The sequence below is a fragment of the Hyperoodon ampullatus genome, assembly GCF_949752795.1.
Source record: "Hyperoodon ampullatus genome assembly, chromosome: 10".
In the NCBI taxonomy this organism is placed as follows: domain Eukaryota; kingdom Metazoa; phylum Chordata; class Mammalia; order Artiodactyla; family Ziphiidae; genus Hyperoodon; species Hyperoodon ampullatus.
In genome coordinates this window covers 1,257,210-1,545,567 of record NC_136923.1, presented here as the reverse complement: position 1 = coordinate 1,545,567, position 288,358 = coordinate 1,257,210, and positions in this window count along the sequence as shown.

The window sequence follows — 288,358 nt, the reverse complement described above, 5'->3', positions numbered from 1 at the left end:
CTGGTCATCACCCTAGGAACACATACGGATGCATCAAAGTGAAGAAGATAACTTTGCAACGTAATTCGAAGTTAACAGAGATTTAGAAGAAGCGGCACCAGTAACATAAACCGACCCCCTGTGCCCTTCCCCCCTCCCCCCAGTGGTAACATCTCCTGTGACGACAGTGTAATACTGAAGCCGCAAACTGACACGCTGTGACGTGCGTATCAAGTCTCTTGTCCCTCATCATGCGTAGATTCGTGTCACCATCACTCCATCGAGATACAGAACTGTCCCCACCACAGAGACATCACCCTTGTGCTGCGCCTGCCGTCAAAACCACCCCTCCCGCCACCCCTTCCAAAACCCCTGCAACCACTGACCCCACCTCCACGTCCACAGTCATTTCAAGAATTTCATATAGGGGCTTGCCTGGCGGTACGGGGGTTAGGACGCCACGCTTCCACTGCAGGGGTCACGGATTCCATCCCTGGTCCGGGAACTAAGTTCCCCCAAGCCGCGTGGTGTGGCAAAAAAAAAAAAAAAAAAAAAAAAGAATTTCATATAAGTGCAATCACATAGCACGTGACCTTTTTCGATCAGCATAATGCCCCTGAGATCCAGCCAAGCCACTGCATGTTCTGATAGTTTCGTCTTTTACTGCTGGTGTTGGGACACAGTCTGCTTAAACACCTGTAGCAAGCGCTTAGGTTGTTTCCACTTTTTGACTATTATAAATCAGGCTGCTATGCACAATTATGTACAGGTTTCTGTGTGGACAGAAGATACCATTTCTCCAGCGTACATGCCCAGGAGTACGAGGGCTGGGTCGCATGGTAAAGGTCTACGCGAAGAAACTGCCAAACTGCTTCCCGGCAGCAGGTGAGGGTTCCTGTTGCTCCACACCCTCGCCAGCGCTGGGTGTTGTCACGTTCTTCATTCTCTGACTTGCAACCTACTTGCATCATTAGATTAGAAGTGAGCTTCCTGTAGACAGCATAGAACTGAGTTATTTTTTTCCACCTGGCCCATCTCCTTTTTTTTACTTTTATATAAATGTGTTTATGTTATTTTTGGCTGTGTTGGGTCTTCGTTGCTGTGCACGGGCTTTCCTCTAGTTGCGGCCAGCGAGGGTTACTCTTCGTTGCGGTGCACGGGCTTCTCACTGCGGTGGCCTCTCTTGTTGCGGAGGGTGGGCTCCAGGTGTGCGGGCTTCCATAGTTGTGGCTCGCGGGTTCTAGAGCACAGACTCAGTAGTTGTGGCGCACGGGCTTAGCTGCTCCGCGGCATGTGGGATCTTCCCGGACCAGGGCTCGAACCCGTGTCCCCTGCATTGGCAGGTGGATTCGTAACCACTGCACCACCAGGGAAGCCCCATCTCTGTCTTTTGATAGATGTATTAGACTTTTTACATTTAATACAGTTATTGACATGTTAGGCCTTAAGTCTGCCATTTAATTTTCTTGTCTTTTATTTGTTCCCTCTGTTTTTTATTATTAATTTATTTATGTATTTATTTATTTTTGGCTGCATTGGGTCTTCGTTGCTGTGAGCGGGCTTTCTCTAGTTGCGGCGAGCGGGGGCTACTCTTCATTGCGGTGCACGGGTTTCTCATTTCGGTGGCTTCTCTCGTTGCGGAGCACAGGCTCTAGGCACATGGGCTTCAGCAGTTGTGGCACATGGGCTCAGTAGTTGTGGCACATGGGCTTAGTTGCTTCATGGCATGTGGGATCTTCCTGGACCAGGGCTTGAACCCATGTCCCCTGCACTGGCAGGTGGATTCTCAACCACTGTGCCACTAGGGAAGTCCCAGTTCCCTCTGTTTTTAATTTGTTTTCTTTTTCCTGTCTTCTGTGTACTACTTGAGCATTTTTTAAAATTCCATTTTGATATATATAGTGTTTTTGATTGTATCTCTGTATATTTTTACTGGTGTTCTAGGTATATATTATGATTATGTAGCATCACAGTTTTATCACTTGGAGTGAAGTATAGAAACGTCAGTCCCTTCGTGCCCGTGTGCTTCCCATTCATAATGTAATCGTCTTAAATATTTCCTCTACATACACTGAGAATCACATCATGTAGTGGTATAAATTTTGCTTCAACTGTCAAACATAATTTAGAAAAAATTTTAAAGATATTTATTTATTATTTATTTGCTTGTGTCGGGTCTTAGTTGCGGCAGGTGGGCTCCTTAGTTGTGGCTCGTAGGCTCCTTAGTTGTGGCATGTGAACGCTTAGTTGCAGCATGCATGTGGGATCTAGTTCCCAGACCAGGGATTGAACCCAGGCCCCCGCATTGGGAGTGCGGAGTCTCAACCACGGCGCCACCAGGGAAGTCCCAGGAAAATTTAAGAGGAGATGAAGTCTATTGTATTTACCCGTATTTTTGCTCACTATGTTCTTTCTCGATGTTCCAAGATTCCTTCTTTTATCATTTTCTTCTTGTTTAGAGAATTTCCTTTAACAATTCCTTTAGGGTAGGTCTGATGGTGACAAATTCTTTCACTTTTCTTTCTTCTGAGAATGTCTTGATTTATTTTTCATTCCTGAAGGATATTTTCACTGGATATAAGATTCCAGGTTGACATTTCTTTCAGCACTTGAAGAATGTTTGCCATTTCCTTTTGGTCTCCATGGTTTCTGATGAGAAATCTGCTGTCAATCAAATTGTTTTTCCCTTATCCTTTAGATGTCATTTCTCTTACTGCTTTTGAGATTTTTTCTTTGTCTTTAGTTTTCAGAAGTTTTAATATGCTATGTCTCAGCATAGATTTCATTTGGCTTATCCTTTCTGGGGTTTTCTCAGCTTCCTGAATCTGTAGATTCATGTCTTTTGCCAAATTTGAGAATTTTTAAGCCAGTGTTTCTTTAAAAACTTTTACAGTCCCACCCTCATCTTTTTTTTCTTCCTGAGATTCTGGATCACACAAATGCTAGATCTTTTTTTTTTTTTTTAATAGTTTCTTAGGTCCTTTAGGTTCTGCTCATTTTTAAAGTCTGTTTTAAAGTCTGTTGTTCAGATCGAGTAATTTTTATAGTTTTATCTTTAAGTTCACTGATTCATTCCTCTATCCCCTCCACTTTGATGTTGACCCCACCTGTTGAGTTTTAAATTTTGGTTATTGCATTTTCAGTTCTAAAATTTCCACTTGAAAAGTAAATAAATAAATAAAATTTCCATTTGGCTCTTCCTGACATATTCTATTTCCTTGCGGAGACTTTCTATTATTTCATTTGTTTCAACTGTGTTCATTGTTGAAGGAGTTTCATAATGGCTGCTTTAAAACCTTTGGTAAGGACTTCCCTGATGGTGCAGTGGTTAAGAATCCGCCTGCCAATGCAGGGGACACAGGTTTGATCCTTCGTCCTGGAAGATCCCACATGCTGTGCAGCAACTAAGCCCGTGTGCCACAACTACTGAGCCTTCACTCTAGCGCTTGTGAGCCACAACTACTGAGCCCATATGCCACAACTACTGAAGCCCATGTGCCTAGAGCCCATGCTCCGCAACAAGAGAAGCCACTACAATGAAAAGCCCGCACAATGCAACGAAGAGTAGCCCCCACTCGCCACAACTAGAGAAAGCCCGCGTGCTTCAACAAAGACCCAACACAGCCATCAATCCATCAATCAATCTTTGGTAGATAGTACTAACTTCTATATCCTATGGGGTTGGTTTCTGTAGATTGCTTTTTCTCATTCAAGTTGAGATCTTTCTGAATATTGGTATGAAGAGTGGTTTGCAATTGAAACCTGGATTTTGGGGGATTATGGTATGAGATTCTGGGCCTTATTTAAACCTCTGTCTCATCTGGCTTCCTCTGACACTGTTCTGGTCGGGGAGAGGGGACACCGCCTCATCGCTGCTCAGTGGGGGTGGAAGTGCAGGTTCCCCACTAGCCCTCCTCTAACACTGGGGGTGGAGGGGTTTCTCATTACTGCTGGGAGAGGTGAGATTTCCAGCTCCCCACCAGATCCCACTGATGTGGCCCTTGCTGGGAGGGATGCCTCATTACTGCCACCTCATGGCCTCCTCCAGATAGCAGGGTGGGTGCCTGTGGTTGCTGGACTGTGGTGGTGAAAGTCTCCACTCCCAGGTGGCCTCTGATGGCCCCCAGTGAGGGGGTCTTGACCATCCCAGGGAAAGGGAGACTGTATCTCAAAGCAAATAGAACACAATTAGTTAATTAAGGAGTTAATTTAGAATTAAGAATTTCTGGGACTTCCTTGGTGGTCCAGTGGGTGAGACTCCATGCTCCCAATACAGGGGGCACAGGTTTGGTCCCTGGTTGGGGAACTAGATCCCACATTCATGCTGCAACTAAGAAGTTCACATGCCACAACTAAGAAGCCCGCATACCGCAATTAAGCCTGCATGTTGCAACTAAAGATCCTGCATGCCGCAACTAAGACCTGATACAGCCAAAATAAATAAATAAATATTAAGAAAAAAAAGAATTAAGACTTTCTAAAGGTCCAGGCTCTGCAGTTTTAAGGGATTTTTTTCCCCTGTGAAATAGAACCATTACATAAAATAAGACTCTGTTTGAGATGGGCTCACTTAGGATTTCATTCTCATTCCACATATGCAAACACTGAGGTGCTGGGAGGTAAGAGATTTGCTGCAGCAGAGCCAGCAAGCATCCAGCTCTGGGTACATGTGATGACTCTGCAGTGGCTCACTATCCTGTGGTCCAAGGTGGCTGCTCTAGCTCCGGCCATCACATCTGTATTCCAGCCAGTGGGAAGGCAAAAGCATGACCCTTCTTTTTAAGAACACAATTCAGAGTTGCACACATCATTTCTGCTCACACTTCACTGGCCAGCATTTGGGTACACGGCCACAGCTAGCTGCAGGGAGTGCTGGGAAATGCAGCTTTTATTCTGGGAGACCCTGTATCCAGCTAAAAGTCTAGAGTTCTGCCTCCATGCGAGAGGCTTGAGAATGGATATTGGGGGACAATGAGCAGTTTCTGCTTCATCCTCTAATAAATACGCCGAGTGCAGCCCTTGCCCTGTGCTGTGCACCCACCTTGCGCAGGCACACAGAGCACCTGCTCCCAGTGAGCCTGCCGTGGGCCCCACGGATGTACACATACGTCTAAGGCCAAACAGAGCGTAAAAGCCAGACCAGGGGGAAAATAACACGACCCTGGGCAAAGCAGCTGCCACCAGCACCCGGGGCAATTCCCAGGGACTCAGCCCTCAGTGTCTACCTTCAACGCTCCCTGGCTCTGGGGGTGGGGGTGGGTAAATAGGTCTGAAGCCCGTCCGGGCTGCACAGGACAGCGGGCCCCGCAAAACCACCTACTCGAGGTCACGTGGTTTGCTGGCTCACGGCTGAGACCCCTTAGTTCATGCTCCTTCTCGTGCCCCTGGCTACCACCGCCCAGGGCCCATCAGAGGCAGACGCAGTGCCAGGGGATGGGCCTGCAGCCGGATTCACACCCCCTGCACGTTGCTCCTGAGTCAGACAAGGCCTGCGCTGCTCCTGGGCCCCAGACGGCCTGCCCCCACTGCCCTCCTCCCCTCGCGGCTCAGCCCGCCCCAGCCTGTGGCCTCTTTGCTGAACCTGGGCCTGCCAGGCGCGCTCCAGCCTCTCCCTGCCCTTGCTGCACGCCCCCGTCCCAGCTCGCCCCCTCCAGCCTTCACATGGCTGCTCTGGGTCATTAGGGCTCAGCTCAGACATCGGCTTCCCTGACCACCCCATCCAAGTCCCCTGCCCGCCCAGGGCCTTCTCTGTCGGTCACTGTTGTGTTTAGGTCTCTCTAAAATGATCTGTTACTCGGTTACGTGGCTTCCACCTATCCCCCTGAATGTGAGCTCCCTGAGGGCTCGGGCTCGCACTCACCGCCACCTCCGCAGCGCCGGGGGCAGAGCAGGTGCTCAGTCCACGTGGGTGAGGTAACGGAACGAATGAACACATGACCTGCCCAGGGGAGAAGGGACCTGGGCCTGCTGGGACCGCTCAGAGCTGGGAGCGTCCTTTCTTCAGCTCTGAGCCGGGGGAGGGCAGGCTTCCCGCCTCCCAGGAGAAGTGCGTGCCGTGGGGAGAAGGCGGCTGCCGGGGATGAGCTGACCCAGGTTCAACTCGCCATCCAGCCTCTCCCTCCTCACACCCGCTGACCCCCTGGCCCCCAGTGTCTGCATCCATAAAAGGGTTTGATGATGAGCTCCCCATGGAGCAAATGGAGCGAAACGGGGTGACGGCGGAGCGGTCTGCTTGGCCGCCACACACCCCAGGCTGTGCAGCGCAAACAGCGGATGTCTGCTGATATCTTCTCTCCGCCCTGTGAGCAGGGCTGGCGGCTCACCGTGACGGCGGCTGTGTTCTCCCCGGGTCCTCACACGGTCGTCCTCTGTGCGCCCCTGTGTCCTCATCTCCTCTCCCTAGAAGGACACAGTCAGACTGATTCCGGCCACCCTAGTGACTTCAGTGTAACTTAATCATCACCTATTTAAAGGCTCCATTTCCAAAGACAGTCACATCCTGAGGTCTGGGGTTAGCCCTTCCGCATGTGAATTTGGGGAACAACAGCTCCTAAGAGGGGAGGCTGGCTCTTCTCCAAGGTTGAGAGAGGCCCTCAACTTTCAGCGGGGTTTTATTTATTTATTTATTTTGATCTTGGCATATTAAAAAATGAAAATATGCCTCAAGGGTTTAAAACATTAGTCTGTATTTTATTTTTATTATTTATTTTTTGGCCATGCAGCCTGCGGGATCTTAGTTCCCAGACCAGGGATCGAACCCAGGGCCCCAGCAGTGAAAGCTTCCAGTCCAAACCACTGGACTGCCAGGGAATTCCCTAGTCTCTATTTTAAATGGTTACTTTAATAAATTACCAACAAAAACACACTTCACACAAATAATGCACTACAATTGTGCTGATAACAAGTTAATTCCAATATTACTAATAAAGCATTCCTCTGGTGCATTATAGATTGTCTGGTCTGGCTATGGCACATGGTTTTCAAGTTTCGCTACAAGAAGCTTCTTCTTTGATCATGCATCTCTATATTTAGGGATAAATCATCTAAACTTTTGATTCCTTGAGCCTGGGTGGCCTGGCTCTCTGCGACCAGCCGTGCCAGGCACATCCTGGGCCTTACGGTGCAGACAGGAAACTTCTCTGGGGCTCTCCCAGGGCCGGGGGCTCCCTCCACCTTCCCCCTGCAGCCTGCAAAACCTCTGCCTGGGGACTTCCCTGATGGTCCAGTCATTAAGAATCTGCCTTCCAACGCAGGGGGCTCAGGTTCGATCCCTGGTCAGGGAACTAAGATCCCACATGCCGCAACTAAGACCCGATGCAGCCAAATAAACAAACAAACAAACAAAACAAAACAAAACGTAACATGTAAAAAACAAACAAACAAAACAAAACAAAACATAACATGTAAAAAACAAACAAACAAACAAACCTCTGCCAGGGCTGGCGGCCCCACGGCCAGGAAAGCTGCTCAGCGAGCGGGAGGGGAGCCAGGCCCCGCTTGGGTAGCATCGCCATGGCAACACTCTCCCCACTCCACTCCTCACTGAGAGCCGGGCATCTGTGGCCATGGAGACTGGTCCTGTCACAGACACATCTGCATAGCAACCAGAGAGGGTGCCGAGCGCAGCTGGGCCCCGCGTCAGGAGAGCAGGTACACTTAGAGCTTTTATAAATCATTAAGGAGAAGATGGGCGCCTCGACGGGGAGACGGACAAAGGATGCAGACAAAGACGAACCCTAAGTGGCTAATAAATATGTGAGAAGTGCTCGACATCGCCAGCGATCATAGAGATGCAAATGCAAACAACAATAAGATGTTTAAAAAAAAAAAAAAAAAGCAGTGCAATTGGCAAGAGATGAAGAAACCAAAAAGATAAGACTCGGAGTTGGGGGGTGTGCAGGGGAATGCGGACTTGCACACCCTGCTGGTCTGAGTGCATGTTTGTAGAATGTTTCTGGGAGGGCGATTTGGCAATACTCATCAAAAGCCTTTAAAATGTGCATACCTTTTGAACCAACAATTCTAGTTCTAGTAATTTATTCCAAGGTAATAATTAAGTGAATAAAGATTTAGCTACAACTGTGTTCCCTATAGGGACAATTATAATAGCAAATAGTTAGAAACAACCACAATCTGGAGAGAAAAAGTGATTAAATCCTCTATTTTGCATTCATACAATAGAATGCCAGGTAACCATTAAGAACGTTGCAGACCATTTAATGGCACAGAACACCATATCACCATATACAGTAACGTGTTAAGTGGTAAAGAACAGATTATAAAACAGATGCACAATGTATGGGGGTTTGAGGGGAAGGGTGCTCAGGGACGCCCCCCCAAACACCCTAAGTCCTCGGCACCCTGCCCACAGTTCCAGAGAGAACTTCCAGAAGTTTCTGTGCACATGAGAGCACGTTTGGATGTATATCATGAGGCACAGTGCAGGGGGCGTGGGGACTCAGGACCACAGGCTGGATCCTGTCACTGCCACTAACCACATGACATGGGGACAGCCCTTCCTTGAGGGCTTGTCATCAGGTTGAGGTGACACTGGCCACTGCATCCCAGGCCATCTGATCTCAAACCAGATCCAGCTGGGTTGAGGATATAAGTCATGAAGGGTCAAAAATTTTTTTTTCAAGGCAACTGTCCAGATTTGGGAACCTTGATTGCATGAGAAAAATAAGCTTCAATGTAGGGCATTAAAAAATTTTTTTTAAATTTTATTTGTGGTAATATACATATAATATAAAATTTACCATCTAGGGACTTCCCTGGTGGTCCAGTAGTAAAGAATCTGCCTTGCAATGCAGGGGACGTGGGTTCAATCCCTGGTCAGGGAACTGGATCTCACATGCCGCAAGGCAACTAAGCCCATGCACCAAAACTACAGAGCCCGTGCACCCTGGAGCCTGCACGCCACAACTAGAAAAGAGAAAACCCACACGCCACAACTAGAGAGAAGCCTGCGCGCTGCGACGAAGAGCCCACACGCCGCAACAAAAGATCCCATGTGCCTCAATGAAGATCCCGTGTGCCGCAACTAAGACCGATGCAGCCAAAAATAAATAGCCCACAAGCAACTAAGGAGCTGGTGAGCTGCAACTAAGGAGCCCCCTGCCGCAACTAAGGAGCCCACATGCTACAACTAAGGAGCCCACCTGCTGCAACTAAGACCTCATGCAACCTAATTAATTAATTAAAAAATTTACCATCTAACCATTTTCAAGTGCACCATGTGACTGGCTTATGTCACTGAGCATAATGCTCTCAAGGTTCATTCATGTTGTAGCAGGTTTCAGAGTGCTTTTTTAAAAATTAATTAATTTGTTTAAAAAATTTTTTGTCTGTGTTGGGTCTTCGTTGCTGTGCGTGGGCTTTCTCTGGTTGTGGCGAGCAGGGGATACTCTTCGTTGCGGTGCGTGGGCTTCTCATCATCGTGGCTTCTCGTTGCGGAGCACGGGCTCTAGGTGCGCAGGCTTCAGTACTTGTGGCACGTGGCCGCAGTAGTTGTGGCTCATGGGCTCCAGAGTGCAGGCTCAGTAGTTGCGGCTCATGGGCTTAGTTGCTCCGTGGCATGTCAGATCTTCCCTGACCAGGGCTCAAACCCGTGTCCCCTGCATTGGCAGGCAGATTCTTAACCACTGCACCACCAGGGAAGCCCCAGAGTGCCCTTTCTTTAAAGGTTGAACCATAGTCCACTGTATGGATGGACCACATTGTGTTTATCCATCACCTGTTGACAGACACCTGGGTTGTTTCACCTTTTAGCTACTGTGAATAATGCTGCTGTGAATGTGGGTGTGCAAATATCTCTTCCAGACCCATGCAGCGCATTTTAGATGAAGAACCATGACCTGGGGTGAAGCCAGAAAGCGACTGGGGTGAGCCTTGCTTCCCATGTGGGGATGTCTGTTGTTGTAGGGACCAGTCAGACAAACTGGGAGGCAGGTGTGAGAGCAGCTCCAATCGTGAGCGAGCCTGGTGAGGCCATGAAATGGAGGAAAAGAGTTCGGCGTGTTCTCATCTTCCTGCTGGAACATCTGGCACATTCAAAGATTGCAGGGGAACAATTTAAACAGTCTTCAGAAAAGTGAAAACAGTGAGAGGCCATGTAGGAATAATGGGGGTGAGAAACCTCTCAGAGCAGTGCTTTATTCAGCATAAAAGAACCCACACAGAAGACAAATCCTCTGGAATTAGGGCAATCTGGTAGCCATAGCACGTGAGACAATTCACAGGGAGGGAAATAGTACATCCAGGTCTGCGGGCGTGTTTGTCACCAGAGTACTTGTGGGCATCAGAGAATCTGCCTGAGACGGTCCAGGTGGACGACCGGTCTTTGGTGCGGCTTCTCATCTTTCCTGGCTTCTGCCAGCCGTGCTCTGTCTTCGTGTCCAGCTCAGTCTTTGCTGCGCTCTTGTATCTACTATGTGCTCTTGTTTTATGGCAGCAGTGACTCCTCTTTCCTGACATTCCCATGGGCATCCTGGGGTTACTCCAGTGAACCCATGTGGTCACAGGAGCAGCTCTGGGGTGTGGGGTCCTCAGCTCGGAGCAGAAAAACAATTATCTGGTCATTGCAGCTGGGAGCATGGCAGCCCAGGATGTCCAGCAAGGGACAGAGGTAGTGAGCCACCAGTGGGCAACTGCCCAGATGTGGGACACGGGCCAGGCTACAGGTGGGCAGAGCCCATGTGGGAGGGTCAAGGGCCAAGCCTCACAGACTCGCCTCTCCTTTCCTGTCTGCTGACCTGCCTGGGAACCCCTCCTGCCATGGATGACCACGTGGCCAGCCCTGCCTGGGGGTCTCCTTGCTGCAGTTCAACAACTACCCATACTATTTGCTGTTTAAATACTGTCTCTGCACTGACGTGTCCCACCTCCAGCTGGACTCTCCAGGACTCCAGACTGACTGACCGCAGCATCTCCACTTACTGACCCAGGATGAGTCTCGAGCAGTGTGGTGGACAGGCTGCTCCTGACCCTGTACCCCAAATCCACTCCTCCAACTGCCATCCCCGGGTTGGTAAATAAGCTCTATTCTCCCCAGTGCTGAGGCCAAAAATCTTGTTGGCCCCATTTTCAAAATCTGTCCAGAATCCAGCTGGAATTCTCACCCCCACTGCTGTCACCCTGGTCCCAGTCACCATCGACTCACCCAGACACCTGCACAGCCCCCTCCACTCTCCCCATCTCCATTCTCCCTTTTTTTTTTTTTTTTTTTTTTTTGTGGTACGCGGGCCTCTCACTGCTGTGGCCTCTCCCGTTGCGGAGCACAGGCTCCGGACGTGCAGGTTCAGCGGCCATGGCTCACAGGCCCAGCGGCTCCGCGACATGTGGGATACTCCCGGACCGGGGCACGAACCCGTGTCCCCTGCATCGGCAGGCGGACTCCCAACCACTGCGCCACCAGGGAAGCCCTCCATTCTTGCTTTACAGGCCAGAGGGAACCCTGGACAAGTACATCAGACAACCCTCTGCTCAAGGCCCCCACCCCACGTCGCCCGACTACATGTGTAAACCCCAAAGGATTTTCAGTGGCTGACAGGGCCCTGCGTGGTCTGTCCCGTCCACTTTCTCCTCTCACTCTGCTCCACCACACCGGCTGCTACCTTTTTTCTCAATCATGCCAAGAACACGCCTGCCCCAGGACCTCTGCACCTTCTACCTGGCAGTTCTGCCATCACCAGCCCCTCATCTATGCACTGGGGGCTCCTTTTCAGCATTCGGGTCTCTTCTCAAACGTTGGCCCCTAGGCCAAGCCACTCGCCCCTTGCCTGGCCGCCAGCAAATGCATACAACTTGCTTCTGTCCCGAAGGGATTTCAAGGAAGGGCGTGGAAGGAGATCGGAAGACGGAGCACGTCCCTCAAAGAGAACCCAACCGGACGTGGAGCTCAGCTGTGGCAGGACGGGGCTCAGCCGTGGCAAAGAGCTGACAGCAGGAGGGGGCCGCAGGACGCCCCCACCTCTCTCCTTGCCACCACCCCACACACTGCTGCCGCCTCCCACTGGCCACACCTAGCACAAGGGAGCCTGGGTGCAAGGGAGCCTGGGTGCGAGGAAGCCTGGGTGCGCAGGCCAAAGAGTGACTGAGACAGAGGGGGGCAGCAGATGGAGATGCGCTCACACCTTGGCTCCCTCGCTCACTAGCTGTGCGAGTTTGGGCCAGTTTCTCAGCCTCTCTGTGCCTCAGTTTCCTCTCCTATAACGTGGGGATCACCCAAGTGCCCACCTCAAAGAATCATTCTCAATGTAAACGAGCTACAACAAGCAAAGCACTTAGAACAGCACCTGAACACAGTAAATGCCATGTAAAGGCAGCACCTGTCACCCTGGAAGGGGCAACCCCAGCATGGGAAGAGGCCTGCAGCTTGGACCCAGTGGCCCTACCTCCTGGTGGGCACCCCGGCCTCGGCGGCCCCGCCCGTCCATGCGGCAGCTGCGCTTGGCTGACCAGGCCTGCGCCGGGAGAGCTCAAGGCCCTGCTTGCCGAGAAGCCTGGAAGGCGTCCTGGCCTTGAGCTGGTCACTGCCCACTCGGGCCTCGGTTCCCTGTCCGTGCAGGAGGGCAGTGGGCGGGTGGCGTGCCCTGTGGTTACACCAGACGCGGTGCCCTCCCCCCCCAGGAGAGCCTCCTTCTCCTTCCTGGGAAGCCTGTGTCTGGTCTCCAAGGCAACGGGGCATCTGAACCACAGGGAGAGTGTGCTGGGGATGCAGGAATCAACACCCCACCCTGGCAGCCCTTGGAGACGGCCCTCCTGCCCCCATCTGTTCCCTCCCTCCACTGTGGGAGGTCTCGCCTGCCTTCCCTGCCTCAGCTGTATGCCTCCGCAGGGCCGGGGTCACGGATGGACGCTTCTCCCACAGCAGCACTCACCACCCCGTGAAGCCTCGCGCCCCCGAGTCCTGGGAGAGCGGCGGATGAGGAAACAGGCGCAAAGAAGCGAGGCCGTGCTGCTTGCGGGACCTCAGTTCCCCGGCCAGGAATCCAACCCGGGCCCCGGCAGTGAAAGTGCCGAGTCCTAAGCTCTGGACCGCCAGGGAACTCCCGGCCCCTCACTTCTTACTGTCTACCAGTTCCAAGACCCTGTGCCTTCCGCGTCACCAGTGGCGGCCAGTGGAACCCAGGAAAACAGCGGGGGGAGGATAGCGGGCTGACATCAGAGGGAGGCTTTCAGACCTGCAGATCCGGGGGGGAAGCAGTGCCGGGTAAGGAAACAGCATAACAAAGGCCTGGGAGAGCCCTGGCGCTCGGGCGGCCATGTCCCCGGAGCCCGGGCAGACACTGCTGAGCGATGAGAACACCCTTCCTGTCGAGCCAGGCAGAGCCTCAGCGTCATCCTCAACACGGCCCTCCGGGCAGCCCCTTCCCATTTGCTGGCCTGTGTGTGTGCGATGAGACGCCATCCTCCTGGACCATCATCCGCAGGATGAGGTGGGAAGATGCGGAGGTCACAGACGGACGTCCCAGGACTTGGGCAGATGACCTGTGGGGGCCAGGGATGCAGGCTGGGCTCCAGGAAGGCAGAGCTGGGTCAGTGGGTCCCAGCCCGCCACTAGCAAAGCCCCAAACTGGAAACAGCCCACGTGTCCATCAACAGGAAAACAGAGCTGTAAGCTGAGGTGTATTTACCCAACGAAATACCACGCAGCAATGAACAAACTGCAACTACACAACAGTGCGGATGAATCTCACAAAAAATGCTGAACGAAAAATGCCAAACAATAAAGGAGGTAAACTACACGATTCCATCCTATTTTTTTAAAAAACAGGCAAAACTAAAAATAGGTAACTAATAAGAACCTGCTGTAGAGCACAGGGAACTCTACTCAATACTCGGTAATGGCCTATACGGGAAAAGAACCTAAAAAAGAGTGGATTTATGTATATGTATAACTGAACCACTTTGCTGTACACCTGAAACTAACACAACATTGCAAATCAACTATAGTCCAATAAAAATTATTAAAAAAACACAAAAAAAAACCAGGTAAAACTGAACACACATGTTTTAGGGATGCAGGCTTCACACAATGATAGAACTATAAAGAGGAGAAGTGATTACCATGGAAGTCAGGGAAGTGGTCATTTAGGGGAGGGGGGAAGAGGCAGGGACAGGGGCGTGCGGACGGCCTCGGGGGCACCCACAGTGTTTGGTTTTCCGCCCTGCTTGGTGCTCCCTGGGATCTGCCTGTGATAATTCACTGACCTGTACATTTCTGTTTAGTGCAATTTTCTGTATGTGTTCGCGGTTCACGTGAAGAACTTCTTTAACTCCCTCTGTGTCCTTGGCCCCGATCTGTCTGCATAGACTCCAGCTCTGACACTTTGGCTGCAGTTCCCACTTCCTAAGGTCCTTCACACACATGAAAGTGCCCTGCTAGCAGGTGGCTGCTATGCCCCCTTTTCTAATAAGGAAACTGGGGCTGGGCGGGGGGTGGGTAGGGGCCCACGACTGAACTCAGTGGCAGAGCAGGAACCAGAACATTCAGTCACGTCCGATCTTTTACTTCTCGCAGTGGATGTGTTGGGGGGGCAGGTATAAATCACATTTTCTTTTTTTTTTTTTTTTTTCGGTACACGGGCCTCTCCCGTTGCGGAGCACAGGCTCCGGACGTGCAGGCCCAGCGGCCATGGCTCACAGACCCAGCCGCTCCGCGGCATGTGGGATCTTCCCGGACCGGGGCACGAACCCGTGTCCCCTGCCTCGGCAGGCGGACTCTCAACCACTGCGCCACCAGGGAAGCCCATAAATCACACTTTCTGTAGATTGATTTCATTTAAGATGCACTGGGGAGCCTGCCGCTTCAGGAAACCCCAGAGCGAATTCATTTATTAATTGTCTCGGCAAATATTTATCGAGTGCTTATTTTATTCACAGAACTGTGAACCCCTTTGAAACCTGAAATGTTCTTTCATCAAGTGACTAAATGTTCATTTAATTTGCTGGCTATACGGGCCTATATTTTCAGATGTTGATGCTTTTATACTTTTTATTGCTTTTTTCCCCCTTATGCTAAAAGTAGTGCATGTGCTACAGAACCGTAGAGAATTAAGAAAATTGGGAAAAACCAAAAGAAGAAAATGCAATCACCTGTATCCCACCTCTCAGAGGTAACCATTGTTACCATGTAGGTATATACCCTCCTAATAGTTTTCCCTAGGCACGTATGTATGGATTTTTTTTACCAAATTAGAATCATCTTAGGTTTCTTTGTACTTTACTTTTAATTTTAAACATCCAGTTGGAATCTATCCAGAAAAACAGAGAGGTTTCCCCAGCACATGAGCTGTCGTGCGTCCCCAGCTGCAGGGCAGGCAGGGGGAACCGCAGCAAGGTGTCGGCGCAGGTGGGGCACCGTGTGTGCGTGCTGGGGGCTGAGGGTCCCTCTCCCGGCGCTGCCTTGGGCCTGGACGATCACCACTGTCGCACCTCCTGAGCACAGTGCCAGGTCTCTGCTCCCAGAGGGCCCAGAGGACCTACAGTTAGGAGACGAGCATCCGCGAGAGGACACAGCACTTCCTCCAGGTCACCCTCAGGACTCAACAAAACCCCTGGAGCCCCTGGGCCAGCGTGTGCTCAGCTGACCCGTCTCACCACTAGAATCTCAGCACATTCCTCTTATACTCCTACAGACAACATGTTCTACTTTATGAGAGAACCCTACAAGCCCAGCTTGTGGGCAGGACCTCAACACTTTTCAAAGGGCAGAAAATCCAGGGAGTTACCCGTCAGAGGTGGCGACTGGGCAGAAAGCAGCTGTCAGGGGCAGCCCTGGCCTCGTTCTCTCAGGAGGGTCCTTGGCAGGGACGGAGGGACTGAGGGGCAAAGTGAATACAGGGCACAAGGGCTGCTGGCAGGTGACGCCCCAGCCAGGGGTGCGGTGGACATCACAGTCCAGAAGGAAGCCAGCACCATCCGAGCGAATGGGCAGCCCCTGGACAAAGAGGAGGAGCCACAGGGACGAAGATGCCTCCTACAAGGGACCAAGTACCGCCTCCTGAGTCCAGCCGCAGGCAGAGCCCACTGACTGCTCAGAAGCTACGGAGAGCCCAGCACCCTCCTTCCAGCCCAACTCAGGGCCTGAGACGGCGTACGACCCGCACCCCAGACCCTGGGGCACAGAGTGGGGCTGGGGGTGTGGCCTGGGGTCTGCAGCAGGATTCTGGAGTGTGGTCCAGAGATGGAGCCCTGAAAGCATCCCTGTAGATCAGGGGTCCCCAACCCCCAGCCTCAGACCAGTACTGGTTCCTGGCCTGTTAGGAACCGGACCGCACAGCAGGAGGTGAGCGGCGGGCGAGTGACGGGAGCTTCATGTGTATTTACAGCCGCTCCCCACGGCTCGCACTACCGCCTCGGATCAGCGGCAGCATTGGACTCTCATAGGAGCAAGAACCCTACTGTGAACTGCGCGTGCGAGGGGTCTAGGTGGCACGGTCTTTATGAGCATCTAATGCCTGATGGTTCTCAGGCGGAGCTGAGGCGGTGACGCTAGCGTTGGGGAGCGGCTGCAAATACAGATTATCACTAGCAGAGAGGTTTGCACAGACCATCATAAATCAGTTGCTTGCAGACTCATATCAAAACCCTATCAGTGAGTGGCAAGTGACAATTAAGCTGCATCTGGTGGCAGGCTTTATAGGGGCATGTGAGTTGATGTACCTCCATTGTACAGCTGCATCTGGTGGCAGGCTTTAAGTCAGAATCCAACACTTATTTTAGTCTACGTGTGGCTCACCCGTTATTTTATTTACCACTACTGTCCACCCCTCTTTCCCGCACTGTGCCCTTGTCTCAGTCACAGTTTTGGTGAGCCCACAAGCTAACCCGAGCCAAAATGAGTAAAAAAACAAATGTCGATGAAGAACTTCTTTGAAAAGGGGGAAAGACCCAACGATGAGACAGCAGAAGACTCTAAGTCTGCCAACAGAAAGAAGGCTGCATTTAAAAGAAAATACCGGGCTTCCCTGGTGGCACAGTGGTTGAGAATCTGCCTGTCAATGCAGGGGACGCGGGTTCGAGCCCTGGTCCGGGAGGATCCCACATGCTGCGGAGCAACTGAGCCCGTGCGCCACAACTACCGAGCCTCTGCTCTAGAGCCCACGAGCCACAACTACTGAGCCCAAGCGCCACAACTACTGAAGCCTGTGCGCCTAGAGCGTGTGCTCTGCAACAAGAGAAGCCACCGCAATGAGAAGCCCATGCACCACAACAAAGAGTAGCCCCCGCTCGCCGCAACTAGAGAAAGCCCGCGCGCAGCAACAAAGACCCAATGCAGCCAAAAAAAAAAAAAAAAAACCAAACCAAGAGTCCTACTTAAGTGACGGGTTCATTGTAGCAGGTGATTCACATTCTCCAAACCCGCTTTGTATGATATGTGGCGACCGGCTATCCAATGAAGCCATGAAACCTTCAAAACTGCTTCTCCACGTGGAGACCAAGTACCCTGCATTAGAAGACAAGCCTTTGGAGATTTTCAAGAGAAAAAAACGTGAACATGAAGAACAGAAGCAATTATTGAAGGCCACCACTTCATCACACGTGTCTGCCCTGCGAGCATCCTTCTTAGCGGCTGACCGCATGGCTGAAGCTAGGAAGCCCTTTACTGTAGGTGCGGAGCTGACCCTGCCTGCTGCTAAGGACGTGTGTCGTGAACTTTTAGGAGACACTGCAGTTCCAAAGGTGGCACACGTTCCTCTTTTGGCTAGCACCGTAATTAGACGCATTGATGAAATAGCAGAGGATCCTGAGGCACAATTGTTAGAGAGGATTAATGAGTCACCGTGGCACGCAATCCAGGCTGACGAGTCTGCTGATGTTGACAACAAGGCCACAATGCTTGCTCTCGTGTGACATATTTTTCAGGAGGATGTGCCTGAGGATATGTTATGTGCGCTTTTGTTGCCAATCAACACCACAGCTGTAGGACTATTCAAGTTTTTGAATGATTACATATCAAGAAAACTGAATTGGTCATTTTGTGTCAGTATATGCACGGACGGAGCAGCTGCCACGACTGGACGGCTTTCTGGTTTCACTACTCGGGTCAAAGAAGTCGCTTCTGAATGTGAATCTACGCACTGTGTCATCCATAGAGAAATGCTGGCTAGCCGAAAAATGTCACCTGAACTTAACATTTTGCAGGATGTAATTAAAATGATCAACCACATTAAAGTACATGCCCTTAACTCACGTCTGTTCACGCAGCTCTGTGAGGACATGGAGATAGAACACACACGCCTTCTCTTATACACAGGAGTGAGATGGCTTCTAAAGGTAGATCACCGGCCAGAGTTTCTGCGTTATGAGAGCCGCTCCAGAGATTTCTTTTAGAAAAACAGTCACCACTGGCAGCACATTTCAGTGACACAGAATGGGTCGCAAAACTTGCTTACTTGTGTGACATATTCAACCTGCTCAATGAACTCAATCTGTCACTTCAGGGAAGAACTACAACTGTGTTCAAGTCCACAGATAAAGTGGCTGCATTCAAAGCCCAACTGGAATTATGGGGGCGGCGAGTGAACACTGGGATTTTTGACATGTTTCAAACATTAGCAGAGATTTTAAAAGAGACGGAGCCAGGGCCTTCTTTCTCCCAGCTGGTGCATGATCACCTATCTCAGCCTTCAAAAGAGTTTGAGCGTTACTTCCCAACCACAAAAGACCCCTGAACTGGGAAGGAATGGGCCCGCGACCCATGTGTGAATAAGCCAGGTGAATTGACCTTGTCCCTGCTAGAAAAGGATCAACTGCTTGAGATCGCAAGTGACGGTGGCCTTAAAAGTATGCTTGAGACAATTTCAAATCTCCATACGTTCTGGATGAAAGTCAAGGCGGAATATCCTGAGATTGCCACAAAAGCACTGAAAAGCCTGCTTCCATTTCCAACATGCTATCTTTGTGAAGCAGGGCTTTCTGCAGTGACGGCAACCAAAACGAGATCACGGAATAGACTGGACATGAGCAACACACTTCGGGTGTCACTGTCTCCCATCACCCCCGGGTGGGACCATCTAGCTGCAGGAAAACAAGCTCAGGGCTCCCACTGATTCTGCATTATGGTGAGTTGTGTAATTATTTCATCATATATTACAATGTAATAACACTAGAAATAAAGTGCACAGTAAATGTAATGCGCTTGAATCATCCCAAAACTATCCCCCTCCCCACCCCGTCCGTAGAAAAACTGTCTTCCACGAAACCGATCCCTGGTGCCAAAAAGGTTGTGGACCGCTACTGTAGATCTTTTTATAATTCTGTGAGATACCCAGTATCCTTTCAACAAGCTCTATTTCTGAATAAATCAGCTAAAGTTGGTTTTTGAGCTTTCCAGCTAAGAAACCAGATTGCTAGAGCATGAAAATAGTAACATGCCATGTACAGACTGAAACCACACTGTCTTCTAGGATAAAGCAGTATCACTTAACCTCCATGAAGAAGCTAGACATTTTCCTTGAAATCTGTATTTTCCAAAGACCTAGGTATGAATTTGTCTTATTACTGTATCAGATACGACATACAAATTGGATGACACTGATTGAAAGCAAAATTGTTACAAAATTAAAAGACACAAACGAGGCTTTTGAAAACAGCCCCATCTCACTGAAATCTTTCAGATACAGCAAGAGAATCAGACTTCAGCTTGATCAGAACGAGGATTTAGCTGAAACATCAAATCAAGAAAGTAGGTGAAGCATAAAAAAGCAATACAATTTGAACAGGAATGTAGGAGAAAACACAGTGACAGTGCCCATGGCTGCGGGTACCAGCAGCCGTTGACTAGGTGCACGTATCTGAGTGAGAACCAAACCCTTAACCATAAGACGCAAATCCTTTTTTGATGAAGACAAAAAAATGTATCTTCTCTTACTCAGTTTGGGTCTGAAAAACAGCGGGCTGTCCTCACCAGCAGCCCTAGACAGAGGGAGCATGCATTTGCCGCAAGCCCCTGGCCTCGTGACCAGGTGAAAAGGGGCGAGTCTGCCCTGGGACCAGACTTCCAGGTGACTGCCCTGTCAGGTGGGGACAGGTCGACACTGCAGCCAGCCCTGGCCGTAACCCTCCACGGTCCCTGCATGAAACAGCTCATCCATGAAACACTGCCTTGTGCACAGACGAGTATCAAAAATAATTGAGTACCAGATGCTTTTAAAGATACCACAGTAAATGAAAAATGAGAACTCTCACAGAAAAACAAATGGCAGATGCATCTCATTCACTAGAAAACATATGACTCCCAAGCAACAGAAAACAGATTCTGGAATTTACATCATAAACTACCAGGATGTAAAAAAGTCATGGCCAGTGTAAGACAAGAGCTTTCTGAGTGGGTCCCACTGAGAGGAACACAGGAAGGACAGTCCTGGGTCCACCCAACTTGACCGTAGATGGGTTTTTTGGTGTCTGAGACGATCCATCGTGGTTAAGACTCTGACCCGTTTGAGTGGGAATCTGCTGTTTGCAAGGAAAGAATTCAGACCAGCGCACAAAGATAGCCCAGCCCAGCTCGCTTGGGGTGGCGGTGCTCAGGGCCCAGGGCCTGCAGCTGTGTTTGCTCTGATCTCTGCCCGGATCCCACCCACTCCTGGCTCCAGTCTCTTCCGGGCCCCTCATCCCAACAGCGCTGCCCTCCTGACCGAGGCTGCTAAGTGCCCTCCCCCACCCCGCCCCTCTCTGGGCCCTGGGCCAACTCCCCTGTCCCCTCCAGTCTCTGCCAGATGCTTCACTGCCCACCAGCGGCCAGTCCCCTTTCCTGGCTCTGGGCAGGTACCACGGCTGTGGGCAGGGACCACGAAGGGGTGAGTGTGGGTAGGAAGAGCTGTGACCCTGGCAGCGTCTGAGTGTGGGGGGCCGGCCTGACACCAGGGCCGGGGGGCGCCCAGAGCCCTCTGGACGGATGGCCCGCTCCCCCACTCGCTCAAAGAGTCATCAAACGTTTAAGCAAACGTTCACGGCGTAGCCCCTGCAAGGGAGGTTTATCACATGTAGTTTCACCCACTCAGCAACTTCTGAAGGCACGAACCCCGTTTGCCGGACGAGGAGTCGGGGCCCGGCGGCTGTAACAACGTGGCGGAGCGCGTGCTTGCGCACGCGCACTGGATGGGCAATTGGGGCGGCGTGGCTGGTCCCCGCGGGCACCCGGGGACCAGGCTGGCGGGGCCCTGCCGCCTTCCACAACCGCAGGGCCGACGCGGGAGGAGCACGTGGAAGGGCCGTGCAGGGGCTCTGTGGTCCAGGTCCAGGCGGCGACCGTCACCTCCACGCCGCACGCTCACCGGCCAGCCCACAGGCAGGGGGCGGGCACGGCGCCCGCTGGCCTCCCGGCCCAGAGCAACGAGTTGGGGCTTTGCTGAGCGCTCAGCCGGCCCCTGTGCCGCGGGAGTCGCGGGGGCCGACGAGAGCCTGGTGACCCAGTGGGGGGCGCCTGCTCTCCGTTCTCGGTGTCCAGAAGCCCAGGGTGCGTGCGGACAGGGGTGGTGCCGACCGAGGAGGGGGCTGCAGGTGCCCTCTGGCCGTCCCCACTCTCTGTCCTGCCCTGACCCGTCTCCAGCAGAGGGTTTCACAGCCTGCAGCGAGAGCTCTGCGCTACGTGCCCGACTCACAGCATGGGCTTTCGGGGGTCGAGCTGGGGAGACAGAGGGTGAAACCGGGGTGGGCGGCCAGCTCTGCTGCACCCTCGCTCTGAGGCCTGGCCAGTCCCTACGGGTCCTCGCCTGCAGGGGCGCCGACACTGCCTCACCAGAGACTCACTGGGAGGGTGGGATGAGCGCGTAGAAGGCGCTTGGAACCGTGTCTGGAGAAAAGCGCGGGCTCCCTGCGTTCTCGCCTGGTCACGACCTCACGGCTCTCATGACGCCCACGTACAGACGAGGACATGCGGGCTCTGTGGGCGAGTCGGGCCTGTGTTCCTCCCCCCACCCCGTCCTCTCGGGGCTGGCTGGGGGCTCAGGGCCCACAGCGCTCGGCGTGGGGAGGGCCCTGTACCTGCTGTCTCCTCTGCAGCCGCCTTCCCTGCCTTGGGAGTCCTGGGTCCCAGGAGGGAAGGGCCTGGGCCGCCTGCTAGCCTGCTTCCCCTCCAGATTCGAGCTGGCAGGAGCGCGGCCTGGGAGTCTGCTGTTAGGGAACCGTAGACGGAAACTGCCCGCCCGGACAGGCACGATGAAAACCACTTGCCTGAGCTGTCTCACAACAGGAGCTCCTGATAAGAAACACGGTGCTGCCACTGGAAACTAACCGGGAGAATTTGGGAGGGGCCCGAAGGAGGGAGGAGACGCCAGACCATAATATGGCCTGCCAACCTCCCAGAGTCCTTCGCGCTGGAATCTTGGCTGAGAGATGCACGCACCGCCGGGAAGGACCCTGAGTCACCAAATATGGGCCAAGCAAGATGACTGGTCAGGGCCAAGCAGAAACGAACCCACCACCATGAACCCGAGACCGCGAGCCACGTGGCAGAGCAGCCTCCTGGGTCCCCTCACCCTGCTGCTCTCCGGCCGGGCGCCCCTTGCTTTGTCGGCACGTGTGTCTCCCGGGGCAGTTCATTTCCGAGTGTTAGACAAGAGCCTGCTCTCGGGCCCGGGAAAGGGTCCCCTTTCCTGCTACACTGTCACTCGCCCCACGTGCAAAATCCGCAGAGCCTTCTCTCTCTGCTCTGGCGGAACCAAACCCCCAGGCAGCTGAGCTCGTGGGGCAGGCCTCGGGATGTCTGTGCCTGGAGAGAAAAGGCCTTGGGGATGTGGAGTATTGGACCCCCAAGGACGGGACGCCTCAGGGGTGCCCTCTTCTAAGTCCCACCTCCTGAGTGTTTATTGTCTGCAGAACGGCTGGCAGCTCTTCACTCAGCACCTCCTCCCTTCCTCTCTCCTTCCTCCCTCTTATTTACCCAATGAATTTTCCTTTTTTAAAAAATATTTATTTATTTTTACTCATTTGGCTGTGTTGTGGCATGCAGGATATTTTAGTTGCAACACGCGGAATCTTTTAGTTGCGCCATGTGAACTTCTAGTTGTGGCATGTGGACTCAGTTGCGGCATGTGAACTCTTAGTTGCGGCATGCAAACTCTTAGTTGCAGCATGTGAACTCAGTTGCAGCATGTGGGATCTTTAGTTGCGGCGTGTGAGCTCTTAGTTGTGGCATGTGGACTCTTAGTTGCGGCATGCAGGATCTTTAGTTGCGGCATGTGGACCCAGTTGCGGCCTGCATGTGGGATCTAGTTTCCCTGACCAGGGATCGAACCTGGGCCCCCTGCATTGGGAGCGCAGAGTCTTAGCCCCTGGACCACCAGGGAAGCCCCTATACGATGAGTTTTTATTGAGCACCTATGAACTTACAAGTTTTTTTTGTTTGTTTGTTTTGGCCGCACCGCGTGGCTTGTGGGATCCTAGTTCTCCGACGAGGCATTGAACCCAGGCCCTTAGCAGTGAGAACAGAGTCCTAACCACTGGACCCCTGGGGAATTCCCTGAACGTAAACAATTTAAACCTGGTGCTCAGAGAAGCCCTTACTGAGGTGACAAAGCAGTCCTGTGCCGATCTGGGGGACAAGGGCTCTGCGCAGAGGCAGCAGCCCATGCAAAGGGCCTGGGGCAGGGCGTGCCTGGCTTGTTTGGCTGCATCGGCAGAGGAAGAGTGAGCAGGAGGAAGAGGTCTGAGAGGTGCAGGGGGAGGCCCGGGGCCCTGACTGTGCTGGGAAAGGACTGAGGTCCCAAGGAGAAGAGAAACAGGACCAGGGTCATGGCTTAGCTGTCAACAGAGCAAACATCTCAGCCCTCAGAGAGGGTCATCCTGGACAGGGAAGAGAAAGAAACTGAAAGACATAAGAAAGTGACATCAGCTGTTAGAAGGTGACAACCCCAGGAGGAAAGGAGGAGTGGGGGAGGGGAGGAGGGGCCGCCAGTGGGAAGGGGCTTCAATGCACAGTACAGGGTCGGGGAGGGACTCCCAGGCAAAGACCCCTGGCGGTGAGGGATGCCGGAAGAGCTCTTTGCACAGAGGCCCAGGGTGGGCCATCCACTGGCTCTCTGAGTGTCACCACATGTAAAACGGCTATTTCCTGATAAAATTGATGCAAAAGTCTTTTGAAAACTAACCTACAGTATAATTAGTTCTTTTTACTATTCATTCTCGTTAGAGATGGTCCATCAGCTATGGCCACATCACTGCTGCTTAACTAACCACCCCAGGACCCTGCAGCCTCCGGCAGCAAACATGTATTCGTTGCCCGGGCTCCGGGGTCCGTGGGGTGCAGCTGACCAAGGCTCTCGCTGGGGTCGGGGCCGCGTGTCCTGCTGCCCACTGGCCTCCTGCAGCTCCCCAGGTGCTCGTCTGTGCACAGGAGCAAAGCCGGGTGGTGAAGGCGCTGCTCATCATCCCTCTGCTCTCACACCTCTGCCAGCCCTGGCACGAGTGGGTGGAAAGAAACCGGGCCCCCAGAGACCCGGGAGGGCCCCCCCAAGCCCCCGGAGCCCCAGCTCCACAGGGTGGGGCCCACGCCTTGCCCAGGGCTGCTGGGGAGACACCGGCAGGGAAGTAGGTAGAAAGCCCTGCCCCAGGACTGGCGGAGCGGTTAAGCACCCTGATGGAAGGGCATCTGAGATTCTGGTGATGGCGGGAGCTGAGCCTGAGGAGAGGGAACCCTGCCAGGTGGGGGGACCCAGGTGAGGTGATGGGCAGGAGGGGCTCCGCGGGCTGCAAAACACTCGATAGGCTTGAACGTTGTTGTGATTCTTAAGGTTCTCCTGACTCCTGTTTTTACTTCCTCTGTGCGTGTGCACGCGTGGACTTTCCCTCCATAGGGAATCTCAGCACTGCCTGGGGCTCCCGGAGCAGCAGATTTATTGGAAATGGTGTTTGTCTAGGTCTGGCTCGCCATGTGGTCCGTCGTGTCCCAACCTGGGATCAGAGCCCCAGGACACAGGGGCCCCGTGTGGCACCGCACTGGGCTCTCTCTCTCCTGGTCTGGATGTGTCTTCCCAGGACCGTGAACAGTGCAACAAACACACCCGTGTGTTCCTGGCGTGAGGTTGTAGAAAACAGAGTCTGGGGGAGTGAGGGGTGGTACCAGCAGGACAGGGGCAGGGGCCGGAGGGGCGCCATCAGCCCATGGATTCCGACAGCCCTGCCGCTCGCTGAGCTGGGGCTCCCTTACCTGGGGACCTGGGAGAGCTGTTTAATCATCGCAGCAGCCCTGTTGGGAGGGCTCTTATCCCCACTCCACAGGTGAGCAAACTGAGGCAAAAGGGACTTTAATGATTGTCCAAGGTCACCCAACAAAGGCTTGGTGCCGCTGGGAGGCGTGTAGCGTTAGCTGAGTCCAAAGTCTGCACGCTGCTTCCTTTTGAGACCTTGTCCTTCGTTATCAAAGGACCTTGACCAATCTGAGTGTTCGTGGATGAGCTCAAAACCCAGCACTTTCTGTGCCCTTCCACAGCTCCCGCTGCCCCATCTGTGTCCCCCTCCACATGCACTTTTCGTTGTTAGGACAAAGGGCCGGTTTTACCATGAGAGGACTTTCTCTTGAGGCTTCTGAGCTGGAGGTAAACACTCGGGGAGGGTGCCCTCTCGTGTCTGCTGAGACCCCGGGATGGCGCAGGGCAGGAAGCTCCCGTGCCGGACACGAGCTCACCAGGCCAGGGGAGGGCCCTCACGTTCATGCAAAGAGGGCCCGCCTTTATGGACAAAATCTGTATCCTTCCCTTCTTGTTGAAAAATAAATTTGGCTGGAAACTCTTCTGCCACTTTTCTTATGAAAACATTTAAAGGGGAGAGAGAAGGAAAGACTGGTGGAGAGAAATCTGAAAAACCTGCGCCTGGATTCAAACAGCAGGGCCGTTCTGCCCGCTTCTCATCTGCCCTCTGTCTGCATGCACTTGGTACGTGCTGAACTTGCAAGTAAGTAACACACATCCCGACACGTGAACCCCTCAGGCTGCATCTTCAAGAACAGGTCCGGGTCACTGGAGACCTGCGTGACTCTTGGGACTGGAAAACACCCATCCGGGGGCGTCTGTGGTCACCAGCAGCACGGTCCCCTGCATGGGCAGAGGTGACACCCACGGTCCCCGGGCCCGGCCACTTCTCCGGGCCTCTGCTGAGAGTCTTCACACTGAGGAAGCAGACCCACTGGGTGCTGGAGAGCCTCTGACGGCCATGCTGCAGCCTCAGGGACTCCCAGGGCCCCAGCCGAGAGAGGCCCTCTTGTCTTGTTTTGTTTTGCTTAAACCAGTTTGATTAGGGTTCTCATCCATTGGAGGTTGTAAGTAACATAATGCCAGCATCTTATCCCCTCCTGAAATGTAGTCAGTTACATAAAAATGTTAAATTAAGGGCTTCCCTGGTGGCACAGTGGTTGAGAGTCCGCCTGCCGATGCAGGGAACACGGGTTCGTGCCCCGGTCCGGGAAGATCCCACATGCCGCGGGGCGGCTGGGCCCGTGAGCCATGGCCGCTGAGCCTGCGCGTCCGGAGCCTGTGCTCCGCAACAGGAGAGGCCACAACACTGAGAGGCCCGCGTACCGCAAAAAAAAAAAAAAAAAAAAAAAGTTAAATTTATGAGACTGTCAGTTCAAGACGACGTGAGGGCATTTAAAGTGGACTTGGCAATCTGGATGTATGCTGGGGCGAGCGGCCAGGTGGCGGAGGAGACCCTGAGCACCTCCCCTCGAGAGTACACCCAAATCACAACCACCTGCAGGACAACCGCCGATGGGAAAGGCCAGAACCTACCAGAAAAGGCCGTCCGCAACTGAAGGCATAAGGGAGTGAGGCAAGAGGGAAGGGGGCTGGGCACAACCGCTGACAGAACGACACAGCCGTTGAGAACAACGGGTTAGAACCAACTAGAACCCAGAGGGCGGAAGATGCGCCCTCGAGCCTCATTACCCGCTCACGGTAATACAGCAGCTAAACAACCCCCGCAGGTGCCAGGACGGAGGCCAGCGGCCCAATTCCTGGAGATCCCAGACCCTCCACCAAAACAGCTGGAATAATCCCCCACCTGTTAGCTGTGCAGTTACCCAGCTCACAACTGCTACCCCCGTCGCCTGCAGCACAGGGCCGCTCTCACCCTCGGAGACCCGTGTCCTGCCTACGGAGCGCACATCTCTCTCAACAAACTCGCCTTCCCTTTACTATGTCTCGCTCCTGAGCTCCTTCCTGCCCAAAGTCAAGGACCCTCACGAGGCCTGGGAGCTGACCATCCTCTCGTGCCTCTTCTACAACAACAGGAACCATGACGACGCGACACTAGGAGTCCCTCACCCCCAGGTGGGTGACCCACACACTGGAGAAGGACGACCCTGCAGAGGTTCCCCCCCGAGGAGTGAGCCCTGAGCCCCACGTCGGGCTCCCCAGCCCGGGGGTCCGGCAGCGGGAGCCCCCAGAGCATCTGGCTGTGAACACAGCGGGGTTTGACTGCAGGGGCCCCACAGGACCGGGGAGCAGAGACCCCACTCCTAAAGGGCCGCACAAAACCTCACACGCACCAGGACCCAGGGCAGAAGCAGTATTTGATGGGAGCCTGGGCCAGACCTGCCTGCTGTTCTTGGAGGGTCTCCTGCAGAGGTGGGGGGCGGCTGAGGCTCACCCTGGGGACACAGATGCCGGTGGCAGATACACTGGGGGACATTCGGCCCATGAACACAGCTGCTGCTGCTGCTGCTGGGCTGACATCTTGGCCTGTGAGCGCCAAGACCAAGCACCACCGAACAGCCTGCAGGCCCAGTGCTGGGAGCCTTGGGCCAAACAGCCCCCTGGGCGGTGACAGAGCCCCACCCGTCAGCTGACAGGCTGCCTTGGGACCTGCTGAGCTCACAGCCACCTGGGACACGGCCCTGCCCACCAGGGAGCCTGCTCAGGCCGCTAGACCAGCCTTGCCCAGCAGGGGGCAGACACCAGAAAAACCACATTCCTGCAGCCTATGGACCCAGCCTGCCCAGAGCAGGCCAGATCCGCCCTGGGACCAGCTGGGCCCCGGCCCTGCCCACTAGCAGGTCACCGCAAGCTTCAGGACACCCTGGACCCCAGACCCAACTGTGTCAGGAACCGTCCCCGCCCCCACACCAGCCATCCAACACCAGCTCTGGGACCCCTGAGCCCTGCAGCCAGACTCCAGGACCCGGCTCCGCCTGCCAGTAGACCAGCACTAACCCCAGGACCTGGCTTCACCCGCCCGTGGGTGGGCAACATCCCAGAGTCTTCTGGACCCCAGCTCTGCCCACCAGTGAGCCAGCACTAGCCTGGGGTCCCCTAGGATTCCACAACCCGCCGCCTCGTGACCAGACCCCGCTAACCAGCAGCCAGCGGCATCCACACAAGGCAAGGCCTGGCAACCAGCCAGGCCAGGGGCTGACCAGGCCCATCAGACGCCCACGGAGTCAGCCCCCTGCCACAGAAGGGCTCATGCAGCCCTCTTGGGGGCACCCCTAGAGCACGTAGCTTGGGGGACAAGAGGAGAGAGCACCGCTGGGACACACTGGACTTCTCCTACAGAGGCCCCCTGTCCAAGGTGGAGAAACGTAACTAAGAGACATAAAATACAAATAGCAACTCCGACACACCGAGGCGGCAGAGGAACATGTTCCAGACGAAGGAAAAGATAAAGCCCAGAAGGAGAACTAAGTGACGTGGAGATGGGCGACCTGCCCAGGGAAGAGGCCAGAGCAGTGATCCTCAGGATGGTCCCAGAACTCGGGAGGAGAACGATGCCCGGAGCGAGAAGTTGGACGTTTTTAACAAAGCGAAAATACAAAGAACAACCAAACAGATGAAGGATACAATAACTGAAATGAAAAAAGCACTAGAAGGAATCAACAGTAGGCTGAATGATACAGAGGAACGAACGGATCAGGGCTGGAAGAGAGCGTGGTGGAAATCTCTGCCGCTGAATGGAAAAAAAGAGAGAAGAATGAAAAGACGAGGACGGCTTCAGAGACCTCTGGGACAACATCAAGGGCACTAACATTCGCGTTAGAGGGGCGTCAGAAGGAGGAGAGAGAGATAAAGGGCCTGAGAACGTATCAGAAGATATAATAGCTGAAAACCTCCCTAAGCTGGGCGGAAACAGTCACCCAAGTCCAGGAAGCGCAGAGTCCCAAACAGGATTAACCCAAAGAGGAACACACCAAGACACGTAAAATCGATTTGACCACGAAAAGAAACTGCCCACTTGGTTACCTTGTATGATCATCGTGGCGACGTGCGTGCACTGTGAACTCACCTCATGTACATGTCAAAGTGATGACAGAACAGACCATTCCATGTATTTGCTGAGAAAGGCAGGGTGGGCAGCGTGCCCCTCACATTTAGGCCTCAGCGACTGGAGTAGCTCGTGGGTGATCAAAGTTGCCCGCCGTCCACTCGGATCCGTTGAGACCTCTGTCTCCTTGCTTACAAATAAGAAAAAAATTGTGGAAAGAAATTCATCAGAAAAGGGAATTAAGGAACTTTAGAACAGAGAAAGGGAGAGGAGGCTGGGAGGCCATTCCAGGGGGCACAAGGGGGCCAGTGCTGGGGGCCTTCTGATGTCACTTAGCTTGTCTCAGCTCACCGTTTACATCCATGAAATGGGCTCGGGGGCCGCGGGGCCCACCTAACACAGCATTCAGGACCTCGGACGACAGCCCACCCCAGATGCCTTTGAGGCTGTCTCTCAGGAATCAGGGTGCCCCTAGCACGAGGCTGGGGACTTTCAGGTCTCCTGTTCCACAGGTGCCCTGTGGACAGACATCTGTTGTGCGTGTCGGCTGAAGTTTCCCTCCCTGTGGCCTTAGCAGAGATTATGTTTTTCACAGCTTAATAATCTGCCTGCCTTTAAACAAATTAAAGAGCACTGAATTTGAAGTGCGAAGACTTCACATTTACAGAATTTTCCTTGATTGGATTTGCAGGAGTTTTTTCTTTCTTATTAGTTTCTTTTCAAAGAACCAGGTCTGGTATTTATTTATTATTTTCACTGCTTTTATGTTCTCTAATTTATTTATTTGCTTTTATCTTTATGATTTCCTTTCTCCTGTTTCCTCTGGGTTTGTTCTTTTCTTAGAAATCTGAGGTTGAAAGGCTCATCTGTTCACGTTCCCTCAGTGTGTGCAAGTGGGTTTGTGACAATGAACACATTGCAGGTTATGGGAGAGGCTCCAGGCGGGTGGGACAGTCCCAGAGGCTTTGATTCATGGGGCCGTGTTTCTATTGTTTTCTAGGAAGTCTGTTCCGTGCTTGATTTCCTCCTTGACCTACATGTTATTTACCAGAGTAGTTTTAAATCTCCAATTTTATTTCTATTTTTAGAAAGTATTTATTTCTAGTTTTATTATATTGTGGTCAAGACTTGTCTCTAAAAGATCTGTTCAGATATTTTTTGACGTTCGCACTCTGTGGGGTCAGCTTCAAAGATGCCTCACGGTCCCTCCACGACCCTCACCCTAGCAGCACATTCTCTGTTTGTTGGGTATAATGATAGATGTTTCTATATTAATTCTATCCTCTTAATTACACAGTTCACATCCTCTGTGCTTACTTTTTTCACTTAATATTTCATACAGGAGTATCAGTGAATTAAAAGTCCTACCGTAATCAGATTTCTCTCCCTTTATTTCTAACATTTAAAAATGTTAGAAAAAGGAAAAAGGAAAGTCATGATTAATTGAACCTTTTTTGAGATGGTCTAAGAGCACGGACTCTGGGCGGGACTGCTGGGGTTCAAGCCCCTCCCACCTTGTGCTCTTTGTGACTTCTCTGTGCCTCAGTTTTCCCATCTCTGCAATGGGTTGCGGGTGTTCAGCGCGCGGACCTGCCATGAGGAGGGCCTGAGTCGGCACGTGGAGAGCAGGTGCGCCAGCGCTGACCTTGCTGCATTGTCTGTAGACACGACGAGCCTCTGACCACTTGGCGTGTCAGCTTTGTCTGACACCAGCACTGCCACCCTTGCTCCTGTTGTTAGGCTTAAATTAAACACACGCACGCGCAGGAGTCTCAGCCCTGTCTGGCGCCTTCCCGGCTGCTTCGTCCCGTCTTATTTTCTTTCCACTTGCAGCGGAGGCCTGGTCGCTGTTCCCGATGCCTCTCTCAGAGTTCATCGTGTGCCCTCAAGCCAAGCGGGGGAGGGTTCGGCCGGGCCCAACGCGGCCTCCCCGGGCAGCTCCCGGCCCCCCCCGTGCCGCTGGCTCGCTCTGCTTCCCTTCCCCTGCCTGAGGGGGGCTGTCTGAGGACACGTCTCCTTGTCCTCGAGACTCCTCTCCTGCCCCGTGAGGCTGCACTGGTCTGGAGGTGTCCGCCTCCTGCCAAGCCTGCAGGGACTTTTCCATCCTAGCAGGAGCTGGATCGAAGCGCCCAGGTTGTTCTGATCTTTGCCTGAGGAGTCGTCGGGGGCTGGCGGGCTCCCACTGGATCCGCGGACCCGCTGGCCTCGCAGGTGCCTCCACTGCTGACGGTTTGGAGGCTGCACGGAGGGATTAGAGGGACAGCCCCTCCTCCCCTATCACCCCCCCTTCCCTCTTCCCTCCCTCTGGCCCCCTCGTCCTCCTCTCCTTTCACGAAAATGCTTGTTAAACATCCGCTCTGCGCTGTCAGCATGGAGATAAAGAGTAAACACAGGTGAGGTCCACCGAGTGACCACACGCGTCCACAGGCCGCGCTGACCGGCGGACCTCGCAGCTGGTACCGTGGGGGAGGCAGCCGGCGAGCCCGCACCGGAAGCTGCTGGCAGCCTACTGTTTACGAAGCGGACACACCTTCTCCCACGAGCCGGCAGCTCCACACTGGGGTCCACGCGCAGCAGAAACGTCCGCAGGTCACCAGGAGCCTGGACAGGTAGTCTTCTCCAGGACAGCCCGAGCTGGAGTACCGTGCCAACCGCCTGCGACCACGCGACGTCGACCCTGGTGGAGAGTAAGGCAGGAGGACTCAAGGATGGAAGGTTCGAAAGCCAGAAAGGTGCCACTGGGGTGTCAGAAGTCGGGACGTGGTCACCTTTGGGGGGCGGGTGGCATCCAAGGTGTCCCGTCTGCTGTCAGTCCTCATGCGGGGAAGCGGGCAGCTCTGCACAGCAACTATAGTCTCACCCAATTCCAAGAACAGATGGTGGGGGGCACCTGAGGCCCTCTCTAACATTACGGGGGGCACGTCAGTGTCAAGGCCTCAGGGCCTGAACCCCTAACCATTCCTCAGAAGGACCTCAGGGGCAACCGGAAAAGCCAAAGCAAGAAGTGTGTGAATCCAGCTGTGTCCTGCGATCTGACCCTTTGGACTCTGGCAAAGGCCTGATGGGACTGGAATTTGCTGTGGTTTGCGCTCCCCGCAATCAGGCCTGACCTGGCCCCTCCCAGTGGCGGGTGGTGGCTGTCACCGCCAGGTGTCTCCGCCGCAGGTAAGGGCGCTGCCAGCAGTATCTATCGCCCTCTCCCTGCACCAGGCCGCTCAGACCTCTGCAGCTGGCCTGGGGGAGCTCTCCATGGAGGGTCTTCCTGACTGACTTGTGACCCCTGAGACTTCCTGCCCCAGGGAATCTCTCTCCAGTTCCAGCCGCCTCCGAGAAGCACCAGGGTCCCTCTGTGCCCTGCTTCATTGCCCCAGGGTGCTGGGGGCTTTCAACAAGCCCCAAAGGGGGTGGTATGACACAGTGAAGTAAACTCCAGGCAGGAGTAAACTCCCGCTCCAGGGTTGCCCAGCTTCCAGGGGCCTGGGACCTCAGGGCTGCTGTCAGGGCTGGGAGCCCCGGGCTGAGTCTATATCCGGTAGGGGAGATAGACAACACAGGAGTGCAAGTTTGACGGTGTGTCCACAGGCGATGTGTGCTCTGAAGGAATCAGCAGGGAAGGTAAGAGGGGGTGCCAGGTTGCAGGGGTGGTCAGCGACGGACCCCGAGAGCAGAGACCTCCAGGACGGAGGCCATGCGGTAAGGATGTCTCTACAAAGACAGAAGGGCCAGGGAAAGGCCCCAGGGTGGGGACGAGTGGCTGGAGCAGGGTGGGTGAAGGCAGAGAGGTGAAGGGGGTGGGAGCCACAGCCAGGTAACCACACCTGGATGGATGCTGTCAACTCACGTGCAAAAGGGGGAGGGGGCTAGGAGGGCCACATGGAAACCCCATGCCCCCTACAGGGCGAGAATCCAAGGGGTCCTCTTCCTGGATTCTGTTTTCTAGGCTGCTGGGCTGGTGCTGCAGACACAGAGGATCTTCGTGAGCCGAGCGGCTGCCCGCTCTGCCGCCTCCCGTCCCCTCCTGTCCCCTCCTGCGCTCCCCCGTCTGGGGCCTCAGCCGCCTGGACAGGCTGATAGGGCGCCGGCTCTCCACCTGTCAGGCCGTGGACTGCTCCTCACTTCTTATCCCCTTATCCTCCTGGCTAGAACCAGGCATGTTTCTTTGAGAAAAAGTAATTTATTTTCTAATTACAAATGACGATAAGCCTGAACAAAGAAGGCAGCTCAGCGCTCGGTCACAGGGGCCTCTGCAGAGCTCCCGCCCCACCTCCCCCCCGACCCAGGGACGGTGCCGGTGTCTCTGGAAGGAAGATCAGAGACAGGTTCAGTGCCTGGTCCTAATTTGAGGTCTTGGGGCCCATCTGGGGGGTCCAGTTACCCATGTGTGGGACGGGATGTGGGTCTGTGACTCCAGGGCCTTTCCAGCTGGGGTCCCCTGTAATTCTGGGGATTCATTCTGGGAATCACTCGATCGTTCTCGCAGACTTACTTCTCTTTCTCCTTTTATGCTTTAAGTTGGAACACAGGCCCCACCCCCAGTCCTCCCTTCACGAAGCCACCGTGCAGCCTTGGTCCCCCTGCCAGGAGACCCTGAAGCCACCCCGATTAGAGCCGGGCTTCCTCCACCTAGTCATCAGGGCGACACACACCAAATCGAAGTCGACACCTCAAGTGGGCCCATCCATAGCTCCATTTTCCCTTTCCCACCCTGGCGGGGGAAGGAAAGCTCACTTATGAAGCTTTTTTGTTTTTTTCTCGTCTCACAGGCATGAGAGAGCCCAGAGACATTTGTTTCTCCACTGCCCTCTGACCTGACATCTCCTCTTGGCAATGTTTCGGGAAACACCTGTGGGGACAGCCAGAGTCCTACCTCCCGGCCTGGCGTCCACCTTCCCTGGGCTCCGGGCAAGGACCACACAGGAGCCGAGAGGACCGTCTGTCTGCACCTCCGCTTTACAGCAGATGCTACCGCGCTCTGCTGGGCACGGGGCCCTTGTGGTTGCTCGGCCCGATGGCCGTCCTTCCCTGGGCCCTCACTTTGTTCCTTCTCGGGGTCCAGCTGGGCCCCTGGCCCTCAGGGGTGGCTCCTCACCTCTCCCTTTCCAGCTCCAGTGCAGGCCCAGGCCCGCAGGCCTGAGACAATCGCCTTGCGGACAGGACACCTAGCGAGAGCCTGCCCCTGCCCCTACATCTTGGGTGGACACTGGGCCCCTCCAGTCTCTCCATGCTTCTCCTGGGCTCTGGGCCCAAACTCCCCACCTCTGACCATCTCACCAAGCATCCCGAAGGCATCTCAAGCCCCAGCATCCTCCCCACACCTGCTCTTCCTCCGTGTCCTCACCTCAGGATGGCCCCAGCTTCCACCGGGGGCCCAAACTCCAGCTACCATTTGGGAGCCCCCCCGCCCCACTCATGACCCATCTGATGGTTCCCTTCCCCCACCGCCTCTGGGTGCCTGCGGCTGCCTCTCCTTCACGCCTGCATCTTCTACCAGGACCATGGCCGTGGTCCAGACCCCCTGCCCCCAAGGCTGGGTCTCAGCCAGGCCACCAACACATCCTCAAAACCGTGACTGTGACCGTGCTGTCCCTGCTGAAGACCACCAGTGGCTTCCTGTCCTCCATCTCAACGTGGACCCTGCCAGTGACACTGCAGCCAGAGGACGGCTTTGCCTCTCACCTCAAATGCTCAAGGCTTTGCATGTGCTGTTCCTTCTGCCGGGGATTCCAGCTCCCACAGCCTCCCGGACCCGCCCCTCCTGGAGAACTGATCCCAGGAGCTCCTGACTGCTCCTACCTGCCTCCCCAGGCTGTGAGCCCCTGGCGTGGCCGAGCCCCCTTCTTCCTCGCCTCCCCACAGGCTCACAGGTCTGCACAGTCGGAGGCTCAATCCGCATTTGTGGGCCAGCAGTGGAGCGGATCCCGGCTGTAGAGTGAATTCTCCCGAGGGTCCAGCCTCGCCCACCTCCAAGGGCCCGGCCGGCAGGTGGGCAGGTTCTGGCCTCCAGGCGACCTGGGACTGTGGCCTCAGCAAGCCCGCGGCAGGCTGGACTCCTCTGCCAGGAGAAGCCCGCCCTCCGCACCCTGTACCTTGGGCTGGGGGCCCCCACCCCTGCCTAATTAACACCCGGAGCGGCCGTCTGCTTCTTTGCTCCGTCTCATCTCCGACAGTTTTCATGTCTAATCCACCGAGGAGATCTCCTGAAGGCTTTGAAGTCTCTGGGTGCACGAATAAAGATGTCACCCTGGCACACACAGAACTTCTTAATGAGGACGGGTTTGATGTGGAAGCTGTGGCCCGAGGGAAGTGGCCAAGCCTGCCTGCAGCAGGCGGGTGGGGGGAGCCCCGGCTTGAAGCCAGAGCAGGCTGGGGAGGTCTGAGCCTGGCAGGTCCCAGAAAGGAGGGGAGCAGATGACACTACTGATGTCCCTCTCATCCCTGCAGGTCAGGGACCCCCAGGCGCTGGCGACCAAAGCCAGAGACCTGGGTCAGACAGAGAGGGTTGGCTGAAAAGAGAGTGTAGGTCAGGGAAGGAGGCAGAGGTGGCACTTTGCAGGGGAAGAGCTGGAGCCTGGATGAGGGGAGAGGGCGCCTAGAGGGGAGCAGGGAGGAGATGGGGGGTGGGGTGGGGGAGGGGAGCAGGGAGGGGGTGGGGCTGGGGTGGGGGAGGGGCGCAGGGAGGAGGTGGGGGTGGGGTGGGGGAGGGGCGCAGGGAGGAGGTGGGGGTGGGGTGGGGGAGGGGAGCAGGGAGGGGAGGAGGGAGGGGGTGGGGCTGGGGTGGGGGAGGGGAGCAGGGAGGGGGTGGGGCTGGGGTGGGGGAGGGGCGCAGGGAGGAGGTGGGGGTGGGGTGGGGGAGGGGAGGAGGGAGGGGGTGGGGGTGGGGGAGGGAGGGGGTGGGGCTGGGGTGGGGGAGGGGCGCAGGGAGGGGGTGGGGGTGGGGTGGGGGAGGGGAGGAGGGAGGGGGTGGGGCTGGGGTGGGGGAGGGGAGGAGGGAGGAGGTGGGGCTGGGGTGGGGGAGGGGCGCAGGGAGGAGGTGGGGCTGGGGTGGGGGAGGGGCGCAGGGAGGAGGTGGGGGTGGGGTGGGGGAGGGGCGCAGGGAGGGGGTGGGGGTGGGGTGGGGGAGGGGCGCAGGGAGGAGGTGGGGTGGGGTGGGGGAGGGGAGCAGGGAGGAGATAAGGGCTGGGATGGGGGCAGGACAGGGTGTGGATCATAGAATCACCAGAATCTCCATGAAGAAATATCTGGTTTGACAAAGCATTTCTGTATTATGGAATACTGCAATATTTGGAAAATGAAAGGAAATGAGTTATTTTTCCTGTATCTTGTCATGGAAGCTACAGAAAGTAGAACTAAACAAATTCTCCACACAGGTGGGGCTTGGATTTAAGAAGAGAGTGACAATGACCAGAGCCAGGGCCAGTTTCTCTTGGTGTCCCCGTGCTGCTCTGTGGAGGGCGTTACCCCCCTGTGCACTGCAGACACCAGGCCTCGAGGGGGGGTGAGCTGCTCCGGTCACACAGCTGTAGCAGGGGGCAGGCGGGGCCGGCACCCACACCCACACCCTAACCCTAGCCCTAACCCAGATCCAGGGTGCCCGACCTCCACGCCTGTCTCTGCAGAGGGAAGGCCGGCGGCCCGGGTGTCAGGCTCCAGGAGCCCACGCCTGTCTCTGCTCCTAGTAGCGGGCGGACCTGCACTTTCCTGCACTTACATGTGCAGAGAACCTGAGGAGCCTCGCCTGTCAATCCTGCAGCAGCCCCAGGCAGCTGGCCTTGGCGGACGGATTACGAACATGGACCCAGTTCCTCATCCCTCCTGCACCCTGCTTCACCGCCATGTGGTGCAGCCGCTCCCACAGGGCCACCCTCCCCCGCCTCTGGGCCGCTGGACCCGCTTTGCTCAGCAGATGTGGCAGAAGTGGCGGTTCTGGTTCCCAGCCCAGGTTTCAGGAGGCCTGTACTTTCCACTGCGGCTCCTGCACTGCCCACTGCCGCGTGCACAGGCCGAGCTAGCCTGCGGAAGACGAGACACGCGTGGCCCGGTCACTGCTGCCCCAGCAGTGTCACCAGTCCTGTGAGCAAGTCCCAGCTCCAGCTGAGCCACCAGCTGACTCATGAGCCATAGCGGGTTGTTTCCAAAGCCTCTGTCTGGGGGTGTTTGCTAGGAGCATCGTTTGTGATTAGACACAACACGTGCAGTGTGGCTCAGCCCCTCAGTGGAAGAAAGCAAGCGGGTCTCAGAGACAGCGGCACCCCGCGGTGGCCGGGTGGTCTGAGCCCCAGCCGGCCTGACCATGCTCTGAACTCCTGACTTGTCTGGGGCCCTGGGGGCTTCTCCCTTTTGTGTCCACTTCCCTCTCGAACACAGAGGAAGGTTCTCCTGCCTTCTTTGCCAATTTCTCCCCTGGATTCAAGGCTCCGAGGATAATTCACCTGTGAAGACGCTCTGGGAAGCCCCCGCCCGCCCCCCTAATTTCTATCTTGGGGAAGAGGACTTGCTGGATTTGGTGCTGCAGGTCAAGCCGGCCGCGGGGAATCAGGCTGGTGGGAACAGAGGACGTTACTGAGTAATTATAGGATTCGGCGTCCCCCTCGGAACTAAATGCTGCCTCTCCACCTTCCAGAGCAGAATCCCACACCGACCTGCTACCATGTAATTACCTAGTGAATTACTCCACGGAGGTCTCACGTAATTACACACGAGTGAGAAGCCAGCAGCTCTTCCAGTCACTACAACCGAGGAATTAGCTCCCATTGTGCAAGGCAGCCACGTGGCCGAGGTGCTGCCAGAGCACACGGTCCCCCAGAGCCTTCCTCTCCACGGCCCAAGAGCCAAGAGCTGGCTCCCTGCACGAGGGGGACGGGTCCCTTGAACGTCCAGGATCACATGCTCACGTCACCCAGGGCAGCAGGCGGTTAAGAGTACGGAGCCTGGGCTTCCCTGGTGGCGCAGTGGTTAAGAATCCGCCTGCCAGTGCAGGGGACACGGGTTCGAGCCCTGGTCCGGGAAGATCCCACATGCCGTGGAGCAGCTAAGCTCGTGCGCCACAACTACTGAAGCCCGCGCACCTAGAGCCCGTGCTCTGCAACAAGAGAAGCCACCGCAATGAGAAGCCCGCACACCGCAACTCAGAGTAGCCCCTGCTCGCCGCAACTAGAGAAAGCCCGTGCGCAGCAACGAAGACCCAACACAGCCAAAAATAAACAAAGTACATTTATGAAAAAGAAAAAAAAAAAGAGTGCGGAGCCTGGGGTCCAGCCACTCACGAGCTCTGTGCCCGCTTCCTGCCTGTCTGTAATACGGGGTGGTTGTCGGGATTAAACGAGGTAGTACGCAGATGGGGGGCTTCTACAACGTCCGGCACAGAATGAGTCCCAGGAAGGGTCTGCTTCTGGGGTGATGGTGTGTGGGGCCAGAGGCTGGATCCCTCTAAGGCTCAGCTAGACGCAGGTCACTGGTCAGGGCCAGGAGGGGCATCCAGAGAGAGGTGACAGATAAAGCGAGAGGAGGATGTGGGGCTCAACGTGCTAGGAGCGGGGCTCATGCCTGGAGCCGGCCTGTCACTTCCTCCACGCGCGTGCCCGGCTCATTCAAAGGGACGAGGAGGGCGGGATCCCCCCCCACTCCCGCCACCCCCCTTTCTCAGCAGAGCCTGTGGCTGAGACCCCACGCAGTGGGCTGCTCTCAAGCTGGGCCACGGTACAGAGCAGGGCCCATGCGCCCGCTCCCACCTGCCAGCCGGGCACACCCATCAGAGTCCCATCTCTGCGGCTGATTCGCTGGTGGCGCTGGGCAAGTTGCCTTGCCTCTCTGAGGTCTGCGGCAAAATAGCTTTGAGAGAGCTGCGGCCACCTCTGCAGGCTGCTGACAGCACGCAGGCTGCTAACGCGTGTTACGGGCACACGAAGAAAGCGTGCAGCCAATGCTCCGCGAAGACTGAACCAGCCCGGCGTCTCCCTGCTCTGTGGCCTTGCGATCTCACTCACCACCCCTGACGTTTCCTCTGCTCCTTGAACCGTCCCCTCTGCAGGTTCCAGCTGAGACCAGCTGGGCACCCCGGTCCCCGCAGCCTTGGGCATGGAGGGGGTGCCAGGGCTGGCAGAGCCCGGCTGGGGAGAGGCCTCCAGCAGCCTGGCTTCTCTTGGTCCTTTTGACCACAACCCACCCCCCAAAAGGATGTGGGCATGTCTCAGGTGGTGCGGGGCTTAGCCTGTGGCAGCCTGCTGCGGAGCCGGGCCACTCCAGCCACCGGGTTCTGCCCCCAAGATGTGCCTCTGAACGAGGAGTGACCGAGGCCTTTCGGTCCATCTAAGACCAGGTTCCGTCCCAAGGCTGGGGATCTTCAGCCATGCTGTCAGCGGCACTCAGGGGCCTTAGGGCTTTTTCCTGGCTTTGCTTCTTATTGGCCTTGTCCTTTGATCCCGGCCTCTGCAGTTCACACGTCCTCCTTCACACCTCCCGGCCCTTCTGTCATGGGCCCCGGGCTCCTGGCGGCCTCACATCCTTCTTGGACTGAGGCCTCTGGCTTGTCTGCCTCATCCTCCCTCTGCGAGGCTCTGCCACGCCTGCCAGCTGCAGGGGCAGGGGCCCGTCTCTGGGGGTCCAGGCTGGCCCCCGGGCAGGGTCCACCGCGTGGGGGCAGAGCCGGTGGAAGCAGAGAGCGCTTTGTGCCTCGCCCCCCCTCAGTGCCCTGCAGCCCCCCCAGTGTCCTCGCCCCACAATCTGGTTCCTCCCTCTCCTAGTTCTGAGCTCCCCGCGGTCCCAGATCGGCCGTCTGAGGCTCCCCGCCGAGCCGCGTTCCTTTTCAATCGGCTCTCCCTCCGCCGCTTCATCATTCTAGTCAGGACGAGGCCTGGGCTGAATGGGGAGCCGCTCAATTCAACGGGTACAAAGAGTATTTTGATGTTTTCATTTCTTTCTAGTTCAGCAATTCGAGCAAACACATAGTTTTGGTGCTGGTTCCAACAAGCTCGCTAACTTCCTTTGAAAACTTTCTGTTGGTTAAAAAGTATATACGAGATGGGGCGCGACTGCTGACGGGACTCTGGGGCGGGGGTGCCGCTCTGCCTGGAGGGCCGGCTCGTTCCAGCCCTGAGTCCCCCTCCCACCGTCCTGATCGGTTTTGCTCTAGCAAACCAGCTAAGCTTCCGTGCCTGGAGAGGCCTGTCCAGGGGAGCTCAGGGCCTCGCTGAGAACAAAGACACAAAGGCAGAGACCCCTGCCTGGCTCGGCCGGTGCCGAAGGCACTCCACGGTGCTGAAAGGGCGCAGCGGGTCCCCCCTTCCCTCCTCCACACCTGGAGCCAGCAGAGCCTAGCCTGGCTAAGGCGCCAGTGGTCACTCTTCTATCCAGCAGGCAGGGCCCAAGCTTCTAACACAGGCCTTCTTTGCACTAAGTACTCGGGACCCGTCTTCAAAATGGTGAACTAAGGCCCCTGCCTGCAAGGAGGTCCCAGGCCAGGGTGGACGTTCCACAACACCAGCACGAGACCTGCTCCAACGGAGAAATGACCGGGCTACCGGACGTGGGGGTCAAACAAGGCTTCCTGGAGGAGGGCAAGTCCCTCAGCTGAGACCTAGTGGTGACCAGGGTTCAGCCAAGAGAAGACGGAGACGACAAAGCGGGCTCAGTGCAGTGGTGCAACGCGCAGGCTCCGGGACCACGGGCACCACCGCCTACCCGTGCAACTTTGGGCAAATTACTTCCCTTTCTGTGTTTCGGTTTTCCCACCTACAAAATATACCTAAAACTATCATACACTTGTATAGTGTTGTTGTGAAGATGAAACAATTTTAACAAACGCCAAGTGCTGAGGACCGTGACTGGAATACAGCGAGTATCTGCTCTGACCGGTGCAAGGCTCAGAGTGGAGGGGACTCTGCGGCTGGAGACACAAGCCACAGGGCATGGGCGGGGGGGCTGCGGCTGCGGGGAGGGCAGGGAGCCGCGCTGAGGGCCGGCTTTCACGCGCAGGGCACTTGAGGCTGTCAGAGGACTGGCTGTGGAGAGTGCGCTGGGCGTGTCTGTGTGTGTGTGTGTGTGTGTGTGTGTGCGCGCGCGCGCACGTGCACGTACGGGGGTGTCATCCAGACAGCAGCAGGTTTTGGGGGCGAGGAGCAGGAACTGGCCGAGCCTGCTCCCTGCTGTGTAGCCGCGGTGACGGGGTGAGGGGTGGAGTGGGGACACGCGTAAGTGCGGTCCTGCAGCTTTTAAAAGGCAGGTTTTCCTTTTCATATCCTTTTTTTCTACTTCCCCTTCCCCCACAATAGACTTCCCGGAAGACAATCCAGGTTAACAACCCAGCATGTATCCTTCTGTGTACGTCCATAGCTATACGTACGCAGCCCCAGAGTGTTTTGGTCCTTGTTTTATAGAAATGGGATCGTATTATACATACTTATCTTCAAATTGCTTTTCTCACTCAACGACACCGAACAGAAATCCCTTTAAGCTTATTGGTGGAGAGTTCATTAATTTTTTATAGGTGGCCTAATATTCCTCGGCGTGGCTGCTCGGCGGCCCACCTTCCCTGTCAGCCTGTGTCAGGTCCACCTCCCGGTTTCTGCCTCGGCGCCCGGAGCAGGACACCCTGTTTCCCACCTGCATCTCCGTGCCACCTGCTGCCTTCTCCCAGCCTGGTTCCCACAGCTACTCCCAGCCTGTTCTGCAGGGGAGCAGAGAGGTCACGTGAAGGGTGGACAGTGAACGTGGGGCCAACTGAGCAGGCGGAGTTTGGTCTTGATCCGAGTCGGTGGGTGGGTGGGTGGGTGCCCTGGAAGGTCCGAAGTGGAGCAATGCCTGGGGTTAAGAAGCCCCCTTGCTGGCCTGGGGTTGTGAGGCCCAGGACCCCAGACCCTCCCTCTCCCGCAGCCCCCCATTCTGTCTCCTACCTCTTTGTCCACGGCGGATCCAGCTGCTTCTCTCCCACTGCCATCAGGCCACCGTGCCTCACAGCTGACCCCTAAGGAAGCAGGAGGGAGAAGCGAGTTCACCGCTGGTGGCCCTGCGTCCAAGGCACCGCCGTGCTGTCCCCACTGCCGTCCGGAACGCCCTGGTGCCTCTGCGTTTAGACGGCGGGGGGGCACCCCCTCCCACCCGGCTTGCGCCCTCGTGGAGCTGAGACCGGGCAGCATGGACGGGGTGGTCCCCCCAGATCCCCAGAGCCACTGCTAGGGCCCTAGAGAGAGCTGTTCCAGCCCATCCCCCAGCCCCGGGTTGGCAGTTCACAGGTGGGCAGTGACGCAGAACAGGGACCGGTTTTCAATGGTCCTCTCCTACCTCTAAGGTTTCCTGGCTTTCATGGAACAGGATACGAGGTTGCTAATAACAGGGATATAGAGGTTTCTTTCTCACTCAGTGTTGGAAGTGAAGGAAAATCTTAAAGGGAATGCCCACGGCGGGGCCAGCCGGCGGTGGCTGAAACCCAGGGAAGGGCACTTTAGGTGACTCCCAGCTGGGACCGCGCCAGCGAGTGGCTGGTGGCCCAAATCCATCGCCCCCCTACGACGCTGTTTTGAAAAGCTATTGAATTGTGGGGCGTTCCCATAAAAATCTGAATTTTCTGGTTTCTTTAGAAAAATCTGAAAACTCGGCAAAGCTGGGCGCGGGCTTCTCCGGGAGGGGCTGCGGGGTGGGAGTCTCTGGACCTTCCGGCCCGGCCGGCTCACTTCACGGCGGCGCTGCTCGCCTTCCGCGTGGCCACGCGAGTCCTGCCCGGAGGCCTTGCGCGGGGCTGGGGCGGGGGCGTCTTCCAGGGAGGGGCCCACACTCGGCCCCCTCTGGACTCCGGCCGGCCCCCGGGAGGCAGCCGCGTCCGCACAACCAGCCGGGGGCTCGGCCTCGGTCCTGGCGCTGCACCGGCCCCGCTGTCCTGTCTCTGGGCCTCAGCTTCTCCTGCAGGGCGAGTGGACGCGCGGGGCCGAGGCGGGCCTTCCTCGGGCGAGGCTGAGCGCTCTGCCGTGCGACCCTCCGAGGACGACAGGGGGCGCCGCCGGCCCACAGGAACGCGCTCCGCCGCGGGACAAAGACGGTGCGCGGCAGCCAGGCGCGGCTCTGACCGCGGCCACCGCGCAGTCCTGTGAGGCCGGCCCAGGTGAGCGGGGCCCAGGTGAGTGTAGCCCAGGTAGCGCGGCCCAGGGGGCGCGGCCCAGCGCCCGCCCGCCCCTGCCCCCGCCAGCCCAGCTTCCCCGCAGACCCTCCCTGGTCTCCCTCCCCCTCTCCGCACATTCCGCCCATCCCCCAGTCCTCTGCATCCCTGTCTCTCCTCTCCACCCCGGGTCGGTCCCGAACTCCTTCCCAGTCGCCCTGCCTACCTCCTGTCTCTTGTCCTGTCTGTGGCTCTGACTCACATAGGGCTGGCCTTGTCTCTTTGTGCCCCAAGGGTCCCTGGTTGCCCTCTTTTCCAGGGAGGGGGCCCTGAGGTCTCTTTAGCAGTGGGGGGCGGGGGCAGGAGCACAGCATCAGCCTCGCCTCCCACCACCTCCGTCTCAGGCACCACAGCCTCGGAGCCGAGCCGCGCTCTGGCTGCCCAGGACAGTCTTCGTGAAAGCACCGGCCCTTACTTGGATGTCCTCCCTCCTCCCACCGAGTCCTGGAATCGCCTGGGGACGGGGTGAGAGGCTGGGAGCCAAGGAACGCCTGGCTCACTCTTTGCCAGGTTCTAAGACCCAGAATGTGGGCTGAAGCCGCTCTGGGCCGGGGTGGGGCCCGCTTCTGCTCTCGCCTCCACGCCCACCTGCCCGAGTCTTCCCTTCCCGTCCCCAGTTCTCCACCCGAACCACCAAAGTGTGGGGCTCCAGGACACCTTCCACATCTGATCATCCAGATTCTAACGAGGTGGACCTAAAATCCCACATTCCCGCTTCCCGCCTCTTAAAAGCAGGTGCTGCCCCCGGTGCCCCAGACAACACAGTGGGGTAGGTGTCAGCGTGCCTGTTTTACAGATGAGGAAGACTGAGGCCCAGAGACCCATAGGAGCTGGTGCCAGCACAGCCAGCTGGACAGCCGGGGCGCTCTCCCTGATGAAGGGCAGGAGGGACCGCAGAAGCACTGAGGAGCCCCCTCCCCTGCTGGGCCCTGCAGGATTCCACACCTGAGAAGCCTTCCTTGCAGCTGGGTGAAAGGTGACACACTGTCAGCAGGGGTCCCTGAAAAGCCGATGCCAAGACGATGGAGTTGGAATTGCAAGGGGCGTACTGCCGGGAACGCCTGTGAAAGATAAGGGAGGAGGGGACAGGAGTGGGTGCAGGTCTGAGCCTCCTGGAAAGACAGAGTCTGGGTAGGAAGAGCCCTGGCCTACAGCACAGCTCCGAGAGGGTCTGGCCGGCCCATGGGGAGTTCTTGGTAGACTGTCCATGGAAGTACCCTGTCCTGAGCAGGAACAGCCAGGCCTGGCACCGCTCCACCTTCGGCTTTGGCTAATGAGGAGCCTGGCCTCGGCTTCCTTGAGCGAGCACTGAAGGAGTGAAGGTGTGAGTTGTGTGGGTATTTGGGGGAAAGCATTACAGAGGCACAGCATGTGCCAAGGTCCCGAGGCAGGCACGTGCCTGGCATCTTCCAGGAACAGCAAGGACACAGTGTGTTGGGAGCAGAGTGAGCAAGGGGAGAGGACCAGCCATGAAGGCAGAGATACTGATGGGGTTAGGTCACGCAGGGCCTTCTGACTCAGAGGAAGACCTCAGCTTTTCCTCAGGGTGACATGGGGCCCTCTGGGTTTTGAGTAGAGGGGCAGTGAGCTCTGACTCATATATATATATATATATATATATATTTTTTTTTAATTTATTATTTATTTCTTTTTGGCTGCATCGAGTCTTCGTTGCTGTGCGCGGGCTTTCTCTAGTTGCGGCGAGCAGGGGCTACTCTTCGTTGCGGTGAGCGGGCTTCTCGTTGCGGTGGCTTCTCATTGTGGAGCATGGGCTCTAGGCACGCGGGCTTTAGTAGTTGTGGCATGTGGGCTCAGTAGTTGTGGCTCACAGGCTCTAGAGCACAGGCTCAGTAGTTGTGACACACGGGCTTAGTTGCTCCGCGGCACGTGGGATCTTCCCGGACCAGGGCTCGATCCCGTGTCCCCTGCATTGGCAGGTGGATTCTTAACCACTGCGGCACCAGGGAAGTCCCCTGACTCATATTTTAAAAGGATAGTTGTGGCTCCGGTGCTAAGAGCTGACTGTAGGGGCTTCCAGGGCAGGACTGGGGGATGCAGCCAGGAGGCTGCTGCAGTAGCACAGGTGAGAGGAGATGGGGGCTTGTCCGGGTGGTAGCAGTGGGGGTGGGCGGAGGGGCCACCTTCGGGATAAGACCCGTTCGTGGGACCATTAGGTTTGCAGATTCAGCTCCTCAGTGTGTGAGGCTGTGGCGTTTGCCTGCTGTGTTGTGGAACAGAGATTTGTAGCCTCCTTCCCCCTCCCTCGCTGGTCTGGCGCTCACCCCACCCCGTTTCATCTTCTCCATCTTAAGCCATCTTGTTGATTGAACTGTTAACGGTCCAGGAAGACGTGGCCCTTGTCAGAGCCTCGACTCAGCCGTTTGCTGAATGACTGACTCTAACTGCCAAGACCCCACCTCTGCTCGGGAGGGAATGGCCTGGCCCCGCCCATCTGAGTGGGCACGTGGGCGTGGACGGCCATGTTATCTGACCTGGGCCAACAAGGCCCGTGGGCTTTGGCTGGGAGCACAGGCATGCAGGGGCCTGTGTGTGCCACAGGGAGCGGGGGTGCGGACACGCTGGTGCTCAGGCCCCGTCCGGAGGCCCTCACGTTACATTTTTACATCAGAAAACGTGCCGGGGCCGAGCCAGCCACGGTCTTGTGCTTGCTGGTCTAGGCCTTGCAGCCTTTTTGGTGCAGAGAGCAGCCCTGGGCGTCACACATCCACTCATTAGGCCCCGAACCAAGAGTGCATGGTCAAGCCTGCTGGTCACAGCGGTAGATGCAGAGTCAGAAACGCAGAGCGGGTCAGTAGCTCACCACGGTTGTCCAGCAAGGGCGGGGTCTAGCTGGGCTTTGAACTGATAGCTGTCTGAGTTCGGAAACAACGCTCCAGCCACTGCCAGTGGCTTTCCTCCAAGCACCTTTCCTCAAAGAGGCTGCGGGGCATGTCTGACCGGCCAGGGCTGGGGCCCCTGCAAGCCGCCTCGTCTGCCCGGCCAGGCACTCTCCTGGCTCTGGCCCTTGGACGACAGCACTTGGCCCCCGCATCTCACAGCTCAGCCGCCACAGATGGCTGCTCAGTGGGGCTGTGCCACCGTCCTGGTTTCCGAGGGACGGATCTCCAGCCTCAGAGGAGGGTCTCTGCAGGCCCCTTGTCCAGGACAAGGCCCCCTGGCAGGCAGCACTTGCAAACACGGCAGCCCTGCAGGGCAGCCAGCACCCCAGATGGCCTGAGTGTTGATACGCAGAAGGAATGCACGGCTTTTGTTCTCCGGATCAACCAGCTGCTGCACAGGAGGCCACGTGGGCCCCCGGGCATCAGCCTTGGATCTGCCGCCTAGGCTTGGACGCCCTTCAGCAAGTCACTTAACCTCTCTGGGCCCCTGCACTTCATCTGTGGAGTGAGGGAGGGGTTTGGCTGCACAGCTCGGAGATGAGCTCCTAGCTCTGACATTCTGACGCCAGCCTCGCACTCATGCCGGTTTCACTGGCCCTCTTGAATATCTACATAAATATTCTTTTTACTACGACATCAGAGTGAACAGCAGCACTTGGCAATTAATGCATTTTCCCCCCAAGACTCAACTCTTCACAAAGTTTCAAGTGCCTGACTTTCATTTCGAATAGGTGGCTGTCAGGAGGAGCTGCACGGCTCCTAAAGACACTCACAGACGTTGTAATTAAAGATGCCAGTCTTGACGGGTAGCGGGAGAGGAGGGGGATGTGACGGTGAGAGTGGAGAAGGGAGCGGGTCCGGGGCCCAGCAGGACGAGAGCATAGCCAGAGAGGTAGGTGTCCCCGCTGCGCGGAGAGCTTGGTGTCAGCGTCCTGCCCAGAGGGCCACTGCTGATAACGGTGGTGACAAGGCTGAGGTTGGTGCCTGACAGTTGACAAGGCACTTTGACAAACTCTCTCAGGATCCTGCAGTCTTCCGGAAAGGCAGGTTTTATTAATCCCATTTTGCAGGTGGGAAAACTAAGACCAAGGCTCAGAGCCCTTATTTTGGCTACAAACTGATACTCCACACCACAGACTGAGAATCTCCCTGACCCAGGCTGAGCCCAGTTAAACTGCAGTGGGTCCACTCCCAGGGTCTGAGGTGAATAGACGGCGGGGATGCTGGTGACCCAGAGCAAACCTCTCTCTGCAGGGGGCAGAGCTCAGAGCTCCCGGCCATCGGCCATGACCTTACGGGAGGAGGCCCTGAGGGGTGGCGGGGGGACCCCGGCCTGTCCAGGCTCAACTCAGGGAGCACGTGTGTGAACTCTGGCGCAGAGCTGAGGGACGCCCCTCCTAAGAGGCTTCTATGTGCAGGTGCACACGGTGTGCAGAGCGGCAGTGGCCCCCCTAGCCAGGTGCTTTCCCCCAAGGACACGTGCCCCTCCTCCCACCTCAGGTGGGTCTGGGGGGACCTGCCGTCCGCCGGCGGCTGGTCCCTGAGGGCTGGCTGTCCGAGTGGCTGGCGTGGCCTGGCCTGTCTGTGTCAGCTTGGTGGGTTCCTGCGCCTCACCCGCACCCCCAGGCCTCTGGACAAGGTGCGGGATCACGTGGCCCAGAAGGAGCTCGGCACGGACGCGCTTCCTCCTCTTCCCTGTGATCCTGGCCTCTGCCGTCAGGCCGGCCGGCTGCCCTCCTCCCCCATGACGGGCTCCCCCTCTGACAGGCACCTCATTAGCAGAATCTCTGTAAATAACGCCAACCAGTTAGAGTTACAGCGAGGCAGCTCATTAAGGCACTCTGCTCAGCTCCCGTCCCAATTAGTGTTTCCGCGGTGCAGCCGCCAGGACTGCGTGTGACAGGGCGCCCTTGGCGTGCTGTGGGTCCATCACCCCGGGGGGCGGTATCGGCAGCCCTGGAACTTGAGAAGGCAGCACACCTCTCCCCACCCTGCAGCCGGCTGGCTGGGGGTGGCCTCTAAGAGAAGTGGGGGAGACGCAGGCGCCAGTGCCCACGGGGGTGGGGGCCACAGGGCGTATCCACCCCAGGTACCCACAGTGGACCCAGACTGCCGTTTGTTTCGGCTGGAGGGTCTGTCCCCCGCATTGGACACTTCTGCGGTCCATTTGCCAGCATTCTCGGACCCAGGTTTCCACTCCAGATTGCTCTATCGAAGCTGACCTGTCCCATGTCCCTTCTCCTCAAAGTCTTTCTCTTACCTTCTTTCATGGGACCTCAAACTTTTCACGGAAGCTTCTGGGGACACCACTCTTCTCCTTGGGTGCTGAAGTCATTGGTGACAACAACGGAGGGAACTTCGGGCTGGAAAGGAGGAGGAGAATGAGCTGGAGGAGGCTGTGAAAGGCAGGGGGATGGCGTTCCCAGGACTAGCCTTACCAGACTGCAGTCTCCTCCACTTTTTAATTTTTTGTAACACGTGAAGAAACAGACTGGGAGAGGCTCAGCTACTTGCTCCAGACCACACAGCTGGTGGTCTAGAGCCTGTCTTGGGACCTGATCACCCGAATGTGGCTTAGCTGTGCGGCAGGTTAATGGGAGCACAGAGACCCTCCAGGCCCCCCCTGCCCTTCGGTAGGTGAGCAGCTGACCCCTGTTCCATCCTTTCCCCAGTGAGGTTTCGCTACACCTGACCACACTTCCCTCTGTTTCACGTTGGGAAAGAAACTGCTCCCAATTTCTTTCCCTCTTGCTGAATCGATAGCTTAGCTGGGCAAGGCAGAAAATAAAATTTACATCCAATGGTTTCCATGGCAACCACAGTGCTGGACCAGCTTCTCTTGCTCTTTGGGGCACCGTGTTCTGAGAAGAGCCAGGTTATCGAAGTCTCAGCTCCCCGAGAACGTGGCAGGGGGTTAAGCAGAACTGGAAGGGACTTGGGTTCCCCAACCACCTCTTTCTCTGGCTTTGTGTTGTGTGGAGGGACGGGAGCCCTCCTTTTTTCCAGCATATCAGAGGAGCAGATCGCTTGCACTCCGTCCTCAGCATCACCACGGCTCACATTTTTAAAGCTGTGCTCCGTGCCAGGCTTTGTGCTCAGTGCTAAAGCATTATTTCCTTTCATCTTTGCTTCAGTCCCACGAGGTAAGGACTATGGTTATCCCACTTTAGCGATGAGGAAGTGGAGCTGAGGGAGTATTATAAACCTTGCTCAGAGGGTCAGAGCGCACATCTGCTTGATCCCGGGACTGTGGTCTTAAGCATTCCACAAGAGAATGAATGCAGAGCTCACTCCAGGGAGGCAGGAGGGCACCAACTCCCTTTCTGCCCCCCACCCCTGTGGGCTACAGAGAGGGCTGGAGCACCCAGGCTGAGAGCACGGGTCTGCAGCCTGGCAGCTCAGGGGTCCTCACATATCTAGTGTGGGCCTGGTCCTCAGCCCTGAACGAGGGATTAAACACAGTGTCTACTTCCCAGGGGTGTTGACTGCATTAAAGGAGATAAAACCCTGCAAGCGCTCGGGCCGTGCCGGGCCCTGGGTCCATCCTCAGCATCAGTAACTCTCCTACTTGCAGCTGGGGCGGGAGGCAGCCATCAGCACAGGTGTCCGTGTTTTCCTGAGGACGGGAGAAGCCCGGGCGTCGGAGCCCAAGGGAGGTAATCAGCGGGGCTTCCTGGAGGAGGCAGACGCTGAGGCCGAGTATGGCAGGGAGCAGTGAGGGCGTCAGGTTCTAGCCGTTCTGCCCACTCGGCACCTGTTCCTCTCCCAGCTCCCCACTCAGACCCCTTCTCCTCTGCCCTCAGTGTGTGCGCGGAGGGGCTGACTCCGCCCCAGCCCACCACCTAGGCATGGGCACGTGACTTGGCGTCAGCCAATGAGACAACGGCATCTCCCAGCTATAGGGATTGGTTAGGAGGTGGGCACAGGGCTCAAGCAGAGCCAAGCAGAGCCAAAGCATGTCAGACCCGAGGGTTTTGCTGGGCCGTGGGGGAAAAGACCCCTTCCGTCCGCTAGGCTGGCGGTGCTTAGGTTGCTAGCATGCAAGCCTGAAGCTGCCAGGGGCGTGTCTGCCCCCAAGAGAGGAGAGCCTGCGTGAGAGTGAAGCCAACACAGAGCAAAGTGTAGCTTAGAAGTGGCAAGAGTGGGATTCCTGGCAGTGTTCCTGGATCCAGCTGTGCCTGAAGCCCCAAAGCTGTTCTGGTACATGAGCCAATAGATGTTCTGGTACATGAGCCAATGCCTTTCACAATCAGGAGAGCCCTCCTTAGATGCAAAAGGAGTGGCAGCAGTGGGCTGAGAGGGTGGCAGGCGCCAGGTCACGGAGTCCTAAATGCCTTACTGGGCAACTCAAACTTGAAGGTGGTGGGAACCCTTGATCATAAGCAGAGAACTGATATGATCAGTCCAGGCTCCTGAAAGACCCTCTGAGGAATTATCTGGTCCAGTGTCGGTAGTGCCCTGGTTGAGAAATGCTGATTTAACCTGCCTAGTGTTTTTTTTTTCACATGTAGCAAATGAGATTACAGGACATACTGCCTGAATGTCTACTTACACTAAAAAAGCATTTATTGTTTACCTGAAATTCAGATTTAAGTGAGAATCCTGTATTTATCTGGCAGCCCTAACCCACCCCCCACTGATGGAGATGAGGGTTGTTCCCGTCCTCCCTATTACACACAGGGTACAAACAGTGAAAGTTGTTGCATATCTCATTTTGTTCATGTGCAAGGATGCCTATAGGATGAGTTCCTCAAAGTGGAATTATTGGGTCAACGATGGAATTTGTAATTTTGATGGATTCTGCCAGTTTCCTTTCATTAGGGTGGCGTCAGTTTACGCTCCCACCAGTGATGTGCGAGGGTGCTTGTTTCCCCACAGCTTTGCCAACAGAGTGTATTACCAAACGTTGGGATTTTTGCCATATTGGTTGGTGGGAAATGTGACTAGAAAACTTTCAAAATGTTGTGAGCAATTTCAGGTGGAAAATGCAAATAAGGAAAATTTACCAGATTCAGACCCTGACAAACCAGTTTGCTGTGTCCACTGTATGCCTGTTGTGTCCAACACTCTCTACAGCTGTGTGAAGTGAAACTTCCAGCCCAGAGAGGTTAAGTAACCTGCCCAAGGTCACACAGCTGGTGAGGGGTGGAGCAAGTCTATGATCTTCCAACCACAGTCATGCTGAGGTGGACCAGGATGGGCGTGGCAAGCTCATCCTCTCCTCCCATGTCTCTCCTGAAGCTCCCTCTTGTCACATTTTTTGATCGCCCATCCAGCTGGGCCATTGTCTGATGCATATGGCGTTCGCAGCAGCTCTGGCCCAAGGGGGAGTGTCGAGGGCCTTGCTGACGGCTGGACAGCCTTGTTTGACTCAGCTAATTGGTTAAATGGATTCTTCTACATGTGCAGCATTGAACTTTCTGCTTCGATAAGGCATAATATTAATTTTAATTAAATCTCTGAAGGCCTGGCCAAATATTTCCATTTTCCGAGCATGTCCCTTGATCACGGAGCTTACATTCCCTTGAGACAAGATCGCTGGGAGGAGCCACCCTCCCTCTGCCTCTACCTCCTGCTCTGAGTGCAGGGAAACGGACGGGGCCGTCAGGAGGGAAGCGGGAGGAACTCAGGAATGCAGGCCCTACTGTGTGCCAGGCACTGCGCTTGGGACTTTCCACACGTTGTTTAATCCAAGAACACAACGGACATTTCCATCCCTGTTTCAGAGCTGTAAACACTGGATCAGAAAATCAAGATACTTGTTGAGGATTTCAAAGCTGCTAAGGTCATGCTGGTGACGCCTGCGGTTTTGGGCCCCCTTGTACCCACTCCTGCCGTCTGGAGACATCACTCTGATGTTCCCGTAGGGTCCGCCCTGTCCCCCTCAGTACAATTCTGGCTGAGCTGACGGAGCCCTGACCGTTCAGGGCACTTTATCCCTCGGCCACAGAGACTGGATTAGGAAAGGCGTGGGACCCACACGTGCCCCCGAGGGTTGATTCTGGGCCTTTGATTGCATGAGTTGGGAAAACATCGCTCTTCCTACTGAGTCTGGAACCGGCAGAGCTGCCATGTGGAGAGACGCCGGCACTGGGAAACTGCAGCCAAGGGGTGGAAGAGCCGGGAGAAGATGGACACGATGCACAGGGTGGTCTGAAGGGAGACCACCTTGCCCCTTGGAGTTATTTAAACCTCCTGTTCCCCCTCTTCCTCCCCGCCCCCCCAACCCACGTCACAGAAACCACTTTGAGTCACTTAAACACAGAGCGGTTTCCACTGCTGCTGGAAGAGGTGGCGCACCATGAAAAAGACCCTTCTGGTCAGAGGACCATCTCCGATCTGGCCTCCTGCCTGCCCGGCTCTGACCTGTCTCCCTGAGGTGGCCCAGCTCCTTGTGCCCTCTGACCACCTGCGAGGCCCTGGGCCGCCTCTTCGGCCCTTCAGCTCCTGTTCTGGCCCTTGGTCCCGGACGCCCTGGGGCCCCGGCCTCTCACCCGGGGGCTGGAGTGCACTTTGGTGTTGAGTCCAGACCCACGGCTAGGGGAGGGTCCAGCTGCCCAGAGACCTCAACGGTGAGACAAGATCCAACCCCACGCAGGGTGTGTGAACACACACACACACACACACACACACACACACACACGTCCCCCATGCAGCCATTTGTGCGGTAGCTGTGGGGAGGGGTCTGGGGGTCACACTCAGAAACACGCGGTAACGGATTGCTCGGGGGAGTCGTCTTTGCTGGCAGAGTATCTTCCTGAATAACCTGAGTTTTCTTAACATGAGCGAATTGGAAAAATATGTATTCATCATTTTCTTGTTTAAAAATTAACTGTAGGGCTTCCCTGGTGGCGCAGTGGTTGAGAATCTGCCTGCTAATGCAGGGAACACGGGTTCGAGCCCTGGTCTGGGAGGATCCCACATGCCGCGGAGCAGCTGGGCCCGTGAGCCACAACCACTGAGCCTGCGCGTCTGGAGCCTGTGCTCCGCAACAAGAGAGGCCGAGATAGTGAGAGGCCCGCGCACCGCGATGAAGAGTGGCCCCCGCTCACCGCAACTAGAGAAAGCCCTCGCACAGAAACGAAGACCCAACACAGCATAAATAAATTAATAAAACTCCTATCCCAACATCTTAAAAAAAAAGTTAACTGTAAATGTAATACATACGAACGATTGCAAAAAAAATTATTAAAAATTTCAAGCAAAATATAATCAATACTCCCCAGGGGGAATGGGACACTCATCTTCCCACAGCCTTTCCAATTCCAGATACCAGCAACTCTTAAAATGTTTACCAATCTAATGGGCAAAACCCGAAATTAGATTTTTTTATGTAACCTGTAGTTTCTCGATTAGAGAGAGGGAGCTTCCTTTCACTTGTTTATGGTGTTTGTTCGCCTCCGTGTGTCAATTTCCTGCTTACATTCTTTGCCATTGTTTCCACTGAGTTGTTTGTCTTTTGCTTATTATGTCAGGGGCTCTTTATCTTTGTGAATATTAGTGCTTTTCCTGCAATAAATGCTGTAAGTGTCCTCTCCCGGGCTGTCAATTGTGTTCGAAATCTGTTTATGGTGTCGTTTCCTGTACAGACCTTTCTGTCCTATGTGCTCAAAAGGGCTCCTTTATGGCGCCTCGGTCTTTGGTTTTACGTAGAAAGACTCCCCCCCACCACAAGTTCAGAAGTTTATGCCACATTTTTTTCCTTGTGCTTTTATAGGTTCTTTATGTTCAGAATTTTGATCTCCCTGAAATTTATCATTATGTAGCTGTGAAATGGATTGCCCATTTCACTGTGTCCAAGATTCCCATTTCTTCACCAGACTGTTTCTGAACTTCCTGTGCTGTTTCATTGCTACTGTTGTTGCTCTCATTACTATTATTAATTTGGGGGCTATTCTTGTGCGCCCTCTACACGAGGCTGAGGAATCAGTTTGTCAAGCTCCTCAGAAAAATTCTGTTGGGTTTTTGATTGCCGTTACATTGAATTAATTTATTGGTGACTATGGTTTTTTTTTTTTGTTTCTTTTGTGGTACGCGGGCCTCTCACTGCTGCGGCCTCTCCCATTGCGGAGCACAGGCTCCGGATGCGCAGGCTCAGCAGCCATGGCTCACGGGCCCAGCCGCTCCACGGCCTGTGGGATCTTCCCGGACCGGGGCACGAACCTGTGTCCCCTGCATCAGCAGGCGGACTCTCAACCACTGCGCCACCAGGGAAGCCCTACTTCTTATTTTATATTAATTATTTTTGCCTTTTCCCCCTGATCCCCACACCTATATAAACACCCACTGATTTGTTAGATACATGTCTTTGGATAGTTATAGATCCTTATAAAATATTTAGTATTGTTTTGTATCAAAGTATCAATACTATAGGTTTTCCTAATCATCCTGATGTTTTAAGGTACGTCCACGCAGCTGTCTATTAAATTCCCCACTTCTAGCAGCTGCGCAGTACTGTATTTCTTCTGCAGCATCCACCCCAGTTTTCTTAGGCAGCCCCCTGGTGATGGGCCCCAAGGATGCCTCCAAGCCCTCTGATTCCACAGACACCGCTGGGGTCAGCCTCCTCACGTGGCCTCCTGTGGACATCTGAGCATGTCTCTCGAGGCTCCGCAGCCAGCAGCGGCCTTGCTGCATCACCTAACTTCCGCTGAGCGCCGTCTGACCACTCTGCAGACTGGCTGTGCCTGCTTTTACTCCCAGCCAGCCTCTGGGTCTCTCTGACTCCCTGAGTCTTTGCCAATGTGGATATTTTCTGACTTGCTGATTTTTGCCTCTGTGGTGGGGTAACTGAATGTGCATTTTCTGATTACGGATGAAGTCAAGCACCTCTCCACATGTCCTTGACAGCGATTTGGCTTCCTCTGCTATGAGCTGTCCAATCGTATCCTTTTGCAGTGAGATTGGTTATTTCGTGGTTAACCTGTGGGAGTTCCTTGCATATTCTTGGGTCTCAGCTATTCCTCAGCTATCACTCGGCAGTATCTTTGACTGTGTGTCTTTATGGGACAACAGTGCTTGCTTGTGATGGGGGCAAACCCTTGATGTTCCTACCTTATGAGTTGTGTTCTGTGTCTCGTTTAAGAACTCTTCTTCCTTAGGCCACAACTCTGTTCTCTCACTTGCTCTCCCTATCAGCTTTACAGCTCCATCTTCCGTATGGAGGTTCACCCTTGTAAATGGTCGATCTGTATTTCACACCTGAAGTTCCCCTGAGCCCGTGGTCCAAGGGAGGGACTCAACTTTAGTTTGCTACTTGTAACGAGCCCTCTCCCCAGTGCTGTCCTCTCTCCTACACAGAGCAGAGGCGTTTGGCAGGCCTCCTGGACTGATTTCTGATCTGGAAGCGAATACATCTCACGTGTTTGTGTATAAAGGGTGGTGGCCTGTGGGCCTGGGTGTACAGCCTTTATCAGGCTGAGGAAGTTCCCATCTAGTCATTCTTTTCTTGGAGTCCTTATCACGCATAAATAGGTACTGAACCTTAATAAATGCCACTTCTCTGTCTATTGAGATAACCGTGTGACTTTCCCCTTAGGCTATTAACGGGTGGCTTGCATCGATAGATTTTCTCATGTTAAATCATCCTTTCATTCCTTGTATAAATACTATTAGGTACGTTATTGTCGTCAAGTGAACCGTTCGTTGAGGTGTACCTTGCATACAGAAGAGAGACGGGATGGTAAGTGAGCACAGTTCTTGATCAAGAGACAAACCATGACCGTCTGCCCCAAAGACCAGCCAGGAGTAACCAACCTGCTTTCCAGCACGCCTGATGGCTTTGCCTGCTTGTAAACTGTACAGAAATGGAATCACAGGATAGATTAAAATACGCTTTTAAATTAAATTAAAATACGTATTTAATTAAAAGACGTTTTCAGATACACGGCTGGGTTTGTTTAGCAAACACTAGATTCAGAACCTTTGCGTCTGTGTTCGTAGGTGACACGTCTCTGTGATTTTCTTTACTTGTCCTGCCCTTTCCAATTCTGGAACCAGTGTTCTTCTCACTGTGTAAGATGACGGGGGCAGCTTTCTCTCTTTCCTTAGTTTTGGGAACAACGTGTCTATTATTGGGATCTTCTGTTCCTTGAAAGTTTGGTTGAACTCACTTGTGAAATGATTTTGGCCTGAAGTTTTTGGGAAACTATGTATTTGATCTTATTTTAGGTTCTTTAATGGTTATTGATCTATTTATATCTTCTATTTCTTCTTGCTCCGATGCTGGCATTTTATACTTTGCCAGAAATTTATCTATTTTGTCCAGGTTTTCAAATTTGTTAGACATACAACTGTTCATAACATTTACTTGGAAATTTTTCTTATGTCTGTAGTCATTTTCTCTTTTTTGGTCTATATTTTATTTATTTGCAATTTGCTCCTCTTTTCAGAGATGTGAGAATTTTGAGAAGTTATCCTTTTGTTCCTGATTTTGCTTTCTTACATTATTGTTAGAGACTGGTTCATATGATATTGATTTTTTAAAAAATTTAGACAGGCTTCATTGGTGCTTTAATAGATTGTTGATTTTGTGAATGTTTTGTATGTGCTCAAAAATCACACATTTTCTCTTTATGGGGCGGAACGTTTCACACAGATTAGCTTAGGCTTGTTGTTTGACCTATTCATGCTTGTGACAGAGTTAAAATATTCAACCACAGTTTTGGAGTTATCTATATTTTTCCATAGTTCTTTCAGTTGTTATACATTTTTGAGGAAGTATTTTAGGAGAACATATGCTCATTATTAGTATTATATATTCTCAATCCATTGTTTTTTAACAAAATAAAATGCCCTCTTTTGTCCCTTAGGAAGTTTTTGCCTTGGGTCCTCTTTTTTCCCCTTTCTGTTAAAGTTCTGTGCTGACTTTCATTCCTTATTTGCCTCTTTCTATTTTCATCCCTGTTATTTCCATCTTTTCAAGTGTGTCTCTGGTATAATCCACATTACTCGATTCTTTAAAAAAAAAAATTCCTCTAAGACTCCGTGTCTTCTGTTTGGTGCAATTACCCTATTTATACTTAGTTTCATCCCAGTTACATTAGGATCTATTGCTCCCAAATTCCTTTTTGTTTTCTGTTTATCATATATCTTTTATTTTAAAAATTTTGCCATATTTCAACAGATAGACCATATTTTTGTGCTGTTGGTTTGGAAGTTGGGCATTCTGTTTAAATATTTTAGTGCTTCCCCCAACATGCAGACTTTTACTTAGAAGTGCTTTTACCCAGTGCTGCACATTCCCAGTCAGAGCAGCTTATGCTTCCAGAGGGAATGAACTTGGCGGGGGTGGGCGCATCACGGGAGCCACCATCACGGGGAACTCGAGGACCAGCTCAGCTAAACAGGTGGCCGCCAGCAATTCCTTCTCTGCTGAACCTGTTGCTGTTCCTCGAAGCACCAGGGGTACGGTCAGTTCCCTCCCTCTGAATCTGGTCTCCAACCTATTAATATTATATTTAGATTTTTGGAAAATTTTTAACATGTGATATGGGTTTACATAGTTCTTTTTTTTTTTTTTTTTTTTTTTTTTTTTGCGGTACGCGGGCCTCTCACTGCCGTGGCCTCTCCCGTTGCGGAGCACAGGCTCCGGACGCGCAGGCTCAGCGGCCATGGCTCACGGGCCCAGCCGCTCCGCGGCATGTGGGATCTTCCCGGACCGGGGCACGAACCCGTGTCCCCTGCATCGGCAGGCGGACTCTCAACCACTGCGCCACAAGGGAAGCCCCCATAGTTCTATTTTTTATATATTCTCGCCTAGTTCTCTTAGAAAGAGGTGGAAAGTTTTCCACCTACCTCCATGCTCTTAAATTGGAAACATTTTTTAAACTTTATTTTATGAACAACTTTTCAGTTAAAAGGTAAATCAAAAGAAAGATAAAAATTACTTAAAAATGAGCAATGAGAATATAATATGTCAAAATTTATGCCCTGTTGAGAATCAAAGCACGTGTTTATTTTAGAACAAAAATGCATTTACTTGGAAACCAAAATGGCTTAAAGTCACTAAAAGTTAGCTGAGAGTTCCCCAAGACCACTTTAATTTTTTTTTAACTCTAGGGATGAACATATAAACATATATGTAAATTTTAAAAACGGGCCTGAAAAATACTTCCCAGTCTACTCACAGAGATTGGTCCTAAGTAGGAAAATGCAGTTGGAGAGAAAGGGAGTAATTACAAAGGGACACTTTTCTTTATGTTTGATTCTATAAACTTCTGTATTGATTGACTCTTTTACAGGGAGAATATATTTCTCTATTGCCTTTGCTCTGTAAGACCAATTTTTTTAAAAATTAAAAAGATCACGCCAAACACATTTGCCAAACACAATGCAAATAAAGCTGGAAATTAACAAGAGGGTAACATCCCCAAATCCATCCACTTGGAAATTTAAAAACAAATCTAACTAACGTGAATTAAACAATAAATCAAAACTGAATTACCAGCTATTTAGAAATGAACAGTAATAAAGGCACTGCTTATAAAACCCCCCAGGATACCGCCCAAGACGTGCGTACTGAGAGGACAATGAATAGCTTTAAATGCGGTCATTGGAAAAGAGGAACACTGAAAAGATAAGGAAGCTGAGCGCTTACCTCAATAAGCTGGAAGTGAACCTCAGAATAAATGTAAAGAAAGCAGACAGAAGAAATTAATGAAATAAAATAAAACAATAGTAGATCTGGGCTATAAAAACGAAAGACAATTCTTTGAAAAAAATTGATAAACTAGACCAAACTAGCAAGACTAATCAGGAAAGCACACCACTAACCATAAAAATGACGAAAGGGCATTACAGGTACACAGATATGTTAGGAAATTATAGGGAAATGCAAATTTTTTTGCCAATAAATTTGACAATCTAATATAAGGTGGACAATTTTTAGGGAAAACCATGCACACACAAAGTAGCAGACACTGCCAGCTGGCTCACGCCCTCACCCCAGTCCTTCCAGCCGGCCTGTCTCCACTGCAGGGGGAGCTGGGGGTGGGCGCGTGCCTGGACCCAGCCAGGACTGCAGGGCTGAAAGGGAGGGGTGGGAGCAGGTTCCTGCCAGGGACCAGCTCCTGTGGCAACGGTGCTCGGCCCCGCTGGGCGCCTGGCGGCAGGTGGCGAGGGCCGTGGGCTTTCTGCTCGGAGGGTCTCTTAGAGGGGTCGGGAATTGCTCCTCACTCTTGGCTATGTCCCTCAGCCTCCCAGAAATTCCGGAAACTCTCCAAACCCTGTAAAATGCGGTTTTCTGCCTTGATTAGCCAGGTGTGGTCGATGACCAGGAACTCTGGCTAATGCACCAAAGTTGATTCAAGAGGAGGGAAGGAAAAAAAAGGAAGAAGAAGAAAAGAAAAAAAGAAGGCATTGGGTCCAGATACCTTTATGGGGAAGTTCTCCCAAACCATTAAATCACACATAAGTCCTATGCTGGAAATCCTGATTTGTGGGTTCACTCTCCCAGTTTTTATATGTTCTTAATGAATCCAAGCTACAGTCCAACTGCAGTCCAGTGCAGCGTAAGGTGACCAAACAGGCTTCTGGACTGGATTTTGCTCGTGGGGGCTACAGTTTGCCCTTCTGAGGTGGTCCAGACCCTCACGGTCAAGATGAGAAAATGGGGCCCAGAGGCTGCGGAAGCCTCACTCGTTCATTCCCTGAGCTCTCCCTGGTGCTCAGGCTGTTCTAGGCCTGGAGCAAAACAGACCCTGTGGTCACAGAGATCTGGGGGCACCCTCCTGGCTGAGCGATGGCCAGTGCAAAGGCCCTGAGGCAGGAGTGTGCCTGTCATGCCCGGGAGGCTGCAGTAACATCCCGGGAAGAGAAGTCAGAGGTGTGACGTCAGACCTGAGGGAGGGATGGTGGCAGGGAGGCCGCCAGTGCCCAGATGAGGGGCTCGGGCCGGGGTGGTGGCTGGGGTGTGGCGTGGGTCTCACCAGATGTCTAAAGGTAGGGCTGACAGCAGTTGTGGATGGGTTCCACGTCGGGGTCAGGGGGCAGAGGCGTCAAGGGTGGCGCCCTGGAGATGCAGGCCAGGCCGAGTGTCCTGGGAGGCCAGGCTTTCCCAGGCCAGGACGGGGTGTGTGTGTTGGGGCAGGGGGCACCGAGCCACAGGGCTCAGGGCAGAAGGGGACGGTGTGTGGGGACGGGGAGGTGACGGGTGGGTAGCAGAACTTGGGGAGGTTTCTGGCCCCGATGATGCCGCTAACTGCATTTCCAAGCACATCTTTTTTTTTTTTTTTTTTTAATTCCCGTGATCGGAAGTGCAATTTTGCTGCGATTGAAATACAATGTGCCTTCTCTTTCTTGGTCTCTCTGCTTTAATTGTGAACCCCTGGCTCTGCGCCTCGGTGCTGGCCGGCTGGCAGATTCATAATTTCAGGCTGACACCATAGTAACCACTTAGCTTGATTCAAGATTACAGTGTCATCCCTGGCTACGCCTGGGTAGCATGGGGGGACGGGCAGGGGGGCCTCTGAAGACAGCTCCCCGCAGCAACAGCAATTATCTCTTCCTCTCCAAGGAAAATGTACACAGAAGGTTTGGCCTGGCCTCTGTGGTGATGGGTTGGTTTGGGGAAACTGTGCCTGCTTGTTACTTCTCCTCCCGGCCCCCGGTCCCCAGGTGGTGACAGGGGCAGTGGCAGCTGTGATGATAGAGGTGGGGCCGGCACTGCAGGGATAGCACTCGGCTTGGGGAGACGGGCTCCTGGCACGGCTGCACGCCTGGCGCTGCACCCCAGCCCGGGGTCCCGCAGGCCGAGGCTCCCCACCGCTCAGCAGGGGCCTGGGGTTGCCCTGCCTTCCAGCCCCTCCAGCGCGGGCTCATGTGGCCTCTGCAGGTGAGACGCCAAAGCCGCTGCCGTCGCCCACCCTCCCGGCCGGCGCTGGGCCTGCCTCAGCCTCCCCGTCCCTCCTCCAGACACCCCGTGGGCTGTGCGCACCCCTGCCGCTGGACTGTGCTCCCTGGGCAGCGTGGGACGGACCGCAGCACCACGAGGCCTGTGATTCCTCCCCTGTCTGGGCCTCACTTTGCTCATCTGTGAGATGGAGACCAAGGCAGCCCCTCCTGGCAGGGGTGTGAGGGCCCAGGTCCCCAGGGGCCTCCCAGGGCCTCCCTGGACAGCGTGGCCCCTGTTTCCCCGAGGGTACGCCTGGCTGGGGCGAGGAGGCTCCTCCAGGCACAGCGGGTCCAGGCGGGCGCTGATGTCAGCTTCTCCCCGCGGTTCTGCTTTGTCTCCTGCCGGTGGCTTGCAGTCCGCTCCCTCCCTGGGGGGGGACGTGGCTGTTGACTGTGCCAGGTTTACTTCCGGCCGGTTTAGCAGAAGGAATCTCTGCCTCAGCCCACGGGTCAGTCCCAGGTGGGCCCTGCGTGGCCACGGGTCCTGTATCCCCCAGCCTGCTCCCTGCCCGCCGACCATCACTGTTTCCATGGGGGGAGTGATTACAGCGGGCCTGCCCCAGGAGGCATGGCTCCAGCAGGGGCTGGGGTGCACGTCACGTGGGGGCATCTGGAAACGTTTTCTTCAAATCGCAGCAGAGTCCTAGGGCTCCTCCAGAAAGACAGGGAGCTGGCACTGGTCCTGCTGGTCCAGGGACGTTTACCTCCCCATCATTTCTTTTTTTTCTTTTTTTATATTTTATTTTATTTATTTTTGGCTGCACTGGGTCTTCTTTGCTGCGCGCGGGCTTCTCTCTAGTTGCGGTGAGCGGGGGCTACTCTTCGTTGTGGTGCACCGGCTTCTCATTGCGGTGGCTTCTCTTGTTGCGGAGCACGGGCTCTAGGCGCAGGCTTCAGTAGTTGTGGCACGTGGGCTCAGTAGTTGTGGCACGTGGGCTCAGTAGTTGTGGCTCGTGGACTCTAGAGTGCAGGCTCGGTAGTTGTGGCACACGGGCCCAGGTGCTCCGCGGCATGTGGGATCTTCCCGGACCAGGGCTTGAACCCGTGTCCCCTGCACTGGCAGGTGGACTCCCAACCACTGCGCCACCAGGGAAGCCTCCCCATCACTTTTTGAGCGTCAGGACGCTGGGGGCCCAGATTTTACATCCAGATGGGGAAACTCAGAGCCACGGTTTCATTGAAATAGTCAGGAAGATGCGATTCAAAAATACTGTGTGTCATTTGTCTCCAAACCCGGTGTGTTGTGTTGGGCTGGTGAGGAAGGCCTAGGGAGCTGTGGCTTCCACGTTTGGGTGAAGCCGTGGACACGCGTGACCTATTTGCAAGCAGAGGGGCATTGGTGGGGTTCCTCTAAGGGGAAAAGCCTGGACCTCCTCACTAGAGAACATGGGGGAAATACTCAAAAGCAGAAAGACATTATCAGAGGATGGGGGGGGCCTATTTCCCCTCCCCCTAGGATTTAGCGACCCCAGATGGGCTGAAGCCATGTCACCTGCCAGCTTCGGGGCCTCCCCTCCGAGCCACATCCTTCCGTGGAATGGGTGCAGGATGGGGTTGTGGGAGGACAGTGCTGGGCCTGGCTCGGGAGGGGCTCCAGGAGCCACAGCTGTTACTGTTCTGCTCTTCCCATGATGCTGGAAACACTTTCTCACCACATTTAAAAAAGCCGTTCTGTGGTGGAGATTTTGAGACCCAAGATGAGCCATCTTCCGCTGCTGCCTGGAGGCCCCGCTGTGCCCTCGGGCGAGCTGGGGGCCTTCCGCTCCTGAATCCCCACTCCCCAGGCGTGCCAGCCAGCGGCAGGGCAGTGGGGGTCTTGGGTTGAGCTGTGGGCGCCCCCTCCCCAGGAGAAAGCGGGGCTCCAGGCAGGGGGAGGTTTGTGGGGGAGGGGACAGTTGTGGCAGGATGCACTTGGCCCGTTTCCTAGGAAACCCAGCAAGGGAGAGGGAGGAAGGGCCGCTGGCTGCTCCTGGGACTCTCAGGGCACAGGAGGGGGCCCCTGCAGCTGGCCCTGTGGTTTCAGCCCCCAGGCCTCCCTCTGGGTGAAGGGTGGAGGGGGCCTCGGGCGCCGTGATTCCCGAAAGCTGTGTGGGCTCTGCCTGACCTCAGTCCAGAGCCTACCTGGGCACTGCCCGGCCAGCTCCCTCGTTCCGGCGATCCCTCACTCCAGGGGACCCTCCCTGGCTGGACCTTGTCGCTGTGGCTCCTCAGACCCAGACCGCATCAGACTTTGCTCCAGATCCCCCCAGCGAAGGTTGTTCCTGGCTCTCTCTCTGCTCAGGGTACCCTCCTTCTCCCCCACCCCCCACCCCAGGTCGCCCCCGGGAGGTCAGGGAAGCCTTGTGCTTGGTCAGCAGTGGGAGACCCCTGTCGGCCCCCACCTCCAATCGTGCTCATAATGTCCTGCCTCGCCCGCGACACACAGTGCTCCTCTGTCTGTCCCGTCTGTCCCGTTTACACGCTTCTGCCATGTGCCAGTGCATCCGGTCTATCACCTCTGACCTTCACAGCAACCCGGGTGTGATGCCCATTTTGCAGATGGGGAAACCGAGGCTCAGGGAGCCCAAGACTTCACAGCTGGCAGAGCCGTGCTGCCATCAAGGTGCAAGTTTCTGAACGGGACACCAAGGTCAGTCCACAAGGGACGGAGCGCAGTGGAGCTGGGGGTGTACAGGGTCCAGTAGCAATGCCCTTCCCCATCTTAACCTTCAAGTCTTGGTTCTGGTCCCGGGAGAGACCACTCGGAGTACCCAGATCTGCTCCAGGAGAGAAGTAAACCCCAGGTTGTCAGCTGCAATTACCGAAAGCAACTGCCTTGTGCTGGTTGCTATTTTGGGTGATCTCTGTGACCAGCTGTGCAGAGGAGGCATTTTGAGTCTCTGTTTGAAGAAACTGTCATGACTTGTGTAAATGTGCATTAATGAGCTATGTCCTGGCCAAGACACAGATTTTTCCTTAATGTTCAGCTGATGTGCAGAAAGCACCCATAAATTGGGGGCAGAGGGACCTGTGGGGACCTGGGTTCGCCTCCCGCACAGCCGCTCTGCTGGGGTGGGAGGGCTGCCCCGCACCCTGGGAGCGCTCAGAGCCCACGCTCCCGCCTGCCTGCTGCCTTCCCCGGGGCCCTGCGGAGCCGGGGTGACAAGGGTCCCCGCAGAGTCCACCGCCCAGGTGTGAATTCTGGCTCTGCCACCGAGAGCTGTGCGGCTGTGCACAAGCCGCTTGAGTCTCTGTGCCTCAGCTTCCCCATCTGGTAAATTGGGAAATAACAGTCCCTGCTTTAGAAGATTAAATGAGTTAGTGTATGTAAAGCATTTAGGACCGTGCCTGGCACTGTGGAAGTACAAAATCGACACGCAGGTAGAGATGTTCGGGGCAGGCCGGACGCCCCAGGCTGGGCTCTCCCCACGGCCTCCTGCAGGAGCCCCCCGGGCTTTTTGTGCCCCGAGCCAGCCCTCTGTCCCGGCACCGGCCACAGCCCGCGGAGCCGCATGTGAGCCCAGAGCCACTGAGCTGAGCGGCCGTCAGGGCAGGGACCCCACTGGATGGGTGGGACTCACAGAGGCAGAGGGCAAAGGACCTGATCCCCTGCCCCTGCGCTGGAGCCACAATCTCAGGGTTTCACAGCTTTTGTACTGGCTGTCACCCCCTCCCGGAGCCCCTCCCTGGGGACTCCGGCACTTTCCCTAGGCAGTACCTTCCAGGACCACGAGGAAGTGGCCTGGAGGGTGTACTTGGTAAAAAACACGTCGAGAAACTCTGATACATTTCCTCCCCTACTGAGAGCCGCCGACACAGAAACGACTGATGTTAAGAGAAAAAGCATCTGCAAAGACTTCTGATGCAAACACGGCCCGAAGCCTCAGCCCTGACCAGAGCCTCCCACTCTGGGGAAGGGAGGGGTGGGGGGGCGTGGGGAGGCTCCATCCCGGGTCCTGCTCGGCAGAGGCAGGTGGACGCACCGTCATCGCCCAGCCGTCCCCTGGGCTCCGAGTCAAGGGCCGGGATCGGGGGGGGGGCGGGTCCAGCCGCAGGCCTCAGCAGCGGGACCCCGGGCGGCCCCTTAGCGGCCACTCCAGCCAGGGTGTGATGCCTGGCACCTGCTGCCCTGCTCTGGTCTAGCTCCTCCCCCACCTCCCGGGGCAGGACCCGAGTCCCAGGCAGCTCTGCGTGCCCCCAGCTAGTCTCAGGGGAGTACGGAGAGGACAGCGGGGACCAGGTGAGGGGCCTCGAATGCGGGAGCAGACCGAGGAGGGCAGAGCATCGCCACATTCAGGGCAGTTCCCGTCCCGGCCGGGCCCGGGCAGGGAGAGGAGAGAAGGCCGCAGTCTGGGAGGCAGCCTGTTGCGGGGGGAAGAGGGGCTGTGGGCACAGGATCCACTGTCTCTTCCACCCTAACTGGGCTGTTCACCGCGGGGGCTGGGGGTCGTGGAGATCTCAGAGGGGTCTAACCCTTGCTCCCGGGAGAAATTTACAGGATCTCCAACAGGGGCAGCAGGACCCAGCCAGCGGGAAGGGATCATGGGCCGCACCCGGGCCAGGGCAGCGCTCGTTTGCCAGCCAGCTGGGAAGTGTTTCAGTCTCTTAGATGACCGGTGTAGCCATACCCGTGCACACTGCTGAAGGCCACCTCCGGCCCCTAAGCCCTCACCCTGGGGCCATGCTGGGGGGCCCTGTAGGCCAGTGAGAGATGGTGCGGCCGGAAGGGGGAGGCCCGGGGAGGACAGCTGGGAGGAGGGTGATTCACCCGCTCGTGAGGGTGTGGGCAAAGGTTTGCAGGGAGCCCCGATGGTGAGCCTGGAGCTCCTGGGCCACTCACTGAGGAGTCCCCCGAGCTTCACAGTTTCCACGGAGCTGGGAGGGGGGTGTGGGTTGTCAGACGGCCCTGGCAGCTGGCTGGGGCACGGCCCCTCCATGCTGTTCCATCTGGGTGCTTCCCCTTCACCTAGAGAGGGGGGCAGGGGCCCTCTTGGACCTCAGGCAGGCTTTGTGCTCTGTGCATCCCCCAGACTCAGGCCCTGGCGCTTCCCCTCCCCCACCCCAGCCCACCACAGGGATCAACCTCTCGACAACCATCAGCTCTGCCAGAGTGGAGGGAATTTATCCGCCTGGCTGGGCCTGCTCCCGGCCCCGGAGGACCATGGTGCCTTCAATTACTCCAGGTGCAAATTCATTTCATCCAGATTTGCAGAACGGCCGCGGAGGGCTGTGCTCTGGCTTTATTGCAAAATGCATTATTTTCCCTCCTCTCTCAAAAATATTTATCTATGCTAATTTAGTGCAGGAGCCAGCTAAGTTCTGCATGGGGAATTGCCCTATTAATTCTGCTGCCTGGAAATACTGCGCCTGGCTGCAGAGATGTTCCCGCTGCCTCTGGCTGCAGGGTGAGGCCGGGCCACCTCCTCCCTCAGATTGGACCCCCCGGGCCGGAATGGGAGCCGCTGCCTAGCTGGCTATTTGGAGAGGGGCTTGGGGCCTGTGTCTCCCACATACCTCCTTTACGGACTGAAAAAAAGAACCCTTTCATTTGGGAAACAAGGTGGGGAGGGCCAAGACGATCAAGTTTACAGACCTGGGTTCCTTTCTGATGCAGGTGCCACCCTTACCCGCTGGGTGGCTTTGAGCAAATGATGAACCTCTCTGAGCCTCAGTTTCTGCATCTGTGAAATGAAACCGAAGGCCCTGCAGGAGGCCGCAGGGGTCACTCATGGGATGCTCTCAAAGCCACAGACACGGGGCAGGTGCATCGGAGATGAATTACTGGTGTTACTGGTTTGCACAGCCGAGCTGTCTAGAGACGGCTTTCACCGTTCGCCTGTGAGTTAGGTGTTCTGCTTCCTGTCTTGTGGATGAACAGACTGCCTGCCTGACACCCCAGCTGGGTTCTCAGCCTCCCCCAGCCCAGCAGACCTCCTGCCGTGCAGCCCTGGTCCCACCCCGTCAGGGATCACTGCGCAGGCGGCGGTATGCAGGCTGGAGCCCCGGGGCTGGTCCTGGAGGCCCCTCTCCTCCCTCTCTCTCTCCCACACCCAGCCAGCCCCCACAGCTTTCTTTTCGTGCCGTCTCCTGCCCAGGAGGCTGCAGTCGCCCCGAGTTTCATTTCTGCTGCCCCCCAGCCCATCTTCCACACAGCTCTGATCCTCTGAAAATATAACCGGGATCACATCGTCCAGCCACGCAAAGCCTTTGGGGGCGTTCGCAGCACTTAGGGCGAAAGCCTCTCTGGCGGCGTCCCGGGGAGCTGCCCCGGGGCCCTTCTCCCAACTCCTGCTTTTGCTGCGGCCCTCACCTCCAGCTCTCCGTGCGCTGGGACCCCCCTCATTCGGGGCCGGGCTCCACCCATCAGGCCTCCCTGCCTCCTGGGCCAGGCCCCTTCTCTCTCCTTCCCCCGCGCAAACACCCGGCCCTGACGGCTTCCGTCTCCTCCCAGGTATCAGCCTGACTGACACCCGTTTTCCCACCTTCTTTTCTCCTAACAAGGCTGGGTCGGGGTTCAGGTACCCGCCCTCCAGCGTGCTCCCCGTCCCGGGAGCGCTGACGGGTCTAAACCAGTCACCACGACCTGATTCCTCGCGGCGTTGATTGCTTTAGAAACCGCAGGAGACGGAGCCCAGCCAAGGAGATGCGAGGCTGCTTCAGGGGAAGACTGTATCGTTCTATGTCCTCCGTATCTTTTATTAAGGTATAACTTGCACAGAGTAAAATCACCCTTGCTAGGGGACAGTTTGGTGAGTTTTGGGAAAGGCATCAGCCGTGGCACCACCACTACCATCAGGCTGTATCACGGGTGGGGGCACCTGTCCCAACCTCCCTGTGCCCTCGGTCGGTGGCGTCCCCCCGCCCTGCTCCGGGCAATCGCCGAGCTGATGCCTTTCTCTGAAAGCTGGGTAAGTGGAATCCCGCAGGGCGCAGCCTGCAGGGCTCGCTCCCTGAACTTGGGATCCCAGGTTCAGCCTCGTCCTGCACATGTGGGGACTGCCTTCCGTGTACTGCTGAGCAGGGCACCGTCGAATGACTGCCTGGAGTTTGCTTATTCGTCTCCCAGTTGAGGGTCATTTGGGCTGTCTCAGGTCTCAGTGATGAGGAATGGAGCTTCCATAACGTTCCCATAGGGTTTGTGTGGGCCCCCCCGGGGGGGGGGTTGTAGGATCCCGCACTAGACATGTGCATTTAACTTCGTAAGAAGCCACCGGACTCTATTCCAGAGCCCCCGCCCTGCTGGCACGGGCCCAGCCATGTCTCAGTCTAGTTGCTGCAGTCTCATGCACCCTCGGTGTTGTGAGTTTTGTTTTGTTAAATTCCAGCAGGTCTGTAGCATTATCTCACTGTGGTTTTAATTTACATTTCCTTAAAGACAAATGATCCTGAGACTCTTTTGAGGTATCACTTGCCGTCTTTTTTGAGGAAGTATCTGTTCGAATCTTGTGGCCATTTTTAAAGTGGATTATTATTTTTCTTATTATTGAGTTTTGAGGGTTCTTTATATATTCTGGACACAGGCTCTTATCAGGTACACGATCTCTCTCAGTGTTTGCATCCTCTTAACAGTATCTTTCAAAGAGTGGAAGTACTTAATGTCGATCAAGTCCATTCTTTTATGAAACAAACGGTGATTCTGGCGTTGAACCTAAGGAGGCTCTGCTTAGCCAACAAGTCACAGAGATGTCAACGTTTTCTTTTAGAAGTTTTACTGTTTTGGGTTTGCATTTAGCCTATATTCCATTTTGAGTTAATTTTTTCATATGGTTCAAGATATGGATTGAAGTTGTTGTCATTCTTCCTCTTTTTTTTTTTTTTTTTTTGGCCTGTGATGTATAACTGTTCCAGCTGCATTTGCCGAAAAGACTATCCTTTCTCCGTAGAATTGCCTTTGCTCCTTTGTTAAAAATCAACTGACTATGAATGTGTGGGTCTATTTCCAGACTCTCTGTTCTGATCCATTGATCTGTGTGTCTGTCCTTTCTCCAGGACTACACTTCTGGATGATGGCAGCTTTATAATAAGTCTTTTTTTTTTCCCTAGAGCAACCTTTTTTTATAATAAGTCTTAAAGTAGCAAGAGTCTTCCAACTCTTCTTCTTTTTAAAAATTGTTTTAACTATTCTGGTTTCCTTGCCTTCTCCTATGAATTCTAGAATCAGGTCGCAGATTTCTACAAAAATCCCACTGGGATTTTGATTGGAATTGCCTTGTATGTATAGATCATTAAGGGAGAATGGGCCTTTTAACTACACTCAGTCTTCCCATCCAGGAGTATGTATCCTTCCATTTTTTCAGGTCTTGGATTTCTTTCATCAGTGTTTTTAGTTTTCAGCACGCAGATTTTGAACATGTTTTTGTAAGATTTATACATAAGCGTTTCATAATTTTTAAAGCCATTGTAAATGGTACTTTTTGATATTGATTTTGAATTGTTCATTTCTAGCACATAAAAATTTGATATTGTATATTGGCCTTGTGTCCTATAATGTTGCAAAGCTCAATCATTAGTTCTAGCAATGCCCTTTTAGAGTCTTTAGAATTTTCTACAGTGATAATTCTATCATCTGCATTTTTTCAAACGGTATGCCTTTTATTCCTGCTTCTTGCTTTATTGCATTGGCTAGGAGCTCCAAGACAATGTTGAAAAGAAGTGGTGAGAGTGGACATCCTTGCCTTGTTCTTGATCTAGGATGAAAGCTTTCAGTCTTTTACCATTATGTACGATGTTAGCTGGAGGTTTTCCACAGATTCCCTTTATCGGGCTGAGGAAGGTTTTAGTCATGTGTGGATGTTTTACTGTTCTTAAAAGGAGTCAGAGGGAGGAAACTCCTGTTTTCTTCTGAACATTTTTGTATGTGGTTATGATGTCTGGAAGTGTGGCGGTCACCTGTCACCATGAGGAGAGCAAAGGCATCCCACTGATGATGGCCGAGTGGACAGGTGGAAGGAGCCAGGGTCCTTCCATCACTGGTTCACTGAATTAACAAGTCCTGGATCCTCCCCTGCCAACAGAATTCCTGTTTTGTAGGAAAATAGGAAATCAAATAGTCTTATTGTTTAAGTCTTCACGTGTTGAGGTTTTGTTCCTTTTGGCCAAGAGCCACTTGCAGGTAGAGACTTTTTCTTTTCCGTGCTACATGCCCCATGCCTGGAATATAGCAGGCACTTGTTAAATGTTTGCTGCCTAAGTCAGTAGGGCCCAGAGCCTGGGCATTCTTCTTCTGAGAGTCATTTCTTTCAACGTGGTGGGACAGCCCCAGGGAGAGAGCAGAGAACACTTCAGGATGTGGCATGTGTCCAGAGGATGACAGCTCCGAGCTCTGCAAAAGCAGCCTCAGAAACTCAGCAAGGATGGACTGGGTTCAAAATCAGGCCTTGGTCTCGACGTGTGAAAGTGGAAAAGTGCAGGGAAGGAATGTCACTGGACAGGGGAGGCCAGCCGCCCTGGGGGAGCCTTGGTCACACCCCCTTTCCAGGCCCAAAGTCTCGGTCGTAGGAGTGACTTTTCCTTTCTCAAGCAGCAGTCTGGGAGGCTGGCTCTTTAGTCGTGAGTCTTGTTTCAGAAGATAAACTATACAGATTGCAACCGGGAAGACAACATGTCATGCTTGCAAAATTCCCATGAGAAGTTGCTCTCCACCTAGAAATGATGCCCCTTTGCAATTTGCTGTTTCAGTTCGAGAACATCTCACGTGAGGTGATGGCGTTACAAACGCCATCTCCTCGCCCGCCCGTCTTCTCGCCACTCCTGGCCCTGGGAGGTGACAGTCAGGGTGAGAACACCCCTCCACGCCTTGTAGAGATGCCTGGGGGACCTGTCCCCGCCCCCAAGGGAGCACGTGAACCACGCCCCTCACGGCTCCCTTGGCTCCCAGGGCTGGACTGTCTCTCAGACCCTCCCTGGTCTTGACGCCCTGGCGGGTTTGAGAAGCCGGTCGGTACACCCCCACTTGGGGAGGAAGAGCGCAGAGGGAGACGCCCTTCTCATCACATCCTTTCAAGGCTACAGGATGTGAACCCATCACTGACAGGGATCTTGACCGCCCAGCTGAGGGTTTCTCGTTTATGAAGTTATTCTTTCTCCTCTTGTCCACACTGAGCTCTTTGGAAGGAAGGGTGGACGTCGTTTTTATGCCCATTTTACGGAGGTGGAGACTGAGGCATGGGCATGGAGTTCTTTGCCTGGTGGCCGAGCTGGCATTCAAACTAGACGGTTTGCTGGAGCCTTTCTGAAGACGGGCACACAGTGTGGCCTCTTGAAGGGACCAGAAAGCTTTAAGTGGGCAGGGTGGGCACAGAGGGGAGGGGCCCAGGAAGCCCCTGCTTCACTGAGAAGCCTCATACACAGGCTGTTCTCACCTAAGACCTGAGGCTTCCCAGTTAACTTCCTCTTGGGATAGGGCGATGCCTGTGCTTTCCTCCTATTTTGGTAACAGTTCCCGATTTCCCTTTGGGGGGGTGCCCTCCCACGGAGAAGCTGGCTGTGGTGGGTCTCTCAGTTGGCCCCAGGCTCCTCTGTCTACAGGGGGGCCGGTCATGCCCCCCTCCGGGGTGTTGAAGGGTGCCAGCTACCTGCTCTGCCCTCACTGACGGCGCTCTTGTTCTGGAAGGGCCGTAGGTAATACTGGTTTGGTCCCAAATGTTGCAGGTGTGGGGCTGGGGCAGGAGCCCTGTGAGCCATTTACACCTTGGGAAAATGGACACATGAGAGACCAAGGCTGGGATCCCTTGCCTCCCAGGGTCACTGGAGCTGGGACACAGCAGAAGCTGGAAGATGAGCCAGGAGCCTCCTGCACCAGCACCATCAAAGGGGTGGCCGAGAACAGGCATGTGAAAAGATGCTCAACATGGCTAATTATCAGAGAAATGCAAATCAAAACTACCATGAGGTACCACCTCACACCAGTCAGAATGGCCATCATCAAAAAGTCTACAAATAACAAATGCTGGAGAGGGTGTGGAGAAAAGGGAACCTTCTTGCACTGTTGGTGGGAATGTAAATTTGTGCAGCCACTATGCAGAACAGTATGGAGCTTCCTTTAAAAACTAAAAATAGAGCTACCATATGATCCTGCAATCCCACCGCTGGGCATATATCCAGAGAAAACTCTAATTCAAAAAGATACATGCACCACTATGTTCATAGCAGCACTATTCACAATAGCCAAGACATGGAAGCAACCTGAATGTCCCTCGACAGATGCATGGATAAAGAAGATGTGGTACAGATATACAACAGAATACTACTCAGCCATTAAAAAAGAATGAAATAATGCCATTTGCAGCAACATGGATGCAACTAGAGATCACCATACTAAGTGAAGTAAGTCAGAGAAGAAAGACAAATACGCACCATATGATATCCCATATATGTGGAATCTAGAATATGATACAAATGAATTTATTTACAAAACAGAAACAGATTCACAGACTTAGAAAACAGACTTGTGGTTGCCAAGGAGGAAAGGGGGGTGCAGAGAGGGATAAAGTAGGGGTTTAGGATTCGCAGATACAAACAACTATATGTAAAACAGATAAACAACAAGGTCCTACTGTACAGCACAGGGAACTATATTCAATATCCTGTAATGAACCATAATGGACAAGAATATTAAAAAGAATATATACATATGCACGTATGTATAACTGAATCAATTTCCTGTACATCTGAAACTACCAGAACACTGTAAATCAACTCGACTACAATGAAAGAAAAGACACGGCCGAGCATCACTGTCACCGTGGCACAGAGGGTGGGAGGCTTGCTGCAGTGATGGGCTAGTGCGATGGCGAGCCCGCTGGTCGTGGCTCTGGGCACCCCCTCGGTTTGAACGCTGCCTCCACAACTGCCTGGTGACTGCCTGGACAGGTTTCTCTGAGCTGCAGTGATGCATTTTTAAAGCAGGAATGAGAGTAATAATGACCGCCTTCCAGGGCTCTGTGAGGATTTGGGGAGAGAGCGTACTAGATGGGAAGTGTGCACCTTTTCTAAAAGGTGGCACTGTCGGGTTCTGTATTAGCTGAAGAGCCAGGTAGCCAGCCATCACTACACACACCTGACCGGTGCCAGCGCCCACCGCCCCGCAGCCAGTGCAACCCCTCAGGTTGAGGGGGTCCCCACCCAAAGCAAAAAGACCCCCTATGGCCTCATGACAAGTCTCTACAGATGACGAGGTCTTTTGAAGTATTGGGAACTGTTTAGGGACGCGCGTCACTGTCTTTCTGGAGCCCGAGGGGGTTGGGGACCTGTGGGTCTGGGGGGCACCGGCTCCTCTGCTCAGACACACGGCAGGTGAGGATGGCACCAGGATCCCACCCAGGCAGCCTGTTCCCAGGGACCACGGTCTCTGGGACAAACACCCACACGACGGGGAGGGGAAGTGTCCTGCCCAGCCATGCAAGGCCAGGCTCCGGTACCAGGGACAGCGGGTCTCCCTCCTCCTCCAGGGACAGGTGACCAGACGTGAGCTGGCGCCACATGCCTCTGGGAGCTGCTCACTGGGCTTCCCTTCCCTACGCCTCCACCGTCACTTCAGTCACTTCTCTGGGGATCTCGACAGTACGTGAGGTGACAAGTCTTTGTGCTTAATTAAGACACATTGTCCCACCAATTGGGGAGCAGGAAATGGCTGGGCTGTTTTACAAATAGAAACAATTCTTGTTCATTATCCCTTAATTGAGGCAACAAAGGGCTCTGGAAAACATCCATCAGAAACACATTCGTGTTCATCATCGGAGAGGATTGCGTTTAGGGCCACACAAAAGCAACAGCAAATGTTCCAATCAGGAGTTACGCAGACGGAGGGAAGCAAGGGCCCAGGAGCACAAACGCTGCAGAATTAGCCTAATTACACAGTCGATGTGGTGGGAAGAAGTTTCCTGGCTTATGGCCAACTCTTCTCTTAGCCTCTTTTTACTCCTTCTACTTCCCTGGTACCAGGTGGGGAGGGGCAAGAAAAGAACCTCCCAGACAGACGCCCTGGAAACACGGCCAGAGTAGGGAAGGGACAGACTGACAGAAAGTCTTGGAGGCCGAAGGTTGTAACCTGAACTCCAGGTGTCGCCTGCCCAGAACTGTCACCTCCCTGCTCCTCGTGATGCAACCTAAGACCTGTGATCGTCACCTCCCTCTTCTGGTCACTCTACTTCTTGTGATGCGATTTAAGATGTAAGGCAGCTCTGTCTTGGTGTTGGTTTCATGGTCAGCTCGTGGCTGGTTAAAGCCCCTGAGCTATTTTTATAGGATTTTTTTTCAGGCTGGGGCTTCTCCATCCTATATTGACACAACTGAATTTTGGGGTGCAATTTACGAGTTGGCACGCATCCTGTTGGTCCCAGCCTGTCTGTCTTGTCACTCAGTGGAGCTGAGTGAAGGTGGCTGCGGAGACCAAAGCCCAGCCTGCTGGCCTGTCACCTCCGCTGGGGGCTGAGAAGAAGAGTGACTTGGGTGCTCCGGTACGAAGAGCTGTCCGTCCTTTTACTGTTATTTCCCTTGCTGGTCAGGAAATGACTGGTCATTGTGCAAAACTTGGAAATCACCAGAAAGTACAAAAAGCAGCAGGAAATAAATGGATCCCCTGGACCGGAGCCAACGTCTGTGAACGTTGTGTGTGTCCCCATCCAGCCTTTCTTCCAGGCCCGTGTCCCATATGGACGTGGCTTCTGCTTTAACCTGTCTTTTTGTGCCGACACTTTTTTCACATGATGAAAACTCCTCCTCATCATCTTAATGACTGCACAATATTCCACCACTGGGATGTGCTGTAATTTATTTCGTGATTATCACTGGACGTTCGCACTGTCTGCAATTTCTCACTGTTAGGAATGCGTCGGTCATGGCCACCTTTGTGCACAGAGCTCCCACGGTTCAGATTATTTCCTTAAAACAGACCCTAGAAATGAGGCTGCAGGGTCAAAGGCATGACTCTTTCAAGGCTATTGTTGCGTATCACCAAGTTCCTTTCCAAAACGGCTACACCTGTTTACAGTTTCACCAGCATATTATTACAGTGGCTGTTCCAGTGTTCCAGTGTTTCTTTGGGGGAAGATAGGTCTTGCTTTGGAATTGGCAGTGTGCGTGTGCAGGCACGTGCACGTGCATATGTGCAGGCATGTGACCGTGTGCATCTGTATGTACATGCGTACGCGCGTGTGTGTGTGTGCTGGGCTGTTGAGGGGAAGAGCTACCCCGTGCCCGACCTGTTTAGCTTTAGGGAGAAATCCCCGCGAGCCCCCCCTCGGATGTCAGCACCCTCAGCCAGCTGCTCATAACCTTGGCTCGGACCTCGGCCCGGCACCACCACCTCCTCCTGCAGCTGTCTGCACCCACCCCTTTCGAGGGCCGGGCCTCTGGCTCCTGCCACACGGGCTCCAATCCCCTCAGACGTGGAAACCACCTAAGTGCCCACTGGGGGATGAGCGGCTAGACGGTGTCTCTACGTACACACAGTGGGATGTTATTCAGCCTTTAGAAAGAGGAGATCCTAACAGATGACGGTGTGGACGGGCCTGGAGGGCACTGTGCTGTGTGACAGGAAGACAGGTACCGTGTGATCTCATTCATACGTGGCATCCAAAAAATCCACCCAACAAACAGAAGAAGAGATCAGACATGGGGGTAGCAGAGGCAGGGGTTGGGGGAGGGAAACCGGAGGAAAGTGGTCCAAAGGCACGAACTTCCAGTTACAAGATCAGCGACTCCTGGGATGTGACGGACAGCACGGCGACCACACGCCTCACGGCTGTATGGTCCACAGGAAGGCTGTTCAGAGAGTAGATCCCGAGTTCTCGTCACAAGGAGACATTTTTTTACTGTACACGAGATGACGGATGTTAACGGAACCTGCTGTGGCGATCACCGCACAGAACCCGTAAGTCAGACCATCGTGCGACGTGCCTCCCACTCACACGGTGATGTACGGCAACGGTTCCCAATAAAACCGGGAAAAGACTTCCGGGCTCCCCCTCCCCCCACCTGCGTGACCTGGGCAGGTGATTTCACCTCCTCGTACCTCCGTTTCCTGGTCTGTAAATGGGATAAAAATCGCGCCTACCTCACGGGGCCGTCGAAAGCATTAAACGGACAACCTGTGCGTACAAGGTCTGCTGCAAGCCTGGCACACAGTAAGTGCTAACTTGTCCTGGCATCGAGCGCACTTAGTGACTTTACTGAAGGCTTGGGCTCTGCCGGGAGCTGCCGGGCTCTCCCCCAGCGCCTTCTGCGCCCCCCCTCCCGCAGTGACGCAGCCCCTGCTGTGCGCACGGAGGGCCGGCCAGCGCCCTGCCCCCTCCTGCCCCTCTGAGCCCCGGAGAGGCCCCCAGGCCTGGCCTGCAGGGCTCCGGGAAGGGGCAGCACCGCGCAGGCAGCGGGACAGCCCACGAGACAGGGTCCGGCCTCGTCCAAGCAGATAGAGGTGGTCCCGTCAGAGCCCCTGCTGCCTGAGCCGCCCGGGGAGGGCACTGCTGTCCAGTCCCTCCCGAGGCCCCAGCGGCAGGGGCTGGACCAGGCGGGTCCGTCCAGGACACCAGGCACGCGGGGCACGGGTGCTCATGGGTGAGCAACCCCCAGACCTCCCAGACGTTCCGGACGCGGGCCAGCCTTTCCCGACCCTCCCTTGAATCTCACTCCTTGCACGGTCTAAGCTGCAAGGACTTCCTGCAGGGGACCGAGTGACTGCAAACCTGCTGGAAGGGCAGGGCCCTTCGGGAACAGCCACACACTCAGGGCAGAGCTGCGCGCGCACAGGGCCCGGGCCTCCTGCCCTCCCGTGGAGGGAGGGGTCAACTGCCCGCGCTGACCACGTGCCCGGCCGACCCCGCCAGCGGCCGCCTGTCCACACCCGCTGAGCCCCAGCCACAAACACCGGGCGAGATGCAGGACCCAGGAGAGGCCCCGTGGTCCCCGCCATGCAGGGCTTCCTGCTGCAGCGTGAGCAGAGCCAGCGGCCTCGCCGCTCTTCTTGTCCCGGGTCAGCCACACTCACACCCAGAACCCCGGCTGGAGGCATCTGGCAGCGGGCTCCCCCTACCTCACCCACCAAGTTCCGGCTCCGCTGAGCCTTGCGTGGGGTCGCGCCCGCGGGGGTGAGGTGGGGTGAGGCCCGGGGGGTCCACACCAGCATCTCTCCCTCTTTCTCCCATAAAGTGTTTCTCCCACGCCCGGGTCCCCTGGACTCTTCCCTTCAAGCGTCAATGCTTTTAAAAATATTTCTTCCAAGTAGAGACGGCGCCATCCTCAAGAGGAATTCTGGGATGAAAAGATTTTCCATCTCATTACAGGTGTAATTGCTCTCTTCTACTTTTGTTTGCAAGTAACAGAAGCTCACACCGACTGGCTTAAGCGAGGAAAGGAAGTTACCGGTTCATAAAACTGAAAAGTGCAGGGCAGGCGTCAGGCACAGCGGGATCTAGGCGCCCTGACGATGTCACCGGCTCTCTCTTGCCTCAGGTTCTCTGCTTTCCTCTGCACATGAACTCTTGCTGCGGCAGCAAAAACGCCACAGACCAGGTAACTTACGCAGCATGTGTTTATTTCTCACGGTCCTGGAGGCCGGGAGCCGGAGGTCAGGGTGCTGGTGGGCAGACGGCCGTCTTGGCCCTGTCCTCACCGGGCAGGGAGCGAGGAGAAGCCAGCTCTCGGGTCTCTTCCCGCTGTGGGGCACGAACACCATCACCAGGGTGACGCTCTCGTCCCCTGGTTACGCCCCAGGAGCCCCGCCTCTCGATACCGTCACACGGGGGGTACGGTTCAACGTACGGCTATTGGGGGACACAGGCATTCAGTCCACGACACCCCGCCCCCTCCAGAGCAGTGAGGAATGGTCGCCAGCACGTCTCCACCCGCGGGGCTGGCAGCCTCCCTCCCACGTGCTCTTTGCAGCGCCCAGAGCCGACTCTGCTCGGCCGGGCCTGGGCTGCGCGTCGCCTCTGAAGGTCACGGCTCTGAGTTGGGCCCCATCGGACCGCCTGTGCCGAGAACCGCAGAGGGGGCCACGCCCGTCGTCTCCTGTGCGTCCCCGGCCCCCACCCTGCTCCCTGCACTGGGGCCTTGCTAGTCCTCATGCACAGGTCATGGGGGGCCACCCCGGGGGCCTCTGAAGCCTTGGGCCCCCTCCCCAGCACCACCCAACAGCTGGAGAGGCGCCCGCCGGCAGGTCAGAGGCAGCGGCAGGGGCTGTGCTCACCTGGGACGGCCCGAAGCTGGTCAGGAGGCGCCACGCGGCAGTTACCCACGTCTCTCCTCCCCACGACCTTCCCTTCCTCTCCAGGCTCCACGAAGCCGGCAGGATGCTCTTTCTAAAATGTGGGCGTGGGGGCTTCCCTGGTGGCGCAGTGGTTGAGAATCTGCCTGCCCATGGAGGGGACACGGGTTCGAGCCCTGGTCCGGGAAGGTCCCACATGCCGTGGAGCAACTAGGCCCGTGAGCCACAACTACTGAGCCTGCACGTCTGGAGCTCGTGCTCCGCAACAAGAGAGGCCGTGACAGTGAGAGGCCCGCGCACCGCGATGAAGAGTGGCCCCCGCTCGCCACAACCAGAGAAGGCCCTCGCACAGAAACGAAGACCCAACACAGCAAACATAAATAAATAAATATAAATACAATAAATAAATAAAATAAACTAAAATGTGGACATGACCTCATCTGGGCTCAAGCCCCCCCGCCGCCGCGGACCAGCTCCTAGGCCTGGACCTCTGTTCCGAGTTCACGCGTGGGGCACCGGCCAGTCGCTGGGCCTCTGCACGTCCTGCACCTGCACCTGGGAGCCTGGCCCCCTGAGGCCCAGCAGAGCCTCCGCATCGGCCTCCTTGGTCGGTCCCCTTGGTCGGCCCTTGCACAGTACGTGCTCCTGTCTGCTCTGGAATCACGTTCTCCTGGCCTGTCTGTCCCTCTCTCTCAATGGTGGTGTTCTGGTGACTATCGCTGGATGACCAAACACCCTCAAATTAGTGTCTTACGACAACAGCAGTCATTTTATTATGTCTCATGGGACGTGCCCAGCCAGCAGCTCTGGCTGGGGGCTTCTCGCGCGGTTGGTATCAGATGGAGGAGCCCGCGCAGCAGACCGGGTGGAGTGGAGGCTGAGCCGCTGGCCCTGCCCGTTGCTCCTGTGTGGCCTCAGGGCCTCCACGTGCGTCTCTGTGCCCGGGCTGCTTGGGCTTCCTCTCGGCATGGTGGCCTCTGGGACTGCACAGCCCACTTGGCAGGTCAGGGCTCCAGCGGAGCCGCGCAAGGCTGCAGCGCCTTTTACGTTATCGCCTTGGAAGCCGCGTAGCATTATCTGTTGGTTAAAACGGCTGCAGAAAACCCAAATCACAGTCCTTTCAGGAAGAGCGTGTGAGGCAGGAGGTCTTGTGAGCCCCTCTGCTCAGGTGGGAGCGGGGGAGGGGGGACCCGTCTCTGGGCCCCCAGCAGCGCCAAGCCGTGAGGCCCACGCGTGCTCAGGGGATCCATCCTGTTTTTCCCTGAGGAAATCACAAGTTTCACCTCAACCGAGGGTAATTCTCGACCTTGTAGCACCTCCGGGCTGGCTCTCTGCAGCCCTGGAGAGCACAGCTGGCCCAGCACCACTCTTCCTGCCCCCGAGATGCTGGGAGGAGGGCTGTGCGGCCCCGAGCACGGTGGGAGGGGGCACAGAGGACTGGGCCTTGCCCGGCGTGGACCTCGGCCGCTCTGCTTTTTCGTTAGGGGAGACCCTAACGCCCGACTTAACCCGAGTCTCCGTTTCCGCACTTGCAACATGGAGATAATGGTCCCCTTCTCTCGGCGCGCGGCCAGGGTCGATGGCGATGCTAGATGAGGGAGTGCTTGGCAGGGAGAAAGTGCGGCCGCTGGATGAGCTCTCACCCGGCACCCAGCCCGACGCAGGGTTGAATGAGAGCTGGCTGCTCCCTGGGATCTTTAATTAATTGTCCCGGACCTACAGTCCCCGTGCCAGCAGATTAAACGGCGCCGCGGCAGGAAGTAGGCTGCCAACCGCTTTGGATGCGAATCTCCGAAGCGAGGATTTCTGTGGGTGAAACGGCTGAGCGGTTGAGCTGCGACCAGGGCGGCCCCGGGGGATTAGCCTCTGCACCCTCAGCAGAATGAGCGCAGCCAGAGGGTGCCCGGCCCTAAGCGACCCATGGCGGGAGGGGGAGGGGTGGCACTGGGGAGGGTGCAGGCAGTTCTGTGCCACAGTGGGTGGGGCTGAGCCATCCCCGGCCAGGCATGAGGCCAGTGAGCTCCCTCCAGGTACCCCCGCCAGGTAACCCTTCAGGCATCCCCCGAGGCACCCTCCAGATCCACCCCTCCAGGTGCCCTCCAGGCATCGCCCCAGGAGACCCTCCAGGGGCTGTCCGCGCACCCGGCTGCACGGCTCCTGAGGACGGAGGCACGTCCCGCCTGCTGCCCTTCAGCTCCCGCCACTCCGGTCCTGACCCTCACTGCACCCTGTCCCCGTCCCCGACGCCCTCTCCTGGCTGTCACAGCAGGGCTGTCTGTGCTTCAGCCTCTGGGTCTCAACTCTACTGTTTCCTCCTTGCCTGCCCCGGGGGGCCCCTCCCCGCCTCGTCCGCTCACCCGGTGGTCGCGGCGCCCTGCCCCTGCCCTCCCAGCCCTCGGAGGGGACGGTGTCCTTCACTTGCTGTTGCGTGCTCTCACCCACTAGTTGTCGGCTGTGGAGGTGTGGCCGGTCAGGGGCCCCAGGGGCACACAGCAGGCTCCTCGGGAGGGCCCCGGCCCAGGCCTGCAGTGGGAGCTCAGAGGGGGCGCTGAGCTGCTCGGGACCTGGAGCTGGAGTGGCCCCCAGGGCCGTCCCGAGTCAGGGATGTGACCAAGCTTTGAGGCGCCTGCGTGGGTCAGTGACAGAGCATGGGCCGGGAGGTGGCATCTGCAGCTGACACTGAGACACCTGTAACAGCCCCAGCAGCTGTGGCAACCAGAAAGGGGTCTGGGGGCACATCCCTGTGGCCACCACGGAAGGTGAGCACCTTGACCTCTAAGTGGGACACGGTGCTGTTACCTGGTGGGAGCTTAGCAACCCTTGCGGCAAATCAACGACGAATAAGATCCAGGCCCCGTGCAGCTCCCTGTTCCTGAAACCCCTTTACCGCCCGTGTCCGAGGACCCGCCCTGCAGGAAGCGGCCGGCCCAGTGTGGAGCCGGGCCCTGGGCTGGGGGCTCGTCCTCGGAGCCTGGCCACCGGCCCTCTGCTCTGCGCTGCAAATGAAGGGGCGAAGCCTCGGGCCCACAGCCGGTGCCCCCACCCTGCCGCCCTCGCCTGCTGCCAGGCTGGCCCATGCCTCTCCTCTGCTAAGCTGGGATTTGGACCCTGGCCTGAGGTCTGGGCTGGACCTCTGGTCTGGGGCCCATGAACCCGGGCGGGGCTGGGATTCCTCCCTCTGCCCCTGGCCGGCACTTAGCCCAGGCACCTCTTGGGGCACCTTCTTTCTGGGACCCTGGGGCCGCTGCTGGTGGCAGAGGGCAGCTTTCTTCAGTACCTGCCTCCTCAGCGAGTGTCCAGACCCCAGGAGAACCCCCGTCTCTCCCTGTGCCCCCTGTGAGTCCCCAGCACATGAAGACGGCAATCACAGACAGCCTCACACAGGTACTGAGCGTGTACTCTGGGCCAGCTACGATCTTTACGGGCACTGCTGCGACCAGTGCCGGCCCTCCAGCCAGACAGCGGAGTCCTGGGGTGTCACAGCCGTGGGGAGGGGTGGAGCCTGAGACACCTCTTCAGGGTAACTCGCTGGGCTACGAGCGGCGGTGTGGGAGCTGCAGGGCAGGATGCCCAGGGCTGGGTGAGCCTCAGGGCAGGGAGGCCAGGCTGCTGACAGGGTGCCTTCAATACCTGGGCCAGGTGGAGCCAGGTGGGAGAGGCAGCGACGCCCTCCCCCTCCAGAGCCTCCTGAATCCCACTGGGGTCTGAGGAGGTCATTCAAGTGGTCTGTCCCCCTGGCCTCCCCCACATTCTGTGTCCCCCAACACTTTGACTTTCTCCCGGGTCCTCCTGGCTGCAGCTGGGCCTTTGCGCTGGCTGTGTCCTCCCCTCCCCTGCCCCCACCTGGGACCAGGCTTCCTGTCACCTGCTGCCCACGTGTGCCTGCCTCCCAGGGTGCAGAATCCCGGGTGGTCAGTGCTGTGTGCCTGGTGCCTTCCGGAGCTTGTGGCACTTGTGAACACCTGTGAATGCTTGTGAACGGATGAGGCATCATTTGTGTGATGACTCGATTGAGCTGTGGGTCTGGGGCCAGGCAGTGGGGTCCCGGCTGCGGGACTGGGTCTGCTAGGCTCCTCCTGTGTCCCCAGCACCTAGCAAGGCCCCGGACTCTGGGAGAACTCAATACACATGGATGAGATCATATTTTGCTGTGTTACAATTAGTTTTTTGTTCAGCCTAATTCCTCTTTGACCTGTAGCTCTTCCCCTACCTAAACAGGACCATGAAGCATCTGTCCCTATGTGAAGGGACGTTACAGCAGCTGCACAAGAGTTACAGAGTCTTGGCTTTTTCACTTCAGGAGCCAATGCCTTTAATTGGCAAGAGCCTGGGATGCCAATTACTAAAAGCCCCGAGGATCTCAAAGCTCGGAGATGGATTGGAAAGATCACGTGGTGACCCAGTGACAGCTCCTCTTCCCCTGGGGGACAGTCTCCCGGGCCGGAGGTGTATCAGCTAGCTTTCACCACGTAACAAGCCATCCCCCAAACTCAGTGGCTTAAGTCAGCAAATTTACTATTTCTCATTGTTCTGTGAGTTGGCTGGGCGGTCCTTCTGGTCTTTGCTGGCTCTGCTGGGATTGGATGGCCCATGGCAGCCTCACCCACACATCTGGGCCTCTGCTGAGAGGCTGGGGTGGGCGGGCCATGCTCCCATCCTCAGAGAGGCGACCCAGCTTCTCTCCATGGTGGGCTCGGGGCGGCCAGCGGGGCAAGCGCTTGCCAGCCCCTTCTTGCATCATGTCCTCTGGTGGCCCCTTGGCCAAAGCAGGTCACAGGACAGACCAAGCGCAGGCTCAAGGGCCCAGGTGGGGCATGACATCAGGTTGCAGGGGTGCGCACGCAGCGTAGATGTCCTCGTGTCCCGGAGAGGTGCTCTCGGCCCTGCCACCATCTCCTGGGCTGAGGGGGCAGCATGAAGGAGAGAAGCCACAGAAGGACTTGGGGATCCGGAGAGACGGCCATCCTCGCGGCACTCGGGGAAGGCGGCGTGACTCCAGAATGGCGGAGAAGAGGGGGTCCAGGGAGAGTCCCAGAGCCCGCGGGAGCAAGGACAAGGTGAGGCGGATGCAGAACCACCTGGGACCGAGGCCAGGAGACGAGTGGCCTCCAGACAGCCTGGTGGACACCCCTGTGGGCCGGCGACCCAGGACGGACACTTCCCAGGCCCCGGCGCCTTGGCGCTCAAGGGGCAGGAATCCTGGACGGAGAGTACCGGCCGAACGGATGGACGCTCCCGTGTGGAGGACACGTGGCAGCCTGAAGGGGGCTGGTCCAGGCATCTGGTTTTTTTTTCCCACTGAGAAATGCAGTGACATATTTATTGATATGCTGCCAGATGTTTAAACAACTGAATAGTCCCGGCGCTCTATTTCCATAGCACAGAAGAGATAATTCAGAGATGTTTTCTATCAGAGACGAAGCTTCTCTGCCTCGAGGTGACTCTCTTACCAATCTGAGGGCGACCCTGATATATTAGGGCCCAGCCTCACAGCACAACGATAATACTTCTATAGATATAAGATTCATGTGCTATAAGATCCTCCCTTTAAAACACAAGATTCCGTGCTTTTTGCATCCACCGCCAATATCTAATCCCAGAACATTCTGCCACCGCAAAAAAGAAGCCTGGCTGCCAGCAGTGACTCCCCAGCCCCTGGAGCCACCAGCCCACTCCCCACCTCCGTGGCTTCTCTTCTGGACAAGTCGCGCGAGTGGGATTCACGCCGTACGACGCGCTGCCCTGCAGTGGGCTCGGCCCCGCGCTGCTCTCAGGGCTCCTCCGCGCCGCGGGGCATGTCGGCACTTCATCTCTTTTCATGGCTGAATGACAGTCCACTGTGTGGACCTGCCACACTGTGGCCACCCGTTCATCAGTGAAGGACATTTGGGTTATTTTACACTGTTTCCACTTACAAGCTTTTCGGTGAATCCTTGCTTAGGTATTTTTTCTAATGCTTCAAATCTGACACAGCATATGATGTATGTATATTCTCCCTCTACAGATATATCCATACCTATGCAGAGATACCCCGTGTAACAGATGGACACACCTTTCGACCTATAGCATCTCTCTGCAGGATCTGGCTCTTGTTTGCCTTTCCCCACAACCCCTCAGGTAACACGAATGCACAGCATCGTGAGGAATTATCTCTACGGGATCCAGGGGAAGGGGCGTGACCCCTGCAGCGCTGGACCAGCCTCCTCCCCCCGCTCTGGCTCCACGACCCTGTGAGTTCGGCGGGTGTGGGGCCCGGTCCCCCCGAAGAGAAGAGAGAGGCTCGTGAGCGCCCCTCAGGCTGGGGCTTCCAGGGTGCTGCTGTATGCGCTTCCCACACACCTAAGGCACGGGTACGGTGATGCCACTTTACAGATGGGGAGATGGAGACCAAGGCAGGTCCAGGCCAGCAAGAGGCAGGGCTGAGACTCACCCAGGACGGCCTCCTGCAGAGCCCCACGGGCAGACTATAAATGGGCCCTTGGCCTTGAAAGGGGATGGCTAATTAACAACACCCCTCTCCTCTCCAACCCTCCCCTCCCTAAGGGAGGCAACTCCTACTTAATCTTCAGACAAAGAGACAACGTAACAACAGGCTAATAAAGCGCCTATAGCTTATAAAGCAAAACTCGCAGGACTCCCCTCGCTGGAAATCCGCTTTCCCAATTCACCCCCCTCCTCAGTGCTGGGGGAGGCTGAGGGGCATGGGTGGGGCGAGAAGCAGGGTCCAGTCGCCACCCTCACGGACACCTAGGAGTCTGGGAGCCAGGTGCCACCTGGACCAGACGGGTGGGAACAGCGGTGTGCCTGTCATCATCATCATCAACAAGATGAGTCAGGACAGCTCACCGCGGGCCCAGGACTAGGACCCGGGCCCCTGGACTCGCAGAGGCTGGTGCTCAGAGCAGCAGACAGGAGTGCCTTCCTTTGGCCAGAGTGGCTCAGCACGGATCCAGACCAAGGGTCGTGCTGGGGACCCAGAGAGCAGTGATTGCAGGCCTGGCCGCAAAGTGTGGGCTGTTTCTGGGGAGCCAGGCAGGCGGGCCATGGAGGGCACAGAAGAGCCGCTGCACCTCCTCAGAGCCGGGGGCGGGAGGGTGGGGGCAGTCTGTTCCCAGCCCGGTCAACCGCACCCCCCACCAAGACCAGGAAGGACGGTCCCAAGGAGAGGCGGGTCCAGGACAGGCGGGTGAAACGTGCCTGCCCCGGGGCTCTTCTGAATGTGAGGCTCTTGGGCTTCACCAAAGGTCATCTGAAAACTGGTCGCGCGCAAGTGTCTTCACATTTCCCGTAAAGCAGCGTCAAAGGCACTGTCCGTTCTGTGCTGCATGTGACAGACGGCCATTAATTTACTGAGAGGAAAAATGATACGACCAGCAAGGAGGTTTCACGCCTTCTCTCCAGTTAGCACGGACTGTGCTGCTGAACAGATGAACAAAGAGCCAGGGAATGAGGATGCTCATCCACCAAGTGTTTGCTGAGGAGCAGCGCGGGCTGGGAGTGCGCCGGTGCCGAGGACACCGGGTGGGCTTGACCCCCGGCCCCCTCTTCACTCCGGCTGCTGGGCTGCCCCTCTGTAACCTTCAGGATCGAGACGTCACCTCTCCTCCTTTTGTCAGTCCTGGTTTTCTATTTCTCTTTTAATCTTACCCTACACGCATCCTTTATTATCCACTGTCGTAACGTATTTTTAATATGGGGAGAAAAAAGAAAAAGCTACAGATGGCAGACTGGGTTACGGTCCCACCTCCTCCTGCTTCAAATCCCTGGAAATGATGCAAGGAGCCTTTCTCTCTGTCTCTTCTCCATCTTGGTCTCTCTCTGTCTCCTGAGTCTAGAACAGCTCTAGGAAACAGGGACAAAAGTGTCATAAGCAAAGCAGAGACCTTTGGATTGGAATGCAGAGGGGGCTGGATTGAAGAACGGCCCCCAGTGTGTGCTGGCCGCGGTGAAGGGATCCTGGGGTCCCCTCCACTCGAGGTGCGGACACAGGAGTGGGGCCTGAGGGCACGGCGGAGGTGCCTGGCTGCAGAACCGGGTCTGAGTAGCTGCCCAGAGCCCATTTCCCTCCCCACTGCAACACGGGTCAGGAAAGGAGGCAGCCAATGGCCGGGTGAGGGCCCTCGGATGACGGCAGGCCGGGGGAGACCCAGCAAGTCAGCGCCCTGCACCGCGGATGCCACAGCGGACAGAAGCCTCATCTAACAGGCAGCAGATCGGGTCCAAATTCGAGCTTCCATCCGAGATCACTGAAGGCGCCAGGGAAACCCTCACCTCACCAGGGAGCTCGGTATTTTCACGCTGGAGAAGAGACACCCGAGGAGCATGGGGAGCCCTCGAGGAGGAGAACTTAGAAAACGACGCTGATTGCTGCGCAGGGAGAGGGCAGAATACCAGGGCACGAAAAGGAGCCACCGGAGACCCAGGAAACGCAGTCGTTGGGATGAAAGCCGTAGACAGGCTGGACGGCCCGCGGATGGGGCTGGAGGTGACTCTGGGGAGACGGAACTGAAGGACACGCGTTGCACTGCTCTCGGTGGCGCCGAAGACACAGCGGAAGACGCGGATGCTGGACCAGCCCCGCTTCCTAAGCGCATTCGTGGACGGGACAAGCTGGGGGTTAAACTCACGACCGAGGCGTAGCTGGTTAGACAAGGCGTCGTGTCCTAACACGCTTAGAGGACCGAGTGCCGCCCGGGGCCCGGGATTTGGGGCCAGAGGAAGGACCTGGATATGACTGTGGGTCGTCTCCCTCTGCGGAGAGGAGTGGAGTTTGGATTTACGTGGACAGTTTGGGATCTTACACATGGCGAGAAGCACGTGTTCTGAGCAGCCAGGGGTGGGGGGCTGGAGCGGCTGCAGCTGTTCTCCATCCTCTCAGGGTGCTCGTGCCTCTCTCTTCAGTGGAAATAGCACCTCTCGCTGTGGGAGCTCTTCTCCCACTGCATGTGGTCCTGGTGAGCCTGCCAGTCGAGGTCCACCCACCCCCACCCCCCCACCGGCTACACGCACACGCACACATGCATACCCACATGCAGTCAGTGGGACAGTCTGGGACCCTGGCTGGAATGCTGACAACCCATCCCTTGGTGCATGAGGCACCCAGTAGTTGGGCTGCAACCCAAAGTGGGTCACCAACCATTCTCCCTGGAAACAGTATGTGCCCGGCAGAGACAGAAGCACTTGTCCTGCCGGGATTGTGCGTCTGGGGCAGCCAGTGGTTCTTTTCCCTGATACTTGTAAACTTCCTGTCTGGAGAACGGAGCCAGACAGAGATAGGCAGATATACGCACGGACAGGGAAATGAAAAGGTGTTTGGGCATTAGTGGAGGCCCCGCAGCCACCGTGCTGAAGATGGAACCATCGCAGGCTGTCTGCTTAACGAGAAAAACCATTTTGAGCTGGGTGACCCTGTGACCCGTACCATCCTGACCTATGTAGGATCTTTGAAAATCGTGCTGTAGTTTTGCATCATATTGTATCTGAATAGCTTTCTGGATTTTCTTATTGAAAATTTTAGGTCGGTATTTATATCAGATGCAAAGACTTGTAGTTTAATCTTTTCCTCTCCAGTATTTACATATCATGTCTTTTATCTGTTTTGCTGCTGTGTCTATGATCCCCAGGATAATGTTGAATACGAATTTGATACTAGGCATCTTTGATTTGTTCCATTGTTCATTCATTCATTATTTATGCAACATTTGCTCTGCGGCAGAAATCCCTCCAGGCCCCGGAAACACAGATGTGACCCGTGGACAAAGTCCATCAGAAAGTTTTGAAGAGAAATAAGGGAGGAGTGAAAGTGTATATCAAAGACACTGGACACAGCTCTACCCCAGAGAACAACAGAATCTTCCCTGAAGAACTTCCCAAAGAAAATACTTTTTGTCTTTCATCATGAAATCTGATCTTTGCTGTTTGCTTTCTGACAAATAACTCTATCAAAGGAGAGAAAGTTTCCTTTTCTGCCTTGTTTATTGAAAGCTGCTTTTAAAAAAACAGGGATGGGGCTTCCCTGGTGGCGCAGTGGCTGAGAGTCCGCCTGCCGATGCAGGGGACACGGGTTCGTGCCCCGGTCCGGGAAGATCCCACATGCCGCGGAGCGGCTGGGCCCGTGAGCCATGGCCGCTGAGCCTGCGCGTCCGGAGCCTGTGCTCCACAACGGGAGAGGCCACAACAGTGAGAGGCCCACATACCGTTAAAAAAAAAAAAAAAAAAAACCAGGGATGGATGTTGAATATTATTAAATTCTTTTTTAGTCCCAAGGACATAACCAAAGCTTTTCTCTGTTGGACAATTAATGCCATGAATAGCAGCACCAAGAGCACTAATATTGAACCAGCCTTGCATTCCCGTATCCTTGCCTTGTATTGGCACTTTATTCTCTTCCTGGCCTACTGGATCCATTCTGCTAATACTTTATTCAGGATTTTTGTTTTCTTTTTATAAGTAAAAATTAGTTTCACATGTGTGTTTTTTCAAGTGCTATGGAATGAGGTTGTTTAGGTCCCTGGACTTCTATACTCTGAAATAGTTTAGGTAACATGTGTCGCCTGGTTCCCTCCCAGACTCTTTCGGCGTTCTGGAGGACCTGGTATACGTTTTCCTGCTTCACTCTTAGCTCTGAGCTTCTGTTGCAGCTGAAATGGTTCTGTTTTTGGATTGTCTCTCTCACCCATATGGGCTGCCTCTGTTCTAATTTCTGTTGCTTCTGATGTATGACACATCTCTCTTCCCTACGCCAGGCAGATGGGTGTGTTACAAAATTGGCTGAGGATTTAAGAAGACAGAGGGGAGGTATGTCACAGTATCTCCCAGCAAATAACCCAAAGTAAATGAGAGACATCCCCTGTCCTGGAGACTCCTCTGGCCTCCCCTCAAAGGGCCCCCACCATGCTCCCCACAGACTGGCCATAGCTCTGTTTTCCAGCACGCCTACCCTCAGGTTCTCACAACTCATTAGACAGGCAGATTCAGCTTCCCTCTCTTTTCACCCCAGATCTACCTTTGCAGAGCCAGAGACCCATCATGGCTTTGCTAAACAGGGGCCACCAACTCTAGACCCTCATTCTTTAACAAATTTTTCCATCAAAGAAAGGGCACAGGGAAAAAACATTTATTTCCTCACTAGTTTTGCATTGCGCCACATAACCTGGGAAGCAGAAGTGGCCGTAGTCACTTTTGATTTTGATTTAATAGTGGATCTAACAGTGGATTGAATAGTCAGCTTCTCCAACTCCTGGGCTAGTTCACCCCTCAATAAAGTCAGAGGCTGGCAGGTGGCAACAGGCCACCGCAGGGTGCAGTCTTCCTGTGATTGCCTGCTTGTCCTGGCTTCCCCTGTTTCACATCCACCTACCCTAACTTCCCTGGGCATTTGGTAGTCCCTCACTGACCCTCACAAGCAATGCTGCTGTGAAGATCATTGTTTACTTCTTTGGGGGACATATGGATGCCTTCCCACTGGGTATAAACCTAGGAATGGAATTGCTTGGTCATCGGGAGAGCAGGTGTTCAGCTTTAGTAGAAAATCCAAATGCATTTGCCGAGGTGGCTGTGCCGATCTCCTTCCCCACCAGTAGACTGTGTTCCAGTCTTTTCAACACATGGTATAGTTCTGTCCTTTTTGTTATAACGATTCTGAAAGGTGGGTAGTAGTAGCTCAGTGGGGCTTTAATTTGCATATATATTATATATATATAATATATATATATATACATATATATATATATATATGTATTTTTTACTGTATTTTTCCTTGGTGACGTTTTGCAGGTGAGGGCACTGAGTCTCAGGGAATCCAACTCGAGAACATTTTTGGAGCCTGTTTTTTGTTCCAGGCTCTGGCTTGAATCTGGAGGTACAAAGATAAGTAAAATATGGCTTTTTCAGCCATTTTGGGGGCAAGTGGCAGAGTCAAGAATGGAACTCAGGACCTACTCTAAACCCCACATTCTCCCTGTTCAGATGACAGTGAAGAGGGGCAGTGGGACTTCTCTCAGTGGGGGAGTCTCGAGAGAGAGATCAAAGGCTGGCCACCACCTTGGGCTTCTTCTGTACTGCCCCATGGTTCGGAACATGCAGGAAACCCCTTATGGACCAAGAAAGCTGCTCCAGCTCCAGCCCTCACACCCCCAATCCAAGGAGAAGGAGGGAGGAAGAGCAAGGAAAGGCTCACCTTTCCAACCACAAGACACTTCTAAGGAAGTCACACATTTCCGCCCACACCTACTTTGGTAGGACCTTTGTCATGTGGCCACTGTAGCTGCAGAGCATATAGGAATGCCCTCATGGCCACGCACCCAGCTGAGAAGGACAGAGAACACATTAGGGGTCAAAGACAGTGTGCCCCAAGACCCAGTGCCTCTCCTGCAGTCTGCAGTCACTGCTCATTTAGTGGTGATCTGATGAACGCAGTCTCCCCCGCAAGTGGAAGCCTTCCCAAGAGTGGGGAGTCCCACGTTGCACCCTCGGACCCCCGAGCCCAGCATGGTGTCTGGCAGACAGTCGGGAAGATTTGTAAACAGGGGGTGAAACTCGTCTTGGACTCCCTGCTTTGTTCTCCTCTTCCAGCCCCTTCCCCACACACCACATCTTTCCTGATCTACAGAGAAGGCTCCGGGGGCTTCCCTCGGGGGCTACCTGCCTGCGGGCTGCTCTGGGATTGGGCGCGGAGGACAGGCCCCCTCCCTCGGGCTGTGCAGGATTATGAAAGGAGCCCGACCTGCAGCCGCTGGCAGAGGAGCTGACTGGTTCCCGCACAGAGGCCAGAGCACGGGACACGGGCAGCCTAATTGTCCACAAGTACGAGTGGTTCTTGGGCACAGTTTGGCCCGTGAATCACCTGGGAACTTGTTAAAAATACAGAACTTCTGAGTCAGTAGGTTTTCGGTGATATATTTGGTTGCAAGTGACAGAAAGTCAACTAGCTCAGGCAAAAGGGGGACTGATTGTGAGGCCCGGGGGCCCCTCCTGCAAGGCTGGTGGGTGGGTGCAGTCGACGAGGACCCCGAGCTGCGGGGATGGGCTGCCCCGTGGCTCCCCCACCCTCAGGGCGCCACTCACTCTCCCCGGGGTCCCAGCACCACTGTCCTGGGTGGCTGTGTCCCAGCCCCTGTGGCCAGCGGCCATGCCGGGGTTGGGGGACGGGGTGTGGGCTCTGCTGGCGGCTGGCACCTTCCTTAGGAGCAACTGGAACGCACACCCCCAGCCGATCTCAAGTGTGGCCCCAGGCTGCTCCCCTCAGAGAAGCCCCAGTGCTTCTTGGGGGGCCCGGTCATTAGCACGAGCATCGCAGAGGGAGGGCGTCTGTGGAAACCTCTGTGAGGGTCGGAGTCACCAAGCAACTGGGGCCAATACATTTTGCTCGGATTCGGCAGCATGGGGGCAGCAGGGGGACGGGGGTGGGGTTCGCTGGGGAGCCAGGGCTCTGGTGGGGGTAAGGGGGCAGGACGCCAGCACCACCCGTCTGGTGCCTGGGGGGTGGTGCACGCACCCGTAGGGATCCCCTGGGACGCTTCCTAAAGTGCGCATTCCAGCCCCCAGCACCCCCTCCAGGGCTGAGCCCCAGGAGGTGGAGTCAAGTTCTTGACCTTGACCTTGGACCCTCCCCTTCACACAGCCTGGGTCCTGGGCCTGAGTCTGTGGGGCCTTTTCTCTGGGGGGGTGGGCTTGCATTTCTCTGCCTGCTCCAAGGTGCCCGGGGCAGGTGCAGCATCGGGGCAGGCGGGGGTGGGAGCAGCAGAACTGCGGTCCCCCACCTCCCCCTGCTGCCAGCTGGGCTCCCAGGCCCTGCGCCTGGGCTGCGGCCTTCAGGCCTGGGGAATGGGGTCGGACCTGCATGGATGTGCGGACTGGGCTGCCCTGCTCAACTTCCGGGGAGCTGCCAGCTGCCCCCACGGATGCCCCTCTGGTGGACCGTTCTCCTGCCCCGGGCCGGTCACTGTGGCCCAGGGTGCAAACCGGGCCACAGCCAATTCGGGGCCCTCGTCAGAGCCCCTTGGAGACGGGGCCCCACCGTGCACTTTGAGGGGTGCCTCTGGGATGCTCTTCCCTACCGTCTGCCAGGGTGTCTAGAATTCCACCCTTCGCATCTACAGCAAAATCACTCTCACTTTTAGGCAGGTGTAACGGGGCTCGGGAGGGACAGGTGACGCCATCATGAGGGATATGCCCCTTCCAGGCCCCAGTCCAGGCTGTGAAGGAGCTCTGACAAAGGCGAGGGAGGCAGCCGGGGTGTGGGAACCAGGGAGATGCCGGGTTGAGCCGAGGACCCTGATGGGGAGGAAGAGCAGGAACAGAGGGGGGAGGGGGAGGAGGGGGAGGGGAGGAGGAGAAGGGGGAGGGGGAAGGGAAAGAGGAGGAGGAGAAAGGGGGAGGGGACAGGGAGAAGGGGGTGGGGAAAGGGGAGGGGGAGGGGGAAGGGGGAAGGGGGAGGGGGAGGAGGAAGGGGGAGGGGAGGAGGAGAAAGGGGGAGGGGAAGGGGTAGGGGAGGGGAGGAGGAGAAAGGGAGGGGGGAGGGGAGGGGGAGGGGGAGGGGAGGAGGCAAGGCACAGCGGGCTGGGGCTGCCCCTGGGGGGTGCTCGCCGACTTAGGCCCAGGGCTCCTGGCTGCCTCCCTGGCCTCCTCCACTCACCCGTCGCCCCGTCTCCTGCGTCTGCACCCCTCTTTGCTCTCCTTCCACGCGCCCCCCACCCCAGGCCTGCACCTCCGTCCTGCTTTTCTGCCTCTTTTCCATCTCCCTGTGTGTCTGTCTTTTCTCCGTCTCTCTGGATGGGTCTCTTCCTACGTGTCTGCCTCCGTCTGTCTCTCTGCGTGTCTGTCTGTCTGTCTCTGTCTTCATCATTCTGCCTTAAGCTCATTCTGGCGTCTCTGGTCCCCACGCCTCCCTGGTGTCTTTGTCTCTTTGTGTCGAGTCTTTCTCCTTGTCTCTCTGTCTCTTCTCTGTCCATCTCCGTCTCCCTGTGCGTGTGTCTTCCCTGGGGATCTGTCTGTCCATCCATCCATGGGTCTCAGGCAACTGAAAACACCCCCCGTGTCCCATTGGATGTGCGGTTGTGAGATTCCCTTTGAATATTGCAGGAGCGAGTTGACGGTTGCCCAGGGAACAGGTCAGGAGAAATGGGGGGATGGGGACCAGGAGCTAGGCGGGGGGTGTGGGTACGCTTTTCTGTTTTCAACTTCTTTGGTGCTTTCCTTTTCCGAAGCATAAAAAAATGGGTGACAATTTAAAATGATTTTTCAAGAATCAACACGACAGAAATAATGGGTCCTAACTGTGCTGGACTAAAAGGCAGGCAGGGAGGGTGCAGCTGCCCCTGTGCCCGGAGGGAGCTAATGGCCACAGTAGGGCCTGGAGCCTTTCGCCAGCACTGGGCTGGCATTGCCCGCGGCAGCTTAGGCTGCTCAGCCCTCGGAGAGATCTCTGGCCCCCCTTAGCCTCCAGCATCACAGCCAGGCACAGGGTGAGAGCCTTTGTGGCCACAGAGCAGGCTGGGGGCCAGGGGCAAGAGGTGGACAAGGGGGCCAAGCTCTGGCTATTCAAGACCCGGCAGGCAGCCCAGCTCTCCCCAGGCAGCACTGCAGAGTATCCCTCCACGCTCCCCTGCCCGGCGCGGATCTGGTTGTCATGGGGATTATCAGAGACAGTGCCCACACAGTGCCCAGCACACCGGCCGCTGCTGTCCAGCAGCTGGGCTCAGAGTCCTGTGAGTTTGGACTGGACTTGACCATCTATCTGCTTCTGGGGTTGTTGCTGTTGTGCGAACATCTACTTTACACAAGCCAGACTAGGGCTCGTGAGGGACGCGGGTGAGAGGTTGGCAGTGACAGCGGCTACTTATCAGCTTCCACAGGCAGCATTACTAACCAGCAGGGACCCAGTGCCCGCGCCCCACCCAAACCCCCTTGCGCTCCACACTCCTCCAAGCTCTCTATGTGCCTTTGAGGAGGGTACTATTATCAATCCCGTTTTACAGATGAGGACACTGAGGAATTCAGCGGCTACAATACAGAACGAAAGTGCAGGGAGTGGAGACCTCAGGAGGCCGGGGACGCAGAGAGGGGGGCCCCTCCCACGGTGCTGGGGTTGGTGCAGGGGACCAGGGAGGGCTCCCTAGGTGACCTGTGAGCCGAGGGGGATGGTGAGTGAGCAGCAGGGAGGGGAGGCCGCAGGCCGGTGTCTGGTGTGGAGGCGGGAAAGGCAGGCCCGGGGCCACAAGGACGTGGGAGCTGTGAGAGGTTCAGGCGGGGGTGGGGGGGCCTTGAGCACGTACCCCTGTCCAACCCCGCTGGAGAGCTCGCCACGTGAGAGCTTTCTGGCCCTGCCCCAGCCATCTGCTTCCGCAAAGGCCGCAGGAAGCCGGCCCGGTGCGGAGCCCAAGGAGGCGTCTACAAACGGCTCCTCCTGCCGACCGCCCCGGCCTCTCCTCCTCTCGCCGCCCGAGGCCTGTCCTCGGTGCCTCTTTCTCCCGCCGTCATCCTGCCCAAGCTTGGCCGGAGTGGCCGTGATGGGGAAGTGGGTGCCGGGGAGCGGGATGGGGCGGGGACAGTGTCCCCGCCATGTCTGGAGTCTTCGTCCGGCCAGGCGTGGTCTCTCCTTCCCCAGGTGGAAGCAGCTCTCCTTCAAGACCTGGCCCCCAACAGCTCCAAGGGCCAGAGAGGCTGGCTGGGGGTCTCGGGCCTGTTTCCCAGGGCGTGCAGGCTGGTTCAGCGGGGGGGCGGGTCACCGTCCCATTGGCCCAAAGGGAGATGTGGTCACGGCCCCCCAGAGCCACTGTCTGGGGAGGGGGGTAGTCAGGCCTGGAGACGAGAGTGGGTGAGGGACTGGGGACAGGGGCGAAGCCCTCGGTGGAGCTGCAGCTGGGAGGGGAGAGGGTGGCGTGGGCCGCGTGTGGCCCGGCCCGGGGGGGGACTTGGGAGGGGGACAGGAGGAGCTGACCACTTCCTGACGCCCTTTGGCAACTGGGCCTGGGCCGCAGGGTCCTGGGTGGGGGCCTAGGTGTGGAGTCTGTGCGGTCCAGTGACAGCAACTATTGAGTCTCTGTCCCCCACGACCACGCCCCTTCCAACACGAGCTGGCTTCAGCCTGTAAGAACCACGTTTCCTTGCTTCTGTATTTGCTGGCTTGACCTCTGGGCCTTGCTGACCCTGCAGGGACTGCCCCTCTGGAGACGAGCCAATCCAGAGACAGAAGAGGACCCCCCGCTCATGCACCTGTTCTATGCAGACCAGCTGATCCTGGACCCACCCTCCACCTCATCACCCGGGCCGGTACCAGACCACGCCCCAGAGCCCAGCAAGTAATCACACCAGCCGGTCCCGTGCCCACTCACCCTGCCTCGCTGTTTCTTTCTGAGGAACCAGAGCAAAGGCTCCCGCCCGCGTCTGCCACCTCCTGGGCTCCCCGGTGCTCCCCTGCGGGCCCTGTGCCGTGCCCTCCCCACCCCGTTTCTAGGGGTCGGCGACTAACTCAGTCTTTCCAGCTGCAGTTCTCTCCTCATCTGCTGGCCTGCACTTCAGACGTGCCCCTGCAGACCCACCGCCCTCCTTTTCCGCTTGCTCTGTGCCCCAGGGGCCTGCCCTGTGGACGGACACTCCTCTGCATCTGCGGGTTGCGGACACCAGCGGGAGACCAAAGGGTGGGAGGCGAGGTGGGGGCTTCCTTCCCCGTGCCCCCCTCCCCGGGCTGGGTGGGGGGTTCCCTGGTTTCCCCTGCGAAGCCACAGCTCTGGCTGGCGCCCCTCCGCCACACGGTCCTCCTTGGATTCTGGAACTGGCTTTCTCCACCTGCCCCTCAGGCTGGGCTCGGGGAGGGCTTCTGCCGCTGGTCTGAGTGTGTCGCCACTGCCCCTCGGTGTGACCCTGCCCACATCTGGTCAGTGGTCTTGTGAGTGCTCCTCAGCTGCCCCATGGGAGCGGCTCTCTCCTGGGGGACAGGGCCTGGGGATGGGTGGCCAGAGGTCAGCATGTCTCTCCTCTCCTCCCTGGAGGCTTCTCATTGATGTTTCCTTTAAACTATCACAGGACAAACCACAAAAATGCTAAATGATGCAGATCAGACGGGAGAAAAGAGACGCCCCCCGCTCACCTTCCCCAGCTAGGTGTTTTCTCTTTAGAGACGCATATCACTGGGACACATGTAATGCACCGTTTCTCCAAACGTATTCATCCTGCTCCCACCTCCACAATTTTTCCCGTATCTGCGTACCACCTGTACAATTAGGTATCTAATGATTTTCTTTCACTCAGCTTACTTTCTGAAAAAGTCAGGTGTATATACTTTCCATAACTGGAGACATAATTTACATACCGTAAGAGGCACCCCCTCAAATTCCATGAATTTTGAGGAAGGGTGCAGCCCCGTGACGACCGCCATGATCGAGATGCAGATTAGAGCCCTCACCCCAAACAGCCCTGTGCTTCTCCGTCCGCCCTCCATCTCATCTGCGTCCCTAACTCTGGTGGCTGCTGATCTGATCCCTGTTCCCATGATTTTGCCGTTTCCAGAAGGTCATACGAACGGGGCCACCCAGCACGTGGCCTTCTGTCTTTGGTACCTTCCTCTTAGCATGATGCTACCATTTATTGAACAACCTTAAACCAAACCCACAGTTTATTCATTGCACTGTGCATTGTTTGTGTTTTCTATACTGTGTTTCGTGTAGTGATTCAACAAATCATCAGTCTCAGTCTTATCTTAGGTGTCTGTTACAAAGTCGGGTTTGTTGAACTTCCACACAGTAGAATACACCCTTTCTAGCGTGCGGTCCTAGGAGTTTTGACAGGTGCCTACATCCGTGTAACCAGCATCACAAGACGTGGACCGGTGCCCTCACCCCACACCCCAACCCCCCTCCCGCCCCACCCCGTGCTGCATCCTGGCTGATCACTTCCCCACCCCCACCCCTGCCTGTTCCAGAATTTCCTGTGAAGGGATCATACGATGTAGCCTTTTGAGTCCACCATCTTTCACCGAGCGTGTGTTTGAGACTCTCCCGCCCCGTGGCCTGTATTAGCGTTCGCTGAGCCCTGCTCTAGCGCATGGCTGTGCCTTGAGTTCTCAGACCAGTCACCAGTCGATGGGCACTGGCCTGCTTCCAGCGCAGGCCTGTTCATAATAACGCTGCTACAAATATTCGTACATAGGCCTTTGGCCACATGTGTTCATTCCTGTCACCTAGGAGTGGAGCTGCTGGGCAGCAACTTTATAAGAAGCCGGCAGGCTCCTTCCCAGGGAGGCCGTGCTATTCTGCATTCCTGCCGGCAACACGTGAGTGTCCCCTTTGCTCTGGGTCCTTGTCCACACTTGCTACTGAAAGCTTTGAGACTGTAGCCGAAGTGGTAGACCTGAAGTCCCTGCTCGTTCTGATTCTGATTTGCATTTCCCTAATGACTAATAATGATGCATGTCGCTTCAGATGCTTATTTGCCATCTGTATCCTTTCTTTGATGGAGTATCTGTTTAAATCTTGTGCCCATTTTAGGGGGGCTGTTTGTCTTACTATTACTGAGTGCAAGAGTTCATTTTAGATTCTGGATATCAGTCTTTTGTCACATATATGTTGGGCAAATATTGTTTTTCCCAGTCCTTGGCTGCTTTTTAATTCTCTTAACAGTGTCTTTCGAAAAGCAAGGGTATTTAATTTTGATGAAGTCCTCAATGCATTTTCTTTTAATTGGAGTATAATTGCTTTACAATGTCGTGTTAGTTTCTTCTGCACAGTGAAGTGAATCCGCTGTATGTACACCTACATCCCCTCCCTCTTGGACCTCCCTCCCCCGACCCCCCAATCCATCTAGGTCATCACAGAGCACCGAGCTGAGCTCCCTGTGCTCTACAGCAGGTTCCCACTAGCTATCTGTTTTACACATGGTAGCGTATTTATGTCAAAGCTAATCTCCCAATTCGTCCCACCCTTCCCTTCCCCCACTGTGTCCACACGTCTGTTCTCTAGGTCTGCTCAATGCATTTTTAAAACTTAAAAACGTGGTTTTACAGCTTTAAATGGGATACCCACATTACTTGCCATCACTTGATGTATTAGAAATGCTTTTGGCAGAAAGTAACAGCAAATTTAATGTTCAAGGGCTTCAGGAATTATCTTCATACACATGTGATTATCTCATAGAACCAGAAAACTTGAAAAGGCAGCCCTCTAAGATCCCAGGCGCTGCCTCTGTAGCGTGGCGACTGTTTGCCCCCAATCTTGCTGTCTCACATCACCATCAAGCTGCCTGGTGCTGGGCATCACGCCCACAGTTCAGAGCAGGAGGACAAGCAAGGGGCAGACAGAGCAGGGCTGGGACTAGGACAAAGCAAACGAGGAGCCCACGTTTCAGGAGGCATTTGCTCTCAGACGCTGCACGTGCCTTCGTGTGGCCTGAGAGCCAGGGCCCCCTTAAATCTGGCACCGTGGGCACCCCTCTTGCCTTGCCCTAGACCTGAGCCTGGCACAGAGCTGGAAATTCTCCTGCCCTTTTTCTCTCATGTGCTATAATATCTGTCCAAAAAGCTCCCCTGGCAGATGTTGGCTTATGTCTCATGGCTGGAACGCAGGCCTATCTCATGGCCATTCCTGACGGCAAGGAAGCCTGTGAGGGGGGTATCCCTGAGAGCTGCACGGACAAGTGCAGAAAGCATTCTTCTGTGTGGAGGTGAAGAACATTTTTATGTGTCTGTGATGCGAACAAGCTGTATGCACCAAAAGAACATGACCTGAGATGCCGTTCTGAAACCAGGCAGCTTTGCTAACTTACCAGTCCTGTTTGGCTTCAGATGCATCTGAGTTTGTGAACTTTACTAAAAGCCATGGACATATGGAAGTACCAAGGACACAGAATCGCCAGAACAACCTTGAAAAAGAACAAAGTTGGAGGACTGCACGTCTCCATTTCAAAGCTTACTACAAAGCTACAGTAATGACGACTGCGTGGTACTGGGGTAGATTCATAGACCAAAGGACTAGAACTGAGAACCCAGAAATGAATTTGGTCAACTGGTTTCCAACAGGTGCCAAGACTACTCAATGCAGAAAGAACGTCTCTTCAACTAGTGGTGCCAGGGCAACTGAATCTCCGCACATGAACGAATGAATTTGGATCCCTTCCTCACACCATATACAAAACTGAACTCCAACTGGACGAGGACCTAAATGTAAGAGCTAAAACTATAAAACTCTTAGAAAAAAACATAGGGGAAAGTCTGTGTAACTTGGATTAGGCAATGGCTTCTTAGCTATGACACTGAAACCATAAGCAATCAAAGGAAAATAGATAAATTTGACTTCATAAAAAGTAAAGACTTTTATGCATCAAAGGACACTATCAAGAAAGTGAAAAGACAACCCAAGAAATGGAGAAAAATGTTTTCAAGTCGTATATCTGATACAGGTCTAGTATCCAGAATATATAAAGAACTCTTACAACTCAACAATAAAAAGATGAATAACTCAATTAAAAAACGGACAAAGGATTTGAATAGACATTTCTGCAAAGAAGATATAAATAGGCCAACAAGCACCTGAAAAGATGCTCAACATCTTTAGTTATTAAGGAAATGCAAGTCAAAACCACAAGGAGACGTGACTTCTCACTCACCAGGAGAACGATAATAAGAAAAAAAGAGGGGGAAATCACAAATGTTGGTAAAGATACGGAGAGATTAGAACCCTGGTACATTCCTGGTGGGAATGTCCAATGGCACAGCCACTATGGCAAACAGTTTGGTAGTTCCTCATAAAGTTAAACACGGAATTAGCATTTGGCCCAGCAATTCCATTCCTAGGTATACACCTGAGAAAACTGAAAACATATTCACACAAAACTTGTTTATACAGCATTATCCATATTAGCCACTAAGTGGAAACAACCCAGGTGTCCATCAGCTGACGACGGATGAACTGCGTTCTATCCCTACGATGGACTATTATTTGACCATAAGAAGGAATGAAGCACAGGTTCAGGCAAAATAGGGCTGAACCTCGCAAAGTGAAAGGAGCAAGTCACAAAGGTCACGTGTTATATGATCCCACTGATACGAAATTCCTGGAATAGGCACGTCCACAGAGATGGAACTAGAGTAGAAGTGACCAGGTGATGGACGGAGAGGAAATTGGGACTAACTGCTAACAGGTATGGGGTTTCTTGTGGGGTGATGAAAACATTCTGGGATTAGATGGTGGTAATGGTTGCCCAACATGAATATACTGAGTGATACACTGAGAACCACTGAGGTGACGGTTTCTAACTGGTGAATTTTATGTTGTGTGATTATATTGCAATTAAAAAATAATAAGGGGACTCCCCTGGTGGCACAGTGGATAGGACTCCACGCTCCCGATGCAGGGGGCCTGGGTTCAATCCCTGGTCAGGGAACTGGATCCCACATGCATGCTGCAACTAAGGGTTCGCATGTCACAACTAAGGAGCTGGCGAGCAGCAACTAAGGAGCCTGTGGGCCACAACTAAGACCCAGTGCAACCAAATAAATAAATAAATATTCAAAAAAAATTATACAAGAGTCCTGCACCTGCAGCACCCGCAGCACCTGCCACGGAAAGCTGCCTCGGCTCAGGGCAGAATCCCCGGCCACCAGGACAAACACCACCTGGGGAGGCTCCGAGCCAGCTCGGGGCAGGTGCGGAACTTGGAGACACCTGGGGTGCCGGCGTCCGGGCCGCCACGGCCCCAAGAGGCAGACAATCTGCCGTCTCCTCCTCTGTTTGTGCAGCCTGGCTTCATTAGCAGGGAGGTGAAGAGCTAATTCCCTCCAAACAAATGTCTGGGGCGTGGAGCTTCCTTTGACAATGAGCAGTGGCAGACGGTGAGAAATCTGCTCGCACCTTCTGGGGGGTGGGGGGGCACCCTGCACTCCTGCCAGCACCGAGGCTCTGTCTGCCGCGGCCGGGGGCTTCCTGGCAACCCAAGCTGGGACACAGAAAAGCAGGTGATGCTGGTCCATCTGCACTGGGTGAACGTCTGGTGGTCGGATGGCCCCCCACTAGCTTGGAGCAGACAGCCCTGGATTCCTGCACCCTGTGAGTGACATGGGCAGGGCACTGACCCACACTCGACCTCAACATCAGAGCTCAGCGAACAGGATGTGCACTGAGGAGAGCCCTGGGGATCAACGCAAGGAGGGAGACAACAGGAGCAGGCAGAAGGGGACGCCAAGCTGAGTGCAGGTGCCATGACAGCCTTGGTGAGCCCAGGGGGCCTGGAGCTGGAGAGGCCTGCAGAGCTGTCCCAAAGTGGGGAGGTGGCCAGGCCTTAATTCACCGGCAGGGTGCTCCTCCTGGGGCAGTGGCATCTGCAGCCGGGGGCAACCCCTGAGGAGGCCAATGGCGAGGTCTTCCTGCCCCAGCGCTGCCCCCAGCCGAGGGGTGTGGGCACTGAGTCATGGTGCCACCACCCGCATCTCTAAAATCAGGGATTGGGCTTGGAAGACCCCAGGGAGGTGCTAAAGGTGCCCTGCGTGCCTCACAACCTGCTCTGGGCAGGATGCTGATGGGTGAGCAGGTGGGGAGAGGCAGGCAGGGAGCGCACCCTGCACAGAGGGCCACCACTCGGGCCGCAGGCTGAGCCTCTGCCGGGTCCTCAGTTGTCAACTGGGAAATCATTACAGTTGTGACGATGCCATCAAGAAAGTAACAGGGCGTTTGGGGGAGAGGACGTGGGGCAGGCAAGCCCGCTGTGGTCAGGGAAGGCATGTCGGAGGAGGTGGCTTCAAAGAAAGTCAGCTTGTGAAGGGCGGAGGGCGTGCCACGGGGGGGCGGGGGCACTCTGAGCTGCGTGTGCAGTAGGACCGTCGGGGGTGACTGGGACCGTGTGAGGGGGAGTCGGGGGCTGTGGAGCAAGCGGGGGTGGGGGCAGAGTGGTGCCTAAGGGCCAGACGGTGCCGGGGCCACACACACAGCAACGTCAGTCGTGCATTTCCGCAGGCAGCGAGGGCATCTCCAGCGGTTCTGATGGCTGCACGTCGTCCCACACCAGGGACATGCTTATCTGACCAGGGTGGATTATCCAGTCCCCTTTCGACACTGGACGTTGGAGTTGTGGGTGTGCACACTTTACTATTCCAAACAAGGCTGCGATGGACATTCTTGCATCTGTGAGTAAGTGCATGTAGATGCATTCCCAGAATCTGAATTGCCAGGTAATGAGATGTGACGATCACAGTTCCTTTAGTTGTTACCAAGTGTCCTTCCAGCACAGTCTCAGGCACACTCCCACCATCACCGACTCCTTACCAGCAGTGGGCTGTCAATCTTTTTCCATTTTTCCAAGAGGAAGCCAATATAATGTCATATTCTTGATTTAATTTGCATTTCTCTCCTTTAGAGTGAAATCGGGCTTCTTGTCACTGTCGTCTTTAGGGGGAGGGGAAACATCTGGATTTCTTGACTGTGATAGTTTGCCTGCTCATTCACTTTGCCCATTTTTCTACTGTGTCGTAATTTTTCCTCAACGATTTGTGAGAGCATTTTACATATTGGAGAAATTTAACCTTTGCTTCCGGATGGCAAGTAATTGTTCTTTTATTTGCCTTTTTTTTTGCCTTTTGCCTTGCTAGAGGGTACTTTACTGAAAAGAAGTCTTGTCCTCTTACCCACTTGAATCTGTCAGCCTGTCCGTCCTAGCTTCAGAAAGGATTTCCACATCAACCCCCCAAAACACCCACATCTTCTTCTATTATGTTTTTAGATTCATTTTTAACATTTGCATTTTGATGCTTCTGGATTTTTTTTTTAGTACAAGAAATGAAGTAGAGATTCAGTTTTATTTTTTCCAAATGGTTACACATTTATCCCTGTACCATTTATTAAACAATCCATCATTTCCTCAATTTTCATGCCATTTTTATTAGCTACTAAATACTCATATATTCATGGGTCTATTTCTGGATTCTCTTTTCTCTTCCATTGATGTATCTGTTCATATTTTGAATACCTTTGTCAAGTTCAATTGAGTTTTTTGTCAAAAAATTCAATTAGAATTTTGATGTACAGAGGATTGGCATCTTTACACCTTTTAGTCTTCCTATTTAATAAAAAGGTGTGACTCCCCAATTACTGTATCTTATTTTATGTCTTTCAGTCGAGCTTCACAGTTTTCTGCGTGCAATCCCTTCACCTTCGTGAATTTTTTTAGGCATTTCATATTTTCCGTTGCTGTTCAGGATGAGTTCTCTCCCTTCGTTATAGTTTTAGCTGTTTTATATAAAAGAAAGTTATTGATTTTGATCTGCTAATTTTATAACTAACCACCTTAGTGAATTCACTTCCTGTTTCCAGTATTGTTGTGTCTTCAGTTGATGATCCCACCATTTTCAGTGATAAATTTTCCTCCTCCTTTCCAATCCACATGCACTTTATTTTGCTCACTTACTTGCAGTGACGCTTCAGAAGAAGGGGGCTACGTGGCTCCTTGCTCCAGGACCCTGGTAGCTGGCCCAGCCGGGGGGGATGGTGGGAGGCCAGCCAGGCGACTCCTCAGTGGAGGGGAGGTGGGCTTCCTGGGGTCTGTTCCTGGCACTTTTCTCCCCTCTCCTTCCAGCAGTGGTTCAGGTCATTGCCTGAGGTACTTAGATCTGGGTCTGAGCTGTCTGACACGGAAGCTCATAGCCACTGCCCAAATCGAAATCTAAGTTAATTATAGTGGAATAGAGTTAAAATCCAGTTCCTCGGTTGCATTAGCCACGTTCCAGGGGCTCGTAGCCACGTGTGGGTCATGGCCGCTGCACAGATATGGGCGTTTCCACTGTGGCAGAATGTGCTGGCAGGCACGGCTGCAGACCCTGTCTACACCCCAACTACACAGTACTCCCTCCAGGATTTCCGTATTATGCATCTGGACTGGGGGAGAAGGTCTCTTGGAGTTCTTAGAAGTACAGCCATGACCCCCAGCAGTGCCCTCGCCTTCAGCCATCAGGCTGGGAAGTGCGAGTGAGCTGTGGTTTGTCCGTGTTTTCTGGGGCCCCTCCCTCCCCAGCTCCACACTCTCTCCTCCCCCAGGAGGAAGGTGGGCTCCCCACAGCGGCACCTCCTGTCCTGAGTGTCCCCATAGGGCCCTGACGCTGTCCCCAAGTGGTGGTACCTACCCTCCCTCCTCGGTAGCACAGTGCTTCCCCGGGTATAGCTACCGTGGACCCCACTCCTCTTACCGTGACTTTGACCTGCGTCTGGCGGGAGCGCAGCCCTGGTGCTCTCGTGGGAAGGAGCAGCGACCCCCCCCACCCCGTCGCCACGGCAGCCGTGACTGCCGCTGCCTGTCATCCGGGAGCCCAGGTAGATTCTTTCTGATCCCCCAGATCTCTCCTCATCTCCCTAGTGCTCATCTGTTAGAATTCGCAGGTCTTCTCCATTTGTTTTATGATTTCAAGAAGAAAATCCCTCAGTTCTTCTGCCTGGACTACCTGGGTCAATATCGAAACCACATTTGACTTGAACGTAGCTACCCGGCTCTAAGCGTCCTGAGGCTGACGCCCCTTGCCTGCGGCTTCCTTGAGAGGCGCAGTCGAGGTCTGCATCTTAGTGTGTCCTCAGGGAGGAGGACGCGGCCTCGTCCCTGGGCCCCACGCTCAGCACCGGCAGGCGCGTGCCTGACGTGGGTCAGTGGAGGAAAGACGTCCGGGGCCGGGGGGCGGTGCGGGCTCCGGAAGGGCTGGGAAGTGACAGAGAAGGCGGGGCTGGAAAGAGGCCGGACACGGGGATGTGCGCTGGGGCGCCCACGACGGAAACAGTGTGGGCGTTCCTCAAAAGAACTAAAGAGGGCTTCCCTGGTGGCGCAGTGGTTGAGAGTCCGCCTGCCGATTCAGGGGACATGGGTTCGAGCCCCGGACCGGGAAGATGCCACATGCCGCGGAGCGGCTGGGCCCATGAGCCACGGACGCTGAGCCTGCGCGTCCGGAGCCTGTGCTCCGCAACGGGAGAGGCCACAATAGTGAGAGGCCCACATACCGCAAACAAACAAACAAACACACTAAAGAAAGAACGGCAATATGCCACATCAGTGCCACCCCTGGGTACGGCATTCCTCGGAAGGAAACAAGATCACCAGCTCAAGAGACACCCGCACCCTGTGTTCACTGCGGCGCTGTTCACAACAGCCAAGACACGGAGACCGCTCGGTGCCCGCTGACGGGTGAGCAGGTGAAGACGTGGCACGTTTACACAGTGGGGCAGTACTCCACCGTAAGAGAGAGAAGGAGACCTTGCCATCTGTGACGGCATGGGTGGGCCTGGAGGGCATCGTGCCGAGGGAAGTAAGTCACACGAGAAAGACACGTGCCGTGTGACGTCACGTATACATGGACCCTACAAGGCTGAACTCTTAGGTACAGAGTACGACTGCTGGTCGCCAGAGGTGGGGGGGAGGGGCGGGTGACACCGGTGAGGGGGTAATTGAAAAAGAGGCGTACAGAAGTGTGCCGGGCGTGCCGACGTGCAGAAGCGGGAGTGAGGGTGTGCGTGCGCACTGCAACCGAAAACCAGCTGCTCAGGGCGGTCCTCCCCAGGGCGAGAGGGCTGTGCGGGGACTCTGCCGACACAAGCACGGCGGACGGAGGTCCCAGGGGGCGGGCCCGGCGTCTTCAAGGACAGCGAGCGGGCTGTGAGCCAGGCTGGAGGGACAGCAGGTGGGGAGGCCGGCGGCGGCCAGACTTGGGCTGCGGGGAGCGAGATGGGGGGCGGGGGCTCCGGGGGGCGGTCCCCTCGCTCCCCGCCTCTGACGGCGCCACCGCGTCCGCCCCCACCCCTGCCCGGCCCTCTTGCTCTGCTCTGAGCACAGCCCAACTCCTGCCCCCGCGCCTGCCCCCAACTCCCACGACTTGACTTTTCTTTTTCTTTTTAGTCCATGTTCTCTCTTTGGTCTCACAAAACTGTATGATCATCCGTTTATTTTTAAACTTTCTCTGTCATTTTGTTTTAGATGTTTTTTGCTTAAAAATAGTATGATCAAGACTTCCCTGGCGGTCCAGTGGTTAAGAATCCGCCTTCCAATGCAGGGGACGCGGGTTTGATCCCTGGTCGGGGAACTAAGATCCCACGTGCCGCGGAGCAACTAAGCCCACGCACTCTGGAGCCTGCGCGCCACAACGAAAGATCCCACGTGCCCCAACGAAGATCCCGTGTGCCACAGCGAAGACCCGATACAGCCAAAATAAAAGTAAATAAATAAATATTTTTAAAATAGTCTACAAAAAAATAGCATCATCCTTGGATTTTATTTTTGACCCTTATCTCTTAATGAGAGGTTTAACCTATTTATGCTAAATAGTCATAACCCTTGCTCCTACTTCTGGTGTTGTCCTCTGCGTTTTAGCTTTGTTTATTTGCTTTCTGTCTTCTTGCCATTTTAACTTCACTTTCTTTGATTTTCCCTCTGGTGCTTGGGAAGGTATACGCCTTATCTTTAATTTTGCTGGTTTACCTTTATTTTAAGATGGACATGTGCTGTAAAATGAACATCAAGCATAAATGTATAACGATCGATTCCCCATCTGTGTAGAAAGAAATTAGACTATTTTGCCTTCTTCCTCCCCAAGGTTTTTATAGGTATAATCTAGGATTTTAGATTCAATTTTCATTTTGAATTTGTTCATTTATTTTACCATTATGTATCTTCTTTTTCAAGAATAATTGTTCACACTTAGAATTTCTTTCTTTCCTAACTTAACTTCCCCCTTCCTGACTCTTGATTAGGTAGACTTTTTTCCCAGTGAGTCTTCAGAAAGACTGTCACTTATGAACTCACACTTGTCTGGGATAATCTTTCTGCTGTTCTCACGCTTATGAACCATGATTCGGCTGGACATCGGCATACTTTTAAAAATTTACCTTTAATTGTTTAAATCGAAATTAGAAGTGACGTAGTTTAAAGATCATCTCTGCAAGGCTTGCTGCAGAAATAGCAGCCCACCCTGTGTCTCGCCACCCCCTTTCCAGAGGAAAACACTCAGTTTTCACGAAGAAGGAAAGAGAAATCAGGAGGAATGTTCCGGGTTAAAGCAGACAAAGGGACAATCACGTGCAATCCTGATTAGACCTTGGGTCAAAGAACAATAGATGAAGGAACTTTGGGGGACAACCAGGAGATCTGAATATGCGCCGTATACTAGATAGTATTAGTGTTTTAGTGTTGAATTTCTTGAGCGTGATTCTGGTTCTGGGGTTTCTAGTTTAGCCTCCGATCCTGAAGTCTGAACAGCTTTTATTTACTTTGTATATACTGAGGGCTGAACTGTGTCCCCTCCCCAAGTTCATACGTTGAAGCCCAGCACTTCAGAATGTCACTTTTTGGAGACTGGGCTTTAAAGAGGTGATGAACTTAAAATAACTTAATCAGTGTGGACCCTAATCCAGTCTGATTGGTGTCCTTATAAGAGGAGATCGGGACACAGACACGCACACAGGGCAGCCCGTGTGAGGACACAGGGAGAAGACCACCTACACGCCAAGGAGAGAGGGCTCGGGAGGACCCAGCCCTGCTGACACCTGGATCTCCGACATCCAGCCTCCAGGACTGAGAGAAATAAACGTCTGTTGTTTAAGCCGCCACGTCCGTGCTACTTGTCACGCCGGCCTGAGCTGACTGAGACATTTTTACCTTTCTATCTTTTTAGCATTTTCTATTTTTCCAGCTTTATTGAGATAATTGACATATGACTTGTGTAGGTTTAAGGTGTACAGAGCTGATCTGACGCATTTACACACTGTGAAATGATCACCGCCAAGCACCAGCTAACACCTCCATCCTGACACCGCCACCCCTCACATAATTACACTTCTTTTTGTGGGGTAAGAACATTTAAGGTGTACTCTCTTAGCAACTTTTAAGGGCGTAATAGGGTGTTCTTAGCTGTGATCACCATGCTGTACAGCCGCTCCCCAGCGCTCGTTCCTCTTCTAGCTGGAGGTCTGTGCCCTTTGACGAACACTTCCCCAACCCCCCAACCCCGGGCCCGGGGAACCACCGTTCGACACCTGTACACCCTCGAGTAGTCACACATCTAGTTACACCCAGCTGCACACGGTCGGCCCCCCACCCCGTCCTGCCCAACCCTCTGCTGCTCTATGTTTTCCCGAGTTCAGCTTTTTTAGATTCTGCACGAAAGTGAGCTCATACAGTGTCTGTCTGTCTCTGGCTTATCTCACCTGGCATAATGCCCTTGAGGTCCACCCAAGTTGTCACAGATGGCAGGATTTCCCTCCTTCCCGTGGCTGGATAATATTTCATTTAATATATTTTAAAAAATGGACACTTGTGTCCCTGGGACGTTGAGGGGTGCAATTCAAAGGGCTGGTGATGAAGACGCCAGCTCTGACCAGCCTCAGGAGATTAGACACGTCACATTCCAGCAAGTGTCCAGGCCCAGGTAGTATGGGAAAACGCCCCTCCCCCGGATGGGGGGCGCTCACAGTCCACCCTCGGGGGGCGTCTCCTCCCCGCCATTTGGATGGGCGCTCTGATCAGACGACGTCTGGTGTCCGGCGCTGAAAGGCGGCTCTGTCCCCAAGGGGCCCTTTTGTGGGTTTCGCCCGCGTGACCCACGTCTGGTCCAGGAGGAGCACTCACCCGGTCTCGCTCCCTCTCCGTGTCTGAGTGGCCGTAGGCCCGGGAGAGTGGATGTCGTTCCAGGGCCGCGGCGAGGCGCCCCCGAAAGAGGGTCTCCCTGGGGTGCGGACTCAGGCCCTCGGGGCTCAGACGCCCTGCTCTCGACGTTCTGCCCCAGGCCTGCAGCCACAGCCACCCGCCTTCACGGTCCTCAGACACGCGCCCCACTCCAGCGCACCCACAGCTTCTCCCCAGGGCCCTGCTCAAGAAGCTAGAGAGGGCGCACGCTGTCCCCGTCACTCCGTCACCGCCCGGCACGCCAGCCATCCTCCCCACACCCTCTTCAGAAACCGTCTTTCTCCACTCTCGCCCCTGCAAACTTTTTTCTTTAATCTTCATTGATTGATTGATTTTGCCCTTGCAAACTTGACTCTGACCCTAGTTTTGAGCCACCTTCTCTGTGAATCACCTTCAGGGAGCAGCGTCTATCGGGTCTGGACACGTCTATTAAGAGTCCCAGTTTCCCATCCAGATGCACTGAAATTTATTTTAAATGGGAACATTACATCATACATTGCTTGAGCTAGATATAGCTTAGTTAAATATATCTAAAAATAAATACACTAGAGTTTCACAATAGGAGATCAAACTATTCGAATTTAAAATGCTTGTCCAAAAGGGAAAGGCCAGTCTCTTCAGTAAATGGTGCTTGGAAAACTGGACAGTCACATGCAAGAGAATGAGACTCAACCCCTACGTTACACCACACCCAGAAACTAACTCAAAATGGATTAAAGGCCTGAATGTAAGACCTGAAACCATACGACTCCTAGAAGAGAAGATAAGCAGGAAGCCCCTTGACATCGGTCTTGGTGATGATCTTTTGAATCTGACACTAACAGCAGTGAAGGCAACAAAAGCAGAAACAAACAAGTGGGACTGCATCAAACTAAAAAGCTTCTGTACAGCAAAGGAAACCATCAACAAAATGAAAAGACCACCTACCTAATGGGAGAAAATATTTGCAAATCAGATATCTAATAAGGGGCTAACATCCAAGCAATATAAAGACCTCATACAACTCAATAGCAAAAAACCAAACGACCTGATTAAAAACTGGGCAGAGGATCTGAATAGATGTTTTTCCCAAAGGAAACATACAGATGGCCAACAGGTACATGAAAAGATGCTCAACATCACTAATCATCAGGGAAATGCAAATGAAAACCCTAATTAGGTATCACCTGAAACCTGTCAGAATGGCTGTTATAAAAAAAGACAACAAATAACAAGTGTTGGTGAGGATGTAGAGAAAAGGCAACCCTTGTCCACTGTTGACGGGAGTGTAAACTGAAGCAGCCACGACGGAAAACAGTGTGGAAGTTCCTCAAATAATTAAAAATAGAACTACTATATGACCCGGCAATTCCACTTCTGGGTATTTACCCAAAGAAAATGAAAACACTAACTCAAAAACATATCTGCACCCCCATCTTCACTGCAGCATTGCTTACAACACCCAAGACACGGAAACAACCTAAGTGCCCACGGCCTAATGAAAGGATAAAGAAATTGTGGTACGTGTATACAAGAGAATATTACTCAGACATAAAAAAGAATGAAATCCTGTCATGTGAGACAACATGGATGGACCTTGAGGGCATTATGTCAAGCGAAACAAGCCAGACAGAGAAAGACAAACATCATAGGATCTCACTTATATGTGGAACATAAAAAGAAAAAGAAAAACAAAACAACCTCCCCAAGCTTATAGATACAGAGAACGGATCGGTGGTTGCCAAAGACAGGGGGTGGGGGTAGGAGAAATGGGTGAAGCAGGTCAAAAGGTAAAAAGAAAAAATAAAATAAAATATAGAATTTTAAAAAGTAAGATGCGTGGCCATCTACCACCGAAATCACTGCCAGCGTCACCAGTGGTGACATCCTTTGGGAACAACGGGGTGTGCAGATCACTGACGTGAGGCTTTGTGTAAACGTGCACCTGCTGGTACCTGGTTGGCTGGGAGCACAGAGCTAAACTGCTCAACGCAATGAAGCAAGAAGGATGTTGAGGCTTCTCTAGCAGGCTGTGGAGGAGGGTGGGGGACACCCAGAACGGCAAGCAGCTGAGACAGGGAGCAAGGTGTGAGACGGGGAGGGCTGAGCAGGGCCGGGGCGTCTCATCACCCCTCCCCCTTCACCGCTGTCACCCTTCTCTCCTAGTTCCTCTGGGGGAGGAAGGCATGTATCAGCTAGCTATTGCTGTGTAACAAGTCACGCCATAACCCAGTGGCTTGAAACAACACACATTTCTCACGAGTCCCTGGACTGGCTGGGTAGCCCTGCTGATCTCGGGTGGGCTTACTCTTTCATCTGGGGCCGTGGGGCTCCAAGGGCAGCTCTGCTGATCTAGGCGGGGATCTCACACGTTGAGGGTTGGCTGGGTGCAGGCTGCCCTAGGATGCCTGGAACCTCTCTCCTGGGTCCTCCAGCAGGTTACCCGAACTTGTTCACATAGCAGTTCAGGCTCCAAAAGATGGAGTGGAGGCTGAGTCCCCACCTCAGAACTGCACCCTGTTCTGTGGGCACAGCAAGTCACCAGCCAGCCCAGGTCACTGGGGAAATGGACCCCACGTCTTGATGGGAAGAGCTTCAAAGCCACAGTGCAAAGGGCAGGGACACAGGGAGGATGAAGAGTTGGGGCCAGGTTCACCTCCAGCCACCACATCTTGTAACTGGTGGATGGGAATTCTGGGGAAAACCTATAGCTGCTGCTGGCTGGGGCCAGAGGTCACTGCTTTGCCCTGTGGGTGGCCCTCCGTCCACGCAGCCCTTGGGGAGGGAGGCACTGCTCAACCCAGTGGAGGGCGGGCCTGGCGCAGCCGTGAAGGGTGCAGAGGGGAGGAGCCTCTCCCGCAGGACGGCCAGCGTGGGGGTCCAGCAGCCCGGGCCTTCTGGCGCATGGCTGGGGGAGAGCCATGCCAACACAGGCTGCCAGTGGAGAAGAGAGCCAGAAGAAGGTGGGAATTCATCCCCGGCCTCGAGACGTCCTGGGCCAGAAACGAGGGACTGGGGCCCAGATGGTGTTTTTCATCTCGTGTTCCAGCTGGCGGCAGAGGGCCTGGGAGGGGAGGGAGCACATGGGAACCAAGTTCTGGCTCAGCAGACGCCGTGGAAGAACCCGGCTTCGGCTGCCTGGACCGAGGCTCCGATGGGTTCAGGGCTGGGACCTGACGTTAACCGTCTTAATGTCGTGCGTTCGTCCAGGACTTAGCTGCTTAGAAATCGCACTCGTGGACGTGTGGGTCCATTTCTCACTCTCCAGGAACTGGGGTGGAGGCGGGTGGATGTCTACCCCGTTTCATGGGTGGAGTCGGGGGGAAAGGGGCCCTGCCTGGATCCTCGGCCGGGGAGCATCCGGGCCGGGTCTGGATCCCAAATCAGGGCTCACTCACCTTCCACACACTGCTGTGAGAATGGTGTGGAGCAACGTTTTTCCACTTCTTTGTGACCCATGGAAATAAAGCATTGACATCGAAACTGAGGATGTATATGTGCATTACGGGGTGTGTGTGTGTGTGTGTGTGTGTGCGCGCGTGCATGTGTGTGTGTGTGTTCCATGTGTATGTGGGGAGCTGTCCACTGAATCCCCAGACGCCCCCTGTGCCCACCTGCTGCCCCGACCTGGGGTGGAGGTGGGGATGGAGCCGCTGAGCGCAGCAGGGACCCTGCCAGCCTCCCGGTTCCCCCACTGCCTCCCCGCTCTCGTCTCTGGTCCCAGTCGGGTCGCACCGGCTGGGCTGCCTCCCCACCCCCTGCCCCGCCGGTGGGGACAGGACCCAGGCTGCCGGACCACAGTGTCACACTCCCCTGGGCTTAGCTGGACCCCCCGTGGCTGGGCGAGTCCCCCCAGATCTGACCTCCGGGTGTAGGGGTATTGTCTGTGCCCACCGGCATCTGACCCGGGGCTGACTGTGTGCCCACAGACACCCAATATGCTGTGGCCACTGACGTACTGGCCCCAAGAGGGGGAGGACGCGTGGGCGTCTCCAGAGCTGCCTGGGGATGCTGATGAAGTCACTGCCCATCCGCACCTGCTCAGGGGCTCTCACTCAGACCCTCTGTGGCTGTCCTCCCGCCTGGTGGCCTCCTGCCACGTGGCTGCAGAGCAAGTGCCGGGCTGGGGAGCCTGGCAGGGGGCTCTCTCCACCACTGCCCTGGCCATGGCGGGGTGCAAGGCGGGGGGGTCTGGGTCTGGTGCCTTCCACGCGGCTGCTCCCTGCACCCTCCCAGCACGCAGACAGACCCTCTTTGTCAGAGAAGGAAACAGACCACATGACCTGCCCGTCCTCAGCGCATCAGCTGAGCTCAGCTCCCTCTGACGCCGCTGGGGTCCCCCAGAGTGTGATGGCGCTCGAGACATGGCGTGGAAGGGAGCCCCGAGCCCAGCACCCAGCACCATCAAGTTCCGCAGTGAGAAGTTAACTTCCCTACAAATTATCTTTCTAGTCTTCTAATGGCTTCAAGGAGAAAGACTTGATTTGGTGCTACGATGTTTTAACACCTGTGCAATACCTGCTAATCTCCCTTCTTTTACCTGAGATCGTAGGCCTGGGGCCCAGCGTCTTGCCAGGCAGCGGTATCGAATGAGGACTTAATAACATTATTCGGACGTCACTGTGTTCTCTTGTACTCGTATTATGGAAAATGAGACTTTTTTCGATTTATGAAGTGGTATGAAGTTTCCTGTTAGGTATACACTAAATATAAATGAAGGAAATAGAAAAATAAAAGAAGATTTAGGTATGAATTAAAAGTAACTAATATCTAAGAAAACAAATTTGAGAAAGTCTGAAATCAGAGCGAAGAGAAAAGCAGAAGGGGGACTTGCCAGGGGGGCCAACACTGGGCGGACGTGGGTGCTGCAGGGAGAAGGATGGCAGGTGGGTGTCCCGGACCACGCCCAGGGTGCCGGCCAGCCCCCGCACCTGCCCCCTTCCCTGAACGGCACCCCTGGAGTGGACACGCCCGGCCGGAGGGTGGGGATCTGGCGGTTGATGGCTTTCTGGGACCTCTGAGCCGCACCTGTGGTTGGGGGTCACCTGCCGTGGCCAGGGGATGGGCGGGCCAAAGCCCAGCTCTGGGGAACTGTCCACTGTCTCTGAATCCCGGAGGCAGGCTGTGGTCCTGGCACACCGCCCAGCCTGCCTAGTCCACTCCTCAGTTAGAATCCTAATAAACGTGGTTCTAAATATGGACCCTGTCCAGACTCCTCCACTGCACCCTTACCCTCCCTCATGCCTGGGTCAATCAGGACTCTTCTGGGTACTTAGAGCAAAGTACTGGGATAGCCGATCTAGCCAGGATGGAGTGAGCCCGGTCACTCACCAAAATAACCAACCCTTCCATCTCTGCTGTGTTCCTGTCTGGGTGTCCACTCTCCTCCAGGAAGTCCTGGACGGGGGTGGGTCTTAATAAGTCTAAGCCAATCACAGTCACTCCATTCCCCTAGCCAGTGACTGGCTTAGGAAGACGCGGGTGGCCCGATTCTGGCCACTGAGACGTGAGGTTGCCTGTGTGATGCCCGGCATCTTGGCAGCCATACTAGGCTCAGGAGGAATATTAGCCTGAAGGGACTGTGCTGAGAACGACAAGGAGAAAGACAGAAGGCTCTGGGTCCTCGGACTTCTCACTGGGCGGGATAATCAAGTCTTTAATCCAAGACACATTGGTTGGGTTTTCTGCTCCTTGCAGCCAAAAAGCAGCCCAGGGGATACACACAGGGTGGGTGCTGGGCAGGGGTCGGGGGAGCCGCGGCCTCAGGAACCAGATGCCAATGCCTGCTTCCTCTGTCTGCTCTTCTATAGCCTGAGGGCGTGAGGGTGGATGTAGGAACCTTGTTTGGTCAGGGGAGGCCTGGGAACCATTCGCTCTCCTGGGATCCCAGTAAACGTTGAGATCAGGGCCAGCGTCTGCCCAGGCCGTGGCCCCAGGGGTCGGCGGGCTCCGGCACAGCTGGGAAGCTTGGGCGCCCCCATTGGGTACCCCTACCATACTCCTCACCCCATGAATTCTCTGCCATGAGGGCAAGAGCAGGACACCCCCAGACCTGAACGTTTCTTTTATGGTGCCTTTTTTTTTTTCCGGTACGCGGGCCTCTCACTGCTGTGGCCTCTCCCATTGCAGAGCACAGGCTCCTGACGCGCAGGCTCAGCGGCCATGGCTCACGGGCCCAGGCGCTCCACGGCATGTGGGATCCTCCGGGGCCGGGGCACGAACCCGTGTCCCCTGCATCGGCAGGCGGACTCACAACCACTGCGCCACCAGGGAAGCCCTATGGTGCCTATTTTTAATAGTGGTTTTATGGCACAAGGTTTTTCTATTTCCTTGTAGGTTACTACTCATCAATTTTTTACTTTTTATTTTATTCTATTTATTCATTTTTAACTGTGTTGGGTCTTCATTGCTGCGCGCAGGCTTTCTCTAGCTGCGGCGAACGGGGCTATTCCTCGTTGCAGTGTGCAGGCTTCTCACTGAAGTGGCTTCTCTTGTTGCAGAGCACGGGCTCTAGGTGCACGGGCCTCAGTATTTGTGTCACATGGGTTCAGTAGTTGTGGCTTGTGGGCTCCAGAGCGCAGGCTCAGTAGTTGTGGCACACGGGCTTAGTTGCTCCACGGCATGTGGGATCTTCCCAGACCAGGGCTCAATCCCGTGTCCCCTGCATTGGCAGGTGGGTTCCTAACCACTGAACCACCAAGGAAGCCCACTACTCGTCAATTTTTGAGTGTTAAAAAAAAATTGTTTTCTCCCCCTTTGTTTTTACTATTTTTAATCTGTTTCACTAGGTATTGGGGTAGGAGATTCTGAGATCCTGCTTCATGTTAGCATTTTTACCCCAATTTCAGCTCCGCGGCCCCCTCCTGAGCAAGCCACCCTGTCACAACCCCTAGGAACGCTGCCTGGCTCAGCAAAGCAGGGGAACAGTCTGCCACCCCTCCGCGGCCTGCAGGGGACGAAGGCAATGTGTCATTACACAATAGACCACCTGCCATGTTCCCTGTGCCATGGACCGCTAGCTCTGCTAATGGAACAGTTTTCTACGTATTCTTACTTACTGTGAAGCAAAATAGGACTCCGTAAGCGTAGCTCAGCATGAGCTCTTACTGTAAAAAATGTGGAGCCTAATTATGAAAAAATGGGTCAGAGCCGTGGATCAGACCAGATGAAGGTTTTCAGCCAGACCGACTGGGGTCCGAGTTCTGGGCCTCTGTTTTCCTCCATGTTTCACTAGCCATGTCTGAAATTGCACAATAGCTTCTTATTTAACGAAGGGACGGAACATGGGCAAGTCACACCATCTCTCAGAGGCTCAGAGCCCTTCTCTATCCAATGGGGATGATAATAATAACAGTACGCCCGTTGTCATTATAAGGATTAAAAAAGATGATGCAGGTAAGTGCCTGACACGAGGTGTGGCTTTTTTTTTTGTCAAAATCGGGAATGGTTGTCACTATTTAGAGAAAGACCTAAAGAAATGCAACCCTCAGGTACAGTTATGTGAAAAACCCATGAATTTACGCTGCTTGTCAATAATCATCGCTTGATTCTGTCCCAGTTTTCTCAGACTTGAGCTAAAGGAACATAATGAGAAGCCCGCAGCCCCCAGGTCTGGGTCAGAATCTGAGCTCCAAGCCAGCAGCTGTGAACCCTCTTCACCTGCAGCTCCACGTGTTCAAGCCCAGCATACCCTCCCCTCCCCCGGGCTCCCTCTCCACCTGCCCTACCCGGGCAGCACTACCCTCATCCCCCCGCTGTCCACCCTGGATGACGCACGTGGACGTCCCTTTCCTCTCCGGCCTCTGCAGCAATGCCCATGCCCAGTCCGGGAGTCTCCACCCCTCTAGAACCAGGGCTTTGCTCCCCGCTGGGCTGGAGGGGAGGGCCCATGCCTGTTCTCTCCAGCTCAAGGCCGGACACGCTGTAGGCGCTTAATCAATGCCTACTGGTAAGTACACTGCAGGCCGGCAAGACGCCTAATCTGACAGGTTCCCCTCACTCTCCACCCTCTCACCTGTGCTCATCATGCCATGTTTACCACCTGTGTGTCGACTGCCCGTTTGGGACCCAGGAAGCATTTGCTCTCTGCTCCGTATCCACCGGCTGTAAGATTCATGGCACACAGTAGGTCTTCAGTAAATAAGGTCCCCACAGTCCACCACGATGGAACTTTGTTTACTCCTCGTAAGCTGCATTCCTCCAGGGAGCCCCAAGCAGTCCCTGTGTGCATGCACACACTTCACTGAGTGCAATGAAGTGGGGCCCCAGACAGAGGGGGAGGGGACAAGGCAGCAGAGACAGCAGAGACAGAACGCACCAGAACTGCACCAGTTAACTGAGTCTAGTGACAAGCCACCAGCAGCCGGCTGGATACCTTTCCACCCGTCTGATGGCTAATCACAGTCTGCCTTCCCTAATCCTGCTCATCAGCCCTCACATTGATCCCAAACAGCGAGCACACGCCCGGGGGGCAAAGAGAATGCAATTAACAGCCCGGTGGCTTCATTTCAGAGCTGTCACCCTCCAGTTTGCCCTAACGCTGCAGATTTTTTATCCTCTGGGCTATTTCTCTCCTCACCTTTCCTTTCCGCAATCCATGTTTGAAACAATAAGCAGGGCAAGAATTTATAAAAAGAAACTATGGGATTACACCAGGGATTTCCAAACTTTTGGAAGTCATGGAACCTTTCCTTAAAAGAACTCACGGCAAATGGAAACTTGAGAGTTACATTTAGAGGAAGCAGATATCCACGGGGCACTTTCCACTCACAGCAGTCCTATCAGGTTCAGAGAGGTAAAGATAGTTGCTAAAGGTCACACAGCCAATAGGTCGTGCTGGGGTTTGAACCCAAGTGCTGGCTCCAGGCACAGGGCTCAGGCCTCCCACGCCCAAGATGGCTGCCTAGGCCGGGGGCCTGTTTGCCAGACCCCAGTGGTCTCACATGTCGCAGACGGGTGGCCGAGATGGGGCGGGCGGGGTTTCCAGACCCAGGCACCCTCCCTGGCCAGACCAGAGGGACCCTGCCTGTCCCTTTCAGATCTGACCCACAGGGTCAGGCCTTAAGCACGAGTGCCTGGCAGAGCCCGTCCCCAGAAAGGCTGAGAGGCAGCACTTGGTGGTTACGTGCTGGGCTGGACTCTCAGACTCCCACCCAAACTGCATGGCTGATCTGGGGGCCAGGGGGTAGGGGTCAGTTTGTGGGTGGCAGAGAATGGAGCCCAGAGTAATTCCAGGTGTTTTAGGAAATGGGATAAAGCTGGGACAGCGGGAGAGAGGGAGGGGTGAACTGGAGCTCCAAACCCAGGCAGGTGGCTCAGCTGAGATGGACGGGGGTCTGGGGGTGGGAAAACTCGGGGCACGAGGGCCGGAACCAGGTGTGGACCCCTTAGAGAAGCCGCAGCGTGGCCACCCTCCCTGCCCCTGCAGCCTCGCTTCTCTGTGGGCGACTCCAGGGCTGGTGGGGGAACTCAGCCCAGGTCCTTCTGGGAAAGCTACCGACAAAGGTGAAGCTGCAGGCCAGCCCTCCAGGACCACGTGTCCAGCCCCCTCACCCGGCTGGAGGGCTGGGGCTCAGCCCGGCGACAGGACACACAGCACGGTAGGGGCGCTGGGGCCACATGGCCCTGACATCGGGCCCTCTGTCGGCAGAAGGTCCCTCTGTCGCTCTGCAGAGGCCTCTACCCTTCAGCCTGGGAGGGTCCACGCGCGGGGGTGAGGGGTGGCGAGACGAGACCCGAGACCAGCTATGGGCAGAAGACACCCCACCCCGGGTGTCGGCTGAAACGCGGACGCAGCCGCCCTCGCTCCTGCGGCAGCTACAGTTTTCTCTGCGACCCTGGGGGCTGGCAGGATGCGGCTTGAAGGACCCTGAAGGAAAGCGGGAGGTCACTGGGGCCCTGAGAAGACCGTCCCCCACGGGCAAGGGCGCAGAGGTGCTCACGGGGACCAGGACGGATGGGAAAGAGGCGCCCCTACCCCGAGGCAGACTCCCACCATCCGTTCTCATCACACAAGAAATACTGTGAACTGTCTTTTAAAACAATGACAAGATGCCAGGACGGGCTTCCTTCCTCTGTTAGAGCATGCTTCCAGGTGGATCCGTGGAGATCCAGGTCCAGTTTTCAAGTTAGCACACAAATTCCACTGCAGGATCACGGACCGTCCTAGCCACTCCGCAGGTGACCAACGCACGGCCGCTCCAGCGTCCTGGGACGCGCCTGCTGCCACCCCTCCCCCACAAGTGGAGCTGCCGTGCCCCGGCGCACGTGGTTCTCAGGGCTCCCGCGTAGCCATTTCCTTCAGCTTCAGCCAGTTTCGCCGGCTGTGGGTGAATAAGATGGTATCTCGAGTTGATTCAATTTGCACTTCCCTGATGGCCGGTCAGGTCTAGCATCTTCTGTCAGTTGGCCCATCTATTTCCTCTTCATTGAACTCATATCCTTCAGCCATTTCCTCTTTGGTTGCTTATCTTTTCCTATTACTGTGATGTGCTGTTTATATATTCTGGACACTCAGGATGGACTTCTCTGGGGAGAGCATGTTGGAGGCTGCTGGGGGAGGCGGCAGGCTCGTCTCTAACCGGAAGTTCTGTGGCCTTGTCTTCCCAGTTGCACTGAGATGTAATTGCCATGCGGCCCCGTGTGAGTTTAAGGTGTAGGCATAATGATTTGACTTACATACATTGTAAAATGATGACCAGAGTAAGTTTAGTTAACATCTATCACCTTCTATAGATACAAAGGAGAAGGAAAAAAATGTTTTTTCCCTTGTGGTGAGAACTCTTAGCATTGACTCTCCTAACAGGTTTCCTATAGATCGTACAGGACGGTAACTGCAGTCACCATGCTGTACAGCACATCCCAGGACTTCCACTGGACACCTGTGGCATTTCTGATTGACAACTGAGACACGGGTGCAGTGCCAGTTAGGGTGGTGCTGGAGGAGGGGGAGTGCGTGGGGGCCACAGCGAGTCCTCACAGGAGGACCAGTCGTTCCTGCTTTGAATCCACCTGTTCCTCCCACGGGGAGGAACATCAGTTCTCAGGCAGCCCTGTAGGCGGCTGGTTTTGAGTGGGGAGCTCACCACCAACACCCAGAAGCACCCAAGGCCAGGGACACCGTATGTGTCTTCACACCAGGAGCAGGGGCGCCCACGCCCTCTGGGTGCAGAGTTGGGGGGAGGGGGTGCTGAAGTCACAGAGGTGCTTCCTGCCCCCGTGAGAGGAAGCCCAGCCTGGAGGAGACGCCCTGCTTGAGCACAGGAAGGCTGTGCAAGGGGTTTAGCCTCTTCTGCTCATGCCGCTGCCTCTTGGGACCAGACTCCAGACTCAGACTCGGAGGCAAAAATGTGCTTGCAGGTTATCTGGTGGGGACAGCAGCTGGTGGGGAGGGGGAGGAGGGGGGAGGAGGGAGGTGGGGGAGGAGGGAGGAGGGAGGGGAGGAGGGGGGAGGAGGAGGGGGAGGAGGGGGGAGGAGGAGGGGGAGGAGGGGGAGGAGGGGGAGGAGGGGGAGGAGGGGGAGGAGGAGGGGGAGGAGGAGGAGGAGGAGGGGGAGGAGGGGGAGGAGGGGGGAGGAGGGAGGGGAGGAGGGAGGGGAGGAGGAAGGGGAGGAAGGAGGGGAGGGGAGGAGGGAGGGGAGGAGGGAGGGGAGGACGGAGAGGAGGAGGGAGGCAGGAGGAGGCAGTGCAGCCTCGCTGAACTCCCAGGGCTCCAGGGCTGGAAGGGGCTTCAGACTCGTCCCAAACTGAGGTGAGAGGACTGGGCCTTTTCACCCGCGCATTTGGGAAGGTGGGGGGGTCTTCGCAGAGGCAGCTCCTGCAGGGGCTCAGCTCTCTGCCAGGTGGGGACTGAGAGCCTGGGTCCCACCTCACTCGGCACAGCTGGGTCTCGGGTCTCGGGGGAGCCCCCCGGCCCAGCCCTGCTGCCCCTGTCGCCCCACGACCCCTGCTTCCCTCTCTGTTTCCCACCTGGCTCGAGGCAGCCAGGCCTCAAAGCCGCAGGGCTCCCTGTGCTGGGGATTCACGGAGCTGACAGGCGTGTCCCGTCAGCACCCGCACGGTACACCTGGACTCACAGTTCAGACTCGCAGGAAGCTGGACTTGGAGACCGGGGCAAGGGCAGACCCGAAGGAAGGGTATTTGCAGCTGCCTTTCCAATGGCACATGCCCTGCAGATCCCAGATGTGCCGGCCGCCACACAGCCCCCTACAGTGAGTCCTCTCTCTGTATCTGTGTGTGCCCACATCTACAGCTCTCTAGCTATCTACTACTGGTTCCATTCCTCTGGTGGAATCCTGGCTAACAAAGATGAATAATCAGGAAAAATTTAACTCAGAGAGGGGACTATAAGCACATTGTGCTCCAGTCGGTACAGATAACTTCCCAAGACGTGTCTGGCACAGTCACCTGGATATCCAGCCATCTGTGGCTTGAGCAAAGTTGGCCAAGGTCCTTGGTCTGGATGGCACGGTCAGTACAACAGTCATCCAGAACACAGGTGACCAGCCCGTGATGAGCAAAGACACAGTGCAGAAGAGAAGATGAAGATGGACACTTGTCCTGAACATGGCTGGTCAAGGAGACGGTCACAAGAAAGTGGTCGGTGTTCAGAGTTTCCCAGGACCTGGGTGGCCAGTCCGTAGTCACGAGGACAAAGCCAGAGGGGAGTTACTGTCCAAGACGCCATGGTCAAGAACATAGGCCTTGAGGGCAAAGCCAATGTGGACAGTGTGGACAGGACATCACCGGCCCAGAACAAGTCTCGGGGACACAGAGCCAATGCCCACAGTGCCAACAGCTGTGCAGGATACTTACCGCCTTTGTATCCTGGTGGAAGGTCGTCCTTGAGATGAGCCCCATGTGCACTTCTGCTGGACACAGGCTGTGGTTTATTTTTCTTATTTATCCAAGAAGCTATTTTTGTTCATTAAAACCTAGTTACTTGCTGTATCTAGCCAGGATCCTGGAGTGCGCGCTTGGTTGATTTAAGCAAGCAGAGCTTTGATGAAGTAATTTTATTGTCCTCTGGGATTGGCCGGCCTGTGCCAAGCCTCACTCTTTCCGTTGAAATGGAGTTAATTTTTGCTGAAATTGCTTCTCAGCAGACAAACACGTTCCCCATCACGGAGGGCTTATGCTTCCGCAGCTCTATTATTCCTTAATTTACACACCCGGGCAGCACAGTATCAGTGCCCTCCAGATGGAGACTCCTGGCAAGGTGGAAGGAGGTGGAAGGGGTGCCACACCTGCTCAGCCCCACACACCTGGTCAGGATCAGCCCTCAGCTACTAGTCACTGCTCATCCAATAACTGGTACAGCCCCAGGCCCTGTGCGCCCAGCTCTGTGCTCAGCACGGCAAGAGGGCGCAAGGAAGAGGGACTGTGACTCCTGCCTTCAGAGACCTCAGTGAGGTTCACACACGACGCTCAGACACAACACGGGGCAAAGCGGACCCAGGCTTTGGCCCTGGCCCATGATATGAGAGGACGCACCCACCTTCTGATGGGACCCGAAAAAGGAAGAGAACGGCCCTGGCTATGAGGAGCCCCGACGCTTCTGGTGAACTTCAGGGAGGGGCTGCAAAGTGGGCAGGCGTGGATGGACTGAGTGAAGGGGCCCAGAGGGGCGGAAAGACACTCAGGGTACTTCAGAGAGGAGGTCAGGCGAGGGGCAAAGGCCGGGGCTGGGGTCAAAGCCGTGATGAGTAAGCCAGCATCTGAGGCATTAAGCGGGTCAAAGGTAAGATCAAGGCTAGAGGGAGGGTCCTTGGTCCTGTAACCGGGGCCACGGCCAGCACCATGGAGAGCTCCAGCAGAGGCTGGGGCAGCCCGTGGGCATAAATATTCAGGCCCCACTTGCGCAAGAGGATAGGTATAAGCCCGTATTCTTTAATTCAGCCTTGGCTGGAAAATGAAACTGAAGCAGAAGCTATGGGCTTTGCCTAGCAGTTAATGAAGAACCTTGAAAAAAACAGGAATCTGTTGACTCAGATGCTTTGAGAAGACAAGCAATAAGTTAGCCATTACATCTTGTTAGATGGATTGGGAGACTGCTGGGGAATATTTGCATACCAATCACCAGGAAATTTAAGTTCAATCTATACTTATTTTATGTCTTGCCTTCAGAAAGTTGAGTTTCTGCCTACATCTGTTTGCTAAGAAGATCCATTTTCCTGTAATATCGAAATTTTGTCATAATAGTTTCAAAAAGTGTTGACTTGTAACCCTGAGATTAAACGTATTTATTAGAAAATGCTCCATTTGTTAAAATGTTTGTACAAGGAAAGCATTCATGAAAAGTTTTGCATTTACCTTGACGCTAATCAACCCACTGCTTCCCTCACTAACCTCGCAAACCACAGTCAGCTCAGATGTATAAGACAACGCTGATTTCCTTACTATTGGGAGCACAGCAGAATGCACATTTCCACGTGCAATGTATTTGCAAGGACAGCTAAATGACTCTTAACATACGGACTTTTAAACCCAACGCATCATCTCTGTTCATGGAGGGGCAGGGGTGCGTGGCTCCGGGCTCAGGAATCCCACGTCTGATCCTGCCCCAGACGGAGGCTGCAGCCTCTCGCTGTCTGCAACCCAGCTCAGGCGCGAAGCCCCTGTCGCCAGAGCCCAGGCCCCTGTGGACCACGCGTTTTCCATTTTACTCACGTGTACTGAGTTGTCTCTGCATCTGCCACCTGTAAGTTTCAGGGTTTGCTTTCGAGCTGAGCCAGGCTCTTAAAACCCAGCACACTCGAGCACCTCCCCACGCCTGGGGTGCGTGGGGGCGGGCTGCCATTTGACTCGGACCTGCAGGTCCCATTTTTAACTCCTGCTTGGTTAACGAGCGGGGTACTAGTCGAGACCTTCACAAGGCTCAGCACAAAGCAGGACTTACTGGTTGTGCGACAAACTGGTGAACAAATGGATGAATGAATGAATTTTCAAAAGCAGGTGGGTTTGGACTGTGAAAATGAACCAAGGAAACGGAAACCACACTGGAGCTGGGGAGCCGTGCAGGGGGGGTCTCACGCACACCCCGCCACCAGAACCCACAGACCAGCAGGAACAAAGAAAGGACGTCTCCCTCTGACCCAGCGACAAGCTGCCACCGCAGCCCTCCCCCCACCTTCAGGGGCCATTATGGGGACCGCTGATCTACCCAAACGTGTTCTTCTCGGAACTCACCTTGAAGACCACAGCTCTAAAGCAAAACAAACTGAAGAAGGTGCCCATTTCAACTGGCATCTTGAGGATGCCAGGGATATTCAGGACCCTAAAACTGCCTCTTTACAAAACGCTGCTTCTAAACTGACCAAGGCAAACCAACAAATGAGACGGGGTAAGAAGGCACAGGAGGCCTCTCCACCCCCGTCACCAGCCCCCGACCTCCTCTCCCCCTGCTGCACCTGCCCTGGGAACCCTCTTCCTCACGCCAACCCTCTCCTGAACGTCCCTTTCCCCTTAACCTCTCCCTGCTCACTCCTCCCCCAAACCTGCTAGAACTACCCCTTCACACCAGACCCTCTGAGGGTCCTGATGCTAAGCCCCTCATCTCCCATCTCCCTGACACGAAGGCCAAACTGTGAGCCGTAGTCAAAGATTCTCCTCGAGTCCCTGAAGATGCTCATAGACGCACCGTGGAACTTCACACAGACACCCAGACTGACCAGCCGGGTTTCCCAGACTCAGACCAGCTAGTTCACCCTCGGCGATGAAGGCCACGCCAACAATTAGCTGTGAAAAGAGCTAATTGGAAAGATCCTGGAAAATCTCTAAGAACCGCAAATGGGACCAACCCCCGCCTTGTTATGGGATCAGGCTTGGCAATCCCTAAATGACCTCACATGGCAACCCTAAGGCTGTCCCCAAAACTGTCGATTGAAGTAAGATTGAAGGTGGCACTCAGAAATCCAGGGAGCCTGTGTGCGGCTATTACAGTCGACCCCTGATTGTTTATAAGAAGAACTGTTGTCTCCCAAGGATGCTGAATCCACTCAGGCAGGCTTCAAGTCTACATTCATTAATGGGCTAAACCAGGACATTCTCTCCTGGTTAAGAGAACCAGACTAGAACGGGAAACTATGTCCACTCCAGACTTAGTTAATTTGCCAAACCAATCAGCCTGCACCCTGGATGATTCTACTAAAAAAAAGACCATTAAAATACTTAATATCCAACTTCAACAGATGGCATCCCCTCACCAAAGTCCTCCCAGCCTCCATCATTATTATAAGAAGCCAGGACATTGGAAGAAAGACTTCTAGAAACCAGAATGCTCCAGGCATCTTTGGTCGCCCAACCCATCTTTCCAAAGTCCTCCCACTTCCCAAGGATAGGACTCCAGGGAATCAGGAGCTTTTCCAAGCCTCCCTCTTAATCGGCTCGGAGAAACAATCCTCCAGACTGGGCGTGAATTTCTATCCAACCTTATCGATACTGGAGATGCACTCAGGGCTCAACCCCCTACTGTTGAACAGCCTCTGCCTCAGAGCACTCAGACGATTCCAGGTGTGGGGTCTCCAATAAACCTCAGCAAGTCGTGAAAAAAGATACCGAATCCACAATGCTTAGTGCTCTTCCAACAGAAGTGGACGGGTCATGCCTTTCCGTCCAGACTGGTGGTGACAAAGTGCAGGGGCAGGTTGACGACGCTGTTTAAAGTGCTGCATGTTGTGAATTTTAACACCAGCGTGCGGGCTTCCATGATGCTTTTCCAAGTAATGAATTCTCAGCAGACGATATCAGGTAAATATTATGTAGCATTATATGGGAAGATGTTGGACCTGGGGTTGGTGTCATGTTCCCAAAATACAATCAAGAAAAACTGTCCACACTGCTCCCTCCCAGGTGCCCCATTTGCCTGATGGACCATTTGAGGTTTGGCAAGTGGATTTCACAGGGCTGCCCCCATCTTGTGGGCATAAGTACGTCTTGGTGATGATTTGCATGTTTTCTCACTGGACTGAAGCTTTTCCATGTAGACAGGCCACTGCCTCCCCCGTGGCTAAGGTCCTACAGGAAAGGACTGTTCCTACCTGGGGAGCCCCTCCTGAACTTCACAGTGATCAGGGAACCTGCTCTACTGGTCAAGAGCTACAAGCCTGTGCTGTTCGGTCAGTTCTGCAACATTTTCACTGTGGTTATCCATCCCCAGGATGAGTTGAATGTACCAACAGCATCATCAAAACCCAGTGGGCAGAATTTGTAGAGACCCTTCAAATACCCTGGTTCCCACTCCTTGGGAACCTGCAAACTCTGTAGCTCCTGCCTCTTCTGATCACAGTTGATAAAAGGAGATATACTTTAATATTGTAAGGGCCTAACTGCATCCATTGACAGCAACCACACTGTGGAACAATGTTTCCACAGTGCATTCCCAGGAGCTGAAGACCTTAAGCACCGCACCTTATAACCCAGAGATTTCGTCTACTGGAAATCCTCCAGTAAATCCTCCTCTTACCTCCAGAAAGTCTCTTCAGCCCCACTGGAAAGGCCCCTATTAGGTGCTGCTGACCAGTCCTTGTGCCGCTAAATTACAAGGAATACACTCTTGGATCCATGTGTCACATCTAAAGAAATCACCAAACCCTGACTGGACCTGAATACCAAATGGAAATTTTACTTACAACTAAAGGTAAAGATTTCCAGGAATTGAAGCAGATGATAGCTGAAGGAGACAGCTTTCCCAAGATGACTGGACCAGAACTGTGTATCTTTTCCCCACCATTAATTCTCATCTTATTTTCTCCCTTTCTTTCTTAGAGAGACAAGGCTCTTATCTTTATTTCCCAATCTACTGCCAAAGGGGGAAACGCTTTTGATTACTGGATTTGCCACCAGAAACCCTGATCTGTCCATGACAGTGGTGACTCTCTAGTGGTATCTTAAGTATGCTTGCCGTAACAAAAGAACCTCTCTCTGTGCAGACTTTGGGGACAACGTCCACAGAACAGGATGGTTTCTCCCTGAATATTCTCCAAATGCCACTGACCCTTGGCTCCAAATGGCAAAGCAACAAATCCCAGTGAAAGGCACTGTTAATGATCAAATCCTAGCAAGGGGTTTGCAAGAAACCGTAGCAAGAATCTTATGTGCGCCACCTGGATTTATCTTTGTCTGTGGTGAACGGGGCTCCCCATGAGCCCTTGAGTGTTTGGAGAGCTGGCAAATGGGAGAGATACTTAACTGTCCCTGTTAGTATCCATGGTAAATCTGAAGCTTCCCATTAATCTTCCCCACTAAACCTTCACAAGTGTGTTGAACACATGACTCTGAGTTTGCCTCCATAGGGAGAGCCTTTCCCCTTGATTTGGAGTAAGTGCCAATGAGCGTATGATCAGAAACTTACCCCTAATATCAAGAGAGCTGGCCAATTCCACAGCCAAGGCAACAGCAGCCTAACAACAATCGTTTGATTCATTGGCTAAAGTAGTTCTAGACAATTGCATGGCTGAACAAGCAGGCAAATACCAACTGTTGCAGCTATATAAACACCTCTGGAGAACTAAACAATCACACTTGACCAAGGAACAAGCATACTGGTTATTCATTCAGTCAGCTACCTTTCGGCGTAGCATCATGGTTTAGAACCATCAAACACTCTGAACTTGTCAATATTACATTTTTATAAAAATATTTATTTATTTATTTGGTTGCACTGGGTCTTAGTTGTGGCAGGTGGGCTCCTTAGTTGCAGCAGGCGGGCTCCTTAGTTGCAACTCGCTGGCTCCTTAGTTGCGGCACATGTGCTCCTCAGCTGTGGCATGTGAAATCTTAGTTGCGGCATGCACGTGGGATCCAGTTCCCTGACCAGGGATCGAACCCCAGCCCCCCACATTGGGAGCACGGAATCCTAACCACTGCACCACCAGGGAAGTCCCTGTCATATTACTTTTAATTCTGTTTTGCATAATTATTTGAAAACTTTGAACTTGATGCCGGTCAACACCCTGCAGAAATGATGTCCTGAATAGAAAGATGTTGGCTTAACACTTTGAGATGATTGCTGATGCTGATAACCTTCACAAGATATGATCCTCAGAGTGATAATGCTTGAGATTTCCCCCTTCTACCTTCCGTGTTACTCAAATGTGGCCTCACAAGGTTTATGATCACTATGCACTTTCACCTCTGATGTGGGACATGACATCCAGGAAAGGTTCTTTTTGGCGCCGAGGGACAAAAGCCAATTCTGCTAAAATTGGATAACCTGACCCTTGATCAGTGATGCTTTCAAGGAAAGATCTTGATCAAAAGGGGGAAATGTGAAAACGAACCAAGGAAACCTAAATGAAACTGGAGCTGGAGAGCGATGCGGGGGGCTCTCTCACCACAGCTCACATACCCAGCAGGAAGAAAGAAAGGATGTTTCCTTCTGACCCAGCAACAAGCTGCCCACCACTTGCAGCCAATGAAAAACTGCCATGTCCCTCCCCAACTTCTCCCAAAACCTAATACAAGCTCACCTTCCCCACAGGGGAAGTCTCCTTAGACTTGCCTGTTGTTTGCCATAGTTTGCTTGTCCCGAATTGCAATTCCTCTGCTATTCCTATATAAACTCATTTTGGCTAGCTAGAGACCTCATTGTTTCATCTTCAAGGCTGACAGGAATTTAGGCCTCCTGGGAGAGCAAAATGCCTTAAATTCAAGAGATGAATCACTAGCATCAGGGGCAGGAGGAAGGCAATCTGTTGGGAACCAATTTAACCAAAATCTTACACAGCCTCACTTGGCGCCAGAGGCTGCCTAACACATAACTCTGCCCAGACCTGGACAATGTGACAGGAGGAGGGGGAGTCTGTCCAACCAATCCTGCAGGTCTCCGCTTGCCCTTGAGGGCAGGAGAGGCATCCCGACTGTCTAGACAATCTCCAGTGTCGGGATCTAAAATGAGACAAATTTGCATTGCACTTAGGAGCTGTGTGGCCCTGGGCAGGTGACTCAGCCCCTAGAGTTGTTTCCTCAGCTGTGAAATAGGGATAAGTGAGGGCGCAGCCTCATCAGGGCACGAGATGATTCGTCATTCTGCAACCACTCGGCATGGAGAAGGTGCCTATGCAGCCATGAGCTTTGTGGAGCAAGTGACACCACTAGCTACCCTCCAGTAGGAGCAGTGGCCCTGGCTGTCAACTTATGGCGTGGCATGGGTGGCACGGTCACCACCACAGACGCGACTCACAGGCACGGCATGAACCATCGTTCACTCAGAGAAGAGAGCGGCAGGACTAGCTACGGCAGTGGGTGCTGGTCTCCCAGGACCAGCAGGCCTGGCCCAGAGCCCCAGCCGCATAGGGCGATGGTCTGCAAGCAGCCCTCTTATGCTGCAGGCAAAGGACCCGGTCCCTCCACGCTGGGAACAGATGCAGTGATGGGGCTGGACAGGGGCCACGTGACACACATATGAGCTCGACAGGAAAAGATATTCTCAAACTAAGAGGTGTGCCCGGGCTCCCCTCCACAGAAGGACTGTTCCAGGTCTGGCACAATCTCTTCCCACCTACAAGCTGGGTGTGACTGCCTTTCCCAACGAGCAGCAGTGCGGCCAGTAAGGTCGAGGTGGCCACTGTTTCTCCTGGACAGTCTGCACCTCCTTCCCACCTGCCTCGTTAGGAAGGGCTAACGAGGCAGGACAGACAGATGCCGACGCAGACCTTAGCCCGGAGCCAGGCCCAGCCACCTTGGTGCTTCCTTCATCTCATTTGCTTGTTTTGTTTCTCAGTGTTTATTATTTTCTGATTACAGAATTAATATATGTTCATAGTGAAAAAACAAAAATAATAAAAATCCCTGAACATGCAGAAAAGTGGAAAGAGCAAAATTAAAATCATTCACAAGCCTATTACTGTTATTAATATTTTAGAGTATTTCCTTGCAGCCTTTCTTTCTACGAATATACATACACATATTATAAACAACTTGGAATTACATTATTTGTAAGGTTTTTAACATACTTTTTTATTTAACATTTCCCCCACCCTTTACACCACATATTCTTTGAAAGCACATTTCGAATGCCCCGACGATATTTCGTATTAGGGGTGTGACTCATTTTTATCACTCTAGTGATGTAATTCTCGCAGATGTGATGTTCTGAGTCGCATGTTTATGTAGACAAACAACGGTAGCATTTTGCATTTTTCTATTTCTCTTCTTAATTCCACTTCACGCCCCTTCCTCAGATGGCAGTAATTTTGATCTAGTCTTTTCCAGGGAAATTCAGTCACTTGAGATTTAAGACGAGATCATTTCCACTTCTTCCCTCTTTTCTCTTCTCCTGGGTTGACTGCTAAGTTTCTTTCTTCTCTGTTTCTCTAGAGCGAAACCCTAAACGCCTCAGGACATGAAGCCAGTGTGGGAACCTCGTAGGAGAAGCTCTCTGAGGCACCAAGAGGGCCAAGACCGCACTCCCTGGGGGGCAGGGGGTGCATCTGCTTCTCCCCTGGCTGCTTTCAAAATTCCTGAAGCCCCTCCCCCAACCCCCTGACCAGTGATATCAGACTCTGGGTTGGCTCAGCCTCAGCACTTTTAAAACCTCCCCAGGTGGGCTTGAACACCAGCTGAGGACCTTCTGCTCTGCAGACCCAAAGGCAAGGACCCAGGAGCGGCTCAGACTCTGCATGGTGATGAGACCCCCAGGTGGTTTATAGGGAAAGTGACCCAAGGGGTAAAAACCATTTTTACAGCCCTTGACCCCGTCTGTATTGATGATGTAGGAGGGACAATATGCCGAATGGGATGACTTTGGGGGGGTCTGTGCTGTGAGCCCCACTTGCCAAGGGGTGGCCGGGTGTTGGCCTGTGACCTGAGAATGTGACTGGAGGGACCAGCGGTCTGTGGACCAGCACACAGGACAAGTGAGAGGTGGCCCGAGTGGCTAGGCTGAGGGGCTCGGATCAGGGGAATGTGCGGGGGTGGGGGACGGATGAGTGTGTCCCGTGGGCCGGAAGGACGCCTCCCAGCTGCCCGGAGGCCCAAGGGGACCCTGCGGATAGAGCTGGAGGTGGGTCCCCGGATGCCTGGGAGCCGAAGCCCCCTGAGGGGGCTTCTCTGAGGAGCCCACAAAAGCACCTGTAAGAGGAAGGGTTGGCTTGAAACATCTGGAAAGTTCCAGAAACCAGAGAACAACCATGTCCCAGTCAAGGAAAGGCCTTCCTGCTACCCCGTCTCTGCTCCAACCCTGGAGTCGGCCAAGGTCGACGGGATGGCGGAGGAGCAAAAGAATGAAGGGACCAGAGCCTAGTTCCAATCTGGTCTGACTGCTTCCACGGAGTAGACGTTCGGGTCCTGGGGTTGAAACGCAGTTTGTGGTTTAGAGTGGCCGGAGAACCCTGTGTTGCCGTCACAACTACAACAACCATCGCTACCCCTGTTGTCTGCGGGGACAGAGTAGGGACAGGGCCGGCCGGGGGGCCGGGGGGGCGGGGCGGGAGGGAAGTCCTGGCATTCATAGGCTGAGGGGTGGGGCACAGAATTCCCAGGGCTTAGGAATCAGGTTAGGACAAACCACATCTGTGAGGGCAGAGCGGAAACTCAGGCCTGGTTATGCGCAACTCCTAGCCCGACCACGCAGGGCAGTAAGGGGGGGTGGTGACAAAAATGCAGCAAATTACCCTCTTGTGCTGTCCATGGGGTAAAGTAAAAGGGATATACAATAGCATTACACACATATTCATATATAATACCTGGAAAGATCTACATTAAAATATTAATAGAGAAATCTTTGGGTTATGGAACTGTGGGTAATTTTTATTTTAACTAGCATATATTATAGTTTTTACATAGAATATGTATTACTTTAATAAAAACAACAAGAAAATTTTTAGAAGTCCTTTTCTGTACTGGCATAAGGTAAATTATCATTTCTATTTACTTCTCGTTCTTTTATAGTTTCCCCTGAACATTGAAATCTTTCATTCATCTATAATTTACTTTGGTGCAAGTTGAGGATCTGCCTGTGTTTTTTCAGAATATTTAGCCAAAGTCCCAGCAGCATTCACTGAAAACCCCAGCCCTTTTCTCTGGCGTCTTAGCCTTTCTTTCTCTTTTCTTGCTCCCCAATTCCACGTCACCTGTACCATAAATACCGTTACAATGCCTGCAAGGGTCAGTTTTGGGGGCATTCCTCCTTTTCCACTTCTCTGCTCAGCTGTTCTGGTGGCAGTCTGGCACCTTCTCATTTTGCATTGTTATCTGGGAGCATGAGATCACCCTCCTTATCCCTCTATGTGTGTTCTTCCACACAAACTCTGGAGTTACTCTGTCCATTCTGAATCATACGTTACAGTGATTTAAGAAGAATTTGCATATTTGAACCAGTTAGGCTTCCATTCAGGGACCTGGATGTTTCTACACACGTTTGCCTTCTTTAACGTCTGTCATCACCTTAATGTTTTTTTCCCTTTGACCAGTACCTGTAGTCTTCTAAGAAACATCCTTGACCAAAGAAAAATGAATCAATCTAGTTAAAGTTTGTTTAAAAAGTAACAAAATGGGGGCTTCCCTGGTGGCACAGTGGTTGGGAGTCCACCTGCCGATGCAGGGGACACGGGTTTGTGCCCCAGTCTGGGAGGATCCCACATGCCGCGGAGCGGCTGGGCCCATGAGCCATGGCCGCTGAGCCTGCGCGTCCAGGGCCTGTGCTCCGCAACAGGAGGGGCCGTAGCAGTGAGAGGTCTGTGTACCGCAAAAAAAAAAAAAAAGTAACATAATGGAAGCGCTACATATTTAAACAGAGACAACTAAAGCTGTGCTCAGAGGAATAGTCGAAGCCTTAATTCTTTTAATGTAAATAAGAAAAACTGAAACTTAGAATCCAATGGTAGATAAGAAAAATAGAAACTAAAGCAGTAAAGAAAATAGGAGGAAGGAAATAATAGCACTAGAAGTGGAATTAAAAACAGAAAACCAAATCGCACCAATGTTTTCTTAGGTCAGTCTCCCACAGCAATAGAAATAAAAACAAAAATAAACTAATGGGACCTAATCAAACTTACAAGCTTTGTACAGCAAAGGAAACCATAAAAAAAAAAAAAAGAAAACCTACAGAATGGGAGAAAATATTTGCAAATGATGCAACTGACAAGGGCTCATAAGACTCAACAACAAAAAAACCCAAACAACCCAATCAAAAAATGGGCAGAATAGGACTTCCCTGATAGTCCAGTGGTTAAGAATCTGCCTTCCAATGCAGGGGACGTGGGTTCGATCCCTGCTTGGGGAACTAGGATCCCACATGCTGCGGGGCACCGAAGACTGCGCACCACAACTGCTGATCCCGCGTGCCACAACTAGATAGCCCATGTGCCACAACTACAGAGCCCACATGCTCTGGAACCCATGTGCCACAACCACAGAGCCCACGGGCTCTGGAGCCCGCACCACAACTAGAGAGAAGCTTGCATGCTACAACTAGAGAGAAGGCTGCGTGCCACAACAAAGAGCCTGCGCGCCGCAACAAAAGATCCTGTGTGCCACAACTAAGACCCAACACAGCCAAAAAAATAAATAAATAAATAAAATTTTTAAAAATGGGCAGAACTTAATAGACATTTCTCCAAAGAAGACATACAGATGGCTAGTAGGCAAGTGAAAAGATGCTCATCATTGCTAATTATTAGAGAAATGCAAATCAAAACTACAACGAGGTAAGACCTCACACTGGTCAGAATGGCCATCATTAAAAAGTCTACAAAAAAACAAATGATGGAGAGGGTTTGGAGAAAAGGGATCCCTTGCACACTGTTGGTGGGAATGTAAGTTGGTGTGGCCACTATGGAAAACAGTATGGAGGTTCCTCAGAAAACTAAAAATAGAGTTACCATATGATCCAGCAATCCCACTACTAGGAATATACCTGGCAAAACTATAAGTCAAAAATATATATGCACCCTAATGTTCATAGCAGCACTATTCACAATAGCCAAGATATGGAAACAACCTAAATGTTCATTGACATACGAATGGATAAAGAAGATGTGGTATATGTATACAATGGAATATTGCTCAGCCATAAAAAAGAACGAAATAATGCCATTTGCAGCAACGTGGATGCAAATAGAGATTATCATACTAAGTGAAATAAGTCAGAAATAGAAAGACAAATACCATATGACATCACTTATATGTGGAATCTAAAATATGATACAAATGAATCTATCTATGAAACAAAAACAGACTCACAGACATAGAGAACAAACTGGTGGTTGCCAAGGGGGAGGGGAGAGGGAGAGGGATGGATTGGGAGTTTGGGGTTGGTAGATGGAAACTATTACATCTGAATGGATAAACAACAAGGTCCTAATGTACAGCACAGAGAACTATATCCAATCTCCTGGGATAGACCATAATGGGAAAGGATATAAAAAAGAATGTCTATCTGTGTATAACTGAGTCACTTTGCTGTACAGCAGAGATTGGCACAGCACTGTAAAACAAAACAAAACAACAACAAGAGAAAACCAGGAGAATTGATGAATGAGTCCAAGATCCAGTTATTTATCCTCCAGCTATGATAACAGACTTACGTGTTTCTTCTTCTAGTCCTACCAATTTCTGCTCCTGTGTTTTGAAGTTCTGTTGTTGGGTGCATATACATTTAGGATTGTTAATGTCTTCCTGGAGACTTGTGCAGAATGTCCCTTTTTCTACTAATAGTATTCTTATCCTGTTTTTTGAAGCCTATGTTGTCGCATGTTAATCTGGCCCCTCTAGGTTTCGATTAGCATTTTATGGTACACCTTTTTCCTTTCATCCTCTCTATGTCATTATATTTAACGCACATTTCTCATAGACGACACTTAGTTGGGCAAGATCTAGTTATTTAAATGTACCAGAAAAATAATCCAAACCTCTGGCCAAACCAAAGCGAAACAAAACAAAAAATTAAAAATAAATTAACAGAAGAGTATATTTGGGCCATTTGGGAAAACCTGGTTTTAGGAAGAGTTTCCCCCTCCCGGTAGGTGAAAAGGAGGTACAGCCTAGAGACTTACAGACTCACAAGGACAAAATTATTTTTCCTGCAAGGATTTTAATAACAAGGGCATTTTAAAATAAGTATGAGTGTGTAGTTGTAAATACCTACATATCGCTGGTAAAGTTATTTCTTCGATGGCTTTTGCTCAGAGGTTATATCCTTCCTTTTGCCCTCAGCACCCTCATCAGAGAACAGAATCCCTTACTCACTGTTGTCCTGTTTTATCACCCACTGTTATAATTTTTAAATTTTACATTGTATTTTAAATTTAATTAAAAAGCCTTTACACAAAGCAGTCGTATTGCTTCTCTACTCCCTACTTCATTATCTCAAGATTTCTTGATCTTTTTAAACTGCACTTTCTAAAATTTCAGTATCTCTTGGGACTTCCCCGGTGGTCCAGTGGTTAAGACTCCACGCTCCCAATGCAGGGGGCCCAGGTTCGATCCCTGGTTGGGGAACTAGATCCTGCACACCTCAACAAAAAGAGCCCACATGCCCCAGCGAAGATCCTGTGTGCCACAACTAAAGACCTAGTGCAGCCAAATAAATAAATATTAAAAAAAATAAAATAAGATTTCAATATCTCCCATTAGAACATAAGCTCCACGAAAGCAAGGATTCCCATTGGTGGTGTTCACTGGTGTGTTCCCAATGCCTAGAACAACACTTGGTATGTAGTGGGTGCTCCATTAATATTTGTTCATGATAAACAAATGAGCTGCCCAGGATGAGAAGTTAAGTTGTGATATAATAAATACATCTGGTCTTTATCCCAGTTCTTGGCAAAGGGCTTCGAAAGCCCTTGAGTGACTGGAGCGTCTTTGTTTGCTAATGAGGTGATTCCTGATGGGCCCCTAGAATGCTCCAGGGTCAGGGCTGGTCACCAGGAAGGTCCAGCCCGTGACCAGAGGCTGGAGCTTTGAGCTGCCCAGCCCTTGGGAGGGGAGGGGGACTGAGATGTAATCACACCTGGGGCCAGTAATTGAATCAACCATGCCTCCCTAAGGGAACCCTGATAAAAACTCTGGAAATGAGGCCCCACGGGTCGCAGTGTGGGCTGGGAAGGCGATAGATTTGAAACCCTGAAAAACTGGAAGATTTCTTTAAAAAAGTATGAATAATCAAAACTGACTCAAGAAAAGGCAGAAAGATGGCATACACTCGGAACTGTGAAAGAAGGTGATAAATTCATAGAAAAGAAAAATGACCTCCAATGACAGCTCTGATGTTTTGGCAGGTTAGGTTTTAAAATTTTTTTCCCAAACTTGGAGAGAATGGGCGGATTCTTGGCTGTGTGAACCTGCCGTGAAATCTCTCACTGAGGTTGGCTCCAGGAACCATTTCTTTCCGTGTTTGGTTTGGATTCATCTCCTCTGTCGCCAACTCCATTGGTTTGCTTTATGTCCCAGGCAGGGCTGTGGGGCTGCTCACGGCTCCACATGAGGTCTTTTTTTTTTTTTTAGCTACCTTGGGTCTTTGTTGCTGCGCGCGGGCTTTCTCTAGTTGCGGCGAGCGGGGGCTGCTCTCTGTTGCGGTGCGTGGGCTTCTCATTGCGGTGGCTTCTCTTGTTGTGGAGCACGGGCTCTAGGAGCACGGGCTTCAGTAGATGTGGCATGTGGGCTCAGTAGTTGTGGCTCGTGGGCTCTAGAGTGCAGGCTCAGTAGTTGTGGAGCACGGGCTTAGTTGCTCCGCGGCAGGTGGGATGGTCCCGGACCAGGGCTTGAACTTGTGTCTCCTGCATTGGCAGGCAGATTCTTAACCACTGCGCCACCAGGGAAGTCCCTGCACATGGGGTCTTATTCTTCAGGAGGCGGACCTCCAACCCCGGCTTAGAGCACACACATTTCATAATGGAATCCTTAGAAACCAGTTTCTTTTAAAAATGTGTAATACACAAGGAGTGCGTTATCATTATGAGAAAATAAGGGAAAAACATGAAAGTCCTCGGTTCTCGAGATCCGCTGTATAGTATTCTGCTGGTGGTTAACAATATGGTATTGTGGGCTTAAACATTTAAGAGGGTAGATCTCATCTTAAGTGTTCTTATCACACACAGGAAAAGATATTAAAGTTTGTGAAAGCACTGAAAAAGTTTTAAAAGAACCTTTATTGAATTCACATACTCAAGGAAATAACTTTATTTTGAGAATGTTTTTACTTTGAGGAAATAAGAGATATGGGCTTAGAAATCTAGATAAAGCTTGATTTTTTAAAAGATGAAAAAGGGCAGTGGAGAAAGTCCTTGGAGACGGTGTCCTTCCTTCTGAGGCACGTCCCTTCTTGCGGGGGCAGTCCGCAGGCAGGACCACGCTCTGTAACACGGTCCTCGGATCCGCACGCTGTCTGTGGCAAAGGGCATCTGCAGAGACCAGCGAGCCGTGTGCACAGACTTTCTTTCTCTCATAATTGTGCTGTATCTCAACAGTCTGTCTCTCGTTTTGCTTGCTTTTCCTTTCGGTGTATACAAAAAGTTACGGGAAATTGTGTTTGCTGACATCAACAACTAAGGTAAGAAGAATATTTTGATTAGATGTTAGCTTGGGTTCTTAGTTAGGCCTCAAGAGAAAAGGTGAAAAGGAACAGAACATCAACACACGGCTCTCCTCGCCCTCAGCCTGGAGGAGTTTCCGAGGTCTCGGTCTCCTACCCGCCACGTGAGAACCCACCCTCCAGAGGCGCAGGCTCAGAGTCCGGGAAGCATGCCCATGGGATTAGAATGGGACGTGAACACGGCTCCCGGTGGGCTCAGCCCAGGCCCGGGCTGCCGCCGTGAGGATCTCCTCAGGCCAGGTGCACAGTTCTCTGTGGCCAAGACGCACGGTCCCTCTGACGTCTGCTCCCCTTCCTCCCACTTTATCTGGGTGTGGTGTGCTCTAAAGACATTCCCCAGTGTCCCTTGCAGGGCAGTGGTCGTGAGACACAATAAGACATAAGCAAAGCGAAAGGAGGCTGGATCCACTGGCCTGTCCGTTTTCTCCTTTTCCTGTTTGGAACACGGAACAAAGCGAGGGTCCTGGTGACTGTCCTGAGTGTGTGAGAAGGTGGGTCACTGAGGGAGGCACCAGGCCGGCCCCGAAGTCCTGTCCTTGGATTGTGATGTATTCAGGCCATGGTTTGGGGAGCTCCAGTGGTCTTGACAAGGCCACAGAAGGAAGCGGTGGGGGCCTGGAGAGCTGTGAGGACCCTGCCCTGTCCCCGCGCCAGGTGAGGCCTCGGGATGGGGCAGGCAGGGAGGGGAGACAGAGGGGACACCGACCGAGGGCCTGATGGAGACAAGATCTGGAGGGGCAGAAGCTTTACACCAGACAAGAGCCTGGAGTTTCGGTACCAGACCTTCTCTATGAGACTCAGCCTGAAACTCCACCGAGGGGCAGGACCGGCGCGGGAGGGGAAGCTGCTTTCTACCTGCCCTGTCGAGTCCCACGAGCTTGCTTAGTGACAGAATTTGAGATGTGAAAGGGCGGACGGGGTGTGCAGCCCCCTGGCTGGGTCTGCCTCTGGGGGTCCTGGCATTTCTGTTCCATCGCAAGCCGAGGAAGCAGAGAGCTGGGCTGGCAGAGAGGGTTGGCATCCCAGTGGTGGGGACGGCCAGGTAAGAGACGAGCGTAAAGATGAGATAAAGTCTGCTTCTTAGAGGTACCGCTTCTGTGTGGGGTCTTTCCGACTGGGCTCCGGGATTGCGACGACACTTCTGCCGCCTTGGAGACGTGCTCCCTCACTCCAAAGACCGTGCGTGTCGTGTCAGCACAGGATTTATCACCAAACTGGGCCCCTCGTCGCCGTCCATCACCTCCAGGTGTACCAGGGCTGGTGGTTCAACGGAGCAAAAGGTGATCTGCTTAGACGCAGAGGGCGTGGCACTCCCCATGGCCGAAGATGGTGCGTCCTTCCTTCAGGCCAGGTGGGACGGGACCCAAGAGTCTCCGTGAACGCTGGGGTTGTGTGCAATAGGGGGACCAGGGTCTTCCTCCGTGGCTGATGCCCCCTGGCCGTGGAAACTCGAGCTGCTAGACTGAAGCATGAGCTGGCTCTTGGGCGCTGGCTCACCAGGAGGCTTGCTGGCAACGGCCCCAGGGTGGGCAGGGCAGGGAAGCGTGAAAGCAGCCTGCAGGCACAGCTTGTCAGGGCAGGCATGTCTCATGTCCCTCTTGTCGCTGGACGCTGGGAGTAGATCCAGTCATGAGCCTCCTCAGAAGGACGCCACCCAAAGACTGCCTGCCAGGTAGACGTGTCCCCACCGAAGGGACGGCCTGAGAGCAAGAGGGGAGGACCTCGACCATGTCAGGGGCGAAGCACTGGCGAGGCCCTTTGGGGTGTCCCTGAAGGTCCCACAAGGGAGCTGCCTGCGAGGGTCAGGAGAGGATCACAAGCAGCCAGAACCACGGAGGAGGTGACGGAGCAAGGGGATGAGAGCAGACCGTGCCCTCCTCTTTCGCAGGGCCCATCCGGGGCCAAGTGTCGTACCAGAGGGGGTGGGGAAGGGAACAGCTTTACACTGAATGTGAGATTAGGTTTTGATTTCGACTGGCTGGATTTTTTCACACTTGAAGATGAGACTTCCCTCATTCCTGAAAGTGACCAGATGTGGCCAAGGAGTGGGGGAGTGACAACGCTGCTCCCCGGGTGCAGCTGGTGGCATGTCCACGACAGCCTGGCAGGTGCGTCACTTCTCACACATCAGGTGAGACCCTCTGTAGTGTTTTGGAGCTTGCATTTAACTCGACACTATATTGTGAACATTTTTCCATACAAAAATTTCTACAACTTCATTGTCAATGCCTGATTGAGTAATTTATTTAATTACCTAGGAGAAATTGGGTATTCAGAAGGATTCTTTTTTATCCAGCCTTAGAAACTCAATCTTAAATCAGCAGCCATCACACTGAAGTCTAATAGAAATTAGGAATAAAATGTGGCTATTGGTCTCCATCATTTTTATCGAACATTTTCCTGCAGTTTCTAGCTACTTCAATTACATATGAACCATAAATAAGAGGTATGATTCTTACACATGAAGAAACAAAATTATAATTATTTGCCAACAGTATGTTTATATATACTTATGTTTCCCAAGAGTTTAAAAAAATAAATGGAATTAATTACGAGGCTTCAGTTCAAACACAAGATAATTACTTATGGATTTTCTGTCTACCATAAGTAACTTACTAGGTAGTACCATCAAAAGAGATCCCACTCATAACAGGGACAGAAAGTATTAAAATTTTTGAAAATAACATTTCCCCAAAATTTGAAGAATGTTATTAAAATTTACTATATTTTGCAGGAAAAAAAAAACAAAGGAGAATTTTTTTTCTGCATAAGAACACCTAACATTTTTTTAAGCATATGAAAAGATGCTCGCCATCACTTGTCATTAGGGAATTCTAAATTAAAACAACGATGAGACACCACTCCACACCTATTTGAAGAGCTAAAATCTGGAACACTGACGACACCCAATGCTGGAGAGGATGTGGAGCAACGGGAACTCTCACTCAGAGCTGAGTGCAAAATGGTGCAGCCGCTTCAGACGACAGTTCAGCAACTTATGACGAAGCTAAATAAACATAGCTGTTACTGTATGATCCAGCAATCCCATGCCTGGCTATCCACCCAAAGTATTTTAAAACCTGTATCTACACAGAAACTTGCTCATGAGTGCTTATAGCAGCTTTATTCATAACTGACCAATCTTGGAAGCAACCAAGATGTCCTTCAGTAGGTGATGGATAAATGAACTGTGGCACCTCCATAAAATGGGATATTATTCAACAATAAAAAGAAATCAGCTATCAAATCATGAAAAAACATGGATGAATGTCTTAAATACTTAAATGCCTATTGCTAAGTGAACGAAGCCAGTCTGAAAAGGTTACATAGTGTATGATTCCAACTACATGACATTCTGGAAATGGCAAAACCATGGAGACAGTGGAAAGATCAGTGGTTGCCAGGGGCTGGGGGGAGGGAGGGATGAAGAAGTGGAGCACAGAGGGTTCTTAGGGCCGTGAAGCTATTCTCTATGATGCTGTGACAGTGGATACATGACATTATACATTTGTTAAAATCCACAGAATGTACAACACAGAGTAAACCCAAATGTGAACTATGGACTTTAGTTAATTATATCACTATTCATTCATCCATTATGACAAATCTACCATGCTAATGCATCCTGTTAATAATGGGGGGACATGTGGGGGTCTGGGAGGGGCGTATTTGGGAACCCTGTACTTTCTGCTCAAGTTTTCTTTAAACCTAAAACTTCTCTGCAAATAAAGTCTATTAATTAAAAGAAAAAAAAATAAAGAAATGAGCTATCAAGGCACAAAGGGACATGGAAGAACCTTAAATACTCATTGCTAAATGAAAGAAGCCAATCTGAAAAAGCTACACACCTCATGATTCCAATTATATGACATTCTAGAAAAGGCGAATGTGCAATTAAAGTATCAGGAGTTGGGGGTGGACTGAATGGGCGAAACAGATGTTTTTAGTGTGGTGGAATGATCCTGTATGATAGCGTAATGGTGGGTACATGAAAATACAGAGTTGTTAAAACTCATAGAACCCTACAGCATAAAGAATGCCCTTAATGTATTTAAATTTCTTAGTCATTTAGGATGCAGAGGGATCCCAACATGGAATGCAGAACGTGACAAAACAATTTAACCGTGCTACAAATGTATGAAACGACCCCATCAAAGGGGATGGAGAAAAAGGTGCTGCTGCCTAAGTAACTTTGGAAATGAATGGAAACTGAACAACGTGTGGCAAAAGAAGCTTCACATAAGCAGAGACTCTAGTCGACAAAGCTGTTTCCCGTGGGTATAGGATGACGATTCTGAGGCACTGCCCTGTGCACCAGTGCTCACAAGTACACGGATGTGGGTACACACATGTGGGTGGTGGGAGCTTACAGAGAAGCAAAGGGAGGAGACCAGGGTGACCTAAGTGGTAGAGTTGAGACATCAGTGCAAACTCATGTTTAACTTGATATAGATGTATATGGTTAGATATAGAAACATAAGAAGATAGATGATAGATAGACAGACAGGTGTATATACACAGGTGTGTATACACACACATTATTTCCTAGCTCTGTCAGATGAGTGGGGTCACTGTCAGCAATATCAGCTGAAGCAATGACACCCCAGTAGCAACAAGCACATCCGAAGTCCAGATCTTGAGGTCTAACACCATCTCCAATAAAAGGAACCAGGGCTCGTTGGAGAAATGGCTGATGCTAGGACGGAGCAGGAAATACGGAAGATGAGGCTAGACCAAGGAAGTGCTCAAAACCAAAATGATGGGAGTGCTGTAAAAGGACACAGGAGCCAACACAAAGTACAAAGTAAATATCCATGAGTCCAACCTGATATAAAAAAAGATTGGCCAAATAAACACACAGGGAGAAGAGACTCATCTCCCATACAGAAGAATTCCAAATAATTTATGCAGATACTCAGCCCTCGAGCAGGTGGCGCGTACTCGCCACCCCTAAGAGTGGGCTGTGCTTAGTGCCTGCTTCCAAAGAGGGCAGTGAAGAAAGGGGGCATAACTGCACACTGGGGAAAGTGGACACACATGACCTCGGCCAGGTGATCGAGGTCAACATTAACGGCGAAGTCATGTTGGAATGCACCCTGGATGGGATGTGCTAAAAATGGCACTCGGCCTGTGCGGTCTTCCTCCCAAAACACACAGTCCCGCCTAGTCACGCGAAAACCATCGGACACATCTCAGTGAGGGACACTCTATAAAATCCCTGACCAGTCCTCCTCAAAACCATCAAGGTCATCAAAAACAAGGGAATCTGAGAGATTGTCCCAGCCGAGAGGACTCCAAGGAGGCATGATGACGAGACGTAACATGGGATCCTGCGACAGAGAAAGGTCATTATATAAAAACTAGGGAAATCCAAACCAAGTATGGACTTCAGTTAACAATAAGGTATATCAGTGTTGGTTCATTCACTGTAACAAATGTCCATTAATTGGAACTAAGGTAAGGTGTTAGTAAGTCATGGGGAACTTGTGCGGGGTGTGGGGACGTCCTCTGTACTATCTTTGTAATTTTTCTGTAAATCTAAAACTGTTCTAAAGTTAAAAGTTTATGACGACCTAGATGGGTGCGATGGTGGTGGGGGGGTGGAAGGGAGGTCCAAGAGGGAGGGGATATAGGTATACATAGAGCTGATTCACTTCACTGTGCAGAAGAAACTAACACAACATCGTAAAGCAATTATATTCCAATAAAAAAAAAACGTATGAACTCTTCTTCAACCAATTTACTAGTTTTAGTGTAATTCAAAATCTTCAGTAGGATGTTTTTTCCAAAATGAAAAATGGATCCCAAAGGTACATGGGTGAAAGAGGAGGAATAGCCAAGTACATTTTGGAGAAGGTAAGAAGGGGTGAATTTCTATAACTGACATTAAAACCCACAAAGCCACAATCTTAAGAGAACGTGGTTCTGATGCAAAAACAGATCGATGAAATGGAATCTGACCCAGAAACAGACCTGAGAGCTTATAAATATGGAACCTGTACAAAGGTGGCCTCTGATGGACTGGAAAAGAAAAGTTTGCCGTGTTTGCCTATTTGCACCAGGCGTACAGCTGCACGAGCAGCACCCTGTTTTATTTAATGTCTAGTTTGACCTCGGGCAGAAGGGCGAGTTGACACACTCCTCAGATCACAGCTGCTCTCACCGCCCCACGCGCCTTCCCTTCAGCCTCGATTGTGTCTCCCTCCTTCCCTCCCCGAGCAGCGCCCAACCTCACGTGTTTGCTGTATGGGTTTAGAAATGCAAGTACTTTTGAAAAATAGGCAGTATTGCTTTTGGTATGTGTTTTCCGCTTACATAAATGGTAACGTCCAACAGGTCTAACTGTACCCCTTCCCTTTTCCACAGCAGCATGTGTTCTGGGATCCGTCCACACTCCGAGCCCGATGCTTTGGACCAGTGGTCCCCAGCACACGCCCGCCGTCTGCAGCTGTCCTCTTCCCCAGCAGTGAGCCTGTGGGTTGCCTCTACCTTCCCAGGCCATCAGTAATGCTGGAATGAAGGAACCTTCTGGGTCGTGCCTGTCGTTCAGCGTGACCTTCACCAGGACTGACTCTCAGGAGGGCAGGTTGCTAAGTCACGGGGCCCCGAACGCTCCATTCCGCGAAGGACAACCACTGCTCCCCAGGATAACCGGAGCGGCTCACATCCCAGCTGGCAGTGCGTGCGGGTTCCCTTGCCGACATTCTCTCCGACGCTGGGCGCGATGGTTCCATTTGATACCTGGAAGGACTGAGCGTCAGCACCGCGTGCGCTGTGTTCTAGCCCCCACTTCAGTGGGGAGCCCCCCTCCCATATTTCTGGCTCAGTGTTCTACTGAATTTCCCACCTTTTCCTCAATGATTGCCAGACTCCATACATGTTCCAGATCAGCCCCTCGGCTGAGTGCTGTCTCTCTGCCTGGGGATCGGTCGGCAGGCTCTGGTTTATTCAAAACGACGTGGGAGACGAGAGTCCCGGCCACGGCGCCCCTCCTCCCCGCCCACTCCCCCCACTCAGGGTGAGGCACACTCAGTGGCTCTGGGAGTCCTCTCCGTTCTCAGCGTATGTTTGACAAATCCATTGACCTCCCTCTGGCTTTGGTGGCATCTCCAACACTATTTTGGGGGCAGCGGCCCCATGCTAATCTGACGCCTTTTCTACGGCCAGAAGACAGTGTGTCACGTGCCAATTTTACAGGGAAAAAATTGGGGAGAAAAACATTTAAGTATTCTTTTTTATGTGAGTATTGAAAGTATATTAAAGTGTTTTTAAGGGAAAACATATAATTATTGTGTTTGCCACATCTAGCAGCTGAAAGCTGCTCTTCTTGTTTTCTCCAAGTCCTTGTCATTTTCTTGGTTGGTGGCAGACCAAATTACTACTCAGCAGCCCTTGCCTGATGCCTGTAACATTAAACAGAACCCAGTGTCACAGCAACAACTCGCGTGCTTTTGTACCACGGGCTGTGGAAGTGACAGATTTAAATCTGGATGGTTATGGAATAACCTCAACCCTGTGTCTTGGGTGTCCTGCAGCTCATTACTTTTGCAGAAAAAACCTTCCACCAGGAATTGGAGCTTGTGTCTTTCTCGCGAGGGTTTCCATGGCCGTGCTTCGTCCGACTCTCGGTGGGGGTGGCCCCAGACATCAGTGCTGCTCAGAACTCTTCAGGTGATGTCAAGGACAGCCAAGGCTGAGGACCAGCATCAACTCAGACCACTGGTTTTCACACCCAGCAGCACTCTGCACCACCGAAGAGGTGACAAAAGATTCCTGTGTCCCACTTCCAGAGGTTCTGATTTAGTTGGTGTGGATCACAGCCTGCGTGTCAGGACGTGTCAGTGCTTCTCGGGTGATTCAAATGCACAGCAAAGTTTAAGGACCCTGCCTTAAGGAGAGTTAGCCATCACACAGCTGCTGCAATCACTGTGCCCATTAGTTCAATCCTATCAGATTCCTAAGTGCCCCGTCCTCTAATAGTCAGGTATGTTTTTGGGCTGAAGGCTTACTTGGGTTTTTGCATATGTTTTCCTTACCTTGACTTCTTTTCTCTGCGGCGGCCAAGAAGAAGCCTTTGTCGGTCCATTAGCTGTTTTTAGATAATGTTTCCTTCTTTGGGGTCTGGCTGCCTTTATGCTTTTTGTCTTGGCTTTTTGGTTTTGGAAGTTTCACGCACGTAACGTTTGGGTGTAAATCAATCTTTTTCCTGTGTGCCACTTCTGATTCTTCCCTCTGAGCGTTCAAGGCTTTGCTCCGTTCCAGAGAGCCGTCGGCTGTGCTCTCCGGAGGTTGCCTCTTGTCCCTCCCACTCAGTGTGCGTTGCACCCTTTGCGGTCCTTCTCCACATCTCTTAACCTCTCCTTCATATCTTCCCGCCCTTTCCCTCTCCATCTGCAGTGTGTTTCAATTCTTTACCTTTAAAACTATGTCATACTCACTTAACTTCACATTTCAATGATTATGTTTATTTCTAGAAGTTGCATTTGCTTCATTTTTAAATCGACGTGCTTTGTTTGCTTTCATATTTCCCTGTTTGGGCTTATGTTTTCTAGTCCTTATTTTATCTCATTAATCATTTTAAGCACATTTCCTTTATACTTCAGATTGATCTGTTATTTCAATTTCTTGGTAAGCTAGTCCTTCCTATTTCTTCTCCTCCTCCACACCTCAGAGACTCACTCCGTTATCTCTGAGATAGGAGTCCTTATCTTTTAGAGATCTATATTGAAATATTTATGACTGAAACGGCATGATGCCTAGGGTTTGCTTCAAAAGAATCGAGTGTGGAGGAAGTGAGCACGAGTACAGACGGAGTGAGACTGGCCTCCTGGTCTGTAATTTTCACATATGAGTTCATCTTCACCAAGGATTTTTTTTTTTCCTCTTGGGGATTCTCATACTCTGCGTTGTGGAAATACTGCTAGAGAACACATTTTTGTCTTCTTTGGCTAGTTGGCCTCATTGAGTTCATGATAAGATTTTTTTTTTTTTTTTTTTTTTTTGTGGTACGCGGGCCTCTCACTGTTGTGGCCTCTCCTGTTGCGGAGCACAGGCCCTGGACGCACAGGCTCAGCGGCCATGGCTCACGGGCCCAGCCGCTCCGCGGCATGTGGAATCTTCCCAGACCGGGGCACAAACCTGCATCCCCTGCTTCGGCAGGTGGACTCTCAACCACTGCGCCACCAGGGAAGCCCTATGATAAGATTTTTTTAAGACTGTTAACTTGTCTCTAGGATTTCTGCAACGTGTGCTCCGTATAAACTGGGACCTTGTACCAGGATGAGGAGCCTGGAATCTTTTGGCTAGAGCCTCGGAGACCTAAGCTGCTCTGTTGCTTCTGCAGCTGCTGGGCGGATTCATTTTAGTTCCCCCGTCGCTGAAGGGCAGTTTCTCCAGGATCCCAGGTTTCAGCTGAAGTCTGGCTTCTGGCTCTCAAATGCGGGGGCACCAGGGCAAGTCTCCATTCCGGAGGGAGCACTCAAACTCCTCCCTGCATCCTCTGGGGTTTATTTCTCAGCCAGTGCTGATGACATCTACTACTTTATCAGCGACACACAGCAAATCCCTTTTTGTCTCGCAAGCTCTGTGCCTGCACATTTCCGGCAGGTGTACTCTGTGTGCGTGCGGCGGAGGAAGCGCCCACATCGGCTCATTCTGCCGTGTTGTTGGTTATTAACGGCATATGGGAAATAATTTACCTTCTTGCGTTTAAATGTGTAACTAAGGAGTTCTCTTATTTTCTTATTCTTGGGTTCCTTAGATAGATAATATATCGTCTGAACATGCTAATAAGAATAAAAGTTAATACTTGTTTGCCTACAAACAATATTATCCATGATTTCAAATTGTCCTCAGAAAAAAATCTCTGTACCAAGGATGCCATCACTAATCTCTGCTGTGTATGTGGGTAACTTGAGTCTCAGAGCAGTTAGACGATGTTCCCCAGATCACTCAAGGCCACACAGGGCGTGTGGAGCTGGGACTGCAGGCCAGGCACCCGCTTCAGGGTCTGCACGGCCGATCCCACCCTCCAGCACTCCTTACACAATCGATGCATTTGCTGTTTTAAAAATGTGCGTGTGAATGAAGTGGCTGAAGTTCCAGAATAAACTTCCAGTGCACACGTCCCGTGGGGTAGGAAGATGGTCCACGCCTAGTAGCCGGTTCTCTGCGTACCACCGGCACATGGTTTGAGCCACGCGACTGGAGCTGGCCCACGAGGCGGGAGTGGAAGTGACGTGGAGACACCTGTTTCAGGTGGGCAGGCAGCCACCTGACGCTGACCTTCATGTGGGAAGTAAACCTGGGCTGGATACGGCCCTGGCTTTGAGGAGTGGGTTTCCGTCGTGGCAGCTTGTGCCAGTTCCTACCACTTGCCCCAGTTCCAGCAATGCTTTTCCCTGCTGCTTTGCAGAGAAAGTAAAAACCGCCAATGACCACTCCAGTGACCAATACACACACTCCCCTTGATCTCAGATTCTGATTATCTCATCTCTCTCTTGTATATTCAACCCCCTTCTCTTAGCTGGATCCTCCTCATTTCTTTTATTTCATTTAAACATCCTCATCGTGGTTATGTTTATAGAAAGAGCCCTTACCTTTTAGAGATACATAATGAAATATTTATGGTTTAAACGACAAGGTGCCTGGGACTTGCTTCAAAATAACCCAGCATTGGGGGAGTAGTGGGTAGAGATGAAATAAGACTGGTCGTGAGTCAGTAACTACTGAAGCTGGGTGAGGGCTACACAGGGAGTCATCACACTCTTCCATTTACTTTTCTGTAGATATATTTGAAATTTTTTATAATGCACAGTTTTTCTTAAAATGATATATACAAATTAATAGAAGAAAAACTTTCTTATGGAAGTATTTTTTGAAAATTGGAGAAGAAAATGTGTTTAGCGCAACCTGTGAAAGACACACGCCTCCGGTGCCTCTTCATCTCACCCTCCCCCAGTTAATCAGAAATGGGGACCCGGGAGTATTTTTGTTTCACTGCCGACTTTGAAGACGGGGGAGTGGCTGAGAGCCAAGTACTCAGGCGCCTCTAGGAGCTGGAAAAGCTGAGGAGACGATTCCCTCCTGGAGCCTCCAGAACGGAACTGCAGCCCGATCAACACCTTGATTTTAGCTCAGTGGGACCTGCTTTGAACTTCTGACATGCCGTACTTTTTTCCCAGCCTCTAAGTCATCATTTAGTGGTTTACAGAGCCCCAGCCACACGATCGAGGTGTTCGCAACGCAGTAAAGCATCGCAGAAGTTATATAGTTAAGTACAACCAACGAGTTACAGAACATTTTAAAAAAAGCTGGAGTGAAGCAACACTATGTCAAATTCCAAAGATGCTGAGAAGTGTCAGTAATTCCACCACCGGGAGACCGACAGGCGAAGACACACAGGCACCGCACCTCCAGCGGGCAGGTCTGCAGAGGGTGAGCGAGCGTGTAAAGTACAATTTCACAATGATACAAAGATAATAAATTTGTGTTAATCTAGGTCACTAAGTGCGTAGTAAAGTCTTACAGCAGCAATCAGAAACTAATACACACATGTTCCAGCTGAACAGAAACAGGATGTCAGCTGGCCGTGAACTTCCCTTAGAGCTGTCAGCAAACAAGGAAGGGGTTCAGACCTTGGCCTCTCGGACAGGAGAGTCTGGCTCAAATCCCAGTCTGCCCACAGCAGGCCACCTAACTGTCCTGTGTCTCCGTTTCTTCATTTGTCAGATGGGAACGGCAATAGCACCTGAACAGTAAGCGGCCTTGTTGGGAGGACTTACATGTGAACACGGCTGTCCTGGGAACCAGGCGCGTGGTAAGCCCTCGACAACGTCAGTTACTGCTGTCAGTGGTGGTATCTTTCTCAGCTTTCCAGCCACTGATTTGCCTGTTCCTTTGCCAACACCGTACTGTTCTGATGGGTGGGAAAAGGTCAACGCACTATTGTTTTCCTTCATCATTAGTTAATTACATAATGATTAATTCTCCATATAAAGTTTAAACCTTTTCATACACTTGCATGCAAGAAAAAAACTAGCACTGATTTCACAAATGGTATTGGAACAAACTGGATATTCCCAGGAAGAAGAACAAAACACCACTCCACAGACCCTAGAACAGCTGAAATCAACAAGATGGCAACGCCAAATGCTGGCAAAGATGTGGAACCACTAGACCCCTCACACACTGCTGGAGGGAATATAAAACGGTACAACCGCCACTTTGGAAAACAGTTCAATGGTTTTCACAAAGTTAAACAAACACGTGACAGTTCACCCAGAAATTCCACGTCTAGGTATTTACTCAGGTAAAATGAAACCACATGTCCACGCAAAGACTTGTACATGAATGTCCACGGCAGCTTTTTCATAATATCCCCAAACTGGAAACAACCCAAATGTCCACCGGACGTTCGTGCAATGGAATAAGAGGCAGCAATCCAGAGGGAGGGTCCCCGATTCATCCTGCAACAGAGCTGAGCGCCAGCAGCATCACACTGAGCAAAGCCGAGCGGGGGCAAGTGCCGACTGCAGCACCCGGCTCAGCTGCAATTCTAGGGCAGGCAAATGATCACCAGGGATGGAGAGCTGACCCGGGCAGCCTGGGGCTGGGGGAGAGGCTGACTGCAAAGGGGCCTGAGGGAACTTTCTGAGGTGATGAAAATGTTCCATATCTCAATCGTGGTGACGGTTACCCAAGGGTGATAGGTTTATCAAAGTTCACTGGACTGTGTGTGTGAAAAGGATGCATTTTATCGAGTCTAAACTGTACTTCAAAAAAGCTGATTTTTTTTAAAAAGAGAAAAGAAACAAACATAACATTGGGATTCAGTGGGATTGCATTATTTGTACAGTAATTTTGGAAGACGTTTTAAAGCAACACTACAGTTCCCATCCCGTGCCCGCAAGGCTCTCTTCCTGGACCCCCGTGTCCACAGCCGCCGTTTTAACGCCCGTGCGGGGAGCCTCATGCACAGGTCTCCAGCCTCAACCTTTTCTCTGGGCTCCCAACCCCAGAACGGCCACCTGACTTCCTCACACCTGGTGGCTCAAATCTCTCTCAACCCAACGTGTAGGAACCAAGCTCGCAGTCTTCCCACTCAGAGCAGACTCCTGGTACGACTTCCGTCCAAATAAACCCACTCCTTCCCCCTAAGGGTATGTCGGGACCACCCGACTCTGGTTCTTTTTTCCCCTGTAAACGTCTCTCTCCCTGTGGACCGTCTTCCTTTGCCACCCCCTGCCACCCACCTCATAAGACACCATCTCCATCCCAGAGGTCAGCGCAGCCTCCTGGCCCCCCGACACGCTCAGTCTGTTCCCCTTTCACGGCCAGGGTGGTCTAGTCCCATTACGGCGTCTCCACTGCGCCTGGACCGCCGTGGAGGTGGGGCTCCCCCTACCTCAGCCTAGGTGCGTGCCCTTACCCTTCCCCGCCTGACCCTCCCCCCTCGGCCTGGCTTGGGTCCATTAATCTTCCAATTCCAGCCCGAACTCCCACCCTGGGTGCTTTCTTGGACCGCCCGCCCCACCCACCAAACCTAATCAAACCTCCTGTGAGTCACTTAACACAATCACAACCCTGCCTTTTCTGTAATGATTAGATCAACCCAGAGAATTGCGTCTAGAACCCGTTTCTTCAAGGCGGGGTCTCTGGGCGGCAGAAAACTGGAACCCAATCAACTCTTCTCGGGTTAAGCTGGCTGGCCCGCCCTCCTTCTATCCAATCACGACAGACTTATAAGAGGGGCCTGGGTGGCTCAAGATTAGCGAGTTTCCTGTAGGGCCCCTGACAGGACAGGCCTGCTCTGCGGGAGATACTTCTGAAGGCTGCCCTCAGACCGACGGTCGTGACTGCGGACACCCCTGGACTCCAGAGCCTCAGGCCCCTCTTCCCAGAAGGGTCTCCTGGAAGCCGCTCCACGTCTCCAGACCCCCCGAGCCACCAGCCGCAGAGTCACGGCAGGGAGACCAGGTACGTGCTGGGCGCCCCTGGGGGATGGGCACGCCTTGTACGACCAGCTGGGGGCAGAGCCCCCGGTGCCCTGGGAGGACCAGGGCCAGCTCCCCAGACAGCCTCGCCCTCCACCTCTGCTCCCCGCCTTCCTTCCCTCTTCCCTCTGGGGACGGAAAGCTCCTCCAATCGGCCCAAGGTAACCTCGCCTCTCCCACCTTGTCCGGACACTTGGGATGAATCAGTGAACCCTCCTGCGGGCCAACCGCTACGGGCTCCTCTTGGAAAACAGGTCACCCCAGACCCCTCCCTCCGGACACCGTGTCCCCCTGCCGCCAGCCCGACCCAGCGAGCTCCCGCCTGCGTGCCGTGGATGCGGGGGTGCGGAAGGGTGGTTGGAGCCCCCAGACTGACCCGGTTCCCTCTCTCGGGCAGATTCCTCATGCAGGAGCAGAGACCCTCCAAGCGCTTTCGCTCAACGGCCCCTAATCAAGGTACGTGCGACACCCTCACCCCCTTTCCAGTGCTCCCCAGTTTTGACTCTACGTTTGCTGTTTACTTGTATGACACAGAAGGCGTTTTGTGGGGAACAGCGGCCCTTGCCTCAGTTTCCCCTCCAGACACGACCGTCTTCCTGTGTTTCTTAGCGCTACTTCCTGTTCTCTAAACGCCTGCGCATCTGCCAACTTTCCCCAGTTAGACGTCACGCAGGGTCTTCCCTCCCAGCAGAGGAGTCTGTAGTGGTCGGTCACGAGTTCTCAGCATCTCATGCCCACCCTCACTTTCCACACTGAAGCCCCGGGCCCCACCTCCCGCCCGCCTTCCAGGGACCCTTTACTCTGAGCGCAGGCATCCTGTGCCCCAGGGTTAATTCCCCTCTTCTGAATTTTCCAGGACTTAGTAGTTGGGCTATTGTTTGCAAATTCAGTGTTCTCAAACTCTTCCCCGATTGTTTAAATTCACACCCAATCAAGAGCTCTACCAACCTCACCCCCACCCCCACCCCCGTCATCCGGCTGGGGAACCCCATCCCCCTCTGGAATTCTACGCCCTGTTTCTTTTATCTGGTGTCCTTTTCTCTCTTGGCTTATTTTTTCTCATTGGAGCACCCAGCTCTCAACCCTCACCTCCCAGCTTTCCTAGCCAACAACTGAGGAAAAAAATTAACCCATTTGGTGGTGACCCCAAACCCAGCTCCAGCCCAGGCCCCCACCTGGATGACCCAAACGCCTTAGCATCGTCAGGCTCATCCTCTGTCGTCCTAACCTGCATCTTCTTCCTTGGGAAAGGCTTCCTGCCCTCCCGCCGGGGAAGGGGTGGGCCAGGAGGGCGCCTGCAGACAGACGGGCCACCCGGTCGCCACCAGCCACCGACCCCTTCGCGCCTCCCCCGAGGCTGCAGCCCTCCTTCCCAGCACCCCCGCTCCAGGCACACCTCCTCCCTGCCCCCCAAGTCCAGCTGTGACGCCCTTGCCGCCTCCCTTTCAATGGCTCTCCCTGGACCGCAGGGTAAACTCAAGCCCGGCTTAGCTGAAGGAGGCCTTGGTGAGCTGCCCCGCGTGCGGTGCTGTCCTTCAGCTGCCCCGGTGTCCTTCAGCTCAGGGAGCCGGGCTCCCGGCCTCTCTGCCCTCCCTGCCCCTCCGCCGTCAGCACCGTTACTTGGTTTTGTTTGCTTCTGTCTGTCTCTCCTATTGAAGTTTAGCGCCCTGAAGACAGGGACCGTCATTTTTATTCAAATTGAATCTCTCTGGTGAACCCAGACTCCACATCCCCATCAGTACAACGGGGATTCTAATACCTGGCTGGCCAGGCAGCTGTGAGGGCTGAATGCCATGGCCCGTGGGGAGTGCCCAGCCTGGAGGAGGCTTGTGGCCGTCCAGGGGCACCCCCCACCCCCCCACCCCCAAGCCTCCCTCTGCTGAGTCTCTGCATCTCTCTCCACCTCAGGTGTTCATCCCCAGGAGACAGGCTGCCCTGGTGCAGAAGGCGGAGACCCTGGGGGGGCAGCCGGACCCCCGCAGCCAGGCCAGCCCTCGAGACCCTTTGCTTATGTGAACCCCATGAGATGTCAGACCCCCGCGTTCGTGGACTCGGCTCGCCTTGCACAGAGAGGCCGAGGCCGCCGCAGGGGAGATAGCCAGAGGGCTGAAAGAGGCCGGGGCAGGGACCCCCGCCTGCACAGGGACCCCCGCCTGCAGGAGGGGCCGGGACGTCTGCTGGGGCCAGATCTGCATTTGGAGCTGGACAGCGGAGAGGTATCCGAACAGCCCGCGGAGCCAGAAGCCAGGGAGACCCCTTTCACCAGAGCAGCCAGGGCAGCCGCGGCACACGGACACGTGCTGCAGGACCCCGGCCCCGGCAGTGACGCACTTGGGAGGAGACCCCAGGGGCTGCCCAATGCCTACAGGTTCTGGGGTCTCAGGGAGGTCCAGCCTTCCGCCTGTTCCTACGTTGGGTTCATACCCTCGGGCTTGGCTTTGATAGTCATGCAGACACCCTCTGGCACCTACCTGTATGCGGTCGCAGCGCCCTATGCCCACCACAGCCAGCCCCTCTCTCGCTGACCTGGGCATTTGCTAAATACTCCAGGAGACCTTCCCCCAACCGGAGTCCCATTCCTGTCCCCACTGTCTCCCCCGCTACCTGTACTGCCCAGACTGAGCCTGCAAGCTCCCCCAGGATCCCGGCAGGCCCAGGTCTGCTTCCCACAGGACAGGCAGTGCCAAGGGACAGAGGAGTGCACGAGGTGTCCAGGCAGAGGGAGCCCCAGGGTGCTCACGGGACGGAGAAGCTGTGATCGGAGCTTCCCAGCGAGCGGCTGCAGGGTCAGGATACTGACAGCAGTCCCCCAGCAGCCTGTGAAACGCGGCCAGTGGTTCCCCTCTGAAGAGAAACACGGATCCTGAGTGGGTGTGAGAGTGACACGCATGGATGAGGCTTGGTTAAAGAGGAAATTCCAAGAGCTGCCTGTGAGGTGAGACCTACAGGGAAAGCAGAACTGGCCTGACATCAACACTCCCTCAAAAGCATCGGTGATTCCGAGAGAGCCATGAGGAGACCCCCTCGGATCCTGGAGAGCATATGACCCTGAGTCTCGAATTCTGTAACCTGGACCAGGTGGCGCGCAGACAGGAGGGGCTGGGCGCCGTCGAGGCACAGGAAAGGGGCCTGAATCCTAATCAGACCGGCCCGAAGTGGGAGCTTCCTCTGAGCTCGAGAGCTCACAGGCCGATAACAAAGCCCCTTCCTGTGAAAGCCGGCTCCAGGCGAGTTGTTTTGCTGCCTGCCCTGAAAGCACAGATAATGCTTTGCAGCCAGGAAAAAAAAAAAGAAGTGGGAAGAAAAGAGGAAGAAGTGGGATGCAAGAAGGACCAGAAAGCAAGGATATGGGTAAACTGTATTATTGAGTCTGAATAAATATGATCCTCGAAGAAAGATGAATAATCTGGAATTGAAATTCCAGAAGGGGACTTCCCTGGTGGCGTAGCGGATGAGAATCCGCCTGCCAATGCACGGGACATGAGTTCGTTCCCTGGCCCGGGAAGATCCCACATGCCGTGGAGCAACTAAGCTCGTGCGCCACAACTGCTGAAGCCCGCTCACCTAGAGCCTGTGCTCCGCAACAAGAGAAGCCACCGCAGTGACAAGCCCGCGCACCGCAACGAAGAGTAGCCCCCGCTCGCCACAACTAGAGAAAGCCCGCGCACAGCAACGAAGACCCAACGCAGCCAACAAAAACGAAAAAAAATTCCAGAAGGCATTGACATCGAACTTTGGGGGACGTAGAAGTTCAAAGGAGCTAAAACTTACTGAAAGTCTGGTCTAGTCCTGGAATTCTACAGATGCTCACCCTGATCTACAGATGCTCACCCTGAGAGAGCAGAGGAACCCTGGGCATTTGTAAGCAGGTGGCCCCACTGGTGACGTCTACAGGAGCTGGAGTGGAATGAGTGATTCCACACAGACTGAGGGACACGTGGACCCAAGGAAATCTGACGAATCAAACACAAGGCGGAGGGGGGGTAACAGAAACAAGGAGAAAGCAGGACACGTTGACAACGCCAAGGAAGGGGGCTTCCCTGGTGGCGCAGCGGTTGAGGGTCCGTCTGCCGGTGCAGGGGACGCGGGTTCGTGCCCCGGTCCGGGAAGATCCCACATGCCGCGGAGTGGCTGGGCCCGTGAGCCATGGCCGCTGAGCCTGCACGTCCGGAGCCTGTGCTCCGCAACGGGAGAGGCCACAACAGTGAGACGCCCGTGTACCACACACACAAAAAAAAAACCACTAAGTAAGGAGCAAGTAAGTGGCTGGCGGCCTCCGTGCTCCTGGCTTCAAAGGGGATATTTTACACATTGACCATTAAGCAGGTGTTTCCTGTACTTTTCTCACAGACATGTTTGATCAAGTCTAGATCACTCCCATCTTCTGAGTTTGATAAGAGGTTTATTATGAATTGGATTTTGTATTTTATTAAGTAGGTTTTGACCGCCTGATTTTGATTCATTTGTAAGAGAAAACGTCCAAGGTAAATGAAGAGAATTTTTCCCATGAAAGATTTTTTTCTTGTGTATCCAACCATCCCCTTAAATAAACCCTTCTCTCTGCCTTTTACTGGAGTACATCTTTTATTAAAATTTCAGTTTTCATCTTACCAATGTCAAATGAGTTTACTGTAACCAGAAAAAGAAACACACAGAAAGACAAAGAACAAGTGTCTGCCTCCCCCACCCCCTGCCACTGTGTGCTTTCCCTACAGCCGTATAGGCCTATACGAACACATGTGTACTTAAAGGCATCTTTGGGGTTTTATTTTACAAAAATGGGGCATGCGATCCTCCTGGGGTCGCCCAGGGTGATTCAGGGTCCAGGCAGGTGTGGCAGATGTGCTGGGGGCAGTGCTGGAACCCATTCTCCGTGTGAAGCAGGTGCCACGCAGACACCCAAGCTCGTCTGCGGTGGAAGCTGCTTCTTGCCCTCAACCTGGGTGCCCGGCGCTCAACCGCACGTTTGTGCCGTCACCTCCCTGGGAGCTGGCCGACCCTCTGCAAGGCGCACGCTTCAGGCTCTTCAGGGAACAACCCTCTGCTGACGGGCTGTTTCCACCACCAGAACGCTTTGCAAAACACTCGTACGTGGACTCTTCAGTACTGGCTCTTTTAATTTTATGAAATAAATCCTCAAAGTGAGATTCCCATGTCAAGCAGTAGGGCCATATTTTATCTTAATAGGTATTAAGAAATTGCATTCAGTTAGGTTGTAACCGTATCAATTCCCATCAGTGGGATATGAAGGCGCCGGTTCCCCCGCAAGTCTTCCCAGCAATAAATGTTGGGACGCCATAATTTTTGTCAATCTCTTGAATAAACATTTGTCATTATTGTTCTAATTTGATTTGTCTTGACTACTAATAAGGTTTAGTATCTTTTTATGCTTTTATTGCCATTTCTGTTTCTTTCTCTGTTAATAGCCAATATATATCTTTTGCACAGTTTTCTACTGGGTTTTCAATCCTTTTCTTATCCATCTGTAGGAACTTCTTGGATATTGGAAACACTGATACTTTCTTGTCCGCGGGGGTTTCTTGGGCGCACTGGGTCCAGCCTCAGCTCACAGCCCAGCTTTCCCTGTGCCCAGCCCCCAGGCCCTGCTCTCTCCCCAGGGCCAGAGGCCCATGTCTGCCATGCACAGCCCACCTTACAGCAGCATGGAACTGTTTCCTCAGTCACTTCACTGTCCAGGGTAAACTTGCCAATTCAGGGTTTCCAGGAATAGCTCAGGGTTTCCCCATTCCTCCCTCTTCGGGTGCTTTCACCTACATTCCTGAAGACTCGCCAATGTTCAGGCCTCAGGAGGCTTTTTCTTTCTTTCATCTTTAGGCACCTTTAGTTTCTTTAGTTTAATAATATACATATTAGAGTGGTGACTAATCGATTCGGAGACACATATTCAGCCTTTATTAATGGGAGTGTCCTCAAACTTGAAGACCACTGGTCTCTATTTTATATATAGGAAGCAGACATCGTTTCAATAATAAATCCACATCAAGAGAGTACAATCTAGGTGCCTGTCCTCTCACTGAGGACATGCGTGTTTACACCTTCACGCCACCAAAGAAGGCATCAAAGAGCCTGGCATGCACCTTGGTCATCTGACAATTAGGATGTGTGTCAGGACCCGGAAGTACACTTGCAGGAAGACTGGCAGCAGATGCTACAAGGCGCCCTGGCCGGGGGCTGTGGACCTCGCCTCACTGGTCACCCGTTCTTCACCCGATGACTCAAGTCTGCACAGGAGAACTCTGGATGGCCCTCTGCCTTCAGGCGGGTAGGGACCCCCACTATCTCTCCTGCTGTCCATCGGTATGAGAAGTTACTCTTCTCCACTTTCTTTACTCTCCTTTGGAAGTTAGACAGTGTACTAGGTTGAACCATATGAAATTGCCGTCATGTTGGTCAAACATCAGCAATTTCATAGGGTTCAACTGAATACGATTAATTTTTTTAACACACATACTTGACTTAAAGTCTAATGTTAGTTGATCTCTTTCTCTACCCTATAAGGACCTTTGGATATGTCTACCCTGATCACTACCAGTTCCATTTTACATGGTATTATTGTCTTATATTTCAGTTCTATTTTCTCATCACCAAAATAATCATTATTAACACAATTAGTGTTTATCATCGATACTTGTTTCACTCTATTTCCACGAGTCACCAATCTGTTTGCTGTCTTCAACCATTCCTCCTTTGTCTAGTGTTCAGTTTCCTTCTTTCTGAAGTACCTTCCTTAGAGATTTTCAGTAAAGAGCAGTTCATGGTAAGCTCTGTCTGAAACATCTTTATAGCGTGCACACTCTTGAATAATAGTTTAGCTGGATATAAAATTCTAGTTTGACAACTATATGTTTTCTCTCACTGCCTTGCATATATTTTCCTGTTGTTTTAGGCTGCTCTTGTTGCTGTTTTGAAACTTCTCATAGCCCAAACACTGCTCGGGAGGCAAAATTCTGTTCCTCTCGGGCTCTTTTACAACATCCTCTCTGTCTTTGATGTTCTGAAGTTTCCCTAGGAGATGTCCATACCTACATGTTTTTAAAAGCTTTCTCTAGATTCACTGAGAATATTCTATCTGAGAATACATTTAATAAAAAGGGGAAGATTCTAAGCTCTTATCCCTTTCATTTTTCTCTCTTTTCTCCTCTGGAACCGCTGGTTGATGTATACTGGGTCATGTCATTCTAACCTGTGTGTCTCGTAACTGTGCTGCATTCTGTACTATGTTCCGCTGGTTTTCCTTAGATCTGTCTTCTGCTTTACTAGTTTTTCTACTCTATTCAGTCAACTCTTTATCTTGATTTAATGGATTCCAAATTTCCATTTTGTTCTTTTCTAAATCTACTGTGACTGGTTATTTGCTCTTTATTTCTGATTTTCATAAGACTTATTTCTTTCATCATTTTGAACATTGTTTTATAATTTCTCTCAGATTTTCCAGTTAACTAAAGTTTTCAGGGAACAAATCTTCCTGGTTTCCTTCCTTCCTTCTTTTCTTTTTTTTTTGCCAGCAAAATTTCACTCACAGTGAAATCGTCTCTTTTTTGGTGTCTGTGTACCTGTCTGTGTGCATATTTAGCTGGTCCCAAGCAAGGTTTCTATTTACTGTGGAACTTCATGGTGCTTGGACTGTTAAAGTGACATTCCATGGTGGCTTTCTTTTCGCTTATGCCAGGTTTTGGGGGTGGGGTGGGTGTGCCACCACCCCAGGAACAGACTCCGTGATAGTTTCTCAGCTTCTGGTCCCCACACCAGGAGGCAGTGTTTACAGCCAGATTCTGGGTCCTCAGGAAGGGAGAGCCCAGGACTCCCAATCACAGTAGGGTCAGGCTTCCTTCCCTGAGTACGTGTGCGAAGTGCATCCATTTCCCCACAGGGGTGTAGGAGTCACCTCAGCTTCAGTTCTTCCCCTCCTGTAGGCCAGGTGTGTGCACAAGACCCAAGCTCCCAATCTGTGGGCCCAAACTGGCCAGAGCTGCTGGTCCACGAGCCCAATGCCCCCACTCTCTCTCACTTCCCGCTTTGCTCTCACACCCGGACACCTTGCTTCCTGGCTTGCCGTCTACGCCAGCACGGAAGAAAAGCTAAAGGCACCGCCTTTGGGCCAGGCTGCTTGGGTTCCAACCCTGGCTGCACCACAGATGAGTCCCTTAACCTCACGGCTCTCAGTCTTCCTGGCCGTCACATGGACATAAAGAGAGTCCAGCCTCGTGGGACTCTCAGCTGAGTTCATAGACTCTAGGTGCTCAGCACTGTGCCCAGAACATGGTGCACACCCAACAGACACTACCTGCTATTATTTCAAAGCGGGTGGGGTGGTTCTGTCTTACCCAGAACCCTACGTGCTGCTCAGGTTTCCTGTGTCCCCCACTTAATCTTTCCTGCTTGTTTTTTATGTGTAAACTGTGTGATCCCAGTTTTTCAGAGCTCTGGCTCTATTTTGGGGGATGGGATGTTAAATCACTTTGTTGGAAGGCATGGCATTCAAATATAGGGGAAAAAATAAGCAGATGCTTTTGCACAGGTCATGGAAAGAGTAGAAAATGCAGTTCTGGTTTTCTAGTGTTGCGTAACGAAACACCCCAAAACTCAGAGTCTTAGCACCTCCATTTTGTTTTATTTCACTCACAGTGTAGTAGGTCAGGAATTCAGGAAAGGCTCTGCTGGGCAGGTCACCCTGACCCACGCAGCAGCAGCTGGGATGTCAACGACTGACCCACTTCCAACACAGCTTTTACGCTCAATTGCAGGTCGTTAATTTTCATCGCTGTGTAATGTCCAATATGTGAGTGTGCTTCATTTTATTCGCCCAGTTTCCTGTAGGTGGGCTTTGGGGTTGTCTCCAGTTTCTTTTCTAGTATGAACATTTCTGTGCATTTCTTCTGGTAGACACGCCCAGGTTTCTGTCTTGGGTACACATTAAGGAGTGGAATTGCTGAGTCAGAGGGCATGTAAATGCTCATTTATAAGATTACACTACAGTGATCGTTCTACATTACATGCCCTTCAGCCTGTGTAAGTTGATACTTAGTATCATCAGACTTCTTGCTTTTGGCCAATAAAACAATCTTGTAGTTTGCTGTAGCCTGTCTGAATCACTAGTGTCACTCAGTACCTCTGCAGGTGCTTTCTCTTTTGTGCAACAGCTGCTTTATCTTTTGCCCATTGGGTTTTTTTCTTTCTTCTTACTGATTTGAGGTGTTCTTTATTTAATCTTGACACCAATTTTTTCTCAGTCCTATTTTGCAAGTATAGTCTCATACTGTGACTTTTTTTTACCTGATTTAAATTGTCTTTTGACTTACAGAAGCTCTTAATCTTAATAATGAATTAAAATATATCAGCCTTTTTCTTTCATGTTAGCACTTTTTGTACTTTAAGAAATCCTCCCCTACCTTGAAATCAGAAATCTTCACCTGTATTTTCTTCTAAAGATTTTAAAATTTTGCTTTAGATATTTGCTTTGACACAAGTTCTTAATCCATCTGGAGAGGATAATTTAATTTTTTGTGTATAATTTAATTTTTTCCATATGGATAACCAATTATTCCAGGTACACATTGAAAACTCATCTCTTTCCCTGCTGGTTTGCCATGTGACCTGAGTCAGTAACAGAAGGTCCATATGTGCACAGATATGTTTAGGAACATTCTATTTGTTCCACTGGTCATTTTTTTTTTTTTACCCCTGAACTAATACCACACAGCATCCCTTACTAAAGTTTTATAATGTCTTGGTACCTGGCAGAGCAAGCCTACCTTCCTTCTTTAGAAGACAATTCTAATGAATTCCAATTTTAGAAGCAAATGACAAGGTCTTAAAGGATCTTGTTGAGTTTTCATTGGAGTTGTATTAAATCATTAGATAAATTGGGGGAGATTATATTATGATGTTAAATTTTCCAATTTATAAACATGGCCTCCTGATCAGTTATACGACCAATGCCTTTCCTGGAGAGTATATCCCCGCTGTCTTTGACTACTATTCTGCCAATGTCATGGTGGATGGAAAACCAGTGAATCTGGGCTTTTGCGATACAGCTGGACAAGAAGATTATGACCAATTACGTCCCCTATCCTATCCACAAACAGATGTATTCTTAATTTGCTTTTCTCTTGTGAGTCCTGCATCATTTGAAAACGTTCACGCAAAGTGGTACCCTGAAGTGTGACACCACTGTCCCCACACTCTATCATCCTGGTGGGGACGAAACTCGATCTGAGGGATGATAAAGACATGATTGAGAAACTGAAGGAGAAGAAGCTGACACCCATCACCTACCCGCAGGGCTCGGCCATGGCCAAGAAGATCGGCGCTGTCAAATGCCTTGAGTGCTCGGTGCTCACACAGAGAGGCCTCAAGACAGTGTTTGATGAAGCTATCCGGGCGGTTCTCTGCTCGCCGCCCTCCCACCCCACCCCCCACCCCGGGTCAAGAAGAAGAAGAGAAAATGCCTGCTGTTGCGAATGGCCGGGCCCCAGGACCCTTTGTACGCTTTGCTCAAACGGTGGAGCCTTCGCACTCAGTGCCAAGTTTTTGTTACAGATTAGTTTTTCCATAAAACTGTTTTGAACCAATCAGTAATTTCTAGGATTTGTTTGTTTAAAGTGTAAGAGTTCAAACTTTCACATTCTATTAAAGTTTAGCCCTAAAAAAAAAAAATTATTAGGTTTTCTTTTATATCCTGAAGGAAAATTTTACAAATTTCTGCATACAGGTCTTTACAACTTTGGTTAGACTTATCTCGTTATACTTGTTGTTTCTGTTGCTATATAAATGGTAGAAACATTTTAAAGTTTCTTGATGATGTACAGAAATACAGTTGACATCTGTATATGCAATGTGCGCGTGGAGCTTACACTCAGCTACATGGCTCAACTCTATTATTGCTAGTAATTTGTTTCCAGGTTCTTTTTGATTTTCTAAATGGAAAATCATATCATCTGCAAAAAATAAATATGTGCTTTAATTTTTCCCTTGCCAATCCATGTCTTCAATTTCTTTTTCTTGAATTATTTCACTCTCTGAGCTCTTTGGTTCTTTTGTCTGATTTTAAGGCAAATGCATAAATAGAATTCTCTTCACCAGCCATGCGTTCTCTCTGGGCACCTCATTCATGTGCATACCGTCGCTGAGGGTAGCAGCTCCTCAAGCTCCTTTTACCCCAGCTCTCCCCTGGCCCCGAGCCCAGCATCCAACCCACCCATCAGGATGCCCCGGGGACGTCACACAGCTCTCTGCTCAGCTAACACATATATATGGAATTTAAGAAAAAAAAATGTCATGAAGAACCTAGAGGTAAAACAGGAATAAAGACACAAACCTACTTGAGAATGGACTTGAGGATATGGGGAGGGGAAGGGTAAGCTGTGACAAAGCGAGAGAGAGGCATGGACATATATACACTACCAAACGTAAATAGATAGCTAGTGGGAAGCAGCCACATAGCACAGGGAGATCAGCTCGGTGCTTTGTGACCGCCTGGAGGGGTGGGATAGGGAGGGTGGGAGGGAGGGAGACACAAGAGGGAAGGGATATGGGAACAGATGTATATGTATAACTGACTCACTTTATTATAAAGCAGAAACTAATTTAAAAAATTCAAAAAAAAAAAAAAAGATGAAGCTGCTTCCCATGCAGCATCCTCTGCCCACGAGGGCCTCCCCTGTACACACAGGAGCCTTGGTGTACACTCAAGTGTACACCGCCCCCCTCTAGTCACCAACACCCAACACATTCTACCTCCAGAAAAAAATCTTAGATCGGTCCAGTGGTTAATTGGGAGAGTGGGATTGATATATATACACTAATATGTATAAAACAGATAACTAATAAGAACCCGCTGTATAGCATAGGGAACCCTACCTCACTTCACTACACAGTAGAAACTAATGCAACATTGTAAAACAACTGTACCCCACTAAAAAAATTAAAGAAAAAAAAAAGACTTCGCCTTCCAGTGCAGGGGGTGCAGGTTTGCTCCCTGGTCGGGGAGCTAAGATCCCACATGCCTCGCAGCCAAAAAACCAAAACATAGAACAAAAGCAATGTTGTAAGAAATTCAATAAAGACTTTAAAAATGGTCCACGTCAAAAAAATCTTTAAAGAAAAACCCTTAGCTCCGTCCTCTTCTCTCCCTGCCTCTGCTAGTCCACCAACTGCTCCCGAATCTAGGTGCCATCTCCTCCTTCCCGATCGCAGCCACAGCCCTCCAACTTCCCCTCCTTATCCTGGCCGTGCCCTCCCCAAGTCCTGTCCATCTTTTGGGAGAAGTATTCTTTCCAAAACGTATAGAAGCCTCGCTGGCTCCTCGGTCCGCCTCCCACTGTCCCCTCCCTGGGCACTCTGGCCCTGACACGCTCTCTGGGACACGACAGCTCTAGTCTGTTCCTTAACCCCTGACGTGTGCATGTCTAACATCATCTCACGTGTCATGGGTGGAAGCTCTACCACTTCTGGAAAGACGGACAGAAGACACGGGTGCAACAAGCAGCAGCAGGTGCAGGGTTTAGCGTGTGGCTCGGTACCGGTCCCCACAGAATGCTGAGCGAAGTTCTCTCTTTTCAGGAGCCCAGACTGAGGCTGGCCGGGTGCATGGCTAACGCGGAGGAGCAGGGATGGGGGTAGGCGTGCCCCCTGGGACCGGTGGGCTCTCAAGTGTGGAAAGGCAGGAATGGCATCAGCCTCCCTGCCCACGGAGGGGCCCAGAGAGGGGGCTGGGGTCCAGTGGGCAGCCCCTCACTGACTCCTACCCAGGCCAGGCCGCCAGCAAGGGAGAGCTTGTTCCCTGACTCCCTCCCACCCACTTCCCTAATTGCCAGCACTGTGAGGCAGGGGCCATGGCATTCAAGGTCCCGCACACCTGGGCACAAACCTGGTCCGGGCTGGCCACGTGCGCTGGGCCAGTCCTGAGCCCGGCCATTCCTGGCGTCCCCGTCCATGCAGGGGGCCTGGGTGAGGACTGATGGGAGCCAGCGTTGGGGACCAGCAGTGTGACTGCATCTCCACCCAGGAGGGCCTGGCCCCAGCACTGTGGAGGTGAACGCCAACTACGCGCGCCCGCCCACCCTCCTGCTGCAACGTCCCACTGCCCCATGGGCAGTGTCTTCCTGCGCCCACAGCCCGTCTGGTCCCCCACCCGCTCAACGGGCGGCAGGCGGGCTGTTAACAGCAACGCTAGTAACAGCGTCTATCGAACGCCTTGCTTGTGATGGACATGGCACCGAGCTGAGCATTTTAGGCGCATTATCTCAACCGACCCCATGGCAGCTCCCTCAGCACTTGTTTCCTTGTAAGATTCTTTAGAATTCACGAGACTCCGGTTGTCATGTGTGAGCGAGCTGCGCTCCGGAGACGAGGCTGCCTGGCCAAGGTCACCTATAGCAGCTCAGCGCTGGGTGGGGCTCCGTCCTCTGCGCAGCCCGACGCCTGCCTCTGGAGCCGGGCGCCCCCTCCTTCCTCCGTGGTGGGTGCTGCCCTCCCCACCGCCCCACCCCACCCCGTGCCCTCGCGGCTCCAGGCTGTGAGCACGCAACTAGGGTCAGTTCGAGGCTCTGGTGGCACCACGTTTCAGACAGAGACCAGGGTGTGGTCCTCTCCGGGGCCAGAGTTGGTCATCAGGGCCTACCTACCCGCCGGTTAAAGGGTCCACGTGAGCTGGGGTCAAGGGTCAGAGCACAGCTGCCAGAGGCCAGCGTGTGGCCGGGGTCAACATCAGCGTGTAACTGGGTCAGGGGCTGGAACACCCCTGGGTTCCGGAGTGACTGTGTGGCTGAGTCAAGAGTCAGTGTGGGGCTGAGGTCAGGGGTCAACGGGTGGCCAGCCACCGTCATGAGGCTGACCCCAGCGAGAACCAGACCCTCGTCCTGCCCCATCAGGCCAGCATCCCCTTGCCCACGGCCCCAGCGTGGAGAGCTCAGTGGGACGGGGTGGGGGGGTTCCTAGGGCCAGGTGACCTGCACGGGGTGCCCGGGGAGCCCCAGGGGTGGTCTGCTGTTGGGCTGGGTGGGGCGTCATAAAGAGGAAGGAAGGGGTCTCTAGGGCAGCTCCGGGCCCTGGCCCCTTGCGTCCCCACCCCCAGGACCACCAGGACCTCGCCAGGGGCAGACCAACCCCACCCCTCTGCTCAGGCGCCATCACACCTCGTGGGACCAAATGCGGCCTCTGCTGGCCCGAGACCCCCAGCCGGCTGCCAGGAGGTCGTCTGCTTTCCTACATCTTCCCTGGGGTTCCCTCCTACGGGACGCTTCCCGGCGCATAACTTGGAAATCCTCTTCATTCTTCAAAGCCACCCCGGACACCTGCAAGCCCTGCCATATCCCCGCCAGAGCAGTCACTTCCTAGACCCCTCGGCACGCATGTCGCCTGGTCTCGTCCCTGCGGGATTCAAGCCATGAGTCGGGGAGGGAGACACAGGTTCGAGCCCTGGTCCAGGAAGATCCCACATGCCGCGGAGCAACTAAGCCCGTGCGCCACAACTACTGAGTCCGTGCTCCACAACAAGAGAAGCCACCACAATGAGAAACCCGCGCACCGCAACAAAGAGTAGCCCCCGTTTGCCTCAACTAGAGAAAGCCCGCGTGCAGCAACAAAGACCCAACGCAGCCAAAAATAAAAAAATAAACTTATAAAAAAGAAAAAGAAGAGGTAGGGAGAGCCCGGCTCCCCCCGTCCCACTGCGTGCACCAGGAAGAGGTAGTCCGAGGGCGTCTGCAGCCCAAGGGAGGGGCACCCCCAGAACCCAACCACATGGGCACCAGCCTGCAGACCTGTGAGGAGTTACACACATGGAGAAATCCCGTCTCTGTGAAACGGAACGTGCACTCAAGGAGGGTAGGGGGGAACAGGGAAGGACCCTTCCTCGGACGGACGCCCACTCATCAAGACTGTGCACCTGGGGGGCCTGGGGCCACCCCCGTGGCCTCATGCTGCACAACAGAGACCCTGGAGCCTTAGGAGCTTAGGGGTCCGGGTCCCACCCCTAGAATCTGAGCCACCACAGTCACGTTTACATCAATCAGAGTGGACTTTAGGCCAGCAGAGTATCGTGAAGGTTAGGAGGGCGGCAGCGGTTAAGAAAAGGAACAGTCCACTGAACGCATATCAGGGTCCTCAACGTGCATGCCCCGAATAACAGAGAACCATAACCGCCAGGCGTATGCCAGGTCCCACCTCTCTCACCCTTCAAGTCAAATGGAAAGACGGCTGGTCTAGCATTTTCACCGACTAGGCTTGCAAAGCCCCCAGTCGCGGTTGTAAGTACACAGGCTCGCTGGACGCCGACGGGTACAAGCTCTGGAAGCCCAGGGTGTGCACATCAACTTGCAGACCCTCGGCCTCAGCATCCTCTCCCGTGACCAACACCCTCTACCCCGCAAGTGCGGCAGTGGGTGGAGCGCGTGTGCAGGTCTGTGGGGGCGTCAGGGGTCGCCTCCATCTGCCAGATCCAGCCCAGGAGGTCGCCTCTGTACGGCGGGTTGGAGCAGGCTCAGTGGAGGCGGGCCCTCCAGGAGGCCCTGCTTGATGCTTTCGAGCCCAAGGACAGCGGGGACCAGAGGGTGACGCCAGCCGCTCAGGGAAGCGCCCAGATGGACGGGGCAGGGGACGGCTGGAGGGTCGACAGACTGAAGACCCCGCTCGGCTGGAAGAAGTGCCAGGGTCTGAACTTGCGGGGGCACGTGGGCCTAGGACCACCTCTGGGCCTGGCCACGGGGAGGGGGGCCGCTGGAGGGCGGGGCGCCGCAGCAGACGGACAAGGGCCAGGGCAGAAGGACCCGGATGGGAAGGAAGGGTGCCCGCAGGTGGAGGGCGGGGCAAACCCCAACACGCCCCGCCCCCCAGGCTCGCAGCGCCCGCAGCCCAGGGCTGAGGGTGGAATCCAGCTCAGGACCAAGAGACAGAATTACCCTTCCACATCTGAGTCTCTGGGAAAAGTGAATGCGCTACAGATCCACAACCCAGTGGCTGAATCATTTCGCAGAACGAGCGATAAACGAACAATCTGAAAAAGAAAAGGCTTTCCTGGCCAAGTCACCAAAGGCAGAAACCACTAAAGGCAAACTGATGTGATGACAAAGAAACTTTACAACATCTCTCTGCACAAAACCCCCAAACCCAAAAACAAGCAGAACACCAGAAACAGAAACGCTACGGCCAGCTGAGTCACAGGGAAAGATTTTCAAAGGCCAATAAACACATGAGAATCCTTCAAGAGTAATTACAGAAAGTTTAAAAAATGTTAGGACGTGATATATGTTTCATCTGTCCGACTGGCATGTTACAGGCTTTAACAGGTGGGGTCGGGGGCTGTGAAGACAGATGCATTCACCTGCGCGGCTGGCGGACTCGCCATCAGGGAGAGTGACTTGGAAATGGCTCCCCATTTGAGACGTCTATTCCCCTTGGCCCTGCTGTTCTGCTTCCACAGCCAAGACGAGCTATTAACTGAAAGGGCCAATTGGGAGGTGTCTCTGTGGTGGAAGTGGGTCCATGGAGATCTATTAGGGGAACACAACAGGCGGGTGGGTTGCAAACCAGCCCCCAGGGCCCCTCGAGCTCCACGCCTGCCCGTGGGGACCACCGGGGCCCTGAGCTTGGCTGTGAGGGGGAGGCCGCTGGGCGAGCATGCGGGGGACAGGCCGGGGGAGGGCCCAGGGTGGCGGGGGGGCTTTCAAATCCCACCATAAGAGAGCCGATGGAAGGCTTCACGCCCAGGCTGGCAAGGTCGCCTCTGGGGACAGGCAGTGGAGGACACGGAGTGTCCGTTTTTACTTCCTACGCTCCTGTGTACCTTACTTTCGTAACTAAAATCCCGAATGGAAGATTTATTTTCTTGAGATGAAAACAAAATCAGGCCTGGCCCAGTCGGCCCGTGTGGTGATCGCTGGCACTCATTCCCACCACCCTCGTTACTGTCAGGCTGGCTTGCACTGAGCTTGAGCCGGGCTGGGCAGCTCGAGGGGGCGGGGGCGGGGGAGGCTGGAGCCGTCCAGACGGATTCCTGGGAGCAGAGGGAGGCTGGGAAGGGTGAGCGATGAACACGCCCTGAGCTAAGGAGAGGGCCAGGAAGGGCGATAGGAAAGTCCGGGGCTGGTCAGGGGTAACCTTCCAACAGGGGTAGGGACTGGTCTGGGCGGGGAGCAGGGAGGGCCGGGGGCTTCACCTTTGACCCGGGGAGGGGGCGGGGTTGTGCGGGCCGTGAGAGGGTGTGAGGTCAGGGGTACATTCGTGAGCTTTGAGGGGAGAATTCACCTGCCCAGGGAAAGGGTGCAGAGACCAGGACAGGGCCTGGGAAGCCTCCTTACCATAAAAGGAATCCTCCCAAATGATCACGCATTTCTCACCTTTCCACTTGCAAACTCAATGCTGTCTGTTTGGGGATCTGAACAAAATGGTTTCCAAAAAACCCCAAAAAATAGTGAGACCCACACTAAAAAGGATGCCCCCAGACACCTGCGAAGGACTGCCCTGGGCCGGCAGGTCAGAGACAGGGAGTCTCTGAAGTGGGGGATTCGTGTGGGCACCAGGTGTCCAAGTGAGGACACCCACGTCCCACACGGAGGGAAAATCACGGAGGGAACCGTGACAATTAGGAATGTATCCACTCACACCAGCGCGGGAGAAAGGCGCTGATGAAGGAAGAAAAATGGCATCTCCCCTCGGCCCCTCCCCGCCCCACCCCATCCCGGCACGGCGGGGGTTGGGGGGGCTTTGCCTTTTGTTTCCTCCGCACCCACAGCCCCATAAACCCAAGGAACAGATGCAGACGTCTGGGGGCCAGGCAAGAAGAGCGGCTTTTAATCCACCAGCAATCCTTAAGCTGCAGCGGGGGGCACGCCTCTGGGCCGGGTTCTGCGTAGTTGACCAGTTTCCCGGAATCTCACAGCAAATAGGGGTCCGTTTTGGCCTTGACTAACGTGAGTCCCCACATGGGTCCTCCCAGCCCAGCCACTCGGGTATCTGTCTGCCCTGCACTGACCCCAGAGCGCTCTGACCCCAGTAAGCGGTGACATCTGGTCAGACACAGGACCCCTGCATCTTCCCTTAACCCTGGGGGTCTTGTTAAAAGACAGACTGTGACTCAGCATGTCTGGGTGAGGGCTGAGATTGTGAATTTCTCACAGGCTCCGGTGATGTCCTGTCTGCGGTCCACACTGAACCATCCAGGGCTCGCCTGGCTCTAACTTTCTTCATCCCCTGCTCTTTCAGGGTCCTTCCATGAGGCATCTCACTGGCGAATAAGCTATTCCATGGTGTTCACCTGCCCATTTTCTTAGCCGGTTATTCCAGACGGGCCTGCGGGCTGTTTCCAGCATGGGAGCTTGTCCGGGGACATGGGGTCTTCAGGGTGGGCTTGCCCTTACCTTGCAGAAACCCCCCTGGTCAGCAACGGGTCCACCATCCCAGCCAAGAGGGACCACCAACACGGGCATTACCCAGTTTTTAATTTTTACCAACCTGGTGAGCAAAGGTGAACCCCTGCAGTTTATTTTGCATTTTTCTAATACACAGGACTTTCTCCTTCCGTGTTTGTTAGCCTTTGGAGTTTCTTCCCCACGGAGTTTTACGTGCTCTGTTTAAGGCAATCCCTAGACATTATACTTTTTGTTGTTGTTATGAATAATATCTAATTCATTATATTTATTACATTTTCTAACTGGTGTGGAGAAATGCTATTGAGTTTCATAAGTTGATCTTGTATCCACCAACCTTGCTCAATTATTAGATTTTAAAATTTATATTGTGATGCTTCTTTTATATGACATATGTCTAAAACGTCATCTATATAAATGACATACATGTATAATGAATGAAGTGACCTGTGTATATTTACATAAGACATAATAACAGTTTCATCTCTTCTCTTTACAATCCTCACCCCTCCGGGGTCTGCTTCTTTCCTCCTGGTGTTGGCACGGCTCTCCGGTTCCACGTTAAACACCAGTAATGAATGAAAGCATCTCTGCCTTTAACAGAATCTTTAAGAGAATGTGTCTAAACTTCCTGCATTAAGTAGAGTGTTTTGGTGTATTACCTTTATTAAGCTAAGGAAGCTCCCTTCTATTCCTACTTCATCAAGAAGTCTTACTATTGTTGTTGTTGTAATTAATGTTTCCATTATAAATAGATGTTGAATTTTATCAATGATTTCTCAGCATCAATTGAAATAATCATGAATTTTCTCCTTTAATAAATCATGAAAACATTAATATATTTTCTAATGTGAAAACATCCTTGCATTCCTGAGATAAACCCTACCTGGTTATAACATATATTTTTTAATACATTTATACTCTATTAAGGCATTTGCATTTATATTTGTAAGTAATACGAGTTTCTTTTCTTTTCATTTTTTAAAATTCAATTTAGGAATCAAGATTACACCAGTCTCCTAAAATGAGCTGAGCACTTTTTACTATTTTTGGACATTCTAAAATGACTTAGATAAGATAGGAATTAACAACCACTTAAGAGTTTGGTAGAAATCCCCCATAAAACAGTCTGGGTTGGGGGCTCATTGGGAAGGTAAATATTAGATTTCAATAATCATTGGCTTATTCAAATTTTCTATTTCTTTTTGCACCATTTTTTTCATTTTCTATATTCCTAGAAACTTATCTACATTACTAGGCTTTCCAATCTATCAGCAAATAATTATTTATTATACCTTTTTATTGTTATAAAAAGTCTGTTGTATCCAAAGTTAATTTCCCCTTTTCATTCTGTGAGTATATATTTTTATATTTTTTTCTCTCTCTCTTCCCCTCTCTCTGCTTTCGGTATAGTCAGTTCTGTTGATTTCTATTTCAGTGAATTCTGATCTTTATTATTTCCTTCCTTCTTGCTTTGGATTTGCTTTGTTGATCTTTGTCTAATGTCTTTCTTTGAATGTCTAGTGCATTTTTTCTACATTTTTTATTCCTAGTCATTTTATTTAAAACCAAAAATTTCCTAGTATTTGGTAAAGTAGCAGGATACAAAATTAATGCACAGAAATCTCTGGCATTCTTATACACTAATGATGAAAAATCTGAAAGTGAAATTAAGAAAACACTCCCATTTACCATTGCAACAAAAAGAATAAAATATCTAGGAATAAACCTACCTAAGGAGACAAAAGACCTGTATGCAGAAAATTATAAGACACTGATGAAAGAAATTAAAGATGATACAAATAGATGGAGAGATATACCATGTTCTTGGATTGGAAGAATCGACATTGTGAAAATGACTCTACTACCCAAAGCAATCTACAGATTCAATGCAATCCCTATCAAACTACCACTGGCATATTTCACAGAACTAGAACAAAAATTTTCACAATTTGTATAGAAACACAAAAGACCCCGAATAGCCAAAGCAATCTTGAGAACAAAAATGGAGCTGGAGGAATCAGGCTCCCTGACTTCAGACTATACTACAAAGCTACAGTAATCAAGACAGTATGGTACTGGCACAAAAACAGAAATATAGATCAATGGAACAGGATAGAAAGCCCAGAGACAAACCCACGCACATATGGTCACCTTATATTTGATAAAGGAGGCAAGAATATACAGTGGAGGGCTTCCCTGGTGGCGCAGTGGTTGAGTGTCTGCCTGTTGATCCAGGGGACACAGGTTCGTGCCCCAGTCCGGGAAGATCCCACATGCCGCGGAGCGGCTGGGCTCGTAAGCCATGGCCGCTGAGCCTGTGCGTCCGGAGCCTGTGCTCCGCAACGGAAGAGGCCACAACAGTGAGGGGCCTGCGTACCGCAGGAAAAAAAAAAAAAAAAAAAAAGGCAAAGGACTTGAATAGCCATTTCTCCAAAGAAATACACAGATGGTTAAAAAGCACATGAAAAGATGCTCAGAGTTAGGGAAATGCAAATCAAAACCACAATGAGATATCACCTCACACCCATTCGGATGGATACTATCAAAGCAACAGAAAGTAACAGGTGCTGGCGAGCACGTGAAGAAACCGGTGACCCAGTGCACTACTGGTGGGAATGGGAAACGACGCAGCCACTGTGGAAAACAGTATGGAGTTTCCTCAAAAATGAAACAGAAATGACTATGACTCAGAAATGTCACTTCTGGGTATAAAACCCAAAGAACTGAAAGCAAGATCTTGAGATATGTGTACAACCCACGTTCATAGCAGCATCATTTTAAAATAAATAATTAATTATTTTTGGCTGCATTGGGTCTTTGTTGCTGCATGTGGGCTTTCTCTAGTTGCAGTGAGCAGGGGCTACTCTTCGTTGCAATGTGCGGGCTTCTCATTGCGGTGGCTTCTCTTTGTTTTGGAGCACAGGCTCTAGGCACACGGGCTTCAGTAGTTGTGGCACGTGGGCTCAGTAGTTGTGGCGCACGGGCTCTAGAGTGCAGGGGCAGTAGTTGTGGTGCACGGGCTTAGTTGCTCCAGGGCATGTGGGATCTTCCCAGACCAGGGGTTGAACCCGTGTCCCCTGCACTGGCAGGTGGATTCTTAACCACTGAACCATCAGGGAAGTCCACAAACACATTATTTACAATAGATTAAACATGGAAGCAACCCGTGTCCATGGACGGATGATGGATAAACAAAGTGTGGTCCATCCATGGGCCTGGGGAGTAGTATGCTTAGTGAAATAAGTCCAACAGAGAAAGACAAATATTGCATGATTCCATTTACATGAGGTCCCGACAGGAGTCAAATCCGTAGAGACAGAAAGTAGACGGTGGGGCCAGGGGCTGGGGGGAGATGGGAAGTGAGTGTTGATGGGAACAGGGTTTCAGTTTCACAAGGTAGAAAGAGTTATGGGGATGGACGGTGGTGATGGTTACACAACGACGTGAATGCACTTACTACCACTGAACCGTACACTTAAAAAATGGTTAAGGTGGTAAATTTTATGTTATGTGTATTTTACCACAATAAGAAAAGAAAGGAGGGGCTTCCCTGGTGGCGCAGTGGTTGAGAGTCCGCCTGCTGATGCAGGGGACACAGGTTCGTGCCCTGGTCCAGGAAGATCCCACATGCCGCGGAGCGGCTGGGTCCGTGAGCCATGGCCACTGAGCCTGCGCGTCCGGAGCCTGTGCTCCGCAACGGGAGAGGCCACAACAGTGAGAGGCCCGCGTACCACAAAAAAAAAAAAAAAAAAAAAAAAGAAAAGAAAAGAAAGGAGAAACCGAATGGCGGTTAGAACAGTGAAGGAGACACAGAGGAAACAGATTCAAGAGGAAAAAGAGAGATTAAGTGTAATAGCTTCTAAAAATCTCAAATAAACTGTGGCATAATATTAAAGTTTGTTAAATTTGCCAAATTATAGTGGTAAGTACATGGAAACTCATGTTGTTCTCTTCACTTTTCAGTGTTTTGAGATATTTCGTAATAAAAAAGAAAATAGATGAACTAAGTCATGAACAACTTTCTAGGAAAATGTAAATAATAAAAATCAGCCCAAGAAAAAGCGGATAATCTGAAGTGCTCAATAAGCTTAATATAAACTGAAAGTCTAACCAAAGACCTATGTGTGAAATATCACTAGGATGGGTTGGTTTTGTGGCTGGATTCTACCGAAGCATCTCATGCACCTTATTTTGGAACATGCAAACAGGGCAGCTCGCCAAGTCTGCTGGCCGACGAACTGGACGCTGTCCCGAGCCCCCTGCATTCCCAGCTAACTACCGAGAAAGGCTGGAAAGATGAACTAACTACTCGCTTGCCCTTCCTCCTTGCAGTTGGAGGTTCCCGTAGGACGTTCTGGCCAATGAAACACAAGCAGAAATGTTCTGGGAGCCCCAGGGGAGGCGTTTATTTTCTCAATCAACGCGGACAGTCATCCGGTGCTTCCTCCCCTGTCCTTGCCAGGGCCCTGGTGCCTGGAGCTGTGGTGGCCAGCTGCACCCAAGGGTGGATGGCCAAGGGGACGCAGAGGCACAGCAGCGGCCACCTACCTCTATGCTTTCTTGTCACAGATACCGTCGAAAGGTCTTACTTATTACTATGGCTGAGCTTCTGTAAAATAAGCACAAACCTGACTTAAAACCCAGTTAAAGACACCCTAAGAAAGTTACAGCCAACCTCATGTATAAACAGATGGAACTAATCTCAAATAAAATACTAGCAAGTCAAAGCCAGCACTGCATTAAAATAAAACGCCAAGTAGGGTTTAGTCCAGGAATGTAAGGATAATTTAACATTAGGAAAGTCATCAATGTTATTCACTCCATTAACAGACTAAAGGAGAGAAGCTACATGTTTGTCTCAATAGATGCTAAAAAAATTCGATGAAATTCAAAACTAATTCATAGTAAACATTCTTAGTGAACCAGGTGTAGATGCCATCTTCTCTAATTGAATAGAACTTTTATCAAAAATCTGCAGCAAACATCTTACTAGGAAAAATAGGAGAATTCTGATTATGGCCAATGCAAATAAACAGGAAAAAAGAATAAGCATACATTTCAGGAAGAGAGAGAAATAACTGTCATTATATATAGGCAAAGTCATCTATTAAAAAATCTAAGGGCCTCCCTGGTGGCGCAGTGGTTGAGAGTCCGCCTGCTGATGCAGGGGATACGGGTTCGTGCCCCGGTCTGGGAGGATCCCATATGCCGCGGAGCGGCTGGGCCCGTGAGCCATGGCTGCTGAGCCTGCGCGTCCGGAGCCTGTGCTCCGCAACGGGAGAGGCCACAACAGTGAGAGGCCCGCGTAACACAAAAAAAAAAAAAAAAAAAAAAAAATCTAAGAGAGTACAAAGAAACACCTTTCTGTGGCCTCTTTTTCACAGCTATAAAATAGAGATACGATTAGCGTGTACCCCATGGGCTTGTTAACACTCTTAATTAATTTCATACATGTAAGGATCTTAGGCTGGTGCCTGCACATAGTGATAAGTAGAAGGTCAACATATAAAAATCAATAACACTTCTATAGGCCAGTAATTACGAATCAGAAATGGCTTCCCTGGTGGCACAGTGGTTAAGAATCCTCCTGCTAATGCAGGGGACACGGGTTTGAGCCCTGATCTGGGAAGATCTCACATGCCGCGGGGCAACTAAGTCCGTGTGCCACAACTACTGAGCCTGCACTCTAGAGCCCATGAACCACAACAACTGAGCCCACGTGCCACAACTACTGAGCCCGTGTGCCTACAGCCTGTGCTCCACAACAAGAGAAGCCACTGCCATGAGAAGCCCGCACACCGCAACGAAGAGTAGCCCCCGCTCGCCGCAACTAGAGAAATCCCGCATGCAGCAACGAAAACCTAATGCAGACCAAAAACAAAATAAAGGGAAAACATTTAAAAACTTGCCTTCACAAGAGCAACCAAACCTCTGACACATCTAGAAACGATCCTAACCAGAGACGCGGCTTAGGCAGCGGATGACCGAATTCCATGAAGGGACAACGGCTTGGACAGGTGCCTGGGGGGCAGGAAACATGCCATCAGGAGTTCAGTGCGATCCCACATTCTGTACAGATTTTCCCTGGACTTAGTGGCTCGTTCTCAGATGTACGTGGGAGAGTGAAAACCCAGGGACACCCTAAAACAGGCTGTGAGGACAGGGCACGAGGGCCTGGAGGCACCTGCGTAAGTCGTCTGCTTCCCCTCCTGTGGGCAAGCCCGAGTCGGACAAGTGTAAGTGCTGGCGTGTGCTGCCCCCTCGCCAGATCCCGCTCCCAGGGCCCGACACCCTCCAGAAAGTACGTCGGGATTCTCGATGGCGCTAACATAGGATGGCCACGCCCGCCTGACACGGTGGATCATCCGCAGGTTTAGTGTTTGACAATCTGATGACTGAAAAATAATTCCCACTCTTGCAAGAATTATTTTCCCTCAGGAAACTAACAGGATTTGATTCCCTGCTTTCCTATTTACCACAGTCCCAGGGTCCCAGGGGCTTGAAAGCAAAGAACCAGAAGGCGTGTAACTGGGGGCAGAGTTGCCAGATTGTGGGACGTCACGGCTTCTACTTCACTATCATCACCAAGCAATCTGCCAGGTGACTGCACCTGGCTGCACTCCTAGCCACGCGTCAGCACTCGGTTGCCCTGGGTCCTTGTCTGCTCTTGGCATTGTCAGACTCTAATTTTAGCCATGCTGGGGGCTATGTGGTGGCATTTCACTGTGATGTCACTTTGCATTTCCACAATTACCTTTTCACAGGCTTACTGGCATTTGGATCCTCTTGTGAAGTGTCTGCAAACCTCTTTTGTGTTTCTGTCTTAGGTTTTCTGTCCTTTTCACTGATATGTAGAGTCCTCCCCAGGTCTGATCGCAGGCCCTCAGGTCTGGGCTTCGCAGAGACCTTCCCAAGTCTGCGGTTCCTCCACCCTCTGCCCACTTCACACCTTCCTTTACTCACCTGGACCCCTGGGAATTCTGCTTTGTGACCCATGCATTGCACCTGCTCCCGAGAGCATCTGAATATCATGACACCTTCATCTAACTCAGCCGGGAACCCTGTGGAGCTCCAGACCCACAGGTCCCTCTTCAGTCTCACTCTTCACACGAGGTCCACGGGCCAGCAGCGCCCACGTCCCCCGAGAGCTGGTTGGAAACGTGACATCACCGAGCTTGCTCCGAGGCTCTCCACTCCACTCCCCACCCCCAGGCCGAGAGAGCCCAGCCACCTCCTCCTGGAAGTTTCACGTGTGTCCCCCCAAGGGGACCACGTGTCAAAACTGGGACAGCACAGTTAGAGGCATTTAAATATCGAAACTTAGCAAATTAGCGGTGCACACACATTCCACCTCTAACGGCTACATGCGACGCTGGCTGGATACCCAGAGTCTACATCTGAGGCGCTTTGTGATGGAAGAAGCCCCGAGCCACAGGGGGTCCGCGGGCCCTTGGTGACGCACCTGAGCGTCCGCAGGGCTCCGTCCTCACTCCTCTCCTCCCCCAAAGAGCTCTGAACCCACCCGCCACCCCCGTCCACTGTACACACATCCCTCCCAGATTCCCGCCTCCTCGTAAGGGGTGCTACCGGGGCCACTTGACCTTTTAACACCTGTTGTCCACGCTTCAGAGCCCTCTTCCTAAAACACAGATCTGACTGCCACTCCTGGATTAAGCAGGTTTAATCGCTCCCTGTTGCCGTCAGGATCGAGTGAAACTTTCACGGCTCAGCCAACTCGCACTGGCCCCTCGCCACCCCCACCCCCCGCCCAGCCCGCAGCCTGAGGAGCTACCCTCAGTCCCCAGACGCTGGCTGTCACAAAGGGCTCCCCACCCCCAAGGCCCCCACCTGCATCCCTCGCTGCCCAGACACCTTCTCTAACCGCTAGGCCAGACCAGGGCCTCAGGCCCCCTGCTTCCCCATCGGCACGTGTGCTGCCCTCTCCTGCCGTGGCCCGTTCGGGGGTCTCTCCCGAGAGGAGCACAGAGCCCCACATCCAGGGCCCACGGTTGATTCGCTGTCGGCAGTATGTCGGGTTTACCTGGGGCCAAGGCCCTCAAGTGGAAAGCGAAGTCTCCAAAACCTGCAAAGAAGGTTTCTCTGTACCTCCTGGCCGGTACATGTCAGGCCCTCAGTTGCTAAACTGTTCCTGTCTCTCCTCCTTACAGCCGCCCTGGGATGCCCTCCCTCATCCCTACCAAACTGGCTTTTAAAAAATTAGCTTTGAGATGTAATTTATGTACAGTGAAATCCATCTATGTTGAGTGTGAATTTTGAGCGCTGACACACAGGTACAGTCACACAAGCACCTAATCGACATGCAAAATATTTCCATCACCTCGAGAAGCATCCTTGTGCCCCTGAGGAGACCCCTCCCCACCCCAGCCCCAGGCGACCACTGATCTGCTTTCTGCCACTGAAGCCAAACTGGCTTTTACACCTTCTCTGTTCTCCAGGGTCCTGAACTACAGGATGGGCTGTGGTGTCTGCTTCCTGGGAATGCAGTGATTCATAGAAACAAAATAAAGTTTTATTTATTATTGCATCGTATGAGAAGAAGCAGAAGATTTTTCCTCAAATTTGAAATATTTGAAATGTTCATCATGCTTGGCCTGAAAACAGGGTCCACTTTGCAGAGCCCTGAGGGGCCGTCTTCCTCCAGGGCAGCTCTGACCCAGCCCGGCCCACCAGGTGTCCCCAGGGAGAGCAGTGTCCCCAGGGAGAGCTGTGTCCCCAACTTCTGGCTTGCATGAGTCGGGGAGGGTGGGGCCTTCTCTGACGTCAGGAACGCTGGAGCAGAACAGGTGCAAGGGGACCACCTCAATGCTGGCTTCACACATGTTCCAAGCACCTTTGAGATCCTGAGAGCTGTTGAGCTGTCCATTGCTTGTGGGCACCTGCACTGCTCACCCTTTACCCTTGACCCAGCAGAAGGCCTTGGTGTTTCTCCTTCCAAAGCACATCTCAGAACTACCCGCTTCTCTCCGAATGCACTGTCCCTGCTCATCCATGTCCCGCCTGGATTAAGAGCCTCCTGCTTTGTGTCTACGTGGTCACAATGTTGTTACCTCACCTGACAAAAGCTGCAATCGGTCCTTGGGAGAATCTAATCCAGAATGAAACTTCCCGTATTGTCTCAGAACCGTCTTATCACAACCAGTTGTTTGGATCTGAACCAGCTCCTACGGGTGGTTACAGGTGGTAGTTCTGTCTCTTGTCTGGGAAAATCTCTGCGAGCTTCTCGTTACACTGCTGACGCGGTGCAGAAACCAAGCGGTGGTTCCTGAGACTGTCTCACATCCTGGATTCGTCTCTTTACTCCCTGATGGTGTCTTTTCAAAAAATGGTGCTGGGAAAACTGACATCCACATGGAAAAGAATGAAGCTGGACCCTTACCTTCTACCACAAACAAGAATGAACTCAAAATGGATCAAAGACCTAAATGTAAGACCTAAAACTACAAAATCTTAGAAGAAAACATAGAGAAAAACTTCCTAACACTGGATGTGGCAACGATTTCTTGTAATGACACCAAAGCATGGGTGACAGAAGTAAAAAGAGATAAATTGGACGGAATGAAAATTTAAAACTTCTGTGAATCAAAGGACACAATCAAAAGTGTGAACAGGCAACCTAAGGAATGGGAGGAAATATCTGCAAAACATATATCTAATAAGGGGTTGATATCCAGAATATACAGAGAACTCCTGAAACTCAACAACAATAAAAAATATTTTTAAATGGGCAAAGGACTGTATGTCTTCTTCCAAAGAAGACATACAGATGGCCAAGAAGCAAGTGAAAAGATGCTCAACATCACTAATCATGAGGGAAATGCAAGTGAAAACCACAAAGAAATATGACTTCACACCCACTGCGACGGCTGCTATAAAACAAAACAAAACACAGAAAATAATAAGGGTTGGTGAGGATGTAGAGAAAGTGGAGCCCTTGTGCACTGGTGGTGGGAGTGTAAAACGGTGCAGCCACTATGGAAAACAGTATGGCGGTTCCTCAAAACATAGAACCATATGATCCAGCAACTCCATTTCTGGGTATTTACCCAAAAGAATTGAAAGCAGGGTCTCAAAGAGATATTTGTACAGCATGTTCACAGCAGCACTATTCACAACAGATAAAAACATGGACGCACCCCATGTCCATCGACAGGTGGATGGATAAACAAAGTGCAGTCCACACATGCAATGGAATATGATTCAGCCTTAAAAAGGAAGGACATTCTGACACCTGCTACAACACAATGAAGCTTGAGGACACTGTGCTCAGTGAAATAAGCCAGTCACAAAGGGACAAGCACTGTATGATCCCACTTATATGAGGGCCCTAGAGGAGTCAAGTCCACAGAGACAGAAAGTAGGACTGTGGGTGCCAGGGGCTGGGGGAGGAGGGTGGGGAGTTAGTGTTTAATGGAGACAGAGCTGCAGTTTTGCAAGATGGAAACGTTCTGGAGATGATGGTGGTGACGGCTGCACATTATGAATGTACTTAATGTCAGTTAACTGGACACTTAAAATGATTAAGATGATAAATTTTATGTTAAAATGATAAAATTTATGTTGTTTTATCGCAATAAAAAATTTGGAAAAGATGATGAGCAATCTATTAGAGTTTTCCATGAGCATTTTGTGATTCTTTATTCATAAGACACACAGCTATGAATCCAGTTCTTTGGTCTTTATATGGGGCACCTTACACTTAATTAACGAGAATTTTCCATCCATTTACCTACAGTTTCTCAAGTTCATATTGTGAATAACAGGACCTTTATCAAATGATTTATTTCATTTTAAAATTACTAAACTAATAGATCCTCATTATCCAAACAGAAAACGCATACACGCAGAAACGAGAAAACTATGATTACCCGTAATTCTATCTCCCACAGATAATCTGTCACCGTTTGGTATCACACTTCCAGACCGTTCTCTTATGCATAGATACTTTTCTTTTACTCACCAAAAAAGTGATCAACGTGAATAAACTGCATGGTAACTTGCCTTTTTTATTTCATAATATATCATGGACAATTTTCCTTGTTAATCAATAAGTTTTATTACAGTTTTCTCCAAGGCCTACTGTATAATTTTCTGAGCTAATCTCCTATTGTTGGAATTGATTAGATGAGTTCATATTTGGAAAGTATTTAGGACAGTGTCTGGCACATGGCAAGTGCTATATAAATAATTTCAAATGTGTTAAAAAGCCACAAGAATACAGGAGAAATTGGCAAATCCTCAATCATAAAGTTAGATTTTTAACACTCGCTTCTTGGAAAACTACAGATCAAGTTCACAGAAACAGGGGAAGCTATGGGGATGGGAATGGTGTCCGTGGTTATCTCAGCGGCCCCCGCACAGCTGCCTTCTCGCCAGGCCGCGTCCCAACCCTGAGCTGTTCTCCACCACACCCCGTCCCCCGCTTCATCCAGGGGATGCTGCACAGCCTCCCGGATGCCGTGCCCACGTCCGCCCGGTCCGTGGGGCTGCAGCAGGGCGTGCTGCTCTGACACTCAGACCCGTGCCCGCATGCCCCTTCCAACGCGAACTCCACCACGGCTCCCTCACTCCAGCCCACTGGTCCCTGGAAGGTGGGGACAGCTGGCTGCCCGGCCTCCCCAGCCTCTTGGCTTCCGGCTCTGCCTCTGGCCCTGTGGGCACCTGGAGGGGTCTGCTCCCCCGGGGGCCCTGGAGCTGGGCTTTCTCTGGCCACAAGGCCCCCGCTCCCTGACCCCTTCTCCCAGCGGCGCTGACTCTGTCTGTAACCCGGCAGGACCCTACGAGGCCTTCCCAGAATAGACCCCACCCATGTTCTCCACCTGCCTCCTGTCTGTAGAAAAACTTTAGTCAAAGAAGAAATTTAATCAGAGAAGTGAGAAAATGCAGAAAGAAAGGAAGACAGCCAAGCAAGACAAAATAATACTTTAGCCGTTAAACAAAGTGAAGGACCTTTAGTTCCTCCTCAAGGGCTACAGACACTATTCTGAGCCATGTCCCTTGAGCTGTTTTGCAGATACTCAAGCCCCCACCAGGTGGGAGAAGTTAACTGTCTGCTGCCCACAAGCATGTAGACCCCAGACCAGTTGGAACCAGAAGGTTGATGAGGCCGACTCCCGGTTACCTCACCACCAGCCAATCAGGAGGACTGTCCACGAGCTGACCACGCCCTGCTCCTTGAACACTATACAACCCCTCACTACCCCCTCCGGGAGGGACACAGTCTTGAGGGCATTAGCCCGCTGTGGCCCCCTTTGCCTGGCAAAGCAATGAAGCTATTTCTTTGCTCCTTCACCCAAAACTCTGTCTCTGTGTCTCTATCCGGCACCGGGGCACAGAGGCTGCGTTCCGGCAACAGCACCCCCTCCAGAGCAGCTCCAAGCCCCTCCGTCATCTCTCCCTCCTCTGATCACCAGGTCAGCTGCACACCCAGCCCTTCTCCTCGCCAGCACTCAACACAGCTCCCCCGTGCCTTTGTTTCTGGGATAAACCGATAACTGGATCAATCCAACCAGCTTCTCACCTACCATGGAGTCACGGGGAGGAGGGCAGGTCCCACACTCTCCTTCAGAGTCACACCTGGAGGCCCAGCCCCGTCCTCCTCACCTGCAGACGCTGGCTCCCCGTCCTCACAGAAAAGCACCACGGGCAGGGCCAGCACACGGGCCGCAAGGCAACAGCGTGAGGCGGGCCAGGGTGGCCGCTGATCCTTCCTGGAGCCTGCGTGAGCTGGGGCATCACGGCCAGAAAGCAGTGCTGACCTGGGGACTCCCAGGACCGTGAGCTCCTCTTCCGAGCACAGCATTTCAGCACCAAAGTAGAACCTTCTGGGGAGTCAGGTGTGTGTGGGAGAGGGAGCGGCTTTTGTCTGCTTGGGGCGGGTCCTTTTCTGCTTCACTCAGAAGGGGTGTCCCGTCTCCTGGTCAAAGTTAACCTAGGTCTGGGTCCTCTAGGCCCCCCTTCCGGTTCCAACACTCTCTCCTCCCTCACCCCCTAGTGACTCTTTATCTCCATCATCCCCTAAACCTGGGCCAATGTGATGGCGCAAACTGAGAGGCTCAGCTCTTACACACGACTTAGGAATAAACAGTGTCAGAGAGCTGATCGCAAGAGGAGTGTTTCCCCCGCCCCGCCACCCCCTCCCTCCCAGGGCAGCTCCTGCGACCCCTGTAGCTAATTACTTTGGTGCCCACTTCCGCTTCTGCAGACACCACCCTTGGTTTTCAGCGCCGGGCGTGAGATGGAGTTCAGTTCACACCCCTGCCTCCCCCCACATCCCCTCCACGTGTTCAGACAACTCAGGATCCGTCCAGCCTGCCGGCTCCAGGCCAGCCTGGCCTCGGAGACGCTGTGGGTTCAGCTCCAGACTCCGCAGCAAAGCAAATACCACAGTAAACTGAGCCACATGAATGTTTGGTTTCCCAGTGCTTATAAAGCTTATGTTTACACTCTACTGTAGTCTGTTAAGTGTGCAATAGCATTATATCTAAATAAACAATGTACATACCTTAAAAATAATTAATTACGGAACTTGCTAACCATCATTTAAGCCTTCAGCGAGTTCATCAAAGTTCACTGATTACCGATCACCGTAACAAATGTAATCGTCGTGCAAAAGCTTGAAATACCACGAGAAATTCCAAAATGTGACACAGAGACACAAAGTGAGCAAATGCTGTTGGAAAAGTGTCACCGATAGACTAGCTCGACGCAGGGTTGCCACAAACCTTCAATTTGCAAACAACGCGATCCCTTCGAAGCATGATAAAGTGAGCACAATGAACCGTGTACCTGTATCCTGGCCTCCTCTTTCTCCGTCGATGCCCTCATCTCAGTGGAGCGCGTCCTCTAGTAGTTTTCTGAGGAAAGATGCACAGGAGGAAAACTTTGACATCTCGCGTGTCTTAAGGCACATTTACTCTGTCCTCACCCTTAATTTATATTTTGCCTGGGCTTGGAATTCTAAGCTGGAAAAGCACTTTCCTTTAAAATTTTGAAGGCGTTGCCCCATTCCTTCCAGGTTTCAACCTGGGGATGAAGTCTGAAGCTGTTACAGTTCTGAAGCCTTTGTCTTTGCTTTATCTGGGGAATGTAGGATTTCCTCTGCCCTTAGTTCTAAAATTTCACAATACTTTGTGCAGGCCTGTTTTCATGGATCTGCCGGCCCCTTGTTGGGCCCCGTTCACTCCAGAAACATACTTCAGGTTCTGGGAAATTTTCCTGAATCATGTCTTTGATTAACTCTCCTCCATTTTCTAGTGTATTTCCAGAATTCTTATTATTCAGATAGAAGATGTCTAGCGATCCTTTTGTTTTCTTATTTTCTCTCCCATTTTTCTATTCTCTGGGGGGATTTCTTCAACTTTACCTTCCAACCCATATGTTTCTCATTTTGGCCATTTAATTTGCAAGCTCTTTGCTCTAAGTGCAATTTTTATTAAAAAAAAAAAAAAAAAGCATGTTGTTTATGTTTCAAGGATACAATCTTATCTCTCTGAGGATGGTAATTAGTTCTCTGACTTTCTCTCTGTGTACACTGTCTCTGTCCTCCAGGCTTCGTTTTCTCAGTTTTATTTCACTCTCTGTCTTTGTGGCACCTGACATAACAGCATCTCTGTTTGCTCAGTGGCGGTTCAGTCTCTATCATGTAGCCACAGGCTTTCCCCAAAGCCCGGCGAGCTTGGCTGTGGGCTTCTCACTAAGAGTGGGTGCTAAAGAGCCTCGGGACACGGCTGGGCCTCGCCCTGGGGAGTCGCCAAAGCTGCAGCCTCTCAGCCTCTCCCGAGAGGAGGCATGTCCACGCCCCCGAAGGGACCAGGGCGGCACGCTGGGTGCCTCGAGGGTGGGACCTGGGGTCTCAGCAGAAGGCAGAGGTCTGCCCCCTCCCACCCCTGCCTCCATTTCCAGACAGAGAAGGAAAGGCTAGTCCCCTCTGCCGAGCGTGAGGAGGGGCTCAGGGGTCAGTCCCCTCCCTCCCTCTGCAGGTCAGCAAGTGTGTGGCCACCGCCTCCCCACATCCTGCCGTTTCTGCTCACCTGGCCGCTCTTCCTGTCCGCTGCCTTTGTCGTTATCTCAGGGCGTGTGGGGACGGGAGCACCAGCAAACTCGTATGCTCAATCTTTATTTACGAGTGTGAGCATCTTCTGAGGCATCTACTGGCCTCTAGCCTCCCACCCGCACTTTCTGTGGCGTTTTTTAAGGTCCCTCCGCCATTTCTCAGTGGAGCTGTCTATTGTCTCATTATTTCAACACGAACAACTCTTATCCCCCTCCCCCAACTGAACGTCATCTCCATCTGCCCCCATTTTGCTTGTTGGGGAAAATGTTCTTAGGTGATCTGAGCTCATTCAGTGCTCTCCCATCCTCCTGCAGCAGAGGTTTCCCCCCAGCTCTGGGCACAGAAGCCGTGTCCTGCTCCAGGCGGGTCACACGTGCAAAGTGTCCTGTGGGTCCACCTGGTACAGCACCTGTGGGGGCCCCTGCCCCGTGCCCTCCTGTCACCACCCTCTGTTGCTTCTGGCGTCCGTGGGAGCATCCACGTAAACATCTGCGTTCCCACCTGCATCCCGAGCGAAAGCCTCCGCTGCACCCTGACCTCGTGCCGTCACAGCACATCTGCTCCTCGGCCACCTCAGAGGGCAGCTGACTGCTCGCTCCACCCGGGCCCCTGCCAGGGCCCCCCACAGCTGCCTCCACGCAGGTGCTGTCCCACCCAGCAAGGCGGCAGGGACGAGCACAGCTCCCGTCTCCCCTCAGGTCCCTCAGAACGTGTCCTGACAGGAAGGGACAGGAAGGAGGGCCCCGTCCCTTTGTGCCCCCTGACTTTTTCTTGCTTCGCCTTTAAAATCTGTCTACCCTTAGGAAGGTAGGTGTGTGGGGACGTGTACCAGTCATCTACTGCAAAACAGTGCTGCAGTGACAACAACGACGACCCTCAGTAGCGTACAGCAAATACGGCTTAGCCCGCAAACCTTAACCCTACGGAGAAGCTCTCAAATGGCCTCGCTCCCGGCCCTGCTGACCCGGACCAGGCTCAGCTCTCGGTTCCGGTCCCAGGCCACCTAGGCCGGTGCTCCTCAGCAGTCAGTGCCCAGGTCCCCGGCGACACCCCCCAAGGTTTGGGGGGTCTGTGCCCGAATCTCCTGGGCCGGTGCGCGTCTGCGGTGCCCCAGCTCTGCATGGTTTCTCACACTCGGGCAGGCTCTCAAGGCAGACGCAGAGGCACCAGCCAGACTGGACGAGCTCCCCTGAGACCTGCTGGCCTTACACCTGCCGATGTGCCCTGAGCCCAGCTGGAGTGGCTCTTGTGACCTGGGACGTGGCCACGGGGAGAGGGAAGAGTTGAGGCCTTTCATGCCATCCACCTGCCCAGGAAGTGCTGCAGGAGACGGGCTCCGACGTGGCTGACTTCCCGAGGAACTTCCCACCCACCTGGTGCCCGAGGTGCCCCTGCAGGTCCGCGTCTGCCGGGGCCGTGCTCTGAGCTCTTCCTCCAGCGCCTGCGCACTGGGGCTCTAGGCCGGCCTCCGAATCACACCTGGAGCACGCCCCCTTCTCCCCCGGTTTTGCTGCTACGGCCCCTGACGCTCCTCCCTCTGAGGTGAAGCCCGTCCAGTCCGATCTCTGCCCTTCAGTCGAGGTGCATTTCTGAAACACGGCCCTGACCTTGGTGCACTGCTCAGCCCTCGCTGACCTCCTAGGGAAGCGGGCCACCCTGCCTGGCGGGCGTGCGTCTCACACCCAAAGGAGAGCCCCTCCTTCTGCCTGTCTCGGTTATGTTTCTGACTCTGGCCTGGGGGACCCCACTCCTCTTGCGATTTGCTTCATTTTTTTTCTTCCTTACGCCTCTGGGTCCCTATGGAGCCCAGGTGTCAATCCTCCCAGCTTCTGCTCTGCACACTGGGGAGCGGGCTGGGGGCTCGTACGGACAGGACACAGCAGCTCAAGTTGACCTGAGACTTTGCCTCAAAGGAACACCGCACCCCCCCCAGCCCCCTGACCCTGAACTGTGGCTGTGCTGCTGCCCCCGAACCCCCTCCTCCGCCTCCAGCCTCTGTCCTCTCCGCAGGCGGGAGCCAGGACGGCGAGCTGGCCACGTCCACGATGGGGCAGCCGCCTCCCAGGAAGGAGCCGTGCAGACACTCAAGACCCCTGACCAGCCCCTGAAGGAAATCCACATGCCTCCGGCTGCCCCCGGGGCAGACGCCGGGTCTGTCTGTGGCTTCCATGCCTGTGCAGGGAACGGACCTCTAACTGACCCTGCCTGCTGGCCCGACATGGGGGCCCCCTGTGCCGGCCCCTCCTGGGTGGGGTACCCCACCCCCTGGAGGTACACCTGGGTGCCCTTCGTCTGCCGTCTCTGGATGGGCCCCCCCTCCAGCTGCCTCAGCGCCTTCAATCTGGGCCTGGGGCGTCTCCAGCTTTGATCCCCCCGCGGGGAGCCAGCGCTCGGCCCCCTTGGCCTCTGGAGTATTTCCTTAGCCCGGGGGACCCCCAGCCCCATATCCTCCATCCCTCCAGCTCTGAGCGGGGACGCCCCCAGCCCCTGTGCCCAGGCGGGGTGGCAGACTCCGGGCAGCTCAGCCCCTGGGCTGCAGTGCGGGGACCATCCAGAGACGCTTCCCGCTTGAAGACATGCCAAGTCCTTCCGTCAGAACAGGCGTCCAGATTCAGCGTTTGGGCCCCCAAACCGTTCTGCAGCCCAGAACTCTGCCCTCTGCCCCCTTCCCCCCGCGCAGACCCTCAGCCTGAACCCCGCTGCCGCCGCCCCCTGCCAGGCACCCCCCAGGGCCCGCGGCCACCTCCTCCAGCTCTGATCAATCCCCGATCACCCTCCCCAACCAGGGGAGACACGCGTGGTACCCAGTGAGCTGTGGTCTGCGGAATGCTTAGGTTTCGGTTTTTAATTTTTTAAAGGGTCTCGGACGTTACGCTGTTCACTACCGTTCAGTGCCTAGCGCACGCCCACTGGCCCATGTAAGGCCCCTCGACTTGTTGTCTGTCCTCACGTGCCTTCCTCCCTCTGCCCTTCAGCCCTGCTGCCTGCACCGCCGCCTCTCCAGCCCTCATCGCGGGCCAGCACCTCGTATACTTGCAGCCTTGTACAACGGGTGTAGCCTGTGCTTTTAGATTCCATGACGACGTACTCTCATGACGCTGCTTCTTGCTCTCTTAGAGCTGTCACTCCGTTTAAGATCCGCCCACCAAGCTGGTGTGCATTTAGTTCTCGGCTCCAAACCACTCTGCAGGTCACAGTGCAGCCACCACCCTTGGCTGAGCCAGTGGGCAGGGAAGGTAGCAGGTACAGGCTGCAGAGGATGGGCTGCACCTTCATGTAGGAACAGGTGCAGCTCCGAGGTGACCAGGCCTGGGATCGGCCATAGGAGGGGATCGCGGGGGCGCTGGGGTCAGAGAACACGGCGCCTGGCAGTGACAAGGTAAACGGACGGATGCAGCTGCTGGGAGATCCGTCCAGGTGGGCGTGGAGGCTACAAGGAACAGGGCAGGAGAGGTGGTGAAGACACAGCCGGCCCAGCGGCAACATGGTGAGAAACGGGGGGAGAGGACAGGGCCAGAGGGAGTAGCTGGGGCTTGTCTGACGGAACCATCCAAGGAAGTAGCGGTGGGGGGCGGGGGGACTAGGAGACCCGGGAAGGGAGACGGCCATCGCTGGAGAGGACCTCGGACAGCGGTGTCCCCGGGGCCAAGGGTCCTTTCTGGAGCGGACGCTTCACAGAGTTGACGTGCGTTCCTGGAGGACATCTCAGAGACCAGGGACATTCTGGGGCTTTTCTGATGGACACGGGGTTGGGAGAGTGCAGCTGGCTGCCAACGGGCAGGGCTGCAAAGCTAAGTGACCAGCGCCCTGCGGCCCCTCCCTAAAGGAAGCCGCCCTGAGTCTCCCGGCTTCACGCACCCGCCGGGGCTTGTGGGGGTAGAAATCAGTTGATAGTTTACTGAAGCCTAGACACGAACTCATTCTACATAGAAACGCAAAGTGCGTTCGCACAGTTTAAGTGCACTGAATACTAGTGGGAGTGACCTCCGTCCTTCCATTTTCTGTGTTTCCAATGGAAATGGCTCTGGCCTTATTTCTCAAATCCTAACTTCTTCCTAGTTGTGTGACATCTCATGACGTCACATCTTCTGGGAAGTCACACCCAAGCATCAACACAGTGAAATATCATTTCTCCTTAGTATACACGTGTATCGAGCTCTTAAAAACGTGTATTTAAGTTATAATTTGTGATTTTAAAAAGTTTTGAAACCATAGATTCCCAGGAAGTTGCAAACACAGTACAGAGAGGCCAGGGTGGTGGAGGTCCAGACTTTGCACGTGGCTTCCAGACACCGTGAGGCTGGGGGCCTTTTTCCCGCCAGGCAGGGATGGACGTCTGGGCTCCCCCTCAGCCTTCCCCGTACCTGCTGTGCGCGTGGGGATGAGTGAGGGGGAGGGGAGGGCTTCCCCCTTGTAGCGCAACAAGAGTGGAAGTCGGGGGCCTCCCTGCCTTTGCTGCTGGAAGGGGGCCATGGTGTTTCCCGTGCTGCTGGGCCAGGGCCCTTCCTGCTGTCAAGCTTCCTGTCTTCCTAGGTGGCCCCTTTCCTGGGCCTTTGCCTGAAGACGGGTGGCTTTTCTTAGAGCTTCCTTGTTTGCTTGTCCGCTTCCTCGGCATCTCTGGGGGGCTGGCTTCTCGCAGTGGGTCTGGGGTCCACCAGGGGAGCTCACCACCGTGTAGTCCTCAGCCCCAGGCCCTAGCCCACGTGCGTTCTACCCAGATTTGTTGTCCTGTCTGTCTGTGTGTGGCATGCAGAGCATCCAGCTGCGCTTAGTGGGGTGAACAGGGAGAAGTGAGTGGATCCCACCTTCGTCTGGCCTGAAAGCCTCACAATCTATGAATTTTTTTCAAAATAATGACGTCAGTGCTATTAAATAATTGGTACAGAAAAGCAGCGTCAGGCCTGATAAGGTTTGGCCAGCTCGTTCCACAGCAAGAGGGTGACAGCAGGATTCAGAGAAGGGGCCGAGGGCGCAGGGACTTGCTGAGGACACGAGTGACCCGCACAGCCCAGGGGTCAGAGCACACGCGGGGGAGCGCTGGCCTGGCGGGGGGCCCGGCCTCCCGGCGTCCTGAAACAGGACCCTTGGGATGGTGCTGAGGGGTGTCGGGGGGTGGTAAGTGGTGTGTTGAGATCATCAGGGTGGAGCAGCTGGTGGTGGGGCCCCCTCGGCGGCCCCTCCCACGGGGACTTTTATTCGGTGAGCGTCTCAGGACTGCATGGACTCCACAGTGTAGCCGGCTTCTTTCCTGTTCACAATTTGATTAGAAATATGCCGTTTCCTTGATCCTTCATATCAGAAGATGTCTAAACGGTCTTTTCCGAGAGGCAGCTTCTCATACTGTTAAGATGAAGAAGAAAACAAGCGTTGGTAGCGTCCGTTTCTGCTTTGATCTTTGTGTCCTTTTCCTTGCTTCTCTGGGTTTACCTTCTTCTGTTTCCCCAGTTTCCAGACTTGAACGCTGAGCTCTTTTCCTCCCAATATTCCTCATACCTGATCAATGTCTCACCCTCTGGATGCCCTTTTGCCGTATCCTGTAAACTTTGTATGTAGAGTATTATCGTTTAATTCTAAGAAATTCATGATTTGCCTTAATCCAAAGGGTTATTTACAAGTATGTAATTTCATTTCCAGGAGTGTAAAGCTGACCCTTTATTTCAGAGATGCAAATTTATTGAGTGGTTCAGAGGTTTCTTTCTATTAAGGATAATGAATTTCACCCTGTGTCTGGAGGGCAGGGGTTTTCCTTCTGTTCTTTCTGGTGTTCTTAAATCTTTAAAGTTTAATTCTGGAGGATTTTGGTCATTGTTTCTTCAAATACGCCCTCCCCCTCATCAGCTCTGTTCTCCTGGGATTCCGAGATGCATCCTGCAGCAGCATCACGACTCTGTCCCGTGCCCTCTGACCCCACTGCTCACCTGGCCCCGGCTCCCGGGTCCCTCCTCCGCCTGCAAGGTCTTCATGTCTTCACTCCTTCTGTCTCTCTGGCATTTTCCTTTCACTGCTCGTTCCTCCTGCTTGACACCCACCCTCCCGTCCCCGCGGGGATTTTCCTCACGGCTCCTTCACATTCCTGATGGGGCTGCTCCGTCTGCGCTGGTTACCTGTCCCGCTTTTCGGGCTCCGCCCCTGGACGGTGGCTCTCTGCCCCCAGGGACGGCAGCTGCCTTAGTGGTGGCCCAGGTACGAGCTGCACCCTTTCCATGTCCCAGCCTGGATCTGGGGGGGTCACTACACCGAGTGCCGTCCTGTCCCTCAGGGTGGAAGTCACTCCACACCTGGAACCACAAGCGTCCGCCCCCGAGGGGCTCTGGCCTCTTTGGAGGGCCGGCTCTGTGGTGTCACTGCTGCTCCCGGCAGAGGGGCCCCTGGAGTCTTGAGGTGACGCTGAGTGGCCAGGGCTTTGCAGCTCCCCCAGCCCCGCGGCCACCACAGCAGGGGTAAGATCACTGAGAGGAACAGCGGGAGAACAGACGGCCTGGGTGCCGCGCCGAGCCGTGCCGCGGGTGGATGGCGGGACTCACATCAGGTCGCATCAGACATATGGGAGGCGTGTTCGCGTCTGTCTGGCCTCAGGGGTCAGCTCCATGGCTCGTGCACGATCCCCCTGGCCTCGTGGGCGGCTGGGAGAAGGCAGCGCCCTCCAGACCAGCTCCAGCCTCAGCCCCGCTGATGCCGCAAAACCAAAACCTGAAATAAAAGTTACTGGATGCCTGGCTGGGGGTGCAGGGCGTGGGCCCAGCGCTCAGGCCGTCCTCCCTGACCTCCCCTGCCCTCGGCCTCCCTGCCTTCTCCTCACGGACCATGAGCTCACAGACCTCACGATCGTGGGGCTGGGGGTCTCCTTCCACAGCCATGTGTCCCCTGTGGTGACAGTCATGTTGTTTACTTAACATGCTTTTTAAAGGTGTGACTTAGAGCATTTGGAGAAATGGAGACGCAGCATCACTTTTCCTAAACAGAAGGTAGCTGTAAAAGTAAATACACTGGAAACAATCTTGTTAAATCCAAGATGAAAGCTCTTCTGCCAAAGACTCAGTCCTGCCTTGACCATGAAAATGTCCCCTTTCAGACTGCCAGAGCCCCGGGCTGGGATGGTGACCGTGGTTTGAAGCCTGGCTCTGGCGCTTCCTGTCTGTGTGAATGAGCAGGTCCTGACCCTTCTGGGCCTCGGTTTCGCACCTGACTTTACGACCCACCCAAAGCTCCGCCATGGGTGCCGGTCAAAGTTACCTGTGACCCTCACGTTCCCCCGGGGCCTGTCCCGGCCACGACCCAGGAACCTCAGGGCACAGTCAGGCCGCCGGAAGCATTGACCCCTCAGCAGAAGGCCTTGTGCCGTCCACCCCGTGGTGTCCTGTTACCTGTGCCAGCCAGGCCGCAGCAACCCCACAAAGAGCTCGGCACAGACACGCATCGCGGCGTCCGGGCCCCGAGCCCACGGCGACCCAGCTAATCCTCCCGCGACGCCTGTCCGTGACCACTGAGGGACCACGGGCAGGGGAGGTGGTGCCGGGGCTGAGCCACACAGCAGTGACGCAGGGCCTGGAGTCAGACCAGCAGCCCCCGCCTGGCCTCCCCGGAGCAGGTGACCTCCCTGCTTCCTGAAGGTGAGGACAGGACGCCAGGTGAGAACTGGACACACAGGTGAGCAGCCAGGTGGGGGCACCACACGTCCTACCAGAGCTTGGTCCAAAGTCGTGTCTGCCAGGAGGCCTGCAGGCCTGAGCGTTCAGCGGGGGGCAGTGGGGAGAGGCTCGCGAGCGGCCCACTTGGGAGGCGTATCCAGACTGGGCCCCTCAGGTGAGGGTCACGTCCAAGTTCTCAAAATCCCCACCGCCAGCCCCACGGCCCGAAGCGGTTCAGGAACGGGAAGCTTCTCAGGGACCAGGGTCGAGCCCCGGGGGGAGGGCAGTCTGGCCCCCAGTCTGCCCGGCTCCTCATGCAGCCACAGCCCCCCGGCTGCCCGCCGCCCATCAGTGCCGCCCTCGGGAGGCCAGGCACGGCAGGCTCGCAGCTCCAGGCAGGGCTTCCTCCCCTCCCTTCCTCTGGGGCCCAGGGGCCTGGATGCGCTTGGCCAGCAGCCACCTTGCGCCGTCCCGGCTCCGAGAGGCCCTCCCGGCTGGTGGGGGGCTGACGGGCAGGCCGAGCTCCACTGGCTGCTTCCCCGCAGGGACGCCGGCTCGTCAGCTCTCAGCTTGTCCCCTGCTCTGCTCGGAATGCCGGGCGCCCTCGTGGAGCCAGCGCGAGGGACCCGAGGCCGCGGCACCTGCCTCCGCCCTGCGCCCCCCTCAGCCAGGTCCCGCCAGCGCTCGGTGCTTTATGGTGACTAGCAGCGGCTGGCCGAAGGTCCCCCGAGTCACCAGGGTCCTCAGAGCAGGGCTCCGGTCTGCACAGAGCCCTCCCTGCACCCAGAGCGTAGCACAAGAATATGCTCAAGCAAGGCAGTTCCCACGCGTCTGTGGCTGAGATGCAGGCCTGCCACCCCGGCCTCCCCTCCCATAAAGGCAGATGCTGACCTGCCAGCACCTCCCAGCCGAGGGCCGGACAGAGGCGGCTTAGGGGTCAAAGGGGAGAAACATGTCCCCGATATTCTGGCCACTCGGCAGACCTCCAGTGATTTCCCGAGGAGACCCCGCTTTCAGCCCGTCATGCAGGTAAACGAGCCCCCTCCCGCTGCTGAAAACTCACCCTAACCATCACGAAGCCGACTGGCCAAGGCTCTGGGTTCATGAGGACCCGAGCAGACGTGGTAGCGTGGCAGCCACTCTGCAGCGGGGCTTTTCTTACAAGATGGCAGTGAGGCCATGCGCCCCTGGTGTCACACAACGCTCCCGGGTACACAGGGCCAGATGTCGATGGCAGCCACTATGGCCCCTGCGTCGGGGTCGCTCTGCCTGCTGCTCTGACCCTCCAGCCCCGCCGGGTACCAGGCAGTGAGACTGGGTTCTCCGCCTGGCTGTCCAGCTCAGAGTGGCCACCTTTGGGCTCCAGGTCCCGCTCACAGCTTTCACTCCTTCCCGCCTGCGTCCACAGCCTCCGCAAGACGGACGGCGCGTCCCTCCTCGCGTGGGCCCACCCCCACCTGCCGGCATCCCTCTGCCGCAAGCAGGTGCTTGTTAACGTCAGCAGGTTGTTACGAGTATCTGCGTCACGTTATCGCTGGGAAGGTGAGCTGGGGACGGCATTCTGGGTGGTGGGCGCTCCGCGCAGAGCACAGGGCCCAGGAAGACGGTGGGGGCCTTCCAGGAAGAGGGAAGCCCGGGGCTGGTGGGGCACCACGGTCGTGAGCACGGAGGCCCGGGAAGCGCGGCCTTCGCCCCTTTGTGCCTCAGTCTCTTCCTCGGGACTTGGGGGTCACAGTACCAGCCACACTGCAGGGCTGCCCTGAGGTTACAGCGACGGGTACACGCGTACCACCTGCCCCTGCTCGGCCCCAGCCCTGGCATCCCTGCCGGCGTCTGCCTGTGAGCCCGGGTCCCGCTGGCCGTGCAGGGCCTTCCCGGGGCTTGACCAGGGACGGCCACGCTCAGACGTGCTTACCCGGTGCCTCACGAGAAAGAAAAAGGAGCAGCCCCTCCGTCCGGAGGCTGGCCTGGCTCCCAGCTCTTCTCTGCAGGACTTAAGCCGTCCCAGGGCCTCGGACCTGGTCCCTCGAAGATCAAGACAGAGGCCCCGTCACGGTGTGTCTCAGCCCAGATGGATCAAGCCAGCACCCTTCTCTGGGCTAAAATGAGTTTCTGCCACTTCTCTACCCATCCCGGCTCGTCTGTACAGATAAGATGATCCAGAAACCCACTGTGGAGGTGTCTCTGCTTTTCGTCAATAACCATGCAGAGTGAAGCCCACTTGCTTACATGCTCCTCCAAACTGCCCAATCAAAGCCCAAACCCAGGCTTGGGCTCTTTCCGACACCCTGCCCTAGACGCCGCATGCTCTCTGGGCTGGAGACGAGCGGTGAGCCAGCCTGTGAGCAGGGCACACTCTCCAGAGGCTGCCTGTGCAGCTGGACCCAGTCCCCCGATGCCCCTTCCCTGCAGAACCTCTTCCCCCGACACCCCACAGCGCAATGCCCGGTGACCGGCTGAGTAGCCAAGGAGAGGGCGGGGGGCTCTGGAGTTCCCGCCCCCGTCCTCCCAAGTCGCCTCTGTGCCTGTCCTCAGGGACGCCGTCCTGCACCCATCAGCCCATCCCGCAGGAGACGAGCCCTGCACGTCCTGTGACCTACAGTCCGAGGGACCTATCTCAGAGCACTGGTCACTCGGGTGAGGGAGGACCTGAGAAGCTGAGGCGGGGGGGGGCGGGCACCGGCAGGAGGACTGGTCTCAGGGCTGGGTCAGGAGGAGGAGAGGACGCTGCGGGCCCCGCGATTCGGGGCTTCGGGATGGAACATGGCCTCAGCAGGGCCGTACAGGGGAGCCGGGGCCCGGGGTGGGGTGGGGGACAGGCAGAGCAGAAACGGGCCAGCTTCTTCTCCCCGCTTTCCCGCCCTCTGATCTCCCCCGCGCCTCCCATCGCTGACCCTGCCAGGGAGCCGGGAGGCGCAGTTCACTGGTGCAGCGCAGAGGGGGGAAAGACACGGGACCCCCCAGAGTTGTCCCCACGCTGCGTCTCGCGGTGTGGGCAGGGAGGTGGCCAGAGAGGAGGCGTCTTTCTGGGGGGCTGCTCTAGCGGAGGAAGGCTGGCTTTGAGGTCCTGGCAGGAGATGGAAGAGGAGTGCGGGGAACCCGCGTCAGAAGCCCGCCAGAAAGGGGCGTGGGGCGGCTCCCGGCCGTCTTGCAGGCGGGGTCCCTCAGCCAGGGACGCAGCACAGCTTCGTTTCCAACTCTGCCCTGTGCACCCGATGGAACAGAAACTGCACGTGGGGAGCCTGGGGCGGGCAGAAGCGGGTTTGCTACGTCCAGCATCCTAGACGCAGCCTCCACCGGCTCAGGCTCTGCAGCAGTAGGGGTCTGGCACACCAGTGTCCTCGTGACACCGGAGAGACAGCCAGGGGCCGGGGCAGTTGGCCCTAACTCCCATGCTGTAATCTCTCTCATTCACCAAACCAGGCCGGGGACACCTTCAAAGACAACGACATCTGGCCCGTTTTATCACAGTGTTCTATCTCATTACATCTAGTTTATTTTCTATGTATGGCGAGAGACACTGAATTCCCAAGTACTCTAGTGATTATACTTAATATGTGACACTTCCATCGAAAATACAACAGTTGAAGTAACAAAAGCTAATTTAAAATAAGATACAAGGTACAGGAATGTGGAAACACTGCAAGGTTGGCTCTGGAACAACCAGAGTTTAGAACCGAGTGTCTAAATGTCTATCTAGATATCGCCCCATGGGAGGGGCTGAGCTGCGGAAGCCGACCCCCAGCCAGCTAAGAGGAGCCCTCAGCCCTGTAGAATAGGTGATAGCGAACAGAGAACCTGCCAAATCAGTGAGACACATCTAAAGAGGTATTCCCAGGAAAATGCATCACTTTAGGTTGATCATAAAGGAGACAGAGAGAGAGAGAGGAGAGAAACTGATTCAACAGAAGTTAGAAAAACAGCAACGGAAAAAATCCACGGAAACAAAACGAAAGAAAAAAAATACAAAGACAAAAATCCATGAACATAGGGACTTCCCTGGTGGTCCAGTGGTTAAGACTCCACACTCCCAATGCAGGGGGCCCGGGTTCAATCCCTGGTCAGGGAACTAGATCCTGCATGCCGCAACTAAAGACCCTGCACGTGGCAACGAAGATCCTGCGTGCCGCAACTGAGACCCAGTGCAGCCAAACACATAAATAAATAATTATTTTTAAAAAATCATCAAACATAGAAAATGAAATAATAAAAAAGTTAAAAAACCAAAACAGGGCTTCCCTGGTGGCGCAGTGGTTGAGAGTCCGCCTGCTGATGCAGGGGACACGGGTTCGTGCCCCGGTCCGGGAAGATCTCGCATGCCGCGGAGTGGCTGGGCCCGTGAGCCATGGCCGCTGGGCCTGTGCGTCCGAAGCCTGTGCTCCACAACGGGAGAGGCCACAACAGTGAGAGGCCCGCGTACCGCAAAAAAAAAAAAAAAAAAGTTGTCCAACGTTTGTAGTCTTCCTTCTGACTTAGATTCCCACTAAAAAATGAAATGGAATGATGCTTTACTTTCTAAAAACACAACAAACAAAAAAACAAACAGAAAAAAAACTGCCAACCTAACAAAAAGAGTTAGCAAAATACCCCTTAAAAATGGACCAAAAAAGACATTTTTCAGGAAAACATAAGCTGAGAGAATAACTCACAAGAACCTGAAGTAAAAGAAGCACAGAAAGAAGAGAAAATGATCCCAGGTGGAGGCGTGGAAATTCAGGAAGGAAAGAGTATGCTGGAAAGGGAAACGTACGGATCAATGGAGAAGGAAGGGCCATTTAAGACGAAAACATTAACAATGTCTTACGAAGTTTATAACATAGACACAGAGTACACTACGACAATAGCCCATAAGGCAGAAGGGGAAGAACGAAGTTAAACTTCATGGTCTGGAAACTGGTACAAAACCTTGTATCTAGTGGGCTATAATCAATGGAGGGTACGTATTTTTAATTTTTTTATGGGACTATAATGGCTTTACAATGTTGTGTTAGTTTCTGCCACACAGCGAAGTGAATCAGCCATACGCATACCCACATCCCCTCCCTCTTGGACCTCCCTCCTCCCACCCCCCGTCCCACCCACCTAGGTCATCACAGAGCACTGAGCTGAGCTCCCTGTGCTCTACAGCAGGTTCCCACTAGCTCTCTATTTTACACACGGTCGTGTATTCATGTCAAACCTCATCTACCAATTTGTCCCACCCTCCCCTTCACCCTCTGTGTCGCCAGGACTTAGAAACAACCTAAGTGTCCATCGACAGATGAATGGATAAAGAAGATGAGGGTTGGGACTTCCCTGGTGGCGCAGTGGTTAAGAATCTGCCTGCCAATGCAGGGGACACAGGTTCGAGCCCTGGTCCGGGAAGACCCCACATGCTGCGGAGCAACTAAGCCTGTGCGCCACAACTACTGAGCCTGCATTCTAGAGCCCGCGAGCCACAACTACTGAGCCCATGTGCCACAACTACTGAGCCCGCAGGCCTAGAGCCCATGCTCTGCAACGAGAAGCCACCGCAATGAGAAGCCCACGCACCACAATGAAGAGTAGCCCCCGCTCGCTGCAACTAGAGAAAGTCCACGTGCAGCAACGAAGACCCACTGCAGCCAAAAATAACTAAACAAATAAATCTTTAAAAAAAGGATAAATGGGACAAATAGTCCAGACAATATAACAATCCTAAATTTGTATACACTTAATAACTTATCTTTAAAATATAAAGCAAAGACTGACAGAAATAAAAGGAAAAATAGAAAAATGCAAAATTGTAATTAGAGATTTTAATTCTCTCAATAAGTAATAGAACGAGACATAAAAAAATAGATGTGAATAAAATGATTATCTAACTTGCCCTAATTGACATATGTAGCGTGTTATACCAAACAACTGAGGAATTTTTAAGTACACAAAAACGTACTAACTCGCACCCTACGCTGTGCCAAAAGCTGACTCAGCATGTTTCAAAAATTAATTTGAGTTGGAAACATGAAAGATAACACAGTAAAACTCCAAGAAAAAACTTATGAGAATGTGTTCATGACTTTGAACTAGACAAAGAATTACTAAACAGGTTTCCAGAGCACTAATCAAAAAGAAAAATATATTGACAAATTAGACTTCTATAACGTTAAGAACTTCTGCTCATCAACAGATACCGTTTAAAAAGCCACAAAGAATATTTAATCAATACTTGTATCTGACACAAGACTTTTCTACAGAAGACGTAAAGAACTTTTTATAAACACACACACTCCCAGAACACAGCCCCAATCCAAGGAAAAAGTGTTGGTAAGTCGGGAACTCTCACTTTCCCAAAAAGGACAGGTAAATCACCGTATGATTGGGACTTCCCTGGCAGTCCAGGGGCTAAGACTCTGCGCTCCCAATGCAGGGGGCCTGGTTTTGGCCCTGGTCAGGGAACGAGATCCCACACGCATGCCGCAACTAAGACCAGGCGCAGCCTAAATAAATAAAGTTGTTTTTTTTTTTTTTTTTAAAGAACACGTTGAGGGTAGGAGTTTACCAATCAATTAATTTATTTTTGCTGTGTTGGGTCTTCGTTTCTGTGCGAGGGCTATCTCTAGTTGTGGCAAGCGGGGGCCACTCTTCATCGCGGTGCGCAGGCCTCTCACTGTCGCGGCCTCTCTTGTTGCGGAGCACAGGCTCCAGACACGCAGGCTCAGCAGTTGTGGCTCACGGGCCTAGCCGCTCCACGGCATGTGGGATCCTCCCAGACCAGGGCTCGAACCCGTGTCCCCTGCATTGGCAGGCAGATTCTCAACCACTGCGCCACCAGGGAAGCCCTGTTTTTTTTTTTTAATTTACCATACGATCTATCCTAACCACCCCCAACCCTGAAAAAAAAGCCAGGTATAAAATATACTGTTAGGGCAGCTGGGAATGTTTGCATATGTTCTGAACACTCGATATTGTCAGGTATGATAATGACAGTGGTAACGCAGGAAAATGCCTTATTTTATGGAGATACACGAGCAAGTGTCAGGCATCTGTAATTTACTTTGAAATCGTTTAACAGATTGATAGGGAGATGATAGACTGATAGGTGGATAGATTAACAGAGATACAGGTTACATCACTTGTATGAATATTTGCTGACTAGGGAGAGACATGAAACAAAAACTGCAAAACAGTAACGATCCATCTAGTTGGAAAGTATATGGGTATCCATCCTTCCTGTTACTCCTAGCATTGAAATTCTTCAAATGCAGATAGGGAGCAGGATGGCCCTCAGCCTCCCTGCCAAGGAGCCCTACCAAGGGTCCTGTCCCAGCTGGAAGGTGACATTTGCCGTTCTCTGTGCACTGTCGTGCCTGGGGTGGAATCTGGCGACACGGCGGGGCTCCCCAACCTGGTCTGGGCTGCTCCATGGTACACTGTAGGAGGCTTGGCCTAGCGGCCCAGCTGCCGGAGGCCATGCCCACCCTCCGTGACCTCTATGGGTCAGTCACGTGGGCACCTGTCCCCAGCAGTCTCAGATTTGTCCAGACTCTTGCAATCAGTGCAAAAAGAGAAAGGCATCTTCACTATCCAAGAGAAGCATCAGCTGAGTGAGAGGCATGTGCACCCTCTTTAAAGAAGCATCACCCAGAGCACGGGGCCTGGAGGGAAGATGGAAGGGGGTGGTCTCCACTCTTTAGGACGAAACCGCTTCCAGGTCGAGGACAGAAACCATCACCTTCAGATGCCGGCATGGACGCGGGTGCCTCAAGGTTAACTCGACCTTCTAACCGATCGAATATTTCAAATTCCAAAACTATACCAAGAAACTCGAGCATTTTCCTTTTACTCCCTTCAAAATGTATTTTTAATGACTTCTCTCAGAATCAGTATAAGAAAATACTTCTGCTTCAGAGATTTTGTGCCAAGTGCTGCTTGCGAAACTGTAGTTCTCAGGGTAGTGCACATACTATTAAGTACATGAATATTCTAAGTGAATAACTTCTGTTTTAACATTCAAGCTATATTATATAAATATTTTCATTTTAATTAGTACTCTATTATAACACCAATAGTGAACAGAACAGTAATTGAATGATTATAGAGACATCTAGAGAGACTCTTAAAACCACAAAGATTCTGGTTTGTCTGCAACAATAAGAAGACAATGGAAATTTACTTGATTTCCTCCTTAATAAGAACTGCTTTAAAAGACACAAAAATAAAAACAACATGTGTTGTTTTACTATCACTATGGAATACATCTCAAATGGTATATTTAGAGGAAATTTTATAGCATTAAAAATTATATTTGAAAAGAATAAATGCTAAAAATGAATTGACTGAGTGCCATCTGTAAGACGTTACAAAACACACAATAAGCTCACAATAAATAGACAAGAGGAGAGTCTTCAGAAGACACGAGAGAATCAGTGAGTGAACAGTGGGCTCCGTAAAACCAAGAGATCCACGGTAAGGTTTCTTCTTCTTTTAATACATGCAATATTAGGAAAGAAAAGTGTGATACCGCAGATAATAAAAGTAGCAGGAAAGAATAGCATGGAAAACGTTTTGCTAACAGATTTGAAGATGTGAAGGAACTGTACACATATACAAGTGAGGCTGGGTCTTAAAATAATACTAATGAATGAAACATAAACACAATGGACAGAACAGCATCATTTATTCAAATGTAAAACACACACTCACTATCACGTATCTCAGAAGAATGCACTAAGCCCTCATCACAGCAGGCGGGCGGCAGTGGGGAGAAGAGCTGAAAGCACAAAGCCTGAGGGGTCCAGGGCACAGGGGCCACGACCTGAATTAGCACAGCTCAGCTCACGGGACATAAAGATTGTAAATCATCTGAGCAGCATGCACAGTAAGTCTCACTGGACCCCACGGGTCCCTAAGCGCTGGAGTGGGTGATCCCCAAGGACATATTAGAGCTGGAAGAGGAGGCGGCGGGCCCTGGGGGGTGCCCGGCGTGGGGCGGCGGCAGCGGGGTTCAGGCTGAGGGTCTGCGCGGGGGGAAGGGGGCAGAGGGCAGAGTTCTGGGCTGCAGAACGGTTTGGGGGCCCAAACGCTGAATCTGGGCGCCTGTTCTGACGGAAGGACTTGGCATGTCTTCAAGCGGGAAGCGTCTCTGGATGGTCCCCACACTGCAGCCCGGGGGCTGAGCTGCCCGGAGTCTGCCACCCCACCTGGGCACAGGGGCTGGGGGCGTCCCCGCTCAGAGCTGGAGGGACGGAGGAGTATGGGCCTGGGGGTCCCCCGGGCTAAGGAAATACTCCAGAAGCCAAGGGGGCCGAGCGCTGGCTCCCCGCGGGGGGATCAAAGCTGGAGACGCCCCAGGCCCAGATTGAAGGCGCTGAGGAAGCTGGAGGGGGGGCCCATCCAGAGACAGCAGACGAAGGGCACCCAGGTGTACCTCCAGGGGGTGGGCTACCCCACTCAGGAGGGGCCGGCACAGGGGGTCCCCACGTCGGGCCAGCAGGCGCGGTCAGTTAAAGGCTGGGCTCCTAGAGGTCAGCAGGCACAGGCAGGGCCCATGACTGCCCGGGGGGCAAGGCAGCCCAAGTCACGGGGGCTTCTGCAGAGGCCTGGGGTGCACAGCAGATGTACCACACTGCTTGCTCCTTGGATGCATGTGCCCCCATCTTAGACAAGAACCACTCTCCCCTCGTGGGCTGACTCCACAGGGTCCCCAGGTGGCTCTTGGAACCTGCAGGTGAGCAGACAGAGGGTTAGAGCCGGGTAGGGAGAGGGGTTTGGGGGCTGGAGAGGTCAGGGGTGAGGTGAGGGAAGAGCCCAGTTAAAGGATGGGCGGAAGATGAGCAAAGAAGGTGCTGTAACAGGAGTGACCCTGTGCAGGGGACGCGTGTGGCCCTTCCTTATCTTGGCATCAAGCATTCAGTCCCCATGACCCCTCCATGCAAGTCACAGAGGACCAAGACGGGAGAGAATACCAACGGCCACGGTCGATGGACACCTGGCATGGAGTGAATTAAAGATTCAGCAAAGACCCCAAATTGATCAGGAAAGGAACAGCAGAGTCAGAAATATACAGAAAACCACCAGCAAGTGGCATCCCCTGAGAATGCCTGAAGAATTCCTTCCTTGACTCCATCCTGCCTTCCTCCTACCCTTAAGGCAGGGTCTCCCGTGGGTTCCTGAGGGTGCAGTGTGTGAGAACGTGAGACCTGAGTCCTGGAGTGTTCTGGAATGTTCCGAGGGGTATGGTCAGCAGCCACACCTGGCACGAGGATGTGGAGTAAAGGAAGTGAGCAGACGGTCAAGGGGCCCTTGGCCAGGAGAGGACCCACCCAGGCCCCAGCATCTCCAGGAGCAGAGGCTGGCATCCGGAGGGGCCAGAGAAGCAGGGAAAGGTGGGCTGAAGCACAGCCGTGGCAACACCCCACAAACACCAGCCAGCTGAACAAGAGGATCCGGAGGAGGAGGAAATGACCCCAATCTCCCAGCATCCTGTCAGGAGAGCCCAGAGCCCAGGATGCTGGGAGAGAGGACTTTCAGAGCACAGGGCTGGGGCAGGCAGGGAACAGGGGCCAGGGGGAAGGAGAGTCATATCATGAAGGTCTCTATAAATGTCTGCTAGGACCTCATGTACCGAGGACAGCAGGAAACCTCTGAGGCTTCAGAACAGAGAGGCGGTACCCAAGCTTTGTTTCAGAAGCCCCTCTAACTGAGAGGATGGGCCACAGGGGAGAACGGCAGGCCAGGGCAAGCAAGACAAGCTGCAGGTGCGGGCAGTTGAGGGGCAGGGGTGTGGAGTGAGCCAGGAGGGCAGCCAGCGGGAGGAAAGCGGGCCCAACAAGACCTGCTCAGAAGGCAGAGACGACAGAGCTGGCGGCTGGATGGACAGGGGGGAGGGGAAGGGGGGTTCCAGGCTGATGCTCCGCATCTGGCTCGGGCAATGGGGTGGACCCAGGAGCCTTCTCTGGGACAGGGCGCTGGGGAGGTGCAGGGGGGAGGCCGAGCTGGGTCTGGGCGGGTACTGTGTGATCCCGTCCCACCCCTTCGGCCCCCAGCACCCAGGCAGGAGGAACAGCTGCTGGGGAAGCTTGAGCTCTGAGAGCTGCCTTCCTCTCCCTTGGTGCCCAGAGCGAAGGACAGATTTGAGGGGGAAAGGGAGCAGTGGTCTTTCCTGGTGGGGAGGGCCCAGGAGGGCGCCTGCGTCTCTCACCGTCCCCAGAAGGTGTGGACGGGACAGCTGCTCTGCTCTTGACCAAGGCTGGGGTGGGGGCCGGAAGCAGAGAGCTGCTTCTGTGCGCGGCTCTGTATGAACTCTTTTGATCCTCACGTTATCCTGGGAGACCCACCAGGACACAACCATCCACCAGCAGGATCCAGAAAATCTAACTGCTTAAAATGTGGGGCTGCATTTTTGGGTGTGTGAGGTTAATATAGATTCCAGAAGGTCATGAGAAGCCCCAAAGTAAACAGGAAAATGTATGCAGGACGGAACTGATGGTCCCCGGTGATGAGGAGCAGTCACTTCTTATACCCCCTCCCCCCATGAGGAGGCGGGCTGGGCAACGCCAAGGGGCTCCGTGAGGACCCCATTGCTCTCCCTGTTTCACAGGTGAGGCTACATCAGTAGTCGTGAGTGTAGAATCTGCACCAAGGTTATCTGCTCCAGTTTCCATGCTTCTAGGCACAACACGCTGTGGCTTGTGTACATACAGACGGTTTCATAACGGCAGGCTTTTTATAAGACTTATTCAAATCCTTTACATCCTGGACAGAAAGCTGCAGCTCTTGTCAGGCAGCCTCTCTCAGAGCCGTAGCTCTGTGGGCACTGATGTCACCACCCTGTCCTGCCCCTTCAGGCCCAGAAAAGGCAAGGACCCCCCCACTGTCCATAGCCCTTGGGTGCTTGGTCATCCTTTCTTGGTTTCCTCACCTCCTCCCAGGCCTCTGTAAATAGTTCATCATTAAACATGAAACAGTCTCCAACGAACCACCCGAAGGCTTCACACAGGAATTTTGACCACTACACTTCCCTTGAGTCTTCAGAAATGGTTTTTGCCTTGAATTATATTTTTTTCTGATGCCACCATTATCATACATGCTTTTGTTGAGTCATCAGTATTACCTGTCAGTATTTATCTTTCAATAAATAATTTTATCCATTCATGTTTATTTACATTAAATTAGTAAATCAATAGCCATATTCTCCCTCCAAGGAAACAAATTTCTTAGCACCATTTTTGTATTATCTTCTTGTATATCCCTAACATCCTATATTGATGTTTGGAAACTTAGCTTGATCTTGGTATATAATTTTTTAACTCAACACTTATTTACATTTAACAATAGCTTTCACTAATGGCTCTGTTCACTGCTGCTTTATGACTTACACAATTTCTTTCTGGATTTATTTCCTTCTACATTTTTATTCTATAATTTCTATAATGTAATATATAATTCAAATAATTCTATAACTCTGTCCTATTAGTCATTCTATAAGGACCTGTACAGGGTAAAGTTTGGAAAGTTTTTGTATGTGAAAACGTATCTCATTCTCACTTTTGATAGTTTGGCTGGGTATAGGATCCTAGGTCCAGAGTCACTTGGTCTTAGCACTTTGGAAACAGTGTTTAATTAACCTCTTGCTTCCACGTTTGCTGCTGAGAACTGTGATTTCATCAGCATCCCTTTCCTCATAAGTGGTGCTCTCCTCATGATAACCAATAGCACTCTTCCTTCATACTTTCATAGGTGACATGTCATTGGAGTGTAATTATGGTTTGTTTGTTCCATGGTGGCTTGCTCTGACACACCTGGTGTGATCTTTATGTTTGAAGATTAATTTCTTTCTTCAGTTTTAAAAATCTTTAACATTTATTATGTTGATTAATGAACCCCCAGTATCACCAAAGAAAATCTATTTCTGACACTTACAGTGGGATTCAGCCAGAAATAGCCAGGACAACTTTCACAAGAATACAGTTGGAGAACTTAACACTATCAGATTTTAAGACCTACTATAAAGCTATAGCATAAATAAGTCAGCATGGTTTTATGCAGGAGTAGACAACTAGGTCCATAAACCGAGCCATTCATGATTTTCAGCTAAGTTGACAGTGATTCACTATATAAGTGAAATACTTTTCAATAAATGGTGCTGGAGCACGTGGATGTCCATATTAAAAATAAAGATATAACCCACATGTCACACCATACACAAAATTAGTTTGAAATGGGTCACAGACCTAATTTCAAAGACAAAATAAGAAAGCTTCTAAAAGAAAAAAAAAGAATGTTTATTTTTACTTTTGATAAAGGTATTGTGGTTCTGTAAAATATTAAATCAGAGGAAGCTAGATAAAGTGTATACGTGAATTCTCTGCCCTTATTTTTTGCAACTTTACTGTAAATCTAAAATCAGTTTAAGTTAAAAAAAATAGGGCATAACTTTATAACTTTGGGATAGGCAAAATTTACTTAAGTAATAAACAAAAGTTACTAACCGAAAAAGAAAAGACTGATAAGTTTGACGTCATTAAAACTAAGAACTGTTCATCAGAAGACACCATAAAGAGAATGAAGACATTCTCTTTATGTTTGTAATACATGTATACAGCCAAGGATATGTATACAGAATACACAAAGAACTCCTACAAATCAATACGAGAAAGACATACAGCCTAATTTAGAAACAGGTTTGACTGCACCAAGAGAATATGCAAATGGTCAGCAGGCAAACAAAAATGTGCTCCACATCATTAGTCATCAGGGAAATGCAATTTAAGCCAAAATAAGATACCATTCCACACCTCCTGTAATGGCTCACATCAAAAATACTGATTTTCCAGTACTGACAAGCATGTGGAGGAATGGGAATCCTCTAAAGTTGGTGGCGGGACTTTAAATTGGAATAGTGCTTTAGAAAACTGTTTGCCAATACTCTGTAATCCAGAAACTACACTCATAGGTTTATATCCGAAAAAAATGACTGTATGAGTCCACAAAAAATATGTATAAGAATGTTTTTAGCAACTTTATTCACAAAAGGTAAAATCAGAAACTGAAATATCAACCAATAAAATGTATAAATAAATTGTGACATGTTCATACAATAGAAGGATATGCAACAATAAAAATACATGTACTATTGCTACATGTACAAGAAGGATGAATCTCAGAGACATCACGTTGAGCTAAAGAAGTCAGACATAAAGGAGTTCATTCCACGTGGTCTCCGTTATGTGATATTCAAGACAAGGAAAAAGTTACCATAGTGATAGGAGTGAGAGTAGAAGTTGCCCTCAAAGTGGGGTAGAGTGGACTGGTGGAAAGGAGCACATGGGACCTTCTGGGGGCTGTGGATCATTTATATCTTAATCTGAGCTGTGGTTCCATGTGTGCCTACGTATGTAAAAATTCACTGACATAATGAGATGCCAGAGAGAGGGGAGAGCAAAAAAGAGCAGAAAGAATATTTGAAGAAACAACGGCTGAAAACTTAACAAGTTTGATGAAAAACAATCTCCATGTCCATGAAACTTAATAAACTCCAAGTAGGATAAATTCAAAGAGATCCACACCTGCACAGACTATAATCAAACTATGGAAAACTAAAACCAAAGACAAAATCTTGAAAGCGGCACAAGAGAAGCAACTCATCACGCATATACAAGGGATCCTCAGTGAGATTAACATAAATCTTGGAGACAGCAGGATGAGGGATTCAAAGTTCTGGAGGGAGAAAAGACTGTCAAGCAAGAATTCTATATCCAGCAAAACTATCCTTCAAAAATAAAGAATAAATTAACACATGCCCAGATAAACAAAAACAAAGGACTCATTGCTAGACCTGCTCCACAAGAAATACTAAGGCAGTGGGGGGTGTCCTTCAGGCTGAAATGAAAGGACATGAGACAGTAACTTGAATGCACATGAAGAAATAAAGAGCACCGTATACATAGCAAGTATATGAAAGACCGTATGAATGTGTTTTGGTTTTTTTGGGGGGCTGTGTTGGGTCTTCGTTGCTGCACACGGGCCTTCTCTACTCGTGGCGAGCAGGGGCTACTCTCGTTGCGGTGTGCGGGTTTCTCACTGCAGTGGCTTCTCTTGTTACAGAGCACGGGCTCTAGGCACGCGGGCTTCAGTAGTTGTGGCATGCGGGCTCTAGAGTGCAGGCTCAGTAGCTGTGGCACATGGGCTTAGTTGCTCCGCGGCATGTGGGATCTTCCCAGACCAGGGCTCAAACCCATGTCCCCTGCACTGGCAGGCGGATTCTTAACCACTGCGCCACCAGGGAAGCCCCTGAATGTAGTTTTTGTTTGTAGCTCTTTTCCTCTCCTATCCAATTTCAAAGACAACTTCAGGGCAGGGGAGCTGGGCAGGTAGCCAAGAGGGCAAGGAAGGAGGGGGCACCTTTGTGAGGGACATGTGGGGAGGGAACAGCTATGGCGGCTTAACCGCTGAGCAAAGGGGAGAGGGAGGGAAGGACCAGCAGCCCTCTGTCCAGGGCAGACTGACCCCCTTCTCCTGAGGCAGCAGGATCGCCCACCCAACCCATCAGACAAAATCTGCTCGTCACACATCAGAGACACCTGCAGTCCTGGGATGTCCCTCTCCGGCTCCGTGTCTAGAAAGATTGGCCTTAAATGTTCCAGGGCAGCACAGTGGCACTGCTGGGGCGCTGGGGCTCCAAGTAGCAAGGGCATCCCCACAGCACTGTTGCTCTCACCTAGGGATGGAGGGGCCCAGACTCCCCAGGCGAGGGAGGTGGAGGAGCGGGGATGGGGAGGGTGGGGCTTGGACTAGGTGGGACTCTGAAGGAGAGTGCAGCATTCCTGTCAAATGACCCACCTCCCCATGACTCCATCGTAGGAGAGAAGCTGGTTGGATTGATCCACTTATCTGTTTAACATCCCAGAAACCAAGTTACTGACGGAGCTGTGTTGAGTGCTGGCAAGGAGAGGGGCCGGGTGTGCAGCTGACCTGGTGATCAGAGGAGGGAGAGATGACGGAGGGGCTTGGAGCTGGTCTGGAGGGGGAGAGAGAGTCAGCGTCGCTGGGAGAAGGGGTCAGGGAGCGGGGGACTTGTAGGCAGAGAAAGCCCGGCTCCAGGGCTCCAGGGGGGAGCAGACCCCTCCAGGCGCCCACAGGGCCAGAGGCACAGCTGGAAGCCAGGGGGTGTGGGGGAGATGGAGCTGGACCAGCAAGAAACTGACTTCCCAGGCCCTCTGGCGGTCTCTGCCCCACCCTCAGTCCCTACAAGGAGCAGCCAAACGGTTGTAGAGGGGCGTGACATGCTTAGCAGGCAGCGGTCAGACCTGAATTTACACAATTTGGGGGCAACTCCCTGAAAAATCATTCAAATTTAGGAATGTAAAATTGCTAGGCCCCTCAACCCTAGCCCTGGGAAGGGGCTCTGCCCTGACCTATGACCCCATCTCATGCCGACTCCCGGGAGGTAGGTGTTGCAGTGAGACCCGCCCCTCCTTGACTAAATCAGTGGGATCCAGGGGACAACGCGGTGACACACGTGGGCTGTCACTACTGTAAGATTAATTCTTAAAACATATATTTTCACAGCTGTCTCATGTCCAAAATGCCCCGAAGGAAGAAAGCGCAGAGCTGGGGGCTGAGAAGTCACACAGGGAGGGGCAGTCACTCCCCGAGGGTCCACGCGGTGGGGAGACAGCCCAGCGGTAGAGGCAGGAGCCAGTCCCCCAGCCCCGCGTGAGAACTTGGGCTGGCGCTGGGGCCCCTCTCACAGCGCCCCCATTTCAGAAACGGGTCAGGGTCACAGCTTTTGCCCCCGACAACCCTGGATGGCACACCCGCCCCCAGATGCGTGCAGGTGCTCAGACCAGTCATGTCAGAGGGACCCTTTTCCCCTTTCTCCTTAATCTGTCTCTTTCTGACAGGGGGGGTGTGGTTAAATCCCTCATTACAGCGGGGTTTTATTTATACATGTTGAAGCTGCTTTTTTAGACCAATAGAGGTGATTTATTCTCGGTGGAATGTGCTTTATATCAAAATTAAGTATCCTGCTTTGTCTCTTTCAGCACTTTTACCCTCAATGATATTCCCCACATAATTCTGTTACATCTTTGTTTCTGTCAACATCGGTCTTCCATACCTTGTGTATTACTGTCTCTTCCCCATTTCTCTTCTACTGCATTTTAGGTGCCTCTCTTGTAAATAAAGCATAGCTGGATCCTGCGGCTTCATCCAATTCGAGAGTCTCTGCCTCTTAATAAATAAATACCCATTTACATTTATTCTTCCCAGTTTTTTTTTCTATTTGCTATGATTTTTACTATTTTTCCCATTCTGACATTCATTGGATCATTTAATTCACTTTGCCTTGAAAGTTATACCTTTTAGTTCTGTTCTTCTAGTCATTATCCTTAAATTGTTAACACATAAACACACATTCTTCAAATTCTAGAGTTAACTAACATCTGTATTCTTTATCCCAAAATATATTACAAATCTCTCAGATCCTTTCATTCTCTGAGTGACTCCAGTCCCCCCGCCCGCAGACCCAATGTTATCACTGGAAACTTCCATCTCACTAGGAATGTCTTGCTCTCTTGTTTTAATTGATATTATTCGATCACATCTTGAAGATTTCTGATGCTCCCCCCATTTCAATGTGCTCTGCTTGTGAGAGCTATGAAGATGGTCCCATCCCTCCTCCCAGCTCTACCGTTACTTTGCTTTATATGTTTTCCAGTTTGTTGTTGCACATACTGAGGGCTACACTCGTGTTTTCTCTGTGGTTGTTCCTTTTATCAGCGTGAAATGCACAGCTCAGCGATGAGTGTCTACTTGCACCTCCAGGCCCCTCTCTTCTGCCCCACTCGGTGCCCCAGAGGCTGGCCTCAGTGGACTGCATCCCCGGACCCCCGCCCTCTCTGGGTTCCAAGAGACCAGAGGGCAGGAGGGGAGTGAGCTCAGGCCTGGGCCCCCTCCCACCCCCGCCCCTCCTGCAGCCTCACGGCCCGGGTCCCGGGAGCGCAGCCTCTCCCCCTGCTCTGCAGGCCTAGGCCGGCCCCGCCGACACGTCTGTAAATACATTTTCCTTTCGCTACTTGCTCTCCTGTTCACCTTTCAAGTGTTTCCTCCTGGAACAGAACTGATCCCTTATCTCTGAGTCTCTAAGGTGGTCTCTGCCTCGTACTGTGCTGTCCTGTATTCTCACCGCTACACCCTCCTTCCTGCGTTGGTGTTTACCTGTCGGTCTTGACCTTTCGATAGAAACCTTAACCCATTCTCATTCACTGAGGCAGCGCCATGGTTCTCCCCCAGCAGAGACCGTCTTCTTGGCGTCACTCTGCCCCCGCTGCTCTTCTCACACGTCCCAGGACCGTCTTTAACCAACGCTTCTCCCCGCTCACCACGGCTTCCTCCTGGACTTCGTGTCACCCTGGATGCGGCTCCACAACGTGTCCTGGGAGGCCTGTTTGTGTCGTGGTCGTGGTCAGTGGACAGCGTGGCCACTGGGCTCCTGCGCCCCAGCACGTGGAGTCCACTCTTCGTCCCTGACTCCGTATTTGCACTCTCGCCTGAATCTCTCACTACAGACGGTCCCGCTTCGGCAGTGGCTTCAGGGCAAGTCTTTGTCATTGATGCAGTGAAATTCCAGCATCGCGTGTCTGCTGTTTGTTTTGTGCTGGTCTGCTCTTCAAGGGGTGCTCGGTCTCATGTTCTGAAAGTGTAGCTTCCTGTCTAGTCCCTCTTTCCTTCCCTTTGGTGGGAAGCCCTACTGGGCAGATGTTCAGACTTCCGGGTTGCGCGTCCCCTAACTGTTCCGTCATACTCCCCATCCCTTGTTGCCTTTGTGCCGCGCTGCCCTGCAACGCGCCCCGTCTGTCAGTCCTTCCCGTGAAGCAGCACATATTTCATCTCCCGTTTCCGTAGCCCTCTGTCTTTGTTTTATGTGCGAGGTATCGTCCTTGACTGCCTGGTGATATTAGTGACAGTGCCTGGCTGGTTGTTAATGACAGAAGCTCCTGGATTAGTCTGTAACCTCCTCCTGGGTGTGGGTGCCCCCTGTGTGCAGCCGCCTTGGCTCCCCCCGGTATCTCCGGCCCCCGGGGCCCCTCTGCTCTGGCAAGAACCCTGTGACCCCCCTGCTCTGTGCGTTCGGGAGACGCCTCAAAGTTCAGAACCAGGGAGTCCCCGTGCTGTGTGCAAGGGGGACCGTGCTTTCTCTCTTAAACGGTGCAACACTCTCGCTGCCCTCACGGATTTAGCACAGGCAGGGGTGACCTGAGCCTTCCCTGGTCTTTGTCCTGAACGAGGACTATGTCCCCTGTTTTCAAGTTCCTTTATGAAAGTCATTTAAAGTTTTACTCTTTGCTGTTTTAAGCTTTCTGTTGCTATTGTGAATGGGACATTTCCCCATAGCATCCCTGTCACGTGTCGGGTTCTCCAGGAAGCCAACTCCTGGGACCGATGTCACGGCAGGTGGAAGAGAGGGGCAGGTGGCAGCGCTGGGCAGAGGGAGCGAGCAGCGGGGCTGGCCCTGTGGCTGTGACCCCCGTCCCGCTCGGTCATTGGATGTGTGTCGCCTTGAGAAAATGTGCCCCTGGTGGGGAAGGCTGTCGGCCCCGGTGCCATCCCTGAGGGGCCCTCTGCTGACCGTGCTCCCAGCAGACGGAGCGTCAGTCTCCTGTGAAGGGGGCTCGGGGGCACATAACTAGCTACTGACACTGACAGGGAAGCTGTTCACTTGTGTACCTTAAAGAAGCCCCTTAAACTGCGGTGAATTTACTGTTGATTCTGGCGGATGTACTTGTGCACATTAGTGATGATTTTGTCTGCTTGTTTACAATGGCTTGTCTCTTATTTCAGTTTCTTGTGTTAATGCATTAGCCAGAATTTACCCCAAAATAAATGCTTGTGAAAACGGTCATACGTAGGTGGCGGGGTGGGGCGGTGATGTTGAGGAAATGGGTGAAGGTGGCCAAAAGGTACAGACTTCCAATTAAAAAATAAATGTGTGCTGGGGTGTGATGTACAGCCTGGCGACTGTGGTTAATAATGCAGCGTTGCCTATGTGACATTCTTTTGCATCTATGCAAGGTGACGGGTGTTCACTAGACTATCATGCTGATCACTTTGCAATAGATACAAGTGTTGAATCATTATGTTGTACACCTGAAAACAATACAATGTTTTATGTGAATTATGCTTCAATAAAATAATAAATAAGTAAAAATTAAAGTAAATGGTTATAACTGAGAGCCCCATTGTACTCTTGAATGCCCAAAAAATCTTGAGTACTATTAGTTGTTGACTTGAAATGCCTCTCCTCTTCGTACTAGAGAAAACCCCTTGTAAGCCACACAGAGTACAGTGCACAGACTGACAGCTGGTGCCCGGTGAGCAGACTGCTCTGTTCTCCTCGGATGTATCTCATGGGCACGGTCCACGGTGGCAAACGAATCCGTTGAAATCTTCCTAGTGACTCCGTGAACGCCTGCTGACCGGCTCCTTGTCCTCTGCTCTCAAGCTGTGCATGTCGTGGCCCATGTAGCATTTTTCCTGGGCTGACTTCCTCCAGCCCCTCCAATCTGCCCTTTGGAAGGTGGGAAGCACGTTGCCCGTCCCGATCCTGGTGGCCCCTCTGTGTCCTCGCTGGGGGGAAGGCAGGAAGAACATGGGACCTGGGAGAGGTCGTTCCGAGCCCACGATCCGGGATCGGAGGTCCTGGGATCTGTCCTGCTCTCTCCCCATCTCAGTCTCCACGTCCGGGGCCCAGGTAGGCCCCTCCTCCCCGGCGGAGGGTAATTCCCCCCCAGGGAGGGGAGTCGGAGCCGGAGCAGACCTGGCACCCGCTGGCAGGCAGAGCCCGGCCTCCGAGCTGTGTGTCCCCCGGCTCCTGACTCCGGCTCTCCCCGGGACCCTCTCCCGTTTCAGAAGGACCTGCTTCTCCATCTCCCCCGGGGACTCAGATCGTGTCTCCCCAGTAACACTCGCTGACTGTTTCTTCCCGCTCAGAGCCGGCCGCGGCCTCGCGTCTGCAGACGCGGCATTGAATCAGGCATCACGTCATGAGGACGTCAGGTCCCTTTGAATTCTCTTCCAATCCTACTTGTCGCATCCCTCAGAAAGGCTCGGCTTCCCTCGAGGCTGTCTCTACCATCCAGCACGCGTTACCCTCCCTTCTGTCGGGGAGAGCGCGCAGGCATCCGGCCCAGGGCCTTGGCAGGAGCCGGTTGCTATTGTAGGTGTTCCTGGTGTTTGGTTTATGCTTACCTTCCAGCGACAGCAAGTGGTACTAGCTTTCCAGTGTGTGTGTGGATCCACATACACATATGTTGAAGTTTTTTTAAAGTGCATGAGATTGGAGAGAATGTATGAAGTAAATAAAAGCACAGGTGGTCTGACGCCATGACCAAGTACACGGTGACGGACGTTTGGGCGCCTCCCAGAGCCCCAGGAGACCCTGCTGACATTTCACCGGTGGGTCGGGTCTCATGGCCACCCCCAGCTGCAAGGGGGCCTGGAAAAGGGGTGCTTTCCCAGCTGTGCGGAGAAACACACAGGCACCCCTCCCAAGGTAAGGAAGAAGAGAGGAACGCACAGGGACCAGACGGCTGAGGGCATCTGTGTGGCACCCACTCTGCCGATGAAGCACGGAGGCCCCAAGATGGAAAGGACATCGTGGGGGAACCGGGATTTTGAGTGGAGCTGCCCGATCAATGCAGGGCTGGCAATTCCCCGGCCCATCAGCCTCTTTCTCACTCTCTGAGGCCCAGAAACATCCAAGGAAGAAGAATTTACATCCATTCATTCATGCATCCAGGACCCCTGGTGTCCCTGATCTGCACAAGGGCTTGTGCTGGGCACTGAGACCTGCCCCCTAACTGCCCCGTCCAGGGGGTGAGATGACCTGGCACCTGGGTGTGGCCTGGAGGCCACTCGAGGCCCTGGCCCTGCCCACAGGCTGGGGTCCGGCTGGACCGGCTGCCAAGGAGCAGCAGACAGCGGTGGGCGGGGGGACACTCCAGCTCTGAGTGCGGAGGTGTCTCCCCATGAGCACTGCCTCACTCAGTCCTCAAAGTAGCCCTGCCCTTCCACCCGCAGATGGAGAAACCGAGGCGCAGAGAGCCTAGGGATTGGCTGAGGTTACACAGCCTAGAAGTCTTGGCCCCAGGCAGCAGCCCCCAGGCCACGCACCACCGCCTGCCCGGCCTACCTGGGTCCGCCGAAGGGTGGAGGTAGTGAGGCGCCTGTCGCTGGCGGCGTGCAAAGCGGGCAGCCCCCAGCAGGGGCCGGTCCTGGGCAGGAAAACAGGCAGTGTGACTGCGGCGGCCCGCAGGGCGCGTGACCCGGGGGAGGGGGCTACAGCAGCAGGCCAATGGTTCATGTCTTAATTACACAGAGGAGTTTAGCTGATGAGTAGCCGCTGGCCCTGCCGGCCTCCTGGCTCCCTAAGCTGAGTCACACACACAGCCCCAGTGCCCAGAGCCACTAACAGCTCTGCAGCACTGATCGCCCTCCACACCCACTTGGCGGGGCTCCGGGAAGTCTCTTGCCTCCCGGGGACTGGGCTGAATCACTTTTCCCTCCGAGCGCCCTCCCATAAACCCCCCACAGGGGCCCCATCTGCTCGGAGGGGCCACTCTGGCCCCTCCCACGGTTCCCTGTGGTGGGGGCAGCTGCCGCGGGGCAGGGGCCCCTCTTGAGCGGGGGCGGCATCGGGCCATGTAGGCGTCTCGCGGGCACTGCCTCAGCCACCCTCGCTGCCCTGGGGCTGGTCCTTCCCCGGCCGCAGAGACGGGCAGCTGGGCTGCGGGGGCCGCTGGGCTATGAAGCCGGGAAGCGGAGAGTCCACGCCCGTTCCCCGCGGGGCCCCAGGACCCGACCCCCACGGGATTCACACACACGACTCAGCCGCCAGCAGTACCTGTGGAGCCCCCGCCGTGCGCCAGGCACGATTTAGGGGCTGGGGCTGTGGTCGTGAAGGAGAGGGACACAGTTCCCCCGCAGCTGACAAACCTGAGGACGAGGAAGCCAAGGAAGTACCAGGGTGACTACAGGTGTGGCCACTGTCGTCATAGGCAGGAGGCGACTACGGGAGCCCCTGGGGCGGCTCTCTCGGAGGGGTGGCCAGAGGGGCCTCAGCAAGGAGGGGACACTTGGACCAAACCTGCAGGAGGCGCAGGGCGCTCACGGGACATGTGTCTGCGCACCGGGAACGGCAAGGGCAGAGGTTCTACGCCCCGGTAAGGAGGCCGCGAGGCCGGAGCGGAGTGGACCAGGGCCGGCCAACAGGTGGGTCCCCAGGGAAGGGAACTCTGCCCTCATTCAAGTGCCAGCGACAGCAGACGCACCGCAAACACCCACAAATGGGCTCCCTGAGCTCGGCCGCCGCCCCGGGCACCTTCTCACTTCCTGGCCGCCAGAGCCCCGTCCCCACTCTGCCCCCTGCCTCTTCCAGTCCGCAGTCGAGCTTGGCCCAGGAAACCTCCCTTCCCAGAGCCTCCCACGGAAGCAGACACCGAGCCAGCAAGCGGGCAGCCTCTTCCCCCAGGGCCTCCCCGCCTCCCCACACAGCCCAGGGCCCGACATCCGGCCAGTGCCTGGGAGCCACCAGTGTGGGCACAGCGTCTCGCAGGACAGCAGTGGGCCTGGCCATGGCTCCAGAAGTGGGGGCGGCCCTCTCTGGGCTTGACCTGATGCTGCTTCTCTGCCTGGACGGGAAGACCCTTGCGTCCGCACCCACAGGGAAGGAGGAGGTCTCCTGAAGGCCACGTGGTGAGCGAGGCACTGCCCTCCAGGGAGAGCCTGCTGGGAGGGAGGCGTTTGGCCAACAGCCTGCAGCTCCGGAGCCGTCAGGATCCAGTGCAGCTTCACCTGGAGGCTGAGCACTGGGCCCAGCAGGTGCTGGAGCCGCTCCTGCCCGACCCAGGGCTCCCCCGCGGCAGTCTGGGCTCTGGGCTCTGCACCGAGCTGCCCCCGGGCCACGCTGTCTCCGAGCTGCGCTGCGGCCCTGCCCAGCCCTTCCCAGGTGTCGCCTGCAGCGGCTGAGGCTCTGCTCCTGCTTCCCCGTCTCCCTGTGAGCCTCTCACACGTCTCCTTCCATCTCCGTGTCTGCTCCCTGGAGGCCAGAACTGACGGGCTCCCGGACCCTGGCTGGACAAGCTCGGTTCTCGGGCTCAGCTCAGTGACACCCCCTCCTGTGCCCTGTGCCCACCCCTGCTGTCCAGGAGGGACTAACAGCGCAGCCCACCCCCACTGACGGCCAGGAGGGCCTCCCTGGCAGGGCACCTGGCTGCCCCCAGCCTGTGAACAGGAAGGTGATCTCATCCTGATGTGGTAACCATGGAAACAGGGCCAGAGCAGCTATGGCTCGCACAGTATGAGGTGCCTCAGTTCCTGCACCTAAGCAGGAACCGACCCACAGCTCTGCAGCCTGGCAGGGACGCCCCCATGGGGGTGTCCCCAGCATTGCCCAGAGGGATGGAGGAGACGCCGTCAGCTCCTCCCAAACTCCCCCAGGTTGCAGGTCTGGTACCCCCAGGGATGGGTTTAAAATCCCCAAGTGGGGCTTCCCTGGTGGCGCAGTGGTTGAGAGTCCGCCTGCCAATGCAGGGGACATGGGTTAGAGCCCCGGTCCGGGAAGATCCCGCATGCCACAGAGCAACTAAGCCCATGCGCCACAACTACTGAGTCTGCGCTCTAGAGCCCTCGAGCCACAACTACTGAGCCCGTGTGCCACAACTACTGAAGCCCGCGTGCCTAGAGACCGTGCTCCACAACAAGAGAAGCCACCGCAATGAGAAGCCCGTGCACTGTAACAAAGAGTAGCCCCCACTCGCCACAACTAGAGAAAGCCCGTGCACAGCAACGAAGACCCAGTGCAACCAAAAATAATAAATAAATAAAATGAATAAATTTTACAATAAAGTAAAATAAAATCCCCAAGTGCAAGCATGCACTCAGCACCTAGTAAGTGCAGGCATTTCACCTGGGTGGCAGGTCACATATTGTCTCTTCTTACACATAAGGCTCAGAGAGGCTAAGGGACTTGTCCAAAGACACACAGCTGGAATTCAGACCACATCCCCTGACTCCAGGTCCAGGGCGCTGGGGACCATGGGGAGCTGAAAGAGTCACGTTGGTGTCTGATGGGCCTGGGTGTGAAGAGATCCCAGCATTGCCAGAGATCCGCACACACTCCAACAGTGACTGAAAGAGTGGGGCGCTGGCTCCAAGTGGAGACGTGGCTAGAGAAAGAATTCAGAGCCTTGAAACAGAGCCCCTCGGGTACAGGAGGGCTCTCGTTCACAGAACTGCCAAGACTGAACAATGCACAGGAAAAGTAATTTACAAAATGATGCTGCGATACCTGGAGATCAATTCTGGAAAATAAAGAATCTGTGCTTTACACCACAGACTCAATACAGGTAAACTAGAGATCTGACTGTATGCAATCCAATCATAGTTCAGCTCTGGCAGATATTTGGAGGTATTAACACCTGACTTGGAATCAAAGAAATTAAAGAAGAAATAATAGAATTAATCATGTGAACGTTAACGCTTTCTGGACATCAGAAATTTTAAAAAGATTAGGAGACATTTGCATGAAAGGGGTACAGGGTCGATATCATCTGTGGGTTACAAGTATTTGTCCAAACAACAGATCCCATGGCTAAATGTGCACAGGGCCAGGGTCCAGGAGAACATGCAGTGAGAGGCTGATGCGGGGGCTGGAAATGAAAGGATGACGCTTTACACCTATTGAATTAGCACAAGTTGAAAACAGAAATAAGTGCCGGCACGGCCACCAGCCAGGGTGCGCCCGGCCCCCCTGCAACCCACCCCCACGCCCGTGCTCACAGCCCGTAAATTGCACGTCCTCCTGAAGCGCGGCTTGACGGCGCATGTCCAGAGCCTGGAGAAGTGTCAAGCCCTGGATCCGTAATCCCAGCCCTGCGGATGCACCCGCAGGAAACAATGCAAGAGCAGAGGAAAAACCACGAACAAGAATATATTGGCTGAAGCACTTTTCAGCATTTTCTTATGGAAAATGTCAAAACCACACAAAAGCAGACAGAAGAGGATAATGAGCCCATGTGTCATCCCCCCCCAGCTTCAACCCTTATCAGCTCGCAGACAACACTGCTTCATGTCCCCCACCACGCACACACACGCTGGCGCACACACACGTACACACACACACACGCACTCTTTTTTTTGTATTGTAGAGTGAATCCCAGACACCATTTCACTTTGCCCATAAATACTTCAATTTGCATCCCTAGCAAATAAGGATTTTTTAAAATCTAATCATAATATCATCATATCCAATAATAATTGTTTAGTATCTTTTTTTACATTGCCCGTGTTCAAATTTTTCCATATGTTTTAGATAACTTTAGAATCAGTGTGTCGGAAGCACGATGCAAACAAGGGAAAGGCATTGCGTTTGGTCGCTGTGCTTTTGTCTCTTTTATTCCGTAATGGCTCCCCCCTTCCTTCTTCACTGAGGCATTTAAAATAACGCCCCCCAAATGGGAAGCCATCAACAGGCCCAGGGCCAGGGCCACTTAGGCAGCGTGTGGTGCATCTGCCTGGGCGCCCAGGGGCCCTGCCGTCCGGGCAGCAGTGGCTGGATATAACCGGGAGCAGCTGGCCACCGGCTCCTGCCCAGCCTGGCGGCAGGCTCGCCCAGCTCTGCCACCCGCGGTGACTTGGCTGCTGGACTTGGCTGTGCCCTTAGCCACCCGCCCTCGGACCTGGCAGCGCAGCCTGGCCCTTCACTCGTGGCATGTTTGGACCTGGTCATATTTCTGGACGTCCCTCCTCGGCTGTGGCTGACCTGCCAGACCCGGCAGCTGTAGGTGAGAAGCACCACGCTGCTGCCCTCCGTGACAGCACTCAGCCCTCTGGGAGAGGTCTGCACGGGCGCCCGTGAAAGGTCACCACCCTACCCTGCCACGGCCACACCAGGCCCACGCCCACACCCACGCCCACGCGTGCTGTGACTGCAGTGGAGGAAAACGGAAATGCCCACTGAACGAATACGTAAAAGCGTGCGTTCTGATGTGGACGCGACTGCAGCCGTGTACTCTGCTTTTGATTCAGAGGAACGACGCACACCCGCCCCCCATCCTTCGATTCTCAGCCAAGTCCACCTGTTAGAGAAGGGGATCGGCCTTGGTTGCTTGGTTGCTTGGTTGCCATGGGAACGCTCTCCCACCAGGGAATCGGACAGGTATGGTGTGTGGGGGGAGGGTGGGCTCAGCCCCACGAGCCTTTCTCTTCCAGCCTGGAAAGCCAAGGAAGGCAGCCAGTTGGTGAAAGGGCCGGCTGCCAGGGGTGTCCTGATCTCAGTGGCTGTTTTAAATGTAGGTTTTGTTATTATTCAGGGGCCAACGGATCACAATGATTGCCACTGAAAAGATAACTTGTTACACCCACAGACCCCCAGAGGAGGGCCACACGGAGAAGCACCGGGCTTGGTCAGGGGGCTGGGGTGCAGGGAGCCTGGGCACAGCCTCTACTGAGGTTCTCCCAGGAAGGGACACGTGAGGCAGGTGAGCAGGCTTGGGCCTGGCTGGTTTGAATAATGTCAGGCCTCTGGGCCCAGGGCTGCCCCGAGTTGTCTGGCACCTGGCCATGGTGAGGGGTGGTCAGGGCAGGCGGATAGTGGCCCTGTGTGTGAGAGCCCCGTGGAGGAGGTGGGATGCGTGCGCTCCGGACGGGATGATTTTTATGGAAAAAGCACGTTCAGGGATGAGTCATCTGCCCCTAGGAATTGGCTCCCCTGGGAGGGGCGGTCCCTCCACAGTCGGCACAGCCCCAAGATGCCAGAACATCCGAAAGTAAAAGGCACGGTTAGTACCGGGACTTGCGCCAAAACCTCGAGTCTTCCTCCACCCCGTCCCTCCCCCTCCCCCTTCACCCATCTGCTCTCATCTCTGACTCACCCACTCCTCCCCCCACGGCCCCCGGCCTGTGCCCAGCGTCCTCAGCTCTCCCCCGACAACAGCCCCCCTGTCCCCCACGCCCAGCCACCATCACTCACGGCCCGGGGGCCTCGCTGTCCCCCCCAGGGCTCCTCTGCAGTTGGCTTGGCCACCCCGCCCCCATGACCAGTGGACCCTTTCTCCACTCCCTTGAAGCCAGGCGGGCTCCAGGGCCGCTCTGGCCCATGGGATGTGGCAGAAGCGATGCTGGACGTGGCCCCTGGAACCCCTGTGCGCTGCTGGTGAGCACGTAAAATGGCACAGCTTCGGAAAACGGTACGAAGGGTCTTCAAACCCAGCGGTTCCACTTCCGGGTATTTACCCAAAGGAACTGAAAGCAGGGACTCAGATACACTTGTATGACCACATTCATGGCAGCATTATTCCCAAAAAGGTGGAAGCAACCCAATGTCCATCAACAGGTAAATGAATAAGCAAAACATGGTCTATACAGACGATGGAATATTATTCAGACTTGAAAGGGAAGGAAATTCTGACACAGGCTAAAACATGGATGAACCCTGAGGGCATGACGCTCAGTGACATAAGCGGTCATGAAAGGACAAACACTGTGTGATCCACGTACATGAGGCCCCTAGAGAAGTCAAACATCACAGGTGCGCCTCCAACCACAAAAACAAAAAATGCCAGAGCGGATATAACAGAAACAAACCCTGAAGTTCACCTGGACATCCACAAAAGCAAACCAGACCGTTTTCTCTGGCAAACATGGAGACTTATTAGGAAACTAGAGTCATTAAAGACAGTTCGTTATCAGAGAGGTCGTTTTTCAGAAAACAGTGAAATAGAACAGACAGTGCAAAAACGGCCCTGAACCTCTAAAGGAAAACTGTTACACCACAGAGAAGCCATGACAAATTGCTGGTGAAACAACAGACCAGGACATTAATGGTGCTGAGAAACTGGTTATTCACATGGAAATTTTCAGTGAATTCCCTATGTCATGCCATGTGCAAGAATAAATTCCAAATGGACTAAATGCCTGAATCTGAAAAGAAGCATCCTTAACATTAGGGAAAAAATAAGAAAATATCTTTAATTGTTTTGGGGAAGGGAAGAGCTGCTTGAACAAGGCATGAAGGATAAGATGAATTAATTTTACTGAAATAAATGAAGGTTTTAGATGGTAAAAGACACCATCAACAAAGCAAATAGAAGGGAGAAGATGTGTGCAAAGCACATACCTAATGCAGAATTCCTATCTAGCTTTGAAAAGAACTCCCACAAATCAGTAAGAAAAGGACAAAAATCTGAACAGAACACGGGCAAAGAATATGAACAGGCAATTCAGAGGAGAATAAATCTAAATAAATAAACATGAAAACACAATACAGTAGGGGAGGAAGATGGCGGAAGAGTAAGACGCGGAGATCACCTTCCTCCCCACAGATACATCAGAAATTCATCTACACGTGGAACAACTCCAACAGAACACCTACTGAACGCTGACAGAAGACCTCAGACCCCCCAAAAGGCAAGAAACTCCCCACATACCTGGGTAGGTCAAAAGAAAAAAAGAATAAACAGAGACAATAGGATATGGACGGGACCTGCACCAGTGGGAGGGAGCCGTGAAGGAGGGAAGGTTTCTACACACTACAAGCCCCTTCGCGGGCGGAGACTGCAGGTGGCGGAGGGGGAAAGCTTCGGAGTAGTGGAGGAGAGCACAGCAACAGGGGTGCGGAGGGCAAAGCGGAGAGATTTTGGCACAGAGGATCGGTGCCCTCAGGCACACACCAGCCCGAGAGGCTTGTCTGCTCACCGCCGGGGCGGGCGGGGCTGGGAGCTGAGGCTCGAGTATCGGCTTTCAGTCGGAGCGCAGGGAGAGGACTGGGGCTGGCGGCAGGAAGAGAGCCTGAAGGGGTTAGTGCTAGCCCGGAGGGAGTCCGGGGAAAGGGTCTGGAGCCACCGGAGAGGCAAGAGACTTTTTTCCCTTTTGTTGCCTGGTGCGCGAGGAGAGGGCATTCCCCTCCCTCCCCTCTGCCTGAGTGAGCCAGAGCCCCCGAATCAGCGGCTCCTTTAAACCCGTCCTGTCTCAGCGAAGAACGGACGCCCGCCCTCCGGCGACCTACGCGCAGAGGCGGGGCCAGGTCCAAGGCTGAGACCCGGGAGTTGTGAGAGCAGAGACAGGGAAATCTCTCTGTGCAGCCTCGGAGGCAGTGGATTAAAGCTCCACGGTCCATTTGATGTGCCCTGCGTCTGTGGAGTGTATGAATGGACAGCGAATCATCCCAAATTGAGGAAGTGGACTTTGAGGACAAGATTTAAGACTTTCCCCCCTTTTTACAACGAATTATCCCAAATTAAGGAGGTGGACTTAGCAAGATTTCAGACTACTCGCCCTTTTCCTCTTTTTACAACGAATTATCCCAAATCGAGGAGGTGGACTTGGAGAGCAAGATTTTTGATTTTTCCCCCTGCTCTCTTTTTGTGAATGTGTATGTGTAATCTTCTGTGTAAGATTCTCTCTGTATAGCTTTGCTTCCACCATATGTCCCAGGGTTCTATCGGTCCGTGTTTTTTTTTTCAATAATTACTTTTTAATTTTAATAACGCTACTATATTTCATACTTTATTCTATTTTACTTTACCTGCTCTTTCTTTTTTTCCTACCTTCCCTTCCTCCCTCCCTCCCTCTGCTCCTCCTTTCCTTCTTCCTTTTTCTTTCCTTCCTCCCTCCCTCCCTCCTGTCTTTCTTTCTTTCTTTCCTTCCTCCCTCCCTCCCTTCTTCCATTCACTCTTCCTTTTGCTTTCATTCCTCCCTCCCTCCCTCCTTTCTTTCCTTCTTTCTTTCCATCCTTCCTCCCTCCCTCCCTCCTTTCTTTCTTTCTTCCTTCCTTCCTTTCTTCCCTTCTTCCTTTCTTTCCCTCTCTCTTTCTTTCTTCTACTAATTCTTTCTTTCTACTTTTTCTCACTGTTATTCTGAGCCGGGTGGATGAAAGGCTCTTGGTGCTGCAGCCAGGAGTCAGTGCTGTGCCTCTGAAGTGGGAGAGCCAACCTCAGGACACGGGTCCACAAGAGACCTCCCAGCTCCACATAATATCAAGCAGCGAAAATCTCCCAGGGATCTCCATCTCAACACCAGCACCCAGCTTCAGTCAACGACCAGCAAGCTAGAGTGCTGGTCACCCTATGCCAAGCAACTAGCAAGGCAGGAACACAACCCCACCCATTAGCAGAGAGGCTACCTAAAAACATAATAAGGCCACAGGCACCCCAAAACACACCACCAGACGTGGACCTTTCCACCAGAAAGACAAGATCGAGCCTCAACCACCAGAACACAGGCATTAGTCCCCCCCACCAGGAAGCCTACACAACCTACTGAAACAACCTTAGCCACGGGGGACAGATACCAAAAACAACGGGAACTACGAATCTGCAGCCTGCAAAAAGGAGACCCCAAACACAGTAACATAAGCAAAATGAGAAAGCAGAAAAACACACAGCAGGTGAAGGAGCAAAATAAAAACCTGCCAGACCTAACAAATGAAGAGGTAATAGGCAGTCTACCTGAAAAAGAATTCAGAATAATGATAGTAAAGATGATCCAAAATCTTGGAAATAGGATAGACAAAATGCAAGAAACAGTTAACAAGGACCTAGAAGAACTAAAGATGAATCAAGCATCGATTAAAAACACAATAAATGAAATGAAAAATACTCTAGATGGGATCAATAGCAGAATAACTGAGGCAGAAGAACGGATAAGTGAGGTGGAAGATAAAATAGTGGAAATAACTGATGCAGAGCAAAATAAAGAAAAAAGAATGAAAAGAATAGAGGACAGTCTCAGAGACCTCTGGGACAACATTAAACGCACCAACATTCGAATTATAGGGGTTCCAGAAGAAGAAGAGAAAAAGAAAGGGACTGAGAAAATATTTGAAGAGATTATAGTTGAAAACTTCCCTAATATGGGAAAGGAAATAGTTAATCAAGTCCAGGAGGCACAGAGAGTCCCATACAGAATAAATCCAAGGAGAAATACTCCAAGACACATATTAATCAAACTGTCAAAAATTAAACACAAAGAAATCATATTAAAAGCAGCAAGGGAAAAACAACAAATAACACACAAGGGAATCCCCATCAGGTTAACAGCTGATCTCTCAGCAGAAACTCTACAAGCCAGAAGGGAGTGGCAGGACATAATTAAAGTGATGAAGGAGAGAAACCTGCAACCAAGATTACTCTACCCAGCAAGGATCTCATTCAGATTTGATGGAGAAATTAAAACGTTTACAGACAAGCAAAAGCTGAGAGAGTTCAGCACCACCAAACCAGCTTTACAACAAATGCTAAAGGAACTTCTCTAGGCAAGACACACAACAGAAGGAATATACCTACAATAACGAACCCAAAGCAATTAAGGAAATGGGAATAGAAACATACATATCAATAATTACCTTAAATGTAAATGGACTAAATGCTCCCACCAAAAGACACAGAGTGGCTGAATGGATACAAAAACAAGACCCATATATATGCTGTCTACAAGAGACTCACTTCAGACCTAGAGACACATACAGATTGAAAGTAAGGGGATGGAAAAAGATATTCCATGCAAATGGAAATCAAAAGAAAGCTGGAGTAGCAATTCTTATATCAGACAAAATAGACTTTAAAATAAAGACTATTAGAAGAGACAAAGAAGGACACTACATAACGATAAAGGGATCGATCCAAGAAGAAGATATAACAATTGTAAATATTTATGCACCCAACATAGGAGCACCTCAATACATAAGGCAAATACTAACAGCCATAAAAGGGGAAATCGACAGTAACACAATCATAGTAGGGGACTTTAACACCCCACTTTCACCAATGGACAGATCATCCAAAATGAAAATAAATAAGGAAACACAAGCTTTAAATGATACATTAAACAAGATGGACTTAGTTGATATTTATAGGACATTCCATCCAAAAACAACAGAATACACATTTTTCTCAAGTGCTCATGGAACATTCTCCAGGATAGATCATATCTTGGGTCACAAATCAAGCCTTGGTAAATTTAAGAAAATTGAAATTGTATCAAGTATCTTTTCCGACCACAATGCTATGAGACTAGACATCAATTACAGGAAAAGATCTGTAAAAAATACAAACACATGGAGGCTAAACAATACACTACTCAATAACGAAGTGATCACTGAAGAAATCAAAGAGGAAATTAAAAAATACCTAGAAACAAATGACAATGGAGACACGACGACCCAAAACCTATGGGACGCAGCAAAAGCAGTCCTAAGGGGGAAGTTTATAGCAATACAATCCCACCTTAAGAAACAGGAAACATTTCGAGTAAACAACCTGACCCTGCACCTAAAGCAATTAGAGAAAGAAGAACAAAAAACCCCCAAAGTTAGCAGAAGGAAAGAAATCATAAAGATCAGATCAGAAATAAATGAAAAAGAAATGAAGGAAACGATAGCAAAGATCAACCAAACTAAAAGCTGGTTCTTTGAGAAGATAAACAAAATTGACAAACCATTAGCCAGACTCATCAAGAAAAGAAGGGAGAAGACTCAAATCAATAGAATTAGAAATGAAAAAGGAGAAGTAACAACTGACACTGCAGAAATACAAAAGATCATGAGAGATTACTATAAGCAACTCTATGCCAATAAAATGGACAACCTGGAAGAAATGGACAAATTCTTAGAAATGCACAACCTACCAAGACTGACTCAGGAAGAAATAGAAAATATGAATAGACCAATCACAAGCACTGAAATTGAAACTGTGATTAAAAATCTTCCATCAAACAAAAGCCCAGGACCAGATGGCTTCACAGGCGAATTCTATCAAACATTTAGAGAAGAGCTAACACCCATCCTTCTCAAACTCTTCCAAACAATATCAGAGGAAGGAACACTCCCAAACTCATTCTACGAGGCCACCATCACCTTGATACCAAAACCAGGCAAGGATGTCACAAAGAAAGAAAACTACAGGCCAATATCACTGATGAACATAGATGCAAAAATCCTCAACAAAATACTAGCAAACAGAATGCAACAGCACATTAAAAGGATCATACACCATGATCAAGTGGGGTTTATTCCAGGAATGCAAGGATTCTTCAATATACGCAAATCAATCAATGTGATACACCATATTAACAAGTTGAAGGAGAAAAACCATATGATCATCTCAATAGATGCAGAGAAAGCTTTCAACAAAATTCAACACCCATTTATGATAAAAACCCTGCAGAAAGTAGGCATAGAGGGAACTTTCCTCAACATAATAAAGGCCATATATGACAAACCCACAGCCAACATTGTCCTCAATGGTGAAAAACTGAAACCATTTCCACTAAGATCAGGAACAAGACAAGGCTGCCCACTCTCACCACTCTTATTCAACCTAGTTTTGGAAGTTTTAGCCACAGCAATCAGAGAAGAAAAGGAAATAAAAGGAATCCAAATTGGAAAAGAAGAAGTAAAGCTGTCACTGTTTGCAGATGACATGATACTATACATAGAGAATCCTAAAGATGCTACCGAAAAACTACTAGAGCTAATCAATGAATTTGGTAAAGTAGCAGGATACAAAATTAATGCACAGAAATCTCTGGCATTCCTGTACACTAATGATGAAAAATCTGAAAATGAAATCAAGAAAACACTCCCATTTACCATTGCAACAAAAAGAATAAAATATCTAGGAATAAACCTACCTAAGGAGACAAAAGACCTGTATGCAGAAAATTATAAGACACTGATGAAAGAAATTAAAGAGGATACAAATAGATGGAGAGATATACCATGCTCCTGGATTGGAAGAATCAATATTGTGAAAATGACTCTACTACCCAAGGCAATCTACAGATTCAATGCAATCCCTATCAAACTACCACTGGCATTTTTCACAGAACTAGAACAAAAAATTTCAAAATTTGTTTGGAAAAACAAAAGACCCCGAATAGCCAAAGCAATCTTGAGAACGAAAAACGGAGCTGGAGGAATCAGGCTCCCTGACTTCAGACTATACTACAAAGCTACAGTAATTAAGGCAGTGTGGTACTGGCATAAAAACAGAAAGATAGATCAGTGGATCAGGATAGAAAGCCCAGAGATAAACCCATGCACATATGGCCAACTTATCTTTGATAAAGGAGGCAGGAATGTACAGTGGAGAAAGGACAGCCTCTTCAATAAGTGGTGCTGGGAAAACTGGACAGGGACATGTAAAAGTATGAGATTAGATCATTCCCTAACACCATACACAAAAATAAGCTCAAAATGGATTAAAGACCTAAATGTAAGGCCAGAAACTATCAAACTCTTAGAGGAAAACATAGGTAGAACACTCTATGACATAAATCACAGCAAGATCCTTTTGGATCCACCTCCTAGAGAAATGGAACTAAAAACAAAGATAAACAAATGGGACCTAATGAAACTTCAAAGCTTTTGCACAGCAAAGGAAACCATAAACAAGACCAAAAGACAACCCTCAGAATGGGAGAAAATATTTGCAAATGAAGCAACTGACAAAGGATTAATCTCCAAAATTTATAAACAGCTCATGCAGCTCAATAGCAAAAAAACAAACAACCCAATCCAAAAATGGGCAGAAGACTTAAATAGGCATTTCTCCAAAGAAGATATACAGACTGCCAACAAACACATGAAAGAATGCTCAACATCATTAATCATTAGAGAAATGCAAATCAAAACTACAATGAGATATCATCTCACACCAGTCATAATGGCCATCATCAAGAAATCTAGAAACAATAAATGCTGGAGAGGGTGTGGAGAAAAGGGAACACTCTTGCACTGCTGGTGGGAATGTGAATTGGTACAGCCACTATGGAGAACAGTATGGAGGTTCCTTAAAAAACTACAAATAGAACTACCATATGACCCAGCAATCCCACTACTAGGCATATACCCTGAGAAAACCATAATTCAAAAAGAGACATGTACCAAAATGTTCATTGCAGCTCTATTCACAATAGCCCGGAGCTGGAAACAACCTAAGTGTCCATCATCGGATGAATGGATAAAGAAGATGTGGCACATATATACAATGGAATATTACTCAGCCATAAAAAGGAACGAAACTGAGCTATTTGTAATGAGGTGGATAGACCTAGAGTCTGTCATACAGAGTGAAGTAAGTCAGAAAGAGAAAGACAAATACCGTATGCTAACACATATATATGGAATTTAAAAAAAAAAAATGTCATGAAGAACCTAGGGGTAAAACGGGAATAAAGACACAGACCTACTTGAGAACGGACTTGAGGATATGGGGAGGGTGAAGGGTAAGCTGTGACAAAGCGAAAGAGAGGCATGGACATATATACACTACCAAACGTAAGGTAGATAGATAGTGGGAAGCAGCCGCAGAGCACAGGGAGATCAGCTCGGTGCTTTGTGACCGCCTGGAGGGGTGGGATAGGGAGGGTGAGAGGGAGGGAGACGCAATAGGGAAGGGATGTGGGAACAGATGTGTATGTATGACTGATTCACTTTGTTATAAAGCAGAAACTAATAAAAAAAAAAAAAAAACACAATACAGCTCATGAAAACTCAGGAAGTTCATATTGAAACAATTATAAGATGCCCGTCCACAGACATCACCTTAGTGGCAAATATGAAGTGTGACAATAAATCAATGTTGCTGGGAGTGTGGAGTAACGGGGACTCCCATGCACCGCGCGGGGAGCGGAAGCTGGCACAGAGGCATTGAGAACAACTTGGTGTTGCCTCGTAGGGCCAAGGATGTGCACACGTCCCATGACCCAGACATCCCACTGAGGGGTATCGGCCCAGAGAATCCCTCGCGCGTGTGCAGAAGGACAGATAGACAAGGATGGTCGCTCTTTGTCATGGCAAAAAAATAATAGTAAGAAAACGGAAGCTAGCTAAATGCTCATCAACAGGAAAATGAATACACATGTCACAAGCTGTGCACTTTCCTGCAGCAGAGACAACGGACGGTGTATCACCATCCACACACCGTGAAGAACAGCGGGCGAGAAAACAAGACTTGCAGCCTGATGATATAAAGTGTCAACGATGCAAAACAGTTCTATACATTGTTTACAAGACACATACGCATCTGGTAAAAGTACAAAACTGAATGACTCACAGAATGAGAGAAAACATTTGCAAATCACTTTCTGATTAGAGGGTAATACCCAGGATGTATAGAGAACTCCTAAAACTCCACAATGAAAAAGCCTGATTCAAAAATAGGCAAAAGACTTGAATAGCCACTTCTCCAAAGAAATACACAGATGGTTAAAAAGCACATGAAAAGATGCTCAACATTAGGGAAATGCAAATCAAAACCACAATGAGATATCACCTCACACCCATTCGGATGGATACTATCATAACAACAGAAAATAACAGGTGCTGGCGAGCACGTGAAGAAACCGGTGCCCCAGTGCACTGCTGGTGGGAATGCGAAACGATGCAGCCACTGTGGAAAACAGTATGGAGCTTCCTGGAAAATGAAACAGAAATACCCTATGACTCAGAAATGCCACTTCTGGGTATATAACCCAAAGAACTGAAAGCAAGGTCTTGAGATATGTGTACAACCCACGTTCATAGCAGCATCATTTTTTTTTTAATTAATTTATTTATTTATTTATTTTTGGCTACGTTGGGTCTTTGTTGCTGCACGTGGGCTTTCCCTAGTTGCAGCGAGCGGGGGCTACTCTTCGTTGCAGTGCGCGGGCTTCTCATTGCGGTGGCTTCTGTTTGTTCTGGAGCACGGGCTCTAGGCGCACAGGTAGTTGTGCCACGTGGGCTTCAGTAGTTGTGGCACGCGGGCTCAGTAGTTGTGGCGCACGGGCTCTAGAGTGCAGGCACAGTAGTTGTGGTGCACGGGCTTAGTTGCTCCATGGCATGCGGGATCTTTCCAGACCAGGGGTCGAACCCGTGTCCCCTGCATTGGCAGGTGGATTCTTAACCACCGTGCCACCAGGGAAGTCCACAGACGCATTATTTACAACAGATAAAACATGGAAGCAACCCGTGTCCATGGATGGATGATGGATAAACAAAGTGTGGTCCATTCATGGACCTGGGGGTTATTACGCTTAGTGAAATAAGTCGAACAAAGAAAGACAAATACTGTATGATTCCATTTACATGAGGTCCCTACAGGAGTCAAGTCTGTAGAGACAGAAAGTAGACAGCGGGGCCAGGGCCTGGGGGCAGATGGGAAGTGAGTGTTGATGGGGACAGGGTTTCAGTTTCACAAGGTAGAAAGAGTTATGGGGATGGACGGTGGTGATGGTTACACAACGACGTGAATGCACTTACTACCACTGAACTACACACTTAAAAAATGGTTAAAATGGTAAATTGTACATTATGTACATTATATCACACTAAAAAATGCAAAAAAATCATGTCACTTTTGCTCAGCGAGCTGTTCCACGCCACTGTGCCTGGACTCTGCCCTTTTTTCCAGACCTTTGTAACCATTTACTGGGCACACACTCTGCACCAGGCACTGTGTCAAACGAGGGGGTTACAATGCACAAGGCCCCTGCTCTGGGCTGACCTTCCAAGGAGGGGGACAGGCACCAGGCTCTGCAGACGCCCCGAGGCCCCTGGGGACCAGCCTGCCCGCGCCCTCGCTGCGGCTTTCACAAGCTCTGTGCCTCACTTCCCCACCCGAACACGGAGCTGACAGCACATTCTCAGGAGCTGAACGAGACCCCACCTAGTCCCACCTTCTGTGCTGAGCTAGTCATCCTGACAGATGCGCTGCGTTTGATGCTCTGGCTAAACACCCAGTGAATGGGCCTCATCCTCTCCCACCTGCAGGGTTAAGCCCTTCATCTCTCCTGCCTCGCTGCCTAACTGCAGGGACGGGGCCGGGCTGCAGCGTCGCACAGGTGAGTGCTGGCAGGCTCTCTGGGTGGACAGGAAGGAACCAGGGCTCCGCCCCAGCAGATCTGGGGCTTTGGGGGCAGAACTGAGGCGCAGAGAACAAGCCCCCTCCTGTGCCCAGCTTGCGCTTCTGCAATGGGAAGCAACGCAGAAGCCACAGAAAGTCACCCCTGTCAGGTGCTGCCTGTGGTTCATGAAGCCAGAAATAAAAGTGAAAGACACCCCTGGCTCCGGAAGGGGGGCAAGAGAGGGGCCAGCCCTCTGGGGGTGAGGGAGGTGGGCGCAGGGGAGAGCGGACCCCTCCTTAGGGCACGGGACCGGCCGGGATGCGGTGGGTTAAGTCAGCTTAGGACATTCCCACAGCTTGGGGTCAAGAGGATTCTTCCAGGGAGGGAGCGGGGGGCCAGGGTGGGGGCCAGTTGCTCATAATTCCTCCAACAATTTGAAGTTTTAACTGTTTTACTTTGATAAACATGTCAAAGGTTTTAAACTATTTTAGCAAATCACGATCAAGGAAGGTTGAAGATTTAGTTTGGAGTTTTACATCTACGGAGCCCTGTCTCCCACCCAGACCCTCACCTCCTTTCTCACTCACCCCTCAGGAGTCCCAGCTGAGGGAGCAGGCCGAGGCTAGGAAGGAACCGGCTGGGACTGGACCCCGGCAGGAAGGGAGGCCGTGCTTACCCTGGAAGGGGCTCCCGCGATGCCGGCCCCAAGGGGCGGGGCCTCACATCTCGTGCCCATGGTCCCCGGCCCTCAGAGCAGCGCATGGGTGTGTGACAGAAGAAGTGGAGTGGAGGCTTGCCCACCTGAACCCCGCTGTGTCCAGGGCCCGTCCAGTCCTCCGCAGAGACGAGCGTACTGACCCCGCCCGCCTGCCACGAGCTTCCTGCTCCCACCTTCCCCCACGCCTGCCATCAGGGCCCCATAGTTCACTGCTCTAATTACAGGACGTCTTCCCAGGTTTCCTCTGTAAAAGCCGTGCCCCCCCAGGGAGGGGAGCGTGTCTTTAGGACAGGACACTCCTCTCCTCTGCTCTTGTGCCTGGAGCAAAGCACGAGGCCAGGACCTGGAAGGGACTTGTAGACAGTGCACGGGCCACTCAACAGGTCAGTGGCTCGACTGCTGGGTCAGCACCTGTCAGTGAGGTCTCTGCCCAGCTGCAGGACTGGGAATTTTCAGCACCGTGGAATGGACAGCTCCATGGCTGCTGCCCCCAACGCCCACCCCCTGCGCCCCACCCCCAGTCCAGGCCTGGGCAGGGGTCAGCTCATCAGAGAGAGAGACCAGGCCCCTAGCAAGGGAAACCAAGATAAAGAAAACCCAGGCTTGGGCTTCTCTGGTGGTGCAGTGGTTAAGAATCCGCCCGCCAATGCAGGGGACACGGGTTCGAGCCCTGGTCTGGGAAGACCCCACATGCTGCGGAGCAACTAAGCCTGTGAGCCACAACTGCTGAGCCTGCGCTCTAGAACCCGAGAGCCACAACTACTGAAGCCCGCATACCTAGAGCCCGTGCTCTGCAACGAGAAGCCCATGCATTGCAACGAAGAGTAGCCCCCACTCGCCGCAACTGGGGAAAGTCTGTGCGCAGCAACGAACACCCAACACAGCCAAAAATAACTAACGAAATAAATAAATAAAATAAGTAAATTTATAAAAAAAAGAAAAAGAAAACCCAGGCCATGTTAGACTCCACTCTCAAACCGTTGTGCCCAACAGAAATAGAATCTTCTAGCAGCCACATTAAAAAATGGAACATGGAACAGGTGAAATTAGTTTTAATAATATACATATATTGAAAATATTATCATCTTAACATACAGTTAGCACAAGAATTACTAATGAGCTATATACTACTTTTTTTCTTTTCTTTTTTTTTTTTTGTACTATGTCTTCCACATCTGGTGTGTCTCTTACACTGACGGCACATCCCAGTTCACACAAGACATGTATCAAGCCATGTATCAGTGGCGGGGGCAGTGGGTGGAGTGGGCAGGAGATGGAGGTCAGCAGGCTGGGTCAGCAGGGTCTCACGGGTCAGGGAGGGACTCCTGGCTCCATTGTGAAGGAGACGGGAAACCACGGGCGGGTCCTGAGCAGAGGGCACTGCGGCTGCTGAGTGGCCAGTCACGGGGGGGCAGCATGCTCTGTGCCAGCTCCGGGCACCATGGCCTGGGAGGTCTGCTGGGTGACTCCCAGGACAATGGGATCTAGTCTGTGCTTTCTAAGTAAATGGATGCCTCTTCATAGCTACCAGACATGCAAGGTAAAAACTCCAGTTGCAGTGATTATGACTACAGCAAACATTTACCGAGGAGCCGCTAAGTGCTTTGCCAACATTGTTTCACGCAGTCCTGGGAACAGCCCTGCTCTTATTCCCACTCTACGGATGAGGGGAGGGTGGGGAAGAACCGCACCCAGGCTGCCTCGGCTGGGACGTGCTGAGCCCCGGTGGACAGCCCATCTCCCCCGTGAGTCTCTCCTGGGGGACCACCTCTGTGCACAGGACGGCACACCCACACCCTTCTCTGGGTCTGTCCCACACCATTTCCCCCCCAACCTTGTAAGTGAGAAAACCGGGGTTCAGACAGAAAGGCCGCCCACTCAGGGTGCAGAGCGGGGTCTGGGGGCCGGGCCCTGGCAGCCCCCACTTCCCCAGCAGTGCGCTGAGCGACCAGCCTCCCTCCGCCTCCCACCACAGCCAGCTGCAGCCTCCCGGCCCCTCCCCCTCCCCTGCCTCCAGCTCATTTCTCCCTTTTAGGGCCTTAAGCACAGAAGTATTAAAAGGGATTGTTCAGGCCGGTTAATTAGCTCAGAAGAGGCCTCCTCGGCAGCCCAGGTCACAGCCGTCCACCTCTCTTTATTAGCCGAATTGATGCAGACAGCAGGGCCCAGATGGGAATAAATTGAATCCGACGGCAACGAGGCTCTTGTGCGAGCTATTAACAGGAGGGAGCAGGCCTCACGCTTTACTCGCCAGCTTTTCTAACCCATTCCCCTGCGGCCGCCGCTGGCTCCCAGACGCCCACTCTTGGAGCCCCCGTGGGGGGAGCAGCTGGTCCCAGGAGAGCCCCACCTGTGCCCTAAAGTCCAGCCTTGGGTTGCAGGGCAGCCCCAACCTCTGAGAGACATGCTATCCGGGATGGGGGAGGCCCCACCACAAGGCCAGAGTCCCTGGCTGTTCCCCCCTGCCGCCCCGCCCCAACTAAGGCTGCAGAGACCCAGAGCCCAGGGGCCAGTGTTCCCTGCCCTTGGGGGAGGGGCCCAGCTTTGGCACCTGCCCCTCACCTTGTCCTGCCAGCACCTGCTCAGGACCCATCTCGGTCCCCACCTCCGTGACGGGCTCTAAGGGCAAGAGGCTTGTCCAGGGGGCACAGCCGGGAACCAAACGCAGCCTCAGCGGCCGACCTGCGCTTTGGGGCTGCCTCTTCCCTAACTGCCCGGGGAGGGGGAGCGGTCACCCCACGCTGCGGAGGGCAAAGTGCAGAGCGGGCCTTTCAGCACCTTGGACAGGGCTGGGCCTGGCCCCGCAGCGGAGACTCCACCAAGCCCAGGAGAACCAGCCCGTCAGGAGGAAAGGCAGCCAGCGGAGGACAGCGGCCCGCCTCACTCACACACCCACTGCTCCGGCCACGTCCACCGCCCTCTCTTCTGGAACGTGCCGGCAGGCTCCTGCCTCGGGGCCTCTGTTTTGCTGGCCCCTCTGCCCCAGGGCTTTGCCCCGCTGGCACTTCCTTGTCACTCAGGTCTCAGCCCTTTGTCACCTCCTACGAGAAGCCCTCCCTGACTGCCCGAGAGTAGACACACAGCCCACACTGGTTGCTGACACACTCTCCTGCTGACCTTCCCCGAGTTCTCTCTGGAACGGTCTCACCCCAGAAGGCGGGCCCCCGTCTGACCGTTCTCGGCCATGTGCCCGGGCCTGGCAGTAGCCAGGTGGTAGTAGCCACAGTGTGAATGTCGAGCGTGTGGGTCTACTTCCACGTGCAAGCCCTGAAGGGATTTAACCCACTGAATGAACACAGGGCCTCGGGAGACAGGTCCTGCTGCCGCTCTGTGGACCGGGGAGCGAGGGCCCCGCAAGAGCCATGGTGTCCCCAGTGCCTCTCAGCCAGCTGTCAGCCCAGAACCTGTGCCCTGGCCTCTGACCTTCACAGGCCTGATGGCCAAAGGGGACTGCAGGCAGGTGGCCTAAGAAAACATTCCCGAGATCCCAGAAAAGTTCAAGAGGGCAAACCAAGGAGTTTTACGCCACCTGGGAAAATGGATGGTTCTCGTGATTCACAGCAGGGAGTCCGACTCCTGGCCTCCCCAGCCCCTCCTGTCGCCTCTTCACGCTAATCCCCCAACCCTCCGCTGTTACTGGAAGGCACCTTGCCCTCCACGTGCTGCTCCCTCAGCCTGTGCCCTCCTCCCTTTTTTTATACGGTGAACTCCTACTCAACCTTCAAGGCCCAACTCCACCTACCTGCAGTCATCCCACCCCTTCTCCCCCAAACGCAGACTCTGCCTTCCACCGTGGGGCTGGAACATGCTGGATGTTCGTTCCCCAGCCTCTGTGGCAGCTGAGGGGGACACAGGCTAGTCCTGGGGGTGGAGACCCCTGGCAAGTGTGCCCTCCCCATAAAAGAGCCTCAAGGGAAGGTGTGCCCCTGCACCCTGCCTATGGTTCTCGGCCGGGCACAGATGCACCTGAGTGCCGTGTTGGCCATGCCTGTGACTGTCCCACACACCTCAGCGTGAGCCGCCTGCCCCCCGCAACTCATCCCCACAGACACCGACGTGGGGGTGCTGCCCAGCGGTGGGCACTGCAAGGGAACCTGTGCAACCTCAGAAACCGCCAGGCATCAACGCTGTGCTGTGCACTGGGCCGGGGGTTAACTGCTCACACACTCAGCTTGCGCGGGTCTCGCTCGTCCCCGAGAAGCGTTTCCTCGGAGCGTTTACAAACCACCTGGAAACCGGTGACAAAGAACCCGCTCCCCACATTTTCCAAGCAGCTTCCCACAGAAGTCAGAGCCAAGGACACAGGGCAGGTGGAGGAGAAGCTGACACGGGGCTGGGAGGCTTTCTGCTCCCCGCAAGAGGGGCGGCCACTGCCCTGAGGACAAGAGCATCTTGATTGCCTCAACGGGGGCTGCATTGTGGATGATGGTCTGGTGGAGACAGAAGAAAGGAGCTTCCCGGCTCAGCTGCGGAGGCGGGCCAGAACCAGAGCAGCAGGCAAACAGGGGCCACTGAGCTGCGCCCAGGACGCCTGCCCCCACCGGATCCCGTCACAGCCACTTTTTACAGGACACGGCCCATCCTCAGCGCCAGGCTGCTCTGATCAAGCTCAGCAAGCACATCAGCACGTGTCTGAACCCCTGCGTGTATCAGGAAGGGGGGCCCGCGAGGGGGATGGGGGAGGGGAAGCCAGGAGAGCACGGAACTGGGGGGGGTGCCTTCGTCCCTCTGGTGGAGGGAACACTGGGGAACCACTTAGAACCCTGCACTGTTCTCATCCCCGTGACCCTGAAGCTCATTCCCACACCCCAGAAAGTTATGTGCCCCAGAAAACGTGTGCGAGGATGCTCCCAGCAGCACTGTTCTTGAACACAAGAAAATTCCTGGAAGCAATGCGTACGTCTACTCACAATAGAGCAGACAAGGAAACGGCACATTCAAACAATGGGATTCCAGACAACACTGAAAATGACTGATCTCTGGGTGCACACGTCACTGTGGATGACTCTCAGAAACAATGTCAGCCAAGAGAACCAAGTCACAGCAGAGCACACAGGTCCAATTCCATTTACATAAAGTTAAAAAAAAAAAGCAGCCAGAAAGCCTAAACAATATGCTGTCCGGGTGCTCACACGGGGGTAAGCTGCACGGTGCGTGGAGGGGGTTAACACAGACTTGACAACGGTCGTCATGGTTTGGGGGTGGGAGGCGTGATGGGGAGGGCACACGGAGGCCCCCCAAATCTGGCAATGTTCTGTTCATTGCAGGCTCATTGACTGATCTACATCACACACATACATTTTACACACTTTTGAACATGTGACATGCTCCACAATAGAATTTTTTTAACACAAAAATGTAAAATCTGGGGCGGTTTAAGGAAGAGTCAACAGCAGAGAAGAGGAGACGAGACCCGCCAGGCAGACACACACGCAGACACAGCTGGCAGCCGGAGCGGCTGAGCCAGGCCCGGCCCTCTTCTCCCGTCCCTCTGCCCACCGTCTCCCAGGCCGCTGCCCAGTGAGCCAGGCCAGGCACCCTCACCTACCCCCACCATGACGCAGTGGCTGCGACCCTGCGTCTGGCCCTCCCCCGCTGCTGCGGCAGCCTGCTCCCTGCCAGGACCCTGTGTGAACTCCTGCTGTGCCCTGCACCCTCTCCGGCGTAATACCCTTTAACTGTGGATGCCCACCCTGGCCGGGCCAGCACTCCACTCACACCCGGCCAGCATCCCGGCGATGGCACGCTCAGCAGTATGGAAGGAATGCCTTCTGCCTTCCTCACAGCACTTCGGCGATGGCTGGTGTCACCAGAAGATGAAACAGCTCCCCCGGGAGCCCCAGCAAGTTACTGGTGGTGCTTCTGAAGCCACACGACCCACACACAACGCACCTGGACGGGGGACTGGAGCCTCCCACGGTGCCCTCTTCAGAGTCACAACCCCAGCAAGGAGGGGAGTCTTTAGAAGACCAGGCTGAAGGCGGGAGGCCCAGAGCCGCCCCCCGAGCTCAGCCAGCCACCCCTGGGCCCCCAGAGCCTGGGTCACTCTCGCTACTGCCCTCCCCTCTGCCAGGGCCTGTCCACGGCCCGCAGGCTGCAGGCAGAGGAGCCAGGCTGGCGAGGCCTGGGTCACAGTCACGTGGTGACATGTGACATGAGCGTGGCCCAGCCAGCCTCAGGCTGCCTCTGCTCTGCACCAGACCAGCATGTGGCCCAGACTGGGACCCAGGGAACAGGCAGGAGGAGAACACTGGCTGGTGCACACCCTCAGGGAGTGGGCAGCTGCCAGCCCAAGGCATCCCGACTCCACTCGGCCGCCAGCTGCCCCCACGCGGCCCGAAGCTCCTGTCAAGGCCCTGCAGGCTGGTCAGCCCCCCATCCCAAGATGCCCTGGTCGAGGGACCACTGGAGATTGGCCACTGGGAGGACGGCCCCTCCCAGCGTTCAGGGCCTGTGGTGCCAGGCTGGACTCGACCGTGTGTGACAGAGCCCGTGCCCTCTCAGGGGTTGACCCCCACCCCGCCCCCCTCCAGGGCCGGGGCAGCAGCTTCAGGGCAGAATCTGGGGCCTTCTCCCTCTTGCCTGCTTCTGTGAGGACCTGCCCAGCACCCAGTGACCCCGACACATGAAAAATTACCTAACTACAACAGGCTTAAGTCCACAGATCTGAAGGCACTGCTCAAATAGAAACGTTACGTGTGTGTCACCCTCGTCACTGCTGCCCGGACCAACACTTGAAGACAACAATTCTGTGCCCTGTTTGCTCCAGGCATCACTCCCGCCGCTGTCTTACCTGCCCCGCGGCGCCATGTGGACGGAGCCACCCTGTGTGCTCTTCCGTAGTTGTGCTCTTCTGCGTCATCTTCTGTCTGCGATTCCTCTGGGTGGCGTGGAACAGCGGCTCACTCTGTCATTGCTGTGTAGACATCATGGCACCCTGTGTAGACACCACAGCATTATTAGATCACAATGATCTTCCCCTTTTGCTGTTTTTTTGTTTTGTTTTGTTTTGTTTTTGCGGTACGCGGGCCTCTCACTGTTGTGGCCTCTCCCGCTACGGAGCACAGGCTCCGGACGCGCAGGCTCAGCGGCCGTGGCTCACAGGCCCAGCCGCTCCGCGGCATGTGGGATCTTCCCGGACCGGGCACGAACCCGTGTCCCCTGCATCGGCAGGCGGACTCTCAACCACTGCGCCAACAGGGAAGCCCCTCCTTTTGCTGTTTTTGAACATCTGGGTTGCTTCCACTGGGGGGTTATTATGAGTAATGCTGCTAAGAATAATACTGTCCATGTTATTTTGGTGAAAAAAAAACCCACCCACAGGCACAGTCCTATGGGTAGATACCCATATACGTAATTTTACAAGAAACGGTCAGTTTTCCAAAGTGGCCGCACAATTTCACACTGTCACCAACCATGAAAGAGCTCCGGTCACTCCTCATTCTCACCAGTACCTGTCATTCCCTGTTTTCAGGGACTGAGATGTAATTCACATACCATGCAATTCACCCTTAGGAAGTACACAGTTCCGTGGTTTTCAGAATATTCACAACGTTGCGCAATCACCACCATCACCATCACCACGGCAAACATTTCCATCCCCTTCCAGAAGGAACCCTGCCCACCCCCACCATCCCCCCAGCAGTGACACCAGTTGCCCCCTTCCCCAGCCTGGTCACCCACTCATTCCTCTGTCTCAATCCTGGAATTTTTTTTTTTTTTTTTTTGCGGTACGTGGGCCTCTCACTGTTGTGGCCTCTCCTGTTGCGGAGCACAGGCTCCGGATGCGCAGGCTCAGCGGGCATGGCTCACGGGCCCAGCCGCTCCGCGGCATGTGGGATCTTCCCAGACCGGGGCACGAACCCACGTCCCCTGCATCGGCAGGCGGACTCTCAACCACTGCGCCACCAGGGAAGCCCAATCCTGGATATTTTATACAAATGTGGCCTTTCTTTTTTTATTTTTTATAACTTTATTTATTTTTTGGCCACATTGGGTCTTCGTTGCTGCTGCGTGCGGGCTTTCTCTAGTTGCGGCGAGCGGAGGCTACTCTTTGTTGCGGTGCGCAGGCTTCTCGTTGTGGTGGTTTCTCTTATCATAGAGCACCGGCTCTAGGCACGTGGGCTTAGTTGCTCTGTGGCATGTGGGATCCTCCTGGACCAGGGCTCGAACCCATGTCCCCTGTGTTGGCAGGCAGATTCTTAACCACTGTGCCACCAGGGAAGCCCCACAAATGTGGCCTTTCTTGACCGACTTCTTTCCCTTAGTGTCTGTAGGTCTGCCGGTGCTGTAGGAAAAATCAGTGCTCATTCCTTTTTATAGGCTGCAGGATATTCCATTGTATAGATTTACCACACTCTGTCCATTTGTAAGTTGATGGACTTTTTTTTTTTTTTTTTGCCACGCCGTGTGGCATGTGGGATCTTAGTTCCCTGAACAGGGGTCGAACCCATGCCCCCTGCACTGGGAGCATGGAGTCTTAACCACTGGACCGCCAGGGAAGGCCCCAAGTTGATGTACACTTGGGTTGTTCCCACTTCTTGGCTGTAATGAATAACGCTGCTATGAACATTCATGTACAAGTCTTTGTGTGACATTTGTTTTCAATTCTCTCAAGTATTGCTATACATCTAGGAGTGGAAATGCTGGGTTGTATGGTGACTCTATGTTTAACTTCTTGAAGACTGAAAACCACCACACTGTTCTCCGCAGTGGCTGCACCATTTTCCATTCCCACCAGCAGTGATGAAGGTTCTGATTTCTCCACATTTCCACCAACACTTGTTATTTTTTATCTTTTGAAATATAGTCATCATAGTGAGCATGAAGAGGTATTTCACGGTGGTTTTGATTTGCATTTCCCTGATGGCTAATTATGTGAGCATGTTTTCATGTGCTTATTAGCCATTTGTATATCTCTTTTGAAGAAATGTCTATTCAAGTCCTTTGCCCATTTTAAAATTGAGTTATTTGTACTTTTTTTTTTACTGTTGAGTTATAAGAATTTAAAAAATATATTTTAGATACATGTCCCTTATAAGACATATGATTTGAAAATATTTTCTCCTATTATGTGGGTTGTCTTTCCACTTTCTTTATAATGTCCTTTGAAGCACAAAAGTTTTAAATTTCAATGAAGGCCAATTTATCTACTTTTTTGACTGGTTGTTTTTGCTTTAGGTGTCATATATAAAAAACCACTGCCAAATCTAAGGTCACAAAGATTTACACCTATGTTTTCTTCAATTTTCACAGTTTCAGCTCTTACATTTAGATCTTTGATGCATTTTTTTTTTTTTTTTTTTTTTTTTTTTTTTTTTTTGCGGTATGTGGGCCTCTCACTGTTGTGGCCTCTCCCGTTACGGAGCACAGGCTCCGGACACGCAAGCTCAGCGGCCATGGCTCACGGGCCCAGCCGCTCCGCGGCATGTGGGATCTTCCCAGACCGGGGCATGAACCCGTGTCCCCTGCATCGGCAGGCGGACTCTCAACCACTGCGCCACCAGGGAAGCCCCTTTGATGCATTTTGAGATACTTTTTGTATGTGCTGTAAGGTAGGGGTCCAGCTTCATGGTTTTGCATGTGGACCTCCCATTGTCCCAGGATAGTTTGGGAAAAGATGCACTTGCACCTCTGTTGAGAGTCAGTTGGTTGTAGATGTAAGGATTAATTTCTGGACTTCCAACTCCAGTCTATACATCTGTCCTTATGCCAGTGCCACACTGTCTTGATTATTGTAGCTTTGTAGTAAGTTTTGAAACTGGGAAGTGTGAGCCTTCCAACATTTTCTTTTTCAAGATTGTTTTGGCTATTATGGGTCTCTTGCATTTCCATAAGAGCTCGTGGTGGTTAATTTTATGCATCAACTTGACTAAGCTATGGTAGCCATGGTACCCAGGTTTTGGCCAAACACCAGACTAGATGTTGCTGTGAAGGTGTTTCTTAGACACGGTTAACATTCAAATCAGTAGGCTTTGAGCGAAGCAGATGACTCTCCATAATGTGGGTGGGTCTCATCCAAGGGGGTTAAGGCCTCAAGGAAAAAAGATGGAAGGAGGTCCCCTAGGGAAGAAGGAAGTCTGTTTCCAGACGTCTCTGGACTCCACGTACAACATCAGCTCTTTTCTGGGTCTCCAGCCTGAGGGCCTGCCCTGCGGAAGGCAGACTTGCTAGCCCGCATGATCGCGTGAGCCAATTCACTAAAATAAATCTCTAGATAGATAAACAGATAGATAGGTAGCCATCCACCCTACTGTTTCTATTGCTCTGGAGAACCCAGACTAATACAGAATTTTAGGACCAGCTTGTAAACTTATTCAAAAAAGGCAGCTAGGATTTTCATAGGGACTGTGTTCAATCTGCAGAACAATTTAGGGGGGACTGACATCTGAACAATAATATTAAGTCTTCCAATCCATGAACATGGGATGTCTTTCCATTTATTTTGGTCTTTTTAAATTTCTTTCAACAATGTTTTGTAGCTTTCAGTGTACAGGACTTACACTTCTTTAAATTTATTCCTAAGCATTTTATTCTTTTTGATGCTACTGTAAACTAATTGTTTTCTTACTTTCATTGTGGATCGCTCACTGCTAGTGAAGAAAAATGCATTTGATCTTGTATCCTGTAACCTTGCTGAACTTCTTTTTTAGCTCTAATAGTCATTTGGGGCGTTCCTTGTGGTTTTCTACATGCAAGGTCATGTTGTCTGTGAATAGGAATTGTTTTACTTTTTTCTTTACAAACTAGATGCCTTTTATTGTTTTTCTTGCCTAATTTCCCTGGCTAGAACCTCCAACACAAAGCTGAAGAGAAGTGGTGAGAGCAGACAAATACATCCTTTTAGTTCTAACCATCCTCCTGGGGTGTGGCAGTATCTCACTAGTTTTAATTTACATTTCCTTGATGTCTATTACATTTTGTTTCACTTCCCCATCAGATAAAAAATTGGAGCATGCACATCAGTATATGCACACGAGTATATGTTCTAATGTCTATGTAATGTCTAATTTAGGTTGCTTTTTCTGAGGCAATTCTAGTGTTATCTTCCTGCACCCTCATGGCTTGTCGGGGTGCTCCCAAGGTGGATGCACCCCTCTCTGGGGCCTCTGACTGGTACTGTACCAATGGCATGGCCCACTGGGACCCTTCCTGAGGGACGCGGAGCTCCCGGCAGTGGACAGGGACTGCAGAACCATCCCAACCTGGTCACGTGGGCTGCCCTCACGAGGTGGGGGGACGCATGGACTTGGGTTGCTCAGGTCAGGGCCCAGCCACAGCCACTCACCAGGCTCCTTAACTGGAAGGCGGGACTAAGAATGCTGCCCACCCCTGAAACGGTTCCTGCCACGCAGCTCAGTGGGGAGGACAAAATGGGTGAGCCTGTATCCAGTGCTCAGAGTGGCACTGGGCACAGAGCAAACGCTCAGTGACAGCTGGATTGTGACGGCCGGTGACGGAGCAGGTGACAGGAGCAGCGGTGACTTCATGCTGATTATAAGATGCGTGGAAGGTCCCTGAAATCTCTGCTTGGTCCAAGCACGAAGGATGGGGTGGGCGTGCAGCCCACCGTGGAGAAGGGAGGTGGGGGCGGAGGGGTCTGTCAGGCCGGCCTGGGCCCCATCCTCCTGGCTGCCACCTGGCCTTCCTGCTGGGAAGGGGACGTGGGCCCCAGCTCGAGGCACAAGACAGAGCAAGGGGTCCCACCCTGACCCTGGCCCCCCCAAATCGGAGGCCTGAGCAACTCCCAGCGCCAGTGCAGCCGGGGCTGGGGCCGAGCACCGTCCCTGGGACTTCGGGGACACAGGTGGCCCCGGGATAGGCAGGGGGAGCGGAGAACACTTCTAAACCTGGAAGTAACTCACTGTGCTTATTACGTGGTTGTTGTAGGTTAAACCACCAAATACTTGAAGATGATGATCCCCCAAGCCCTGCAGGCCGTCCAGCTGGGAGCGTCTCTGACGACCACTCCGCACACAGCAGCCAGGGAGTGGCTGCAGGAACCACCGTCTCCGTTCTGTCTGACAGCTCTATGCTCCATAAACAGTCGGAGGTTACTCAAAACATGTTTATTTAAGATGAACAGCTCCCCTGCAGATACAAATCTAAGCCAATAAGGCTCATAAGCCCTTACAATAATCAATGATAGCACTGAAACACCCAGCAGCTTTGCTGAAACTGGAGGCCCCGGGCCCCTGAGAGAGCAAGAGGCTGGGGTCCCATATGCCGGGTGCTGAGAGGATGATCAGAAGCCGGAAAACCTGGGGGCCCAGGCACAGCATCACCCCCCCAGAACCATCTCATCTCCTCTGGAATGTGGGCCCTCGGCTCTGAAACCCTGTGAGTCCCTGAGGATTCTGAGAGGCGGCCATGGGAAAGAAAGGCCGCCCCACAGAACGGTGACCGAGTTAAATGAGGGCACAGGGGCTCCAGGATCTCCAGAATTCTCCCCAAGGTAGAGGCCACATCACCTCCCCAAATCCATCCCACCCTCCCGCCTCCGCAAGACCCGTACACTCCTCTCCTCCCTGGAACACGTTCCACCCCCGACGCCCCACCCAGCGTATACAGACTCATGCCTCAACGAGCGAGCAAATGCCACCTCTCCCGGGAAGCCCTCCTGGACCACCTCACCCCCACCCCGAGCCCCCAGCCCCCTGACTTTCTCGTCACAACTCATTATCACGGTTTGAAAGTGAGTGTGTGGCTACTGCTGCCCCTGCCCTGGGAGCTCCCGAGCACAGACCAGTCAGTCATTCTCACCATCACACCCGGCACCGGGCCCAGGCTGGACAGGGCCGATACCCACTGGATGCTCTCCCTGTGGACACAGAGCCAGTGGGTGCAGAAGGCGGCTTCACTGGGCAGAGGCATCCTGCTGCCCCCGCCGGCCTGGAGCATCTATAGACCGTGTCCACTCCTGCCATCCTCTCTCTGACCCTGGCTTTGCAGGATGTGTTAAAATCTGTGGGAGCGAACTGAGCCACTTTGCTTGGCTTCTTCAAAATGAGTGTCACTATCTGAACGACTGTAGTCTTACACGCAAATTTTAGAAGAAGTTTATTCTTTGAAAAATCCTGCAGCAGAAACTTCCCTGGCAATCCAGTGGTTAAGACTCCACACTCCCAACGCAAGGGGCACAGGTTCGATCCCTGGTCGGGGAACTAAGGTCTTGCACGTTGCACTGCGCGGCCAAAAAAAAAAAAAAAAAAAAGAATAGCTATTATCAAAAGGGCAAGAAATAAAGTTGGCGAGGATGTGAAGAAAAGGGAACCCTCACGCATGCACTGTTGGTGGGAATGTAAACTGGCACAGCCACTGTGGAAAACAGTATGCAGCTTCCTCAAAAAATTAAAAATAGAACTACCATATAATCCAGCAATCCCACTTCTGAGTATTTATTCAAAGGAAACAAAACACTAATTCATAAAGATATATGCATCCCTATGTTTACTGTAGCATTATTTACAATTGCCAAGATATGGAAACAACCCAAGTGTCCATCAGTGGATGAATGGATAAAAAAGATGTGATATATATGTTAAAACTCCTGAGGCAATTCTGTAATTTTTGTGTGTCTGTTTTGGAAAATGGACCTCAGGTGTGCAGGGCCGCACTAACCACACTCCTCACTTCGTAGCTGATTAGCATCGTGGGGCCCTAGAAGGTTCCTCTCTTTCCGGTTATTAGTCATTGTCCCCTCCCCCTGCCACTCAAGGTGACCGGCCTGTGCTCATGGGTGTGCTTTGTACGTGTGCTTTTAAAGTGAGCGCTGCTCTTCCGTGGGTATTTTAACTTATGTAAACAGCATCACGTTTGAGCCTCACGCTGTGGGTTTTTCCCCACCAACAGCTGGCTTTAGGATTGTTCCATGTTGTCAGGGGACCGGCTTGTCTGTGCGACTCTCTACTAACCACCCCCATCCCTGAAGGGCCCTGCAGGCACTTGCCTGCCCACAGGGCGCGAGGTCTCAGGGATGGACGTGGACCAACCGGGAGTGGCTGGCTGGCTGGCTCAGGCCACGGGCATGCGCTCGCCCCAACCAGGTGCCCTGAGAGCTCCCTCCTGGTGCTGAGCCCACCTGATTCCCACCTGAGTCCCTGCAGCCCCAGCACACATCACACATCTGCTGGCACCCGCTTTTATCGGTTTAGCAGGGGAAACTGACAGGTTCTCCTGTCGTCTGAACCCGTTTTCCTCTGAGTGGTGGTGAGTCTGGTTTCCTGTGGTTCCCGGCTCAGCCTTTGCCTATTTTCCTCTGCTGCTCGAGTTGATTTGCAGGACTTTCCCTGCAGACACTATGTGGTGGACGCACATAGCGACCAGCACAGATCCAAGTCCCATCAGGGTAGACATCGCCAAGATCCTCCCCAACCAGCCGCCTGTCTGCGAACATTCTTCAGTGACCTTCAAAGCAAAGAAGCCCTTATACTGATGTCAACACACTCACACCTCTTGTTATCTGACAGCCTGTTCATCTGGAATTATGTTTCAGAAGACATATCCAGCCCCCAGTCACAAAGACACTTACCCAGAAGGGTCTGAACACACAGTTTTGAGGACAACTGATACTCTTCAATGTCAGGTGACCACATCCACGCCAAAAGTCCAGATAAAGGACGACACGTTTAGCTGAAGTTACTGAAGGAATAAACGATCCTGCAGCCACCCCGTCAGAGACCACAGGTCCTGTTCATCCCCTGCCCTGCACAGCCCCACTGAGGCCGGGAGACCTGCCCTGACCCTGAGGCAGCTCCTCACACCTTTGCTCAGATAGGACTGACAGTGTATCTTGGAGGAGGCCAGGCATCCCCAAGGTGATGGGGACATCGTGGGGACAAAGAGCTAGCTCGGCCATGGACAGGAGACAGTGTTTAAAAATAACACAAAGGTCACTGTAAGCTGTGCTCTGCATGTTGACCCCGGCGTGTTCAGGGGTTTACCTGTGTGAGCAGCCTCTGAGCTGCACACTTAGACGTGTACAATTGCTACCTGTGTGTAATACCTCAATTAAATGTTTCCGAGCTCCCGCCACGAAGGGTCAGGACAGGGGACAAACCAGAGCCTTCCAGGAGACGGTGGAACAGAGACGCCTGCATGCAGAGCCAAAGACGGCCTGGGATTGCCAAGGGTTACGGCATCCTAACCAGAGGCAGCTGATATCGGGGGTGGGGGAGTCAGGCCGACCTGGACCCCAGTCTCAGCTCCACCACTCACGAGTGTGATCCTGGGGAAGCCGTGTAAGCCCTGGGGCCTCAGTGTCACCATCCACAAAATGGGTGGTGCCAGCAGGTCGCGCCCCTCACTATTCCCTGGACCCGTGTCACAAGCATCCTCCGTGACCACAGGGAACCAGCTCACAGACACGCCAAAGGCGTGAAAAAACAAAGTGTCAGCTTCACAGGGAACACTCAAAGAATGTCTGCTCTTCCTTCTTCCAGAAAAGCCTCCTCAGGTACACATGCTTCCGAGCAGAGCCTCACTCGCTTACCCAGGCCAGGCGTGACGGGGAGAGCTGGCAGGTGCAGCCCCCCTTGCTGCAGCGAGGTATGGCCCCAGGTGACAGAAAGCAGCCCCCAGAGCAAGAGAGCCATCTTCTTTCACATATAGCTGCATTCTGGAACTTTACATGAAATCGCCCTATTTTTCAATTTGGACAAGCCATTGAAATGGTTTAAAACACTGTGTGAGCCAAAGGAAACTCATGCCTGGGCTACCAGTTTGCCATGTTAAAACATGTCTCCACCACCCTCATGTAACAAGGGGCATACAGAGAGGCTGGTCAACTTGGCCAGGGTTACACAGTGAGCAAATTAGGCAGTGGATGCGCGGGACCTCAAAGCCATCCACCATCCTTTATCCATCATCATCATCCATCCATCCATCCATCCATAATCCATCCATCATCCATCCATTATCCATCCATACATCATCCATCCGTACATCATCACCCATCCACCCATCCATCCATTATCCATCCATTCATCCATCCATCATCCATTATCTATCCCATACATCATCCATACATCATCCATCCAGCCATCCATCCAGCCATCCATACATCCATCCATACATCCATCCATCATCTATACATACTTTATCCGTCCGTCCATCCATCATCCATTATCCATCCATCCATCCATCTATCCATCCATCCATCCATCCATCTATCCATCCATTCATTCAGCAGATATTTGTTGAGTGTCTACTGCACGCACCAAGGATGCTGCAGTGGTTAAGGGCTGGGGCTCTGCAACCAGCTGACTATGCTCAGATCCCAGCTCTGTGCACAACTGCATGACCTGGGCATGTAACTCAATCCCAGGGCCTTGGTTTCCTTGTTTGTAAAATGGGGAGACTAGTCCCTTCGTATTGAGTTGTTTGTAAGGATTAAAAAAGTGAATATTCAGAACAGTGCCTGGCATACAGCAAGCCAGTGCTAACTGTTGGTGTTTAATAAATATCCACGTGAATGGTGAAGGACCCTGTCGCTCCACAGAAGGCACATGACTTTCACAGCCCTGACTCATCCTTGCCCACTTCTGAATCATGCTGGTGGGTCCTGGACCAGGTCTCCCGTCCCTTCTCCTGGGGTCCCCAGCCCAGCTCCCTCTTTGCCCCCCGCTGTGGCTGGGGCCCCCACTTCTGCTCCCTCTGCCTGTCAGCTCCCCTCTGACACCCCATCCTCCCCTCCCATTCTCACCTCCTCCCAGGAAATGGCACTGCAACAACATCGATAAATATTTATAAAAGCAGCAAAAAGCCAATGAGTAAGCACATTAATAAGCACATTTTAAAACACTGTGCTTGACAGTTGACTTTCTCCAACCGAGGCTGCGGTCCACACGTATGCACACGCTGCACGTCCTCACATCCACTCACAGAAGGCCAGCTCCTCGCCCAGGATGGCTCAGCAGGACGGTGGCAGGTGGGGAGCAGGCGGCGTGCCGCCCCGTGAGGGGAGGCCCCGCTCGGCCTGTGTCTGTGAGCAGGGGACAGCTGTGCGCAAACGCACGGAAGGACCCCGTCTGGTCTGCTCCTGCCCGAGGGCTGTCCCAAAGGCCTGCGTGCTGGTGGCCTCAGCACACCTGCGGTGCCCGCAGCATCCCGGCAGGGTTTTTCAAGGAAGGACAGTTCCCAGCTGGGTTCAAGGTCGGATTGTCCTTCTCCTGGGAGCTGGCAGCAGGTGCCTGTGTTTGGGGTGGGGGCCTGGGCCCTTGGAGAAGGCCTCCCACCTGGGCCTCAGTTTCCTAAGGGACCCTAAGCTGACACCCTTCGTGCTGAGTCCCTAATTATCACTCTACCCCACAGGAAGAGGAAGCCCAGGCCCAGGCTACATGTAACGCTCATAAGACCCCGTTCTATAGACACGCACACTGTGGCCGCCCCAGACCACCCCCAGCGGCTCACGGACAGGCGGGGCAGGGAAAGCCTCCCGTGCGTTCATGCCTTATTTCTTCTCTGCAACAACGGCATTGGGCTGGCGGGCAGTTTTCCTGGGAGCCGACCTCACGGGGTCTTGTGTTGGCCATTTGCTGGGGTGGGCGGGCCTCTAGAGAAGGGGAGTGAGGGAAGGGAGAGGACAGAGAAAGACACAGAGGGACGGGTTCCAGGTCATCTGCCTCTGCCGATCCGGTACCGGTGATGGAGCCTGACTCGCCCCAGGGCCGTCCCACCCTGAGGCCAGGGGACTGGAGTTGTGAACCCCGAACCCCATGTCAGTGAATCATTGCCTGCAGGCCACCCATCCCACAGGGAATGGGGAGTCACGACCCCCAGAGGCCTCTTAGCAAGGGGGCCATCAGCTCAGAGCCACGGGAGAAGGCCCACCACTGACAGCACCACCCGCGTTCTCTACGGGGCCCTTCCTGTGCCCGGTGCTGCCCGTCCTCAGGCCCGGGCTTCCCAGAAGCCAAATTAAGGCACTCGGTCCAAACCGCTGGAAGACTCCAGGCCCCAGTGGACAAAGCCTCCCAGGGACTGAGGCTGTGGAGAAGGCCTGGCCCTCCTGTCCTGGAGGCAGAGCTCCCCTCTGCAGAGCTGGGAGGCAGCCCAGCGTCGTGGAGGAAATGCCCATCGGCTGCCCCCCATGTGCCTGGGCCTGGGCTTGGGCTGCCCCCAGGGAGCAAGGACCCTCTCACTCCCATGACACCTCTGGCGAGAAGACGCAAAGGACACCTGGGGAGAAGACTGCAGAGTGCGACCCTCAACCCTCGCTGACAACATGGCCCGGGGCCAGCCCAGCAGCTCACGGCCAAGCGAGTCTGGCCCCTTGGGGCGCCTCTCTCTCCTTCTGCACGAGGGCCATCTCCTACCCGCCCCAGACAGGACCCAGATCGCCTGTCCCCAACCCAGGCCAGGGATGCTCCAAAGAGCCAGAGTGTGGCAGGGCCCAGCACGATCAGCCAGGCGTCCAGGTGCTCCCCGGACCCCTCCGGCCCCAGGAGCCGCCCCTGCACTGACCCCTCGGCCTCCCTCCCCACAGCAGCCTCCTCAACACAGCGGCAAGAGAAAAGGGGCCTCACCCAGCACCTGGAAGCCTGCGAGGGGCCCCATCCCCCCCCCCCAAAGCCCACCTTCCCCACGACTCCCCTCACTGGGCCTGAGCACATGCCGCCCCCGCTCTGGGCCCTCCCGGAAGCCTCCTGGCACCTACGGCGCCGGGTTCCCTTGCTGGCATCCCCACGGGTGGGCTTTTGTGTTTGTCTCTGTTACTTCTTTCGCGTCGGCCTTCTGCCTGTCGATGCCCCCCCGGAACACAAGCTCCCGGAGAGCAGCACTGGGGCGGGGGTGTCCCTGCGGCTCCCCCAGCGCCCACCTGATGTGGAGCAGCTGCTCCAAAGTGAGCAAGTGGGAGGGGCGGGGTGCCCTCCATGGACAGAGCATCCTCCTGCATCCCCTTCTGGCCACTGTGTGCACAGGGGGAAATGGGCTCTCTAGGGGGCAAGGTGTGGCCAGAGCCGCCCAGCTGGGTCAGCGTGGCCCCAGGATGGCCCCTGCGGGATGGGGCAGGGCTCTGCGTGGGCATTCGGAGCAGGTGGCTGTCCCCGATTTCCTGGGACAGTCTTGGTTGGTGCCTGTTGCCCTGTGTGACCATCAGCAGTGCCTTCTTTCACTCACAAAAATGGCCGAGTCACATGGCAGGATGACCCTGCAAGACCAGGTCCTACAGGCCCACACGGGCACGAGGACTAGGGGCTGCCTGAAGGTCCCAGCGAAGGGTCTGCTAGGGACCCTGCCATCCAGTCTGACGGTGTCCGCAGAAACCCGGAGCACGCCCAGGGTGGAGGCACGGGCTCGGGCTGCCAGGGGCCCATGGAGGTGAGCCAGGACGAGGCCGGAGCCCAGAGAAGGGGCAGGGCAATCAGGAGGCCACGGCTGGAGGGGCCGAGGGAGCTGGAGAGGTGCAGGCTGCCGCTGCGCTGCGGCTCCAAGGCACAGTCCCCCGTCCCCATGTGGAAACGGGGCCTCTGCACCAGGGGGCGGCGGGTAAGCAAACACACACACTTCAATCACTGCTCACTAGGTATGCCTCACTCACACACACACGGTTCCAGATACACACACACACAGATAAACACACCCACAAGGCACAAATAACACCCGCGCGAATAAGTATACACACCGGAACAAGTAGACATGTCACAAAAGCAAGTCCTCAGAGACACACAAATTCAGACACAGACACACACTGACACACACAAGGCACATATGTACTTGTGCTCACAGAAATAAACACATACATAGGCACATGCCTGCATTTATACAAAGACACAAGAGCACACACACACGTGCAAATGCACATGTAGAGCTCAGTCACAAGGCCAGGTGGACCCGACACACAGACCCACACCACGTGCACACGTGTACAATTTCCCTGCATCGCTGTCTGTCTCAGCACCGTCAGGACTGAGCCCGGAGTGCTTCTCATCTGGGCCCAGAATAGAGCACACCCCTCTCTGGCCCCTCCTCCGCTTCCCCAATTAGCCCAGGAAACGGGCTGCGGGAACAGCCAGTTCAGCCTGGGCCGGGGGGCGCGCCTGCAGCTGAGAAGCACCTGTCACTTCGAGGACCCCTCTCAACTGGCTGACGTCTCCGCCCCTGGTGCAGCTCAGCCACGATCGCTGGAGCAGCCCCGGGGACGGGGCCCTTCCCTGCTCCTCCCCAGACCAGAAGCACTTGGAAGTGCATTTGCCCATCTGGCAACTATCTCCTGGGCACCTCCAAGGCTGCCGGCACTCACCAGGCCCGGGGGCGGCACCGCGGTGAGCGGACAGCCCAGCACTCGTGGAGCTGACGGTCCAGTGCAAGACACGCGCTCGGCAAACCAGCAAGAAAATAATCCCCGAATGCCACCCTGGGAGGGACACGGCCCTATGGGAGCCCCAGGAGGGCCTCTGACCAGCTCTGGGAGTTCGGGGACCTTTCAGGGCCTGAAGCATCTTGATCTGAGGCAGGGGGAGGAGGATTCAGGAAGGGGTTAAGGTAGGTCGAAAGCCCCAGCTGGTCTGGAGGGCATGAGACAATGCCTCCCAGAGCTGCAGGTGGGGCAGGCTCTATCTGTCCCCACCTGCTCTCCGGGGCCCTTGTGCTCAGGCTCACAGCTCTGGTGCTTTGAGGCCCAGGAGGCTGCACGCCAGCTCCGCAAACTGGGACAGAGACTTTGAGCTGGGAGACCCACTGCAGGGATGTGGAAACTGAGGCCCAGAGACCGGCAGCACCAAGGCACGCAGCAGCACTGCAGGAAGAAAGCGCCCACGGAGTACAGCCAGCTGGTCCAGCCCCCTCAGCAAGCCCCGTGCGGAGCTGGGACAGAGACCCCGGCTGCGTGGGAGGAACCGCAGAGCCCCACTGTGAAGCGGCGTGCATGCAGGGCAGGGCGGGGTTTGTGGCCAGTTTTGCAATCAATCCATCCATCAATGGACCACACTGGAGGAAACAGATGTGGAAATGAGACGGCCCCTCCAGACCTGTGGCTGACGTGTGGCTGACAAGAGCATCTTCAGGGATGACAAGGACAAAGTGAAGCCCAGTGTTGGGGGTGGGGGGCATCTGGGGGCACAGATGTCCCAGAGGTGGGGCTGGAGGGCACTGTCGGGCCGGCTCACGTGTTCGGCGGCTGCGGTGACCTCGGCCTGGCAGGGGAGGGGGTGAGGAGTACCCTGCCCACTCCATCCGCCTCCACCTCCTCCAGGGCCGTGGGGAGACCAGGGGCGGGAGGGACCTGCGGGTGCAGATGTCGCTTCTCTGGAAAGCTGGCCTTGGCCAGATGCAGGCTGGTCGCTACATCAGCCCTAGCGGCCCCGGGTCCGGGACCGCAGGACGGCACTCTCAGGCCTGGCAGGAGCCAGAGGCCCAGGCTCTGTCCTTCCCAGAGTGACCGAAGTCCAGGCACCAGAGGGACATGAGTGGAGAGGACGTGGCCCGAGCTGGTCCCCTTGTAGCTGCTGACCCCCTGGGGGCCAGGAGCCTCGTTCTGACAGCGTGGGGCACAGGCGTGGGAAGAGGAAGGGGCTGGAGGTCTGCAGGACAGAGCCCGCGCCAGCAGCCACCTGAGACCCTGGGGACAGACGGTCCAAGGGTCTGGGGGTCAGAAGGTCAGGGAAAGGCTGAATTAAACACCAGAAATGCCCCCAAACCACTGGCAACCTGCTCCCTGGGGTCTTGCCCACCAGGACCTCCTGGGGGCCCACATCAGGGTGAGGCCTGAGCTCTCTCCAGGTCAGTTTCCAGCTAGTTGCCCTGCATGTGGCATCAGGGCATCTGGGGGTGCCCCCATGGCCCCCTGAGGTGAGGCCGTGCACACGGGGCCTCTACCAGTTTTCTGGGTCCAAGGTGCTGAGCAGGTGCCACCCCTCAGGGCCACCACGGGTACCCCAGTGCTCCCCAGAGCCCAGCCCCTGCCAGGACAATGCTGGCCCCCGTTTCCTGCCCACATTGCTGGGCACAGAGGGTCCTGGGGAAGGAAGAGGCTCAGAGGCCAACGTGAGGGTGGGGAGCCAGGGGCTGCAGCAGGTGCTGGGGAGACCAGCTTGCCGACCTCAGACCTCAGCAGGAAGAGAAAGCCTCTGGCCAGGCCATCCCTGGGGGCCAGTAAGGGTCCAAGTTCCCCCAGGAGGAGCTACCCAGAGAACAACAAAGAGCTTTTGTTGGTGGCTGTCCTTGTCAGGATGCCCAGGTCAGCCCTGGGTCCACCTGGACAAGCACAGGAGAGATGTCTGTCCCGGTGCACCTCAGCTCAGCCTGTCAGGCTCAGGCGGGGACACAGCATCCAAGCACGCGGCCCAGAAGTGGCTTGTGGCCCCCTGGTCCCCCAAGACCCGCCCAGAGGGGAGCAGCCCCGCCTGAGGCCACCTCCCCACGTGACCTGGTGGGAGTTTGGGAGAAACTGGCAGACTGGAAATTAGGTCAGCGTCTTAGGAGCAGGAAGGAAACCAGACACCGTGTGACGGCAGAGACAGTGGTAATGGGGAAACTTTCTTCACTTACGTGAAGGCAGTGGGAGGACCACAGATGAGCCAACAACAGACGGCGGGAGGGCGGGTGCTTGATGGGTCCCCGGCCATCAGTTACCCACGCTCGTGGCCCTGCTGACAGCGAGGGCCCCGTGGTGGCTGCCCTGCACGCCCGCCTGTGACAGCGACAGGTCCAGGCCCCGCCCAGGCCGCAACTGAACTCCTGGACCCCCGGACGGCCAACCGGAGCACTGCCCGGGCTACACTCATGCTTATACACGCATGCTCCAGTGCACAGGACTCTGGACACCCAGACCCAAAGACACACTCACATGCTCACTCCCAGGTACTCACTCAGCACCCAGACACCAGCACACACACGCTCACAAAACACACCCAGACACGCTCATGCACAGATAGACACATGCCCACGAGACGCACCCTCAGACACACATGAACACACAGGACATGTCACACACACATACACACACACACTCATGCTGTCAAACACAGACTTAACACACACACACACATGCTCATAGACACACACCACTCATAAACATATGAGGATACACACGCACACAAATCACACCTGGACACACTCCTAACAGGTCCTGCACACATGGAAATGGTGACCAGACGCCTCCCACTTGGGGCGCGTCCACACAGCCACACACGATGCCCCCTGAACACAGCCCTCTTCACGGGGCCCACGATGGCCCTGCAGGGCCCCCCCAGCCCCCAGTACGCCAGCCGTGCAATGTCGCCCCTCCCCTGCGCTGTCTGGGGTAGACCCCATCTCACCCTGGCGGGTGGAAGGACCATCCTCGGCACGGCTCTGCCCTCACGCCCACCATACTGCTCACCGAAGCTCTGCGGCCCCAGGCAGCCTCACCCAGGCACCCGGCCCTGGGCCCGCCCACGTCCACTCCCCGGTCACCCGCTCAGCAACATGTCCTCAACGTTCCAGGACCGAGCTCCACCAGGGTCACTCGTTAGCAGCGAGGCCAAGGCCCCCCCAGGGGCCGCAGTGAGTGGAGCACACGCGTGTGGCACGTGAGAGGGGATAAAGGCCACAGAAGAGCAGAGCGGAGCCGGGGGGGGTCCATGGTGGTCCTGAAAGGCCTCAGGGAGGAGGAGGCGGGGGCTCCAGGCAGAGAGAGCGGGGGGGGCAGGGGGGCAGGAAATAAGACCCCAAAGGAGCAGACAGCCCTCGGTGCGTGGCCACTGAGGACCTGCCGGCCGAGCCCAGCAGGAGGCCGTGGCATTAACCCAGGGCAGCTGGGAGGTGGCCGGGTCCCCGTGTACCTCGGGGGGGCCGTGAGATGGTGCCGATGGGCTGGTGGGAGAGGCGGAGGGGAGGGGGGGACAGGGCTGGCCGCACCACCATCCGAGATGAGGGAGACTGAAGAGTGGGTTGGGGGGACGCAAGGGCTCCAGGAGGCGGTTCTGGATTATCGGCGTGGCCCATGGGATCACGCCCCCACACGGGGGCAGCGGCTCAGACTCACAGAAGGAAACGGAGGGATCGAAGCTGCCGTGAAGAGGCGGTGGGGCTACGAGCCCAGGGAGCTGGAAAAGGCCAGGAAACAGATCCTCTGGGGCCTCCGGACACCTCGATGCCGGGAGCCTGACCCCCAGAACTGTGAGAGCGTTTTTCTGCTTGAGCCACCAGGTCCGTGGGCAGGCTACCGCGTGGCTAATGCAGACACACCTGTGCAGCGGGGCTGGTGAGGGGCTGCTGTGTGCACAGGGCGGGTCCCAGGAGGAGCAGGGGACACAGTCTGGGGAGCTGCGGGGCTCTGGGAGGCGTTGGAAGCCCCCGAAGGAGCCTGTGTAACAGATACAAGAAGAGGCCGCAGCCTGACCCGGGGCTCCACGTGAAGAGTCAGAGAGAGAAAGAAACCAGACAAGGCTGAGGGAGCCTTTCTGCAGAGACCAAGTGGAGAAGGTGCTTCAAGGAGGAACGCGTGGGTCGGTGGGGCGTGGTGCGTCCACGCGGTGGAAACCGCTCAGCACATCGCGGTACATCTCAAAACCATCTGAGCGAGCGCAGGTTACATGCGAGAACACGCTCCGACCCCACTGACCAATCCCAGGAAACGCAGAGCATCCTCTAGGGACAGAGAGCAACCGCGGGGCCTGGGGACAGTCCTTTTGTTCAGACCACACAGCTCGCTGCCCGGGAGACCGCGAAACGTGCTGGGGGCGGTCCTAACAGAACCACCCTGTTAGTGCCTCGGCCGGACCTCCAAACAGATAATTACAAAGTAAATGTGCGCGGGGCCCAAGGTGCCCGTGACCTGGCCTCGGCCAAAGCTGCCACACCCCTGGGAGCCAACGCCCCCACTGGAAATTAAGGCACTTTCACCTGGATTTCTGTCTCTTGCAAGCAAAAAAGTCCCTAATAGTTGTCTTAAGTAGGGAAACCCCCAAAGATGCTGCGCTTGACTGTAGTCTCTGACATCTAGAAAAATAAGGGCTAAAGAATCTGTCTGAAAAGCTGAAATGAGTTCAGCTAAAAACAGAACATGTGAACTTTCCAAAACCTTGACAGACATAAAAAGCAAATAAAATGGCAATAGAATCTTAAGCAGTTAAAAAGCAGAAACCAGAAAAGAAGATGACAGAAGTTAGCCTGAAATTATTAATTACAGCACGTGTTTAACTTAGTGTTTTACAAGAGGTATAAAGCAAACCCAACTTAAGAGTCCACCTTTTCACACTGAGTGAAACAAAATCAAACTAAAGGCTGTTCATGGCAGACATTTGCAAAGCGAAGTTACAACAGATAAAAATACACCAGGATATAAAATCAGAAGGAAAGCGTGGGTCAAATACCAACTTCAGATTCAGCCACATATAAGGCAAAAAGCGCTGCACAGACGAGAGGGCCAAACCGTCATGAGATGTAACGCAACAAATCACAGCACAGTCAAGTACAGGAAGTAAAAACTCCCAGGAACATGAGAAGGCTTGGCAAAAATACTCCACTGATGGAAAACTGTAATTCACTTCGTACAATCCTGAGAGGCCACACAGGCGAAAGAAAGCAATAAAGATTCTGAATAATACCTGTAATAACATTGTGTGTGTGGGGGGGGTGAATATGGAGAGAAATCAGGGGTGGGGCAGAGAGACGGGTGTAGGAAACTCTGAACCTTGCAAACAGAAAACTCGCCTTCCTTTGCAACACCCCTGGAATGGACTGTTCGGACCATATGCCTCAGTCAACGCTGCCAACAAAACAACAGAAATGGGGACGCTGTCCAGTTCTCTGTCCCCAATGCCACACAACTGAAGACTTCATTCTTTACTACAAAAGCTTTCAAAAAGAGCCTTCAGAGAAGTTCAAGGAAGAGCCGAGTACTCATCGAGACGTGCCCTCTCCTTGTTTGGAAGGTTTAATCTTAACGTGGCATTTGTATAAATTCAACCCAAACTGACCTCTGAAGATGACACCATTCAACTCGAGATCCAGTTAGGATTTTTATCTTTTTGACTTGGAAAACATCATTGAAAAGTGGCCCGGGAAGATTCAGTTCACGGATGGACAGGGAACTGCTGAAAAGACGGCCACTGAGGAGACGCTGGGTGTCCCCGGCGTCACAGCTCCTTACGAAGCCCCGAGGACACGCGTGCTGGGGACGCTGAGCTGCAGACCCTGCTGGGGGGAACGCGGGAGGCCACGGCCCTCCACCACCTCCTGGCTGAGGGGCGCCGGTCAGCGGGGCAAGGAGACGTGGTTCTGTTCCATAGCGTCATCTAATCACAAGGAAATAAGCTCCAGGAAAAAAAAGAAAAATTAACTTAAAAATAAGCCATAAAATATAGATGAGTGTACGAGATGGGGAAAGCTTCCCTGAGCACAACACGAAAAGCAAAAATCACAAAAGAGTACCAGATTTGACTACATAAGCATCTTCAACTTCTATCAAACATATGAAACAAACGAAATGAAAAATAAAATGAAATGAAAAAGAGAAAGATTATTTGAGGAAATAATCGTAATATATGTGTCCAGGGAAAGGGTTAATACCCTTAACATATAAATAATCAAGGAAATATTAACATACAAATAGAAAAATGAGCAAAGACTATGAACAATTTTCAATAGAAAAATACAAATACCAAAAGGCATTTAAAAACCTTTTTAGCCTAATTAGTATTCAAGTACATGCAAATTAAAACAACCACCTATAATTTTCACCTACAAAATTGGCACTTTATTATTACTATTATTATATTCAGTGTTAGCAAGAGTGTGGGAATATGGGCATTTATGCTTTCTTGGTGGAAACAAAGTGGTATAGCTTTTTAGGCTGCGATTTCACCTCCCATATCCATACCCACTTTGTGTACCTTTTGACCCACGCATGCTTCTTGTAGAAATTCGTCCTCAAAAAATAATTCGCTACAAGTCTCTTTATTGAGGTCCTGTTTTGAATGGCAAATAAGAAGCCTAAATATCAACTAACAGGCAATTGCTGGTTATATAAAATCACATAATTTCACACAATGGCATTCTATGCAGCCATCGATAATGATGTCATATGAGTAGGTACATCAGTGTAGAATTGTTAAGTGAAAAGAACAAGAGATAAAATAGTACATACCCCCCGAATCCATTTTTGTAAGAAAAGTAAGAAAGGCTGTATGCTATGAACATTGATTATCCACCCCTGGTGAGGCTGTGGGTGATCTGTACGCTTGCTACATCCATTTAAAAATGTTCCTACAATAAATATACATTAATTGTGTAATAAAAATAAATGTTTTCAGGAGGAATGGGGAATGACTAAATTATCACACAATCACACAGTCACAACCCACAGCCAGGAAAGCCTGTGCGGTAGGATTACATTCATTGACATGAAAAGATGGTCAACATCCATCGTTAAACGGAAATAGTCTGTTCCAGAACAGTGCGTGCACTATAACCTCCTTTTGTTTAAAAATAGAAAATATGTCTATTTATATGCATAGACAATGACAGGAGATTATAAAATGAAATATTAGGAATGATTATTCTCTGGAGGGTGTGATGGGCTATCTTTTTGTTTTCTTTGTGCATTTCTGCATTTTCCAAGTTTTCTGCGGCTATAGTGTATTAATTTTATAATTAGAAATTATATTTACTTCTAAGAAAATATTTACATCCTTGCATCCCATAATCCTAAGATTTTTGTGCTGAGGAAATGACCCCTCCCTGTACTAGTTTCCTTAAACCAGCCATCCTCACTCAGGCGGACGGTGTCCCCAGGAGCTGGCAATGCCTGGGAGCTTCTGGTTGTCACCCTGGGGATGGGAGTGCTCTGGCACTGACTGCCTAAAGGCCAAGGATGCACAATATGCAGTATGGTCCCCACAGCAGACAATGATCTGGCGCCAACGTCAGTGCTGAGGCTGAGACCTGCCTTCAACCATCATTTCTTCTTTTACTACTTAAAGGACAAAACATTTCCCCATGCAGCCCTGCGTCTCTGCAGATGGTCATACTCAGAAAAGCCCAGAAGCTGAAGGCACTTGAAAGGGGTGTGCAAACTGGACCTCCACCCACGAAGAAGCCTCGACGGCTGGCTTGTAATCCGGGGACACTTCTCAGACGCACCATCCAGCAGCCTGCACAGCCAGCCCCCTCCCCCGGGGCTCTCCACTCATCTCCTCAGTTCTCTTCCTAAGGGTCCCCCTTTCTCCAGCCTCTGACTCTACCCGCTTCCGCTCAGGCTCCGGACCCTGCACCACACAGACACAAAGATGCAGGTCAGGGAGGCATAGACAATAGTTTTTCTACCTGGGGGCAGGAGGGCCAGATAAAGTACCTGGAGACATATAACCTAGTGAATAAGGAAGAAACTAGGCTTTGCTAATATTTATTGTATGGATTGACTTGAGAATGGGCACATAACTCACACATAAATGTACAAATGTCAGGGCTGCGGTGCTCAGAAAACAGCTTCTGGTGAGCTGTGCACACAGGTGGTTTGGAGGTGGCTGGCGTGGAGGGGCAGAGGAAGGAGGTCCCTGCTCTTTGGGGGCTGAGTGGGAGAGACGGCGAGAAGACAGACGGTAATAACTCGCCCGGCACCCGGCATCAGCCGGCCGGAGGCTGGGCTTGCTTCCTGGCACACACGGGGCTCCGCGGGCAGCAGGGGTGCAGGGGTACTTCTTGAGGAGAAGTGGCACCCTATTGCAAAGGCTCATGGGAGGTCATTCCAGGGTCTTTGAGAAAGAAAAGGCCGGCCTCCTCAGATGGGGAGAAGGGGCTGTTTTCAGACAAGGGGCCCCGTTCTCCTCCTCACGGTTCCCCTCCTTTCCAGCCAGCACCTGGCATTTATGTAGCAGGTCTGTTGTGGCTGCTAATTCGACTTAGGCTGCAATTCTGCGACCCCATGATCAAATCTAGAGCCTCGTTGCGGCTTATCAGCCCTGTCATTTCAAAGGAGGAGGGACTGCTTTAGGAACGTGGTAGTGGCTCTCTAACCCCTTGATGCGCCTGCAGCTGAGACTTTAAAGGCCTGAGCTTTTCCACATTTTCCTGTAAACCCCCCTGAACCATCAGAAGCAGCCAGCCGACTGCAGAGTTCCTGCCATCACACCCCATACAGCCGTCACTGCAGCCGTCTCGCCTCCCAGAGCTGGGACATTATCCCAGGAACCACATCCGTCTTGGGAAGGTGACACGATGGCCCACGAGGTGATGTGGGGACAGAGTGTAAGTCCCACGAAAGCAGAGACCCTGCCTTCACTTCTGCCCTAGAACTGTACCAGGTACACAGCAGGCACTAAATAAGTGCAGAAACCCAACCTGAGCTGGCCCATCTGGGCTCACTTAACTGGGAGGGCAGCCAGACCCGGAGACCAAGAAGCACAGGGAGCTCCCTGTGACCACCTCGCTGGTCTCTGCTACTGACACGGGGGCAGCCTGCAGGAGCCCTGGGGTCCTCCCGACAGGCGGTGAACTCGCCTCTGTATGGAAATTTCCAGAGGGACCCTGATGGGCCCGGCTTGAGCCCAAGACCCTCCAGGAGCCCACACTTAAGTGGCACATGGGGTCGAGTCACAGGCCCACCACCTTGGAGGCCAGGGCTGGGGTCCCACAGAACATGACGGGCTGTGACGGGGAGCAGGTCCCAAGCAAGGCCACCTGCTAAATGAGGAGAAGGGAAGAGGAGGTACTGGGCACACACATGCATGCACACACACTCATCACACACGTGCACAGGGGCACACATACACACACAAAAAGAAAGAGCTGGAAATAATTTACTCATTGATTAAGGAACTGTTAAAAAGCTATAGCATATTCTTAAAAAGAATGTGATAAAGGTACACTGAGATTTAGAAAGATCTCAGAAGCACGTTGTCAACTGAAAAAATCAAATTATAGAATAATAATATAATGTGATCCCGTTTATTTTTTAAACGACAATTATATATGCATATGTATGCGCATTTTAAAAAAGGTCAGGACAAAAACAGATCATTTAAAAATGATTACCGCAGGGAGGGCAGTACAAAACGGCAGAGGGAGGGTTAAGAGGACTTCCGGGTTTACCCTAACCCTCCTCCACTGCTCGATCTGGCACGGGGGGCAGCGCTCAGCTCCGTGTTTAAGCTGAGGTGGGCTTCCAGGCGCAGGGCCCCCGCCTGCGTGCCTCGGCTGCCCCCGCGGGTCTCCCGTCTCCCCATAACCCACTTCTGTCAGCCAGGATTGGCCACAACAAGGGAACAGGGCACGTTTCTTCTGTCACCACAGAGCTCTGGGTTTGCTATTCTTCCTGCTGAAAGCAAACAAATGGGCCTTTTCCTGCTCTTAAGATCGACCACAACAGAAGACAGGATTGTGGCTTTTGCCGCGCGTGGCCATGGGGGCACGTGCCTGGCACCCAGGATGCGCCCCTCTTATCTGCTTGCTCTGTGCAGGTGTGGCCAGGTAAGGGATGTGGGAGCTGACTGCAGGGACGTGGTGTGGAAACGTGCAGGCTGTAGCGCAAACCTGACCCACCCCGTGGAGGGCTAGTAAGCAGGGAGGCCAAGGGTGGGGCCCAGGGCAGGTCACCGGGGGTCTGACCTTCACCTGGAGGTGCAGGCGGCAATGGGCTGCCCCCAGGGGTTTAAGCAGGAGGTGAGCTGTGTGCTTTTCCGAGATTCCTCCGGTGGGGGTGGGGGCTGTCTGAGGGGGCTTACGGTCTGGTTCCCCCACTCCCGGGTAGCCCTGGTCCCACCCAGGAGGCCTCTCCAGTGCCCCTGGGGTGCCGCCTTCTCTTGACTTGTGTCCTTCGCTACACACTGCGACCTGGCCCACCTCGCTTCCCACCTGACACAGGACTAACCCAGGAGGACTTGGAAGCGTCCAGGGTCCCGAGGAGCAGACACCTGTCACCTTCCCCTGCCCAGCACCCTTCCCCCTTCCTGTGGCGCCCGCCCCCACTGTCCTTCAAAACCCCCTTCCGTCCCTCAGCCGGTGGCTCGGGTGCGGCTGACCCTCAGCGCCTTCGGCCCTCTGCTGCGCAGGAGAAGCTCTCTCCCTGATCCGCGGCCGGCGGCCAACTCAGCCAACCCGGGAGAGGATGAGCGGAGCCGAGCTGGGGGAGGGGGTGTGGGAGCAGCATCTTCCGAGCAGCAGAGCATCCTTGCAGCCTGAGGCCTGACGAAATCTACCCTTGGCCTGTAAGCAACTCAGACCAACATAGAATCACTCTCTGCTTAGGTGGTTTTGTGGTGGTGGGTTTCTGCCGCTTGCTACCACGTGTATCTGACAGATCGTGCTCCCAAGCAACCGGTCTGGACCAGGCTCCTGAAACCTGAAATTTCAGAGCATCCGCTCAGTCCTTGCGGTCCTGAGGATGCTCGGTCTTCCCAGATCACTTACAAAAAGAGGAGAGGGGCCTGGGCCCCCAGCAGTGGAAGCTCTGAGTGGGGATTTCTATGCAGCCCAGGGACTCCACGTGGGGACTGGCTGTGAGCCACCTGGGAGCAAGTTTCAGGGACCAGGTCCCGGCAGAGGAGGAGGGAGGGCAGCAGGGAGGAAGGGCGGGAGGAGTCTGCTCTGGACCAAACAAGAGCCCCAGGACGCAGGACACCCAGCTTAGCAGGGGCCCCGCAGCCACCGGGCTTTCTGGGCCTCTTCGGGGAGCGGAGACCAGCATCTCACCCCAGGCCCCCTGCAGTCAGATGAGAAAAGTTGGGCTTAAAGGAGAGACGGGACTTCCCAAGTCACACGGCAAGTTAGTGTCAGACCTGTGGCTGGAAGCTGGGTCCCAACCCTACATCTTTCTGTCCCCACTCCTGGCCCAACCCCTGCTCCCCGCTCCTCCGAGGCAAGCTGAGGGCCTTCCTCCCTCTCTCCGCAAGGATTCCTGCTCCCATCCCCCATCCCTCATCCCCTTTTCACACTGCAGATCTCATGTCCAGAGCAGCAACTCTGGGCCCCCAGGATCACTGGGTGCAGGGGCCAGTCTCATGCTTGACCTGGCTGCTCCCTTCTGCTCATCCAGGCTGGGTACCCAGCACCAGGTCTGGGACACAAGTGGCCACGACTGCAAACCCAGGCACAGGGGCAGGCAGGGACCCTGGGCCAGCTGGCTTTCGTGGCAGAATAAGCCACCCAAACCAAGAGGCTTGTACACGCGTAGACGGCCATTTACTGAGCTTGTGATATGGGCTCGCCCCCTGCGGCACCCGGCAGCCGAGGGCAGCCTGAGCAGGAGGCCCTCCCGACACAGCCTTTCTCTCCACGCGTGTCCCGTCCTCCTCCGCAGGCTAGCTCGGCCTGTGCACACGGCAGTGGGCAGTGCAGGAGCCGCGGTGGAAAGTACAGGCCTCCTGAGACCTGGGCTGGGAACCAGAACACCGCCACTTCCACCACATCCGCTGACCAAAGCGGGTCCGGAGGCCCAGAGGCGGGGGAGGGCGGCCCTATGGGAGCGGCTGCACCGCATGGCGGGGGGGGCAGCGGAGCAGGGTGCAGGAGGGACTGGGGTCTTTCTGTGAGCGATCGACCACAAACCCCAAGTACCTGGTGAGCATCAGGGGTGTGCTTTCTGCAGAGCACCTACATCAGGGCTCTAACAAACCGTTTTCGGTTCCTTTTTGCACAAAAACATGACTGAGGGCCAGATCCTGCTCAGGGCTGCCAGCTCGAGCCCTCTGCAAGACACAGCTAATGAGTGTTTTTTAGCAAAAAAAAAAAAAAGAATGAAAATGCTTCCCACTTTAAAAGATTCTTGGAGACTTCTGGTACCAGCAACTTGGCAGACTGCAAAGCCTGACAATCCCCTGCTGCAAACACACAGAAAGAGTAGATAAAATCCAACAAATATTCCTCTGAAGGCAAGAGGAGCTGGTAGAAAACGGGGGATGGGGAGAGTGCCAGGATCTAGACCCCGGAGAAACGTGAACCAGCCACAAACAAGGGGGAGCGGCAGCAGCACCAAAACTGTTGGGGGGGGGCGGGTGTGAGAGGGGCGACCTGCTCTCGGAAGAACAGGGCTCAGATGCCAAGGCTCCTGCAGGAGAAGCCTTGGCCTTGGGCAGAGGTGGGTGGAAACTGAGACCCCTCAGAGGGCAGAGACTGAACATACAAACAGACCACGGCCAGACCACATACAGAGACAGAACTCGGACCCACGGTCCGCAGCAACCAGCCCAGGAAAACGGACCACCACCTACAGACACGGGCCCAGGTGGCCAGCCTGCCGCCTGCAAGTCAGACCACAATCTCCAGCAACCAGTGCAGGAAGCCAAACAATAGCCCGTAATAATCGGCCCCAAACAGCCAGGACTTGATCAGTCACGGACAGCTTCCCTCCTTTTGTCCCTGTTTCCACTGAGCACCAACCAGAGGACCTGCCTGACCCCGAGGGCGCCGTCTCCAGCTTCCCGGGCCAGCAGCGCGCCTGAGCCTTCCCTTTTCCTGGGTGAAGCCCCCCCACCCCTCTGCCTGCCTTTGAGTCTCGGCCAAACGCAAGGGATGGTGGCCGACTCCCCTGCTAGAGAAACCTCTGTGTAAACAGCCTTTGCTGCTTCTCATTCGGACGGCCTTCATTTATGTCCACAGAAGAAAAAGCTGCCCCACAGGCTGGACCACTTCCAGATGATCGTCTCCAAATATGTGACCCAAATAACTCTCTTCCAGCAATGTAAGGGTGTTTACATGAAAAACAACTATTACCACGTTTATTCTCAATAGACTAAAGGAAAAACCATAAGATCATCTTCATATATGTAGAATAAGCATTTTAATATGATTTAATGTCCATTCACAAAAACTCTTAAGAAAATAGGAATAAAATAGAACTCCTAAGAGTGATACAAAGTATATATGAAAAATCCATTACAGAGTCACGATTAATGATGAAATATTACGAGCATGATCCAGTAAGAGTCAGGAATGTGACAAGGACACCCACTATCACCACAGCTACTCAACGTTGTACGAAAAGTCTCAGCTTGTGCAGTAAGACAAGAAAAAGAAATTAAATGCATAAGGATTGGAAAGGAAGCAATGAAAGTTTTCATCATGCACAAATTACAAGATCAGCTCCACTGAAAGTCCCAGAGAACCTACAACAACCTGGTACAGCTGGTAAAGGACACAAGGTCAAAGCACAGACATAAATCATATCTCCAGACCACAGCAGCCGGTGGTCAGAATGTTTAATTTAAAAAGGCACCAAGAAGAGTAACAATACATTTATATGATTAGAAAGAAATCTAACAAAAGATGTGTATGATCTTTGTAAAGAAAATTATAAGACTTTATTGAAAAACATAAAAGAAGACCAAAGTAAATTAGGCAGATAGGCCACGTGCACGGATGACAGGACTCAGCATCGTAAAAATGACAGGTCTCGGGCTTCCCTGGTGGCACAGTGGTTGAGAGTCCGCCTGCCGATGCAGGGGACACAGGTTTGTGCCCCGGTCCGGGAAGATCCCACATGCCACGGAGCGGCTAGGCCTGTGAGCCATGGCCGCTGAGCCTGCGCGTCTGGAGCCCGTGCTCCGCGACGGGAGAGACCACAACAGTGAGAGGCCCGCATACCACAAAAAAAAAAAAAAAAAATGACAAGTCTCCCATATTGATCTATAAATTTAATTTAATCTCAATTATTTTATTTATTTATTTTTGGCTGTGTTGGGTCTTCATTGCTGCACACTGGCTTTCTCTAGTTGTGGCGAGCAGGGGCTACTCTTCATTGCAGTGAGTGGGCTTCTCATTGTGGTGGCTTCTCTTGCTGTGGAGCATGGGCTCTAGGAGCACGGGCTTCAGTAGTTGTGGCACACAGGCTCAGTAGTTGTGGCTCGTGGGCTCTAGAATGCAGGCTCAGTAGTTGTGGCGCACGGGCTTAGCTGCTCCACGGTATATGGGATCTTCCCACACCAGGGATCAAACCCATGTCCCCTGCATTGGCAGGCGGATTCTTAACCACTGTGCCACCAGGGAAGTCCCTATTTAATCTCAGTTAAATCCCAATAGGGAATTTTACAGAACATGACAAACTAATCCTAAAATTTATGTGGATGAACAAGGGACTAAGAATAGCTATGACATCCTGAACAAAGGGGTGGGGACCTGCCAAGATAGTTATTAAGATCGACCACAAAGCTTTAGTACCTAAAATGGTGAGATGTCAGCACAGTAAGAGGACACCAAAGGGACAGTGCAGGGAACCCAGATGCAGATCACACAGAAGGAAAAGACCTGCAGACCAGTGGGGTAGGTGACAGAAAACAGAAACGGTTATCCCTGCAGGAAAAAAAGGAATCTTTAATCCAAATCACGCAATATTTTAAAAAGATACATTATAGAATTAAACTGTGAAGAAGAACTTTAAGGCTTATAAAAAAACATGAAAATATCTTTATGTTTTCTGGTGGGGATTTATTGAATAAGACACAAAATCACAAACTACAAAAGAAAACATTGAGAACTTTGTGTACATTAAAATTTAAAGCTGCTGTAAGACAAAAGGCACGATAAACAAAATGAAAACACAAGCTTCAAACTGGGAAAGATATGTGCTATGCACATAACTGACAAAAGATCATTGCTCAGAATACGTAAGGAACTGCTACAAATCATAAAGAAGATGCCTAACAGCCCAGCCAGAGGACAGGCAACAGACAGAAACACGTAGTTCACGGAAGAGGGAAGGAGGTGGCCAGTGAACAGGAGGAAAGGCAGTGGGGCTGTAGGAACCGAGGAGGTGGGAGCTAAAGAGCGTTTCGTGGGGCTTCCCTGGAGGCGCGGTGGTTGAGAGTCCGCCTGCCAACGCAGGGGACACGGGTTCGAGCCCTGGTCCGGGAAGATCCCACATGCCGCGGAGCAACTAAGCCCGTGCGCCACAACTACTGAGCCTGCGCTCTAAAGCCCACGAGCCACAACTACTGAGCCCACGTGCCACAACTACTGAAGCCCACGCGCCTAGTGCCTGTGCTCCGCAACAAGAGAAGCCACCGCAATGAGAAGCCCGCACACCGCAACGAAGAGTAGCTCCCGCTTGCCGCAACTAGAGAAAGCCCGTGCGCAGCAATGAAGACCCAACACAGCCAAAAAAAAAAAAAAAAAAAAAAGAGCATTTCGTGCCATTCTCTGAATGTTTGGGCCAGGCATTTTCCTGCCACTGAAAGTCTGGGATTCCCAGACAGTCCCACCTTCTATGCAAACCCAGGCCGGATGTGAGAACTCACTCACCGCGTATGTGAGCCTCAAGATCAAAGGTCTGTGTCACCTAAGGAGGTAGAGGAGGCCTTGTGATCGTTTAGATTGGGTGGGGGTGACTGATACCACCCCCCCAATCTAGACCTTCGAGTGTGAGATTGGGGCTTCTGTGCATGAAGGGATGGGGCAGGCGGTGCTATGACCTTGGCAAACCTTTGAACTATGACCCCAGCACCGAGACTTCAGTACCGGGGACTGCTGAGTTCAGGTTGGAGCTGCTGTGGCTTCTGGTAAAGGCCTGGACTTTGTGGGGGCGGGGTCACCAGTCCTTTGGGGGTCTGCGGGGGACCCTGCCTGAGAACGGCACTTTCCTAGGGTAATGTGCAGGGGTCAGCTCCTCAACGTTCCAGAGCCTTCCTTCCTCGCTGGAAGCGGGAAGGCCACGGCCGCACTCAGCTGGGCACTGGTGCAGGGTGTCTCCCAAATCACCCACGCAGTGGGAGGACAGCTGGGACACAGGCCCCCATGGGTCCAGGCCTGGGGCTCCTACCCCATACAATTAAATGAATGTCTGGAAACATCGGCCTCTGGTGAGAGTGCAGAGAAAGCGGAGCTCTGCACTGCAGACAGAGCACCTGCGGGTCCACCCTTCTGTGACACCAGGTAGAGAGACCCTGAGCCCACGACCCAGCAACTCCACCCTAATTCTCACATGGTAACAAGGAGACACCCACAGAAATCGTCACTGCAGCTTCGTTTACTACAGAGAAAAGCGGGGAGCAACCCAGACGTCCACCAACCAGGTAACCGAGCGCGAACTGCGGTCTTTCACTGGGTGGAATACCGTGCAGCAGCTCAAGAGTCAAACCTAAGACTCATGCTTAGAGCAGAAAGCATAAGACGTGAAAGGCAGAACTATACATTATTTAGCGATGCAAGAACACACGCAGTCAAAGAGTAAGGGTACGCATGGAAAAGAGAAATACCGAACTCAGTACAGTGGTTTCTGCTAAGGATGGAGAGGGAGGAGGGTGGGAGAGAGACTCGGGCAGCTTTTGGCGAGGTTCTGCTGCTTTAAATGACACGCGCACACACTCTCTGAAGCACAAAGAGGCAGAATGCTGACAAACCGTGTTTTGTTTACGAGTGTTTGCCATTTTATTCTCAACGTTTTTTGTGTGCTTGCAACATTTACAATTTAAAACATTTAAGTCCGTTGTGAACACACGTGGGACCCGGTGGGTGAAGTGTCAGGACACTGGGCTGACGTGTCTGAGGTGGACACCTGTCCCTCATGTGCTGGCAGCGCCGTGGTCCAGGGCTGAGCTTATCAACCCGCCTCCATGAGGGCTCTACTGCCATCACAGGACAAAAAGGGGCTGGAGGTTGTGTGGCCAAAGCAGCTCATCGGACGCTGGATTTTCTTTACTGCAGGACTTCTCAGAGCCTTTAACAAGCCAATACAGATGGTGGCTTTCCAAGAATGGGGACCCACTTCCTGCAGAACAGTGTGGAGAACGCCAATCCAAGGACAAGCGTGTTCCCACATTTCCCAAACACCCAGCCTTCTGTGTGCTGGGATTCCTAAATCACAGACCACGAGGCTGTCAGGTTTCCCTCCAGTCCCTTCACAGTGCTGACCTTACATGAATATTCCCAGCAAATCCAAAGTCCATCAACAGATAATGAGTGTCTCTGTACGATGGGTACCACTTGGCAACCAAGGGCATGAACCTCAAGGGAACTGTGCTAAGTGAGAGAACGAGACAAAAAGGAGTGCAGACTGTCTATTTGTAAAAATTTCAGAAAATTCAAACTAATCTGTAGTGGCTGAAAGCAGATCAATGGCTACTGCCTGTGGGCGGGGGAGGGGCGGGAGGGAAGGAGGGCAAATTGACAAAGGGACGGACATATGGAAGCTCTGGGAAGTGGCTATGGGTATGGTCTTGATGGGGTGGTGGTTTCACGGGTATGTACTAGGTCAAAACATCAAACTGCGCACTTTAATTACGCATAGTCCACTGTACGACGATAACATTTCAATAAAGCTATTTTTAATGGATCAGCTAATTTAGGGCCTGGCAGGAGAGGGGTCCCCCTGATTTGGGGCCATGAAAGACTAATTTGTCTAAGCTTCTCCATTCCCTAGGATGGCGCCTAACTCAGTCACTCAGTGAGGAGTGGCTGAACGAATGGACGGACACACAAAGGAATACATGATGAAGAAGCGGATTAGCCTCGGCCTGAACCCGCAACGGCAGATGGCTCTCAGCTGAGGGAGCAATGAGTGAGGACAAGCCCAGACCCCCAAGTAAAGCCAAGAGCCTTCTGGAGGCCACGAGGATGCAAAGCTGACTGGACACAGCCCTGGGTGGTGGACCTGGTTATGCCATGCGGGGACCTGTCATGGGTCCCCCAAATTCACATGCTAGAGGCCTTACCTCCAATGTGATGGATTTGGAGGTGGGTCCTTTGGGAGTCACGAGGGTCACATGAGGCATGAAGGTGGGGCCCTCTTGATGGGATTAGTGCCTCAGAGAAGATACTTGTTCACTCTATCTCCTCCATGGCGGGGGACACAGGCAGAGGTGGCCTTCCCCACACCAGGAAGAATCCTCACCAGAAACTGAATTTGCCAGCTCCTTGACCTTGGACTCACCCGCCTCCAGACTGTGAGAGATAAATGTCTGTTGTTTACGCCCCCAGTCTAGGGTACTCTGTTCTGGCAGCCCGAGCAGATGGATACAGCACCTGATGGCTTTGCCCACCCAGCACCCTTCTGGTAACTGTACCCCAACCTCTTGGGGGAAAACCACGCCCTGCTTTCACTTCATGTAGTATGAAAAGAGCCGATATTCTCCCATCCACCCCCAGCCCTGTCCCCCCTCCCTTCCAAGAAGAGGCGCCATAGTCTAGGCCTAAACTTTCAGAGTCAGACAACTGGCTCCATGATGGACACAAGACCCGGGTTCGACCAATGGGTCAGGCTGGGATTTGAGGGCCCACTTCCCCGGGTTTGGGAGCTGGGAGAATGGAAGCTGTGGCCATCGGGACCCAGAGTGAGGAGAGCCTGCCTGGGAACGAAGCCACGCAGAAGGAAGGAGAAAGGCGGGGTGTGGCGGGACCCACTCCAGATGGTGCCAGCCTGGACCAAACAGCCTCGCCAGAATCCCAAGACTTTCAGCCACATGTGCTGACCACGCAACGCCTGCCCTTTGTTAAGCAAAGTAAGGTTTCCTTCGCTCACAGCCGGAGGGGTCCTGATGGACACAGGACGCCCTGGCCAGTGCAGGTCGATGCCGCATGCTGAGCTGCCTTGGAGCCGTATCTCACCCGCATCTGCCCCTGTGTGCAGAGGGCAACCCCTGCTTCTCTCTGACCTTGGGCTCCATAAAAGTGAAGAGCCACTATCCCCATATCAGAGACGAGAAGGTTAAGGCCAGAGAAACAACACAAGTTCAGGCTGAGGGTGTAAACTCCTTGCTCCCATCCAAGGCGGCAGGTGTCCCCCAGGCAGCTTCTCCCACGACCTCTGCTGAGACACGACCTCTGCAGTCTGGGCCCGCCGGCCCCTCTCAGAAGCTCCTCGAATCTGTGAATTCTCCCTCTGCCCTTCCCGACAGCACTCGGGAGTGTGCTCAGACCCCCACAGCCCCTGTGTGGAAGCTTTGGGGGAACGGGAGTCCTTATCCTAGACCCCTCCCAGGCCTCTGGATGCTGACGGATGCCCAGACCCCAGACCCCCACGCAGAGGTGGGCTCATCCCACCAGGCAGGCAGACCCACAGGGCTCCCTCGACTCCGTGCAGGGGACGTGGCCCCCCTCCAGGTCAGCCCCCAGATCCGAGAATCAGGTGGGCCTGAAGAGCAGCCACTGTGAACCTTTCCTGGACCCCACCCAGGTCTGGGCAGACGCGACCAAACCAGCTGTGTGGCTGCAGGTAGCAGATTTAGTCTTTCCTAATGGACTGACATCCTTGGGGAATTAAGTGCAGGAGGCACTTAATAAAGTCGTTCTGCCACCAGCTGTGCAGGATAGGAAGATGACAGGGAGAAGCGGGGGTTTATGCTAGGAGGTCTCCAGAGCAGGACGCCTAATTGCCAGAGCCACAGACTCCTCGAACCTCAAACAGAACAGGGCCTGGGCTTGCAGACAGGGGTCTGCAGAGCACAGGACTCATTAAATGGAGCAGGTGCAGGAAATGAGGAGCTGGGAAGCAGGTCTTTCCTGACTTTCCCTGCTCAGTACAGCTAGACTCCTGTTCTGATATCCAAGCAGGTCCCTCTGGCTTGAAAAGAAATGGGAAGAAGGAACACTCACTGTGGTAAAGAATGCACCACTATGGCACCAATGCATCTCTACAGCACTGATACATCACTACAGCACGGATGCACCACTATAGCATCACTATAGCACTAATGCAACACTATGGCAGGGATGCACCACTGTACCACAAATGCAGCACTTTAGCACTAATGCAGCGCTATAGCACTAGTGCGGCGCTATAGCACTAGTGCGCCACTATAGCATGAATGCACCACCATAGCACCAATGCATCACTAGAGCACAAATGCACCACTATAGCACTAATGCATCGCTACAGCACTAATGCACTTTAGCACTAATGCACCACTACAGCATGAATGCACCACTATAGCACAAATACACCACTATAGCACTAATGCAACACTATGGCAGGGATGCACCACTGTAGCACAAATGCAGCGCTATAGCACTAGTGTGCCACTATAGCATGAATGCACCACCATAGCACCAATGCATCACTACAGCATAATGCACCACTTTAGCACTAGTGCATCACTACAGCATCCACTTTCTCGCCGTCCAACTTGCTGCTGCCTAGCCACTGGGGGTGGGAAACCAAATTGATTATAACTGCATGTGAAGTAAGAGTCAAAAACCACTCAGAGATGTTACAGCAGCAAAACTGGCTAAGGACCTCCAACATTTCTCTCCTGCAGAATAGTGATGAGAATTCTGGCAAATATGGTCAGAATCAACATTTCAGAATTCTGGGATTTAAGCAAAGGTGTGCAGCCATCTAAAGAGTGTGTTTTGCTGATTCTCAGTAAGAGCAAAGGGGCTTCGGGCCTTCTTAGCTGGTCCTAGTCCACCCCTCCCTGCCCGCAGCTCCAGGATACCTGGAAAACCAACAACCCACCACTGTGGTGAAAACCAGCAGCCAGGCAGGCAGGGGGGTGGCAGAGTGGTCTGGGTGCCCCTTTAAGGCCCCATCATTATTTGGCCTGTCCAGTGGCTACCCTGAAAACCCCACTATCAAAACTGTCTTTATTTGAACTGACTCAGAGCTCACCCCGAGCAAACAGCCTGTCTCCTGGAGTTATTTGCAGAAAACATCAAAGGCGACTGTTGAATGTTGCAGGTGCCTGAGTAACAGTTGAGGCAAACAACAGGTTAACCAAAAAGCTTAAAAGGAAAAGCTAGAGAGTGACATGTCCACAGGGACACTGAACCTACAGAGTCCTGGGATTCTAGATGACCATGCAGGTGTGTAGGATTGTGTGGATGTGCAGCGCTGTGCGCTTGTGCAGAAAAGTCCTGAGGAGTCCCTAAGCTCTCACCTCTGGCTGACTCGGAGAATCTGCAGGGGCAGGAGGTGAAGGCTAAGATGGAGTTGTAGACTGCCTGGCCAAGAGCTGAGGCCCTAAAACACACACACAGCCCTCAGCAGGGACTGGGAGACGCACTGGTTCTGTGAATAGAAAATCTCTGTCCAAACATAGGCCGACCACTAAGCTAACAAAATGGAGAATTCAGTAACCACACATGACAAAGAATACACACATTACAGAATTAGTTCAGAAAAGTCACAAATAATTTTTTTAAAGCCACCACCAAAAAACTTCTGTGATGGAGGGAGAATATGATTTCCAGAGCTGGTACATTAGATTATTTTAAATGTCCATTTTTCAACAAAAAATGAGGAGACATGCAAACAAAGAAGAAAGCAGAAAGAAAACAACAGTCAATAGAAATATCCCTGAGGAAGCCCACAGTAGGCTTACTTGACAAAGACTTTAAGTAAGTTATTTTTATTATGTTCAAAGGAATAAAGGAAACCATGTTTGAAGAATTGAAAGAAAGTATGAGAACAACATCTCACCAAATAGGGAATAAAAATAAAGAGACAGAAAAAAGAACCAAACGGAAATTCAAATGACAATAATAGAAACGAGAAATTCACTAAAAGGGCTCAAGAGCAGATTTAGACAGAAGAAAGAATCTGCAACAACGAATTTCCTATTTGGTAATCAATTGAGATTATCCAATCTGGGAAAGAGAAAGGAAAAAGAATGAAGAAAAAGCCCCAGCAGCCTGTGGGGCACCCTAAGCATATCACCATAAATAGAATGGAAAAAGCAGAAGAAGAGGAGAAAGAAAGGAGCAGAAAGAATAGGCAAAGAGAAAAATGACTGAAACATCCCCAAATCTGATTTTAAAATGTTAACCTACATCTCCAAGAAGCTCCACAAATTCCAAGTAGGATTAACTCAAAAAGGTCTACTCCTAGACACATCATAATCAAACTGTCAGAAGTCAAAGACAGAGAGAATCCTGAAAGCAGCATGAAAGAAGCAACCCTCCATGTACAAGGAATTCTTAATATTATTAACAACTCATCAAAAACCATGCAGACCAGAAGGCAGTGAGGTGACATATTCAAAGTGTTAAAAGAGACTTCAACCCAGAGTCCTATATCCAACATAATTATTCTTCAAAAATGAAGGAGAAATTGAGACATTCCCAGTTAAACACAAACAGAGGATTCGTTATCCCACAAGAATACTAAAAGGACTCCTTCAGACTGAAATGAAAAGACAGAAATTTGAATCCACATGAAGAAACAGAGTGCCAATAAAGGTAACTGCTGTACACAGGCAAATACACAAGACAGTGTAAATGTCAGTATAAAATATAAATTTTCCATTTGTAATATTTTTTTCTCTTAGCTGACTTAAAAGACAACTGCATAAAGCAATAATTATATGTTGATGGGCTCAAAGTGTATACAGACATCATCTGTATAACAGTAATGGCACAGAGGAGGGAGAGGAAATAAAGCTATATTGAGCAAAGATTTTGTACACTATTGAAATGAGTTGGTATTAATCCAACCTAGATTGTGGTAAATTAATATACTGTGCTCTCCAGACAAGCCACTAAGAAAATAACTCAGAAAAATATAAAGGAAAGAAACAAGGGAACTAAAATGACACATGAGAAAATATCTATTTAACACAAAAAAAGGCATTAGTGGAGGAAGAGAGGAATAAAAAACAAAGAGCAAAACGGCAGAAATAAATCTTACCTTATCAGTAATTATATTAAATATAAATGGATTAAACACTCCAATTAAGAGACAGAGATTGGCAGAATAGATGTTTTTAAAAGACATGATGTCTACAAGAGACACACTTTATATTCAAAGACACAAATAGGTTGAAAGTAAAAGAATGAGAACCCCTACTTCACAATACATAGAAAAATTAATTCAGAATACCAACTGAGTCAGAGGTTCTGAGACGGAGCTAAAACTATAAAACAGAAGAAAACACAGGGATAAATCTTTGTGACCTTATATTAGGCAACAGTTTCTTAGATATGATACTTACGGTACAAGCAACCAAGACAAATAGATGAATTGGACTTCATCAAAAATTTAAAGTTTATGCTTCAAAAAAGTAAAGTGAAAAGGCAATCCACAAAATTGGAAAAATATTTGCAAATCATATATCTGATAACGTTCTAGTACCCAGAATATATAAAGAGCTATTACAATTCAACAATAGGAAGATAAATAGCTCAATTAAAAATGGGCAAAGGATGTGAAGGGACATTTCTTCAAAGATATATACCCAGCAGTTTTCTCTGTGGGTCTCATGGCACTCAGCTGTGTGGGCCACAATCTCCATTTCAGGCCAGCTGAAACTTTATGATTTTTCCCATTGTTTCCAGCTGTCTTGAAACCTCCAACCCACTCGGTACTCCATGTAAGATGGTGCGTCCTGCTGAAATCAAAGTATGAATGAGGGTCCTGGTCACTCACTTCTGTCTGCTGGTCCTTTCAACCCCTCCAGAAACACTGCCTTTCCCACTGCGATGTGGACAATGCAGGTGGGGCATAACAAGCCAAGCACGAAAGTGCACGTCCCGGGGGCACGGGAGCGTATCCAGGCCAGCCCAGCGTCCTAGAGTCCACGTGCCCAGTCCCAGAGACATGAGGCCAGGTCGCCCGCTGCAAGGGTGTGCCCACGCACCCCACCGTTCTCTGCTCAGAAGTACAGATTCCTGCTTCTCCCAGAGCAAGCCAAGGAGCTGGGGGGACAGACGAAGTGGGGCTTTCACCCGACAATGGCTGGCAGGCTGTCACTTCATCAAATGGCTTACGCCAGTCCTCCCTGGAGCCAGCCCCACTTCTCCCACATGCGACCCTGCCTGCTCACCCAAGCTCCGTCCCCTCCCTGACACGTGCTGTATGGTCACCGTGTGCATCAGGGGCTTTTCGGTGGGAAAAGGGTGCCAGGCCCCCCGGGCTCCAGCCCCAGCCTCTGACCCCCTGCCCCCCTCCCAACTGAAGCCCTTCAATGGACCCGCTGACAGGCACCCTGTTCCTCATACCCGGGAGCTGTCCCGTCACCCCGGGCCTGCGGCATCACAACCACCAATCATGCAGCCACAGGGAGAGCCGCCTGCGTATCTGTCTCGTTATTTCTCAGCGCAGTTGGTGACAACAGTCTCATTTAATCCTCACAACCACACCGAGGACAGGAGCTGCCACCATCCCGTGAGCAGATGTGAAAACTTAACCTCGGACATTGGAGGTAAGTCTCCGGGGACCGAGCCACAAAGGCGCCTGGTCGCCCCAGGGGCACGGAGGTCCCACAGGGGCCGAGCTTGTTCTGAGATTAGTTCCTTCTCCCCTTCAAGGGCTCATCCATCAAGGGGCCACCCATCCTCACCAGCAAAGACCAACAGGAACAGGTCATACTTGTAAAAAATAAAAGGACTAGCAAAGTCACTTTTCATGATGTATTTGATTTTACTGAATATGTCTGAAAACCATTGCTTCAGTATGTGACCAATGCAGAAATTCCCAGAGAGATATCCTACATCCTCTTTGCCACACTGAGTCTTTGAACCCTGGCGCACCTGTATGCAGCCCCGCTGCATCTCCTGTGCTCAGGGGCCGCTCGAGGCCGGTCTGGACCCAGAGCCCACCGTGTGCTGCAGGCTTCGCAGCAGCGAGCAAACCCCCTGTGCGGCCTGGCTCACACCGGCCTAGGGGGCTGTGTTCCTCCTGCTTCCACTCCTGCTGCTCCTCTAAGGCGTCTTGATGGTAAGAACTAGTGACTCTGGGGCTGTCAGGCCCTGATCGGCGGCTTTTCCCTGGTTCCCTTGGCAGCGTCTCTGCTCCTCCATTTGCATACAGCTGAGCTGCTTTCTACCTGGCTTTAAGCAACCTGCTTTCTGCTGACAGGAGCTGTTCCTTTTCTTCAAGGAGCAACACACATGTCCTCCCTAACGCCTGAAGTTACATGGAGGCGGCCCGCGTTTTGTTTTTGCAAAAGGACGGGGTGATTTCCTCAGGGGCTTGGAGCGGCTGGAGAAGTGACCAGGAATCTGGGCCACGCCTGGTCTTTTCTTTCGAAACTGCCCTATCGAGGGTGAGGCGAGGTCTGCCTGGCTTTGTGGCAGTGGGACAACCCCCTCCTTTTCCCCCACAAGCAATGCCCACTGTGGATGGCTGCCTGCAGGCCAGGACAAGGACACAAGGACAAGGAATTCAGTACTGGGGACCAGAGCCCCAGAAGCAGCAAGGCCTCACGTGCCTTGGGATGGGGCCAGCACCTCCCCCCACGCAGGTGGAGAGGGAGGCAAGTCCACCCGTCCCCGGGGCAGGGACGTTGCGGGCTGCTGCCAGTGAGATGCCCGCAGAGCCGCACGGCACTGCCAGAGCTGCTTACTCTCGCTCTCACTCACTGACAAAGGTTCTGCTTGGCCAAACTTCAGTCAGGCTCCTGAGACCACCTGGACCCGTCCTGCACCTCCGTGTAAAACCCATTTTTAGCAAGAAAACTGCTAAGTCAGTTTAACCAGGGACCCCCACCCTCGATATCTGCCGGTCCTGGGATCTGACTGGGCTCCACCCTCCGCCGCTCCCAGGGGGTGTCTGATCACCTGACTTCAACAGTTCAGCCAGAACTCCCCACCCTGAGTTTCCTCACCCCCGAGCTGCACCCACCCTGCTCCTGGGCTGTGAACCCCCAGTGGTCCACGCATTCAGAGTTGAGCCCAGTCTCCTTTCCCACTGTAAAATCCCTATACCCGTCGCAACAGGCTGGATACAGCCTGCCTTACCATCTTTAACAAGTGTCATTGAATTTTTTTTTTTTGCGGTACGCGGGCCTCTCACTGCTGTGGCCTCTCCCATTACGGAGCACAGGCTCCGGACGCGCAGGCTCAGCGGCCATGGCTCACGGGCCCAGCTGCTCCGCGGCATGTGGGATCCTCCTGGACCGGGGCACAAACCCGTGTCCCCTGCATCGGCAGGCGGACTCTCAACCACTGCACCACCAGGGAAGCCCCTGAATATGTGTTTTTTAACATTACCTCGATACTTCCTAAGCCCTGAAATTCTGCCTTCGGCTGTTGGGCATCCTTTGTGAACATCTATGAAGGTAAAGGCACAGCTATTGAAACAGATGCTCTTCAGCATCCACCCAAAGCTTCCCGGTACCCGAGAAGCACACTCTGCAGTGATGCTCTAAACCGCCGTGTGTCAAGGCCAGAGCCGGGAGGAGGGCTCTGGGTGCTGCTGGACGTGGAGTCCTGCCCACTGCTCTCAGAGGACCGGCTTACCAGCCCCTCCTGGCTCTGGCCTTGCCCTCCACCCAGCCCCTTCCAGTCCCAGCTCCTGTCAGATTCGGAACTCCTAACTCGGTTCCTGTTTGCTATCTATTCCTCCAGCTCGGACCCACCCCAGGGTTTCCTAAAAGCAGAGGCTGAGCAGGGCCTTGGCGGCAGTGAGGGCCAGGGCAGGGCTGGGCCAGGAAGACACAGGCGAGAGCACCGTCCCAGCAGGAGCCGGATCCCAGTGCACTCGGGGACGAGTGGAACCGCAGCACGGAGCAGTCCCCAGGCGCAGGGCTGGCCCTCTGCCCCCCGACATCCATCATCACTGGCAGTGGGGCTTCGGAGTGGGGGAGGGGGAGGTGACCCCCAACAAGCAGCTGCCATGAGGCTGAAGGCCATTTTCCCAAGGCAGGGGGCTGCCCCGAGTCATCAGGCCCTCCCAGCAGCTGACCCCCAGGCACCTCATTACCCGCCCCACCTGGTCCCCTGCACAGCTGAGCCCACCTCACAGAATGCAAACAGGACCTTGGCCCATACACCCCCTGGACACGTCCTGGACTCCAAGCCTAATGTGTGGTCCGTTGAACACTGGCTTCTGTTTGCTACTGAGGACAGGCAGGCGGAGGACAAGGCCCAGACAGACAGGAGGACTCAGGACAGGCCTGGGACAGCCCAGCCTGCCCCAGCCTGGGCAGCAGACACTGTGGCAGCTGAGCAACTAAGTGGTTAAGGATCTGACCCTGGAAACTGGGTTTCATCAAGTGGGGAAACCGTCGTGTCAGCAGAAAGCCAGGTGGTGAAAACCAGGAGGGCTGCAGAGATCTAGCACAGAGTTATTTGGCTTTGAAGATGGCTAAAGGCCCAGAGGAAATACTGAGACCATCCTGAGAACAGTCCAGCATTGTCCAGACCTAGCACCTGGACCAACAAGTTAGCCCAACATAGGACGAGGCCGAGTGGCAAAGACGGCCGGCCCTGCCGTGCACCCCAGCCGAGAGCCCTCATCTGGCTGATGTCCGTGGGGAGAGCAAAGCAATGCACGGAACCGCAGGACCACGTACAAGATCTGAGAGTCCTGACAACGCAACAACTAGAAAATGCGAGAAAAGTCAACATTTCATCAGGCAGCGACTGAACCGGCTGAGTTTCATGAAAAAAAGGTACTTACTTTATGCACAGGTGTTTCTGTTTCTTTCAATATTCTTCTATATTATGGTTTAGATTAAGTTGCTAAAAATTAGTCTTAATGACTGAGTTAGTCAGTGTTATTCTGGGTGCAAGTGACAAAATCCCCACTTGAACTTGCTTGGGCAAAAGGATGGTTATTAGATTGAGGACATTATGCTCAGTGAAATGAGCCAGACACAAAAGACAAATACCGTGTGATCCACTAATATGAGGGACCAAAAGCACTCAGATTCATAGAGACAGAAAGTAGATGTTGGGGGCCGGGGCTAGGGAGGGGAGGGGAGGGTTAGTGTCTGATGGGGACAGAGCTTCAGGCTGGGAGGATGAGAAAGCTCTGGACATGATGGCGCCGATGGCTGCACTACAGTGTGAATGTGCTTAATGCCACTAAACTGGGCACTTAAACATGGTAAATTTTACCACAATTTTTTTTAACTAAAAAAATAATCGTTTTTAAAAAAATAGACAAAAAAGGATAGTTCTTAGAAAGATCCAGGTATTTCATGCAAAGGGGGGTGGGAAACATCAGGAACAGGGGGTCACCAGCCATGGGACCTGTGCCTGCCCCCCCCAGGGGATGGTCCCCTCTCTCCCCGGCGACCAGCTTCCTCCATGTGGACATGTGGCTGCTGAAGGACTGCCATTCCTGCTGAGTTCCAGTCCTGACACTTCCCAGGGAAGCCCTCGGGTGGGCCAGGCTCAGGCTGAGGACCTGCCCCTGTACCAACCACGCCCAGCGTGGTGGGGGTCACAGAAAAACACGCTGCCCCCTTTACAGCCACAGAGAAAGGGAAGGGACAGGCAGAGAGTGCTAAAGATGGCGGTGACAAGCCCACCAGGTCTCCTGTGAACAGGCCCCCAGCCAGGGCCAGGAACTCGCATTGCTCCCGAGGACCAGCGGCTTAAGTCTTCAGAATGGAGGACACAGGAGTGTGTGTCGGGTGGAGCTCGCGCTGCAGGGCTTGCCGGTCCTGACCCAGGTGAGCTCCAGCGTCTGTGGAAATCGCGTCCGTGGGCCCGGAGGGTGTGTGCGTGGAGGCTGGTGCCACAGGGGGACCGACGACACGGCACCACTCACACCCTCCCGGCCACCAAGAAGCCCACCAGCAGGTGTCACCTCAGCTTCCCCAGTAGGGATAGTGGGGCGCCACAGGGGTTAGTGAGATCGGGGCATGACATCACCCTGCATGGGGCCCGGTTCCTTGAAGGGTTGTGCCCGCACTATGCGTGACCTCCCTACTAGAATATAAGCCCTGAATTTGTCCGGCTCACGTCTGTGTCCAGTGCCTCCATGAGCTTGACGGATAACTGACAGATACGAACATGCTTATTCTCGCCGCCCTCCCCCTCCACTCAGTGGCCTCATCACCATCAAAGGTAAAGGGAGCCCACAAGCCTCTTTTCGTATGTCGTACTTAGTGTCTTATAAAAATCTGAGTAAGTTGCCAACATTTAAAAATGGGAAGTCTTTGTTTAAAAACCAGAATTACCAATTTCTTTTGAAATATCTAAAGATTTACCCTCCTGGGTAGCACTCCTGTGTGGGAACAGGTGCCTGGACATGAGCATGGTCCCCATCTAGTGGGGGTGCTTCCCAGGCTGCCCCAGGCCCCACCGTCCCCTGTAGTCTCATCTCTGCCCACCTCCCCGTCAGTGTTATCTACTGGCCTATGTAGGCATCAGACAGTGTAAGTCCTGGACTCAGGTGTCATCCACGATTAGCCCAGTGTGTGTGTGCATGCGTGTGTATGTACATGTCCCCAGAGTGCCCTCCGATACTCATCTCAGGGGTCACCCTCTCCAGGAAGCCTTCCTGAGTTACCTGTTAGTTAACTGTCATCCCCAGCACAGTGGACCCCCTCAAGGTGGCTGGTGTCTCTATGACCCCCGAGTCCAGCATGAACCCTCTTAGATGGCCCCACAGCTCACCCTCGAGATCTTGCCCGGCAGCCCCACGTCGCCCACTGCTGGCCGCCACTGAGCTCCCAGAATCCTGCCAGCAGCTGAGGAGCTGCGCTGGGAGACTCAGGGTTAAGGTGGCCCTGACAGGAGGGTGGGGGTCAGGAGCGGGGAACCAGGACGAGGTGAAGACTGCATGGCAAGGCGGGGCCCCCAGAAAAGCAGCCACAGGGAGGGCCACCCCGGGGTGATGCCAGCAGTGCATGGCTGCTCTGTGTGCCCACCAGGCCCTGTCCCCTTCTGTTCTTTTAGGAACCCCTGCCCCCCAACTCTCAGTGCTCATGGCCCAGGTGGAACTGACCCAGCCCAGTTCCTGACCCACAACAACTCAGCCCATGACCACAGTGACCAGTTGAGGGTTTCAGCACATAGCCCACTGTGAACCGTCTTTAGGACTTTTACAGCAGCTACTGGGAATGAGACACTTTCTTTCTCGTGGAAGGCTACTGGCCCGAAGTTATCACTGGTCCCCTTGGCTACCACATGGGGAAAGCCTGCCTGAGAATGAATATGACCCAGAGGAAACCAGAACTGAGAGGCCGAGAGATGTCATCTGAGCACCTGGATCCAGCCATGCCTGAAGCCACTCATCCTGGACTTCTAGTTACATGTGCCAGGAAGTTTCCATTCTTGTTAGAGCTGGTTTGAGTATTTTGTCACTTACAATCCTAAGAGCCCTGAAAGAACACACGTTCTATTATGGGTGACTTACATGGTCCTGAAGGACTCCAGAGGGATGAAATGCTTTCAAAATTCAAAGGAATCTTAATGGTGGTGTTTAGGCATAAGGACAGGTGGTCGCTGGTATAGATCAGGGGTGGGCGAACTTTTCAGCAAAGGATCAGACAGTAAATATTTTTGGCTTCGCAGGGAGGCCACACAGCCTCTGTCACAATTACTCAGCTCTGCCATTTACGGTCTCGTGGAAGCGGTGTGCAGGGGTGTGGCTGTGTTCCAACAACACTTCATTCACCAAGAGAGGCCGTGGCCCGTGCTCTGCAGTCTCCAGCTCTGGTGGAGAGGCCCGCCCCGCCTGCTGGTTCTGGCTGTGAGGTCAGTGAATGGGCGCCCCCTCCTTCTCTCAGCCCCCGGGATGCATGGTGGGGGGGCGCCGAGGGCACGACATGCTCGTGGCTTCTCCCCGCACCACCTGTCCTTTGGAGGCTCACTGTGCGCCTGGGCTTCTGTCTCTGTCACACTCCCAAGCTCCCAGCAGAGTGCAGAGTGTGCAGGTGGACAGACCTGAATTTGAACCTCTGTCCCTCCTCTCAGGAGCTGTGTGACCTTGGCAGGTGACTTCCCCTCTCTGTGCTTCGCCCATCAGGAAAGAATCACAGCCTCTCCCTTACTGACCCCTCAGGGTCACTGGACGAGGAACAGCACTGCCAAGGGCAGTGGACACTTATCACTCACGGCTGCCCCCAAGCTTCAGAGCACTCGCTTACGTTCACTATCCATTCATCCACCATCAGCTCCCCGGAGTACATATCCCGTTTTCCAAATGGGGATTTTAAATACCCGCTTCCCAGCCTCCCTGGCTGCAATGGTGTCAGCCGGGGTGAAGGTTCTGACACTGACCCCACTGGTTGCTTCAGGCCACAGGCACGGCCTGGCTCCAACACCAAGAAGGGAAGGCGTTATGGAAGGCTGCGATACGCCCAAGCCCAGCATGAGGACAGGCTCTGAGCAACCTCTGTCCTGCTTCCGGGTCCAGGGTAAGGCAGGCACAGAACCCAGACGTGATCCCAGGCCAGCCTCCTGCAGCTGTAATCCCGGGCTGAGCACTCACCCTTGGGAGCCCCTCTCCTTTTGTCAGACAAGGGTTATAAGAAGCACCTCTCAGGGTTGCCCCGGTGACTGAAGCACGTAAAGTGTAAAGCAGCTCATTTGAGGCTTCAGAGAAACAAGCTCTCGTAGAAAGACTGACAACACAGCAAACATTTGCTGAGCATTTACTATGTGCCGGGTGTCTGCGTCGTTTCCCAAAGCAGACCTGAGACAAGGACTTGGGTGCAGGCAGGTTCTTGGAAAATGACCCAGAAAATACAAGAGGGAGAGGCGGTGAAATGGAGAGGGGGAACAACCAGCACCGCGTGTGACAGTGGGCAGGGTCCCCCCCCCCCGAGAGCCTGTGCAGGTCATGCCTCAGAGAGCCAGCCACGGGGGTGACCACTCGTGCACATGGCCAGCTGGGCTTTGACGAGGGGCCAAGGCCATTTGTGGGGAAGGACTGTCTTCTCCACAATTGGTGCTGGGAAGACTGGTTGTCCCCAAGGGAAAGGATGAAGCTGGGCCCATACCTCACATCATCTACAAATATTAACTCAAAATGGATCTAAAAGACCTAAATGGAAGAATTGAAACTGTAAATCTCCTAGAAGAAAACACCAGGGAAAGCTTCACGACACTGGATTTGGTGACAGAGTCCTAGATGTGACACCAAAAGCACAGCCAACAAAAGTAAAAATAAATAATGTGGACTGCTTCAAAATTAGAAACTTTGGTGCATCAAAGGACACAACCGAGTGAAAAGGTAAGGTAACCTATGGGACAGGAGAGAATGATTGCAAATCATATATCTGATAAGGGGTTAATATCCCAAAAGCACATAAAGAGTGTCTACAGCTCAGCAACAAGAATAACCAACAACCTGATTAGAAAATGGGAAAAGGACTTGAATAGACGTTTCTCCAAAGAAGGCACACAAATGGCCTATAAACAAATGAAAGATGCTCAACATCACTCATTATTAGAGAAATGCAAATTACAACCATAAAGAGATGTCACCTCAGAACCATTAAGGGGCCACATCAACAAGAAAGGAAGGAAGACGGAAAAGAAGGAAGGAGGGAGGGATAAAGTAAATGTTGGTAAGGATTTGGAGAAATTGGCAGCTTTGTGCACTGCTGATGCAGGTGTAAAATGGTGCAGCCACCGTGGAAAACAGTATGAAGGGTCCTCAAAACGTTAGTTAAACACAGAGTTACCACATGATCCAGCAGTTCTGAGTGTAAACCCAGAAGAATTGATAACTGGGGTTCAGATATTTCTACACCCAAGTTTACAGCAGCATGACTCACAAAAGCCAAGTGACCATGGAGGGATGAATGGATAAGCAGAGGGTGGTCCATTCACACAAAGGAACATTATTCAGCCTTAAAAAGGAAGGACATTCTGACACATGTGACAACACGGATGGACCTTGAGGACACTGTGCTCTGTGAGCCTGCCACAAAAGGACAAATCCTGTCTGATCCCACTCACAGGAGGTCCCCAGAGGAGTCACATCCACAGAGACAGGAAGTAGACGGCGGGGCCAGGGGCTGGGGAGTGCCTGGTTAATGGGGACGGAGCTTCAGTTTTGCCAGATGGAGAGCTCTGGAGATTGGTTACACGATAATATGAATGTACTCAGCATTACTGAGCTGTACGCTTCAAAATGGCTAGGTGTGGTAAATCTCACATCATGTGTATTTTACTACGATTAACATTTCTAACAAGCAAACAGTAACTAGACAGTACATCCTTAATGAAATAAACCTAAGAACTACATGAGGAAATAAGGAAGAACTACACAAGAAAAAATAAAAATAATAGATTTAAAAAAAGAACTGCCACGGTGGACTGCAGGGCGGGGAGCTGGGTGCTCATTTCCCACCTCCCATCCTGCCTTGACTGAGGGCTAACCTTCCAGGCCACCCTGTCCCCAGGCTGTTAAGCCCCTGTGACACAGGAGAGCAGGAGCAGAGGGACGCAGGCACGTGGGCGGATGGGACGCAGAGGGACACAGTCCCGGTGCAGCCCAGCCCTGGGGCCGCAGAGGTGGGGTGAGGACGCCCCTGGGGTTACCATACTGCCCGTCAGTCAGTCCTCGAGAGAGGCTGCAGTGCTCCCCCCACTGTTCAGATGAGGACCCCTGGTCAGGGAGATTGGGAGGCCTGCCCAAGGCCGCATGGCCAGGAGCTCGTGGGCTCAGCCTCCGCTCTGTGGTGCCCGGTGGGTAAGACTCTGGTGCTTGGGAGCAGGACCGGGGATGCCCCCACCAGCACTGGCTCTGGCGGCACTGGCGTGGCTCACAGGTGTGCCAAGGACGAAACAAAGGTGGGCCATCCACAAGGAGGTGTGTTTTCAGGGAAGGGCAGCGCCAGGACTCACATTTTGCTCTGTTTGCAGTCAACAGATCAGAAAATAACAACCCAGCGACTTGGCCCAAACCAGCCCCCATGTGCCAACTGCTACCCTCTGTCCCTCAGCATGAAGGCACAGACCCCACTCCCGCCCCTGGACAGTCAGCTGGCCATCCCGTGGTGGCCGTGCCAGCCCAGCTCTGCAAACCAGTGGAAGGCAGACAGGCTGAGTGGGGCTCCTGGGAACAGTTGTTTGTTCTTAGTTAAAGCATGCCCCGGCTAGGGTGCAGCCAGGGCGGGTCAGTGCCCCAGGGGCTGTAATTCAACCTCTCTCCTGCCATTTCTGGAAGCTCCTGAGGAGGAGAGACCCACACAGCAGTGCTAGGAGGTGGCCTTCCTTCCACTGAGGGGGGCAGTGGCATGAGGGACAGGTAGGGGGCAGCCCCGTGTCACCCACCCCCACCCATGGTGGGGCTGAGCTGTTGGGCCCCAATACCCAGGGGAGTGGTGGTGGTTTCTGGGGTGGGAGGTGGGCATGCAAAGGGTCTGGGGGTCTGGCGGGAGGCTGGAACTGTATACAAGCCCATGTCCCTGTCCTTTGAAATGAAAGGCTTTCACTTCAGTCTGCCAGGCCTCCTCTGGGCCTCAAAACAGCTGGCTCAAGAGTTAGTGATTAAGAAAATGTAAAGATGTAGAAACAAAGCATAGCTGTTGGACCGGGCAACTGGGAACAATTTAGACTCTGGACCAGCCACGTAGTAGAGTCCCCAAATTCCCAGTTCCCTGAAACGTACAGACAAAGGCCCGAGACACCTTTCTAAGCTGTCTTTACAGGAAGCCGACCCCCAGATGAAAGCTGCTGACCGCAAGCACGTAGACCCCAGACCACTTCAATCCAGAAGGCTGGTGATGCTGGAAACTTCACCTTGATGCCAACCAGTCTGGGAACTGTCCACGAGCTGCTCACACACCCTGCAGCCCCTCCCTCACACAGCCTTTAAAAACTCTCCCCCGGAAACCATCAGGAAGCTTGGGTCTTCTGAGCAGGAGCTGCCCCGATCTCCTCGTCTGTCCGAGTGATAAACGCTGTACGTTCCTTCACCACAACCCGGGGTCCGTAGGTTTGGTTTGGCAACAAGGGCAGACCTCAGCCTTCAGAAGTGGGGGTCTCCCCACTCCTGGCCTTAACCCAGCCGGTGGCTTCCCAGAGGGAGGGCTGGGGCCTGCTATGTTGGCGGTGGCGGGGGGGGAGACACACAGCCCTTGGCCTCGGCCTGGGGTGTCCAGGATGGTGGTCACTGCAGTGCAGGTCAGGCTCCTGAGGTCAGAGGCCAAGTGGGTGACAGGGAGTGAGTTTAGAGATCACCTTTCCCCAGTGCAGGTAGGAGGAAAGGAACTGTGCGTTTCCAGAGCCCACCTGGCTGGGTGCTCGGTGTGGGGGCAGGAGGCTTTCCCATGGGCTGGGGGTCAGGAAAAGTGATAGCTGTGCCAGGTGCCCCTGCCTCCCCCTCCTCAGCTCCAGGCCTCCTGCTCACGGGCCCTGGGCCTCCCCATCCCGGGCCCTAGGCTTCCCCATCCCGGGCTCTGGGCCTCCCCGTCCTGGGCCCCGGGCCTCCGGGTCCTGGGCCTCCCCCAGCTCACAGAAGTATTAAGAGACCTCTGTCTACTCGGGGTGAAGCACTGCAGGTCTCATGCCCACAGAGCCAGCCCGCTCAACCCTCGCCAGTGTCCCAAGTGCCAAGCCAGCTGAGTGGCTCCCATGGTTCAAGGGAAGCCAGAAATCAGGATTTTTATGCAAACTACACAGAAGTCTGTTAGCCCCAAATTAACACAAACAAATCTTGGGAGGAAAGACATGGTGTCTAGCCACCAGTTCCCAACCCCAAGCTCAGGAAGGATAACCGTCCAGGATGGGGAGGGCTCACAGGGTGAACCAGGGACAGCAACCCACTGCGGGGAGGGGACCCGTGGCTCAGGGAGGCTGTCGT